Source organism: Gorilla gorilla, chromosome X, assembly GCF_029281585.2.
Source record: "Gorilla gorilla gorilla isolate KB3781 chromosome X, NHGRI_mGorGor1-v2.1_pri, whole genome shotgun sequence".
Classification (NCBI taxonomy): domain Eukaryota; kingdom Metazoa; phylum Chordata; class Mammalia; order Primates; family Hominidae; genus Gorilla; species Gorilla gorilla.
Window position 1 is genome coordinate 66,775,275 of NC_073247.2, and position 288,358 is coordinate 67,063,632.

The window sequence follows — 288,358 nt, forward strand, 5'->3', positions numbered from 1 at the left end:
GGACAGTGTAAACTTCAGCCTGTGGCTGAAGGCCCAAAAGCCCCTGGAAAAATCACTGGTGCAAGTCGAAGAATCCAAAACCTGAAGAACTTGGAGTCTGATGTTCAAAGGTGGGAAGTATCCAACATGGGAGAAAGATGAAAGCTGGAAGACTGAGCAAGTCGAGTCCTTCCAACTTCTTCTGCCTGCTTTATTCTATCCATGCTGATAGCTGATTAGATGGTGCCCACCCAGATTCAGGATGTGTCTGCCTGTCCAGTCCACTAACTCAAATGTTAATCTCCTTTGGCAACACCCTCACAGAAACACCCAGGAACAATACTTTGCGTCTTTCAATTCAATCAAGTTGACTCCCAGTGTTAACCATCACAGGAACCTCTGCCTAGATTTCAGAGCATGTATGGAAATGCCTGGATGTCAGGCAGAAGTCTGCTGCAGGGTTGGAACCCTCATGGAGAACCTCTACTAAGGCAATGAAGAAGGGAAATGCGGGGTTGGAGCCCCCCAACAGGGTCCCCACTGGAGCACTTCATAGTGGAGCTGTGAGAAGAGGGCCACTGTCCTCCAGACAGTGGAATGGTAAATTCATTGACAGATTGCCCCATGTACTTGGAAAAGCTACAGGCACTCAACACCAGCTTGAGGAAACAACCACAAGGGCTGTACCCTGCAGAGCCACAGGAGAGGGGCAGAGGAGCCGCCTAGGTCCCTGGAGCCCATCCCTTGCATCAGTGTGGCCTGGATGTAAGACATGGAGTAAAAGGAGCTTATGCTGGAGATTTAAGATTTCATAACTGTTCTGCTGGATACCGGACTTGCATCAGGCCTATAGTCCCTTTGTTTTGAGCAATTTCTCCTTTTTCAAATGGAAACATTTACACAATGCCTGTTTCCCCCGTTGTATCTTGGAAGAAACAAACTTGCTTTTGATTTTACAGGATCCTAGGTAGAAGGATGCCTCAGATGAGACATTGAACTTGGACTTTTGAGTTAATGCTGAAATAAGTTAAGACTTTGAGGGACTGCTAGGAAGGCATGATTGGTTTTGAAACAGTAGACAAAAACTATTTTAAAATTCCTATGGAACCTTTAAAAAAGCCTGAATAGCCAAGTCAATACTAAGCAAAAGAAACAAAGCTGGAGACATTGCATTACCTGACTTCAAACAATACTGTACGGCTACAGTATTCAAGACAGCAAGGTACTGGTACAATAAAAGACTTACAGAACAATGGAACAGAATACAGAGCCCAGAAATACTGCCAAAAACCTACAAACATTTGATCTTCAGCAAGACCTACACATGGCCGACAAGCATATAAAAAAATGCTCAACATCCATAATTATTAGAGAAATGCAAATCAAAACCACAGTGAGGTAGGAATGGCTGTTAATTATAAGTCAAAAATAATAGATGCTAGCAAGGTTTTGGAGACAAGGGCACACTTGTTGCACTGCTGGTGAAAATGTAAATCAGTTCAGTCATTTTTGAAAGCGTTTGTTAGTTTCTTAAAAAACATAAAACAGAATTACCTTGTAACCTAGCAATTATATTATTGAGTATATACTGAAAGAAATATAAGTTGCTCTACCATAAAGACATATGCATGCATATGTTCAGTGAAGCACTGTTCACAATAGGAAAGACATGGATGGAATCGACCTAAATTCCCATCAATGGTAGACTGGATAAACAAAATGTGGTGTATATACACAATTGGATATTACACAGCAATAAAAAAGAATGAGATTATGTCCTTTGTAGCAATATGAATGAAGCTGGAGGCCACTATTCTAAGCAACTAACACAGGAACAGAAAACTGAATATTGCATGTTCTCATTTGTAAGTGGAAGTTAAACATTGAGTACACATGGACACAAAGAAGGAAACGAGTGACACAGGGACCTACTGGATGGTTGAAGTTGGGAGGAGGGTGAGGACAAAACAAACCTACCTATCGGGTACGATGCTGATTAGCTGGTTGATAAAATAATCTGTACACCAAACTTCCATGACACCCAGTACACCTATATAACAAACTTTCACTTGTGCTCCTGAACCTAAAATAAAAATTTAAAAAAGAGATTTTCAGTTTTTCCCCATTCAATATGATTTTAACTGTGGGTTTGTAATATATAGCCATTATTATGTTGAGATATGTTTCTTCGTTGCCTAGTTTATTGAAAGTTTTTATCATGAAGAGATGTCGAATTTTACCAAATGCATTTTCTGCAACTATTGAAATGACTATATGCTTCTTGTCCTTTTTTTCTGTTGATGGAATGTATCACACTCATGGAATTGCATATGTGTAACCATCCTTGCATGCCTGGAATAATTTTTTAAAATTTTATTTTATTTTAGGTTCCAGGATACATGTGCAGAGCATGCAGGTTTGTTACACACGTAAACGCGTGCCAAGGTGGTTTGCTGCACCTATCAACCTACCATCTAGATTTTAAGCCCCACATGCATTAGCTATTTGTTCTGATGCTCTCCCTTCCCTGGCCCCCCAACAGGCCCTGGTGTATGTTGTTCCCCTCCCTGTGTCCATGTGTTCTTATTGTTCAGCTCCCATTTATATATGAAAACATGCAGTGTTTGGTTTTCTGGTCCTGTGTTAGTTTGCTGAGGATGATGGCTTCTAGATTTACGCGTGTCCCTGCAAAGGTCATGATCTCATTTCTTTTTATGGCTGAATAGTATTCCATGATGTATAAGTACCACATTTTCTTTACCCAGTCTATAATTGATAGACATTTGGGTTGGTTCCATGTCTCTGCTATTGTGAATACTGATGCAATAAACATACATGTGCATGTTTCTTAATAATAGAATTATTTATATTCCTTTGGATATATACTCAGTAATGGGATTGCTGGGTCAAATGATACTTCTTGTTCTAGATTCTTGAGGAATTGCCACACTGTCTTCCACAGTGGTTGGACTAATTTACAGTAGCATCAAGAGTGTAAAAGCGTTCCTATTTCTCCACAGCCTCCCCAGGATCTGTTGTTTCTTGACTGTTTAATAATCATCATTCTGACTGGACTGAGATGGGATCTCATTGTGGTTTTGATTTGCATTTCTCTAATGATCAGTGATGTTGAACTTTCTTTCATGTTTGTTGGCCGCATAAATGTCTTCTTTTGAGAAGTGTCTGTTGATGTCCTTTGTCCAATTTTTGATAGGGTTGTTTGCCATTTTCTTGTAAATTGGCTTAAGTTGCTTGTAAATGCTGTTTTTTATGTGTGTGTGTGTTGCTTTTTTTTTTTTTTTTTTTTTTTTTTTTTGAGGCAAGGTCTTGGTCTGTCACCCAGGCTGGAGTGCAGTGGCACAATCTCAGCTCACTGCAACCTCCACCTCCTGGGCTCAAGTGATTCTCCTCTCTCAGCCTTCAGAGTGGCTGGGATTACAGAGGTGCCACCACACCCAGCTAATTTTTTGTATTTTTAGTAGAAATGGGGTTTCACCATGTTTACCAGGCTGGTCTCAAACTCCTGACCTCAGGTCATTCACACGCCTCAGCCTCCCAAAATCCTGGGATTACAGGTGTGAGCCACCACGCTCAGCTCAAGTTTCTTAAAAATTCTGGATATTAGACCTTTGTTAGACAGGTAGATTGCAAAAAGTTTCTCTTATTCTGTAGGTTGCCTGTTTGCTCTGATGATAGTTTCTTTTGCTGTGCAGAAACTCTTAAGTTTAATTAGATCCTGCTTGTCAATTTTAGCTTTTGCTGCAATTGCTTTTGGCGATTACATTATAAAATTTTGCTCATGTCTATTTTCTAAATGGAATTGCCTAGATTTTTTGGGGGGTCTTTATGGTATTGGGTTTTTCATTTAAGCCTTTAATCCATCTTGAGTTAATTTTTGTATAAGGTGTACAGAAGGGGTTCAGTTTCAGTTTTCTGCATATGACTAGACAGTTTTCCCAGCACCATTTATTAAATAGAAAATCTTTCCCCATTGCTTGTTTTTGTGAGGTTTTGCAAAGATCAGATGGTTGTAGATGTGTGGCCTTATTTTCTGAGGTCCCTATTCTGGTCCATTGGTCTATGTGTCTGTTTTGGTGCAAGTACCATGCTGTTTTGGTTACTGTAACATTGTAGTATAGTTTGAAGTGAGGTAGGGTGATGCCTCCAGCTTTGTTCTTTTTGCTTACAATTGTCTTGGCTATTCATGTTCTTTTTATTTCCATATAAATTTTTAAGTAGTTTCTTCTAATTCTGTGAAGAATGCCAATGGTATTTTGATGGGAATAGTATTGAATATATGAATTAATTTGGGCAGTATTGCCATTTTCACAAGATTAATTATTCCTATCCATGAGGAGGGAATGTTTTTCCATTTGTTTGTGTCCTCCCTTATTTCCTTGAGCAGTGGTTTGTTGTTCTCCTTGAAGAGGTCCTTCATGTCCCTTGTAAGTTATATTCCTGTGTATTGTATTCTCTTTGTTGCAATTGTGAATGGGAGTTCACTCATGATTTGGCTTTCTGCTTGTCTATTGTTGGTGTTTAGGAATGCTTGTGATTGTTGAACATTGATATTGTATCCTGAGACTTTGCTGAAGTTGCTTATCAGCTTAAACAGTTTTTGGACTGAAATGATGGGGTTCTTTAAATATACAATCATGTCATCTGCAAACAGAGACAATTTGACTTGCTCTTTTCCTATTTGAATACCTTTATTTCTTTCTCTTGCCTGATTGCCCTGGCTAGGACTTCCAATCCTATGTTGAATAGGAGTGGTGAGAGAGGGCATCCTTGTCTTGTGCTGGTTTTCAAAGGGAATGCTTTCAGCTTTTGCCCAATCAGTATGATATTGGGTATGGATTTGTCATAAATATCTCTTATTATTTAAAGATATATTCCATCAATACCTGGTTTACTGAGAGTTTTTAGCATGAAGGGATGTTGAATTTTATTGAGGGTCTTTTCTCATCTATTAAGATCATCAAGTGGTTTTTGTCATTGTTTCTGTTTATATGATAGATTATGTTTGTTGATTTACGTACATAGAACCAGCCTTGCATTCCAGGGATGAAGCCAACTTGATCTTGGTGGATAGGCTTTTTGATGTGCTGCTGAATTCAGTTTGCCAGTATTTTATTTTCACATTGATGTTCATCAGGGATATTGGCCTGAAATTTTCTTTTTCTGTTGTGTCTCTGCCAGGTTTTGGTATTAGGATGATGCTGGGCTCATAAAATGAGTAAGGGAGGAGTCTCTCTTTTTCTGTTGTTTGGAATAGGTTCGGAAGGAATGGTACTAGCTCCTCTTTGTGCCTCTGGTAGAATTCAGCTGTGAATCCGTCTGGTCCTAGACTTTTTTTGGATGGTGGGTTATTAATTACTGCCTCAATTTCAGAACTTGTCACTGGTCTATTCAGGGATTTGACTTCTTCCTGGTTTAGTCTTGGGAGGGTGTATGTGTTCAGGAATTTATCCATTTCTTCTAGATTTTCTAGTTCATTTGTGTAAAGGTGTTTATAGTATGCTCTGATGTTAGTTTGCATTTCCATGGGATCAGTGGTGATATACCCTTTATTATTTTTTATTGAGTCTATTTGATTCTTCTCTCTTTTCTTCTTTATTAGTCTAGCTAGTGGTCTATGTTGTTAATATTTTCAAAAAACCAGCTCCTGGATTCATTGATTTTTTGAAGTGTTTTTTGTGTCTCTATCTTGTTATGATTTCTGTTCTTATGCATTTCCTGAGGAGAGTTTTACTTCCAATTATGTGGCCAATTTTAGAATAAGTCCGATGAGGTGCTGAGAAGAATGTATATTCTGTTGATTTGGGGTGGAGAGTTCTGTAGATGTCTATTAGGTCCACTTGGTCCAGAGCTGAATTCAAGTCTTGAATATCCTTGTTAAGTTTCTGTTTCATTGATCTGTCTTATATTGACAATGGGGTGTTAAAGTCTCCCACTACTATTTTGTGGGAGTCTAAGTCTCTGTGTAGGTCTCTAAGAACTTGTTTTATGAATCCGGGTGCTCCTCTGTTGGGAGAATATATATTTAGAATTGTTAGCTTTCTTGTTGCATTGATCACTTTACCATTATGTAATGACCTTCTTTGTCTTTTTTTTTAATCTCCGTTCCTTTAAAGTTTGTTTTATCAGAGACAAGGATTGCAACTCCTCCTTTTTTGTTGTTTTTCATTTACTTGGTAAATATTTCTACATTTCTTTATTTTGAGCTCTTTGCACTTGAGATGGGTCTTCTAGATACAGCACAACGATAGGTCTTGACTCTTTATCCAATTTGCCAGTCTTTGTCTTTTAATTGGGATATTTAGTCCACTTACATTTAAGGTTAATATTGTTATGTGTGAATTTCATCCTGTCATCATGCTAGCTAGTTAGTTTGCACATTAGTTGAAGCAGTTTCTTCATAGTGTCATTGCTACTTATATTTTGGTGTGTTATTGCAGTGGCTGGTACTGGTTTTTTCTTTCCATATTTAGTGCTTCCTTCAGAAGCTCTTGTAAGCCAGGCCTGGTGGTGACAAAATCCCTCAGCATTTGCTTGTCTGGAAAGGATTTTATTTATCCTACATTTCTGAAGCTTAGTTTGGCTGGATATGAAATTCTGGATTATAAATTTTTTTCTTTAAGAATGTTGAATATTGGCTCCTACTCTCTTCTAGTTTCTGCAGAGAGATCACTGTTAGTCTGATGGGCTTCCCTTTGTAGGTAACCTGACCTTTCCCTCTGGCGCCCTTAACATTTTTTCCTTTTTTTCAACCTTGGAGAATCTGTCGATTATATGTCTTGGGGTTGCTCTTCTCGAGGAGTATCTTAGTGGTGTTCTCTGTATTTCCTGAATTTGAATGTTGGCCTGTCTTGCTTGGTTGGGGAAGTTCTCCTGGATAATAACCTGAAGTGTGTTTTCCAACTTTGTTCCATTCTCCCCATGACTTTCAGGTACACCAATCGGTCATAGGTTTGGTCATTTAACATAGTCCCATATTTCTTGGAGGCTTGTCTTCAACCTTCTTTTATTAAGTTGATCTTGTCTTCCATCTTCTTTTATCAATCTCTGATATTGTTTCTTCCACTTGATCAATTCGGCTATTGATACTTGTGTGGGCTTCACGAAGTTCTCGTGCTGTGTTTTTCAGCTCCATCAGGTCATTTATGCCCCTCTCTAAACTGGTTATTCTAGTTAGCAGTTCCTGTAACCTTTCATCAAGTTTCTTAAATTTTTTTTGCATTGGGTTAGAACATGCTTTTTTAGCTCAAAGGAGTTTGTTATTACCAACCTTCTGAAGCCTACTTCTGTCAATTCATCAATCTCATTCTTCATCCAGTTTTCTGCCATTCCTGGAGAGGAATTGTGATCATTTGGAGAAGAGGCATTCTGATTTTTGGAATTTTCTGTGTTTTTGTGCTTGTTTTCCTCATCTTCATGGATTTATCTACCATTGATCTTTGAGGCTGACGAACTTTGGATCAGATTTTTGTGTGGAGGTCTTTTTTGTTGATGTTGGTGTTGTTGCTTTCTGTTTGTTAATTTTTTTTCTAACAGTCAGGGCCCTCTTCTGCAGGTCTGCTGAAGTTTGCTGGAGGTCCACTCCAGCCACTGTTCACCTGGATATTACCAGTGGAGGCTGAAGAACAGCAAAGATTGCTGCCTGCCTGTTCCTCTGGAAGCTTCATCCCAGAGGGGCACCGGTCTGATGCCAGCCAGAGCTCTTCTGTATGAGGTGTCTGTCAACACCTGCTGGGAGGTCTCTCCCAGTCAGGAGACATGGGGTTCAGGGACCCACTTGAGGAGCAGTCTGTCCTTTAGCAGAACTGGTATGCTCTGTTGGGTGAATCTCCCTTGACAGGATCAGCTGCTCTCTTCAGAGCTGGCAGGTAGGAAAGATTTAATCCACTGAAGCTGCACCCACAGCCGCTCCTTTCCCCAGGTGCTCTGTCCCAGGGAGTTGAGAGTTTTATCTGTAAGCCCCTGACTAAGGCTGCTGTCTTTCTTTCAGAGATGCCCTGCCCAGTGATGAAGAATCTAGAGAAGCAGTCTGGCCACAGATGCTTTGCCACGCTGTGGTGAATTCTGCCCAGTCCAAACCTTCCAGCCTCCTTAGCACGGTCAGGGGAAAACTGCCTACTAATGCCTCAGTAATGGGGGATGCCCCTCCCCCCACCAAGCTCAATCATTTCAGGTCAACTTCAGACTGCTGTGCTGGCAGTGAAAATTTAAAGCCTGTGGTTCTTAGCTTGCTGGGCTCTGTGGGAGTGGGACCTGCTGAATGAGACCACTTGGCTCCCTGGCTTCAGACCCCTTTCCAGGGGGGTTAATAATTCTGTCTCACTGGGGTTCCAGGCACCACTGAGGGACATAAAAACTCCTGCAGCTAGCTCAGTGTCTGCCCAAAAAGCTGCCCAGTTTTGTGCTTGAAATCCAGGGCCCTGGTGGTGTAGGCACACGAGGGAATCTCTTGGTTTGTGGATTGCAAGAACCATGGGAAAAGCATAGAACCTGGGCTGGGTAGCACAGTCCCTCACAGCTTCCCTTGGCTCAGGAAGGGATGTTCTCTGGCTCCTTGCACTTTCCAGGTGAAGCAACGCCCTACTCACCCTGCTTCTGTTTGCTCTCTGTGGGTTGCACCCACTGCCTAAACAGTCCCATTGAGATGAACTGGGTACCTGAGTTGGAAATGCAGAAATCACCCGCCTTCTGTGTTGGTCTCACCTGGAGCTGCAGACCAGAGCTGTTCCTACTCAGCCATCTTGACCCCCAAATGGAATCTTAATTAAAAAAAAAAAAACCTCATGGTAACATAGAGTAGAATAGTGGTTACCAGGGGCTAAGAAGCAGGTGAAAAGGGGAAATACTGATCAAAGGTTATAAACATTTAATTATAAAATGAATAATTTCTTTAGTCTTAAGGTACAAAATGGTGACATTAGTTAATAATAGTGTATTGCAGATTTGAAATATTCTATGATAGTAGACCACAAGTTTTCTCACCAGAAAAACAAAAAGTGGTAACTATGTGAGATAACAGATATGCTAAATGCCTTGACTGTGGTAATACTTTACAATGTAAACATATATCAAACATCATGTCATCCATCTTTAATATGTACAATATTTATTTTTCAGTAATACCTCAGTGAAGATTAAAATTGTTTTTGGAAAACAAAATTATCAATATTTGGGACCCTAATGAGAAATCTTGAGGATTATGTCGTAGTATTAGTATGTTAATAAAACTCTGCAGGTGGTTCTAATGAAAAATAGGGTTAAGATTTGGTTATCACCTAGGACTCTTTCTTCTGAGATCTTTAATTCCTATATTTAACCCATATGTTATACAACTTATTTTTTTTTACCCTTTTTCTTTACCCTCTTAATACCTCCAGGCTAGCAGCTCTTCTTTATTTTTCAATCTCTCAGCCCATTTCTGACATCACTTTTTCCCAAACTAATTTGAACCTACTGTCCATTATGTAATCAACAATTTTCTCAATATTATCTCTGTTTTTGCACATTGGTTGTTTTATTATAATTTCCCTGCAGGAACCTCATCCTGAGTTGATTTAACCATTCATCCTTTCCACTCTTTCGACTGGAATAAAGAGTGCTGCTGGAGAGAATTACAGAGCTGGGCCCTCAAGGCTGCCAGAAACTCTTAGGTATTTCTATTTAAGTACCTCTCTTCAAAAGCTATTCTAACCCTTCTCTTCTTAATCTTCTAACACGTGTCTCATAGTCTTAATTCTCAGCAGATTAAACTGTTTTGCTTCACTGGAAAACCAATGTTGAAACTTCAGTTTCCTAACATTCACTCACCCACTGTTTGGGCAGTGATAGATGACATGATGAATACATACAGAAACAGAGAGAGAGAGAGAGAGAGAGAGAGAGAGAGATAGGACTAAAGCGTCTGTGCATATGTGTGGTGTTGAAAGCTGCCAGGTCAGGGTTTCTGAGATTCCACCTCTTATCAGAAAACTTCTTTGACTTTGGTTTGTAACCTGTAAAATGGGCCCAATTCAACAGGCTTCTGTGCCTATTATTCTTTCCTTCCTTTCATAGTGGAATAGTCTCTTTCTTCAATAAGAATCACTACAATTTTGTTTTTTTATCGAATCTCATCCTATCTCCTCAGGCAACTTGTTCTGTATTCCTTTTATTATCTTTATTTTTAGCTTACAAAAAATCTCAAGTCTCTCTCATTCTAAAACATTTAAGAAAGGAAAGGCATTTCTATGCTTTTTTAATATGCTAATCTCCTTGCTAGAGAAGTCAATATTTTCTGAGACCATTTAATTCATTCAATAAACCAACACTGATTTAGAGGTACAGAATAGTATAGTGGTTAATAGGGTAGAATCTGGAGTCAGACTTTCTGGGTTTGAATTCTGACTCTGCCACTTACTAGTTATGGTGTCTTGGGCAAGTTACATTAACTACCTATCTCAGTTTCCTCAACTGTAAATTGGGGTTATTAATATTCAGCTCATTGGACTATGCATAAAGAACAAATCCAGAGGCATCACTTTACCCAACTTCAGATTATATTACAAGGCTATAGTTACCAAAATAGCATGGTACCGGTATAAAGATAGGCACAAAGGCCATTGGAAGATAATATAGAACCCAGAAATAAAGCTAAATACTTACAGTCAACTGATCTTCAACAAAGCATATAAAAATATAAATTGGGGAAAGGACCCCCTATGCTGGTGCTGGGAAAATGGGCAAGCCACATGTAGAAGATAAAACTGGATCCCCATCTCTCACTTTATACAAAAATCAACTCAAGATTGATCAAAGACTAAATGTAAGACCTGAAATCATAAAAATTCTAGAAGATAACATTGGTAACATTTCTGGACATTGGCTTAGGCCAAGAATTCATGACTAAGACCCAAAAGCAAATGCAACAAAAATGAAAATAAATAAATGGGACCTAACTAACCTATAGAGCTTATGCATAGCAAAAGGAACAGTCAGCAGCATAAACAGACAACCCACAGAGTGGGAGAAAATATTTAAAGTCTATGCATCTGACAAAACACTAGTATCCAGAATCTATAAAGAACTCAAGCAAATCAGCAAGAAATAAACAAATAATCCCATCAAACACTGAGCTAAGGATATCAATAGATATTTCTCAAAAGAAGATACACAAAAAGCCAACAAACACATTTTTTTAAAAAAAGCTCAACATTGTTAATCATCAGGGAAATGCAAATTAAAACCACAATGAGATACCATCTCACTCCTGCAAGAATGTTCATAATTAGGCCAGACACAGTGGCTCACATCTGTAATCCCAGCACTTTGGGAGGGCGAGGTGGGTGAATCATCTGAAATCAGGAGTTTGAGACCAGCCTGGCCAACATGATGAAATTCGTCTCTACTGAAAATGTAAAAATTTGCCAGACATGGTGGCATGCCTCAGTAATCCCAGCTACTCGGGAGGCTGAAGTGGGATAATTGCTTGAACCCAGGAGGCAGAGGCTGAAGTGAGCTGAGATTGCACCACTGCACTCCAGCCTGAGCGACAGAGCAAGATCCCCATCTCAAAAAAAAAAAAAAAAAGAAGAAAAGGAAAAAAAATTGTCATTATTTAAAAAGTCAAAAAACAATATATGTTGGCTTTGATGTGAAGAAAAAGGAACACTTTTACACTGCTGGTGGGAAAGTAAATTAGTACGACCACTATGGAAAACAGTATGGAGATTCATCAAGGAACTGGAAGTAGAACTAGCATTTGATCCAGTAATCCCACTACTGAGTATCTGCTCACAGGAAAAGAAGTCATTATGAGAAAAAGGCACACGTACACGCATGTTTATAGCAGCACTATTCACAATAGCAAAGATATGAAACCAACCTAAGTGCCCATCAGCCAAAGATATGAAACCAACCTAAATGCCCATCAGCCAATGAGTGGATAAAGAAAATGTGGCATATATACACCATGGAATACTACTTAGCCATAAAAAGGAAAGAAATAATGCCTTTTGCAAAACAGTGGATACAGCTGGAGGCCATTATTCTAAGTAAAGTAACTCAGAAATGAAAAACCAAGTACCATATGTTCTCATTGTATATATACACCATGGAATACTACCCAGTGATAAAAAGGAAGAAAATAATGCCTTTTGCAAAACCGTGGATGGAGCTGGAGGCCGTTATTCTAAGTAAAGTAACTCAGAAATGAGAAAACAAATACCATATGTTCTCACTTATAAATGGGAGTTAAGCTATGAGGATGCAAATTCATGAGAATAAAATAATGGACTTTGGAGACTCAATCGAGAAAATTTGGAGGGAGTGAGGAATAAAAGACTACATATTGGGTAGAGTGTACACTGCCCAGGTGATGGGTGTACTGAAATCTCAGAAATCACCACTAAAGAATTTATCCATGTAACCAAAAACCACCTGCACCCCCAAAAACTCTTGAAATAAAAACATAAACTGAGGGTAAAAATTCAAAACCCTGAAAAAAAACACTTTCCACACAAATAATTGGAAAAAAAAAACTAAAATCAAACTGTTTATCAACACCAATAGAGGTTAGAAAACAATTATGAGATCTCTTCCAATTTCTGAGGAAACATAATCTTTTTAAAAATTATTCAGCTCATTGGATTGTTGTGACAATCAAATGAGTACACACAGACACACACACACTCCTCCACACGAACACACATACACATACATATATATACATATATTTCTTATACATTTACATAGTAAGCTTACATAGTAAGTACTTATTCAATATTTGCTATTATTATTATAGGTGCTGTTCTGAAGACTACACCAGGGAACAAGATAGACATAATTCCTGCCCTCATGGAGTTTACATTCTGGTGGATAACTCCCATGACATGTTTTCATTGAAAAGAACTTTCCCATTTTCAGTCTCTCTGTATCAGTCTCTCTCTTTCTGTTCATATGTTTCTCATCTAGAATCTATCCTCAGGCTCAAGTCTCTCAGATCTTAAAAAAATATATCAAACCTATCCTCACAAATTACCGTTCTCTTTCCTCATCTTCAGAGCCAAATTATTTAAGCTAGTTTTTTATATATGCTGTTTGAATTTGTGTAAGTATTATTTACATCTGAACCAACTGAAATATGACTTTTATCACCACCACTCCACTGAAACAACTTTTACAAAATCTTAAATGATCTACATGTAAATCTAAGTGACACATTTTAGTCATTCCCTACTTGAACTTTTTTTGTTGAAATACTCTCTTCTCTTGGTCCCTTGTTGAAATACTCTCTTATACACTTCCTCCATCTCTAGTAATTTTTCTTTCTCTCCTTTGCAGGTTCTTCACCCTCTATATGCCCCTTATATTCCTTAGTCCCTGTTCTCCTCTTCCTTTGTTTCCATAGATGCTTTCTTGTCTATTCCTAATCTTGTCTCCAGATTTTCCATTATTCTTCCTTCATTCTGTGGCCAAAGTGACCTATACCATATGCATAAATTATTACTATGTGGACCAGGCACAGTGGTTCACGCCTGAAATCCCAGCACTTTGGGAGGCTAAGGTGAGCGGATCACTTGAGGTCAGGAATTCAAGACGAGCCTAATTGACATGGTGAAACCTGTCTCTACTAAAGTTACAAAAATTAGCCAGACGTGATGGTTGATGCTTGTAATCCCAGCTACTCAGGGGGCTGAAGCAGGAGAATCGCTTGAACCTAGGAGGAAGAGGTTGCAGTGAGCCGAGATCGTGCCACTGCACTCCAGCCTGGGTGATGGAAAGAGACCCTGTCTCAAAATTTAAAACTAAATAAATAAATAAATACTCTCCTGCTTAAGATATTTTAATTCCTCTCTATAACAAATGAGATAAATAATATGATACAGAAGGTTCTGCATGTCATGGTGACTGCTTTTATTTCTACCCTGACTTATATTTGATATTCTAGAAATACTTCATTTGTTGTAATTACCTGTACTCAACATGCTGTTTCATACTAGAATGTCTTACACCTAGAATGCCTGTTCTCTTGTTTTTACATAGCTAACTTCTACCTATTTTTTAAAATTAATCTCTCATATTACCTTCTCCAGTAAGCCTTCCCTGGTTACCTCTGGTTGAACTAAATGTCCTTCTTCTACATTCTGAAAGCTTGCTGGACATATCTCTATTACTGCTTCTGCCATATTATGGTGAAATTTATTGTATACATATTTGTCTTACATACCAAGGTTAAAGCTTCTTTATTTACACTTGATCTTAGCCAAAAAGCCAAAAGGTAATAAAGCTTCTTTATTTAAAGACAGTGGCTATCAATATTTCAATTTTCTGTTCCCAGATTGTAGCATAGTTCTCAATAAATATTTGTTAAACTAAACAGCATGTACAAAAACATGCATGTGTAGAATATGAGACACATTTGGATAACTGCAAAGAATTCAGTGTAGCTACATTAGTGTCTTAATCCATTTGGGTTGCTATAAAGGGATACCTGAGACTGGGTAATTTATTTTAAAAGGGAATTATTTGGCTCACTGTTCTACAGGCTGTATAAGAAGCGTGGTGCCAGCATCTGCATCTGGTGAGGGCCTCAGTCTGCTTCCACTCATGATGGAAGGTGAAGGGGAGCTGGCATGTGCAGAGATCACGTGGTGAAAGAGGAAGAAAAGAGAGAGGAAATAAAGAGGCCTGGATCTTTTTAACAACTAGCTCTCATGGGGTCCAGCAGAGCAAGAACTTGCTTATTACCATGAGGACAGCACCAAACCATTCATGAGGGATTTTACCTTATGACCCAAACACCTCCCGTTAGCCCCTACCCTCAACATTGGGGATCAAATTTCAACATGAGATTTGGAGGGTTAAACTTCCAAATTATAAATAGAGAATATGCTTAGAAAAGAACAGAAAATTTAAGTTACAGAAATAAACAGGAATTATTTCATAAATAGCTTTGTATACCATGCTAAAAAGTTTGGATTTTATTCTGAATAAAATCCATTGTAAATTGTTGGAAGAATTTTAATCAGGGTATGAGGGTAGCATTACTTGTTAAAAAATTACAAGATTTGTGTTGTAGTGGTAGAGGTTGAATTTGGTAGCACAATATTGATTGCAGGTAATAAAATGCAGGAGACTATCAAATATATCTGTATAAAAAAATGCCTTAACAAAGACAGTGATAATGGAGACAGAGGTAAAGAAATAACCATAAAAGAATCAGTACAGCTTTGTGACATATTTAATGTTTGGAGGGGTTGTTGAGAAATATGGATGAGAAAAGAGTGATTTTTCAGTTTCTAAACATGGGATATTGGTGTCACCAACTGAAATAGAAAACATAAGATGAGATTTCAGTGAAGTTTTTCTAAGGGGTTAGAATGAATTTACATATTTATTCTCTCAACAAATACTTATTGAACATCTTCCATGAGACAGGCATTGTTCCAGGCATTAATGATACATTAGTGAATACATTAATTTCAATGTTAGAGGGTAAGTTCTACATTTAAAAAGCAATAAAATGGTAAAGTGGTGGGAGGGAAAAACATTGGGAGAAGTTTGCAGTATTAAATAGGGTAATCAGGTTAAGGTTCATAAAACTGATAAGATTTGAATAAAGATATATTGGAAAAATAGTAGATATTTGGGGGAAGAATTTTTAAAGCTAAGGAAACAAATAGAAGACTCTGACATTGGATTGTAGTTTATGGGATCAAGGGACAAACTTATTCATCATAGCTGGAGTAGAGTGGATAGATATTGAGAAAGTCAGAGAAGAATGTGGGAGAGGTGTTAGGTCATGTAAAGACTCATAGACCATTGTAACAATTTTGGATTTGTTGAATTTGAGATGTCTCTGGAACATCCAGGGGAAAATTTCTGCCGATATTTGTCAACAAAGGCCTGGACTTCAGAACAGGTCTACATAGGAGACTTCATTATATATATGGTACTTGTATCCATGGAAGTTGACAAGATATCTCGTAAATAATGTATGAGAAAATAGAAACAAGGATCAAACATGGAGAATATCAAAATTGAAGTTGTGAGTACAGAAGGGAAAGCTATAAAAAGGAGGTTGTGAGGGTAACTATGGAGTGCTTAACAACTTGGCTTTGGAGAAGAAAGATAAAATAGTAGCTAAATGATTACCCCCATTCCAGAGAATAAGTGTTTGTTTGTTTTTATTAATGAGAAAATTTTGAATTTGTTTATAAATTGGCAGGGAAGAGCAGAGAGAGAAATTAAAATGCAAGACGGAGAGGAAAGAAAAGATAGGATTGAGATCTGAGACAAATTCTCTTCTGATAGATAAGATTTGCACTGGAGAAAGAATGCCTCTTCTGCTGAGAGAGAAATTGGCATTTGTGTGATGTGTCCCAAGATTTCTCCTACGTGCTTTATTTTTATAGAGTAATAATAAAAATAACATTTTGAGTGCTTATTTTAGGCCAATTTTTATTATCTCATTTCATCCTCATAGTAAACTTATGAGGTCAGTATATTTATTATCCTTGTTTTACAGCTGATAAAAAGGAAATTTAGAACAACTTGCCAAGGTAGAGACGCAACAAAAAAAGAAACTCACAGGTCAATATCCCCGATGAACATCAAGGCGAAAATCCTCAATAAAATACTGGCAAACCAAATCCAGCAGCACATCAAAAAACTTATCCTCCATGATCAAGTTGGCTTCATCCCTGGTATGCAAGGCTGCTTCAACATACACAAATCTTTATTGATTTATCGTAATTCATCACATAAACAGAACCAATGACAGAAACCATGATTGTCTCAATAGATGCAGAATAGGCCTTTGATAAAATTTAACAAACTTCATGCTAAAAACTCTCGATAAACTAGGTATTGATGGAACGTATCTCAAAATAATAAGAGCTATTTATGACAAACCCACTGCCAATGTCATACTGAGTGGGGAAAAGCTGGAAGCATTCCCTTTGACAACCGGCACACGACAAGGATGCCCTGTCTCACCACTCCTATTCAACATAGTATTGGAAGTTCTGGCCAGGGCAATTAGGCAAGAGAAAGAAATAAAGCATATTCAAATAGGAAGAAAAAAAGTCAAATTGTCTCTATTTGCAGACGACATGATTGTATATTTAGAAAACCCAATCGTCTCAGCCCAAAATCTCCTTAAGCTGAGAAGCAACTTCAGCAAATTCTCAGGATATAAAATCAATGTGCAAAAATCACAAACATTCCTATACACAAATAACAGACAGAGAACCAAATCATGAGTGAACTCCCATTCACGATTGCTACTAAGAGAATAAAATACCTAGGAATCCAACTTATAAGGGATGTGAAGGACCTCTTCAAGAGCTACAAACCACTGCTCAAGGAAATAAGAGAGGACACAAACAAAGGGAAAAAACTTCTGTACTCATGAATAAGAAGAATCAATATTGTGAAAATGGCCATACTGCCCAAAGTAATTTATAGATTCAATGCTATCCCCATCAAGCTACCATTGACTTTCTTCACAGAATTAGAAAAAACTACTTTAAATTTCATATGGAACCAAAAAAGAGCCCATATGGCCAAGACAATCCTAAGCAAAAAGAACAAAGCTGGAGGCATCACGCTACCTTACATCAAGCTATACTGTAAGGCTGCAGTAACCAAAACAGCATGGTACTGGTACCATTACAGATATATAGATAAATGGAACAGAACAGAAGCCTCAGAAATAATGCCACACATCTACAACCATCTGATCTTTGACAAATCTGACAAAAACAAGAAATGGGGAAAGGATTCCCTACGTAATAAATCGTGTTTGGGAAACTGGCTAACCATATGAAGAAAACTGAAACTAGACTCCTTCCTTACACCTTATACAAAAATTAACTCAAGATGGATTAAAGACTCAAACATAAGACCTAAAACCATAAAAACCCTAGAAGAAAACCTAGGCAATACCATTCAGGACATATACATGGACAAAGACTTCATGACTAAAACACCAAAAGCAATGGCAACAAAAGCCAAAATTGACAAATGGGATCTAATTAAACTAAAGAGCTTCTGCACAGCAAAAGAAACTATGATCAGAATGAACAGGCAACCTACAGAATGGGAGAACATTTGTGCAATCTATCCGTCTGACAAAGGGATAATATCCAGAATAAGGCAGGAAAGTTTAAGTCTGTTAAGGTGCTCTCTCCCAGGGAGATGGGAGTTTTATCTATAAGCTCCTGACTGGGGCTTCTGCCTTTCTTTCAGATATGCCCTGCCCAGAGAGGAGGAATCTAGAGAGGGAGTCTGGCTACAGCAGCTTTGCCAAGCTGTGGTGGACTCTGCCCAGTTCCAACTTCCCAGCAGCTTTGTTTACACTGTGAGGAGAAAACCGCCTACTCAGGCCTCAGTAATGTTGGACGCCCCTCCCCTCCTCCAGGCTGGAGGTCCCAGGTCGACTTCAGACTGCTGTGCTGGCAGCGAGAATTTCAAGCCAATGGATCTTAGCTTGCTGGGCTCTGTGGGGATGGGATCCACTGCGCTAGACCACTTGGCTCCCTGGCTTCAGCTTCCTTTCCAGGGGAGTGTACAGTTCTGTCTCGCTGGCATTCCAGGCGCCACTGGGGTATGAAAAAAAAACAAAAAAACAAAAAACAGAAAACTCCTGCACCTAGCTCAGTGTCTGCCTAAATGGCTGCCCAGTATTGTGCTTGAAACCCAGGGCCCTGGTGGCATAGGCACTCAAGGGAATCTCCTGGTCTGCAGGTTGTGAAGACCATGGGAAAAGCATAGTGTCTGGGTCAGAGTGCACCATTCCTCACAACAAGGTCTCTTATGGCTTCCCTGGGCTGGGGGAGGGAGATCCCCGACCTCTTGCACTTCCCAGGTGAGGCAATGCCCCACCCTGCTTTGGCTCACCCTCTGTGGGCTCCACCCAGTGTCTAACCAGTCCTGATGAGATGAGCTGGCTACCTCAGCTGGAAATGCAGAAATCACCCACCTTCTGCTGGGAACTGCAGACTGGAGCTGTTCCTATTCAGCCATCTTGCCAGCCACTCCAAGATTAATTTATTTTTATTCTTCAATTTGTATTTTAAGTTCAAGGGTACATGTGCAGGATGTGCAGGTTTGTTACATATGTAAACGTGTGCCATGGTGGTTTGCTGCATCATTTCATCACCTAGTTATTAAGCTCAATATCCATTAGCTATTCTTTCTGATGCTCTCCATCCCCTCAAATCCCCCAAGCAGGCCCCAGTGTGTCTTGTTCCCCCGCCATGTGTCCATGTGTTCTCATCATCCAGCTTCCACTTATAAGTGAGAACATGCAGTGTTTGGTTTTCTGTTCCTGTGTTAGTTTGCTGAGGATAACAGCTTCAAGGCCTATCTATTTCCCTGTAAAGAACATGATCTTCATCCTTTTTATGGCTGCATTATATTCCATGCTGTATATGCACAACATTTTCTTTATCCAGTCTATCATTGATGGACATTTGAGTTGACTCCATGTCTTTGCTATTGTGAATAGTGCTGCAATAAATATACATATGCATGTATCTTTGTAATAGAATGATTTCTATTCCTTTGGGCATACACCCAGTAATGGGATTGCTGGGTCAAATGTGTTTCTGGTTCTAAAATTTCAATAATTGCCACACTGTTTACCACAATGGTTGAACTAATTTACACTCACACCAACAGTGTAGAAGTGTTCCTTTTTCTCTGCAACCTTGCCAGCATCTGTTGTTTTCTGACTTTTAATAATGGTCATTCTGACTGGTGTGACATAGTATCTCATTGTGGTTTGATTTGCATTTCTCTATGGATCAGTGGTGTTGATCTTTTCTTCAGATGTTTGTTGGCCACATGTATGTCTTCATTTGAGAAGTGACTGTTCATGTCCTTTGCCCACTTTTTAATATGGTTATTTCTTTATCTCATAAATTGTTTAAGTTCCTTGTAGACTAGGTATTAGACCTTGGTCAAATGGATAGATTGCAAAAATGTTCTTTCATTTTGAAGGTTGACTGTTCACTGCTGATGATAGTTTATTTTGCTGTGCAGAAGCTCTTTGGTTTAATTAAGATTCCATTTGTCAACATTTGCTTTTGTTGCAATTGCTTTTGGCATTTTCATCATGAAATTTTCACCCGTACCTATGTCCTAAATGGCATTTCCTAGATTTTCTTCTAGGGTCTTTACAGTTTTGGGTTTTACATTTAAGTCTTTAATCCATCTCCAGTTAATTGTTGTATATGGTGTAAGGAAGGGGTCCAGTTTCAGTTTTCTGCATGTGGATAGCCAGTTCTCCCAGCACCATTTATTAAATAGGGAATCCTTTCCCTATTGCTTGTTTTTGTCAGGTTTGTTGAAGATCAGATATTTGTAGGTGTGTGGTCTTATTTCTGAGTTATCTACTCTGTTCCATTGATTTATGTGTCTGTTCTTGTAACAATCCCATGCTCTTTTGGTTACTGTAGCCTTGCAGTATAGTTTGAAGTCAGGTAGAATGATGCCCCCAGCTTTGTTCTTTTTGCTTAGGATTGTCTGGTCTATTCAGGCTCTTTTATGGTGCCATTTGAACTTTAAAAGTTTTTTTTTCTAATTCTGTGAAGAATGCCAATGGTAGTTTAATGGGAATAGCATTAAATCTATAAATTACTTTGGCCAGTATGACCATTTTTGCAATATTGATTCTTCCTAATCATGAGAATGGAATGTTTATCCATTTGTGTCCTCTCTGATTTCTTTGAGTAGTTGTTTGTAGTTCTCCTTAAAGAGGTTCTTCACTTCCTTGTTAGCTGTATTTCTAGGTATTTTATTCTCTTCTTATTCTTTTTCCCCCCTCAAGATGGGGTCTCACTGATGCCCAGGTTGGAGTGCAGTGGTGCGACCACGGTTCACTGCAACCTTTGCCTCCCGGGTTCAAGTGGTTCTCCTCCCTCAGCCTCCCGAATAGATGGGATTACAAGTGCATGCCACCACGCTTGGCTAATTTTTGTATTTTTTAGTAGAGACGAGGTTTCATCATGTTGGCCAGGCTGGTCTCAAACTACTGACCTTGTGATCCACCCGCCACAGCCTCCCAAAGTGCTGAGATTACAGGTGTGAGCCACCGCACTTGGCCTATTTTATTATTTCACAGCAATTGTAAATGGGAGTTCATTCATGACTTGGCTCTCTGATTCCCCTTGGTGGTGTATAGTAATACTAGCATTTTTTGGACATTGATATTGTACATATCCTGGGACTTTGCTGAAGTTCTTTATCAGCTAGAGGAGCTTTTGGGCCAAGACTATGAGGTTTCTAGATATAAAATTATGTCATCTGCCAACAGGCATAATTTTATTTCCTGTCTTCCTATTTGGAAGCCCTTTATTTCTTTCTCTTGCCTAATTGCTCTGGTCAGGACTTTCAATATTACGTTGAATAGGAGTGGTGAGAGAGGGCATTCTTGTCTTGTGCCAGTTTTCAAGGCTTCCACTTTTGCTCATTCCATATGATATTAACTGTGGGTTTGTCTATAAGGCTCTTATTATTTTGAGGTGTGTTTTTCAATACCTAGTTTATTGAGAGTTCTTAACATGAAAGAATGTTGAATTTTGTTGAAAGACTTTCCTGCATCTATTGAGATAATCATGTGGTTTTGTATTTAGTTCTGTTTATGTGATGAATCACATTTATTGATTTGTGTATGTTGAACCAACTTTGCATCTCAAGTATGAGGGCAATTTGATCATGGTGGATACCTTTTTTAGGTGCTGCTGGATTCTGTTTGTGAGTACTTTATTGAGGATTTTTGCATTGAGGTTCATGAAGAATATTGTCCTGAAGTTTTCTTTATTTGTTATATATCTGCCAGATTTTAATATCAGAATGATGCTGGCCTCATAGAATGAGTTAGGGAGAAGTACTTCTTTTTCTTTCTTTTTTTTCTTTTCTTTTTCTTTTTTTTTTTATTTGATAGTCTCAGTAGAAATGGTACCAGCTCTTCTTTGTTCCTCTCATAGAATTGAGCTGTGAATCCATATGGTCCTGGGCTTCTTTTGGTTGGTAGGTATTGTTTATTAGTGTCTCAATTTCAGAACTCATTATTGGCCTATTCAGGCATTCAATTTCTTCCTGGTTCAGTCTTGGGAGGGTGGATGTGCTTAGGAATTCATCCATATTTTCTAGATTTTCTAGTTTATGTGCATAGAGGTGTTTATAGTATTCTCTGATGGTTGTTTGTATTTCTGTGAGGTCAGTGGTAATATCCCCCTTCTCCTCTTTAATTATGTCTATGTACTTCTTCTCTCTTTTCTTCTTTATTAGTCTGCCTAGCAGTCTATTTTATTACTTTCTTCAAAAAACAGCTTCTAGATTCACTAATTTTTGAAGAGTTTTTTGTATCTCTAGCTCCTTCAATTCAGCTGTATTCTTTGTTAATTGTTCTCTTCTGCTAGCTTTGAGGTTTATTTGCTCTTGATTCTCTAGTTCTTTTAGTTGAGATGTTAGGTTGTTAACTTGAGAGCTTCCTAGCTTATTGATGTGAGCATTTAGTGCTATAAATTTCCCTCCTAATACTACTTCAGCTATGTCCCAGAGATTCTGGTATTTTGTCTGTTCTCATTGGTTTTAAAGAACTTCTTAATTTCTGCCTTAATTTTATTATTGACTCAAGAGTCATTTAGGAGCAGGTTGTTCAATGTCCATGTAGTTGTTTGGTTTTGACTGAATTTTCTAATTTTGAGTTATGTTTGTGCTATAGTCTGAGAGACTGTTATGATTTCAGTTCTTTTGCATCTGCTGAGGTGTATTTGACTTCTGATTATGTAATTAATTTCAGAGTGAGTGGCATGTGGTGATTAAAAGAATCTATATTCTGTTGTTTTTAGGTGGAGAGTTCTGTAGATATCTATCAGGCCCACTTGATCCAGAGCTGAGTTCAGGTCCTGAATATCTTTGTTAATTTTCTGTCTCGATGGTCTGTCTAATATTGTCAGTGGAGGTGTTAATGTCTTCCACTATTATTGTGTGGGAATCTAAGTCTCTTTATAGATCTTTAAAAACTTGCTTTATGAATCTGGCTGCTCCTGTATTGGGTGCATATGTATTTAGGATAGTTAGCTCTTCTTGTTAAATTCAACTTTTTACCGTTATGTAATGTCACTCTTTGCCTTTTTTTATTTTTGTTGGTTTAAAATATGTTTTGTGAGAAACTAGGATTGAATTCCCTGATTTTTTGTTTTCCATTTACGTGGAAAAATTTTCTCCATCCCTTTATTTTGAACCTTTGCACGTGAGATGGTTCTCTTAAAGATAGCATACCAATCGGTCTTGGCTCTATCAAGCTTGCCATTCTGTGTCTTTTAATTGGGGGTATTTATTTCATATATATTTTAATTGGGGTATTTAGCTCAATAAATTTAGCTCATTACATTCTTACATATAAAATTCTGGATTAAAAATTCTTTTCTTTAAGTATGTTGAATATTGGCCCCCAATCCCTTCTGGCTTGTAGGGTTTCCACTAAAAATCCCACTGTTAGTCTGATGGGTTTTCCTCTGTAGATGAGCTGGCCTTTCTCTCTGGTGCCCCTAACATTTTTATTTTATTTTGACCTTGGATAATCTGATGATTATGTGTCTTGGTGTTGATCCACTCATGGAGTATATTACTGGGGTTCTCTGCAATTCCTGAAGTTGAATGTTGGCCTGTCTTACTGTGTTGGGAAAGTTCTCCTGGATGAAATTCTGAAGTATGTTTTTCAACTTGGTTGCAGCATTCTCCTTGTCTCTTTCAGGTACCCTATTCAGTCATAGTTTCAATCTCTTTACACATAACCATATTTCTCAGAGGTTTTGTTCATTTCTTTTTATTTCTATTGTTGTTTGCCTTTCTGATTTCAGAAAGATAGTCTTCAAGATCTAAGATTCTTGTCTCCACTTGTTCTATTCTGCTATTGATACTTGTGGTAGCATTGTGAAGTTCTCATGCTGTGTTTTTCAGCTCCATCAGGTCAGTTATATTCCTTTCTAAACTGGCTCTTCTGGCTACAAGCTCCTGTATTGTTTTATCATGACTCTTAGCCTCTTTGCATTGAGTTACAACATGCTCTTTCAGCTCAGTGAAGGTCATTATTATTCACCGTCTGGAGCCTTCTTCTGTCAACTCTGCCATCTCGGCCTCGGCCCAGTTCTGTGCCCTTGCTGGAGAAGTGTCACAATCATTTGCAGAAGAGACACTCTGGTTTTTTAGTTTGTAGCATTTTTACATTGATTCTTTCTCATCCTTATGGGCTTATCTACCTTCAATCTTTGAGGTTGCTGACCTTCAAATAGGGTTTGTATGGGCTCTATTTTGTTGATGTTGTCGTTGTCCCTTTCTGTTGGTTTGCTTTTCTTTTAATAGTCAGGCCACTCTACCATAGATAGGGCTGCTGTGGTTTGCCGGGTTTCCCTCCAGACTGTAGTTGCCTTGGTTTATTCCCATACCTGGAGGAATCAACAGTAAAGGCTGTAAAACAGCAAAGATGGCAGCCAGCTCCTTCCTCTGAAAGCTCCATCCCTGGGGTATACTGACCTGTTGCTGGCCCAACAACCAGGAAAATGGCTGGAGGCCCCTGTTTGGAGGTCTCACCCAGTAAGGAGTAACAGGATCAGGGACCCACTTAAAGAAGCAGTCTTTTGGTGGGAATGTAAACTAGCATAACCACTATGGAAAACAGTGTGGAGAGTCCTTAAAGAACTAATAATAAAACTCCCATTTGATCCAGCAATCCCACTACTATGTATCTACCCAGAGGAAAAGAAGTCATTATATGAAAAAGATACTTGCACATGCATGTTTATGGCAGCACAATTTGCAATTGCAAAAATGTGGAACCAGTCCAAATGACCATCAATCAATGAGTGCATAACAAAATTGTGGTATATTTATACATATGATGAAATACTACTCAACCATAAACATGCATGGTATTCACAGAAACCTGGATGGAACTGGAGGCTATTCTTCTAAGTGAAGTAACTCAGAAATAAAAAAAACAAACATTATATGTTCTCACTCATAAGTGGGAGCTAAGCTATGAGGACACAAAGTCATAAGAACTATACAATGGACTTTGGGGACTCAGGTGAAAGAGTGGGAGCAGGGTGAGAGATAAAAGACTACAAATTGAGTTCAGTGTATACTTCTCAGGTGATGGGTACACAAAATCTCAGAAATTACCACTAAAGAACTCACCCATGTAACCGAATACCACCTGTTCTCCCAAAACCTATGGAAATAAAAATAAGTAAAAAAATAAATAAGCAATCAGGCTGCTTTTTGGTAGAGCAAGTGTGCTTCATTAGGGGGAATTCTTCCTTGTCCTGACCGTTTGGATTCTCCAAAACTAGCAAACTGGAATGGCTGTGTTGACCGAACTGCAGAGATGGTGGCTGACCCTCTTCCTGGGAGCTCCATTTCAGGGAGAGATCAGAGCTCTATCTATAGAACCCTGGCTGGAGTAGCTGAAGCCTCTGCAGGGAAGTCCTGCCCAGAAAGAAATAATGAATTGGGGTCTCACTTAAAGAAGCAGTCTGGCCATGATCTGGCAAGACAACTTTGCTGGATTGTGGGGGAACCTTCCTTTTCTAGACCATCTGTATTCTCCAAAGCCATCAGGTTGTAATGGCTGAGTCTACCAAACCACAGAAATGGCAGCCACCTCTCCCCCTGGGAACTTGGACCCATCTCAAGCAGAGTCCTGTCTGTTGCTATTGGCTGGCTGGAATTCCAAGCCAGTGGGTCTTAAGTTGTGAGGTGCCATGGAAGTGGGGTCAACAGAATAATGTCATTTGGCTCCCTGGATTTGGCCCCCTTCCTAGGAATATTTACAAACAGATTTCCCACCTTGCCAGGGATTCTGGGGCCAGAGTAAGTAAAATAACTGGGTTTCTGTGTGTGCCTGAGTGACTGCTCTGCTGAGACTCAACACAGCTCTGCTGAGACTACACACACACTTATTGCACCCCAAGGCCCTGGTGGCATGGGCTCATAAGTGTATCACCTTATCTGTGGGGTGCAAAGATTTGTGGGAGAAGTGTGGTTTCCCAGGTTGAGTCGCACAATTACTTACTGCATCTTTTGGCTGGGGTGGGGATTGCTTTGGCTTTGTGCCACTTCTGGGTGGGCCATCACCCCACCCTGCTTTTCTTCTCCGTGGGTAGAGTTGTTTGCCTTGTCAGTCCCAATGTGAGAACCTGGATATTTCAGTTGAAGGTGCTGAATTCACTTGCCCCTTTTTTTTCCTTTCTGTAAGTGCCATGAACTGCAGCTGCTTCTAAGTAGCCATCTTGGCCCCTCCCTTATTTAACATTTTTTTTCCAATTTTTTACTATTAAAAGTAATACTGTGGTAAATATTTTTGTGTTAAAATTTTTGGAAATCTTAAATTTCTTTCCTAAAGACAGATTCTGAAATTTGGAATTACTTGGTAAAGAAATAAATACTTTACACATACTTTTAATATGCTTTCTAAAAGTGTTGTACATATATAAACTAAAATTTACAATATATTATAGTACCACTTTTCTGCATTGTCAGTAGCATTGTGTGTCTTTTTCCTAAATTAGTTGGTGAAAATAGTGTCTACATTTTTTAAATTCACATTTATTTTTAATTTTTAATTGTAAGAAATGTTCATTGAACTCATAAAAGTAGAGAGTAGAATGACGGTGGGAGTTGTTGGTCAAAGGGTAAAAAGTTTCAGATAGAAGAGAGGAATAAGTTTTTAGATCAATTGCACAGTTGGGTGACTATAGTCAATGATAATAAATACATTTTAAAATAACTAAAAGAGTACATTTTAAATGTCATTCCACATTGTACACATGTATCAAAACATCACAGGTATTCCATAAATATATACAATTATGATTTGCAAATTAAAAATTTTGCATTTATTTGACAACTTATTTGTTGCATACTTTCCAGTATTGGACAGTCTGTTGTTTTTTCCTTTTCAAAAAATGTGTGTTTCTGTTTGTGGTAGACACAAACAGATGTTTGTGATAGACACAAACAGATGTTTGTGATCTGGCCTTCAATGAACTCCACTTCCAGCTATTCATGACCATGTGCAAACTCCTCTCTCTGGGTGTAGGTTTGACCTAGTGATTAACTTCTGATTAATAGAATATGCTATAAGTAATGGGATATCACTTCTAAAAATTAAGTTGTAAAAAGACTGTAGCTTTAATCATTAGAACTCTGACATTCTCTCTCTAATCACCAACCTTGGGAAAAGCTAGAGCTTCCAGCAACCTTGTAGAAGGGTCCATGTGGCAAGAGATCAAGCCTTGAAATAATCATATGAGTGAGCTTGGAGGAGGATCTGCCACCAATCTAGCCTTCAGATATGACAGCAGCCATAGCTGACAGTTTGACTGCTACCTCATAAGAAACCTAGAGACAAAGAAACCCAGCTGAGCTGCACCTGAATTTCTAAGCCACAGAAACTATGAGATAATAATGTTGGTTTCTTTAAGCTGCAAAACCTGGTTTATTTGCGTTTTCCTCTTATTTTTGCCTAATCACACCATCCATTAATACAATCAACTAATTCCCTTGCTGTTAGTCCACACATACTGATGTCCTACTGATTATAAATGAATGAATGCACTATTCAGATATTGGAAATCTGTTCAGCAAATGTATTTCTCAATGGAATCACTAACTTTGTAGTCTTATTTATAGGTTGCTCACTTCATTTGCTTGGAGTTAGTCCTAGAATTCAATCAGGTGTCCTAAAAATGAAGTTTTTTTGATATAGAAAGATGAGGGCTAAATTCTGATCCATGAAACCATCATCAATGTTAGCCTCTGATATGCTGCATTTTAATATCATTCAGAGATTGCAGCTCTAGAATTGATAGAGCAAACAAAACGATATCAAGCAAAAAGCCTGCCTTGTGGTGATACATGCGTTAGTAAAAAAAAAAATACAAAACTTAAAAATAAAGAGAAGATACGTTCTTTAAATAAAGCATTGTTAAATAGGCCCACCAAATTATTTAATTCTCTCAGTGAATGTACATAACTTTGACTCTGCTATTTGATGTCAGTTAGAGCCTAGACTCTGTGAGGTTGCATGTTAACTTGCAGACTTTAGTCTGATTATAAACATTACTCCAAAGGGTATAGTTTATTGCCCTGTAGGATATTAAACAGTGTTGTATTTAATAACAGGCTTATTTTAACATTATTTTTTCAATGACTATAAATACCCAGTTCTGCAAATGTCCTCTGAGGCAGCTTTATCCTGCACAGAGGCAAACACCCTGGCACCCACTAGCACCCTGCTACAGCCAATGAGTGTGCATTATGCTGTGCTTCCAAGGCTGTGCTGATGACATGTGTGAACAAGGATGGATCCTGCTGTCACTGCACTATGAAATGCTTTGGGTAATACCATACAAGAGCTCCTGAAGGAAGCACTAAATATGGAAAAGAAAGCCCATTACCAGCAACTACAAAAACACACTCAAGTACATAGACAAGTGACATTATAAAGCAACCACATACACAAGTGTGCATAATAACCAGCAAACATCATGATGACAGGAAAAAATCCACACACATCAATACTAACCTTGAATGTAAATGGGCTAAATGCATCAATTAAAAGGCACAGAGAGGCAAGCTGGATAAAGAACCAAGTCCCATTGGTATGTTGTCTTTAAGAGACCTATCTCAAATGCAATAGCACCCACAGGCTCAAAATGAAGGAATGGAGAAAAATCTACCAAACAAGTGGAAAACAGCAAAGCAGGGGTTGCCATTCTAAAACAGACATTAAACCCACAAAGATCAAAAAAGGCAAAGAAGGGCATTACATAATGGAAAATAGTTCAATTAAAAACGACCTAACTATCCTAGATACATATGCACCAAATACAGGATCACCCAGATTCATAAAGCAAGCTTTTAGAGACTTTTGAAGAGACTTAAACTCCTACATGGTAATAGTAAGAGACTTCAACACTTTACAGACAGTATTAGGCAGATTATCAAAGCAGAAAATTAACCAAGGTATTTAGGACCTGAACTCAGCACTGAATCAAATGGACCTGATAGACATCTACAGAACTCTCCACCCAAAAAGAACAGAATACACATTCTTCTCATTTCCACATGGCACATACTCCAAAATCAATTACATAATCAGACATAAAAAACTCCTCAGTAAATGCAAATGAACTGAAATTATAACAACTAATCTCTCAGACACAATCAAATTAGGAATCAACATTAAGAAAGACACTCAAAAAAAATACACTCAAAACCATACAGTTATATAGAAATTGAATAACCTGTTCCTCAATGACTTTTGAGTAAATAATGAAATTAAGGTAGAAATTAAGTTCTTTGAAACAACGAGACAAAGAAAATAGCATATCAGAATCTCTGGGACAAAGATAAAGCAGTGTTAAGAGTGAAATTTATAGCACAAAATGTCCTCATCGGAAAGTTAGAAAGATCTCAATTTACTAAGCTAACATCACAACTAAAAGAACCAGTGAACCAAGAGGAAACCAACCTCAAGGCTAGCAGAAGACAAGAAATAACCAAACTCAGAGCTGAAGAAGATTGAGACACGATAAATTAATCAAAAAATTGATGAATCCAGGAAGGTTTGTTTGGAAAAAAATAATAAGTAGACCACTAGCTAGACTATTAAAGAAGAAAAGAAAGAAAATCCAAATAAGCAAAATTAGAAATAAATAAGAAAATATAAACATTGACTGCACCACAATAAAAACAACCATCAGAGAATACTATGAACACCTCTATGCACATAAACTGAAACATAGAAAAAAATAAGTTCCTGAACACATACACCCTCCCAAGACTGAACCAAGAAGAAATAGAATCCCTGAACAGAACAATAACAAGCTCTAAAATTAAATTAGTGATAAATAGTTTACCAACCAAAAACAGCTCAGAAACACATGAATTCACAGCTGAATTTTACCAGATGCACAAAGAAGAGCTGGTATCATTTCTGCTGAAACGGTTTTGAAAAATTGAGGAGGGACTCCTCCCTAACTCATTCTATGAGGCCACCATTATTCTGATACCAAAACATGGCAGACACACACAGACACCAAAACAAACAAACAGACAAACAAACAAACGCTTTAGGTCAATATCCTTGATGAACCTCAATGCAAAAATCCTCAATAAAGTATTCACAAACCAAATCCAGCAGCACATCAAAAAGATTATCCACCATGATATAGTAAACTTTATCCCTGGGATGCAAGGTTAGGTCAACATATCAACATACGCAAATCAATAAATATATTTCATCACATAAACAGAACTAAATTCAAAAACCACATGATTATCTCAATAGATGCAGAAAAGTCTTTTAATGAAATTCAACACCCCTTCTTGTTAAAAAAAATACCCTCAATAAGCTAGGTATTAAAGAAACATACCTCAAAAATAAGAACCTTATATTACAAACCCACAGCCAAAATTATGCCAAATGAGCAAAAGCTGGAAGCATTCTCCTTGAAAAGTGGCACAAGACAAGAATATCCTCTCTCAATCCTATTGAACACAAGTTTGAAAATCCTGGCCGGGGCAATCAGGCAAGATTATAAAATAAAGGGCATCCAAATAGAAATAGAGAAAGTCAAATTATGCCTGTTTCCAAATGACATAATTCTATATGTAGAAAATCTCATAGCCTTGACCCAAAAGTTTCTTCAGCTGATAAAGAACTTCAGCAAAGTCTCAGGATACAAAATGCATGTACACAAGTTACTACCATTTCTATACCTCAAAAACAATCAGTCTGAGAACCAAATCAGGAATGCAGTCCCATTCACAATTGCCACAAAAAGAATATAATATCTAAAAACACAGCAATCCAGGGAAGTGAAAGATCTCTACAAGAGGAACTACAAAAGACTGCTGAAAGAAATAAAGGATGACACAAACAGATGGAGAAACATTCCATGCTCATGAATAGGAATAATTAATATCATTAAAATGGCCATACTGTCCAAAGCAATTTATAGATTCAATGCTATTCCTATTAAACTACCATTGACTTTCTTCACAAAACTAGGGGAAAAAAGCTGTAGGCATCTCATTACCTGACTTCAAACTATTCTACAGGGCCACAGTAACCAAAAAAGCATGGTACTAGTACAAAAACAGACACATACACCAATGGAACAGAATAAAAAACCTAGAAATAAGACTGTACACCTACAACTATCTGATCTTTGACAAACCTGACAAAAACAAGCAATTGGGAAATGATTCCCTATTCAATAAATGGGGCTGGGATAACTGGCTAGCCATATGCAGAAGATGAAAACTGGAGCCCTTCCTTGTACCATATACAAAAATTAACTCAAGATGGATTAACGACTTAAATGTAAAACCCAAAACTATAAAAAACCTGGAAAACAACTGATATAGTTTGGCTGTGTCCCAGCCCAAATCTCATCTTAAACTGTAGCTCCCACAATTCTCACGTGTTGTGGGAAGAACCCAGTGGGAGATAATTGAGTCATGGGGGCAGTTTCCCCTATACTGTTCTGGTGGTAGTGAATAAGCCTCACAAGATCTGATGGTTTTATAAGGGGAAACCCCTTTCACTTGTTTTCATTTATCTCTTGCCTGCCACCATGTAAGACTTGCTTTTCACCTTCCACCATGATTGTGAGGCCTCCTGAGCCACGTTAATCTGTGAGTCTATTAAGCCTCTTTTTATTTATAAATTACTCAGTCTGGGGTATGTCTTTATCAGCAGCATGAGGACAGACTAATGCAATAACCTAAGCAATGCCATTCTGGAAATAGAAATGGGCAAAGATTTCATAACGAACATGACAAAAGCAATTGCAATAAAACAAAAATTGACAAATGGGATGTAATTAAACTAGAGAGATTCTGCACAGCAAAAGAAGCTATCAGCAAACAGATGACCTACAGAATGAATGAACATTTTTGCAATCTGTGCTCCTGGCAAATGTCTTCTATCAAGTATCTCTAAAGAACTTAAACAAATTTACAAGGAAAAAAACAATCCCATTAAAAAGTGGGCAAAGGACAGGAACAAACACCATTCAAAAGAAGACATGCATGTGGCCAGCAAACATATTTTAAAAAGCTCAACAAAAGATTTATAAAAATGGCAGACAGAAGGGCGGACTAAATTGCAGCTCCCAGTTAGATGGACAGAGCAGTATGTGGAGACTCACATTGTAAACTTTTGCTCCAAGAACTACTGTGGGAATACCAGGAAAGCTGTGAGAATTAACAGACCCTTTGAAAGAAGCAGATTGCTTCTGCAATACTCAGAAGACAGCCCAAGTACTCTGAGTGCCCAAACTGTGAGAGTGGGAAACGGGAATTGTTTGCCCTTGAATACACACCCTCACTGGGGAACCTGAAGGTCCAGATAACAGAAGAAGGATTTGACCTTACCTGGAGCTGAGACAATCTGAAGAGCTGAGCAAAATACAAGGTTAGAGGAGGCAGCAGGAAAAGCCCTGTGGGCTCTCTGGGTACCCAGAGAAACCATTTCTAACTTGTCTCACAGGGGTCCTTGGGGAGGACTGCCAGAGAAACTGGGGAAAAAAAACACAGAAAGAAGAAAATCTCCAGCTAGACTTTATGACAATTCCAACCAAATTCAGTTTCCTGGCCAGAACTTAGAAGAGGGCATGAATCGGTTGTGCAGACTTGACAGATGAGGAAGCACAAAAGCCCGGCTGAATGAAACAAGTTTTCAGCCTTCCTTGCCCACTGCCTAGAAACAAACTCAGTGCTGTGGAGGGTGGGGGGAACGGTGGGAGTGACACCAGCCTTTTGGGTTGTGTGGATCCTAGGTGATGCCTGTAACTGCCAGCTTTCCTCCACTTCCTGGACAACCTGCATGACACAACAGAGGCAGCCATAATTCTGGGAACATAGCTCCATTGACCTGGGAACCACATCCTTACTCCCCACAGCAGTCAAATCAAGCTCTGCCCAAGGAGAATCTGAGCTCAGAGAGGCTTAACCGTGGCTCCACCTGATGGTCCTTCCCTACCAATGCTGGTAGCTGAAGACAAAGGTCATAATCTCATGGGAGTTCTAAGGCCCTGCCCACCACCTGATCCTTATACTACCACAGCTGATCCTCTCTTGAAAGCACCACCTCCTGGCAGGAGGCCAACCAGTACAAAACTAGTGCATTAAACAACTACAACTAAGGAGCCTCACAGAGTCCAGTTTACTCTCTTGCCACCTCCACTGGAGAAGGTGCAGGTATCCACAGCTAAGAGAACTGAAGATGGTTCATATCACAGGACTCTGCAGACACCCCCCAGTACCAGCCCAGAGCATGGTAGCCCTGCTGGGTGGCTAGATCCAGAAAAGAAATAAAAATTAATACAGTTCAGCTCTCAAAAAGATATATCCCTAGGAAAAAGGGGAGAGTACTACATTAAGGGAGCACCCCAGGGGACAAAAGAATCTGAAAACCAGCCTCAAATCTCAGATCTTCCTCAGACGTAGCCTACCCAAATGACAAGGAACCAGAAGAATAATTCTGGTAAGATAAAACAAGTTCTTTAGCAACCCCCCAAGAATCACACTAGCTCACCAGCAATGGATGCAAGAAGAAATGGAACCAAGAAGAAATCCCTGAATTGTCAGAAAAAGAATTCAGAAGGTCGATCATTAAGCTAATTGAGCAGACACCGGAGAAAGGTGAAGTCCAACTTAAGAAAATCTTCAGTGAAATGGATAGCATAAACATAAAACAATCACAACTTCAGAAAGAGAGGAAAAACTTAGAGAAATGCAAAATGTACTGGAAAGTCTTAGTAATAGAACCAAACAATCAGAAGAAAGAACCTCAGAGCTCGTACACAAGGTTTTCAAATTAACCCAATCCAACAAAGACAAAGAAAAAGAATTTTTAAAAATGAACAAAGCCTCCAAGAAGTTTGGGATTATGTTCAATGACCAAACCTAAGAATAATTGGTGTTCCTGAGAAAGAAGAGAAATTCAAAGTTTGAAAAACATATTTGAGGGATTAATCAAGGAAAAGTTCCCTGGCCTTGCTAGAGATCTAGACATCTAAATACAAGAAGCTCAAAGAACACCTGGAAAATTCATGAAAAAAAGATCATTGTCTAAGCACATAGTCATGAGTTTATCTAAAGTAAAGATGAAGAAAAGAATCCCAAGAGCTGTAAGGCAAAGGAACCAGGTAATCTACAAAGGAAAACCTGTAAGATTAACTGCAGGTTTCTCAGCATAAACCCTACAAGCTAGAAGGGATTGGGGCCCTCTATTCAGCTTTCTTAAACAAAACAATTATCAGCCAAAAATTTTGTATTCAGTGAAACTAAGCTTCATAGATGAAAGATAGATACAGTCTTTTTCAGACAGACAAATGCTGACAGAATTCACCACTACCAAGCCAACACTACAAGAACTAGTAAAAGGAGCTCTAAATCTTGAAACAAATCTTGGCAACATATCAAAACAGAACCTCTTTGAAACATAAATTCAACAGAACCTAAAAAACAAAAATACAATAAATTAATAAATAAATAAATAACCAAGATATTCAGGCAACAAATAGCACAATGAAGAAAATAGCACTTCACATCTTAATGTTAACGTTGAATGTAAATGGCCTAAGTGATCCACTTAAAAGATATGGAATTGCAGAATGGGTAAGAATTCACCAACCAACTATCTGCTGCCTTCAAGAGACTCACCTAACACATAAGGAAACAAATAAACTTAAGGTAAAGGGATGGAAAGAGATATTCCATGGAAATGGGCACCAAAAGTGAACAAACTTTAAAGCAACAGTAGTTTAAAAAGACAAAGAGGGACATTTTATAATGGTCTTGTCCAACAGGAAAATATCACAATCTTACATATGTGTGAATCTAACACTGGAGCTCCCAAATTTATGAAACAATTACTACCAGACCTAAGAAATGAGGTAGAGAGCAACACTATAACAGTGGGGAACTTCAATATTTCACTCATGGCACTAGACAGGTCCTCAAGACAGAAAGTCAACAAAGAAACAATAAATTTACAGTATATCCTAGAATAAATAAACTTAAAATATATTTACAGAACATTCTACCCAACAACCACAGAATATACATTCTATACATCAGCACATGGAACTTTCTCCAAGATAGACCACATGATAGGCCACAAAACAAATTTTAATACATTTAAGAAAATTGAAATTAAGTCAAGTATTCTCTCAGACCACATTGAAATAAAATTGAAAATCAACTCCAGAAGGAACCCTCAAAACCATGCAAATACATGGAAATTAAATAACCTGCTCCTGAATGATCATTGGGTCAACTATGAAATCAAGATGGAAATTAAAATATTCTTTGAACTAAACGATAATAGTGACACAATCTATTGAAACATCTGGGATACAGCAAAGATGGTGCTAAAAGTTTATAGCCTTAAATGCCTATATCAAAAAAGTCTGAAAAAGCACAAATAGACAATCTAAGGTCACACCTCAAGAGAATAAAAAAACAAGAACAAACCAAACCCAAACTTAGTAGGAGAAAAGAAATAATGAAGATCAGAGCAGAACTAAAAGAAATTGAAACAAAAAAATTCAAAAGATAAATGAAACAAAAAGCTGGTATTTTTAAAAGATAAATAAAATTGATTGACCATTAGCAAGATTAACCAAGAAAAGAGAGAAGATCTAAATAAGCTCAATTAAAAACAAAAATGAGAGATATTACAACTGACAACACAGAAATACAAAAGATCATTCAAGACTACTATGCAAACATTTACGTGCACAAAGTAGAATACCTACAGGAGATGGACAAATTTCCGGAAATATACAACCCTCCAAGCTTAAATCAAGAAGAATCAGAAACCCTGAAGAGACCAATAATAAGCAGCGAGATTGAAATCGTAATTTTAAAAATTACCAACAAAAAAAGTCCAGGAACAGACAGATTCAGAGCTGAATTCTATCAGACATTCAAAAAAGAATTGGTACCAATCCTACTGACACTGTTCCACAAGATAAAGAGAAACTCCTCCCTAAATCACTCCATGAAGCCAGTATCACCCTAATACCAAAACCCGGAAAGGACATAACAAAAAAAAAGAAAACTACAGACCAATATCTCTGATGAGCATAGATGCAAAATTTCTTAAGAAAATACTAGTTAACCGGCCACGTGTGGTGGCTCATGCCTGTAATTTCAGCACTTTGGGAGGCCGAGGCGGGCTAATCACGAGGTCAGGAGATCAAGACCAGAATGGCCAACATGGAGAAACCCCGTCTCTACTAAAAATATAAAAATTAGCCAGGCATGGTGGCAGGTGGCCATAATCCCAGCTGCTACTCAGGAGGCTGAGGCAGTAGAATCACCTGAACCCAGGAGGAGGAGGTTGCAGTGAGCCAAGATTGTGCCATTGCACTCCAACCTGGATGACATAAGCGAAACTCTATCTCAGAAAAAAGAAAGAAAGAGAAAGAAAGAAAGAAAGAAAGAAAGAAAGAAAGAAAGAGAAAGAAAGAAAGAAAGAAAGAAAGAAAGAAAGAAAGAAAGAAAGAAAGAAAGAAAATAGTAGCTAACCAAATCCAGCAACATGTCAAAAAGATAATCCACCATGATCAAGTGTGTTTCATTCCAAAGATGCAGGGGGATGCTTTAACATAGGCAAATCAATAAATGTGATACACTATATAAACAGAATTAAAAACAAAAATCATATAATCATCTCAATAGATTCAGAAAAAGCATCTGACAAAATCCAGCACATCTTTGTGATTAAAACCCTCAGCAAAATCGGCATACAAGAGGCATACCTCAATGTAATAAAAGCCATCTATGACAAATCCACAGCCAACATAATACTGAACAGGGAAAAGTTGAAAGCATTCCATGAGAGAACTGGAACAAGACAAGGAAGCCCACTCTGACAACTTCTATTCAACATAGTACTGAAAGTCCTAGCCAGAGCAATCAGACAAGAGAAAGAAATAAAGGGGATCCAGAGTAATAAAGAGAGAGTTGAACTGTCACTGTTTGCTGATGATATGACTGTATACCAAGAAAACACTAAATACTCCTCCAGAAAGCTCCTAGAACTGATAAATGAGTTCAGTAAAGTTTCAGGATACAAGATTAAGCACACAAATCAGTAGCTCTGCTATACACCAACAGATACCAAGCTGAGGACCAAATCAAGAACTCAACCCTCTTTACAATGGCTGCAAAATAAATAAATAAACAAACAAAATACTTAGAAGTATACCTAACCAAGGAGGTGAAAGACCTTTATAAGGAAAACTACAAAATACTGCTGAAAGAAATCATAGATGATACTAATAAATGGAAACACATCCCAGGCTCATGGATGGGTAAAATCAATATTGTGAAAATGACCATACTGCCAAAGCAAGTACAAATTGAATGCAATTCCCATCCAAATAACACCAACATTCTTCACAGAAAGAAAAACCAATTCTAAAGTTCATATGTAACTAAAAAAGAGCCCACATAGCCAAAACAAGACTAAGCAAAAAATACAAATCCCGAGACATCACATTACCTGACTTCAAACTATACTATAATGCCACAGTCACCAAAACAGCATGGTACTAGTATAACAATAGGCACAGAGACCAATGGAATAGAATAGAGAATCCAGAAATAAACCCAAATACTTACCCCCAAATGATCTTCGACAAAGCAAACAAAAACATGAAGTGGGAAAAGGGCACCCTAATCAACAAATGGTGCTGGGATAATTGGCAAGCCACATGTAGGAAAGTGGAACTGTATCCTCATCTCTCAGGTTATACAAAAATCCACTTAAGATGGATCAAGGACTTAAATCTAAGACCTGAAACTATAAAAATTCTAGAAGATGGCTGGGTGCGGTGGCTTACGCCTGTAATGACAGCACCATGGAGGCCAAGGTGGGTGGATTACCTGAGGTGGGGAGTTTGAGACCAGCCTGACCAACATGGAGAAATCCTGTCTCTACTAAAAATACAAAAAATTAGCCGAGAGTGGTGGCGCATGCCTGTAATCCCAGCTACTCGGGAGTCTCAGGCAGGAGAATCGCTTGAAACCGGGTGGCAGAGGTTGCAGTGAGCCGAGATCGCGCTACTGCATGCCAGCCTGGGCAACAAGAACAAAACTCTGTCTCAAAAAAAAAAATGTATATATATAGAAGATAACATTGATAAAATCCGTCTGTACTTTGGCCTAGGCAAAGAATTCATGACCAAGAATCCAAAAGCAAATGTGACAAAAGCAAAGATAAATAGGTTGGACTAAATACAAAGATAATAGGTGGGACTATTAAAACAAAAGCCAAGATAATAGGTGGGACTATTAAACTAAAGAGCCTCTGCACAGCAAAAGGAAGAGCGAACAGAGTAGACAGACAACCCACAGAGTGGGAGGCAGTCTTCACAATCTATGCATCTGACAATGGACTAATACCCAGAATCTACAACGAACTCAAACAAATCAGTAAGAAGAAATAACAAAAAATCCCATCAAAAAGTGGGCTGAGGACACGAATAGACAATTCTCGAAAGAAGATATACAAATGGCCAACAAACATATAAAAAACTGCTCAACATCACTAATGATCAGGGAAATGCAAGTCAAACCATAATGCGATACCACCTTACTCCTGCAGGAATGGCCATAATCAAAAAACCAAAAAAAAATAGATGTTGGTGTGGATGCCATTGAAAAGGAACACTTCTACAATGCTGGAGGGAATGTAAACTAGTATAAACACTATGAAAAACAGTGTGAAGATTCCTGAAAGAACTAATAGAAGAACTACAATTCGATCCAGCAATCCCACTACTGCATATCTACCCAGAGGAAAAGTCATTATACGAAAAAGATACTTGCATATGCACGTGTATAGCAGCACAATTCACAATTGCAAAACTATGGAACCAGCCCAAATGCCCATCACACGAGAGGATAACAAAATTGTTATACATATATATATATATATGTGTGTGTAACAATATTGTTATATTGTTATATATACATATAACAATATATGTATATATACATATATAACATATATACACATATATATACACATATATAACATATATACATATATACACTTATATGTATATATACATACATACACATATATGCATATATATGTGTATATATATGCATATATGTATAAATATATACATATATATGTATAAATATATGCATATATAAATATATACACATATATAACAATATTGTTATATATGTATAACAAAATTGTTATATATGTATAACAAAATTGTTATATATATGTATAACAATATATGTATAACAATATATATGTTATATATATAACAATATATGTATTGTTATATATATATTGTTATATATATAACAATATTGTTATATGTATTGTTATATATATATAACAATATTGTTATATGTATTGTTATATATATATAACAATATTGTTATATGTATTGTTATATATATATGTATGTGTGTGTGTGTGTATATATATATATATGATGGAATACTACTCAGCCTTAAAAACAAACGAATTAATGGCATTCGCAGCAACCTGGACGGAACTGGACAGTATTATTCTAAGTGAAATAACTCAGGAATGGAAAACAAAGCATCGTATGTTTTCACTCATAAGTGGGATCTAAGATATGAGGACGCAAAGGCATCAGAATGATAAAATAGACTTTGAGGACTCAGGAAACGGGTGGGAGGGGCATGAGGGATAAAAGACTACAAACTGGGTTCAGTGTATACTGCTCGAGTGATGGGTGCACCAAAATCTCACGAATCACCACTAAAGCACTTACTCATGTAGCTAAATACCACCTGTTCACCAAAAAACGTATAGAAATAAAAAAATTTAAAAATTAAAAAAATTTTAAAAAGAAAAGCTAATTTTCAAAAGAAATCAAATTAATCACCCAACTTCTCAACTTAAAAAACTAAATGAAAACCATTTACTATCACTCAGAGGTGGGTTTAGTTTTATTTTCTATTGTCATCTTTTGATCTTTGTAAATTATGAGAGTTGGATCTGTAGCACTTCTCAAATTGGCCTCTATGTTCCTCCAACCTAACAGTGCCCTCTTCTGGCTTCATGATTCACATTCAGCTGGTCCACTGATGTTGAAAAAAAAAGATGATGGAAAAAAAACCTGTTTTGAAACCTGGAATAATAAAGGCTTTAGATCTCCTTTTTAGTATAATGAAAACAAACAAAATTCCAGTTGCAAGTATAATGGTGGTTTCCAGCAGCTGGAAGGAGGGTAAAATGGAGAGTTGTTTGATAGGTATGGAAAAGTTCTCGAGATTGGTTGTACAACAATGAGAATATACTTTACCTTATTGAACTGTACACTTAAAAAATGTTAAGATGGTAAAGTTTATGTTATGTATGCTTTACCACAAAGCATATAAACAAATAAATAAATAAATCTAATTGTGGTATAAATAGTCAATGTTGATAGAAGCAACTCTAAGTTGGGACTGTTTTCACCTCAAGTCAAATGTTTACCGTAAATTAAACCTAGCTGGAGTTGATAAAATTTTTAATTCCTGTTACTTTACTAACGAGGCACATATTTCTCTTAATTTGCTAAAACTATAGCTATAGAACGACTTAATTGCAACTCTTAATGTCTTTAGTCTTGAAGATTTAGAGACCTATGTAAAAAGACTGTGAAATTGTTACTTCATTTACTTGAATACATAATAAAATATTCTTCAGTTTCTAAAAATAAAGACTCCAAAGTTTGACTTGTATATCCGAGTGGAAGGCATAACATTTCACTTAGATGAAAGAAAAAAAAACTAGGAAAGGAGCAAATTTGGTGGATTAAGGATAGACCAATGGTTCTCAACTGGGGACAATTGTGTACCCGAGGGGACATCTGGCAATGTTTGGAAATCTTTTTGGTTATTACAACTCGAGGAGTAGGGAGTAGTACTGGCATATAGTTGGTAGAGGCTTAGCTTAGGACATTGCTAAACGGTAAACTCTGGCCACCACTACAAGGATTGATTTGTCCTCAAATGTCAATAGCACCAAGATTGAGAAACTCTGGGTTAGAATCTTCTTCGCTGACTTTGACCACTCTTTCTCAGCCTTTGCTGCAGACTTCTTTTCTTCTATCTGTCTCTAATTACTCAATATTCTGTTTTTAGCTCAATTATCTTTTCTTTAGATTTTCTCTTGGGGATATAATCCATTCCCTTGTCTTTAACTATCACCTCTATGTTGCTGTCTCCCACATCAGTATGTCTAGTTCCAACTACTCTTCTAGCTCTAAAATATTGCCTCTCTCAATGCCTCCCTCACATCTTTCCATTAAGCTACAGTTACATCTGACTTTTCTGTCTTTATTAGTAGCATTTGGCACAAAACCACGGGGTCATTTATTTCCCAAATATTTACTGAGTACCTAATTTGTGTAAAGGGCTGTGCTGGTTACTTGAAGGGTGGAGATAAGAGATAGTTATAGTAGTAAATGCTTTACATGTATTATCCCTGGTTATGGAAACACCTTTGCAAGGAAAAAATTATGGCCTGGAAACCAAAGTTCCAAGAATTTAAATAATTACTCAAGGAGCTCAGAGCTTGTAAACAGCAGAGTTTAACAGGCACTTCTACTCTGGCATTAAGGACTAAGCTCTCTCCGCTTAAAAAAACAAAAAACAAACAAAAAGCACTGAGAACAAAGCTGAAGAAGTGTGATCTAGTTTGTCCATAGCTAAAGGGAGATGGATGTGTAGGCTATTTTAATAATGAAGGTCTAAGAAGTTCCAGAAGCCTTTTCTTCTGAGACACGTGGTACTTTCTTCTGGTTACCATAAATCATAGAATATAACATATCATCACTGGTAAGATGGGTCATTATTTTCCATACCTACAAGAAAGAAAAAAAAAAAAGCTGCCAACTAAAGTATAGTGTACCATCAATTGTTAGGTCGCAGAGATTTCCTAGATATTCAAATTTGGGGAAAAACATAATAAGCCTTCAAAAATTACAAATTTGCTTAAAAAATAAAGAAAAAATGATCTTAGATTCTATGACATACGGTGAATTCATTTTCCACATTCAATTTCCATGGTTAGTGCTAGTGTGCTATTCTGCACTCTAGTCAACTTACATGTTTGCATATTGCTTTTTAAATGTTTGTAGCTAGTTTCACAGCTCTGTGATGTGCATCTGCAGCTGGCTTATAAAGCTCTTCAATAATTTATTTGGTTACCGCCCACCCCTGCGTCCCTCCCACACATATAAGCCATTCAGAGTTTACCACTTAAAGGTAAACTTGAATTTCTTCTCATCTTAAAATCGCATAAATTATATTAAATTCTCAATAAATTTATTTACATTTAGTGGGGGTGGGGCGCGATGGAAAAACACTATATTAAATAACGACATCGGTTTTTAACACCCATCCTAATAGAAACGTTAAAATAGAATGGGGTAGGGAGGAGGGGTGGAGGCGGAGAAGGGATGTACGTCTCAGGATACAGGAAATACGGTAAGAGCGAAACAGGAGGAAGCCAGCTCTGTGCCTGGAGGGGACTCGCCGCCATCTCAGGTCTCTTGGCTTTGCCAGGGCCCACCGGAGAAAACTGACGACCCGTTTCTGTAATCCTTATGGGAGACCAACCTTGTGCCTCCGGGAGATCCACTCTCCCACCTGGAAACGCACGGGAAGCCAAGCCTCCAAAAAAGCGCTGCCTCCTCGCTCCGCGTTGGGATTATCCGGAAGGAACTCCCAACGGAGGTAGTACCACTCTACCCTCCGCACCTCCTCCTGCATCAGCCGGCCTGAAGTCGCACCCTCCTCCTCCGGAGAAGTAGAGAAATAAATTTCTCCCACCCTAAACCAGGTCAGATTCTTTCTCATCTAGGACATCTAGGCTCTTTGAAACTTATTTATGCATTCTCACAAATTTCCTTCCCCTTTTCCCTGTTCTTTCGATGATTTCAAAATAGAAAAAATAAGATGCAGGGATTAAGCAGCTCTTTCACAAAATATGCTTGAATGAAATGATGGATATTTAACGACATTAAATAATTATTTGTAATATTTTAGATGAAATAATTGTAGTTATATTTTCTAAGAAATAGACTTGAATCTTTTGATTTGCTTGAAAGTAAGTCATTGGTGCCAAGGTGGAGGGAAAGTGTAATAAAAATGCTCATGAGCTGATAATTTAAAGCTGGGTGATGTATATGTGGGGATTTATTATATTATTCTCTCTACTTTTGCGTGCATTGGAAAATTTTTTTATTAAAAGAAAAAGGCTGGTTCAAGACCAATAAAAAGCATCTGTTGAAGGCCAGCCTTCAGAAGTGTATGTCTTTCTCTGTGTAAGGCAGGAGAGTTGAATTTTTTTTTTTAAAGCTACAATGTGATAGTCAAATCCAAGTGCCATAATGTTTGCTTGTTCAAGGTATTCAGGAAGGGTGGAGGATGGACCAAGTCACTGCCTGGTAGTAATCATGAGCCATCAAAAAGGAGGAGTAGGGGGGCGGACGCGGTGGCTCACGCCTATTATCCTAGCACTTTGGGATGCCGAGGTGAGCAGATCAGGTCAGGAGTTCGAGACCAGCCTGGCCAACACGGTGAAACCCCGTCTCTACTAAAGTTACAAAAATTAGCCAGGTGTGATGGTGGACGCCTGTAATCTCAGCAACTCGGGAGGCTAAGGCAGGACAATCATTTGAACCTGGAAGGCAGAAGTTGCAGTGAGCCGAGATCGCGCCATTGCTCTCCAGCCTGGGCGACAATAGCAAAAAACTACGTCTCAAAAAAAAGGAAGGAGGAACTTTGGGTGGGCCTTAAAGATTGAGTGACATCTGCCATGTGGAGGGGCAGGGAATGCTTTTCAGGCCGAGGGTTTCCAGAGAAAAGGCAGAATTCTTCTGGAAACAGCTTGGCTATAATTTTGAATCTACAAGAAGGACTAGGAGGTGAAGATAAAGTGCTTCAGGGCCTTAAATGTTATGCTGAGCATATACTTCATTCCAATATCCATCAAGTGCCACTATTTGTATTTTAAGATTCCTATTCTTACTATCAGAAAAGGAATCTCTGATATTTAGATGAACTTTATAGAATGCAAATTATAAAACAATCTGACCCAAGTTTTATAGATCCTTTTAATTCAAAGGAGAGAAGCATCTTTTCTTCATTCGTGCAGTAAACCTTTATGAAGCCCTTGCAATGGGTAGGAATTATTCTGAGAGCTGTAGGGGATGGATGGCCAAGGCATAGTGCCTGGTACATAATAGGAGTGAAACAGATATTTCAATAAATAAATGAATGAATGATGGGACAACATTGGAGACCAAAGAAGTTTTAGACATTGGGTTTGGTGGTAATGCATAGAAAAGAAAATAGAAATCTATTTTACTTGAAAGCATCTCCCTGTCATTCCATACAGCTTTACTTCTCACATGTGTACCTCTATTCAAAGGGGTAGTGGAGTGGAAGGTTGCAGGGAGTAGGGAGAAAATTGCTCAGATAGAAAACAAAAGAGCAGCCGGGCGCAGTGGCTCACGCCTGTAATCCCAGCACTTTGTGACGCTGAGGTGGGCAGATCACCTAAGGTCAGGAGTTCGAGACCAGCCTGGCCAATATGGCGAAACCCCATCTCCACTAAAAGTAAAAAAAAAAAAAAAAAATTAGCCGGTCATTGTGTTGTGTGCCTATAATCCCAGCTACTCGGGACGCTGAGTTAGGAGAATCGCTTGAATCCAGGAGGCAGAAATTGCAGGGAGCCGAGATCGTGCCACTGCACTCCAGCCTGGGCGACAGAGCGGGACTCGGTGTAAAAAATAAATAAATAATTAATTTTAAAAAATAAAAAGGAAAAAGAAAAGAAAACAAAAGAACAAAACAATAAGTGCAGTAGCTACATAATTTCCCCTCCAAGTGATTCAAATCACTAATAATTGTAATAATAACCAATATTTACTAATGATTTATGTGCCAATTTTCTAAAGGGCTTTGCATGTTATAATTTATTTAATCACAACTCTACTAGAGAAGTTTGTATAGGCCAAGGGAAGTTGTATGACTTGCCACAAGTTACACAGCAAGAAGTGGCTGAGCTGAGCTTTGAACCCAGAACACCTGATTCCAGAGTTTATGCTCTAAACTTCTATATAATATATCCCTTCTAATACTATGTATACAACTGTTTTATAGGAATAAATCATTGAAATAGAGGTATGGAAAGGATAATGATTTGAGGAGACCAGGGGACAAAGAGATGGACAAAAACAGAAAAAATGATGCCACAATATTTTTTACTATTTTTCAGTCTTTGAGCGATTGCAGTATGACTCCATTTCCCTGGTGCATTCATATAATAGTTCACCTGGTGAAAACAGTGAAGATTATTTACAATGCTACCCTGCTTTTTCTGGTGTCCTGAACCTGGAAGTTGTGCTTTTTAAGGTAATCTCTTTACCAAAAATTATTAAGAGGAGGAAGAGAAAAAAAAGAGTTGGTTTTGACACATTAAAAAGTAGCCAAACAAAACTCAAAAAGATAGCAGCAAATGATAAAATTGAAACTATATTCTACATTATATGAAAACATATTCATAATAATAGTGTAATCTGAAGAAATGTTTTGTTAGATTCACTTGTACTTATAGTTTCTATTATTACTGTGAAATATGTCATCTTTTTAACTACATTTTCTAATTGTTTCTAGTAAATGGGAACATGATTGATATTTCTGTATATTTATTTTATATGCTGGAGCCTTCTTAAATTCTGTTTATTCTAATAATGTATAGATTTTCTTGGATTATCTGTTAATTAATTATATTTTGAATAATGACAGTTTCTTTACAATATTTCTTTACCTTGTATTACTGTGCTAGCTAGGATCTTCAGTACAAAGAGGAACAACAGCATTGGTAGAGGATTTCCTTATTTTGTTCCTAAATTCTACAAAAGTTTCACCATTTTTAGTAGGTTGTCTTTCTCAAGTTAAGGAACTTTATGTTCCTAGTTTGCTGAGAGGTTTTATTACAAATATTATGAAGTTTTTTCCCGTCTATATGTACTGCCACTTTCATATCCTTTCTTCACCATTAATATCACAGTGTGACCATGTGATAAATTACAATAATCAATTTTCTAATGTATTTCTTGCTTTTGCTTTCATCGAGCCTCGTCATTGGATATTTGGTCCCTATTTTAATCATTTTGACTTTTATTTTTATACTGAACTTTCTTCTACTTTCCTTTTGTTGTTCTTTTCCTAATTTATTGAGTTGAATCTTTAGCGTCTTAATTTCTTCTGTAAAATAAGAATTTAGAACTATAAATTTTCTTCTACCGCTTTAGAAATATTTCACAGACTTTTATATATAGTATTTTTATCATTCAATATTTATTATTTTTAAATTTCTCTTATGATTTTTTTGACCCATGGTTTGTTTTTTTTCAATTTCTAATCATATGGGATTCCTTTTTTAAAAAATTATATTATGAAATCATTATTCCCATTCTAGTTTAACTTTATCTTATTTTTCTTTTTTAATTTTTTTTTACATCTATAGACTTTATTAGATGTTCTTTATACAGTCATCTGGTATGTATAAAGAGTGAACAATCATATAAAAGGAAATATGGTCATAACTGATTGAATTAATAAAATCCTGAAACTAAATAACTCATAATTCATTGCACAACATATATCAGATTTCATTAGATCAGTATATAGCTTAGTAGTAAATTCTCCTGATGGCCATAAACCTCTAAGGTGTTGTCATCCTGAAAAATGAAGGAGGGGAGGGAGTTGGTGGGGTGCAGAATGGAGAAACCTTCCATAGTGCTGGTGTGATGTACCCTAAGTTGTAAAGTTATAGGGCATCGCCACCTAGTGGCAGAATTTCATGCCTTGTTCTAATTAACGGACTTTCCTTGTTTTCCAAAGAGCAATGTGTCTTGTTCACTTTCTAACCATCCCTCTCTGATGCTGTCCTTCCTAAAATCCATGCCTCCTCCCATACAGTGTAAACCCATCTGCTTTTCATCCATCAAGCTGTCAAGGATTTGGTTATGACAATTTTTATGTTCACCTAACTTTTTAGTTCCAAGTACTTCGGTTATTTTCAAAGCTACACACAGGATGCCCATATTTTTATAACTCCATCTTATTTTTGAAGGATTATTACTTTGTGCTTTGGCCTAGTTTTTATTCTTACTGCTGAATCTTTTCATAAGTTAAAGTTATTGCAGAGTTAATGCTTTAAAAGGCAGTCCTTAGAGTAAATAGCTAAATGAAATCATTACCAAAATGTACACTTTGGATTTATTAAGATTCTAGAATTTAAAAACAGGAAAAGGTGCCATTAGTGAAAATTCCATCACTAACATTTTGGTACCACTCGTAGAGCATCACATAAATATTCAGACCGTGATAACTCAGTACAGGAATGTTATCAAATATGTGCATGCAATCTGGAACTAGGACCAGAGTTGGCAATTGGGGGTCTGAAGGCCCAACATCCCTTACGCTGCTTCCTACACCTTGACAACAGGAAGGCTGAGTGATACTAGGTAGTGCACTACAACAGTGAACATAAGCCAGCCATCTGTTTTTTGCAAAGTATAGTAAAATAGAAAAACAGAACATAGACCACTTCAGAGCAAACAAACATATCCTTCTTCAAGATGTAGGAAAACCATATATTCAAAACCAATCTCAAACTTTAAACAATAAAAAATATCAAACATTTTAAACTGTACAAAGCAAATTAGCAAGATTTTAATGTTGGCAGTTTTAAAATGTCACCCATCCAAAACACAAAACAGGGAGATAACCAAGTCTTAGCTCCATCCTAATCAAAGCTGTCATGCAGATCCAGTTCCACTCTTCTCATCTCCAGCAGGTACTTCACTCAAGGAGGTAACACCCAAGGGGAGTAGACGGACCAAAAACAAGAGTGCCACATAGAAGGAAGAGAGGGGACCTTGGACCTTAGCTACTGGTTAGCTATTCAACTTTGATGATATTCAGTGTTTTCCCAAGTTATTTTTTCTCGCTTCTCATCACATAATTTACATTATGCATACTATGTGCCAGAGACTGTTAGTGTTTGACATGTAGTCAGTTAATTTTCACAACTGTGTAAAGTTGGTTTCTATCATTAGCTCTATCTTAGGGCCAAAGAAACTGAAGCACAGAGAGGTTAAATTGTATTCCTAAAGCACTACACAGTGAGCAAATAGATTCAGACCTGTGCAGTCTAACCCAGAATTAGCTCTGAATCACTCTACCATTCTGTCTACAGGACAACAAGCCTGTGTGTTTCAGGCACTTTCATGGTGATTTTTCACACAGGACAGCTTTTGATAATAGAAAGGCCCTCTCTTTCAAATGAAAGGACTTCACTGATGGATTAACAAATTCTCACCTTTTCACCTATGTGAGCCAAATACTAGATCTACTTTCTTAGTCTTCATAACAAGCAGGACGATAACCATAATTTATAATGAACACAAAACATTGATATAGTGTTCAAAGAACTTTTGCACACTTGATCTCGTTTGGAAGAATGAAGTAATCTGGAAACATAGAATAGGCATACACTGTGACTTTAGGAAGAACTCTCACAAAATCAGAGGTTGCCCTATGTAATATCACACTTTTTACCTTGAGCAGGTGGATAGCCTGGGAGTTCTTGTTATACCTCAATCTTGGTCCATTCTATTTGTTCCCCTGTCCTTCAGCAGTGCCCTTAGGCTTGCTTTAAACATCAACAGCATTCATAAGCATGGTTTCTAGGGTCAGAGCCCCGCCTCCCTCCACCCACCCGGCTCCCTACACACCTTGACAGTGCTCTTTGAGATGCCTCAGTTCTAGTCTCCTTGTAATTGTGCACAGTAGATGTCTGAACAAATAGACCAGAGTCCTGCAGAAGTGATCTTGAAATCACAATTAAAAGAGACTTTGGAGAGATCTACTCAGGAAAATTTTCTGAATAGACAAATGCTTTTAAAGGGGGGTTCTAGACAGTCCGTCTTCTCTGTCTCCTTCTGCGAAGTAGGGCTACACTAAAACCTTGTCACAATGTGACCTGAGCAAAACCATTATCAAGTGATCTAGTTGTCTTGAACCAGACAAAAGAAAATTGACATGATTTCAAGATAGGTTTAGAAAAATAATCTGACTAGCCAAAAAAAAAAAATGGGAGGTGGTTCCTAGGGAATTTGAGACTTGATATTTTAGCAAAAATTTAAAGATGCTCTTTATGATACACACATTTCTTGTTGCTTTACAAATTTTAAATGTAACACAAATTTGTTTTTCACACTGTTTTGTTAGTTGAGGTAAGGCATTCCTGCCGCACACAGCAATGACTTGTCCTGGAAAACCAGGGAGGCTGCATATCCTACTGTTCCTTCTCTACTAGCTGTGGCTCCACACTCTCACCTCCACCAAAGAAAGCATTTCAGAATTTAGGGGTGGAAATGATGACAACATTGAATAATTCTAATTTTTTCTTTTTTTTGAGACGGAGCCACTGTCGCTCAGGCTGAAGTGCAGTGGCGCGATCTAGGCCCACTGCAACCTCCGCCCCCCGGGGTCAAGCAATTCTCCTGCCGCAGCCTCCCAAACAGCTGGGACCACAGGTACCCGCCACCATGCCCGGCCAATTTTCCGCATCCCTAGTAGAGACGGGGTTTCACCATGTTGGTCAGGCTGGTCTCGAATTCCTGACCTCAGGAGATCTGCCCGCCTCGGCCTCCTACAGCGCTGGGACCACAGGCGTGAGCCACCACGCCCGGCCAATGATTCTAATTTATATTTTTAAAAATTACCTCATAATCTTAAAACTTTTAACTGATCAGTATCCAACCCTTAAACTTTATAACAATCATTTCCAAAGTGGAAAAGTCACTGGGATATGGGGAAAAGTATGATTTGTTTTTGTACTTCTATTTTTCTAATGTCTACTTTTTGTTTTCTAGTCTACATGTTAGCACAGGAGTATATATATTACTTAAGTGTACCTATGTTGGAGTGCATACAGAATTTCTTTTTAAATGATAAGATGCAAAATCAAATCTATTTGGATAGCAGTGAAGAGGCTGTTTTTCAATCCTGGCAAACTAGGGGGTGCATACCCCCTTCTTTTATTTAGTAGCTTCCATAAGGCTATAACTCATGGAAGTTACATCCTTACATAAACTGATGGGCTATCCAACCAGTGAGGAAAACTGATAAAGTGGCCTCTGAGCTCCAGGAAGTAGTTAAACACTACTAAAAACATCTTGAAAGTTTGGGAAAAAATTTAACAGTAAATGGATTCAGTAGTTATTCAGTATAAGGTTTGGAATTCAAAAACTCCAGCCATTACAATAGACATTTATTTAAAGTAAAACATCTGCAGACCAAATAATTCTTAAAATTATTTGTTTCAAGTTTAACCATCTTCATAACAACTGCATCCACAGACTTCAACTACATGATTACTTCTTTGCCCATTCTTCTCTTTCTTTTCTTTCCCGAATAACCTCTTGCAGATACAGTTCAAGGTAGAAATTTTCCTCTTCATATTTGGTCCACTGCTCTTTAGGCAAGATCTGATGCTTCATGGTCAGGTCCAATGCACTCTTAATGTGGCACATCCTGTCATTATAAAGGTTCTCAGGAAGCCTTCTTATGGCTTCTTTTATGTCTTCATCCTCATATATTGTATCATCTCTCATTAACCCCAGTTTATTGAATCCTGCAGTATTGTAATACCATTTTCGAATACCATCCAGCCACTTGCCTGATGCTGAAATGGCCTGCTTGCCAGCCATTTTGACCTGCTTTAATTTTTTTTAATCCTTCTTATAACAAGATACAAAAATTATACACTGGCTGCTCATCCCAACAGAATTTGGCAATATAAAACATTTTCTTTCATTAAATACATAGAAAAAGTGTGGTTATTGATATTTATTGATGTAGTTATTATTGAATTTTATATTTGTGTTTTTAAAATTTTTATTTTTATTTAATTTCACACTTGAAAAACCAGGAATATTACAAAGAACTCCCAGAATGCCCTTTACCCAGATTCACCAATTAACATTTTATCACGTTTGCCTTATCATTCTGTTTTTCTCTTCCTCTCCTTCTTCTCCTATTTGACAGTAGTTTGCAAATATCATTCTCCTTTACCTCTTAATATGTCAGTGTGTATTTCCTCAGAATGATGATTTCGTCTTATACATCCTCAGTAAATGTGTCACAATCAAGAAATTTGACATTGTTTCAATATTATAATCTACGCCATATTCCAATGTTATCAGTTGTCCCAATAATGTCTTTTGTGGTTATTTTCTTTCCTTGGTCAAAGTGCTAATCCAAGATCATGCATTACATTTACTTGTCATGTCTCTTCAGTTTTTAATATGGAACAATTCCTTGACCTTTCTTTGTCTTTTATGTTTATAGAAAAACCAACTCAGTTTCTCTCATTATATTCTCACAACCCCACTTCTGACACTGATTGTGTGGGAAAAAAAGTTTTTCTTTGGCTCTTGTACCACAGCAACCAACACAGAAAGCTTGTGACCAAATGTATTGGGATTTTTTCTCACCAACAGGCAAGTAAACAATTCTGCAGTGGACACCAGCTGGGTGTTCTCCAATCCAATTCAATTCTGAAGCTATCTCCCTGCAGAAAGTATCAGATCCCACAGATTGAGGGCTTAGTCCCACGAGACTGCCTCAACTTTAGACATCAGTTTCAAATCTGGGCCTCTGGAACTTTTAACTGACCAGCTTCAAGTTAGGGTTCCCGCAACCTCTCTCTTTAGGCTCAAATAATTTGTTAGAACAACACACAGAACTCAGGGAAACACTTACTTACATTTACCCATTTATTCATAAAGGATATTTTAAAGGCTACAAATAAACAGCCAGATGAAGAGATACATAGAGTGAGGTCTGGAAGGCTACTGAGCACAGGAGCTTCCATTCCTGGGGAGTTAGGGTGTGCCACCCTCCTGGCATGTGAATGAGTTATTTGTCACCTTTCTGAAATCCTCCACAAATTCAGCTGTACTTTGTCCTCTTGTGCTTTTTATGAAGACTTCATCTGATAGGCACTAATGGAGCATGAACAACCGTGTAGAAATGTGACTGGACTAAAGGGTATGATCTAATACCAATAGACTTGGTGGAGAAACCCAGCAAGGCTTGTCTGTTCAGATTCTTCTTGGTTTCTCTGTGCAGCATTCCTTCCTCCTGGGTATGGGGCAGGACTCTTTCTTAAATGGGAGTCTTATGACCCACAGTCAAACCAGGTAGGTCAGAGAATTTCTTTACGACCAGCTCCAAGCCAGAAAGCTGGGTGAAGATTAGAGTATATTTTTAGTTTCTATGGCTTGCCTTTGGGAGAAAAAAAAGCAGGTAAAAGGAGGGCAGGAGAAAGTCAGAGAGAGATTCTGTTTTGTGAAGCCTAAAGTGCCCCAACATTATACATATATATGTGTGTGTGTATATATATATATATACAGAGAGAGAGAGAGAGAGAGAGAGAGAGAGAGAGAGAGAGAGAGAGAAACTGTCTCTCACTTTTATTTCTCTGAAGCTGTTTCAAAGCTGCTTCAGGAACCAAAGACAAAAGACCAAATACTTTAACAAGAGATATGCTTATTGCTTTAGTCACTTAGGAAATAACAAGAGATTTGGGAGTTATAAGCCAGGAACCATGGACAAAAACCAATATATATATATATATCACAATATCACACATCGACAATTGACACTTGGGAAAATACAGGACACTTATTTCATAGATTGTCCTTTAATTTAAATTTGTGTGCCATTTCCCCATTATTCAGAGTACGCATATTAGCAAAAGCACCACAGAAGTAATGTATTGTTCTCAGGGCATCATAATGGTGGTACATGATGCTGGTTTGACCCTTTAGTAGTAAAGTTAACTTTGATTACTTGGTTAACGTGGTGAATAGTTGCTAGATTAATCCACTTTACAGTTATCATTTTCCTCTTTATAATTAATGATTTTCCTGGGGATACTTTGAGACTATGTAAATATCCTGTTCCTCATTAAATTATCATCCACTGGTTTTCAAATCCATTGATAATTCTTGACTGAATCAGATATTGCTATGATGAATGCAAAATGGTAATTTTCAAACTCCATCATTTTTACTACATTTATTAGTTTATATTCTACATCAAGGTAGAGCTTTTTCTCCATTTATTTGTTTATTAATTACTTTGGACACATAGATTTTTACTTTATTTTAAAAATACCCTATTGTTATTATTTATTTTAATACCCAAATTGTCTCAGATTTAGTGACTGGCTGCCCATTTAAGTTGGCTCCCCTGTCTTTTGACATGTCTCATCATTCTTAAACACACTTTTTACTTACTTTAAAATTTTTTTACTTCCTTACTTTCAAGCTTGTCTTGTACTTGCTACCCCATTAATCATTTCTCTATAGACCTCTGTTATCTTTTATGGAGACAGTATTTAGAAACTAAGTCATTGTATATAGCTGTTTTTTAGCTTAACATTTTGTCATTGTTTTCCATTTAAAAGACAATATTGCTTATGTGATAATGATTATTTAGTGTTTGTTGAAACTTGCTTTATGTCCTAGAGAGCATGATCAACTAGTGTTTTATGTGTGCCTGTAAAGATTGTGTATCTAATTTTTGCGTGTAGTGTTCTGTTCATTAAATTTAACTGTGTTGTTTAAATCTTCTCTATTCCTAAGTTTTTTGTTTGCTGGACCTATCAGTTACCAAGAGAGTTAAAATCTCCCACTGTATTTGTGTATTTGTCAAATTCTTACACTTTTGACAATTTTTGCTTTGTATACTTGAGGCATTGTTAGTATGTACATACAAGTCTAGAATAGATACATATTTTACAATTTTAGGAACTCTTTTTATCTTTTTGAATGTAAAATTTTTTTGATTGCTGGGTCTTTTTAATTTTGTAAAATCTTTCTGGGTACCTAGTAGTTGTATACATTTATGGGGTATATGAGATGTTTTGATACATGCAAAGTGTAATAATCACGTCATGTACAATGGGGTATCCATCATTTCAAGCATTTATCCTTTGTGTTACAGACAATTTAATTATACAGTTATATTATTATTGACTATAGTCACCCTGCTGTCCTATCAAATAATAGGTCTTATTCATTCTTTTTGTATACCCATTAACCATCCCCACTCTCCCCCACCACCCATTACCCTTCCCAGCCTCTGGTAACCATCTTTCTACTCTCTATCTCCATGAGTTCAATTGTTTTGATTTTTAGATTCCACAAATAAGTGAGAACATGTGATGTTTGTCTTTCTGTGCCTGGCCCATTTCACTTAATGATATCCAGTTCCATCCATGCTGTTGTAAATAACTAGATCTCATTCCTTTTTATGACTCATTAGTACTCCACTATGTATATGTACCACATTTTCTTCGTTCATGTATCTGTTGATGAACCCTTAGGTTGCTTCTAAATCTTAGCTGTTGTACGCAGTGCTGCAACAAACATGGGAGTGCAGATATCTCTTTGATAATATTGATTTCCTTTGTTTGGGGTATATACCCAGCAGTGGGATTGCTGGGTCATATGGTAGCTCAATTTTTAGTTTTTTGAGGAATCTTCAAATCGTTCTCCATTGTGGTTGTACTAATTTACATTCCCATCAACAGTGTACAAGCATTCCCTCTTCTCCACATTCTTGCCAGCATTTGTTATTGCCTGTCACTTGGATATAAGCCATTTTAATTGAAGTGAGATAATATCCCATTGTAGTTTTGATTTGCATTTCCCTGATGATCAACTACAATGAGTACTTTTTCACATGCCTGTTTGCCATTTGTATATCTTCTTTTGAGAAATGTCTATTCAAACAATTTTGATCAAATTATTAGATTTTTTCCTATTGAGTTGTTTGAGCTCCTTATATATTTTGGTTATTAATTTCTTGTCAAAAGTGTAGTTTGCAAATATTTTCTCCCATTGCACCTATACTTTGTAGACTGTTTGCTTTGCTGTGCAGAAGCTTTTTACTTGATGTGATCCCATTTGTTCATGTTTGCTTTGATTGCCTTTGCTTGTGGGGTATTAATTAAGAAATTTTTGCCCAGATCAATGTCCTGGAGATTTTTCCCATATTTTCTTGTTGTAGTTTCATAGTTTGAGGTCTTTGACTTAAGTCTTTAATACATTTTGATTTGATTTTTGTGTATGGCAAAAGATAGCTATCTAGTTTCATTCTTCTGCATATGGATATCCAGTTTTCCCAGCACCAATTACTGAAGAGACTGTCTTTTCCATAGTGTATGTTCTTGGCACCTTTGTGGAAAATGAGTTTTTTAGGTGTGTGGATTTGTTTCTGGGTTTTCAGTTATCTTCCATTGGTCTATGTGTCTGTTTTTGTGACAATACCATGCTGTTTTGATTACTGTAGTTCTGTAGTATAATTTGAAGTCAGGTAATATGATTCCTCCAGTTTTGTTCTTTTTGCTTAGGATAGCTTTGGTTATTCTGGGTCTTTTGTGGCTCCATATAAATTTTAGGATTGTTTTTTCTATTTCTGTGAAGAATGTTTTTTGTATTTTTATAAGTATTGCATTGAACCTGTAGATTGCTTTTTGTGGCATGGACGTTTTAACAATATTGATTCTTTCAATTCATGAACATGGACTATCTTTCCATTTTTTGGTGTCCTCTTCAATTTCTTTCATCAGTGTTCTACAGTTTTTATTAAAGAGATCTCCCACTTCTTTGGTTGAGTTAATTGCTAGGTATTTAATTTTATGTTTGGCTATTGTAAGTGGAATTACTTTTAAATTTCTTTTTCAGATTGCCCAATGTTGGCATGTGGAAATGCTACTGATTTTCGTATGTTGATTTTGTATCCTGCAACTTTACTGAATTTATCAGTTCTTATAGTTTTTGTGGAATCTTTATGCTTTTCCAAACACAAGATCAAATCCTCTGCAAACAACGGTAATTTGACTTCTTCCTTTCCAATTTGGATGCCCTTAATTTCTTTCTCTTGTCTGATTGCTCTAACTAGGACTTGCAGTACTATGTTGAATAACAGTGGTGACAATGGGCGTCCTTGTCATGTTTCAGATCTTAGAGGAAAAGCTTTCAGTTTTTCCCTATTTGGTATGATACTAGCTGTGGGTCTGTTATATATGGGTTTTATTATGTTGAGGTATGTTCCTTCTATACCCATTTTTGAAGGTTTTTATCATGACGGCATGTTGAACTTTATCCAATGCTTTTTCGGCATCAAGTGAAATGACCGTATGGTTTTTGTCCTCCATTCTGTTGATACTATGTATCACCACTGTTGAACCATCCTTCCATCCCAGGGATAAATCCCACTTGGTCATGATGAATAATCTTTTTAATGTATTGTTGAATTTTATTTGCTAGTAGTGTGTTGAAGATGTTTGCATCAATATTTATCAGAGATATTGGCCTGTTTTTTTTTTAATTTGTTTCTGTCTGATTTTGGTATCAGGCCTCATGGAATTAGTTTGGAAGTATCCCTTCCTCCTGTATTTTTCAGAATAGTTCAGGTAGGATTGATATTAGTTCTTCTTTAAATATTTGGTAGAATTCAGCAGTGATGCCATCAGGTCCCAGGCTTTTCTTTACTGGGAGACTTTTTATTATGGCTTTTGTTGGTCTTTTCAGGTTTTGGATTATCTTCATGGTTCAGTCTTGATATGTCATATGTGTAGAGGAGTTTCTCTATTTAGTCTAGATTTTCCACTTTATTGGCATATAGTTGCTCATAGTTGCCATTAATGATCCTTTGAATTTCTGCAGTATCAGTTGTAATGTCTCCTTTTTCATCTCTGGTTTTATTTATTTGGATCTTCCCTCTTTTTTTCTCAGTCTGGGTAAAGGTTTGTCAAATTTGTTTCACATTTCAAAACACCAACTTTTTATTTCATTTACTTATTTATTTTGTATTGTTTTCTTCATTCCAATTTCATTTATTTCTGCTCTGGTGTTTATTATTTCTTTTCTTCCTCTAATTTTGAGTTTAGTTTTCTCTTGCTTTTCTAGTTCTTTAAGATTCATTATTGGTTTCTTTATTTTAAGTTTTACTTTTTTTTAATTTAGGCACTAAATAACTAAACTTATATATAACTAAACTTTATAGCTATAAACTTCCCACTTAGTACTGCTTTTGCTTTATCCCGTAGGTTTTTGTATGTTGTGTTTCCATTATCATTTGTTTCAAGAAATTTTTCAATTTTCGTCTTGGTTTCTTCATTGACCCACTGCTTATTCAGGAACATACTGTTTAATTTCCAGGTATTTGTATAGTTTCCAAAATTCTTCTTGTTATTGATTTCTATTTGTATTCCATTGTGGTCAAAGATGCTTCATATTATTTCAATTTTTTTGAATGTTTTAAGACTTGTATTATGACTTAACATATGGTCATGTGACCTAACCTAGTGGCTTTAGAGAATGATCCATGTGCTGAGGAAAAGAATGTATATTCTGCAGCCGTTGGATGAAATGTTCTGTAAATATCTGTTAGGTCCGTTTGGTCTACAGTACAGATTAAGTGTGATGTTTCTTTGTTGATTTTCTGTTTGGAAGACCTGCCCAATGTTTCCTTGCTGTTAACATAGCTACTCCACCTTTCCTTTTTTGGTGGTATTTCTTTTTCCATTGTTTTACTTATTCACTTTTTTCTTTCTTTTATCTTTTACAAAATGTTCTGCCAAAAAATCAATGCATTGATTTGTTTGTTTCTGAATTTACCAATAGAATTTATAATTAGTATTAAGGATAAGCTTTATATATCCAAACATTATCTTTCTTTACTAATTTTTTATTTTATAGAATTTAAACTCTACAGAAAAGTCAAAAGATATCTTTCATGTATTGTAGTGCCATTCTTTTCCAAGGGAGATACATTCCAAAATCCCCAGCGGATGCCTGGTAACATGAAGAGTAATTAATCCTATATAAACTATGTTTTTTTCCTATACATACATATGTATGATAAAGTTAAATTTACAAGTTAGGCACAATACAAGATTAACAACAACAATAATAAAATAGAACAATTATTACAATATTCATAGTTTCATGGATAGAAGACTCATTCTTACCATAGGTCTTAGCAACTTCAACATATGATTTTTTTCTTCCCTTATTAAGTTGAAAACTTCCTCCTTTTCACTTAAAGGAAGCATTTTACAGCTTCTCTTTAGCATATGTGAACTGCCAGCATTATCATTCTTGCACTTTGGGGTTACTATTAAGTAAAATAAGGATTACATGAACATAAGCACTGTGATACTGCAACAGTTTATTGGATAACCAAGATGGCTAGCAAGTGACTGATGGGCGGGTAAGGAATACAGCGTTGATGTGCTGGACAAAGGGATGATTCACATCTGGAGCAAACATGAGATTTCATCACACTACTCACAGTGGTGTGAAATTTAAAACTTATGAATCGTTTATGGAATTTTCCGTTTACTATTTTCAGACTACAGTTAATCATGGGTAACTGAAACTGTGGATGAGGGGGGACCACTTTAGATTCATCAGTGCATCAATTTGGCTACATATGGCTTATCTCTTTTTCTAAATACTATATACATATATGTATATATACGTACACACATTTTTTTGCTGAGCCATTGGGAAGTAACTTGCAGATATCATGACACTTCAACCCTAAACACTAAATCATATATCTCTTAAGAACAATTAAATTACTATTACACCCAGAGAAATTTAACATTGATACAATACTATTATCTAATATACTATCCATATCAAGTTCTCACAATTTTCCTAACAATATCCTTTATAGCTTTTTATTTGTTTTGGTCCAGGATCCAGTCAAAGGTCATGCATTGTATTTAGTTGTCATGCTCCTTTTTAGTCTTTTTAAATCTAGAATAGCACCCTCCCTTTTTTTTCCTTGTCCTTTTTTTGTGACGTTACCATTTTTGATGAGTCCAGGTAGTTTTCCTCTATATGTCTCACAGTATGAAATGTGTCTGATTGTTTTCCCATGATTAGTTTAAGCGTTTTTAGCAAGAAGACTACATGGGCGATGTTCTGTCCTTCTTAGGCACAAAATTCCAGTTTATCCCAAGAACATAGATACCTTTGGGGATTTTACAGATAGCTAGGTGGGTATTTTTTACTTCCCCCTTAAGAAAGTTACTTTTCTGGACACAGGTCAAATTATGGTTTATAATTTGCACCATATTCCATGTCTAGGTTACCTGTTTACAGAAACGCTCAGCATGAAGAGGAGTTTGTATATCTGTTCTGCCATCACATTTTCCTACCTCAGAGCATTTACTTAGTCCGGCTGGTTGTCTGTCTGTGTATTCACAAACTTTCACAATCAACTCAATAGGGAATAAAGTTTTTTTTTTTTTCAGCAGCTTCATGTGCAGTCTCCTTAAGTACTTTTTCCTATGACTTGGTCACTTTTCTCCCTCTCATTGTATAAAGACTTTCTCATACTACTCTATATTGATCATTTTTAAGAGGCAAATATGATATGATCGAGTTCCTCTCCTGTTATTCTTACCTCCTGACATGTTATCATAGCATCTGGGTCTTCTGTCTCTGGGAAGATCAGCCAGATTTTATTGCATGGATTCTGTATTAGTTTTATATTTCTACCATAACAAAATGATCACAAATTTAGAAATTTAAAAGAACATATTTATTATAGTTCTGGAGGCCAGAAGCCTGCTATGGGTCTCATCAGACCTGATGAGAAGTCAAGCTGTTGGCTGGCTGCATTCCTTTCTAGAGGCTCTAGGGGGGATATGTCCTGCTCATTTGGTTATTGGCAGAATTCAGTTCCTTGCCACTGTAGATCTGAGATCTGTAGATCTCAGTTCCTTGCCACTGTAGATCTGTAGATCTGAGATCCCTTTCTTGCTGGCTATGAGCTAAGAGCTGTTCCTAGCTTCTAGAGGCCACCCAAATTCCTTAGATTGTCATCTCTTTTCTCCATCTTCAAAGCCAACCATGGCAAATTGAGTCCCTCTCATACTTAGAATTTCTCCATTTTCTTTTGTCATTACATCTTTCACTGACTCAGCTGAGGAAAGGTTCTCTGCTTTTAAAGATATATGCAATTAGAGTATGCCCACTCAAATAATTCAGAATATTCTCCCCCATCTCAAGATCCTTAACTTAATCACAGCAGTAAAGTTCCTTTTGCCTTGTAAAATAACATAGTCATGGATTCTTGGAATTGTGGTGTGGACATCTTTGGGTGGCCATCATTTTGCCTACCACAGATTTTATTATAGCAGCAAGCCATAACCTGACACCGAGTGTGTGATTCATCCATTCTTTTATTCAACCAACACAAATATTAAAGAATGCCTATTAAATTGAGCATGTATTAAATTCCAGGCATTGTTTTATGTGCCAGGGTTACAAAAATATAACATCTAACTCACCAAGGAGTTCATAAACTGGTTTGGTAAGTTCTGTAGATAGAGATTGTCACAGAGTTCTATAAGAGAATACAAGAAGGCACATGAGCAAGACTAGAAGAGCCAGGAATGGCCTCCTGTATTGATCAGTATCTAAGCTCAGTCTTTGAAATGAAATGAGGTACTAAGTAAGGATGGATGATTGTAGATGGGTAAAGAACTTCAAGCAGTGAGAAAATAATGACCAAAGTTACAGAACTCGAGGTAGGCTGGTTTTTGGAGGAGGTGAGATGTATGGTAGGTAGTTTTCCTGGAGTGGAGAGATGGAGCTAGATCAGCAAGCTGAAGCATAAACATGAAGACTTTGTGCGCTACAAAGGCTCAAGATAGATCTGTAGGAAATGGGAAGTGACTGACAATCTTGAAAGAGAGTGCTGTGTTCACATTTATATTTTATATAGGTCATACTAGTGGCCATGTGGAGGATAGTATAGTAGAGCAAGATTGGGGTAAGAAGATCATTTAAGATGCTTGTATGAAAATCCCGACAAAAAGTGATGAAGGCTTGAACTCAGCCAATGGTAGTTGGGATGGAGCACAGATCAGTGGATTTGAGAAAGTTTTATGAAGTATTATTGATTAGATGGTGTATCAATCAGGGTTCAACCAGAGAAATAGAACCAGTAAGAGATATATATTAAGAAATGTATTATAAAGAATTGGCTTGTGGGGGCTGTGTAGGCAAGCCTGAAATCTGTGGAGTGGGCTTTCAGGAAGGACAGACTGGAACTCCTGGACATGGGCTGAAGCTGATGTCCTCAGGTTAAATTTATTCAGGGAGACCTTAGCTCTGGTCTTAAGGTCCATCAGCTGATTGAATCAGGTCTACCCAAATTATTTAGGATATCTCCTTTACTTAAAGTTAACTGATTATAGACAGTAATCACATCTACAAAATAGCTTCACAGCAAAACCTAGTTAAGTTGAATAACTGAGGACTCTAGCCTAGCCAAATTGACACATCAAAAGACAATCACAGATGGGATGTCAAGGGAAACAGAATAATAGAGGGTAGTTCTCAAGTATGTGGCTTGAGTATTACATGAAATCACTAACTGAGTTATAGAATACAAGAAAAAGAGCAGGTTTTCAACATTTTCAGTAAGATACCTAGATGGAGGTTCCTGGCAAGCAGGTAAAGATCTGAGATTGCAAGAGAAGTGTTGTCCATATAAATATATTTAGATAACCATCAGCATAAAGGTGATAGATAAAACCAGGAGAGTAAATTAAATAATCTAGAAGAAGGTATATATAGAGAAAAGTTATGGATTGAGAAGGAAATTCTGGGGACCACTAACATTTAAGGATTATCTAGAGAAAGATGAACAGATAAAGGAGTAATAGGATGAGGGGAAAACCTGAAAAAGTCTGATGCTGATTAAGAAAAATGTAGTGAACAGCAACATAATATACATTAGAGGGTTCAGTACTGAAAAATATTTATTAATTTGTAAATTAAGTTTATTGGTGAATTTAGCATTAACGGTTTCCGTGTTGTGAGAGCAGAGGCCAGATTACAGTGGGTTGAAGAGTTACTAGGAAGTGCCAAGTTGAGGGTAGCTGGCATACGAGATGGGATGAGAATGGAGGATAAAAATTGTACAATATTTTATAATTAAATGATAACTGTAAGAAGATTAAGAGCCAAGGGAGTATTAAAAAATAATGGTAGGAACTTGCAGTTTTATTGACTTAAAGTAACAAGAAAAGGGGTAGAGACTGAAGATATAGGACATAAGAGAATTCAAAGTTACTGAGAAAGAAAAGAAATAGGCCTGGTTGTTAGAGAGGGTGCAGTGACAAGAGAAGGACTTGTTTTATTCTTTGGATAAGACTAGGGTATTGGTACTCAATGGAGGTAGTATAATCCTGAGAGGGTGATTGGAAAGTTTGTGAAAGGCATTTAAGATAATCATTATTGAAGTGCTTCCTGACATATTGTGGGCAGGGTCAGTATTGCTAAATAATCTGCAATATGCAAGACAGCCTGCACAATGAAATTTTCTATATCCCATGCAACTTTTAAATATATCATCAGATTGAACACTTATTTTTGTTAATCTAGACCTTGAATTGAACTCCATTCTGTATATAAATAAGCAAGTTTTTAATGCACACTAACTTTTCCAGGAATGTAACTACCATGTAATCCAAGGTAAAAACCTTTGTTTTGTTCAGAATCTTATCAAGAATGTTTATCATTTTGGAAAATCGTGATACCTACAAAAATGCTGCTCTTGGATATTTGAAATCCAGATAACAACACACATGCATCAGTCAGTAATTATAGCTGCCACCTTTACAGGCATTCTCTGTATATTTTTTGCATACTTCATTGTCTTCTAGTGTTGTCATGTCCCCACATTTGCATCCTTTTTTTTTTTTTTTTTGAGACAGGGTCTCACTCTGACACCCAGGCTCGAGTAGAGTGTCACAGTCCCATCTCACTGCAGCCTCGACCTCCTGGGTTCAAGCGATCCTCCTGCCTCAACCCCCCAAGTAGCTGGGACCACAGGCACATGCCGTCATGCCCAGCTAATTTTTGCGTTTTTTGTAGAAACGGGGTTTTGCCATGTTACCCAGGCTGGTCTCAAACTCCTGAGCTTAAGTGATTGTCCGATTCAGCCTCCCAAAGTGCTAGGATTACAGGCATGAACCTCCATGCCTGGCTGCACATTTACATCTTAAAATACATTATATTTTATTATAAATTACTTTCTTGTTATTTCTATTTCATATTATAGATTTTTTGAAATTTTTATCTTAATATAATAAAGTAAGCATTAAAATATTTAAGAAAGGGAGCCAGATAGAATTGGAAACCATTGGCACAGGAGAAATAAGATAAGAATGAGTGAAAATGCCGATGTTTTAAACAACAATGAAGAGATTTGTGAGAATGGCTAATGCATTATGCTTTGTGGAAGAGGTTACCATAGTTCTAATTCCCAAATCCAATGACTGGATTTTGGGTTTTATCTTGATCCTTCTGCAACGTTTAAAATTCTCTGCTTTCTTCCATTCTACAACATTCTTCTCTTCTAGTTCTCCTTTTACATATTTGGCCATTGTTTCTAACTATTTTTTTCTGAGTACCTCCTCAGCCTAGATCCTTAAATTGAGTGGTTCCTGAATCTTCCTATTTCAATCCTCACTTCTTCTTGGCAATCTCACCCACTGTCCTGGGTTAAATAAAAAAGATATATGCAGACGACTTCCAAATCTGTATTTCTAGCACAAGCTTTATGCCAGGCTCAAACTCATGTAGCCACCTGCCTGCTCTTTCTGTGTGATTGCCTTATCACCCTAGACTGAATGTTACCAAAACTGAACTCTTCATCACCCCACCAGCAGCACCACAAACCTCTTTATTCTTTATTGTTTGTACTAGTACTTCTAAGGCAAAAACTAGGGTATATGTCATGTTTCTTCTCTCTTACCTCCACTTTTTAATCTGTCACCAAGTCATAATGGTTATTTCTTCAAAATATTCCATGATTTTTTCTTCTGTCTTTCATTTCCAAAACTCTAGTCCCATTCCCTGGTTTGGACCCTCAACATTTTTCTCCTGAATGACAATAATAGTTTTCTAACTGATCTCCTGCCTCCAGTACTGTGTACTGACTCTTGGAACAGCCTTTAGAATAGCCTCTAAAATAAATATCTGATCACATTGCTCCCCTACTTAAAATCCTTTAATGATTTTTTGCTTCCTATGAAAATCCTTTAATGATTTCTTGCTTTCTATGATAATGTCTAAAGTCTTAGCATGACCTAAAAGATTCTGTATGGCATACCTCTTAATCAAGCCTTATCTGTTGCCACCAATTCCTACACCTCATCCCAAACTCACACAACTTTTTTTTTTTGTATTTTATGTGCCACTAGGGTTTTCTTGAACATACTATTATTTCATGCAGATTTCTTTGTACATTTGACTCCCTCTAACATCTTTACACCCTTGTTTACCTAGTGAACTTCATTCTTCAAATTCCTGCTCATTTGTCATAGCCTCAATATTTTTTTTCCTCATCCTCTGTCTTCAGCCTCTAAAAATAATTGCTTCCTCTTTACTATTTCTGTGCCTGGTATTTGTCTATTATTGCACATGTCAAACAATAACTTGGTGAATGTACATTGAATTCTCAGTGTAGTACCTTTCCATCTGGTTGATTAGGAATTTTAAAAAGAATTACAATGCACAACAGAAGTTACTTCATTTGTTTCTAGGTTTTTGCTTTTTATTGTGGTATAAGTCATAGTAAAGTACATAAATCTTAAGTATATAGCTCAATGAATTTGTACATATACTTATATACTAGTGTAAACAACACCTAGATCAAAATATAAAACACTTCCAATACCCTAGAAAGCACATTTGTGTCCTTTTCAAGTTAACATTCACAAAAAGTAACCACTATTCTAACATCTGTCACCATTGATTAGTTTCACATATTCTTGAACTTTATATAAGTGGAATCACAGAATATGTACTCTTTTTAAAATTTTAACTATTATTTTACTTGTAGGGGCTACATACGCAGGTTTATTACATGGATGTATTGCACTGACATCCATTCCCTCCTGCCTCTAGTAATCTGCAGTGTTTATTGCTCCCAAGTTTATGTCCATATGTGTTCAATGTTTAGATCCCACTTATAAGTGAGAACATGTGGTATTAGGTTTTCTGTTTCTGCATTAATTCATTTAGGATTATGGACTCCAGCTCCATCCATATTGCTGCAGAGGACATAATTTCATTGTTTTCTGTGGCTGCATAGTATTCCATGGTGTACATGAAACACATTTTCTTCATCCAGTCTACCACTAATGGGCACCTAGGTTGATTTAATGTCTTTGCTATTGTGAATAGTACAGTAGTGAACATACGAGTGCTTCTGTCTTTTTGGTATAATGATCTATTTATTATCAGTTATGTATACAGTAATGGGATTGCTGGATCAATTGGTAGCTCTGTTTTAAAAATTTCTTTGAGAAATCTAAACTGCTTTCCACAGTGGCTGAACTAATTTACATTCACACCAGCAATGTATACGTGTTCCCATTCCTCCACAACCTCACCAGTAGCTATTGTTTTTTGACTTTTTATAGTAGCCATCCTGATTGGTGTGAGATTTTTTTTATTGTGGTTTTGATTTGCACTTCACAAGACTGTACTCTTTTGTCAGATAGGTTTTTATTTGAAGCCTTATCAGTACCTTAGAACTCTGCTGCACCCTAATGATATCTGTGAGGGAAGAGATATTGAAACAGCTCTTGAGGGGATGCTCCAAGAGGAAGGCAAGACTTCAACAACTCTTTTTATTTTTATTTTATTTATTTATTTTTTTGAGATGGAGTCTCACTCTGTTGCCCACTCTGGAGTGCAGTGGCAAGATCTCAGCTCACTGCAACCTCCACCTCCCAGGTTCAAGTGATTCTCCTGCCTCAGCCTCCAAGTAGCTGGGATTACAGGTGCACACCACTATGCCCAGATAATTTCTTGTATTTTTAGTAGAGACGGGGGTTTCACCATGATGGCCAAGCTGGTTTCGAATTCCTGACCTCAAGTGATCCACCTGCCTCGGCCTCCCAAAGTGCTAGGATTACAGGCATGAGCCACCGTACCCAGCCAACAACTCTTGAATCATAAAAATCAGAAAGCCTATGATATTTGGATGGGTGTCCTCACAGTGAAATAGAATGTTTATCTAATGTGTTATCTACTTGAAGACAAAATGAAATATCCAGAAATTTGAAGAGACTGTGGAAGAAGAGATCTTAAACGTTTCCAAGAAAGAAAGGGTGTTAATTTGAAATTAACTCAGTTCTATTCAGTCAACACTTACTGAACACTTGCTGTGTTAGGCACTATATGAGACAAAGGGGACACCCAGATTACTAAACCATGTACCTGTTCTTGAAGACTACTCAGTCTAATGCTGGAGACAAGATCTTTCTGTAAGGAAGAAGCTAAAGCTAGGAAGCACAAAGGATGGATAGTGATCCCAGACACAGAAGGCTTCTTGGAAGATATAGGGCTTGAATTAAACTTACATTATAAATAGGAGGCATTCAGGTGAAGAAAGTTGGCAAGGTATTTAGTTTTCAGTCGTGTGAATTTGAGGTACCTGTGAGACATTCAAGTGAAGATGTCCACTAGAATGTCAGAAATATAGGCAAAGAATGCAGACTTGAATGGTAATCAGCATATAGGTGAGAGTTGTCATCATATAGAGGAGAGTTGAAGCCATGGGAAAGTGTATATTGTGAGAAGAAAAAGTGGTCAAGAAGAAAATTTTGAAGAACACAAACATTGAAATGACTGGGAGAGGAAGTGGGTCCTGGAAAGGAAACTGAATTGACAAAAAAAAAGTAAAAAAGGTAAGCAGAAAATGAGGATTCCTGAAACCTAAGGGAAGAAACTATCTCAAGAAAGAGGGTGTGGTTAACAGTGTCAAATATTTTTATAAGAGAAGGATTTAAAAGCATCCATTGGTGATGGGGACAGAAGGGAAGGAAAAAAATCATTGAGTCTATCAAAGGAGGTCCTGTATTAGTGACTTTGGTAAGAGAAGATTTATTGGCATAGAAGGGACAGAAAAAAGATTGTAGTGGATTGAAGAGTGCATGGAGGAGTGTGAGGAAGTGGGTGAAGATAGGGAAGACATTGCTTCCAGGAATTTGAGCTGCGATGAGTAGCAAAAGGGGAAGAAAGTTATAATAGGAGGGGAACAAGGTTAAAGGAACCATCTTTTAAGATGGAAAAGACTTAAACTTGTTTAAATGTCAGTAGGAAAGATCAAATAAAGAGGAATGGCTGAAGAGAGAGGAAAAAGTGAGTATAATGGTTTGAAGGAAGTGAGATTATATGGGATCCAGAGCAGAGGTGGAAGAGTATGCCTTAGGAGAGGAGGAGAATTGAAGGGAGAAATAAACAGTTCCACAATAATAGTTGGAGACTTAAATACCTTACTTTCAATAATGGATAAGACATGTAAACAGAAGATCAATAAAGCAATAGTGAACTTGAACAGCAATGTAAACCAGTAGATCTAACAGACTGTATAGACCTAACAGCACTGTCCCATAGACCTAACAGGCATGTATAGAACACTTCATCTAACAACAGGAATATACACATTTTTCTCAAGTGCCATGGAACATTCTCCAGGATAGGCCATATATTAGGCCACAAAACAAGCTTCAATAAATTTAAAAAGATGAAAGTCATACAATATCTTCTACAACGACAATGGAAGGAATCTAAAAATCAATAACAGAGGAAAACTGGAAAATCATATAACACATTTTTAATAAATGGTTCAAAGAAGAAATCTTAAGGGAAATTAGACAAAATTGTGAAATAAATGTAAATGAAAACATGCCAGAACTTAAGGGACACAGTAAGATCAGTGCTCAGAGGGAAATTTGTAGCTGTAAATGTCAACATTAGAAAAGCAGAAAGATCTTGAAACCTGACTCTACACCTAGAGGAACAAGAAAAATAATAGCAAAACAAACCCAAAACTAGAAGAAGGAAGGAAATAATAAAGATTAGAGTGGAGATAAAACAAAACAGAGAATAGAAAAACAATAAAGGGAAAAACAAACCAAAAGTTGATTTTTTTGAAAATATCAACAAAATTGACAAAACGTTACCAAATACCTGAAATAATAAGTAAATCAGAAATGAGAATGGAGCCACATATCTACAACCATCTGATCTTTGACAAACCTAACAAAAACATGAAATGGGGAAACAATTCCCTATTTAATAAATGGTGCTGGGAAAACTGGCTAGCCATATGTAGAAAGCTGAAACTGGATCCCTTCCTTACACCTTATACAAAAGTTAATTCAAGATGGATTAAAGACTTAAATGTTAGACCTAAAACCATAAAAACCCTAGAAGAAAACCTAGGCAATACCATTCACGACATAGGCATGGGCAAGGACTTCATGTCTAAAACACCAACAGCAATGGCAACAAAAGCCAAAATTGACAAATGGGATCTAACTAAACTAAAGAGCTTCTGCACAGCAAAAGAAACTACCATCAGAGTGAACAGGCAACTTACAAAATGGGAGAAAATTTTTGCAATCTACTCACGTGACAACGGGCTAATATCCAGAATCTACAATGAACTCCAACAAATTTACAAGGAAAAAACAACCCCATCAAAAAGTGGGCAAAGGATATGAACAGACACTTCTCAAAAGAAGACATTTATGCAGCCAAAAGACACATGAAAAAATGCTCATCATCACTGGCCATCAGAGAAATGCAAATCAAAACCACAGTGAGATACCGTCTCACACCAGTTAGAATGGCAATCATTAAAAAGTCAGGAAACAACAGGTGCCGGAGAGGATGTGGAGAAATAGGAATGCTTTTACACTGTTGGTGGGACTGTAAACTAGTTCAACCATTGTGGAAGTCAGTGTGGTGATTCCTCAGGGATCTAGAACTAGAAATACCATTTGACCCAGCCATCCCATTACTGGGTATATACCCAAAGGACTATAAATCATGCTGCTATAAAGACACATGCACACGTATGTTTATTGTGGCACTATTCACAATAGCAAAGACTTGGAACCAACCCAAATTTCCAACAAGGATAGACTGGATTAAGAAAATGTGGCACATATACACCATGGAATACTATGCAGCCATAAAAAATGATGAGTTCATGTCCTTTGTAGGGACATGGATGAAGCTGGAAACCATCATTCTCAGCAAACTATCGCAAGGACAGAAAACCAAACACCGCATGTTCTCACTCATAGGTGGGAATTGAACAGTGAGAACACATGGACACAGGAAGGGGAACATCACACACTGGGGCCTGTTGTGGGGTGGGGGAGGGGGGAGGGATAGCATTTGGAGATATACCTAACATTAAATGACGAGTTACTGGGTGCAGCACACCAACATGGCAGATGTATACATGTGTAACAAACCTGCACATTGTGCACATGTACCCTAAAATTTAAAGTTTAATAAAAAAAGAAATGAGAATGGAGATGTGATTACCTTACAGCAATAAAATTATTATAAGAGAATAGTGTGAACAATTGCACATGAACAGGTTAGATAACCTAGATGAAAAGGACAACTTCTTAGATGTACAAAAATTACTGAAACTGACTCAAGAAGAAACAGAAAATCTGAACAGACTTATTAGAAATGTAATCGAATCAGAACCTACCAACAAAGAAACGCCTGGGAACAGATGGCTTCACTGGTGAATTCTATGAAACACTTAAAGAATAATTAATACTAGTAATTCTCAGATTTTTCCCCAAAACAGAACAAGAGGGAACATTTCCAAAGCCAGACAAAGACACCACAAGAAAAGGAAACTACAGATAAATATTCCTTATGAATATAAATATTAAAAACTTATTAAAATATGAGCAAATAGAATTCAACAGCATATTATATGTGAATATTTATACATGGATTATACATTATGATCAAATAGGATTTATGTCAGGAATAAAAGGGTGACTCAACATATGAAAATCAATCAATGTAATGCACCATATAAATTCAAAAAAAGTATTTGACAAAATTCAACACCATTTCATTATTTTTTAAAAACTCAGAAAAGTAGGAAAAGAGAGAACTTCCTCATCATAATTAAGAGCATTTATGAGCAACAAACAACTAAATCATCCTTAATGTTGACTGGCTTGAAGCATTCTTCGGAAGATCAGGAACAAAGAAAGAATGCTTGTTTTCACCACTGCTTGTACTTGAAATTCTAGATAGGGCAATTATGAAGAAAAGAGAAATAAAAGGTTTTCAAAATGGAAAAGAAGCAAAACTATCTTTATTCACAGATAACATGATCTTATGTATATATAATACCAAAAGACTCACAAAAAATACACTATAGTTAATAAATGAATTCAGCAAAGTTACAGTGTAGAAAATCAACATGCAAAAACCACTTGCATTTCTGTACACTAACAATCTGAAAAAGAGAATTAAGAAAATAATTCCATTTGCATGATGAGATAATGGGTACAGCACACCAACATGGCACATGTGTACATATGTAACAAACCTGCACATCGTGCACAGGTACCTTAGAACTTAAAGTATAATAATAAAAATAAATAAATAAATAAATAAATAAAAGAAAATAATTCTATTTACAGTAACATCAAAAAGAATAAAATACTTAGAAATAAACTTAACCAAGAAGGCAAAAGACTTGCACAGTGAAAACTACAAAACATCGCTGGAAGAAAGGAAAGATGCAAATAAATGCAAAGACAGTTTGTGTACATGGATTGGAAGACAATATTATTAAGAAGTCCACACTATGCAAAGCGATCTGGAGATTCAACACAATCTCTGTCAAAATCCCAATAGCACTTTTTATGCAGAAATAGGAAGATTTATCCTAAAACACCTATGGAACCTCAAAAGACCCACAATTGCCAGAACAATTTTGGAAGAGAAGAACAAAAATGGAGGACTCACATTTCCTGATTTCAAGACACATTACAAAGCTACAATAATCAAAACAGTGTGGTACTGTTATAAAAACAGACAAATAGACAATGGAGTGGAATAGAAAGTAGAAATAAACCCTTGCGTATCTGGTCAAATTATCTTTAATGAGGGTATCAAGACCACTCAATAGGTAAAGGACAGTCTCTTGAACAGATGGTATTGAGAAAACTGGATATTCACATGAAAGAGAATGAAGTTAGACCTTTACTTCATGCTATGAAAAAATCAATTCAAAGTGGATTAATGGCCTAATTACAAGACCTAGAACCATAAAGCTTAAATAAATCACAGCTGTAAATATTTGCAATGATGTTTGAATATTAACCCCAAAACACAAGCAACAAAAGAAAAATATAGATAAACTTGACTTCATCAAATTAACTTTTGTGTACCAAATGATATTATCAAGAAAGTGAAAACATAGAGAACTGGGATGAAATGCATGCAAATTATATGTATGATAAGGGTCCATATCTGACATGCAATTCAAAAACAAAAGGCAAAACATCCAATTAAGGGTAGAGAACATGAACAAGTATTTTTCTAAAGAATGCATAACAGGCCGGGCACAGTGGCTCAAGCCTGTAATCACAACACTTTGGGAGGTCGAGGTGGGTGAATCACCTGAGGTCAGGAGTTTAAGACCAGCCTGGCCAACATGGTGAAACCCCATCTCTACTGAAAATACAAAAACTAGCCGGGCATGATGGCAAGCACCTGTAATCCCAGCTACTTGGGAGGCTGAGGCAGAAGAATCACTTGAACTCACGAGGTGGAGGTTGCAGTGAGCTGAGATTGCACCACTGCACTCCAGCCTGGGTGACAAGAGTGAAACTCTGTCAAAAAAAAAAAGGAAAAAAAAAGCATAACAATGACCAACAAAAACATGAAAACATTCTGGGCATCATTAATCATTAGGGAAATGCAAATTTAAATGCAAACCCCACAAACCCACTAAGATTACTATAATTAAAAATAACAAGAGATGAGTGATGGTGAGGATACGGAGAAAGTGGAATTCTGATACATTACTGATGGGAATGTAAAATGGTGTAGATGCAATGGAAGAGTTTGATGGTTCCTTAAAGAGTTATCACAGAATTACCACATGATCCAACCATTTCACTCCTAGGTACATACTCCAAAGAATTCAAAACAGGGACTAAGATACTTGTAGACTACTCTTCATAGGAGCACTGTTCATGACAGCCAAAATGTCGAAGCAGTCCAGAGAAATGGATTAATTGATTCAAAAATTGAGGTGTATACATAAAGTTAGTTCTTCTAATATCCAGACAAAAGAGAAATGAAATACATGCTGTGCTGTGGATTAACCTTGAAAACATTATGCTACTTGAAAAAAGATAGACGAAAAAGGCTACATATTTTGTGATTCTGTTGCTATGAAATATTCAAATTAGGTAAGCCCCTGTTGCTATAAGATATTCAAAATAGGTAAGCCCATACAGACAGAAATTAGATAAGTGGTTACTAGGGGATGCGGCACAGTATGGAAACGTTAGAGACTCCTTAAAGAATACAGGGTTTCCTTTTGGAGTGATAAATGAAATGCCTTTGAACCACCTACAAGTGGTGGCTCCACAGCATTGTTAATGCACTAAATACTACTGAAATGTTCACTTTAAAATGGTTAAATTGCAAATAAACTGGAAAATCTAGAAGAAATGGATAAATTCCTCGACACATACACCCTCCCAAGACTAAACCAGGAAGGAGTTGGATCTCTGAATAGGCCAATAACAGGCTCTGAAATTGTGGCAATAATCAATAGCTTACCAACAAAAAAGAGTCCAGGACCAGATGGATTCACAGCCGAATTCTACCAGAGGTACAAGGAGGAACTGGTACCATTCCTTCTGAAACTATTCCAATCAATAGAAAAAGAGTGAATCCTCCCTAACTCATTTTATGAGGCCAGCATCATCCTGATACCAAAGCCGGGCAGAGACACAATCAAAAAAGAGAATTTTAGACCAATATCCTTGATGAACATTGATGCAAAAATCCTCAATAAAATACTGGCAAACCGAATCCAGCAGCACATCAAAAAGCTTATCCACCATGATCAAGTGGGCTTCATCCCTGGGATGCAAGGCTGGTTCAACATACGCAAATCAATAAATGTAATCCAGCATATAAACAGAACCAAAGACAAAAAACCACACGATTATCTCAATAGATGCAGAAAAGGCCTTTGACAAAATTCAAAAACCCTTCATGCTAAAAACTCTCAATAAATTAGGTATTGATGGGATGTATCTCAAAATCATAAGAGCTATCTATGACAAACCCACAGCCAATATCATACTGAATGGGCAAAAACTGGAAGCATTCCCTTTGAAAACTGGCACAAGACAGGGATGCCCTCTCTCACCACTCCTATTCAACATAGTTTGGAAGTTCTGGCCAGGGCAATTAGAAGCAGGAGAAGGAAATAAAGGGTATTCAATTAGGAAAAGAGGAAGTCATATTGTCCCTGTTTGCAGATGACATGATTGTATATCTAGAAAACCCCATTGTCTCAGCCCAAAATCTCCTTAAGCTGATAAGCAACTTCAGCAAAGTCTCAGGATACAAAATCAGTGTGCAAAAATCACAAGCATTCTTATACACCAACAACAGACAAACAGAGAGCCAAATCATGAGTGAACTCCCATTCACAATTGCTTCAAAGAGAATAAAATACCTAGGAATCCAACTTACAAGGGACGTGAAGGACCTTTTCAAGGAGAACTACAAACCACTGCTCAATGAAATAAAAGACGATACAAAGAAATGGAAGAACATTCCATGCTTATGCATAGGAAGAATCAATATTGTGAAAATGGCCATACTGCCCAAGGTAATTTATAGATTCAATGCCATCCCCATCAAGCTACCAATGACTTTCTTCACAGAATTGGAAAAAACTACTTTAAAGTTCATATGAAACGAAAGAAGAGCCCACATCGCCAAGTCAATCCTAAGCCAAAAGAACAAAGCTGGAGCCATCACGCTACCTGACTTCAAACTATACTACAAGGCTACAGTAACCAAAACAGCATGGTACTGGTACCAAAACAGAGATATAGATCAATGGAACAGAACAGAGCCCTCAGAAATAACACTGCATATCTACAACTATCTGATCTTTGACAAACCTGAGAAAAATAAGCAATGGGGAAAGGATTCCCTATTTAATAAATGGTGCTGGGAAAACTGGCTGGCCATATGTAGAAAGCTGAAACTGGATCCCTTCCTTACACCTTATACAAAAATTAATTCAAGATGGATTAAAGACTTAAACGTTAGACCTAAAACCAGAAAAACCCTAGAAGAAAACCTAGGCATTACCATTCAGGACATAGGCATGGGCAAGGATTTCATGTCTAAAACACCAACAGCAATGGCAACAAAAGCCAAAATTGACAAATGGGATCTAATTCAACTCAAGAGCTTCTACACACAAAAGAAACTACCATCAGAGTGAACAGGCAACCTACAAAATGGGAGAAAATTTTTGCAATCTACTCATGTGACAAAGGGCTAATATCCAGAATCTACAATGAACTCAAACAAATTTACAAGAAAAAAACAAACAACCCCATCAAAAAGTGGGCAAAGGATATGAACAGACACTTCTCAAAAGAAGACATTTATGCAGCCATCAGACACATGAAAAAATGCTCACCATCACTGGCCATCAGAGAAATGCAAATCAAAACCACAATGAGATACCATCTCACACCAGTTAGAATGGCAATCATTAAAAAGTCAGGAAACAACAGGTGCTGGAGAGGATGTGGAGAAATAGGAACACTTTTACACTGTTAGTGGGACTGTAAACTAGTTGAACCATTGTGGAAGTCAGTGTGGTGATTCCTCAGGGATCTAGAACTAGAAATACCATTTGACCCAGCCATCCCATTACTGGGTATATACCCAAAGGACTATAAATCATGCTGCTATAAAGACACATGCACACGTATGTTTATTGTGGCACTATTCACAATAGCAAAGACTTGGAACCAACCCAAATGTCCAACAATGATAGACTGGATTAAGAAAATGTGGCACATATACACCATGGAATACTATGCAGCCATAAAAAATGATGAGTTCATGTCCTTTGTAGGGACATGGATGAAATTGGAAATCATCATTCTCAGTAAACTATCATAAGGACAAAAAACCAAACACTGCGTGTTCTCACTCATAGGTGGGAATTGAACAATGAGAACACATGGACACAGGAAGGGGAACATCACACTCTAGGGACTGTTGTGAGGTGGGGGGAGGGGGGAGGGATAGCATTACGAAATATACCTAATGCTAAATGACGAGTTAATGGGTGCAGCACACCAGCATGGCACATGTATACATATGTAACTAACCTGCGCATTGTGCACATGCACCCTAAAACTTAAAGTATAATAATAATAAAATAAATAAATAAATAAATAAAAATAAAATGGTTAAATTTATAATATATTAATTTATCCACAGCTAAATAAAAAACAATTAAAAGATCCATTTGGAAAAGGATACACCCTATTAAAGTAAGCCTGATACATGAGACAACAGCTAAAAAAGAAAAAAAAAAGTAACACAATTGACAACCTAAATAAAGAAAATACTTATACTGAAAGAAGACATAAACAAGACCAAGATCAGGTTATAAAAAAAGAGTTAGTGTATAATGTACTTAAAAACATTGCCTCTGTCAATGAATAAAAAGAATAACATATTAGCGAAGTGCATTAAGGAAGGCAACAGACGAATAGGAAAAAAAATGTGCAAGATTTAGTAAATAAATATAGGAAAACTAAAATGGCCAGGCACAGTTGCTCACTCCTGTAATCTCAATGTTTTGGGAGGGCAAGCTGGGCGGATCACTTGAGGTCAGGAGTTCGAGACTAGGCTGTCCAACATGGTGAAACCCTGTCTCTACAAAAAATTAGCGGACTTGGTGGTGCATGCCTATAATCCCAGTGAATCTGGAGGCTGAGGCATGAGAATGACTTGAACCAGGAGGCGGAGGTTGTAGTGAGCCGAGATTGCGCCACTCCACTCCACCGTGGGTGACAAAGTGAGACTCTCCCTGAAAAAAAGAAAAGAAAAGAAAATGACCCTAGACACATTTTAGTATTTACATAATGTAAATTATTTAACACAACAGTACTGATTAAACTGTAATAACAATGATAAATAATAATGACTGGCTTTTGATAAGTATAATTCTCAAATATGATCAGAATTAGAATATATTGCTAAAGAACTTTAGGAAGGTGTTAATTGAAAATTCTAATTATGAGAATTCAGTGTCCACAAGAGACATGCTCTATTTCATAATACATTAATATATTTCCTTATATTAGATTTTTCTGAAGGTTTGTAGAAGTGCATCTTGTACTCTGTAGAGGAATAGGATGACAAATGAACTCAGGGTTAATTGGAATAATTTTAAAATGCACATTGATTAAATAAGAAGGCAGCATTGATTTCACAGCAACTATATATAACTATTCATTGTGGTTTCATAAACAACAAAAATTGTAACCACTAAACAAACTAATTCTGGGCATCCCTTCCTTCGCTTCGTGCACCATCAATTCAGTGGCCCTTTGCAGTGAGCACTTGACATCCGAAAAACAAAAGAAAACCTAAAAAACAAAATGAGGAACCAACTAAGGAACACCCTTCTCACTTCAGCAGGGCTCCCCCCACTTGACCACATTGGGGAAACCTGCAAAAGTAGGAGGATTCTCTGCTTCCATCATTCCCTCTAGATTATTCTCTCAGAAAGGGAAAAAGAAGAGAAGAGAAGAGAAAGAGAAGGGAAGGGGAGGGGAGGGGAGGAGAAAGGGAGCGGGGGAGGGAAGGTTTGTCTTCAAAAAATCCAACCATTGGGGCTGTAGCATGGTGGGGGGAGCTTGTAGGAAGGAAGGAAGGAATGCTTGTCTTCAAAAAATACAACCACTGGGGCTGTAGTATGGTGAGGGGAGCTTGTATTTCCGGGAAACAGGGGAGGTGTGTGTGGGTATTGGAGGAGGGTGGCTACAGAATCCTCTATGAACCTGCTCAGGTCTCATAAACAGGAAAACAAGCCACTTGCTTGTGTGCACCACACTTGTCCCTAGGCAGCACACTCCCTCCTGGGAAAGAGATCAAAGTTTGGATTAAAAGCAGCCAGGTCCGCTAGGCATGGTGGCCCACACCTGTAATCTCAGCACTTTGGGAGGCCAAGGTGGGCAGATCGCTTGAGGCCAGGAATTTGAGACCAGCCTGGCAAATATGGTGAAACCCTATCTCTACTAAAATTACAAAAATTAGCATGTACTCTCAGCTACTTTGGGAGGCTAAGGCAAGAGAATTGCTTGAACTCAGGAGACAGAGGTTGCAGGGAGCCGAGATTGTGCCACTGCACTCCAGCCTGTGCGACAGAGTGAGACTCTGTCTCGAAAAAAAAAAAAAAAAGAAAGAAAAAAAGAAAGGCAGCCAGGTCCAACAGGCATCTGCACATTGTTGACCCATCCAGCAGAACAGGGTTGAGAAAGGCATCTGTCGGGATGGGGCAGGACAGGACGAGACAGACTATTGTCTGAGGCATTTGGCTACCTCTCTGACTGGAACCCAGGCACTCATATGTGCCCAGGAATGGGTGGGATATTCCGGATGGGTTCCACAGGTGGCTCTCCTAGAGAGACCCACTTGGCATATTTGATGATGGAGCATGCAGGCTCCCTGGAACGTGATGGCTCACTAGTTAGTACCCCCGGCATCTTGGTCATTCTGCTGAAGTGCATGGGTAGCCAGGCCCCCGGCGGTGCTCAGTTTCTCCTGGGCCCCTCTGTGTTCCTGTGGTGGGTGTGGAAGTGGAGGTTGAGGCTAGAGTGTCTTTGAGGGTGGTGGGGCAGCTGTGCCTTGATTTGATACAGAGCTCTCTGGGCTCCTCAAGCTAAACTCTGGTGCTTGCCAGATACTCAGCCCAGATAATGAATGAGATGGTGGAGGACAAATTATTTTGCCCCTTTAGGGTCTCCAGGCAGACATGCAAAAGCCTGGTGCAGGGCCTTCATACAGAGCCCATGTTGGGTGCAAAGCCATGACCCCGTTGCTCTAAAGGTTGCATGTCCTACCCATACTGCTTGGTACCTGGAGAGCAGCATGGAACACAATGCTCTCAGAATATTGAAAAGGTTTTCTGTGTCTCCACTGAGGGATACTCCTGCCTCAGGCCCTGTGGCTGCCTATTGAGCCATCAGCCCATTCTGGTGACCTGCATGTGCCAGGACAATGTGGTAATCTCAACCAGGAGCTCCAGGTTTACATAGGCCCCCAGTCCTTGGGTAAATCCTTGTGTAAGCCAGCTGGGTGGCTCCCACTTTCTCCTGGAATGGCAGCCCTATGATCCCAGTCCACCTGTGGTGTCCCAGTGGCCATGATTATGTGTCCTTTGTCATTACTTTCTGCACTAGAAGCAGCCACAAAACCTGGAGAGGGCCAAAGGAAGGGCAAAGGCTGGATGCCTAAACAGGATTCCCACAGGGTCTCCAGCCTACCAGGCCTTGGTCATTGGGACCCCTGAGTTTGGTGGTCAACCTGGGACCTAGTGGCTGTTTTCTTTTTCTCCCCACTTTTTCTCTTTCTCCTTCCTATTTTTTTTTTTTTTTTCACATGGGAAAAGGCGGAGGACCTCGGGGTGGAGGAGCAGGGTTACAGTTATAGTTAGTGTTTGTGGAGCCATACTGCCATCAAGCAGAAACAGTTTCTGGCACTGGGATACAGCTGAGCACCAGTGCTGGGGAAAGCCCAGGAGCGCTAAACAGATGGCGACAAGCCGTCCACAGGCTGAAGCAGGAGGAGAGAGGAACTCCTGACTGGCCCTTGGCCTGTGCTTATTCCCAGGATGGCGCCTTGGCTCCACAGCTCTCTCCGGAAGAAAGGGCAGGCAGGGGCACCCCACCATGGGCTCCCCTGGCAGTCTCCAGGGACTTCCAAGCATGAGTCACCCCGCCCCCAGCACCCCGAAGTTCCTTTGTTCCCAGGGAGAATAAGAACCCCTTGGCCCCAGCTTGGACCCAGCCAATGGCACCTTGGAACTCCCCACAAAGGAGACCAGAGTAAACAGCCCCAGTCTCGACCATCAGTGCCCAGTGGCTTCTCTTATGCCCATCACAAGACAGGGTGTCTCTGCCCACTGGGTAGACTGGTCTTGAGGCTGCCGGGTTGTTCTGTCCCAGGGCCTCTAGAGTTGCTGCTTCTCCATGGGGTCCCAATGGCAGGTACACTTCCTTCAAGGGCTTTGAACCCCAGTGGGGGGAAACCCTGCCTTGGGCTGAGTCTACCCAGCCTGGCACATCCTCACTGTTGTCTGTGCCTGGAAGAAGGCAAGTTTCCTTGCAGCCTGTAGTTCAGAAACACCTTCCACTGGATGTCACTGTGGCTTCACAAATGGCAGTCACTCCTTTTCTTTCCCCCACCTTGCCTTCCTCTCCCTCCTTTTGCTGGCAACCAAACAAAACAAAGACCAGAAAACAGAAACTGGGGCTGGGTGCGGTGGCTGACGCCTGTAATCCCAGCACTTTGGGAAGCCGAGGCAGGCAGATCACTTGAGGTCGGGAGCTCGAGACCAGCTTGACCAACATGGAGAAACCCTGTCTCTATTAAAAATACAAAATTAGCTGGGCATGGTGGCGCATTCCTGTAATCCCAACTACTGGGGAGGCTGAGGCAGGAGAATCACTTGAACCCGGGAGGCGGAGGTTGCGGTGAGCCGAGATTGCGCCATTGCACTCCCGCCTGGGCAATAAGAGTGAAACTCTGTCTCAAAAAACAAACAAACAAACAAAACAAAATAAAAAAAAAAAACAAAGAAACAAACCGGCCAAAGAGCACCCACCTCATCTTCAGCATTGCTCCTCACCTACGTGGTCACTTTGGGGAAACTTGCCTTCCTCCTTCCCTCTGGATTCTTCTTTGTGCAGGGGGTCCCAATGAACCAGCCTATCCTCAAGAAATCCCACCCTTGGGGCTGTGGCATGATGTGGGGAGGTTGCACTGGGGAAGGTGTGAGGGGCTACAGGGGGGCGGGTGTGTGGGTGTGTAGGTCTGCATTCCAGCCACTGCAGATTTCTCTATGAATCTGCATAGGCCTCCTAAGAAGGAGACTGGCGCGTGCCTAGAGAAAAAGCAGGAAGATAAGAATGCAGGAAGATCTGGACTGCATCCTTAGGGGTGGCATTGTGACTCTGATTGTCAGAGGTCTCCGTTTTTAATGTTTAACTCCCATCACATCTCAACTTTTTCCTGTCTTCACCTGTGCTTCCAAATGTCCTCAGGCACATATATGTATCCCTACTCATACTCACAAGCGTCTGCCCAGGCACCTCCACTCATACCCGGGTCCTGTTGTGCAGACAACTCTCAGAGGGCAGGGTTCTTCAGCTTCCCGGTTCCATCTTGTTCATCTTCCTCATCCCTTGTTGTCTGGCTGCCCAATATTTGCTGGCGGAGGTTGCGGGATGTGGTGGGGGTGGGGACAGCAGGGAGCAGGGCAGCCTCCTGGCCCAACAGGCCTCTGTGCACATGCGGTGCAGACCTGGGCATAAGGGGCTGACACTTTCTCCTGGCTGGTTGGTGGCTCTTCCTCTGTGAAGCCACAGAAGGTCACTCGGGTTGCCACCTGTCCATCTGGGACATTCTGCATTCTTGTTCGCTGTCATCCTCATTGCTCACGTTGATTCTTAGTATACTTTTGGAGTTTTTCTTCCTTCACTTTTTTCTTCTTCACTGTCTTTACTTCTCGTCCACTTCTGGTTTGGGGAGGTCAGGATTCGCCTGGAAGGCAGGGTCCGGTTGGCAAGCGAACATCTTTAGGGAGAACACGCCTTCTTTTCCTCAGGAAATTAGAAAGACCTCAGTTGACTCCTGCCAGATGTAATCGGAGTGCCCCTCTCCTTTCTGCCCTCTCTCCCTAGTGCCATAGGTGGCTGATTACCTCCTTTCCCTGGTGTCCTTTTCCTCTCCGTTTTTCTTCTCTCCTCCCATTTCTGGGGTCCTACCCTTCATTGGCCTTGTAGACTAGGGGCTCGTGGCCCCTTGCGGTTTGCAGATGACATCCAGAGGGTATGGTTTAGCCCGCATCTTTGTCCTCTGTAGCCCCTGCAGACCTATTTGTGGATCAAAGCTTTTGATCCGACTCGCAAGAGATCCCATCAACAAGAAGCTTCTTGGTGGTGTGTCCTTTCACTGGGATGTCACTGTTGTCTCTTTGTCACTCGTTATGTATGTCACCACGCATTGAGGCACCCATGAACTCTATCCTTCAGGACACCTGAGGTGGCATGAAGCCGCCATTTCTTGTTCTTTTTCTCCATCTGGTTCTTCTTCCTCTTCCTCCTCTTCCTCTTTCTTTCTCTTTTCTTTTCTTTCTTTCTTTCCACCTCCTCCTCCTTTTTCTTCTTCTTTTCTTCCCTCCTCCTCCTCCCTCTTTTCCTTTCACTTTCAGATCTTGGCGAGACAAATGTTCTATGGAGACTGCTTCTTCTGCTCCTTGGTAATGGGGGATGTCCCTCTGCAGTGCTAGGCAAGGAGAAAGCTTCACTTTTGTTCTGAAAGGAGCAGAGATGAAGGTCACCTGTTCAGTCCCTCTGGTCCTCTAAAAAACCACCCATGTGTTACTTTTAAGTGAAATGTCATTCTGAATGCACTTCCTACCAGTACCTCATGATTCATCCTTCTACCTTGTTCTCCTTGAAGACGATCTAATAATGTAATCTTGGCCAGTAGGAGCCTCAGCAAGTTTTCCCCCATTTCCTCTCCTTCCAGTCAAGCCATGTGAACACAACTATCCGGATTTCAGTGTATACAGGCAGGCTGTCTCTGCCATGTGCCAGTTTACCCACTCTCACACAAGAAGGCACCCACAGACCATAGACACAGATACACATACACACACTCACTAGGGACCCCAGAAATGAAATCACAAACACACCCGCACACAGAGACACATGCAGACACACACAAACACACACATAGACACACAAACAAGAAACCTCACAGGGGCACAGGGGTGCAGGCCCAAGCATTCTCCCACACAGACACATACACACCACCACAGGCACGAGACTGCCTACAATCTCTCCCACACAGGTTCTAAATGTGCAAAGGGAACAGGAGACAGGGGAGAATTCCTGACTCCAGGCCTGGGCCATCATGCCATTGATTGATGGGCAACTCTGGCCTTCTCCTGAGAATCAATGTGGGAAGTCTGTTACCAGATAGGATCCAGCAGCTGGTGTAAAACTGGAGCATCCTGGGTCAAGCTGCTTAAAAAGGAACCTCACTTTGTGTTAGAGACAGAGAGAGTTCCCTTGGAAGCCTTGGCCCTGTGTGATGCCATGAGAATCTGTGGTGTGTGGTGGCATTCCCCAGCACCCCTGAGCCACCCTCCTCCCACCCCCATCTGTGTGAAACCCAGGACAGCCTGAGCAGAGTCAGACTTGAGCGAGTTGCTGAGTGTCCTCTCTGAGAGATACTCCTGCTTCAGGCCCTGTGGTTTCCAGTTGAGCAGTCCACCCATTTTGATGACCTCCATGTGTCAGCCCAAGGTGGTAAACTCTACCTGGAGCTCCAGGCTTTCGTAGGACCCCCAGTCCTGCAGCAGAACCTTGTGTAAGCCAGCTGGGTGACCAGCACCTTGTCCTGGGGCAGTAGCCCTATGATCCTAGTCCTCCTGTGGTGTCCCAGTGATGATCATGTTTTTTGTTGTTTACTTTCTGCACGGGCAAGAGCCATGAAACCTGCAGAGAGCCAAAGGAAGGGCAAAGGCTGGCTCCCTAAACAGGATTCCCAAAGGATCTCCAGCCTACTGGTCCTGGTCCTTGGTCACAGGGTCCCATGAGTTTGGTGATCAATCTGGGACCAGGTGACTGATTCCTTTCACTCCTCTGTCTTTTTTTTTTTGTTTCTCTTTCCTCTTTACCTTTTTTCACATGGGAAAAAGCGGAGGCCCTGGAGTTGAAGTGGCAGGGTTACAGTTGTAGTTGGCGTTTGTGGAGCCATACTGCCATCAAGTGGAAACTGTATCTAGAAACCGGAGGCAGCTGGGCACAAGTGCTGGGGAAACCCCACCAGCGCAAAAGCGATGGCGGCATGGAGCTCCCAGGCTGAAGCAGGACAAGAGAGGAACTCCAAGCTGGCCCTTGGCCTGTGCTCATTCCCAGGATGCCTCCCTGGTTCCACAGCTCTCTCCGAAAAAAAGGGCAGGTAGGGTCGACCCGCCATGGGTTCCCCTGGTCATCTCCAGGTGCTGGTCCTGGGTTGCCACGTCCCCAGTATCCCGAAGCTCCTTTGTTCCCCGGGAGGATCGGGGCCCCCTTGCCAACACGTGGCTCCAGCCAAGGGAACCGCGGAACTCCCCACAAAAGACACCAGAGTAAACGGCCCCCATCTCGGCCAGTGGCTTCGTTTATGTCCATCTCAACATGGCTGCCGGGCCAGCTCTGCCCTCTGGGCTAACTGGTCTTGGGGCTGCCTGGCTGTTCTGTCCCAGGGCCTCTACAGTAGTTGCTTCTCCAAAGCGTCCCAATGCCAGGTACACTTCCTTCAAGGGCTCAGAACCCCGGTGGGGGAAACCCAGGCTTAGACATAGTCTAAGCACATCCTCGCTGATCTCTGTTCCTGGCAGAAGGCAGGTGTCCGTGCATCCTGTTGTGTTCAGAAACAACTTCCGCTAGATGGCAATGTGGCTCCACAAACAGCAGTCTTGTCTTTCCCTTCCCCCATTTTCTTTCCCTCTTTCTGTTTTTGGTGCCAAAAACCAAAACAAACACCAAAAAAAAAAAAAAAAAAAGAAAAGAAACTGGCCTAGGAGCACCCATCTCACCCACAGCAGGGCTTCCCATCTATGTGGTCACTTTGGGGGAACCGGCAACAGTAGGATGGGGTAGGGGTGGGGGCCACAGGGAGCAGGGCAGCTTCCTGGCCCAACAGGCCTCTGTGCCCACGCGGTGCAGACCCGGGCTTGAGGGGCTGATGCTTTCTCCTGGCTGGTGGCTCTTCCTCTGTGAGGCCACAAGAGCCCACTCATAGTGCTGCCAGCTGTCCATCTGAGGCACTTTGCATTGCAGTTCGCTGTCAATCTCATTGCTCACTGATTCTTTGTGTACTTTTGGAGTTTTTCTCCCTTCACTTTTTTCTTCTTCATTCTCTTTACTTTTTCTTCACTTCTGTTTGAGGAGGTCAGGAGCAGGCTGGAAGGCAGGGTCAGCTGGGCGTGGGGACACCGTTAGGGAAAACAGGCTTACTTTTCCTAAGGAAATTGGGAGGACTCTAGCTGACCCCTGCAAGGAGAAATTGGCATTTCCCTCTCCTTTCTGCCCTGTCTCCATATTGCCGTGGGTGGCTGATTATCTCTTTTCCCTGGTGTCCAATTCCTCCCCGTTTTTCATCTTATTCTTTTTTGGGTGGTCCTTCCCTGCCTTGGCCTTGTAGCCTTGGGGCTTGGTAGCCCCTTGCAGTCAGCTGATGACATCCTCAGGGCAAGGTTCAGCCAGCACCTGTGTTCTCTGTAGCTTCTGCAGGCGTACTTGTGGATCGAAGCTTTTGATCTTACTCAGGAAATACCCCATCAACAAGACGCTTCCTGGTTGTGTGTCCTTTAAGCCGGATGTCAGAAGTGGCTCCGTGCCCCTCGTTGTATGTCACCACGCATTGAGGCCCCCCTAAACTAGATCCTTTGGGACAGCTACAGTGGCATGGACCTCTCACTTCCTGTTCTCCTTCTGATTCTTCTTCCTCTTCCTCCTCCTACTCCTCTTCTTTAATTCTTCTCCTTCTCCTCCTTCTCCTGTTGCTCCTCCTCCTCCAACTCCTTCTTATCCTCCTACTCCTCCTTTTTCTTTTTCTTCTTTTTCCTCCTTCTACTCCTCCTCCCCCTCCCCCTGCACTTCCTTCTCCTTTGCCTCTTTTTCTTTTTTTGCTTTTGCTTCTGCTTCTGATTCTGCTTCTGTTTTTCCTTTCACTTGCGGATCTGGGTGGGCACGAGTTCTAGCAGACTGCTTCTTCTTTTGCTCCTTGGTGATGTGGGATGTCCCTCTGCAGAACTAGGCCTGGAGAAAGCTTCACATTCGTTCTTTAAGGAGCACAGATGAAGGTCATGAGTTTAGTCCCTCTGGTCCACCAAAAGGCTACCCACGTGTTACTTTTAAGTGAAATGTCATGGTGAATGCACCCTTTACCCAATACCTCATGGCTCATTGTTATTTCCCATTCTCCTTCTGGATGCTGTAAGTGTAATCCTGAGCCAGTAGGAGCCTTGGCAAGTTGTTTCCTAACTCTTTTTTTTCCAGTCAAGCCATGTGAACACATCGATCTGAATTTCAGTGTGTGCAGGCAGGGTGTCTCTGCCACGTGTTCATTTGCCCACTCTCACTCACACAGGGAGGCACACACAGACACACATGCAGGCACTCACAAGAGACCCCCACAAGAAGAAATAAAATCACAAACACACACACCGAGATACATGCACACCCAGACAAAAACACGCTTACACATACCCACACAAACACACACATACACACACATAAAGTAAGCTCACAAAATCAAAGGGGTACGGGCCCAAGCATTATGGGACACAAACACACATCGCCACAGGCACGCGACTGCCCACATTCTCTTCGACTGCCCAGACTGCCCACATTCTCTTCGACAGGGGTTCGAAATATGCAAAGGGGAAAGGGATACAGAGGAGCATTCCTGCCTCCAGGCCTGAGTCATTATGCCATTTATTGGGCAACTAGGGCCTTCTCCTGAGAATGAATTCGGGAAGTCTGTTATCAGATAGGCTCAAGCAGCAGGCATGAAACTGGAGCATCCTGGGTCAAGCTGCTTAAAAAGGGCCCCCAAGCCTTGGCCCTGTGTGATGCCATGAGAAGCTGTGGTACTTGGTGGCCTTAGCCAGCCTCTCTGAGCCACCCTCCTCCCAACCCTACCTCTGTGAAAGCCGAGACAGCCTGAGCAGAGTCAGTCTTGAGTGAGTTGCTGAATGTCCCCGGTGAGAGAGACTCCTGCCTCAGGCCCTGTGGCTGCCTGTTGAGCTGTCTATCCGTTCTTCAGACCTCCATGTGCTATCCCAAGGTGGTAAACTCTAACTGCAGCTCCAGGCTTTGGGAGGACCCCCAATTCTCCAGCAAAACCTTGTGTAAGCCAGCTGGGTGGCCAGTGCCTTGTCCTTCGGCGGCAGCCCTGTGATCCCAGTCCTTCTGCCGTTTCCCAGTGGCCATGATTATATGTCCTTTCTCTTTTACTTTCTACACCAGCGAAAGCCATGAAACATGGAGAGGTCCAAAGGAAAGTCAAAGGCTTGCTGCCTCCACACCGTTCCGACAAGGCCTCCAGCCTACTGATCCTTGATCCTAGGGTCCCCTTGAGAGGTGAAAGCCTAATGGCAGCCATGGCAGCCCTCGCTCGCTCTCGGCGCCCCCTCGGCATTGGCGTCCACTCTGGCCGCGCGTGAGGAGCCCCTCAGCCCGCCACTACACTGTGGGAGCCCCTGTCTCGACTGGCCAAGGTCGGAGCCGGCTCCCTCAGCTGGTGGGGAGGTGTGGAGGGAGAGCCGCGGGCGGTAACAGGAGCTACACGCCGCGCTCGCGGGCCACTGGGAGTTGCGGGTCGGCCTGAGCTCGGCGGGCCCCACACTCCCAGCAACCAGTTGGACCTGCCTGCCCAGGGCAGTGAGGGCTTAGCACCTGGGCCAGCAGCTGCTGCGCTGCACTTCTCGCCTGTCTCTTCTCCGTGTCTTTCTTTTATTATTATGTTTTCTCCTTCCTCTTTGCTTTTTTCACACGAGAGAGGGCGGAGGCCCTCGGATTGGAGGGGCAGGGTTGTGGTTGTGCTTGGCATTTGTGGTGCCATACTGCCATCAAGCGGAAACTGTTTCTGGAAACCGGAGGCTGTAGGGCACAAGTACTGGGGAAAGGCCAGGAGCCCAAAAGGGAGGGTGGTGTGGGACCCCAGACTGAAGCGAGACGAGAGAGGAACTCCTCGCTGGCCCTTGGCCTGGGCTCATTCCCAGGATGGCGCCCTGGCTCCGCAGCTGTATGTAAGAACGGGCAGGCGGGGCGGCCCGCCATGGCTTCCCCTGGCAGTCTCCAGGAACTGCCAGGCATGGGTCGCCCCACACTCGGCACTCCGAAACTTTTTTATTTCCCGGCAAGATAGAGGCTTTCTGGCCCCACGGTGGCCCCAGCCAAGGGCATCGCGGAACTGCCCACAAAAGTGACCAGAGTAAACGGCCCCATTCTCCGGCTGTCAGTGGCCAGTGGCTTCCCTTATGCGTATCTCAAAATGGCTGCCGGGGCAGCTGCACCCTGTGGGCTGACTGGTCTTCGGGATGCCTGGCTGATCTGTCTCGGGGCCTCTAGGGTAGCTGCTTCTCCAAGGGGTCCCAATGGCAGGTCCGCTTTGTTCTAGGGCTCTACGCCCGGGTCGGGGAAACCCTGGCTTAGGCAGAGTCCACCCCGCCCCGCCCATCCTCACTCTTCTCGGTGCCTGGCGGAAGGCAAGTGTCCCTGTCCCTGCAGCCTGTTGTCATGTTCAGAATCACCTTCCGCTGGATGGCACTGTGGCTCCGCAAATGGCGGTCACGTCTTTTCCTTCCCCCACCTTGCCTTTACCTTTCTCCATCCGCTGCCAACAGAATAAAGCAAACGCCAAAAACAAAAAAAAAGCAAAGAAGCAGCGAAAGACACCCCGGCCAAGGAGCACCGACCTCACCTACAGCAGGGCTCTCCACCTAGGTGGTCACTTTGGGGAAGCCTGCAACGGTAGGAGGGTTCTCTGCCTCCCTCCTTCCCTCTGGATTCTTCTCCGGGCAGGGTTCCCAGTGAACCAGAGAACGTCAAGAAATTCCACCCTTAGGGCTGTGGCTCGGTGGGGGTAGGTCGCACTGGGGGGCAGTGTGAGGGGGTACAGGGGGAGGGATGTGTGGGTGTGTGGGTCTGCATGCGGGCCGCTGCAGATTCCTCTAGGAATCTGGGCAGGCCGCCTGAGCAAGAGACCAGGCTGCATGCCTGTGCGCACCACACTTGTCCCTAGGTAGCTAGCACTCTTCCTCTTGGGGAAGGGATCAAAGTTGGGTGGAAAGCAGCCAGGTCCAGCAGGCATCCGCACCTTGTTGAGCCATCGAGCTGCAGGGAGTCGGGCCGGATGTTTCTTGGGATGATGGGACTGGACGGGACCGACTCCTGTCTGAGGCCTTCAGCTACCTCCCTCTCTGGAGCCCAGGCACTCGTCTGTGCACAGTGGTGGGAGGAGCTTTCCGGGTGGGTTTCACAGGTGGCTCTCCTGGAGAGAGAGCCTCTTGGCATGTCTGACGGAGCACGCGTGCTCAGTGGAACGTGGTGGTTCACCCCTTAGTTGCCAGGCATCTTGATCATTGTACCCAAGTGCATGGGTAGCCAGGGCCCAGACTGCCCCACTTCGCCTGGACCCCGTCTGATTTCCTGTGCTGCGTGTGGAGGTGGAGGTTGAGCCTTGAGTATTTTGGGGGAGAAGGGGCCTGGGCGGGGGGCTGTGTTTTGGTTTGGTAGAGGGCTCACTGGGCTCTCGAGCTAAACTCTGGTGCTTGCCGGATATTCAGCCCAGAAAATGCATGAGACCGTCAAGGACAAATTATGCCGCCCATAATTAGGGTCTCCAGGCAGACATAAGAAAGCCTGATGCGGGGCATCATACAGTGCCCATGCTGGGATGCGAAGCCGCGACCGCCTTGCTCTAAAGGTTGCGTAGGCTACTCATGCCGCTGGGTGCCTGGACAGCAGCATGGAACGCAACGCTCTCCGAATATTGCAAATGTTTTCTGTCTTGGCTTGTTACAAATCTTCCTGGATGTGTAGGCCACCCTGGGGACGAGCAGCCCTTCTTAGGGCAGAAAATTCACCCCACGGGTAATGATTCCCACACTGGGGGTGTGTGAACCACTCTCACAAGAGGAATGTCAATCTCGTGAGTGGGCCTGCACTCTCACGGCATTCCGGGCAGAAGAACCACATGACCATGGAACAGGAGTCACCCCCTTTCTGTCACTTGTCAGCAAACGCGGATTTTTTTTTTTTTTTTTTTTTTTCTCATATGTAGGTAGCATGCACCAGGGTGCGCCTCTGGCGGTGCCTAGGGAGAACGCGAGAAGAAAAGAATGCAGGAAGATCTGGACTGCGTCTTTAGGGTTGGCACTGGGACTGTGAGTGTCAGAGGTCCTCGGTTTTAACTCTTAACTCCCATCACATCTCAACTGTTTCCTGTCTTCATGTGTGCTTCCACAGGTCCTGAGGCAGGCACATACACGCATCCCCACCCATACTCACAAGCGTCTGCCCAGACACCTTCATTCGCAGCCGGGGCCGGTCATCTAGGCAACTCTCAGGGGGGCAGGTTTTCAGCTTTCGGGTTCCCTCTTGTTCACCTTCCTTGTGGCTTTCTGCCTGGCTTCCCAATATTTGCTGACGGAGTGTGCGGGATGGGGTTGAGGTGTGGGCAGCAGGGTGCAGAGCCGCCTACTGGCCCAACAGGCCTCTGGGCGGACGCGGTGCAGACCCGGGCCTAAGGGGCTGATGCTTTCTCCTAGCTGGTGGCTCTTTTTCTGTCAGGCCACTCACAGGGCTGCCAGCTGTCCAGCTGGGGCACTCTGCATTCCACTTCGCTCTCAACCTCATTGCTCACTCTGATTCTTTGTGTACTTTCGGAGTGTTCCTCCCCTCACTTTTTTCTTCTTCACTTTCTTTACTTTTCGTCCACTTCTGTTTGGGGAGGTGAGAAGCAGCCTGGAAGGCAGGGTCGACTGGGCGCGGGGATACCGTTAGGGAAAACAGGCTTACTTTTCCTAAGGAAATTAGGAGGACTCTAGCCGACCCCTGTGAGGAGAAATTGGCATTTCCCTCCCCTTTCTGCCCTGTCTCCATATTGCCGTGGGTGGCCGATTACCTCTTTTCCCTGGTGTCTGATTCCTCCCCGTTTATTACCTTCCTCTCTTTGGGGGGGGGGGGGGGTTCTTCCCTGCCTTGGCCTTGTAGACTTGGCGTTCGGTGACCCTTGCAGTCGGCTGATGACATCCTCAGGGCAAGGTTCAGCCTGCACCTGTGTCCTCTGTAGCTTCTGTAGGCCGATTTGTGGATCAAAGTTTCGGTCCCACTCAGGAAAGATCCCATCGACAAGAAGCTTCCTGGTTGTTTGTCCTTTAAGCGGGACGTGACTGGTGGCTCCTTGTCCCTCGTTGTGCATGTCACCATGCATTGAGGTCTTCCTGAACTAGATCCTCCAGGACAGCTACAGTGGCATGGACCTCCCTCTTTCTCGTTCTTCTGATTCTTCTTCCTCTCCCTCCTTCTTCTTCTTCTCTACTTTTATTCTTCCCTTTCTCCTCCATTTTACCTCTTGCTCCTCCTCCTCCAACTTCCTCTCCTCCTCCTCATGCTCCTCCTTTTTGTCCTCCTCCTCCTCCTCCACCTCCTCCTTCTTCTCGTTCTCGTTCTCCTTTTCCTTCTTCTTCTTTTTCTTCTCATTTTTCTTCTTCTTCTTAATCTTTTTCTGCCTCCTCCTCCTCCTCCTCCTCCGCCTCCTCCTCCTCCTCCTTTTCCTCTTCTTCTTTTTCTGCTTTTGCTTCCCTTTTTCCCTTCACACTCAGATCTGTTCGGGCAAGTGTTCTAGGAGACTGCTGCTTCTTTTGCTTTTTGGTGATTCGACATGTCCCTCTGCAGCACTAGGCCTGGAGGAAGCGTCACTTTTGTTCTCAAAGGAGCACTGATGAAGGTCACCAGTTCATTCCCTCTGGTCCACCAAAAAGCTGCCCACGTGTTACTTTTAAGTGAAATGTCGTGGTGAACCCGCCGTTTACCCAGTACCTCATGTCTCACCGTTATTCCCCATTGTCCTTGTGGATGCTCTAAGTGTGCCTTTCTGAGCCATTAGGAGCTTTGGCAAGTTGTCCCCTGTCTCCTTTTTCTCCAGTCAAGCCATGTGAACACATCGATCCAGATGTGTGCAGGCAGGGTGTCTCTGCCACGTGTTCGTTTGCCCACTGTCACTCACACAGGCAGGCACCCACAGACCGCAGACTCAGGTACACATGCACGCAATCATAAGGGATCCGGCAACCCAAACTGAAATACACGCGCACACACAGACACATGCACACGCAGACACAAACACACATGTTAAACACGCCCAAGTAGACACACACATACATACACAAACACACGCACGTGCGCACACACGCCAGCTCACACTAGCAAAGGGGTGTGAGCTCAAGCATTATCGGACCCAGACTCCTACACACCGCCACTGGCTCGAAAGTGCCCACAGCCTCTTCCACCCTGGCTCTAAATGTGCAAAGCAGAACGGGAGACAGGCGAGCATTCCTGGCTCCAGTCCTGGGTCATCATGCCATTTATTGGGCAACTAGGGTCTTCTCCTGAGAATGAATGCGGGAAGTGTGTCATCAGATAGGCCCAAGCAGCAGGTATGAAACTGGATCATCCTGGGTTATGCTGCTTAAAAAGGGACCCCACTTTGGAGGAGGGGCAGAGAAAGTCCCCTTGGAGTCTTGGCTCTGTGTGATGCTATGAGTATCTGTGGCGCGGGGTGGCCTTCCCAGGCCTCCCTGAGCCGCCCGCCTCCCACCCTCTCCTGTGTGAAAGCCAAGACAGCCTGAGCAGAGTCAGACTTGAGTGTGTTGCTGAGTGTCTCCTGTGAGGGAGACTCCTGCCTCAGCCCTGTGGCTGCCTGTTGAGCCTTCGGCCCCGGCCCCGTTCTGGTGACCTCCGTGTGCCATGCCAAGGTGGTAAACACTACCTGCAGCTCCAGGCCTTGGGAGGACCCCCAGTCCTGGGGCAAATCCTTGGGTAAGCCAGCTGGGTGGCCAGCGCCTTGTCCTGGGGCGGCAGCCCTATGATCCCAGTCCTCCTGTGGTTTCCCAGAGGCCGTGATTATGTGTCCTTTGTCTTTTACTTTCTGCACCAGCGGGAGCCAAAATCCCTGAAGAGGGCCAAAGGAAAGGCAGAGGTTGGCTGCCTCCACAGCATTCCCGCAGGTTCTCCAGCCTGCCGGTCGTTGGTCCTAGGGTCCCCTGAGTTTGGCGGTCAACCTGGGGCCAGGTGGCTGGTTCCTTTCTCTTCTCCGTGTCTTTCTTTTATTATTATGTTTTCTCCTTCCTCTTTGCTTTTTTCACACGAGAGAGGGCGGAGGCCCTCGGATTGGAGGGGCAGGGTTGTGGTTGTGCTTGGCATTTGTGGTGCCATACTGCCATCAAGCGGAAACTGTTTCTGGAAACCGGAGGCTGTAGGGCACAAGTACTGGGGAAAGGCCAGGAACCCAAAAGGGAGGGTGGTGTGGGACCCCAGACTGAAGCGAGACGAGAGAGGAACTCCTCGCTGGCCCTTGGCCTGGGCTCATTCCCAGGATGGCGCCCTGGCTCCGCAGCTGTATGTAAGAACGGGCAGGCGGGGCGGCCCGCCATGGCTTCCCCTGGCAGTCTCCAGGAACTGCCAGGCATGGGTCGCCCCACACTCGGCACTCCGAAACTTTTTTATTTCCCGGCAAGATAGAGGCTTTCTGGCCCCACGGTGGCCCCAGCCAAGGGCATCGCGGAACTGCCCACAAAAGTGACCAGAGTAAACGGCCCCATTCTCCGGCTGTCAGTGGCCAGTGGCTTCCCTTATGCGTATCTCAAAATGGCTGCCGGGGCAGCTGCACCCTGTGGGCTGACTGGTCTTCGGGATGCCTGGCTGATCTGTCTCGGGGCCTCTAGGGTAGCTGCTTCTCCAAGGGGTCCCAATGGCAGGTCCGCTTTGTTCTAGGGCTCTACGCCCGGGTCGGGGAAACCCTGGCTTAGGCAGAGTCCACCCCGCCCCGCCCATCCTCACTCTTCTCGGTGCCTGGCGGAAGGCAAGTGTCCCTGTCCCTGCAGCCTGTTGTCATGTTCAGAATCACCTTCCGCTGGATGGCACTGTGGCTCCGCAAATGGCGGTCACGTCTTTTCCTTCCCCCACCTTGCCTTTACCTTTCTCCATCCGCTGCCAACAGAATAAAGCAAACGCCAAAAACAAAAAAAAAGCAAAGAAGCAGCGAAAGACACCCCGGCCAAGGAGCACCGACCTCACCTACAGCAGGGCTCTCCACCTAGGTGGTCACTTTGGGGAAGCCTGCAACGGTAGGAGGGTTCTCTGCCTCCCTCCTTCCCTCTGGATTCTTCTCCGGGCAGGGTTCCCAGTGAACCAGAGAACGTCAAGAAATTCCACCCTTAGGGCTGTGGCTCGGTGGGGGTAGGTCGCACTGGGGGGCAGTGTGAGGGGGTACAGGGGGAGGGATGTGTGGGTGTGTGGGTCTGCATGCGGGCCGCTGCAGATTCCTCTAGGAATCTGGGCAGGCCGCCTGAGCAAGAGACCAGGCTGCATGCCTGTGCGCACCACACTTGTCCCTAGGTAGCTAGCACTCTTCCTCTTGGGGAAGGGATCAAAGTTGGGTGGAAAGCAGCCAGGTCCAGCAGGCGTCCGCACCTTGTTGAGCCATCGAGCTGCAGGGAGTCGGGCCGGATGTTTCTTGGGATGATGGGACTGGACGGGACCGACTCCTGTCTGAGGCCTTCAGCTACCTCCCTCTCTGGAGCCCAGGCACTCGTCTGTGCACAGTGGTGGGAGGAGCTTTCCGGGTGGGTTTCACAGGTGGCTCTCCTGGAGAGAGAGCCTCTTGGCATGTCTGACGGAGCACGCGTGCTCAGTGGAACGTGGTGGTTCACCCCTTAGTTGCCAGGCATCTTGATCATTGTACCCAAGTGCATGGGTAGCCAGGGCCCAGACTGCCCCACTTCGCCTGGACCCCGTCTGATTTCCTGTGCTGCGTGTGGAGGTGGAGGTTGAGCCTTGAGTATTTTGGGGGAGAAGGGGCCTGGGCGGGGGGCTGTGTTTTGGTTTGGTAGAGGGCTCACTGGGCTCTCGAGCTAAACTCTGGTGCTTGCCGGATATTCAGCCCAGAAAATGCATGAGACCGTCAAGGACAAATTATGCCGCCCATAATTAGGGTCTCCAGGCAGACATAAGAAAGCCTGATGCGGGGCATCATACAGTGCCCATGCTGGGATGCGAAGCCGCGACCGCCTTGCTCTAAAGGTTGCGTAGGCTACTCATGCCGCTGGGTGCCTGGACAGCAGCATGGAACGCAACGCTCTCCGAATATTGCAAATGTTTTCTGTCTTGGCTTGTTACAAATCTTCCTGGATGTGTAGGCCACCCTGGGGACGAGCAGCCCTTCTTAGGGCAGAAAATTCACCCCACGGGTAATGATTCCCACACTGGGGGTGTGTGAACCACTCTCACAAGAGGAATGTCAATCTCGTGAGTGGGCCTGCACTCTCACGGCATTCCGGGCAGAAGAACCACATGACCATGGAACAGGAGTCACCCCCTTTCTGTCACTTGTCAGCAAACGCGGATTTTTTTTTTTTTTTTTTTTTTTTTTTCTCATATGTAGGTAGCATGCACCAGGGTGCGCCTCTGGCGGTGCCTAGGGAGAACGCGAGAAGAAAAGAATGCAGGAAGATCTGGACTGCGTCTTTAGGGTTGGCACTGGGACTGTGAGTGTCAGAGGTCCTCGGTTTTAACTCTTAACTCCCATCACATCTCAACTGTTTCCTGTCTTCATGTGTGCTTCCACAGGTCCTGAGGCAGGCACATACACGCATCCCCACCCATACTCACAAGCGTCTGCCCAGACACCTTCATTCGCAGCCGGGGCCGGTCATCTAGGCAACTCTCAGGGGGGCAGGTTTTCAGCTTTCGGGTTCCCTCTTGTTCACCTTCCTTGTGGCTTTCTGCCTGGCTTCCCAATATTTGCTGACGGAGTGTGCGGGATGGGGTTGAGGTGTGGGCAGCAGGGTGCAGAGCCGCCTACTGGCCCAACAGGCCTCTGGGCGGACGCGGTGCAGACCCGGGCCTAAGGGGCTGATGCTTTCTCCTAGCTGGTGGCTCTTTTTCTGTCAGGCCACTCACAGGGCTGCCAGCTGTCCAGCTGGGGCACTCTGCATTCCACTTCGCTCTCAACCTCATTGCTCACTCTGATTCTTTGTGTACTTTCGGAGTGTTCCTCCCCTCACTTTTTTCTTCTTCACTTTCTTTACTTTTCGTCCACTTCTGTTTGGGGAGGTGAGAAGCAGCCTGGAAGGCAGGGTCGACTGGGCGCGGGGATACCGTTAGGGAAAACAGGCTTACTTTTCCTAAGGAAATTAGGAGGACTCTAGCCGACCCCTGTGAGGAGAAATTGGCATTTCCCTCCCCTTTCTGCCCTGTCTCCATATTGCCGTGGGTGGCCGATTACCTCTTTTCCCTGGTGTCTGATTCCTCCCCGTTTATTACCTTCCTCTCTTTGGGGGGGGGGGGTTCTTCCCTGCCTTGGCCTTGTAGACTTGGTGTTCGGTGACCCTTGCAGTCGGCTGATGACATCCTCAGGGCAAGGTTCAGCCTGCACCTGTGTCCTCTGTAGCTTCTGTAGGCCGATTTGTGGATCAAAGTTTCGGTCCCACTCAGGAAAGATCCCATCGACAAGAAGCTTCCTGGTTGTTTGTCCTTTAAGCGGGACGTGACTGGTGGCTCCTTGTCCCTCGTTGTGCATGTCACCATGCATTGAGGTCTTCCTGAACTAGATCCTCCAGGACAGCTACAGTGGCATGGACCTCCCTCTTTCTCGTTCTTCTGATTCTTCTTCCTCTCCCTCCTTCTTCTTCTTCTCTACTTTTATTCTTCCTTTTCTCCTCCATTTTACCTCTTGCTCCTCCTCCTCCAGCTTCCTCTCCTCCTCCTCATGCTCCTCCTTTTTGTCCTCCTCCTCCTCCTCCACCTCCTCCTTCTTCTCGTTCTCGTTCTCCTTTTCCTTCTTCTTCTTTTTCTTCTCATTTTTCTTCTTCTTCTTAATCTTTTTCTGCCTCCTCCTCCTCCTCCTCCTCCGCCTCCTCCTCCTCCTCCTTTTCCTCTTCTTCTTTTTCTGCTTTTGCTTCCCTTTTTCCCTTCACACTCAGATCTGTTCGGGCAAGTGTTCTAGGAGACTGCTGCTTCTTTTGCTTTTTGGTGATTCGACATGTCCCTCTGCAGCACTAGGCCTGGAGGAAGCGTCACTTTTGTTCTCAAAGGAGCACTGATGAAGGTCACCAGTTCATTCCCTCTGGTCCACCAAAAAGCTGCCCACGTGTTACTTTTAAGTGAAATGTCGTGGTGAACCCGCCGTTTACCCAGTACCTCATGTCTCACCGTTATTCCCCATTGTCCTTGTGGATGCTCTAAGTGTGCCTTTCTGAGCCATTAGGAGCTTTGGCAAGTTGTCCCCTGTCTCCTTTTTCTCCAGTCAAGCCATGTGAACACATCGATCCAGATGTGTGCAGGCAGGGTGTCTCTGCCACGTGTTCGTTTGCCCACTGTCACTCACACAGGCAGGCACCCACAGACCGCAGACTCAGGTACACATGCACGCAATCATAAGGGATCCGGCAACCCAAACTGAAATACACGCGCACACACAGACACATGCACACGCAGACACAAACACACATGTTAAACACGCCCAAGTAGACACACACATACATACACAAACACACGCACGTGCGCACACACGCCAGCTCACACTAGCAAAGGGGTGTGAGCTCAAGCATTATCGGACCCAGACTCCTACACACCGCCACTGGCTCGAAAGTGCCCACAGCCTCTTCCACCCTGGCTCTAAATGTGCAAAGCAGAACGGGAGACAGGCGAGCATTCCTGGCTCCAGTCCTGGGTCATCATGCCATTTATTGGGCAACTAGGGTCTTCTCCTGAGAATGAATGCGGGAAGTGTGTCATCAGATAGGCCCAAGCAGCAGGTATGAAACTGGATCATCCTGGGTTATGCTGCTTAAAAAGGGACCCCACTTTGGAGGAGGGGCAGAGAAAGTCCCCTTGGAGTCTTGGCTCTGTGTGATGCTATGAGTATCTGTGGCGCGGGGTGGCCTTCCCAGGCCTCCCTGAGCCGCCCGCCTCCCACCCTCTCCTGTGTGAAAGCCAAGACAGCCTGAGCAGAGTCAGACTTGAGTGTGTTGCTGAGTGTCTCCTGTGAGGGAGACTCCTGCCTCAGCCCTGTGGCTGCCTGTTGAGCCTTCGGCCCCGGCCCCGTTCTGGTGACCTCCGTGTGCCATGCCAAGGTGGTAAACACTACCTGCAGCTCCAGGCCTTGGGAGGACCCCCAGTCCTGGGGCAAATCCTTGGGTAAGCCAGCTGGGTGGCCAGCGCCTTGTCCTGGGGCGGCAGCCCTATGATCCCAGTCCTCCTGTGGTTTCCCAGAGGCCGTGATTATGTGTCCTTTGTCTTTTACTTTCTGCACCAGCGGGAGCCAAAATCCCTGAAGAGGGCCAAAGGAAAGGCAGAGGTTGGCTGCCTCCACAGCATTCCCGCAGGTTCTCCAGCCTGCCGGTCGTTGGTCCTAGGGTCCCCTGAGTTTGGCGGTCAACCTGGGGCCAGGTGGCTGGTTCCTTTCTCTTCTCCGTGTCTTTCTTTTATTATTATGTTTTCTCCTTCCTCTTTGCTTTTTTCACACGAGAGAGGGCGGAGGCCCTCGGATTGGAGGGGCAGGGTTGTGGTTGTGCTTGGCATTTGTGGTGCCATACTGCCATCAAGCGGAAACTGTTTCTGGAAACCGGAGGCTGTAGGGCACAAGTACTGGGGAAAGGCCAGGAGCCCAAAAGGGAGGGTGGTGTGGGACCCCAGACTGAAGCGAGACGAGAGAGGAACTCCTCGCTGGCCCTTGGCCTGGGCTCATTCCCAGGATGGCGCCCTGGCTCCGCAGCTGTATGTAAGAACGGGCAGGCGGGGCGGCCCGCCATGGCTTCCCCTGGCAGTCTCCAGGAACTGCCAGGCATGGGTCGCCCCACACTCGGCACTCCGAAACTTTTTTATTTCCCGGCAAGATAGAGGCTTTCTGGCCCCACGGTGGCCCCAGCCAAGGGCATCGCGGAACTGCCCACAAAAGTGACCAGAGTAAACGGCCCCATTCTCCGGCTGTCAGTGGCCAGTGGCTTCCCTTATGCGTATCTCAAAATGGCTGCCGGGGCAGCTGCACCCTGTGGGCTGACTGGTCTTCGGGATGCCTGGCTGATCTGTCTCGGGGCCTCTAGGGTAGCTGCTTCTCCAAGGGGTCCCAATGGCAGGTCCGCTTTGTTCTAGGGCTCTACGCCCGGGTCGGGGAAACCCTGGCTTAGGCAGAGTCCACCCCGCCCCGCCCATCCTCACTCTTCTCGGTGCCTGGCGGAAGGCAAGTGTCCCTGTCCCTGCAGCCTGTTGTCATGTTCAGAATCACCTTCCGCTGGATGGCACTGTGGCTCCGCAAATGGCGGTCACGTCTTTTCCTTCCCCCACCTTGCCTTTACCTTTCTCCATCCGCTGCCAACAGAATAAAGCAAACGCCAAAAACAAAAAAAAAGCAAAGAAGCAGCGAAAGACACCCCGGCCAAGGAGCACCGACCTCACCTACAGCAGGGCTCTCCACCTAGGTGGTCACTTTGGGGAAGCCTGCAACGGTAGGAGGGTTCTCTGCCTCCCTCCTTCCCTCTGGATTCTTCTCCGGGCAGGGTTCCCAGTGAACCAGAGAACGTCAAGAAATTCCACCCTTAGGGCTGTGGCTCGGTGGGGGTAGGTCGCACTGGGGGGCAGTGTGAGGGGGTACAGGGGGAGGGATGTGTGGGTGTGTGGGTCTGCATGCGGGCCGCTGCAGATTCCTCTAGGAATCTGGGCAGGCCGCCTGAGCAAGAGACCAGGCTGCATGCCTGTGCGCACCACACTTGTCCCTAGGTAGCTAGCACTCTTCCTCTTGGGGAAGGGATCAAAGTTGGGTGGAAAGCAGCCAGGTCCAGCAGGCATCCGCACCTTGTTGAGCCATCGAGCTGCAGGGAGTCGGGCCGGATGTTTCTTGGGATGATGGGACTGGACGGGACCGACTCCTGTCTGAGGCCTTCAGCTACCTCCCTCTCTGGAGCCCAGGCACTCGTCTGTGCACAGTGGTGGGAGGAGCTTTCCGGGTGGGTTTCACAGGTGGCTCTCCTGGAGAGAGAGCCTCTTGGCATGTCTGACGGAGCACGCGTGCTCAGTGGAACGTGGTGGTTCACCCCTTAGTTGCCAGGCATCTTGATCATTGTACCCAAGTGCATGGGTAGCCAGGGCCCAGACTGCCCCACTTCGCCTGGACCCCGTCTGATTTCCTGTGCTGCGTGTGGAGGTGGAGGTTGAGCCTTGAGTATTTTGGGGGAGAAGGGGCCTGGGCGGGGGGCTGTGTTTTGGTTTGGTAGAGGGCTCACTGGGCTCTCGAGCTAAACTCTGGTGCTTGCCGGATATTCAGCCCAGAAAATGCATGAGACCGTCAAGGACAAATTATGCCGCCCATAATTAGGGTCTCCAGGCAGACATAAGAAAGCCTGATGTGGGGCATCATACAGTGCCCATGCTGGGATGCGAAGCCGCGACCGCCTTGCTCTAAAGGTTGCGTAGGCTACTCATGCCGCTGGGTGCCTGGACAGCAGCATGGAACGCAACGCTCTCCGAATATTGCAAATGTTTTCTGTCTTGGCTTGTTACAAATCTTCCTGGATGTGTAGGCCACCCTGGGGACGAGCAGCCCTTCTTAGGGCAGAAAATTCACCCCACGGGTAATGATTCCCACACTGGGGGTGTGTGAACCACTCTCACAAGAGGAATGTCAATCTCGTGAGTGGGCCTGCACTCTCACGGCATTCCGGGCAGAAGAACCACATGACCATGGAACAGGAGTCACCCCCTTTCTGTCACTTGTCAGCAAACGCGGATTTTTTTTTTTTTTTTTTTTTTTTTTTTCTCATATGTAGGTAGCATGCACCAGGGTGCGCCTCTGGCGGTGCCTAGGGAGAACGCGAGAAGAAAAGAATGCAGGAAGATCTGGACTGCGTCTTTAGGGTTGGCACTGGGACTGTGAGTGTCAGAGGTCCTCGGTTTTAACTCTTAACTCCCATCACATCTCAACTGTTTCCTGTCTTCATGTGTGCTTCCACAGGTCCTGAGGCAGGCACATACACGCATCCCCACCCATACTCACAAGCGTCTGCCCAGACACCTTCATTCGCAGCCGGGGCCGGTCATCTAGGCAACTCTCAGGGGGGCAGGTTTTCAGCTTTCGGGTTCCCTCTTGTTCACCTTCCTTGTGGCTTTCTGCCTGGCTTCCCAATATTTGCTGACGGAGTGTGCGGGATGGGGTTGAGGTGTGGGCAGCAGGGTGCAGAGCCGCCTACTGGCCCAACAGGCCTCTGGGCGGACGCGGTGCAGACCCGGGCCTAAGGGGCTGATGCTTTCTCCTAGCTGGTGGCTCTTTTTCTGTCAGGCCACTCACAGGGCTGCCAGCTGTCCAGCTGGGGCACTCTGCATTCCACTTCGCTCTCAACCTCATTGCTCACTCTGATTCTTTGTGTACTTTCGGAGTGTTCCTCCCCTCACTTTTTTCTTCTTCACTTTCTTTACTTTTCGTCCACTTCTGTTTGGGGAGGTGAGAAGCAGCCTGGAAGGCAGGGTCGACTGGGCGCGGGGATACCGTTAGGGAAAACAGGCTTACTTTTCCTAAGGAAATTAGGAGGACTCTAGCCGACCCCTGTGAGGAGAAATTGGCATTTCCCTCCCCTTTCTGCCCTGTCTCCATATTGCCGTGGGTGGCCGATTACCTCTTTTCCCTGGTGTCTGATTCCTCCCCGTTTATTACCTTCCTCTCTTTGGGGGTGGGGGGGTTCTTCCCTGCCTTGGCCTTGTAGACTTGGCGTTCGGTGACCCTTGCAGTCGGCTGATGACATCCTCAGGGCAAGGTTCAGCCTGCACCTGTGTCCTCTGTAGCTTCTGTAGGCCGATTTGTGGATCAAAGTTTCGGTCCCACTCAGGAAAGATCCCATCGACAAGAAGCTTCCTGGTTGTTTGTCCTTTAAGCGGGACGTGACTGGTGGCTCCTTGTCCCTCGTTGTGCATGTCACCATGCATTGAGGTCTTCCTGAACTAGATCCTCCAGGACAGCTACAGTGGCATGGACCTCCCTCTTTCTCGTTCTTCTGATTCTTCTTCCTCTCCCTCCTTCTTCTTCTTCTCTACTTTTATTCTTCCCTTTCTCCTCCATTTTACCTCTTGCTCCTCCTCCTCCAACTTCCTCTCCTCCTCCTCATGCTCCTCCTTTTTGTCCTCCTCCTCCTCCTCCACCTCCTCCTTCTTCTCGTTCTCGTTCTCCTTTTCCTTCTTCTTCTTTTTCTTCTCATTTTTCTTCTTCTTCTTAATCTTTTTCTGCCTCCTCCTCCTCCTCCTCCTCCGCCTCCTCCTCCTCCTCTTTTTCCTCTTCTTCTTTTTCTGCTTTTGCTTCCCTTTTTCCCTTCACACTCAGATCTGTTCGGGCAAGTGTTCTAGGAGACTGCTGCTTCTTTTGCTTTTTGGTGATTCGACATGTCCCTCTGCAGCACTAGGCCTGGAGGAAGCGTCACTTTTGTTCTCAAAGGAGCACTGATGAAGGTCACCAGTTCATTCCCTCTGGTCCACCAAAAAGCTGCCCACGTGTTACTTTTAAGTGAAATGTCGTGGTGAACCCGCCGTTTACCCAGTACCTCATGTCTCACCGTTATTCCCCATTGTCCTTGTGGATGCTCTAAGTGTGCCTTTCTGAGCCATTAGGAGCTTTGGCAAGTTGTCCCCTGTCTCCTTTTTCTCCAGTCAAGCCATGTGAACACATCGATCCAGATGTGTGCAGGCAGGGTGTCTCTGCCACGTGTTCGTTTGCCCACTGTCACTCACACAGGCAGGCACCCACAGACCGCAGACTCAGGTACACATGCACGCAATCATAAGGGATCCGGCAACCCAAACTGAAATACACGCGCACACACAGACACATGCACACGCAGACACAAACACACATGTTAAACACGCCCAAGTAGACACACACATACATACACAAACACACGCACGTGCGCACACACGCCAGCTCACACTAGCAAAGGGGTGTGAGCTCAAGCATTATCGGACCCAGACTCCTACACACCGCCACTGGCTCGAAAGTGCCCACAGCCTCTTCCACCCTGGCTCTAAATGTGCAAAGCAGAACGGGAGACAGGCGAGCATTCCTGGCTCCAGTCCTGGGTCATCATGCCATTTATTGGGCAACTAGGGTCTTCTCCTGAGAATGAATGCGGGAAGTGTGTCATCAGATAGGCCCAAGCAGCAGGTATGAAACTGGATCATCCTGGGTTATGCTGCTTAAAAAGGGACCCCACTTTGGAGGAGGGGCAGAGAAAGTCCCCTTGGAGTCTTGGCTCTGTGTGATGCTATGAGTATCTGTGGCGCGGGGTGGCCTTCCCAGGCCTCCCTGAGCCGCCCGCCTCCCACCCTCTCCTGTGTGAAAGCCAAGACAGCCTGAGCAGAGTCAGACTTGAGTGTGTTGCTGAGTGTCTCCTGTGAGGGAGACTCCTGCCTCAGCCCTGTGGCTGCCTGTTGAGCCTTCGGCCCCGGCCCCGTTCTGGTGACCTCCGTGTGCCATGCCAAGGTGGTAAACACTACCTGCAGCTCCAGGCCTTGGGAGGACCCCCAGTCCTGGGGCAAATCCTTGGGTAAGCCAGCTGGGTGGCCAGCGCCTTGTCCTGGGGCGGCAGCCCTATGATCCCAGTCCTCCTGTGGTTTCCCAGAGGCCGTGATTATGTGTCCTTTGTCTTTTACTTTCTGCACCAGCGGGAGCCAAAATCCCTGAAGAGGGCCAAAGGAAAGGCAGAGGTTGGCTGCCTCCACAGCATTCCCGCAGGTTCTCCAGCCTGCCGGTCGTTGGTCCTAGGGTCCCCTGAGTTTGGCGGTCAACCTGGGGCCAGGTGGCTGGTTCCTTTCTCTTCTCCGTGTCTTTCTTTTATTATTATGTTTTCTCCTTCCTCTTTGCTTTTTTCACACGAGAGAGGGCGGAGGCCCTCGGATTGGAGGGGCAGGGTTGTGGTTGTGCTTGGCATTTGTGGTGCCATACTGCCATCAAGCGGAAACTGTTTCTGGAAACCGGAGGCTGTAGGGCACAAGTACTGGGGAAAGGCCAGGAGCCCAAAAGGGAGGGTGGTGTGGGACCCCAGACTGAAGCGAGACGAGAGAGGAACTCCTCGCTGGCCCTTGGCCTGGGCTCATTCCCAGGATGGCGCCCTGGCTCCGCAGCTGTATGTAAGAACGGGCAGGCGGGGCGGCCCGCCATGGCTTCCCCTGGCAGTCTCCAGGAACTGCCAGGCATGGGTCGCCCCACACTCGGCACTCCGAAACTTTTTTATTTCCCGGCAAGATAGAGGCTTTCTGGCCCCACGGTGGCCCCAGCCAAGGGCATCGCGGAACTGCCCACAAAAGTGACCAGAGTAAACGGCCCCATTCTCCGGCTGTCAGTGGCCAGTGGCTTCCCTTATGCGTATCTCAAAATGGCTGCCGGGGCAGCTGCACCCTGTGGGCTGACTGGTCTTCGGGATGCCTGGCTGATCTGTCTCGGGGCCTCTAGGGTAGCTGCTTCTCCAAGGGGTCCCAATGGCAGGTCCGCTTTGTTCTAGGGCTCTACGCCCGGGTCGGGGAAACCCTGGCTTAGGCAGAGTCCACCCCGCCCCGCCCATCCTCACTCTTCTCGGTGCCTGGCGGAAGGCAAGTGTCCCTGTCCCTGCAGCCTGTTGTCATGTTCAGAATCACCTTCCGCTGGATGGCACTGTGGCTCCGCAAATGGCGGTCACGTCTTTTCCTTCCCCCACCTTGCCTTTACCTTTCTCCATCCGCTGCCAACAGAATAAAGCAAACGCCAAAAACAAAAAAAAAGCAAAGAAGCAGCGAAAGACACCCCGGCCAAGGAGCACCGACCTCACCTACAGCAGGGCTCTCCACCTAGGTGGTCACTTTGGGGAAGCCTGCAACGGTAGGAGGGTTCTCTGCCTCCCTCCTTCCCTCTGGATTCTTCTCCGGGCAGGGTTCCCAGTGAACCAGAGAACGTCAAGAAATTCCACCCTTAGGGCTGTGGCTCGGTGGGGGTAGGTCGCACTGGGGGGCAGTGTGAGGGGGTGCAGGGGGAGGGATGTGTGGGTGTGTGGGTCTGCATGCGGGCCGCTGCAGATTCCTCTAGGAATCTGGGCAGGCCGCCTGAGCAAGAGACCAGGCTGCATGCCTGTGCGCACCACACTTGTCCCTAGGTAGCTAGCACTCTTCCTCTTGGGGAAGGGATCAAAGTTGGGTGGAAAGCAGCCAGGTCCAGCAGGCATCCGCACCTTGTTGAGCCATCGAGCTGCAGGGAGTCGGGCCGGATGTTTCTTGGGATGATGGGACTGGACGGGACCGACTCCTGTCTGAGGCCTTCAGCTACCTCCCTCTCTGGAGCCCAGGCACTCGTCTGTGCACAGTGGTGGGAGGAGCTTTCCGGGTGGGTTTCACAGGTGGCTCTCCTGGAGAGAGAGCCTCTTGGCATGTCTGACGGAGCACGCGTGCTCAGTGGAACGTGGTGGTTCACCCCTTAGTTGCCAGGCATCTTGATCATTGTACCCAAGTGCATGGGTAGCCAGGGCCCAGACTGCCCCACTTCGCCTGGACCCCGTCTGATTTCCTGTGCTGCGTGTGGAGGTGGAGGTTGAGCCTTGAGTATTTTGGGGGAGAAGGGGCCTGGGCGGGGGGCTGTGTTTTGGTTTGGTAGAGGGCTCACTGGGCTCTCGAGCTAAACTCTGGTGCTTGCCGGATATTCAGCCCAGAAAATGCATGAGACCGTCAAGGACAAATTATGCCGCCCATAATTAGGGTCTCCAGGCAGACATAAGAAAGCCTGATGCGGGGCATCATACAGTGCCCATGCTGGGATGCGAAGCCGCGACCGCCTTGCTCTAAAGGTTGCGTAGGCTACTCATGCCGCTGGGTGCCTGGACAGCAGCATGGAACGCAACGCTCTCCGAATATTGCAAATGTTTTCTGTCTTGGCTTGTTACAAATCTTCCTGGATGTGTAGGCCACCCTGGGGACGAGCAGCCCTTCTTAGGGCAGAAAATTCACCCCACGGGTAATGATTCCCACACTGGGGGTGTGTGAACCACTCTCACAAGAGGAATGTCAATCTCGTGAGTGGGCCTGCACTCTCACGGCATTCCGGGCAGAAGAACCACATGACCATGGAACAGGAGTCACCCCCTTTCTGTCACTTGTCAGCAAACGCGGATTTTTTTTTTTTTTTTTTTTTTTCTCATATGTAGGTAGCATGCACCAGGGTGCGCCTCTGGCGGTGCCTAGGGAGAACGCGAGAAGAAAAGAATGCAGGAAGATCTGGACTGCGTCTTTAGGGTTGGCACTGGGACTGTGAGTGTCAGAGGTCCTCGGTTTTAACTCTTAACTCCCATCACATCTCAACTGTTTCCTGTCTTCATGTGTGCTTCCACAGGTCCTGAGGCAGGCACATACACGCATCCCCACCCATACTCACAAGCGTCTGCCCAGACACCTTCATTCGCAGCCGGGGCCGGTCATCTAGGCAACTCTCAGGGGGGCAGGTTTTCAGCTTTCGGGTTCCCTCTTGTTCACCTTCCTTGTGGCTTTCTGCCTGGCTTCCCAATATTTGCTGACGGAGTGTGCGGGATGGGGTTGAGGTGTGGGCAGCAGGGTGCAGAGCCGCCTACTGGCCCAACAGGCCTCTGGGCGGACGCGGTGCAGACCCGGGCCTAAGGGGCTGATGCTTTCTCCTAGCTGGTGGCTCTTTTTCTGTCAGGCCACTCACAGGGCTGCCAGCTGTCCAGCTGGGGCACTCTGCATTCCACTTCGCTCTCAACCTCATTGCTCACTCTGATTCTTTGTGTACTTTCGGAGTGTTCCTCCCCTCACTTTTTTCTTCTTCACTTTCTTTACTTTTCGTCCACTTCTGTTTGGGGAGGTGAGAAGCAGCCTGGAAGGCAGGGTCGACTGGGCGCGGGGATACCGTTAGGGAAAACAGGCTTACTTTTCCTAAGGAAATTAGGAGGACTCTAGCCGACCCCTGTGAGGAGAAATTGGCATTTCCCTCCCCTTTCTGCCCTGTCTCCATATTGCCGTGGGTGGCCGATTACCTCTTTTCCCTGGTGTCTGATTCCTCCCCGTTTATTACCTTCCTCTCTTTGGGGGGGGGGGGGGTTCTTCCCTGCCTTGGCCTTGTAGACTTGGCGTTCGGTGACCCTTGCAGTCGGCTGATGACATCCTCAGGGCAAGGTTCAGCCTGCACCTGTGTCCTCTGTAGCTTCTGTAGGCCGATTTGTGGATCAAAGTTTCGGTCCCACTCAGGAAAGATCCCATCGACAAGAAGCTTCCTGGTTGTTTGTCCTTTAAGCGGGACGTGACTGGTGGCTCCTTGTCCCTCGTTGTGCATGTCACCATGCATTGAGGTCTTCCTGAACTAGATCCTCCAGGACAGCTACAGTGGCATGGACCTCCCTCTTTCTCGTTCTTCTGATTCTTCTTCCTCTCCCTCCTTCTTCTTCTTCTCTACTTTTATTCTTCCCTTTCTCCTCCATTTTACCTCTTGCTCCTCCTCCTCCAACTTCCTCTCCTCCTCCTCATGCTCCTCCTTTTTGTCCTCCTCCTCCTCCTCCACCTCCTCCTTCTTCTCGTTCTCGTTCTCCTTTTCCTTCTTCTTCTTTTTCTTCTCATTTTTCTTCTTCTTCTTAATCTTTTTCTGCCTCCTCCTCCTCCTCCTCCTCCGCCTCCTCCTCCTCCTCCTTTTCCTCTTCTTCTTTTTCTGCTTTTGCTTCCCTTTTTCCCTTCACACTCAGATCTGTTCGGGCAAGTGTTCTAGGAGACTGCTGCTTCTTTTGCTTTTTGGTGATTCGACATGTCCCTCTGCAGCACTAGGCCTGGAGGAAGCGTCACTTTTGTTCTCAAAGGAGCACTGATGAAGGTCACCAGTTCATTCCCTCTGGTCCACCAAAAAGCTGCCCACGTGTTACTTTTAAGTGAAATGTCGTGGTGAACCCGCCGTTTACCCAGTACCTCATGTCTCACCGTTATTCCCCATTGTCCTTGTGGATGCTCTAAGTGTGCCTTTCTGAGCCATTAGGAGCTTTGGCAAGTTGTCCCCTGTCTCCTTTTTCTCCAGTCAAGCCATGTGAACACATCGATCCAGATGTGTGCAGGCAGGGTGTCTCTGCCACGTGTTCGTTTGCCCACTGTCACTCACACAGGCAGGCACCCACAGACCGCAGACTCAGGTACACATGCACGCAATCATAAGGGATCCGGCAACCCAAACTGAAATACACGCGCACACACAGACACATGCACACGCAGACACAAACACACATGTTAAACACGCCCAAGTAGACACACACATACATACACAAACACACGCACGTGCGCACACACGCCAGCTCACACTAGCAAAGGGGTGTGAGCTCAAGCATTATCGGACCCAGACTCCTACACACCGCCACTGGCTCGAAAGTGCCCACAGCCTCTTCCACCCTGGCTCTAAATGTGCAAAGCAGAACGGGAGACAGGCGAGCATTCCTGGCTCCAGTCCTGGGTCATCATGCCATTTATTGGGCAACTAGGGTCTTCTCCTGAGAATGAATGCGGGAAGTGTGTCATCAGATAGGCCCAAGCAGCAGGTATGAAACTGGATCATCCTGGGTTATGCTGCTTAAAAAGGGACCCCACTTTGGAGGAGGGGCAGAGAAAGTCCCCTTGGAGTCTTGGCTCTGTGTGATGCTATGAGTATCTGTGGCGCGGGGTGGCCTTCCCAGGCCTCCCTGAGCCGCCCGCCTCCCACCCTCTCCTGTGTGAAAGCCAAGACAGCCTGAGCAGAGTCAGACTTGAGTGTGTTGCTGAGTGTCTCCTGTGAGGGAGACTCCTGCCTCAGCCCTGTGGCTGCCTGTTGAGCCTTCGGCCCCGGCCCCGTTCTGGTGACCTCCGTGTGCCATGCCAAGGTGGTAAACACTACCTGCAGCTCCAGGCCTTGGGAGGACCCCCAGTCCTGGGGCAAATCCTTGGGTAAGCCAGCTGGGTGGCCAGCGCCTTGTCCTGGGGCGGCAGCCCTATGATCCCAGTCCTCCTGTGGTTTCCCAGAGGCCGTGATTATGTGTCCTTTGTCTTTTACTTTCTGCACCAGCGGGAGCCAAAATCCCTGAAGAGGGCCAAAGGAAAGGCAGAGGTTGGCTGCCTCCACAGCATTCCCGCAGGTTCTCCAGCCTGCCGGTCGTTGGTCCTAGGGTCCCCTGAGTTTGGCGGTCAACCTGGGGCCAGGTGGCTGGTTCCTTTCTCTTCTCCGTGTCTTTCTTTTATTATTATGTTTTCTCCTTCCTCTTTGCTTTTTTCACACGAGAGAGGGCGGAGGCCCTCGGATTGGAGGGGCAGGGTTGTGGTTGTGCTTGGCATTTGTGGTGCCATACTGCCATCAAGCGGAAACTGTTTCTGGAAACCGGAGGCTGTAGGGCACAAGTACTGGGGAAAGGCCAGGAGCCCAAAAGGGAGGGTGGTGTGGGACCCCAGACTGAAGCGAGACGAGAGAGGAACTCCTCGCTGGCCCTTGGCCTGGGCTCATTCCCAGGATGGCGCCCTGGCTCCGCAGCTGTATGTAAGAACGGGCAGGCGGGGCGGCCCGCCATGGCTTCCCCTGGCAGTCTCCAGGAACTGCCAGGCATGGGTCGCCCCACACTCGGCACTCCGAAACTTTTTTATTTCCCGGCAAGATAGAGGCTTTCTGGCCCCACGGTGGCCCCAGCCAAGGGCATCGCGGAACTGCCCACAAAAGTGACCAGAGTAAACGGCCCCATTCTCCGGCTGTCAGTGGCCAGTGGCTTCCCTTATGCGTATCTCAAAATGGCTGCCGGGGCAGCTGCACCCTGTGGGCTGACTGGTCTTCGGGATGCCTGGCTGATCTGTCTCGGGGCCTCTAGGGTAGCTGCTTCTCCAAGGGGTCCCAATGGCAGGTCCGCTTTGTTCTAGGGCTCTACGCCCGGGTCGGGGAAACCCTGGCTTAGGCAGAGTCCACCCCGCCCCGCCCATCCTCACTCTTCTCGGTGCCTGGCGGAAGGCAAGTGTCCCTGTCCCTGCAGCCTGTTGTCATGTTCAGAATCACCTTCCGCTGGATGGCACTGTGGCTCCGCAAATGGCGGTCACGTCTTTTCCTTCCCCCACCTTGCCTTTACCTTTCTCCATCCGCTGCCAACAGAATAAAGCAAACGCCAAAAACAAAAAAAAAGCAAAGAAGCAGCGAAAGACACCCCGGCCAAGGAGCACCGACCTCACCTACAGCAGGGCTCTCCACCTAGGTGGTCACTTTGGGGAAGCCTGCAACGGTAGGAGGGTTCTCTGCCTCCCTCCTTCCCTCTGGATTCTTCTCCGGGCAGGGTTCCCAGTGAACCAGAGAACGTCAAGAAATTCCACCCTTAGGGCTGTGGCTCGGTGGGGGTAGGTCGCACTGGGGGGCAGTGTGAGGGGGTGCAGGGGGAGGGATGTGTGGGTGTGTGGGTCTGCATGCGGGCCGCTGCAGATTCCTCTAGGAATCTGGGCAGGCCGCCTGAGCAAGAGACCAGGCTGCATGCCTGTGCGCACCACACTTGTCCCTAGGTAGCTAGCACTCTTCCTCTTGGGGAAGGGATCAAAGTTGGGTGGAAAGCAGCCAGGTCCAGCAGGCGTCCGCACCTTGTTGAGCCATCGAGCTGCAGGGAGTCGGGCCGGATGTTTCTTGGGATGATGGGACTGGACGGGACCGACTCCTGTCTGAGGCCTTCAGCTACCTCCCTCTCTGGAGCCCAGGCACTCGTCTGTGCACAGTGGTGGGAGGAGCTTTCCGGGTGGGTTTCACAGGTGGCTCTCCTGGAGAGAGAGCCTCTTGGCATGTCTGACGGAGCACGCGTGCTCAGTGGAACGTGGTGGTTCACCCCTTAGTTGCCAGGCATCTTGATCATTGTACCCAAGTGCATGGGTAGCCAGGGCCCAGACTGCCCCACTTCGCCTGGACCCCGTCTGATTTCCTGTGCTGCGTGTGGAGGTGGAGGTTGAGCCTTGAGTATTTTGGGGGAGAAGGGGCCTGGGCGGGGGGCTGTGTTTTGGTTTGGTAGAGGGCTCACTGGGCTCTCGAGCTAAACTCTGGTGCTTGCCGGATATTCAGCCCAGAAAATGCATGAGACCGTCAAGGACAAATTATGCCGCCCATAATTAGGGTCTCCAGGCAGACATAAGAAAGCCTGATGCGGGGCATCATACAGTGCCCATGCTGGGATGCGAAGCCGCGACCGCCTTGCTCTAAAGGTTGCGTAGGCTACTCATGCCGCTGGGTGCCTGGACAGCAGCATGGAACGCAACGCTCTCCGAATATTGCAAATGTTTTCTGTCTTGGCTTGTTACAAATCTTCCTGGATGTGTAGGCCACCCTGGGGACGAGCAGCCCTTCTTAGGGCAGAAAATTCACCCCACGGGTAATGATTCCCACACTGGGGGTGTGTGAACCACTCTCACAAGAGGAATGTCAATCTCGTGAGTGGGCCTGCACTCTCACGGCATTCCGGGCAGAAGAACCACATGACCATGGAACAGGAGTCACCCCCTTTCTGTCACTTGTCAGCAAACGCGGATTTTTTTTTTTTTTTTTTTTTTTTTTTTTCTCATATGTAGGTAGCATGCACCAGGGTGCGCCTCTGGCGGTGCCTAGGGAGAACGCGAGAAGAAAAGAATGCAGGAAGATCTGGACTGCGTCTTTAGGGTTGGCACTGGGACTGTGAGTGTCAGAGGTCCTCGGTTTTAACTCTTAACTCCCATCACATCTCAACTGTTTCCTGTCTTCATGTGTGCTTCCACAGGTCCTGAGGCAGGCACATACACGCATCCCCACCCATACTCACAAGCGTCTGCCCAGACACCTTCATTCGCAGCCGGGGCCGGTCATCTAGGCAACTCTCAGGGGGGCAGGTTTTCAGCTTTCGGGTTCCCTCTTGTTCACCTTCCTTGTGGCTTTCTGCCTGGCTTCCCAATATTTGCTGACGGAGTGTGCGGGATGGGGTTGAGGTGTGGGCAGCAGGGTGCAGAGCCGCCTACTGGCCCAACAGGCCTCTGGGCGGACGCGGTGCAGACCCGGGCCTAAGGGGCTGATGCTTTCTCCTAGCTGGTGGCTCTTTTTCTGTCAGGCCACTCACAGGGCTGCCAGCTGTCCAGCTGGGGCACTCTGCATTCCACTTCGCTCTCAACCTCATTGCTCACTCTGATTCTTTGTGTACTTTCGGAGTGTTCCTCCCCTCACTTTTTTCTTCTTCACTTTCTTTACTTTTCGTCCACTTCTGTTTGGGGAGGTGAGAAGCAGCCTGGAAGGCAGGGTCGACTGGGCGCGGGGATACCGTTAGGGAAAACAGGCTTACTTTTCCTAAGGAAATTAGGAGGACTCTAGCCGACCCCTGTGAGGAGAAATTGGCATTTCCCTCCCCTTTCTGCCCTGTCTCCATATTGCCGTGGGTGGCCGATTACCTCTTTTCCCTGGTGTCTGATTCCTCCCCGTTTATTACCTTCCTCTCTTTGGGGGGGGGGGGTTCTTCCCTGCCTTGGCCTTGTAGACTTGGTGTTCGGTGACCCTTGCAGTCGGCTGATGACATCCTCAGGGCAAGGTTCAGCCTGCACCTGTGTCCTCTGTAGCTTCTGTAGGCCGATTTGTGGATCAAAGTTTCGGTCCCACTCAGGAAAGATCCCATCGACAAGAAGCTTCCTGGTTGTTTGTCCTTTAAGCGGGACGTGACTGGTGGCTCCTTGTCCCTCGTTGTGCATGTCACCATGCATTGAGGTCTTCCTGAACTAGATCCTCCAGGACAGCTACAGTGGCATGGACCTCCCTCTTTCTCGTTCTTCTGATTCTTCTTCCTCTCCCTCCTTCTTCTTCTTCTCTACTTTTATTCTTCCTTTTCTCCTCCATTTTACCTCTTGCTCCTCCTCCTCCAGCTTCCTCTCCTCCTCCTCATGCTCCTCCTTTTTGTCCTCCTCCTCCTCCTCCACCTCCTCCTTCTTCTCGTTCTCGTTCTCCTTTTCCTTCTTCTTCTTTTTCTTCTCATTTTTCTTCTTCTTCTTAATCTTTTTCTGCCTCCTCCTCCTCCTCCTCCTCCGCCTCCTCCTCCTCCTCCTTTTCCTCTTCTTCTTTTTCTGCTTTTGCTTCCCTTTTTCCCTTCACACTCAGATCTGTTCGGGCAAGTGTTCTAGGAGACTGCTGCTTCTTTTGCTTTTTGGTGATTCGACATGTCCCTCTGCAGCACTAGGCCTGGAGGAAGCGTCACTTTTGTTCTCAAAGGAGCACTGATGAAGGTCACCAGTTCATTCCCTCTGGTCCACCAAAAAGCTGCCCACGTGTTACTTTTAAGTGAAATGTCGTGGTGAACCCGCCGTTTACCCAGTACCTCATGTCTCACCGTTATTCCCCATTGTCCTTGTGGATGCTCTAAGTGTGCCTTTCTGAGCCATTAGGAGCTTTGGCAAGTTGTCCCCTGTCTCCTTTTTCTCCAGTCAAGCCATGTGAACACATCGATCCAGATGTGTGCAGGCAGGGTGTCTCTGCCACGTGTTCGTTTGCCCACTGTCACTCACACAGGCAGGCACCCACAGACCGCAGACTCAGGTACACATGCACGCAATCATAAGGGATCCGGCAACCCAAACTGAAATACACGCGCACACACAGACACATGCACACGCAGACACAAACACACATGTTAAACACGCCCAAGTAGACACACACATACATACACAAACACACGCACGTGCGCACACACGCCAGCTCACACTAGCAAAGGGGTGTGAGCTCAAGCATTATCGGACCCAGACTCCTACACACCGCCACTGGCTCGAAAGTGCCCACAGCCTCTTCCACCCTGGCTCTAAATGTGCAAAGCAGAACGGGAGACAGGCGAGCATTCCTGGCTCCAGTCCTGGGTCATCATGCCATTTATTGGGCAACTAGGGTCTTCTCCTGAGAATGAATGCGGGAAGTGTGTCATCAGATAGGCCCAAGCAGCAGGTATGAAACTGGATCATCCTGGGTTATGCTGCTTAAAAAGGGACCCCACTTTGGAGGAGGGGCAGAGAAAGTCCCCTTGGAGTCTTGGCTCTGTGTGATGCTATGAGTATCTGTGGCGCGGGGTGGCCTTCCCAGGCCTCCCTGAGCCGCCCGCCTCCCACCCTCTCCTGTGTGAAAGCCAAGACAGCCTGAGCAGAGTCAGACTTGAGTGTGTTGCTGAGTGTCTCCTGTGAGGGAGACTCCTGCCTCAGCCCTGTGGCTGCCTGTTGAGCCTTCGGCCCCGGCCCCGTTCTGGTGACCTCCGTGTGCCATGCCAAGGTGGTAAACACTACCTGCAGCTCCAGGCCTTGGGAGGACCCCCAGTCCTGGGGCAAATCCTTGGGTAAGCCAGCTGGGTGGCCAGCGCCTTGTCCTGGGGCGGCAGCCCTATGATCCCAGTCCTCCTGTGGTTTCCCAGAGGCCGTGATTATGTGTCCTTTGTCTTTTACTTTCTGCACCAGCGGGAGCCAAAATCCCTGAAGAGGGCCAAAGGAAAGGCAGAGGTTGGCTGCCTCCACAGCATTCCCGCAGGTTCTCCAGCCTGCCGGTCGTTGGTCCTAGGGTCCCCTGAGTTTGGCGGTCAACCTGGGGCCAGGTGGCTGGTTCCTTTCTCTTCTCCGTGTCTTTCTTTTATTATTATGTTTTCTCCTTCCTCTTTGCTTTTTTCACACGAGAGAGGGCGGAGGCCCTCGGATTGGAGGGGCAGGGTTGTGGTTGTGCTTGGCATTTGTGGTGCCATACTGCCATCAAGCGGAAACTGTTTCTGGAAACCGGAGGCTGTAGGGCACAAGTACTGGGGAAAGGCCAGGAGCCCAAAAGGGAGGGTGGTGTGGGACCCCAGACTGAAGCGAGACGAGAGAGGAACTCCTCGCTGGCCCTTGGCCTGGGCTCATTCCCAGGATGGCGCCCTGGCTCCGCAGCTGTATGTAAGAACGGGCAGGCGGGGCGGCCCGCCATGGCTTCCCCTGGCAGTCTCCAGGAACTGCCAGGCATGGGTCGCCCCACACTCGGCACTCCGAAACTTTTTTATTTCCCGGCAAGATAGAGGCTTTCTGGCCCCACGGTGGCCCCAGCCAAGGGCATCGCGGAACTGCCCACAAAAGTGACCAGAGTAAACGGCCCCATTCTCCGGCTGTCAGTGGCCAGTGGCTTCCCTTATGCGTATCTCAAAATGGCTGCCGGGGCAGCTGCACCCTGTGGGCTGACTGGTCTTCGGGATGCCTGGCTGATCTGTCTCGGGGCCTCTAGGGTAGCTGCTTCTCCAAGGGGTCCCAATGGCAGGTCCGCTTTGTTCTAGGGCTCTACGCCCGGGTCGGGGAAACCCTGGCTTAGGCAGAGTCCACCCCGCCCCGCCCATCCTCACTCTTCTCGGTGCCTGGCGGAAGGCAAGTGTCCCTGTCCCTGCAGCCTGTTGTCATGTTCAGAATCACCTTCCGCTGGATGGCACTGTGGCTCCGCAAATGGCGGTCACGTCTTTTCCTTCCCCCACCTTGCCTTTACCTTTCTCCATCCGCTGCCAACAGAATAAAGCAAACGCCAAAAACAAAAAAAAAGCAAAGAAGCAGCGAAAGACACCCCGGCCAAGGAGCACCGACCTCACCTACAGCAGGGCTCTCCACCTAGGTGGTCACTTTGGGGAAGCCTGCAACGGTAGGAGGGTTCTCTGCCTCCCTCCTTCCCTCTGGATTCTTCTCCGGGCAGGGTTCCCAGTGAACCAGAGAACGTCAAGAAATTCCACCCTTAGGGCTGTGGCTCGGTGGGGGTAGGTCGCACTGGGGGGCAGTGTGAGGGGGTACAGGGGGAGGGATGTGTGGGTGTGTGGGTCTGCATGCGGGCCGCTGCAGATTCCTCTAGGAATCTGGGCAGGCCGCCTGAGCAAGAGACCAGGCTGCATGCCTGTGCGCACCACACTTGTCCCTAGGTAGCTAGCACTCTTCCTCTTGGGGAAGGGATCAAAGTTGGGTGGAAAGCAGCCAGGTCCAGCAGGCATCCGCACCTTGTTGAGCCATCGAGCTGCAGGGAGTCGGGCCGGATGTTTCTTGGGATGATGGGACTGGACGGGACCGACTCCTGTCTGAGGCCTTCAGCTACCTCCCTCTCTGGAGCCCAGGCACTCGTCTGTGCACAGTGGTGGGAGGAGCTTTCCGGGTGGGTTTCACAGGTGGCTCTCCTGGAGAGAGAGCCTCTTGGCATGTCTGACGGAGCACGCGTGCTCAGTGGAACGTGGTGGTTCACCCCTTAGTTGCCAGGCATCTTGATCATTGTACCCAAGTGCATGGGTAGCCAGGGCCCAGACTGCCCCACTTCGCCTGGACCCCGTCTGATTTCCTGTGCTGCGTGTGGAGGTGGAGGTTGAGCCTTGAGTATTTTGGGGGAGAAGGGGCCTGGGCGGGGGGCTGTGTTTTGGTTTGGTAGAGGGCTCACTGGGCTCTCGAGCTAAACTCTGGTGCTTGCCGGATATTCAGCCCAGAAAATGCATGAGACCGTCAAGGACAAATTATGCCGCCCATAATTAGGGTCTCCAGGCAGACATAAGAAAGCCTGATGTGGGGCATCATACAGTGCCCATGCTGGGATGCGAAGCCGCGACCGCCTTGCTCTAAAGGTTGCGTAGGCTACTCATGCCGCTGGGTGCCTGGACAGCAGCATGGAACGCAACGCTCTCCGAATATTGCAAATGTTTTCTGTCTTGGCTTGTTACAAATCTTCCTGGATGTGTAGGCCACCCTGGGGACGAGCAGCCCTTCTTAGGGCAGAAAATTCACCCCACGGGTAATGATTCCCACACTGGGGGTGTGTGAACCACTCTCACAAGAGGAATGTCAATCTCGTGAGTGGGCCTGCACTCTCACGGCATTCCGGGCAGAAGAACCACATGACCATGGAACAGGAGTCACCCCCTTTCTGTCACTTGTCAGCAAACGCGGATTTTTTTTTTTTTTTTTTTTTTTTTTTTCTCATATGTAGGTAGCATGCACCAGGGTGCGCCTCTGGCGGTGCCTAGGGAGAACGCGAGAAGAAAAGAATGCAGGAAGATCTGGACTGCGTCTTTAGGGTTGGCACTGGGACTGTGAGTGTCAGAGGTCCTCGGTTTTAACTCTTAACTCCCATCACATCTCAACTGTTTCCTGTCTTCATGTGTGCTTCCACAGGTCCTGAGGCAGGCACATACACACATCCCCACCCATACTCACAAGCGTCTGCCCAGACACCTTCATTCGCAGCCGGGGCCGGTCATCTAGGCAACTCTCAGGGGGGCAGGTTTTCAGCTTTCGGGTTCCCTCTTGTTCACCTTCCTTGTGGCTTTCTGCCTGGCTTCCCAATATTTGCTGACGGAGTGTGCGGGATGGGGTTGAGGTGTGGGCAGCAGGGTGCAGAGCCGCCTACTGGCCCAACAGGCCTCTGGGCGGACGCGGTGCAGACCCGGGCCTAAGGGGCTGATGCTTTCTCCTAGCTGGTGGCTCTTTTTCTGTCAGGCCACTCACAGGGCTGCCAGCTGTCCAGCTGGGGCACTCTGCATTCCACTTCGCTCTCAACCTCATTGCTCACTCTGATTCTTTGTGTACTTTCGGAGTGTTCCTCCCCTCACTTTTTTCTTCTTCACTTTCTTTACTTTTCGTCCACTTCTGTTTGGGGAGGTGAGAAGCAGCCTGGAAGGCAGGGTCGACTGGGCGCGGGGATACCGTTAGGGAAAACAGGCTTACTTTTCCTAAGGAAATTAGGAGGACTCTAGCCGACCCCTGTGAGGAGAAATTGGCATTTCCCTCCCCTTTCTGCCCTGTCTCCATATTGCCGTGGGTGGCCGATTACCTCTTTTCCCTGGTGTCTGATTCCTCCCCGTTTATTACCTTCCTCTCTTTGGGGGTGGGGGGGTTCTTCCCTGCCTTGGCCTTGTAGACTTGGCGTTCGGTGACCCTTGCAGTCGGCTGATGACATCCTCAGGGCAAGGTTCAGCCTGCACCTGTGTCCTCTGTAGCTTCTGTAGGCCGATTTGTGGATCAAAGTTTCGGTCCCACTCAGGAAAGATCCCATCGACAAGAAGCTTCCTGGTTGTTTGTCCTTTAAGCGGGACGTGACTGGTGGCTCCTTGTCCCTCGTTGTGCATGTCACCATGCATTGAGGTCTTCCTGAACTAGATCCTCCAGGACAGCTACAGTGGCATGGACCTCCCTCTTTCTCGTTCTTCTGATTCTTCTTCCTCTCCCTCCTTCTTCTTCTTCTCTACTTTTATTCTTCCCTTTCTCCTCCATTTTACCTCTTGCTCCTCCTCCTCCAACTTCCTCTCCTCCTCCTCATGCTCCTCCTTTTTGTCCTCCTCCTCCTCCTCCACCTCCTCCTTCTTCTCGTTCTCGTTCTCCTTTTCCTTCTTCTTCTTTTTCTTCTCATTTTTCTTCTTCTTCTTAATCTTTTTCTGCCTCCTCCTCCTCCTCCTCCTCCGCCTCCTCCTCCTCCTCTTTTTCCTCTTCTTCTTTTTCTGCTTTTGCTTCCCTTTTTCCCTTCACACTCAGATCTGTTCGGGCAAGTGTTCTAGGAGACTGCTGCTTCTTTTGCTTTTTGGTGATTCGACATGTCCCTCTGCAGCACTAGGCCTGGAGGAAGCGTCACTTTTGTTCTCAAAGGAGCACTGATGAAGGTCACCAGTTCATTCCCTCTGGTCCACCAAAAAGCTGCCCACGTGTTACTTTTAAGTGAAATGTCGTGGTGAACCCGCCGTTTACCCAGTACCTCATGTCTCACCGTTATTCCCCATTGTCCTTGTGGATGCTCTAAGTGTGCCTTTCTGAGCCATTAGGAGCTTTGGCAAGTTGTCCCCTGTCTCCTTTTTCTCCAGTCAAGCCATGTGAACACATCGATCCAGATGTGTGCAGGCAGGGTGTCTCTGCCACGTGTTCGTTTGCCCACTGTCACTCACACAGGCAGGCACCCACAGACCGCAGACTCAGGTACACATGCACGCAATCATAAGGGATCCGGCAACCCAAACTGAAATACACGCGCACACACAGACACATGCACACGCAGACACAAACACACATGTTAAACACGCCCAAGTAGACACACACATACATACACAAACACACGCACGTGCGCACACACGCCAGCTCACACTAGCAAAGGGGTGTGAGCTCAAGCATTATCGGACCCAGACTCCTACACACCGCCACTGGCTCGAAAGTGCCCACAGCCTCTTCCACCCTGGCTCTAAATGTGCAAAGCAGAACGGGAGACAGGCGAGCATTCCTGGCTCCAGTCCTGGGTCATCATGCCATTTATTGGGCAACTAGGGTCTTCTCCTGAGAATGAATGCGGGAAGTGTGTCATCAGATAGGCCCAAGCAGCAGGTATGAAACTGGATCATCCTGGGTTATGCTGCTTAAAAAGGGACCCCACTTTGGAGGAGGGGCAGAGAAAGTCCCCTTGGAGTCTTGGCTCTGTGTGATGCTATGAGTATCTGTGGCGCGGGGTGGCCTTCCCAGGCCTCCCTGAGCCGCCCGCCTCCCACCCTCTCCTGTGTGAAAGCCAAGACAGCCTGAGCAGAGTCAGACTTGAGTGTGTTGCTGAGTGTCTCCTGTGAGGGAGACTCCTGCCTCAGCCCTGTGGCTGCCTGTTGAGCCTTCGGCCCCGGCCCCGTTCTGGTGACCTCCGTGTGCCATGCCAAGGTGGTAAACACTACCTGCAGCTCCAGGCCTTGGGAGGACCCCCAGTCCTGGGGCAAATCCTTGGGTAAGCCAGCTGGGTGGCCAGCGCCTTGTCCTGGGGCGGCAGCCCTATGATCCCAGTCCTCCTGTGGTTTCCCAGAGGCCGTGATTATGTGTCCTTTGTCTTTTACTTTCTGCACCAGCGGGAGCCAAAATCCCTGAAGAGGGCCAAAGGAAAGGCAGAGGTTGGCTGCCTCCACAGCATTCCCGCAGGTTCTCCAGCCTGCCGGTCGTTGGTCCTAGGGTCCCCTGAGTTTGGCGGTCAACCTGGGGCCAGGTGGCTGGTTCCTTTCTCTTCTCCGTGTCTTTCTTTTATTATTATGTTTTCTCCTTCCTCTTTGCTTTTTTCACACGAGAGAGGGCGGAGGCCCTCGGATTGGAGGGGCAGGGTTGTGGTTGTGCTTGGCATTTGTGGTGCCATACTGCCATCAAGCGGAAACTGTTTCTGGAAACCGGAGGCTGTAGGGCACAAGTACTGGGGAAAGGCCAGGAGCCCAAAAGGGAGGGTGGTGTGGGACCCCAGACTGAAGCGAGACGAGAGAGGAACTCCTCGCTGGCCCTTGGCCTGGGCTCATTCCCAGGATGGCGCCCTGGCTCCGCAGCTGTATGTAAGAACGGGCAGGCGGGGCGGCCCGCCATGGCTTCCCCTGGCAGTCTCCAGGAACTGCCAGGCATGGGTCGCCCCACACTCGGCACTCCGAAACTTTTTTATTTCCCGGCAAGATAGAGGCTTTCTGGCCCCACGGTGGCCCCAGCCAAGGGCATCGCGGAACTGCCCACAAAAGTGACCAGAGTAAACGGCCCCATTCTCCGGCTGTCAGTGGCCAGTGGCTTCCCTTATGCGTATCTCAAAATGGCTGCCGGGGCAGCTGCACCCTGTGGGCTGACTGGTCTTCGGGATGCCTGGCTGATCTGTCTCGGGGCCTCTAGGGTAGCTGCTTCTCCAAGGGGTCCCAATGGCAGGTCCGCTTTGTTCTAGGGCTCTACGCCCGGGTCGGGGAAACCCTGGCTTAGGCAGAGTCCACCCCGCCCCGCCCATCCTCACTCTTCTCGGTGCCTGGCGGAAGGCAAGTGTCCCTGTCCCTGCAGCCTGTTGTCATGTTCAGAATCACCTTCCGCTGGATGGCACTGTGGCTCCGCAAATGGCGGTCACGTCTTTTCCTTCCCCCACCTTGCCTTTACCTTTCTCCATCCGCTGCCAACAGAATAAAGCAAACGCCAAAAACAAAAAAAAAGCAAAGAAGCAGCGAAAGACACCCCGGCCAAGGAGCACCGACCTCACCTACAGCAGGGCTCTCCACCTAGGTGGTCACTTTGGGGAAGCCTGCAACGGTAGGAGGGTTCTCTGCCTCCCTCCTTCCCTCTGGATTCTTCTCCGGGCAGGGTTCCCAGTGAACCAGAGAACGTCAAGAAATTCCACCCTTAGGGCTGTGGCTCGGTGGGGGTAGGTCGCACTGGGGGGCAGTGTGAGGGGGTGCAGGGGGAGGGATGTGTGGGTGTGTGGGTCTGCATGCGGGCCGCTGCAGATTCCTCTAGGAATCTGGGCAGGCCGCCTGAGCAAGAGACCAGGCTGCATGCCTGTGCGCACCACACTTGTCCCTAGGTAGCTAGCACTCTTCCTCTTGGGGAAGGGATCAAAGTTGGGTGGAAAGCAGCCAGGTCCAGCAGGCATCCGCACCTTGTTGAGCCATCGAGCTGCAGGGAGTCGGGCCGGATGTTTCTTGGGATGATGGGACTGGACGGGACCGACTCCTGTCTGAGGCCTTCAGCTACCTCCCTCTCTGGAGCCCAGGCACTCGTCTGTGCACAGTGGTGGGAGGAGCTTTCCGGGTGGGTTTCACAGGTGGCTCTCCTGGAGAGAGAGCCTCTTGGCATGTCTGACGGAGCACGCGTGCTCAGTGGAACGTGGTGGTTCACCCCTTAGTTGCCAGGCATCTTGATCATTGTACCCAAGTGCATGGGTAGCCAGGGCCCAGACTGCCCCACTTCGCCTGGACCCCGTCTGATTTCCTGTGCTGCGTGTGGAGGTGGAGGTTGAGCCTTGAGTATTTTGGGGGAGAAGGGGCCTGGGCGGGGGGCTGTGTTTTGGTTTGGTAGAGGGCTCACTGGGCTCTCGAGCTAAACTCTGGTGCTTGCCGGATATTCAGCCCAGAAAATGCATGAGACCGTCAAGGACAAATTATGCCGCCCATAATTAGGGTCTCCAGGCAGACATAAGAAAGCCTGATGCGGGGCATCATACAGTGCCCATGCTGGGATGCGAAGCCGCGACCGCCTTGCTCTAAAGGTTGCGTAGGCTACTCATGCCGCTGGGTGCCTGGACAGCAGCATGGAACGCAACGCTCTCCGAATATTGCAAATGTTTTCTGTCTTGGCTTGTTACAAATCTTCCTGGATGTGTAGGCCACCCTGGGGACGAGCAGCCCTTCTTAGGGCAGAAAATTCACCCCACGGGTAATGATTCCCACACTGGGGGTGTGTGAACCACTCTCACAAGAGGAATGTCAATCTCGTGAGTGGGCCTGCACTCTCACGGCATTCCGGGCAGAAGAACCACATGACCATGGAACAGGAGTCACCCCCTTTCTGTCACTTGTCAGCAAACGCGGATTTTTTTTTTTTTTTTTTTCTCATATGTAGGTAGCATGCACCAGGGTGCGCCTCTGGTGGTGCCTAGGGAGAACGCGAGAAGAAAAGAATGCAGGAAGATCTGGACTGCGTCTTTAGGGTTGGCACTGGGACTGTGAGTGTCAGAGGTCCTCGGTTTTAACTCTTAACTCCCATCACATCTCAACTGTTTCCTGTCTTCATGTGTGCTTCCACAGGTCCTGAGGCAGGCACATACACGCATCCCCACCCATACTCACAAGCGTCTGCCCAGACACCTTCATTCGCAGCCGGGGCCGGTCATCTAGGCAACTCTCAGGGGGGCAGGTTTTCAGCTTTCGGGTTCCCTCTTGTTCACCTTCCTTGTGGCTTTCTGCCTGGCTTCCCAATATTTGCTGACGGAGTGTGCGGGATGGGGTTGAGGTGTGGGCAGCAGGGTGCAGAGCCGCCTACTGGCCCAACAGGCCTCTGGGCGGACGCGGTGCAGACCCGGGCCTAAGGGGCTGATGCTTTCTCCTAGCTGGTGGCTCTTTTTCTGTCAGGCCACTCACAGGGCTGCCAGCTGTCCAGCTGGGGCACTCTGCATTCCACTTCGCTCTCAACCTCATTGCTCACTCTGATTCTTTGTGTACTTTCGGAGTGTTCCTCCCCTCACTTTTTTCTTCTTCACTTTCTTTACTTTTCGTCCACTTCTGTTTGGGGAGGTGAGAAGCAGCCTGGAAGGCAGGGTCGACTGGGCGCGGGGATACCGTTAGGGAAAACAGGCTTACTTTTCCTAAGGAAATTAGGAGGACTCTAGCCGACCCCTGTGAGGAGAAATTGGCATTTCCCTCCCCTTTCTGCCCTGTCTCCATATTGCCGTGGGTGGCCGATTACCTCTTTTCCCTGGTGTCTGATTCCTCCCCGTTTATTACCTTCCTCTCTTTGGGGGGGGGGGGTTCTTCCCTGCCTTGGCCTTGTAGACTTGGCGTTCGGTGACCCTTGCAGTCGGCTGATGACATCCTCAGGGCAAGGTTCAGCCTGCACCTGTGTCCTCTGTAGCTTCTGTAGGCCGATTTGTGGATCAAAGTTTCGGTCCCACTCAGGAAAGATCCCATCGACAAGAAGCTTCCTGGTTGTTTGTCCTTTAAGCGGGACGTGACTGGTGGCTCCTTGTCCCTCGTTGTGCATGTCACCATGCATTGAGGTCTTCCTGAACTAGATCCTCCAGGACAGCTACAGTGGCATGGACCTCCCTCTTTCTCGTTCTTCTGATTCTTCTTCCTCTCCCTCCTTCTTCTTCTTCTCTACTTTTATTCTTCCCTTTCTCCTCCATTTTACCTCTTGCTCCTCCTCCTCCAACTTCCTCTCCTCCTCCTCATGCTCCTCCTTTTTGTCCTCCTCCTCCTCCTCCACCTCCTCCTTCTTCTCGTTCTCGTTCTCCTTTTCCTTCTTCTTCTTTTTCTTCTCATTTTTCTTCTTCTTCTTAATCTTTTTCTGCCTCCTCCTCCTCCTCCTCCTCCGCCTCCTCCTCCTCCTCTTTTTCCTCTTCTTCTTTTTCTGCTTTTGCTTCCCTTTTTCCCTTCACACTCAGATCTGTTCGGGCAAGTGTTCTAGGAGACTGCTGCTTCTTTTGCTTTTTGGTGATTCGACATGTCCCTCTGCAGCACTAGGCCTGGAGGAAGCGTCACTTTTGTTCTCAAAGGAGCACTGATGAAGGTCACCAGTTCATTCCCTCTGGTCCACCAAAAAGCTGCCCACGTGTTACTTTTAAGTGAAATGTCGTGGTGAACCCGCCGTTTACCCAGTACCTCATGTCTCACCGTTATTCCCCATTGTCCTTGTGGATGCTCTAAGTGTGCCTTTCTGAGCCATTAGGAGCTTTGGCAAGTTGTCCCCTGTCTCCTTTTTCTCCAGTCAAGCCATGTGAACACATCGATCCAGATGTGTGCAGGCAGGGTGTCTCTGCCACGTGTTCGTTTGCCCACTGTCACTCACACAGGCAGGCACCCACAGACCGCAGACTCAGGTACACATGCACGCAATCATAAGGGATCCGGCAACCCAAACTGAAATACACGCGCACACACAGACACATGCACACGCAGACACAAACACACATGTTAAACACGCCCAAGTAGACACACACATACATACACAAACACACGCACGTGCGCACACACGCCAGCTCACACTAGCAAAGGGGTGTGAGCTCAAGCATTATCGGACCCAGACTCCTACACACCGCCACTGGCTCGAAAGTGCCCACAGCCTCTTCCACCCTGGCTCTAAATGTGCAAAGCAGAACGGGAGACAGGCGAGCATTCCTGGCTCCAGTCCTGGGTCATCATGCCATTTATTGGGCAACTAGGGTCTTCTCCTGAGAATGAATGCGGGAAGTGTGTCATCAGATAGGCCCAAGCAGCAGGTATGAAACTGGATCATCCTGGGTTATGCTGCTTAAAAAGGGACCCCACTTTGGAGGAGGGGCAGAGAAAGTCCCCTTGGAGTCTTGGCTCTGTGTGATGCTATGAGTATCTGTGGCGCGGGGTGGCCTTCCCAGGCCTCCCTGAGCCGCCCGCCTCCCACCCTCTCCTGTGTGAAAGCCAAGACAGCCTGAGCAGAGTCAGACTTGAGTGTGTTGCTGAGTGTCTCCTGTGAGGGAGACTCCTGCCTCAGCCCTGTGGCTGCCTGTTGAGCCTTCGGCCCCGGCCCCGTTCTGGTGACCTCCGTGTGCCATGCCAAGGTGGTAAACACTACCTGCAGCTCCAGGCCTTGGGAGGACCCCCAGTCCTGGGGCAAATCCTTGGGTAAGCCAGCTGGGTGGCCAGCGCCTTGTCCTGGGGCGGCAGCCCTATGATCCCAGTCCTCCTGTGGTTTCCCAGAGGCCGTGATTATGTGTCCTTTGTCTTTTACTTTCTGCACCAGCGGGAGCCAAAATCCCTGAAGAGGGCCAAAGGAAAGGCAGAGGTTGGCTGCCTCCACAGCATTCCCGCAGGTTCTCCAGCCTGCCGGTCGTTGGTCCTAGGGTCCCCTGAGTTTGGCGGTCAACCTGGGGCCAGGTGGCTGGTTCCTTTCTCTTCTCCGTGTCTTTCTTTTATTATTATGTTTTCTCCTTCCTCTTTGCTTTTTTCACACGAGAGAGGGCGGAGGCCCTCGGATTGGAGGGGCAGGGTTGTGGTTGTGCTTGGCATTTGTGGTGCCATACTGCCATCAAGCGGAAACTGTTTCTGGAAACCGGAGGCTGTAGGGCACAAGTACTGGGGAAAGGCCAGGAGCCCAAAAGGGAGGGTGGTGTGGGACCCCAGACTGAAGCGAGACGAGAGAGGAACTCCTCGCTGGCCCTTGGCCTGGGCTCATTCCCAGGATGGCGCCCTGGCTCCGCAGCTGTATGTAAGAACGGGCAGGCGGGGCGGCCCGCCATGGCTTCCCCTGGCAGTCTCCAGGAACTGCCAGGCATGGGTCGCCCCACACTCGGCACTCCGAAACTTTTTTATTTCCCGGCAAGATAGAGGCTTTCTGGCCCCACGGTGGCCCCAGCCAAGGGCATCGCGGAACTGCCCACAAAAGTGACCAGAGTAAACGGCCCCATTCTCCGGCTGTCAGTGGCCAGTGGCTTCCCTTATGCGTATCTCAAAATGGCTGCCGGGGCAGCTGCACCCTGTGGGCTGACTGGTCTTCGGGATGCCTGGCTGATCTGTCTCGGGGCCTCTAGGGTAGCTGCTTCTCCAAGGGGTCCCAATGGCAGGTCCGCTTTGTTCTAGGGCTCTACGCCCGGGTCGGGGAAACCCTGGCTTAGGCAGAGTCCACCCCGCCCCGCCCATCCTCACTCTTCTCGGTGCCTGGCGGAAGGCAAGTGTCCCTGTCCCTGCAGCCTGTTGTCATGTTCAGAATCACCTTCCGCTGGATGGCACTGTGGCTCCGCAAATGGCGGTCACGTCTTTTCCTTCCCCCACCTTGCCTTTACCTTTCTCCATCCGCTGCCAACAGAATAAAGCAAACGCCAAAAACAAAAAAAAAGCAAAGAAGCAGCGAAAGACACCCCGGCCAAGGAGCACCGACCTCACCTACAGCAGGGCTCTCCACCTAGGTGGTCACTTTGGGGAAGCCTGCAACGGTAGGAGGGTTCTCTGCCTCCCTCCTTCCCTCTGGATTCTTCTCCGGGCAGGGTTCCCAGTGAACCAGAGAACGTCAAGAAATTCCACCCTTAGGGCTGTGGCTCGGTGGGGGTAGGTCGCACTGGGGGGCAGTGTGAGGGGGTGCAGGGGGAGGGATGTGTGGGTGTGTGGGTCTGCATGCGGGCCGCTGCAGATTCCTCTAGGAATCTGGGCAGGCCGCCTGAGCAAGAGACCAGGCTGCATGCCTGTGCGCACCACACTTGTCCCTAGGTAGCTAGCACTCTTCCTCTTGGGGAAGGGATCAAAGTTGGGTGGAAAGCAGCCAGGTCCAGCAGGCATCCGCACCTTGTTGAGCCATCGAGCTGCAGGGAGTCGGGCCGGATGTTTCTTGGGATGATGGGACTGGACGGGACCGACTCCTGTCTGAGGCCTTCAGCTACCTCCCTCTCTGGAGCCCAGGCACTCGTCTGTGCACAGTGGTGGGAGGAGCTTTCCGGGTGGGTTTCACAGGTGGCTCTCCTGGAGAGAGAGCCTCTTGGCATGTCTGACGGAGCACGCGTGCTCAGTGGAACGTGGTGGTTCACCCCTTAGTTGCCAGGCATCTTGATCATTGTACCCAAGTGCATGGGTAGCCAGGGCCCAGACTGCCCCACTTCGCCTGGACCCCGTCTGATTTCCTGTGCTGCGTGTGGAGGTGGAGGTTGAGCCTTGAGTATTTTGGGGGAGAAGGGGCCTGGGCGGGGGGCTGTGTTTTGGTTTGGTAGAGGGCTCACTGGGCTCTCGAGCTAAACTCTGGTGCTTGCCGGATATTCAGCCCAGAAAATGCATGAGACCGTCAAGGACAAATTATGCCGCCCATAATTAGGGTCTCCAGGCAGACATAAGAAAGCCTGATGCGGGGCATCATACAGTGCCCATGCTGGGATGCGAAGCCGCGACCGCCTTGCTCTAAAGGTTGCGTAGGCTACTCATGCCGCTGGGTGCCTGGACAGCAGCATGGAACGCAACGCTCTCCGAATATTGCAAATGTTTTCTGTCTTGGCTTGTTACAAATCTTCCTGGATGTGTAGGCCACCCTGGGGACGAGCAGCCCTTCTTAGGGCAGAAAATTCACCCCACGGGTAATGATTCCCACACTGGGGGTGTGTGAACCACTCTCACAAGAGGAATGTCAATCTCGTGAGTGGGCCTGCACTCTCACGGCATTCCGGGCAGAAGAACCACATGACCATGGAACAGGAGTCACCCCCTTTCTGTCACTTGTCAGCAAACGCGGATTTTTTTTTTTTTTTTTTTTTTTTTTTCTCATATGTAGGTAGCATGCACCAGGGTGCGCCTCTGGCGGTGCCTAGGGAGAACGCGAGAAGAAAAGAATGCAGGAAGATCTGGACTGCGTCTTTAGGGTTGGCACTGGGACTGTGAGTGTCAGAGGTCCTCGGTTTTAACTCTTAACTCCCATCACATCTCAACTGTTTCCTGTCTTCATGTGTGCTTCCACAGGTCCTGAGGCAGGCACATACACGCATCCCCACCCATACTCACAAGCGTCTGCCCAGACACCTTCATTCGCAGCCGGGGCCGGTCATCTAGGCAACTCTCAGGGGGGCAGGTTTTCAGCTTTCGGGTTCCCTCTTGTTCACCTTCCTTGTGGCTTTCTGCCTGGCTTCCCAATATTTGCTGACGGAGTGTGCGGGATGGGGTTGAGGTGTGGGCAGCAGGGTGCAGAGCCGCCTACTGGCCCAACAGGCCTCTGGGCGGACGCGGTGCAGACCCGGGCCTAAGGGGCTGATGCTTTCTCCTAGCTGGTGGCTCTTTTTCTGTCAGGCCACTCACAGGGCTGCCAGCTGTCCAGCTGGGGCACTCTGCATTCCACTTCGCTCTCAACCTCATTGCTCACTCTGATTCTTTGTGTACTTTCGGAGTGTTCCTCCCCTCACTTTTTTCTTCTTCACTTTCTTTACTTTTCGTCCACTTCTGTTTGGGGAGGTGAGAAGCAGCCTGGAAGGCAGGGTCGACTGGGCGCGGGGATACCGTTAGGGAAAACAGGCTTACTTTTCCTAAGGAAATTAGGAGGACTCTAGCCGACCCCTGTGAGGAGAAATTGGCATTTCCCTCCCCTTTCTGCCCTGTCTCCATATTGCCGTGGGTGGCCGATTACCTCTTTTCCCTGGTGTCTGATTCCTCCCCGTTTATTACCTTCCTCTCTTTGGGGGGGGGGGGGTTCTTCCCTGCCTTGGCCTTGTAGACTTGGTGTTCGGTGACCCTTGCAGTCGGCTGATGACATCCTCAGGGCAAGGTTCAGCCTGCACCTGTGTCCTCTGTAGCTTCTGTAGGCCGATTTGTGGATCAAAGTTTCGGTCCCACTCAGGAAAGATCCCATCGACAAGAAGCTTCCTGGTTGTTTGTCCTTTAAGCGGGACGTGACTGGTGGCTCCTTGTCCCTCGTTGTGCATGTCACCATGCATTGAGGTCTTCCTGAACTAGATCCTCCAGGACAGCTACAGTGGCATGGACCTCCCTCTTTCTCGTTCTTCTGATTCTTCTTCCTCTCCCTCCTTCTTCTTCTTCTCTACTTTTATTCTTCCTTTTCTCCTCCATTTTACCTCTTGCTCCTCCTCCTCCAGCTTCCTCTCCTCCTCCTCATGCTCCTCCTTTTTGTCCTCCTCCTCCTCCTCCACCTCCTCCTTCTTCTCGTTCTCGTTCTCCTTTTCCTTCTTCTTCTTTTTCTTCTCATTTTTCTTCTTCTTCTTAATCTTTTTCTGCCTCCTCCTCCTCCTCCTCCTCCGCCTCCTCCTCCTCCTCCTTTTCCTCTTCTTCTTTTTCTGCTTTTGCTTCCCTTTTTCCCTTCACACTCAGATCTGTTCGGGCAAGTGTTCTAGGAGACTGCTGCTTCTTTTGCTTTTTGGTGATTCGACATGTCCCTCTGCAGCACTAGGCCTGGAGGAAGCGTCACTTTTGTTCTCAAAGGAGCACTGATGAAGGTCACCAGTTCATTCCCTCTGGTCCACCAAAAAGCTGCCCACGTGTTACTTTTAAGTGAAATGTCGTGGTGAACCCGCCGTTTACCCAGTACCTCATGTCTCACCGTTATTCCCCATTGTCCTTGTGGATGCTCTAAGTGTGCCTTTCTGAGCCATTAGGAGCTTTGGCAAGTTGTCCCCTGTCTCCTTTTTCTCCAGTCAAGCCATGTGAACACATCGATCCAGATGTGTGCAGGCAGGGTGTCTCTGCCACGTGTTCGTTTGCCCACTGTCACTCACACAGGCAGGCACCCACAGACCGCAGACTCAGGTACACATGCACGCAATCATAAGGGATCCGGCAACCCAAACTGAAATACACGCGCACACACAGACACATGCACACGCAGACACAAACACACATGTTAAACACGCCCAAGTAGACACACACATACATACACAAACACACGCACGTGCGCACACACGCCAGCTCACACTAGCAAAGGGGTGTGAGCTCAAGCATTATCGGACCCAGACTCCTACACACCGCCACTGGCTCGAAAGTGCCCACAGCCTCTTCCACCCTGGCTCTAAATGTGCAAAGCAGAACGGGAGACAGGCGAGCATTCCTGGCTCCAGTCCTGGGTCATCATGCCATTTATTGGGCAACTAGGGTCTTCTCCTGAGAATGAATGCGGGAAGTGTGTCATCAGATAGGCCCAAGCAGCAGGTATGAAACTGGATCATCCTGGGTTATGCTGCTTAAAAAGGGACCCCACTTTGGAGGAGGGGCAGAGAAAGTCCCCTTGGAGTCTTGGCTCTGTGTGATGCTATGAGTATCTGTGGCGCGGGGTGGCCTTCCCAGGCCTCCCTGAGCCGCCCGCCTCCCACCCTCTCCTGTGTGAAAGCCAAGACAGCCTGAGCAGAGTCAGACTTGAGTGTGTTGCTGAGTGTCTCCTGTGAGGGAGACTCCTGCCTCAGCCCTGTGGCTGCCTGTTGAGCCTTCGGCCCCGGCCCCGTTCTGGTGACCTCCGTGTGCCATGCCAAGGTGGTAAACACTACCTGCAGCTCCAGGCCTTGGGAGGACCCCCAGTCCTGGGGCAAATCCTTGGGTAAGCCAGCTGGGTGGCCAGCGCCTTGTCCTGGGGCGGCAGCCCTATGATCCCAGTCCTCCTGTGGTTTCCCAGAGGCCGTGATTATGTGTCCTTTGTCTTTTACTTTCTGCACCAGCGGGAGCCAAAATCCCTGAAGAGGGCCAAAGGAAAGGCAGAGGTTGGCTGCCTCCACAGCATTCCCGCAGGTTCTCCAGCCTGCCGGTCGTTGGTCCTAGGGTCCCCTGAGTTTGGCGGTCAACCTGGGGCCAGGTGGCTGGTTCCTTTCTCTTCTCCGTGTCTTTCTTTTATTATTATGTTTTCTCCTTCCTCTTTGCTTTTTTCACACGAGAGAGGGCGGAGGCCCTCGGATTGGAGGGGCAGGGTTGTGGTTGTGCTTGGCATTTGTGGTGCCATACTGCCATCAAGCGGAAACTGTTTCTGGAAACCGGAGGCTGTAGGGCACAAGTACTGGGGAAAGGCCAGGAGCCCAAAAGGGAGGGTGGTGTGGGACCCCAGACTGAAGCGAGACGAGAGAGGAACTCCTCGCTGGCCCTTGGCCTGGGCTCATTCCCAGGATGGCGCCCTGGCTCCGCAGCTGTATGTAAGAACGGGCAGGCGGGGCGGCCCGCCATGGCTTCCCCTGGCAGTCTCCAGGAACTGCCAGGCATGGGTCGCCCCACACTCGGCACTCCGAAACTTTTTTATTTCCCGGCAAGATAGAGGCTTTCTGGCCCCACGGTGGCCCCAGCCAAGGGCATCGCGGAACTGCCCACAAAAGTGACCAGAGTAAACGGCCCCATTCTCCGGCTGTCAGTGGCCAGTGGCTTCCCTTATGCGTATCTCAAAATGGCTGCCGGGGCAGCTGCACCCTGTGGGCTGACTGGTCTTCGGGATGCCTGGCTGATCTGTCTCGGGGCCTCTAGGGTAGCTGCTTCTCCAAGGGGTCCCAATGGCAGGTCCGCTTTGTTCTAGGGCTCTACGCCCGGGTCGGGGAAACCCTGGCTTAGGCAGAGTCCACCCCGCCCCGCCCATCCTCACTCTTCTCGGTGCCTGGCGGAAGGCAAGTGTCCCTGTCCCTGCAGCCTGTTGTCATGTTCAGAATCACCTTCCGCTGGATGGCACTGTGGCTCCGCAAATGGCGGTCACGTCTTTTCCTTCCCCCACCTTGCCTTTACCTTTCTCCATCCGCTGCCAACAGAATAAAGCAAACGCCAAAAACAAAAAAAAAGCAAAGAAGCAGCGAAAGACACCCCGGCCAAGGAGCACCGACCTCACCTACAGCAGGGCTCTCCACCTAGGTGGTCACTTTGGGGAAGCCTGCAACGGTAGGAGGGTTCTCTGCCTCCCTCCTTCCCTCTGGATTCTTCTCCGGGCAGGGTTCCCAGTGAACCAGAGAACGTCAAGAAATTCCACCCTTAGGGCTGTGGCTCGGTGGGGGTAGGTCGCACTGGGGGGCAGTGTGAGGGGGTACAGGGGGAGGGATGTGTGGGTGTGTGGGTCTGCATGCGGGCCGCTGCAGATTCCTCTAGGAATCTGGGCAGGCCGCCTGAGCAAGAGACCAGGCTGCATGCCTGTGCGCACCACACTTGTCCCTAGGTAGCTAGCACTCTTCCTCTTGGGGAAGGGATCAAAGTTGGGTGGAAAGCAGCCAGGTCCAGCAGGCATCCGCACCTTGTTGAGCCATCGAGCTGCAGGGAGTCGGGCCGGATGTTTCTTGGGATGATGGGACTGGACGGGACCGACTCCTGTCTGAGGCCTTCAGCTACCTCCCTCTCTGGAGCCCAGGCACTCGTCTGTGCACAGTGGTGGGAGGAGCTTTCCGGGTGGGTTTCACAGGTGGCTCTCCTGGAGAGAGAGCCTCTTGGCATGTCTGACGGAGCACGCGTGCTCAGTGGAACGTGGTGGTTCACCCCTTAGTTGCCAGGCATCTTGATCATTGTACCCAAGTGCATGGGTAGCCAGGGCCCAGACTGCCCCACTTCGCCTGGACCCCGTCTGATTTCCTGTGCTGCGTGTGGAGGTGGAGGTTGAGCCTTGAGTATTTTGGGGGAGAAGGGGCCTGGGCGGGGGGCTGTGTTTTGGTTTGGTAGAGGGCTCACTGGGCTCTCGAGCTAAACTCTGGTGCTTGCCGGATATTCAGCCCAGAAAATGCATGAGACCGTCAAGGACAAATTATGCCGCCCATAATTAGGGTCTCCAGGCAGACATAAGAAAGCCTGATGCGGGGCATCATACAGTGCCCATGCTGGGATGCGAAGCCGCGACCGCCTTGCTCTAAAGGTTGCGTAGGCTACTCATGCCGCTGGGTGCCTGGACAGCAGCATGGAACGCAACGCTCTCCGAATATTGCAAATGTTTTCTGTCTTGGCTTGTTACAAATCTTCCTGGATGTGTAGGCCACCCTGGGGACGAGCAGCCCTTCTTAGGGCAGAAAATTCACCCCACGGGTAATGATTCCCACACTGGGGGTGTGTGAACCACTCTCACAAGAGGAATGTCAATCTCGTGAGTGGGCCTGCACTCTCACGGCATTCCGGGCAGAAGAACCACATGACCATGGAACAGGAGTCACCCCCTTTCTGTCACTTGTCAGCAAACGCGGATTTTTTTTTTTTTTTTTTTTTTTTTTTTCTCATATGTAGGTAGCATGCACCAGGGTGCGCCTCTGGCGGTGCCTAGGGAGAACGCGAGAAGAAAAGAATGCAGGAAGATCTGGACTGCGTCTTTAGGGTTGGCACTGGGACTGTGAGTGTCAGAGGTCCTCGGTTTTAACTCTTAACTCCCATCACATCTCAACTGTTTCCTGTCTTCATGTGTGCTTCCACAGGTCCTGAGGCAGGCACATACACGCATCCCCACCCATACTCACAAGCGTCTGCCCAGACACCTTCATTCGCAGCCGGGGCCGGTCATCTAGGCAACTCTCAGGGGGGCAGGTTTTCAGCTTTCGGGTTCCCTCTTGTTCACCTTCCTTGTGGCTTTCTGCCTGGCTTCCCAATATTTGCTGACGGAGTGTGCGGGATGGGGTTGAGGTGTGGGCAGCAGGGTGCAGAGCCGCCTACTGGCCCAACAGGCCTCTGGGCGGACGCGGTGCAGACCCGGGCCTAAGGGGCTGATGCTTTCTCCTAGCTGGTGGCTCTTTTTCTGTCAGGCCACTCACAGGGCTGCCAGCTGTCCAGCTGGGGCACTCTGCATTCCACTTCGCTCTCAACCTCATTGCTCACTCTGATTCTTTGTGTACTTTCGGAGTGTTCCTCCCCTCACTTTTTTCTTCTTCACTTTCTTTACTTTTCGTCCACTTCTGTTTGGGGAGGTGAGAAGCAGCCTGGAAGGCAGGGTCGACTGGGCGCGGGGATACCGTTAGGGAAAACAGGCTTACTTTTCCTAAGGAAATTAGGAGGACTCTAGCCGACCCCTGTGAGGAGAAATTGGCATTTCCCTCCCCTTTCTGCCCTGTCTCCATATTGCCGTGGGTGGCCGATTACCTCTTTTCCCTGGTGTCTGATTCCTCCCCGTTTATTACCTTCCTCTCTTTGGGGGGGGGGGGTTCTTCCCTGCCTTGGCCTTGTAGACTTGGCGTTCGGTGACCCTTGCAGTCGGCTGATGACATCCTCAGGGCAAGGTTCAGCCTGCACCTGTGTCCTCTGTAGCTTCTGTAGGCCGATTTGTGGATCAAAGTTTCGGTCCCACTCAGGAAAGATCCCATCGACAAGAAGCTTCCTGGTTGTTTGTCCTTTAAGCGGGACGTGACTGGTGGCTCCTTGTCCCTCGTTGTGCATGTCACCATGCATTGAGGTCTTCCTGAACTAGATCCTCCAGGACAGCTACAGTGGCATGGACCTCCCTCTTTCTCGTTCTTCTGATTCTTCTTCCTCTCCCTCCTTCTTCTTCTTCTCTACTTTTATTCTTCCCTTTCTCCTCCATTTTACCTCTTGCTCCTCCTCCTCCAACTTCCTCTCCTCCTCCTCATGCTCCTCCTTTTTGTCCTCCTCCTCCTCCTCCACCTCCTCCTTCTTCTCGTTCTCGTTCTCCTTTTCCTTCTTCTTCTTTTTCTTCTCATTTTTCTTCTTCTTCTTAATCTTTTTCTGCCTCCTCCTCCTCCTCCTCCTCCGCCTCCTCCTCCTCCTCTTTTTCCTCTTCTTCTTTTTCTGCTTTTGCTTCCCTTTTTCCCTTCACACTCAGATCTGTTCGGGCAAGTGTTCTAGGAGACTGCTGCTTCTTTTGCTTTTTGGTGATTCGACATGTCCCTCTGCAGCACTAGGCCTGGAGGAAGCGTCACTTTTGTTCTCAAAGGAGCACTGATGAAGGTCACCAGTTCATTCCCTCTGGTCCACCAAAAAGCTGCCCACGTGTTACTTTTAAGTGAAATGTCGTGGTGAACCCGCCGTTTACCCAGTACCTCATGTCTCACCGTTATTCCCCATTGTCCTTGTGGATGCTCTAAGTGTGCCTTTCTGAGCCATTAGGAGCTTTGGCAAGTTGTCCCCTGTCTCCTTTTTCTCCAGTCAAGCCATGTGAACACATCGATCCAGATGTGTGCAGGCAGGGTGTCTCTGCCACGTGTTCGTTTGCCCACTGTCACTCACACAGGCAGGCACCCACAGACCGCAGACTCAGGTACACATGCACGCAATCATAAGGGATCCGGCAACCCAAACTGAAATACACGCGCACACACAGACACATGCACACGCAGACACAAACACACATGTTAAACACGCCCAAGTAGACACACACATACATACACAAACACACGCACGTGCGCACACACGCCAGCTCACACTAGCAAAGGGGTGTGAGCTCAAGCATTATCGGACCCAGACTCCTACACACCGCCACTGGCTCGAAAGTGCCCACAGCCTCTTCCACCCTGGCTCTAAATGTGCAAAGCAGAACGGGAGACAGGCGAGCATTCCTGGCTCCAGTCCTGGGTCATCATGCCATTTATTGGGCAACTAGGGTCTTCTCCTGAGAATGAATGCGGGAAGTGTGTCATCAGATAGGCCCAAGCAGCAGGTATGAAACTGGATCATCCTGGGTTATGCTGCTTAAAAAGGGACCCCACTTTGGAGGAGGGGCAGAGAAAGTCCCCTTGGAGTCTTGGCTCTGTGTGATGCTATGAGTATCTGTGGCGCGGGGTGGCCTTCCCAGGCCTCCCTGAGCCGCCCGCCTCCCACCCTCTCCTGTGTGAAAGCCAAGACAGCCTGAGCAGAGTCAGACTTGAGTGTGTTGCTGAGTGTCTCCTGTGAGGGAGACTCCTGCCTCAGCCCTGTGGCTGCCTGTTGAGCCTTCGGCCCCGGCCCCGTTCTGGTGACCTCCGTGTGCCATGCCAAGGTGGTAAACACTACCTGCAGCTCCAGGCCTTGGGAGGACCCCCAGTCCTGGGGCAAATCCTTGGGTAAGCCAGCTGGGTGGCCAGCGCCTTGTCCTGGGGCGGCAGCCCTATGATCCCAGTCCTCCTGTGGTTTCCCAGAGGCCGTGATTATGTGTCCTTTGTCTTTTACTTTCTGCACCAGCGGGAGCCAAAATCCCTGAAGAGGGCCAAAGGAAAGGCAGAGGTTGGCTGCCTCCACAGCATTCCCGCAGGTTCTCCAGCCTGCCGGTCGTTGGTCCTAGGGTCCCCTGAGTTTGGCGGTCAACCTGGGGCCAGGTGGCTGGTTCCTTTCTCTTCTCCGTGTCTTTCTTTTATTATTATGTTTTCTCCTTCCTCTTTGCTTTTTTCACACGAGAGAGGGCGGAGGCCCTCGGATTGGAGGGGCAGGGTTGTGGTTGTGCTTGGCATTTGTGGTGCCATACTGCCATCAAGCGGAAACTGTTTCTGGAAACCGGAGGCTGTAGGGCACAAGTACTGGGGAAAGGCCAGGAGCCCAAAAGGGAGGGTGGTGTGGGACCCCAGACTGAAGCGAGACGAGAGAGGAACTCCTCGCTGGCCCTTGGCCTGGGCTCATTCCCAGGATGGCGCCCTGGCTCCGCAGCTGTATGTAAGAACGGGCAGGCGGGGCGGCCCGCCATGGCTTCCCCTGGCAGTCTCCAGGAACTGCCAGGCATGGGTCGCCCCACACTCGGCACTCCGAAACTTTTTTATTTCCCGGCAAGATAGAGGCTTTCTGGCCCCACGGTGGCCCCAGCCAAGGGCATCGCGGAACTGCCCACAAAAGTGACCAGAGTAAACGGCCCCATTCTCCGGCTGTCAGTGGCCAGTGGCTTCCCTTATGCGTATCTCAAAATGGCTGCCGGGGCAGCTGCACCCTGTGGGCTGACTGGTCTTCGGGATGCCTGGCTGATCTGTCTCGGGGCCTCTAGGGTAGCTGCTTCTCCAAGGGGTCCCAATGGCAGGTCCGCTTTGTTCTAGGGCTCTACGCCCGGGTCGGGGAAACCCTGGCTTAGGCAGAGTCCACCCCGCCCCGCCCATCCTCACTCTTCTCGGTGCCTGGCGGAAGGCAAGTGTCCCTGTCCCTGCAGCCTGTTGTCATGTTCAGAATCACCTTCCGCTGGATGGCACTGTGGCTCCGCAAATGGCGGTCACGTCTTTTCCTTCCCCCACCTTGCCTTTACCTTTCTCCATCCGCTGCCAACAGAATAAAGCAAACGCCAAAAACAAAAAAAAAGCAAAGAAGCAGCGAAAGACACCCCGGCCAAGGAGCACCGACCTCACCTACAGCAGGGCTCTCCACCTAGGTGGTCACTTTGGGGAAGCCTGCAACGGTAGGAGGGTTCTCTGCCTCCCTCCTTCCCTCTGGATTCTTCTCCGGGCAGGGTTCCCAGTGAACCAGAGAACGTCAAGAAATTCCACCCTTAGGGCTGTGGCTCGGTGGGGGTAGGTCGCACTGGGGGGCAGTGTGAGGGGGTACAGGGGGAGGGATGTGTGGGTGTGTGGGTCTGCATGCGGGCCGCTGCAGATTCCTCTAGGAATCTGGGCAGGCCGCCTGAGCAAGAGACCAGGCTGCATGCCTGTGCGCACCACACTTGTCCCTAGGTAGCTAGCACTCTTCCTCTTGGGGAAGGGATCAAAGTTGGGTGGAAAGCAGCCAGGTCCAGCAGGCATCCGCACCTTGTTGAGCCATCGAGCTGCAGGGAGTCGGGCCGGATGTTTCTTGGGATGATGGGACTGGACGGGACCGACTCCTGTCTGAGGCCTTCAGCTACCTCCCTCTCTGGAGCCCAGGCACTCGTCTGTGCACAGTGGTGGGAGGAGCTTTCCGGGTGGGTTTCACAGGTGGCTCTCCTGGAGAGAGAGCCTCTTGGCATGTCTGACGGAGCACGCGTGCTCAGTGGAACGTGGTGGTTCACCCCTTAGTTGCCAGGCATCTTGATCATTGTACCCAAGTGCATGGGTAGCCAGGGCCCAGACTGCCCCACTTCGCCTGGACCCCGTCTGATTTCCTGTGCTGCGTGTGGAGGTGGAGGTTGAGCCTTGAGTATTTTGGGGGAGAAGGGGCCTGGGCGGGGGGCTGTGTTTTGGTTTGGTAGAGGGCTCACTGGGCTCTCGAGCTAAACTCTGGTGCTTGCCGGATATTCAGCCCAGAAAATGCATGAGACCGTCAAGGACAAATTATGCCGCCCATAATTAGGGTCTCCAGGCAGACATAAGAAAGCCTGATGCGGGGCATCATACAGTGCCCATGCTGGGATGCGAAGCCGCGACCGCCTTGCTCTAAAGGTTGCGTAGGCTACTCATGCCGCTGGGTGCCTGGACAGCAGCATGGAACGCAACGCTCTCCGAATATTGCAAATGTTTTCTGTCTTGGCTTGTTACAAATCTTCCTGGATGTGTAGGCCACCCTGGGGACGAGCAGCCCTTCTTAGGGCAGAAAATTCACCCCACGGGTAATGATTCCCACACTGGGGGTGTGTGAACCACTCTCACAAGAGGAATGTCAATCTCGTGAGTGGGCCTGCACTCTCACGGCATTCCGGGCAGAAGAACCACATGACCATGGAACAGGAGTCACCCCCTTTCTGTCACTTGTCAGCAAACGCGGATTTTTTTTTTTTTTTTTTTTTTTTTTTTCTCATATGTAGGTAGCATGCACCAGGGTGCGCCTCTGGCGGTGCCTAGGGAGAACGCGAGAAGAAAAGAATGCAGGAAGATCTGGACTGCGTCTTTAGGGTTGGCACTGGGACTGTGAGTGTCAGAGGTCCTCGGTTTTAACTCTTAACTCCCATCACATCTCAACTGTTTCCTGTCTTCATGTGTGCTTCCACAGGTCCTGAGGCAGGCACATACACGCATCCCCACCCATACTCACAAGCGTCTGCCCAGACACCTTCATTCGCAGCCGGGGCCGGTCATCTAGGCAACTCTCAGGGGGGCAGGTTTTCAGCTTTCGGGTTCCCTCTTGTTCACCTTCCTTGTGGCTTTCTGCCTGGCTTCCCAATATTTGCTGACGGAGTGTGCGGGATGGGGTTGAGGTGTGGGCAGCAGGGTGCAGAGCCGCCTACTGGCCCAACAGGCCTCTGGGCGGACGCGGTGCAGACCCGGGCCTAAGGGGCTGATGCTTTCTCCTAGCTGGTGGCTCTTTTTCTGTCAGGCCACTCACAGGGCTGCCAGCTGTCCAGCTGGGGCACTCTGCATTCCACTTCGCTCTCAACCTCATTGCTCACTCTGATTCTTTGTGTACTTTCGGAGTGTTCCTCCCCTCACTTTTTTCTTCTTCACTTTCTTTACTTTTCGTCCACTTCTGTTTGGGGAGGTGAGAAGCAGCCTGGAAGGCAGGGTCGACTGGGCGCGGGGATACCGTTAGGGAAAACAGGCTTACTTTTCCTAAGGAAATTAGGAGGACTCTAGCCGACCCCTGTGAGGAGAAATTGGCATTTCCCTCCCCTTTCTGCCCTGTCTCCATATTGCCGTGGGTGGCCGATTACCTCTTTTCCCTGGTGTCTGATTCCTCCCCGTTTATTACCTTCCTCTCTTTGGGGGTGGGGGGGTTCTTCCCTGCCTTGGCCTTGTAGACTTGGCGTTCGGTGACCCTTGCAGTCGGCTGATGACATCCTCAGGGCAAGGTTCAGCCTGCACCTGTGTCCTCTGTAGCTTCTGTAGGCCGATTTGTGGATCAAAGTTTCGGTCCCACTCAGGAAAGATCCCATCGACAAGAAGCTTCCTGGTTGTTTGTCCTTTAAGCGGGACGTGACTGGTGGCTCCTTGTCCCTCGTTGTGCATGTCACCATGCATTGAGGTCTTCCTGAACTAGATCCTCCAGGACAGCTACAGTGGCATGGACCTCCCTCTTTCTCGTTCTTCTGATTCTTCTTCCTCTCCCTCCTTCTTCTTCTTCTCTACTTTTATTCTTCCCTTTCTCCTCCATTTTACCTCTTGCTCCTCCTCCTCCAACTTCCTCTCCTCCTCCTCATGCTCCTCCTTTTTGTCCTCCTCCTCCTCCTCCACCTCCTCCTTCTTCTCGTTCTCGTTCTCCTTTTCCTTCTTCTTCTTTTTCTTCTCATTTTTCTTCTTCTTCTTAATCTTTTTCTGCCTCCTCCTCCTCCTCCTCCTCCGCCTCCTCCTCCTCCTCTTTTTCCTCTTCTTCTTTTTCTGCTTTTGCTTCCCTTTTTCCCTTCACACTCAGATCTGTTCGGGCAAGTGTTCTAGGAGACTGCTGCTTCTTTTGCTTTTTGGTGATTCGACATGTCCCTCTGCAGCACTAGGCCTGGAGGAAGCGTCACTTTTGTTCTCAAAGGAGCACTGATGAAGGTCACCAGTTCATTCCCTCTGGTCCACCAAAAAGCTGCCCACGTGTTACTTTTAAGTGAAATGTCGTGGTGAACCCGCCGTTTACCCAGTACCTCATGTCTCACCGTTATTCCCCATTGTCCTTGTGGATGCTCTAAGTGTGCCTTTCTGAGCCATTAGGAGCTTTGGCAAGTTGTCCCCTGTCTCCTTTTTCTCCAGTCAAGCCATGTGAACACATCGATCCAGATGTGTGCAGGCAGGGTGTCTCTGCCACGTGTTCGTTTGCCCACTGTCACTCACACAGGCAGGCACCCACAGACCGCAGACTCAGGTACACATGCACGCAATCATAAGGGATCCGGCAACCCAAACTGAAATACACGCGCACACACAGACACATGCACACGCAGACACAAACACACATGTTAAACACGCCCAAGTAGACACACACATACATACACAAACACACGCACGTGCGCACACACGCCAGCTCACACTAGCAAAGGGGTGTGAGCTCAAGCATTATCGGACCCAGACTCCTACACACCGCCACTGGCTCGAAAGTGCCCACAGCCTCTTCCACCCTGGCTCTAAATGTGCAAAGCAGAACGGGAGACAGGCGAGCATTCCTGGCTCCAGTCCTGGGTCATCATGCCATTTATTGGGCAACTAGGGTCTTCTCCTGAGAATGAATGCGGGAAGTGTGTCATCAGATAGGCCCAAGCAGCAGGTATGAAACTGGATCATCCTGGGTTATGCTGCTTAAAAAGGGACCCCACTTTGGAGGAGGGGCAGAGAAAGTCCCCTTGGAGTCTTGGCTCTGTGTGATGCTATGAGTATCTGTGGCGCGGGGTGGCCTTCCCAGGCCTCCCTGAGCCGCCCGCCTCCCACCCTCTCCTGTGTGAAAGCCAAGACAGCCTGAGCAGAGTCAGACTTGAGTGTGTTGCTGAGTGTCTCCTGTGAGGGAGACTCCTGCCTCAGCCCTGTGGCTGCCTGTTGAGCCTTCGGCCCCGGCCCCGTTCTGGTGACCTCCGTGTGCCATGCCAAGGTGGTAAACACTACCTGCAGCTCCAGGCCTTGGGAGGACCCCCAGTCCTGGGGCAAATCCTTGGGTAAGCCAGCTGGGTGGCCAGCGCCTTGTCCTGGGGCGGCAGCCCTATGATCCCAGTCCTCCTGTGGTTTCCCAGAGGCCGTGATTATGTGTCCTTTGTCTTTTACTTTCTGCACCAGCGGGAGCCAAAATCCCTGAAGAGGGCCAAAGGAAAGGCAGAGGTTGGCTGCCTCCACAGCATTCCCGCAGGTTCTCCAGCCTGCCGGTCGTTGGTCCTAGGGTCCCCTGAGTTTGGCGGTCAACCTGGGGCCAGGTGGCTGGTTCCTTTCTCTTCTCCGTGTCTTTCTTTTATTATTATGTTTTCTCCTTCCTCTTTGCTTTTTTCACACGAGAGAGGGCGGAGGCCCTCGGATTGGAGGGGCAGGGTTGTGGTTGTGCTTGGCATTTGTGGTGCCATACTGCCATCAAGCGGAAACTGTTTCTGGAAACCGGAGGCTGTAGGGCACAAGTACTGGGGAAAGGCCAGGAGCCCAAAAGGGAGGGTGGTGTGGGACCCCAGACTGAAGCGAGACGAGAGAGGAACTCCTCGCTGGCCCTTGGCCTGGGCTCATTCCCAGGATGGCGCCCTGGCTCCGCAGCTGTATGTAAGAACGGGCAGGCGGGGCGGCCCGCCATGGCTTCCCCTGGCAGTCTCCAGGAACTGCCAGGCATGGGTCGCCCCACACTCGGCACTCCGAAACTTTTTTATTTCCCGGCAAGATAGAGGCTTTCTGGCCCCACGGTGGCCCCAGCCAAGGGCATCGCGGAACTGCCCACAAAAGTGACCAGAGTAAACGGCCCCATTCTCCGGCTGTCAGTGGCCAGTGGCTTCCCTTATGCGTATCTCAAAATGGCTGCCGGGGCAGCTGCACCCTGTGGGCTGACTGGTCTTCGGGATGCCTGGCTGATCTGTCTCGGGGCCTCTAGGGTAGCTGCTTCTCCAAGGGGTCCCAATGGCAGGTCCGCTTTGTTCTAGGGCTCTACGCCCGGGTCGGGGAAACCCTGGCTTAGGCAGAGTCCACCCCGCCCCGCCCATCCTCACTCTTCTCGGTGCCTGGCGGAAGGCAAGTGTCCCTGTCCCTGCAGCCTGTTGTCATGTTCAGAATCACCTTCCGCTGGATGGCACTGTGGCTCCGCAAATGGCGGTCACGTCTTTTCCTTCCCCCACCTTGCCTTTACCTTTCTCCATCCGCTGCCAACAGAATAAAGCAAACGCCAAAAACAAAAAAAAAGCAAAGAAGCAGCGAAAGACACCCCGGCCAAGGAGCACCGACCTCACCTACAGCAGGGCTCTCCACCTAGGTGGTCACTTTGGGGAAGCCTGCAACGGTAGGAGGGTTCTCTGCCTCCCTCCTTCCCTCTGGATTCTTCTCCGGGCAGGGTTCCCAGTGAACCAGAGAACGTCAAGAAATTCCACCCTTAGGGCTGTGGCTCGGTGGGGGTAGGTCGCACTGGGGGGCAGTGTGAGGGGGTGCAGGGGGAGGGATGTGTGGGTGTGTGGGTCTGCATGCGGGCCGCTGCAGATTCCTCTAGGAATCTGGGCAGGCCGCCTGAGCAAGAGACCAGGCTGCATGCCTGTGCGCACCACACTTGTCCCTAGGTAGCTAGCACTCTTCCTCTTGGGGAAGGGATCAAAGTTGGGTGGAAAGCAGCCAGGTCCAGCAGGCATCCGCACCTTGTTGAGCCATCGAGCTGCAGGGAGTCGGGCCGGATGTTTCTTGGGATGATGGGACTGGACGGGACCGACTCCTGTCTGAGGCCTTCAGCTACCTCCCTCTCTGGAGCCCAGGCACTCGTCTGTGCACAGTGGTGGGAGGAGCTTTCCGGGTGGGTTTCACAGGTGGCTCTCCTGGAGAGAGAGCCTCTTGGCATGTCTGACGGAGCACGCGTGCTCAGTGGAACGTGGTGGTTCACCCCTTAGTTGCCAGGCATCTTGATCATTGTACCCAAGTGCATGGGTAGCCAGGGCCCAGACTGCCCCACTTCGCCTGGACCCCGTCTGATTTCCTGTGCTGCGTGTGGAGGTGGAGGTTGAGCCTTGAGTATTTTGGGGGAGAAGGGGCCTGGGCGGGGGGCTGTGTTTTGGTTTGGTAGAGGGCTCACTGGGCTCTCGAGCTAAACTCTGGTGCTTGCCGGATATTCAGCCCAGAAAATGCATGAGACCGTCAAGGACAAATTATGCCGCCCATAATTAGGGTCTCCAGGCAGACATAAGAAAGCCTGATGCGGGGCATCATACAGTGCCCATGCTGGGATGCGAAGCCGCGACCGCCTTGCTCTAAAGGTTGCGTAGGCTACTCATGCCGCTGGGTGCCTGGACAGCAGCATGGAACGCAACGCTCTCCGAATATTGCAAATGTTTTCTGTCTTGGCTTGTTACAAATCTTCCTGGATGTGTAGGCCACCCTGGGGACGAGCAGCCCTTCTTAGGGCAGAAAATTCACCCCACGGGTAATGATTCCCACACTGGGGGTGTGTGAACCACTCTCACAAGAGGAATGTCAATCTCGTGAGTGGGCCTGCACTCTCACGGCATTCCGGGCAGAAGAACCACATGACCATGGAACAGGAGTCACCCCCTTTCTGTCACTTGTCAGCAAACGCGGATTTTTTTTTTTTTTTTTTTTCTCATATGTAGGTAGCATGCACCAGGGTGCGCCTCTGGTGGTGCCTAGGGAGAACGCGAGAAGAAAAGAATGCAGGAAGATCTGGACTGCGTCTTTAGGGTTGGCACTGGGACTGTGAGTGTCAGAGGTCCTCGGTTTTAACTCTTAACTCCCATCACATCTCAACTGTTTCCTGTCTTCATGTGTGCTTCCACAGGTCCTGAGGCAGGCACATACACGCATCCCCACCCATACTCACAAGCGTCTGCCCAGACACCTTCATTCGCAGCCGGGGCCGGTCATCTAGGCAACTCTCAGGGGGGCAGGTTTTCAGCTTTCGGGTTCCCTCTTGTTCACCTTCCTTGTGGCTTTCTGCCTGGCTTCCCAATATTTGCTGACGGAGTGTGCGGGATGGGGTTGAGGTGTGGGCAGCAGGGTGCAGAGCCGCCTACTGGCCCAACAGGCCTCTGGGCGGACGCGGTGCAGACCCGGGCCTAAGGGGCTGATGCTTTCTCCTAGCTGGTGGCTCTTTTTCTGTCAGGCCACTCACAGGGCTGCCAGCTGTCCAGCTGGGGCACTCTGCATTCCACTTCGCTCTCAACCTCATTGCTCACTCTGATTCTTTGTGTACTTTCGGAGTGTTCCTCCCCTCACTTTTTTCTTCTTCACTTTCTTTACTTTTCGTCCACTTCTGTTTGGGGAGGTGAGAAGCAGCCTGGAAGGCAGGGTCGACTGGGCGCGGGGATACCGTTAGGGAAAACAGGCTTACTTTTCCTAAGGAAATTAGGAGGACTCTAGCCGACCCCTGTGAGGAGAAATTGGCATTTCCCTCCCCTTTCTGCCCTGTCTCCATATTGCCGTGGGTGGCCGATTACCTCTTTTCCCTGGTGTCTGATTCCTCCCCGTTTATTACCTTCCTCTCTTTGGGGGGGGGGGGTTCTTCCCTGCCTTGGCCTTGTAGACTTGGCGTTCGGTGACCCTTGCAGTCGGCTGATGACATCCTCAGGGCAAGGTTCAGCCTGCACCTGTGTCCTCTGTAGCTTCTGTAGGCCGATTTGTGGATCAAAGTTTCGGTCCCACTCAGGAAAGATCCCATCGACAAGAAGCTTCCTGGTTGTTTGTCCTTTAAGCGGGACGTGACTGGTGGCTCCTTGTCCCTCGTTGTGCATGTCACCATGCATTGAGGTCTTCCTGAACTAGATCCTCCAGGACAGCTACAGTGGCATGGACCTCCCTCTTTCTCGTTCTTCTGATTCTTCTTCCTCTCCCTCCTTCTTCTTCTTCTCTACTTTTATTCTTCCCTTTCTCCTCCATTTTACCTCTTGCTCCTCCTCCTCCAACTTCCTCTCCTCCTCCTCATGCTCCTCCTTTTTGTCCTCCTCCTCCTCCTCCACCTCCTCCTTCTTCTCGTTCTCGTTCTCCTTTTCCTTCTTCTTCTTTTTCTTCTCATTTTTCTTCTTCTTCTTAATCTTTTTCTGCCTCCTCCTCCTCCTCCTCCTCCGCCTCCTCCTCCTCCTCTTTTTCCTCTTCTTCTTTTTCTGCTTTTGCTTCCCTTTTTCCCTTCACACTCAGATCTGTTCGGGCAAGTGTTCTAGGAGACTGCTGCTTCTTTTGCTTTTTGGTGATTCGACATGTCCCTCTGCAGCACTAGGCCTGGAGGAAGCGTCACTTTTGTTCTCAAAGGAGCACTGATGAAGGTCACCAGTTCATTCCCTCTGGTCCACCAAAAAGCTGCCCACGTGTTACTTTTAAGTGAAATGTCGTGGTGAACCCGCCGTTTACCCAGTACCTCATGTCTCACCGTTATTCCCCATTGTCCTTGTGGATGCTCTAAGTGTGCCTTTCTGAGCCATTAGGAGCTTTGGCAAGTTGTCCCCTGTCTCCTTTTTCTCCAGTCAAGCCATGTGAACACATCGATCCAGATGTGTGCAGGCAGGGTGTCTCTGCCACGTGTTCGTTTGCCCACTGTCACTCACACAGGCAGGCACCCACAGACCGCAGACTCAGGTACACATGCACGCAATCATAAGGGATCCGGCAACCCAAACTGAAATACACGCGCACACACAGACACATGCACACGCAGACACAAACACACATGTTAAACACGCCCAAGTAGACACACACATACATACACAAACACACGCACGTGCGCACACACGCCAGCTCACACTAGCAAAGGGGTGTGAGCTCAAGCATTATCGGACCCAGACTCCTACACACCGCCACTGGCTCGAAAGTGCCCACAGCCTCTTCCACCCTGGCTCTAAATGTGCAAAGCAGAACGGGAGACAGGCGAGCATTCCTGGCTCCAGTCCTGGGTCATCATGCCATTTATTGGGCAACTAGGGTCTTCTCCTGAGAATGAATGCGGGAAGTGTGTCATCAGATAGGCCCAAGCAGCAGGTATGAAACTGGATCATCCTGGGTTATGCTGCTTAAAAAGGGACCCCACTTTGGAGGAGGGGCAGAGAAAGTCCCCTTGGAGTCTTGGCTCTGTGTGATGCTATGAGTATCTGTGGCGCGGGGTGGCCTTCCCAGGCCTCCCTGAGCCGCCCGCCTCCCACCCTCTCCTGTGTGAAAGCCAAGACAGCCTGAGCAGAGTCAGACTTGAGTGTGTTGCTGAGTGTCTCCTGTGAGGGAGACTCCTGCCTCAGCCCTGTGGCTGCCTGTTGAGCCTTCGGCCCCGGCCCCGTTCTGGTGACCTCCGTGTGCCATGCCAAGGTGGTAAACACTACCTGCAGCTCCAGGCCTTGGGAGGACCCCCAGTCCTGGGGCAAATCCTTGGGTAAGCCAGCTGGGTGGCCAGCGCCTTGTCCTGGGGCGGCAGCCCTATGATCCCAGTCCTCCTGTGGTTTCCCAGAGGCCGTGATTATGTGTCCTTTGTCTTTTACTTTCTGCACCAGCGGGAGCCAAAATCCCTGAAGAGGGCCAAAGGAAAGGCAGAGGTTGGCTGCCTCCACAGCATTCCCGCAGGTTCTCCAGCCTGCCGGTCGTTGGTCCTAGGGTCCCCTGAGTTTGGCGGTCAACCTGGGGCCAGGTGGCTGGTTCCTTTCTCTTCTCCGTGTCTTTCTTTTATTATTATGTTTTCTCCTTCCTCTTTGCTTTTTTCACACGAGAGAGGGCGGAGGCCCTCGGATTGGAGGGGCAGGGTTGTGGTTGTGCTTGGCATTTGTGGTGCCATACTGCCATCAAGCGGAAACTGTTTCTGGAAACCGGAGGCTGTAGGGCACAAGTACTGGGGAAAGGCCAGGAGCCCAAAAGGGAGGGTGGTGTGGGACCCCAGACTGAAGCGAGACGAGAGAGGAACTCCTCGCTGGCCCTTGGCCTGGGCTCATTCCCAGGATGGCGCCCTGGCTCCGCAGCTGTATGTAAGAACGGGCAGGCGGGGCGGCCCGCCATGGCTTCCCCTGGCAGTCTCCAGGAACTGCCAGGCATGGGTCGCCCCACACTCGGCACTCCGAAACTTTTTTATTTCCCGGCAAGATAGAGGCTTTCTGGCCCCACGGTGGCCCCAGCCAAGGGCATCGCGGAACTGCCCACAAAAGTGACCAGAGTAAACGGCCCCATTCTCCGGCTGTCAGTGGCCAGTGGCTTCCCTTATGCGTATCTCAAAATGGCTGCCGGGGCAGCTGCACCCTGTGGGCTGACTGGTCTTCGGGATGCCTGGCTGATCTGTCTCGGGGCCTCTAGGGTAGCTGCTTCTCCAAGGGGTCCCAATGGCAGGTCCGCTTTGTTCTAGGGCTCTACGCCCGGGTCGGGGAAACCCTGGCTTAGGCAGAGTCCACCCCGCCCCGCCCATCCTCACTCTTCTCGGTGCCTGGCGGAAGGCAAGTGTCCCTGTCCCTGCAGCCTGTTGTCATGTTCAGAATCACCTTCCGCTGGATGGCACTGTGGCTCCGCAAATGGCGGTCACGTCTTTTCCTTCCCCCACCTTGCCTTTACCTTTCTCCATCCGCTGCCAACAGAATAAAGCAAACGCCAAAAACAAAAAAAAAGCAAAGAAGCAGCGAAAGACACCCCGGCCAAGGAGCACCGACCTCACCTACAGCAGGGCTCTCCACCTAGGTGGTCACTTTGGGGAAGCCTGCAACGGTAGGAGGGTTCTCTGCCTCCCTCCTTCCCTCTGGATTCTTCTCCGGGCAGGGTTCCCAGTGAACCAGAGAACGTCAAGAAATTCCACCCTTAGGGCTGTGGCTCGGTGGGGGTAGGTCGCACTGGGGGGCAGTGTGAGGGGGTGCAGGGGGAGGGATGTGTGGGTGTGTGGGTCTGCATGCGGGCCGCTGCAGATTCCTCTAGGAATCTGGGCAGGCCGCCTGAGCAAGAGACCAGGCTGCATGCCTGTGCGCACCACACTTGTCCCTAGGTAGCTAGCACTCTTCCTCTTGGGGAAGGGATCAAAGTTGGGTGGAAAGCAGCCAGGTCCAGCAGGCATCCGCACCTTGTTGAGCCATCGAGCTGCAGGGAGTCGGGCCGGATGTTTCTTGGGATGATGGGACTGGACGGGACCGACTCCTGTCTGAGGCCTTCAGCTACCTCCCTCTCTGGAGCCCAGGCACTCGTCTGTGCACAGTGGTGGGAGGAGCTTTCCGGGTGGGTTTCACAGGTGGCTCTCCTGGAGAGAGAGCCTCTTGGCATGTCTGACGGAGCACGCGTGCTCAGTGGAACGTGGTGGTTCACCCCTTAGTTGCCAGGCATCTTGATCATTGTACCCAAGTGCATGGGTAGCCAGGGCCCAGACTGCCCCACTTCGCCTGGACCCCGTCTGATTTCCTGTGCTGCGTGTGGAGGTGGAGGTTGAGCCTTGAGTATTTTGGGGGAGAAGGGGCCTGGGCGGGGGGCTGTGTTTTGGTTTGGTAGAGGGCTCACTGGGCTCTCGAGCTAAACTCTGGTGCTTGCCGGATATTCAGCCCAGAAAATGCATGAGACCGTCAAGGACAAATTATGCCGCCCATAATTAGGGTCTCCAGGCAGACATAAGAAAGCCTGATGTGGGGCATCATACAGTGCCCATGCTGGGATGCGAAGCCGCGACCGCCTTGCTCTAAAGGTTGCGTAGGCTACTCATGCCGCTGGGTGCCTGGACAGCAGCATGGAACGCAACGCTCTCCGAATATTGCAAATGTTTTCTGTCTTGGCTTGTTACAAATCTTCCTGGATGTGTAGGCCACCCTGGGGACGAGCAGCCCTTCTTAGGGCAGAAAATTCACCCCACGGGTAATGATTCCCACACTGGGGGTGTGTGAACCACTCTCACAAGAGGAATGTCAATCTCGTGAGTGGGCCTGCACTCTCACGGCATTCCGGGCAGAAGAACCACATGACCATGGAACAGGAGTCACCCCCTTTCTGTCACTTGTCAGCAAACGCGGATTTTTTTTTTTTTTTTTTTTTTTTTTTTCTCATATGTAGGTAGCATGCACCAGGGTGCGCCTCTGGCGGTGCCTAGGGAGAACGCGAGAAGAAAAGAATGCAGGAAGATCTGGACTGCGTCTTTAGGGTTGGCACTGGGACTGTGAGTGTCAGAGGTCCTCGGTTTTAACTCTTAACTCCCATCACATCTCAACTGTTTCCTGTCTTCATGTGTGCTTCCACAGGTCCTGAGGCAGGCACATACACGCATCCCCACCCATACTCACAAGCGTCTGCCCAGACACCTTCATTCGCAGCCGGGGCCGGTCATCTAGGCAACTCTCAGGGGGGCAGGTTTTCAGCTTTCGGGTTCCCTCTTGTTCACCTTCCTTGTGGCTTTCTGCCTGGCTTCCCAATATTTGCTGACGGAGTGTGCGGGATGGGGTTGAGGTGTGGGCAGCAGGGTGCAGAGCCGCCTACTGGCCCAACAGGCCTCTGGGCGGACGCGGTGCAGACCCGGGCCTAAGGGGCTGATGCTTTCTCCTAGCTGGTGGCTCTTTTTCTGTCAGGCCACTCACAGGGCTGCCAGCTGTCCAGCTGGGGCACTCTGCATTCCACTTCGCTCTCAACCTCATTGCTCACTCTGATTCTTTGTGTACTTTCGGAGTGTTCCTCCCGTCACTTTTTTCTTCTTCACTTTCTTTACTTTTCGTCCACTTCTGTTTGGGGAGGTGAGAAGCAGCCTGGAAGGCAGGGTCGACTGGGCGCGGGGATACCGTTAGGGAAAACAGGCTTACTTTTCCTAAGGAAATTAGGAGGACTCTAGCCGACCCCTGTGAGGAGAAATTGGCATTTCCCTCCCCTTTCTGCCCTGTCTCCATATTGCCGTGGGTGGCCGATTACCTCTTTTCCCTGGTGTCTGATTCCTCCCCGTTTATTACCTTCCTCTCTTTGGGGGGGGGGGGGTTCTTCCCTGCCTTGGCCTTGTAGACTTGGCGTTCGGTGACCCTTGCAGTCGGCTGATGACATCCTCAGGGCAAGGTTCAGCCTGCACCTGTGTCCTCTGTAGCTTCTGTAGGCCGATTTGTGGATCAAAGTTTCGGTCCCACTCAGGAAAGATCCCATCGACAAGAAGCTTCCTGGTTGTTTGTCCTTTAAGCGGGACGTGACTGGTGGCTCCTTGTCCCTCGTTGTGCATGTCACCATGCATTGAGGTCTTCCTGAACTAGATCCTCCAGGACAGCTACAGTGGCATGGACCTCCCTCTTTCTCGTTCTTCTGATTCTTCTTCCTCTCCCTCCTTCTTCTTCTTCTCTACTTTTATTCTTCCCTTTCTCCTCCATTTTACCTCTTGCTCCTCCTCCTCCAACTTCCTCTCCTCCTCCTCATGCTCCTCCTTTTTGTCCTCCTCCTCCTCCTCCACCTCCTCCTTCTTCTCGTTCTCGTTCTCCTTTTCCTTCTTCTTCTTTTTCTTCTCATTTTTCTTCTTCTTCTTAATCTTTTTCTGCCTCCTCCTCCTCCTCCTCCTCCGCCTCCTCCTCCTCCTCCTTTTCCTCTTCTTCTTTTTCTGCTTTTGCTTCCCTTTTTCCCTTCACACTCAGATCTGTTCGGGCAAGTGTTCTAGGAGACTGCTGCTTCTTTTGCTTTTTGGTGATTCGACATGTCCCTCTGCAGCACTAGGCCTGGAGGAAGCGTCACTTTTGTTCTCAAAGGAGCACTGATGAAGGTCACCAGTTCATTCCCTCTGGTCCACCAAAAAGCTGCCCACGTGTTACTTTTAAGTGAAATGTCGTGGTGAACCCGCCGTTTACCCAGTACCTCATGTCTCACCGTTATTCCCCATTGTCCTTGTGGATGCTCTAAGTGTGCCTTTCTGAGCCATTAGGAGCTTTGGCAAGTTGTCCCCTGTCTCCTTTTTCTCCAGTCAAGCCATGTGAACACATCGATCCAGATGTGTGCAGGCAGGGTGTCTCTGCCACGTGTTCGTTTGCCCACTGTCACTCACACAGGCAGGCACCCACAGACCGCAGACTCAGGTACACATGCACGCAATCATAAGGGATCCGGCAACCCAAACTGAAATACACGCGCACACACAGACACATGCACACGCAGACACAAACACACATGTTAAACACGCCCAAGTAGACACACACATACATACACAAACACACGCACGTGCGCACACACGCCAGCTCACACTAGCAAAGGGGTGTGAGCTCAAGCATTATCGGACCCAGACTCCTACACACCGCCACTGGCTCGAAAGTGCCCACAGCCTCTTCCACCCTGGCTCTAAATGTGCAAAGCAGAACGGGAGACAGGCGAGCATTCCTGGCTCCAGTCCTGGGTCATCATGCCATTTATTGGGCAACTAGGGTCTTCTCCTGAGAATGAATGCGGGAAGTGTGTCATCAGATAGGCCCAAGCAGCAGGTATGAAACTGGATCATCCTGGGTTATGCTGCTTAAAAAGGGACCCCACTTTGGAGGAGGGGCAGAGAAAGTCCCCTTGGAGTCTTGGCTCTGTGTGATGCTATGAGTATCTGTGGCGCGGGGTGGCCTTCCCAGGCCTCCCTGAGCCGCCCGCCTCCCACCCTCTCCTGTGTGAAAGCCAAGACAGCCTGAGCAGAGTCAGACTTGAGTGTGTTGCTGAGTGTCTCCTGTGAGGGAGACTCCTGCCTCAGCCCTGTGGCTGCCTGTTGAGCCTTCGGCCCCGGCCCCGTTCTGGTGACCTCCGTGTGCCATGCCAAGGTGGTAAACACTACCTGCAGCTCCAGGCCTTGGGAGGACCCCCAGTCCTGGGGCAAATCCTTGGGTAAGCCAGCTGGGTGGCCAGCGCCTTGTCCTGGGGCGGCAGCCCTATGATCCCAGTCCTCCTGTGGTTTCCCAGAGGCCGTGATTATGTGTCCTTTGTCTTTTACTTTCTGCACCAGCGGGAGCCAAAATCCCTGAAGAGGGCCAAAGGAAAGGCAGAGGTTGGCTGCCTCCACAGCATTCCCGCAGGTTCTCCAGCCTGCCGGTCGTTGGTCCTAGGGTCCCCTGAGTTTGGCGGTCAACCTGGGGCCAGGTGGCTGGTTCCTTTCTCTTCTCCGTGTCTTTCTTTTATTATTATGTTTTCTCCTTCCTCTTTGCTTTTTTCACACGAGAGAGGGCGGAGGCCCTCGGATTGGAGGGGCAGGGTTGTGGTTGTGCTTGGCATTTGTGGTGCCATACTGCCATCAAGCGGAAACTGTTTCTGGAAACCGGAGGCTGTAGGGCACAAGTACTGGGGAAAGGCCAGGAACCCAAAAGGGAGGGTGGTGTGGGACCCCAGACTGAAGCGAGACGAGAGAGGAACTCCTCGCTGGCCCTTGGCCTGGGCTCATTCCCAGGATGGCGCCCTGGCTCCGCAGCTGTATGTAAGAACGGGCAGGCGGGGCGGCCCGCCATGGCTTCCCCTGGCAGTCTCCAGGAACTGCCAGGCATGGGTCGCCCCACACTCGGCACTCCGAAACTTTTTTATTTCCCGGCAAGATAGAGGCTTTCTGGCCCCACGGTGGCCCCAGCCAAGGGCATCGCGGAACTGCCCACAAAAGTGACCAGAGTAAACGGCCCCATTCTCCGGCTGTCAGTGGCCAGTGGCTTCCCTTATGCGTATCTCAAAATGGCTGCCGGGGCAGCTGCACCCTGTGGGCTGACTGGTCTTCGGGATGCCTGGCTGATCTGTCTCGGGGCCTCTAGGGTAGCTGCTTCTCCAAGGGGTCCCAATGGCAGGTCCGCTTTGTTCTAGGGCTCTACGCCCGGGTCGGGGAAACCCTGGCTTAGGCAGAGTCCACCCCGCCCCGCCCATCCTCACTCTTCTCGGTGCCTGGCGGAAGGCAAGTGTCCCTGTCCCTGCAGCCTGTTGTCATGTTCAGAATCACCTTCCACTGGATGGCACTGTGGCTCCGCAAATGGCGGTCACGTCTTTTCCTTCCCCCACCTTGCCTTTATCTTTCTCCATCCGCTGCCAACAGAATAAAGCAAACGCCAAAAACAAAAAAAAGCAAAGAAGCAGCGAAAGACACCCCGGCCAAGGAGCACCGACCTCACCTACAGCAGGGCTCTCCACCTAGGTGGTCACTTTGGGGAAGCCTGCAACGGTAGGAGGGTTCTCTGCCTCCCTCCTTCCCTCTGGATTCTTCTCCGGGCAGGGTTCCCAGTGAACCAGAGAACGTCAAGAAATTCCACCCTTAGGGCTGTGGCTCGGTGGGGGTAGGTCGCACTGGGGGGCAGTGTGAGGGGGTACAGGGGGAGGGATATGTGGGTGTGTGGGTCTGCATGCGGGCCGCTGCAGATTCCTCTAGGAATCTGGGCAGGCCGCCTGAGCAAGAGACCAGGCTGCATGCCTGTGCGCACCACACTTGTCCCTAGGTAGCTAGCACTCTTCCTCTTGGGGAAGGGATCAAAGTTGGGTGGAAAGCAGCCAGGTCCAGCAGGCATCCGCACCTTGTTGAGCCATCGAGCTGCAGGGAGTCGGGCCGGATGTTTCTTGGGATGATGGGACTGGACGGGACCGACTCCTGTCTGAGGCCTTCAGCTACCTCCCTCTCTGGAGCCCAGGCACTCGTCTGTGCACAGTAGTGGGAGGAGCTTTCTGGGTGGGTTTCACAGGTGGCTCTCCTGGAGAGAGAGCCTCTTGGCATGTCTGACGGAGCACGCGTGCTCAGTGGAACGTGGTGGTTCACCCCTTAGTTGCCAGGCATCTTGATCATTGTACCCAAGTGCATGGGTAGCCAGGGCCCAGACTGCCCCACTTCGCCTGGACCCCGTCTGATTTCCTGTGCTGCGTGTGGAGGTGGAGGTTGAGCCTTGAGTATTTTGGGGGAGAAGGGGCCTGGGCGGGGGGCTGTGTTTTGGTTTGGTAGAGGGCTCACTGGGCTCTCGAGCTAAACTCTGGTGCTTGCCGGATATTCAGCCCAGAAAATGCATGAGACCGTCAAGGACAAATTATGCCGCCCATAATTAGGGTCTCCAGGCAGACATAAGAAAGCCTGATGCGGGGCATCATACAGTGCCCATGCTGGGATGCGAAGCCGCGACCGCCTTTCTCTAAAGGTTACGTATGCTACTCATGCCGCTGGGTGCCTTGGCAACAGCATGGAACAGAACTCTCTCCGAATATTGCAAATGTTTTCTGTCTTGGCTTGTTACAAATCTTCCTGGATGTGTAGGCCACCTTTGGAATGAGCAGCCCTTCTTAGGACAGAAAATTCACCCCACGGGTAATGATTCCCACACTGGGGGTGTGTGAACCACTCTCACAAGAGGAATGTCAATCTCGTGAGTGGGCCTGCACTCTCACGGCATTACGGGCAGAAGACGCACATGACCACGGAACAGGAGTCACCCCCTTTCTCTCACTTGTCAACAAATGCGTGTCCTTTTCTCATAAGTATGTACCATCCACCTCGGGGTGCCTCCTTCTGTGCCTAGGGACATCGGGTGGAGTAAGGAACGCAGGAACTTTGGTGTTGTTAGTTTTAGTGTCAGAGGTTCTTGTTTTTACCTTTGAACTTCCATCACATCTGAACTATTTCCTGTCTTCATCTGTGGTTGCATAGGTCCTCAGGCACATACAAGTATCTTCTCCAGTAATGACAAGCTTCTGCCTAGACACCTTCATTCAGAACTCTTTCCCATCATCTGAGCAACCCTTAGGAGGTAATTGTTAAGCTTTCACGTTCCCTCCTGTTCATTTTTTTTATTGCTTTCTCTCTGCCTTCCCAATATTTGCTGATGGAGTGTGCGGGATGGGGTTGAGGTGTGGGCAGCAGGGTACAGGGCAGTCTCCTGGCCCAACAATTCTTTGTCCAGACGCGGTACAGACCCGGGATTTAGGGGCTTATGCTTTCTTCTGGCTGGCGCCTCATCCTCTGTGAGGACACAGGAGGCTACTCACAGGGCTGTCAGCTTTCCATATGATGAACTCTGCTTTCCAGTTTACTCTGTAACTCATTGCTCACTCTGATTCTTTGTGTACTTTTGGAGTTTTCCTCCCTTCACTTTTTTCTTCTTCACTGTCTTTACTTCTCGTCCCCTTCTGTTTATGGAGGTCACAATCAGCCAAGAAGGCAGGGTCAGTTATGCACGGGGACATGGTTAAGGAAAACAGGCTTACTGTTTCTAAGGAAATTAGAAGGACTCCAGCTGAACCCTGCGAGGAGAAGTTGGCATTTCCTTATTCTTTCTGCCGTGTCTCCGTATTGCCATGTGTGGCTGATTACCTCTTTTCCCTGGTGTCCGATTCCTCCCCGTTTTTCATCTTTTTCTTTTGGGTGGTTCTTCACTGCCTTGGTTTTGTAGACTTTGGGCTCTGTGGCCCCTTGCAGTCAGCTGATGACATCCTCAGGGTAAGGTTCAGCCTACACTTGTGTACTCTGTAGTTCTGCAGGCCAATTTGTGGATCAAAGTTTTGATCCCACTCAGGAAAGATCCCATCAACAAGAAGCTTATCGTTTGTATGTCCTTTAAACGGGAGGTGACCTGGGGCTCCTTGTCACTCATTGTGTACGTCACCACACATTGAAGTCTTCCTTAACTAGATCCTTCAGGACAGCTACAGTGGCATGGACCTCCCACTTTCTGTTCTTGTTCTCTTTCTGGTTATTCTTCCTCTTCCTCCTCCTACTCTACTTCTTTAATTCCTCTTCTCCTCTTTTTTGTTTTCTTACTCCTCCTCCTCCATCTTCTCCTCCTCCTCCTCCTTCTTTCCTTCTCCTCTTCTTTTGCATCTTCTTCTTTTTTGTCTTTTGCTTTTGCCTCTGCTTCTCTTTTTCCCTTCACTTTCAGATCAGGACAGACAAGTGTTCTAGGAGACTGCTTCTTCTCTTGCTCCTTGGTGATTCAGCATGTCTCTCTGCAGTACTAAGCCTAGAGAAAGCTTCACTTTTGTTCTTAATTTAGCACTGATGAAGGTCACCAGTTTAGTCTCTCTGGTATACCAAAAACCTTCCCACATGTTGCTTTTAAGTGAAATGTCATGGTGAACAGATCCTTTACCCAGTTCCTCATGGCTTGCTGTTATTTCCTGTTCTGTTTGTGGATGCACTAGGTGTGTAATCCTGAGCCATTAGGAAGTTTGGCAAGTTGTCCCGTGTCTCCTTTTTTTCCAGTCCAGCCATGTGAACACATTGATCCGGATTTCAGTTTTTGCAGGGTGTCTCCGCCACATGCCCATTTGCCCACTCTCACTCACAGAGGCAGGCACCCACAGACCACAGACACAGACACAATACATACACTCACAAGGGACCCCCCAACCAGAAATTAAATCACAAACACACACGCACATGGAGACTCATGCACACACAGACACAAACACACACATTAAACACGCCCAAGCGGACACACACAGATACACACAGACACACACACACACACAGAAGTAAGCTCACACTAGCACAAATGTGCGGGTTTAAGCATTATCGTACACAGACACACACAACACATCAGGCATGAAACTGCCCACAATGTCTTCCACTCGGGCTCTAAATGGGGATGTAAATGGTGGCGTGTGGCCCTCAAACTGAGGCGGGACAAGAGAGGAACTCCTTGCTGGCTCTTGGCCTGCCCTCATTCCTAGGATGGCGGCCTGTCTCCACAGCCATATGTAAGAAAGGGCAGTCGGGGCGGCCAGCCATGGCTTCCCCTGGCAGTCTCCAGAAACTGCCGGGCATGAGTCGCCCAACACTCAACACGCTGAAGCTCCTTTGTTTCCTGGGTGGATAGGGGCTTTCTTGCCCCACTGTGGCCCCAGCCAAGGGCATCCCAGAACTGCCCACGAAAGAGACCAGATGAAACGACCCCATTTTCTGGCTGTCAGTGGCCAGTGGCTTCCCTTATGCGCATCTCAAAATGGCTGCTGGTGCAGCTCCACTCTGTGGGCTGACGGGTCTTCAGGCTGCCTGGCTGATCTGTGCCGGGGCCTCTAGAGTAGCTGCTTCTCCAAGCGGTTCCAATGGCAGGTACAATTTGTTCTAGGGCTCTAAACCCCAGTCGGGGAAACCCTGGCTTAGGCAGAGTCCACCCAGTCCCGCACATTTTCGCGGATCTCTGTGCCTGGCAGAAGGCAAGTGTCCCTGCAGCCTGTTGTCATGTTCAGAAACACCTTCCGCTGGATGGCACTGTGGCTCCACAGATGACAGTCACATCTTTTCCTTCTCTTACCTTGCCTTTGTCTTTCTCCATTTGTTGCGAACAGAATAAAACAAACACACACACACAAAGCGAAGAAACAAAGAAAGAAACGGGCCAAAGAGCACCCACCTCATCTACAGCAGGGCTACCCACCTACGTGGTCACTTTGGGGGAAGGTGCAACAGTAGGAGGGTTCTCTGCCTCCCTCCTTCTCTCTGGATTCTTCTCTGGGCAGGGGTCCCAGTGAACCAGAGGAGCCTATCCTCAATACATCCCACCCTTATGGCTGTGGCATGGTGGGGGTAGGTCGCACTGGTGGCAGTGTGAGTGGGTACAGGGGGAGAGGTGTGTGGATGTGTGGCCCTGCATGCAGGCTGCTGCAGATTTCTCTAGGAATGTGCTCAGCCCCACCTAGGCAAGAGACCAGACCGTATGCTGAGGTGCACGACACTTGTCCCTAGGTAGCACTCTTCCTCTTGGGGAAGGGACCAAATCTTGTATGGAATGCAGTCCGGTCCAACAGGCTTCCGCACATTGTTGACCCATGGAGCAGCAAGGAGTTTGGCTGGATGTTTGTTGGGATGGGACTGGACTGGAAGGACTCCTGTTGGAGGTCTCCAGCTACCTCTCTCTCTCTGGAGCCCAGGCACTCATCTGTGCCCAGGGGTGGGAGGGGTATTCCAGGTTGTTTTACAGGTGGCTGTCCTGGAGAGAAAGCCACTTGTCATGTCTGACTGAGCATGCGTGCTCACTGGAACGTGGTGGTTCACCAGTTATTTGCCCCAGCATCTTGTTCATTCTGCATAAGTGCATGGGTAGCCAGGTTCCAGACAGTGCTCGCCATCTCCTGGGCCTGTCTTTGTTCCTGTACTGTGTGTGGAAGTAGAGGTGGAGCCTGGAATGTGTTGGGTGGGAGGGTGGTAGGGCGACTGTGCCTTGGTTTGATACAGAGCTCTCTGGGGTCCTCAAGCTGAACTCTGGTGCTTGCGGGATATTCAGCCCTAAAAATGAATGAGTCGGTCGAGGACAAATTTTGCCGGCTCTTTAGGGTCTCCAGGCAGACGTAAGAAATCCTGACGCAGGCCATCATACAGCCCGCTTCTTGGGATGCGAAGCCATGACCGCGTTGCTCTAAAGGTTACATATGCTAACCATGCCGCTCAGTGCCTGGGCAGCAGCATGGAACACACAGCTCTTCAAATATTGCAAATGTTTTCTGTCTTTGCTTGTTACAAATCTTCCTGGATGTGTAGGCCGCACTGGGAATGAGCAGAGCTTCATAGGACAGAAAATTCATGCCACGGGTAATGATTCTCACACTCATGAGAGTGTGAACCACTCTCACAAGAGGAACATCAATCTCGGGTGTGGGCCTGCACTCTCAGGGCATTCCAGGAAGAAGACTCACATGACCATGGAACAGGAGTCACCCCCTTTCTGTCAAATGCGGATTCTTTTTTCACATGTAGGTAGCATGCACCAGAGGGTGCTTCTGCCCCTTCCTAGGGACAAAGGGAGAAGAAAAGAATGCAGGAAGATTTGGACTGTGTCTTTGGGGTGGCATTGCGACTCTGAGTGTCAGAGGACCTCATTTTTAACTTTTAACTCCCATCACGCTTCAACTTTTTCCCATCTTCATCTGTGCTTCCATAGTTCCTCAGACAAATACACGTATCCCCACACACATTCACAAGTGTCTGGCCAGACACCTTCATTCACCTCCAGGTACAGTCGTCTAGGCAACTCTCAGGGGGCAGTTTTTCAGCTTTCCCTTTCCTTCTTGTTTACCTTTCTTGTTGCTTTCTGTCTGGCTTCCCAATATTTGCTGATGGTGTGTGCGGGATGGGGTTGGGGTTGGGGCAGTAGAGAGCAGGGCAGCCTCCTGAACCAACAGGCCTCTGTGCAGTCACGGTGCAGACTCAGGCTTAAGGGGCTGACACTTTCTTCTTGCTGGTGGCTCTTTTTCTGTGAGGACACAAGAGGCCACTCACAGGGCTGCCAACTATTCATTTGGTGTACTCTGCATTCCAGTTCCCTCTCAACCTCATTGATTTCTCTGATTCTTTGTGTACTTTTGGAGATTCCCTCCTTTCACTTTTTTCTCCTTCACTGTCTTTACATTTTGTCCACTTCTGTTTGGGGAGGTCAGGAGCAGCCTGGAAGACAGGGTTGACTGGGCGTGGGGACACCCTCAGGGAAAACAGGCTTACTTTTCCTAAGGAAATTAGAAGGACTCTAGCTGAACCCGTGAGGAAAAATTGGCATTTCCCTCCCCTTTCTGCCCTCTCTCCATATTGCCATGGGTGGCTGATTCCCTCTTTTCTCTGGTGTCTGATTCATCCCTGTTTATTATCTTTTTTTTGGAGGTTGGGGGGGGGTCCTTCCCTGCTTTGGCCTTGTAGTCTTGGTGCTGGGTGGCCCCTTGTAGTCGGCTGATGACATCCTCAGGGCAAGGTTCAGCCTGCACCTGTGTCCTCTGTAGCTTCTGCAGGCCCATTTGTGGATCAAAGTTTTGATCCCATTCAGGAGAGATCCCATTGACAAGAAGCTTGCTGGTTGTTTGTCCTTTAAAGGGCTGTGACTATGGCTCTTTGTCCTTTGTTGTGTACATCACCATGCATTGAGGTCTTCCTGAACTAGATCCTTCAGGACAGCTACAGTGGCGTGAACCTCCCACTTTCTGTTCTTTTTCTGCTTCTGGTTCTTCTTCATCTTCCTCCTTCTAATCCTCATCTTTAATTCTTCTTCTCCTCTTTATTATCCTCTTGCTCCTTCTCTTCCAACATCCTCTTTTTCTCCTTCTCCTCCTCCTTCTCCTCCATCATCTCCTCCCTCCTCCTTCTTCTTTCTCCTTCTTCTTTCTCCTTCTTCTTCTTTCTGCTTCTTCTTTTTCTTCTTCTTCTTGTGCCTCTGCCTCCTCCTTTTTTGCCTCTTCTTTTTTTGCTTTTGCTTCTGCTTCAGCCTTTTTTTCCCCCTTCACTGTTGGATCTGGGCGGGCAAGTGTTCTAGGAGACTGCTTCTTCTTTTGCTCTTTTGTGATGTGTGATGTCCCTCTGCAACATTAGGCCTGGAGAAAGCTTCACTTTCGTTCTTAAAGGAGCACAGATTGAGGTCACCAGTTTAGTCCTTCTGGTCCACCAAAAAGCTGCCAACATGTTACTTTTAAATTAAATGTCGTGGTGAATGAATGCCCCCTTTACCCAGTACCTCATGGCTCACTATTATTTCCCGTTCTCCTTCTGGATGCTCTAAGTGTGTAATTCTGAGTCATTATGAGATTTGTCAAGTTGTCATCTCTCTCCTTTTTTCCAGTCCAGCCATGTGAACACATTGATCCGGATTTCAGTGTGTGCAGGCAGGGTGTCTCTGCATGTCCATTTGCTGACTCTCACTAACAAAGGTAGGCACCCACAGACCACAGACACAGACACAATGCATGCACTCACAAGGAAACATGAACCAGAAATGAAATCACAAACACACATGCACACAGACACATGCACACACAGACACAAACACACACGTTAAACAAGCCCAAGCAGACACACGCACACACACACACACACACACAAACACACAGAAGTAAGCTCACACTAGCAAAGGGGCACGGGCTTAAGCATTGTCGTACACAGACACACACCACCACAGGCCTGAAGCTACCCACAATCTCTTCCACATGGGCTCTAAATGTGCAAAGGGGAATGGGGGACAAGCAAGCATTCCTGGCTGCAGGCGTGGGTCATCATGACATTTATTGGGCAACTAAGGCCTTCTTCTGAAAATAAATGCAGGAAGTCTGTTATCAGATAGGCCCAAGCAGCAGGTGTGAAACTGGAGCATCCTGGGTCAAGCTGCTTAAAAAGGGACCCCACTTTGGGGTAGAGGTAGATAAAGTCCCCTTGGGATCCTTGTCCCTGTGTGATGCCATGAGAATCTGGTGTGTGGTGGCCTTCCCCAGCCAACCTGTGCCACCCTCCTCTCACCCTTGCCTGTGTGAAAGCCAAGACCGCCTGAGCAGAGTCAGACTTGAGTGAGGTGTTGTGTCCCCTGTGAGGAGACTCTGGCCTCAGGCCCTGTAGCTACCTGTTGAGCGGGTGGCCCCAGTGGCCCATTCTGGTGACCTCCATTTATGATCCCAAGTTGGCAAACTCTACCTGCAGTTCCAGGCCTTGGGAAGTCTCCTAGTCTGGGGGCAAATCCTTGTATAAGACAGCCGAGTGGCCAGCACCTCGTCCTGGAGCTGCAGCCCTATGATCCCAGTCCTCCTGTGGTTTCCCAGAGGCCATGATAATGTGTTCTTTGTCTTTTACTTTCTGCACCTGCGGGAGCCATGAAACCTAGAGAGGACCAAAGGAAGGGCAAAGGCTGGCTGCCTCCATAGCATTCCCGCAGGGTCTCCAGGCTACTGGTCCTTGGTGCTAGAGTCCCCTGAGTTTGGTTGACAGCCTGGGACCAGGTGGCTTGTTCCTTTCTCTTCTCCTTGTCTTTTTTATTTTTTTCTCCTTCCTCTTTATTCACATGGGAGAGGGCAGAGACCATCAGCTTAGAGAAGCAGGGTTATGGTTGTAGTTTGCATTTGTGGAGCCATACTGCCATCAAGTGGAAACTGTTTCTGGAAATGGGAGGGAGCTGGGCACAAGTGCTGGGGAAAGCCCAGGGGCACAAAACAGATGGTGGCATGGGGCCCCCAGACTGAAGCAGGATGAGAGAGGAGCTCCTCACTGGCCCTTGGCCTGGGCTCATTCCCAGGATGGTGCCCTGGCTCCACAGCTGCATGTAAGAAAGGGCAGTTGGGGCAGCCCAACATGGCTTCCCCTGGCAGTCTCCAGGAACTGCCGGGCATGAGTCGCCCCACACTCAGCACCCCGTAGCTCCTTTTTTTTTTTTTTTTTTTTTTTTTACCAGGAAGATAGGGGCCTTCTGGCCTTACTGTGGCCCCAGCCAAGGAGGGCAAGCTGTAACTGCCCACAAAAGAAACCAGAGTAAACCACTTCATTCTCTGGCTGTCAGTAGCCAGTGGCTTCCCTTATGCATATCTCAAAATGGCTGGGGGGCAGCTCCACCGTGTGGACTGACTGATCTTGGGGCTGCCTGGCTGCCCTGTGTCGGGGCCTCTAGAGTCACTGCTTCTCCAAGGGGTCCCAGTGGCAGGCACGCTTTGTTCTAGGGCTGTAAACCCCAGTTGGGGAAACCCTGGCTTAAGCAGAGTCCACCCAGCCCCGCACATTTTCACTGATCTCTGTGCCTGGCAGAAGGCAAGTGTCCCTGCAGCCTGTTGTCATGTTCAGAAACACCTTCCTCTGGGTGGCACTGTGGCTCCGCAAATGGCAGTCATGTCTTTTCCTTCCCCCACCTTGCTTTGTCTTTCTCCATTTGCTGCCAACAGAATAAAACAAATGCCAAAAACAAAAAGCAAAGAAACAATGAAGAAACTGGCCAAGGATCACCCACCTCACCTACAGCAGGGATCCCCACCTACGTGGTCACTTTGGGGGAACCTGCAACAGTAGGAGGTTCTCTGCCTCCCTCCTTCCCTCTGGATTCTTCTCTGGGCAGGGTACCCAGTGAACCAGAGGAGTCTGTCCTCATGAAATCCCACCCTTAGGGCTGTGTCATGGTGGGGGTAGGTTGTACTGGGGGCAGTATGATGGGATACAGGGGAGGGATGTGTGAGTGTGTGGGCCTGCATGCAGGCCACTGCAGATTCCTCTAGGAATTGGCCCAAGTCCCCAAAGCAAGAGACCAGGCCTCATGATGACATGCACCACACTTGTCCCTAGGTAGCACTCTTCCTCTTGGGGAAGGGACAAAATCTTGGATGGAAAGCAGCCAGGTCCAACAGGCATCCACACATTGTTGAGCCATGGAGCAGCAGGGAGTTGGGTCGGATGTTTGTTGAGATGGGACTGCATGGGACTGACTCCTGTTCGAGGCCTTCAGCTACCTCTCTCTCTGAAGCCCAGGCACTCATAGGGGTCCAGGGGTTGGAGGGATTTTCCAGGTTTTTTCACAGGTGGCTCTCCTGGAGAGAGAGCCACTTGTCATGTCTTACTGAGCATGCATGCTCACTGGAATGTGGTGGTTCACCAGTTATTTGCCTTGGCATCTTAGTCATTCTTCCCATGTGCATGGGTAGCCAGGGCCCAGACAGTGCTTGCCTTCTCCTGGGCCCTATCTTTGTTCCTGTTCTGCATGTCGAAATGGAGGTTGAGCCTGGAGTGTGTTGGTGGGGGGTGTGGTGGAGTGTCTGTGCCTTTGTTTGATACAGAGCTCTCTGAGGTCCTCAAGCTAAACTCTGGTGCTTGCCGGATATTCATCCAGAAAAATGAATGAGACAGTCTAGAACAAATTATGCTGCCCCTTTAGGGTCTCCAGGAAGACATAAGAAAGCCTCACTTGGGCCATCATACAGAGCCCATTTTGGGATGCAAAGCCATGACCGCGTTGCTCTAAAGGTTACATATGCTACCCATGCTGCTTGGTGCCTGGGCAGCAGTATGGAACACACAGCTCTTCGAATATTGCAAATGTTTTCTTTCTTTGCTTGTTACAAATCTTCCTGGATGTGTAGACCACACTGTGAACAAGCAGAGCTTCATAGGACAGAAAATTCACCCCATGGGTATTGATTCCCACACTCAGGGGTGTGTGAACCACTCTTACATCACAAGAGCAGTGTCAATCTCGTGTGTGGGCCTCTACTCTCAGGGCATTCTGGGAAGAAGACCCACATGACTATGGAACAGGAGTCACCCCCTTTTGGTCACTTGTCAACAAATGCAGATTCTTTTCTCATAAGTAGGTAGCATGCACCACGGGGCACCTCCGGCCCTGCCTAGGTACAATGGGAGAAGAAAAGAATGCAGGAAGATCTGACTGCGTCTTTAGGAGTGACATTGCAACTCTGAGTTTCAGAGGTCCTCGTTTTTAACTTTTAACTCCCATTACGTCTCAACATTTTCCTGTCTTCATCTGTGCTTCCAAAGGTCCTCAGATACATACACATCTCACCACGCATACTAACAAGCACCTGCCCAGACACCATTCACTCCCAGATCTGGTTGTCTAGGCAACTCTCAAGGGGCAGTTTCTCAGCTTTCAGGTTCCCTCTTGTTCACCTTTTTTGTCACTTTCTGCCTCGCTTCCCAATATTTGCTGGCAGAGCGTGCGGATGGGGTTGGGGTGGGCGCAGTGGGGAGCATGGCAGCCTCCTGGCCCAACAGGCCTCTGTGCAGACGTGGTACAAACCCGGTCTTAAGGGGCTGATGCTTTCTCTTGGCTGGTGGCTCTTCTTCTGTGAAGCCACAGGAGGCCACTCACAAGGCTGCCAGCTGTCCACCTGGGGCACTCTGCATTCCAGTTTGCTCTCAACCTCATTGCTCACTCTGTTTCTTCATGTACATTTGGAGTTTTCCTCCCTTCACTTTTTTCTTCTTCACTGTCTTTACGTTTTGTCCACTTTTGTTTGGCAAGGTCGGGAGCAGCCTGGAAGTCATGGTCGACTGGGGGAGGGGTCACCCTTAGGGAAAACAGGCTTACTTTTCCTAAGGAAATTAGGATAACTCTAGCTGACCCCTGCGGGGAGAAATTGGCATTTCCCTCCCATTTCTGCTCTGTCTCCGTATTGCCATTGGTGGGTGACTACCTCTTTTCCCTGGTGTCCGATTCATCCCCATTTATTATCTTCCTCTTTTTTGGGGGGTCCTTCCCTGCCTTGGCCTTGTAGACTTGGGGCAGGGTAGCTCCTTGCAGTTGGCTGATGACATTCTCAGGGCAATGTTCAACCTGCACCTGTGTCCTCTGTAGCTTCTGTAGGCCTATTTGTGGATCAAAGTTTTGATTCCACTCAGGAAAGATCCCAACGAAAAGAAGCTTCCTGATTATTTGTCCTTTAAGCGGAACGTGACCAGTGGCTCCTTGTTCCTCATTATGTATGTCACCATGCATTGACGTCTTCCTGAACTGGATACTTCAGGACTACTACAGTGGCATGGACCTTTCTGTTCTTGTTCTCCTTCTGATTCTTCTTCCTCTTCCTCCTCCTACTTTTTTTCTTTAATTCTCCTTTTTTTATCCTCTTGCTCCTCCTCTTCCAACTTCATCTTCTCCTCCATCTTCTTCTACTCCTATTTTTCCTCCTCCTCCTCCTTCTTCTTCTTATTGTTGTTGTTGTTCTTCTTCTTCTTCCTCTTCCTCTTCCTTTCTTTCTCCTTCTTCGTCCTCCTCCTCCTCTGTCTCTTTTTTTTTCTTTTTAATTTTTTTTCTTTGCTTTTGCCTCTTCTTATGCTTCTCTTTTTCACTTCACTTTTGGATTTGGGTGGGCAAGTGTTCTAGGAGACTGCTTCTTCTTTTGCTCCTTGGTTATGCTGGATGTCTGTCTGCAGCACTAGGCCTGGAGAAAGCTTCACTTTCTTTCTTACAGGAGCACAGATGAAGGTCATCAGTTTAGTCCCTCTGGTCCACCAAAAAGCTGCCCACATGTTATATTTAAGTAAAATGTCGTGGTGAGCGCACCCTTACCTCGTACCTCATGGGTTGCCATTATTTCCCATTCTCCTTAAGGATGTTGGAAGTGTGTAATCCTGAGCCATTAGGAGCTTTGGCAACTTGTCCTCTGTCTCTTTTTTTTCCAGTCAAGCCATGTGAACACATTGATCTGGATATCAGGGTGTGCAGGCAGGGTGTCTCTGCCACGTGTTCATTTGCCTACTCTCATTCACACAGGCAGGCACCCACAGACCACAGACACAATGCACTTACTCACAAGGGACCCTGCAACCAGAAATAAAATCACAAACACATGCACACACAGAGACACATGCACATGCAGACACAAACACTCATGTCAAATACGCCCAAGCAGACACACAAACACACACAAGTTAACTCACACTAGCAAAGGGGTGTGAGCTCAAGCATTATTGGACACAGACACACACACCCCACCACAGGCCCAAAACTGCCCACAATCTCTTCCACACTGGTTCTAAATGTGCAAAGCAGAATGTGTGACAGGTGAGCATTCCTGGCTCCAGGCCTGGGTCATCATGCCATTTATTGGGCAACTAGGGCCTTCTCCTGAGAATGAATGTGGGAAGTCTGTTATCAGATAGGCCCAAGCAGCAGGTGTGAAACTGGGGAGCATCCTGGGTCAAGCTGCTTAAAAACGGACCCTGCAACCAGGGTAGGGGCAGAGAAAGTCCCCTCAGGAGCCTTGTCCCTATGGGATGCCATGAGAATCTGTGGCACGTGGTGGCCTTCCCCAGCCTCCCTGAGCCACCGTCCTCCCACCCCGCCTGTGTGAAAGCCAAGACAGCCTGAGCAGAGTCAGACTTGAGTGAGTTGCTGAGTGTCCCCCATGAGGGAGACTCCAGGATTCTGGTGACCTCCATGTGCCATCCCAAGGTGGTAAACTCTACCTGCAGCTCCAGGCTTTGGAGAACCCTCAGTTCTGGGGAAAATTGTTTTGTAATCCAGCTGAGTGGCCAGCGCCTTGTCCTGGGGTGGCAGCCCTGTGATCCCAGTCCTCCTGTGGTTTCCCAGAGGCCATGATTATGTGTCCTTTGTCTTTTACTTTCTGCACTGGTGGGAGCCATAATACCTGGAGAGGACCAAAGGAAGGGCAAAGGCTGGCTGCCTCTACAGCATTCTGCAGGGTCTCCAGCCTACAGGTCCTTGGTCCTAGGGTCCCCTAAATTTGGTGGTCAACCTGGGACCAGGTGGCTGGTTCCTTTGTCTTCTCCTTGTCTTTTATTTCTCCTTCCTCTTTACTTTTTTCACATGCGAAAGCATGGAGGGCCTCGGCTTGGAGGGGCAGTTGAGGTAGTAGTTGGCATTTGTGGAGCCATACTGCCATCAAGTGGAAACTATTTCTGGAAACGGGAGGCAGCTGGGCACAACTGCTGGGGAAATCCGAGGGGCACAAAAGAGATGGTGGCGTGTGGCCCCCAGACTGAAGCTGGATGAGAGAGGAAGCCCTTGCTGGCCCTTCGCCTGGGCTCATTCTTAGGATGGCACCCTGGCTCCACAGCTGTCTTTAGGAAAGGGCAGTCAGGACGGCTGTGAGCAAGCAGAGCTTCATAGGACAGAAAATGGCTTCCCCTGGCAGTCTCCAGGAACTGCCAGGCGTGAGTCACCCCACACTCAGCATCCTGAAGCTCCTTTTCCTCCCGGGAGGGTAGGGGCTCCCTGTTCCCCCTGTGGCCCCCCAAGGGCACCTCGGAGCTGCCCACAAAAGAGACCAGGGTAAACAGCCCCATTCTCATCCGTCAGTTGCCAGTGGCTTCCCTTATGCACATCTCAAAATGGCTGCTGGGGCAGCTCCACCCTGTGGGTTGACTGGTCTGCAGGCTGCATGGCTGCTCTGTCTCTGGGCCTCTAGAGTAGCTGCTTCTCCAAGGGGTCCCAACGGCAGGTACGCTTTGTTCTAGGGCTCTAAACCCTGGTCGGGGAAACCCTGGCTCAGGCAGAGTCCACCCAGCCCCGCATATTTTTGCTGATCTCGGTGCCTAGCAGAAGGCAAGTGTTTCTGCAGCCTGTTGTCATGTTCAGAAACACCTTCTGCTGGATGGCACTGCGGCTCCACAAATGGCAGTCATGTCTTCTTCTTCCCCCACTGTGCCTTCGTCTTTCTCCATTTCCTGCGAACTGAACAAAACCAACACAAAAAAACAAAAGCAAAGAAACAAAGAAAGAAACTGTCCAAGGAGTACCCACCTCACCTACAGCAGGTCTCCCCACCTACGAGGTCACTTTGCGGAAACCTGCAACAGTAGGAGGGTTCTCTGCCTTCCCCCTTCCCTCTAGATTCTTCTCTGGGCAGGGGTCCCAGTGAATTAGAGGATCCTATCCTCAATACATCCCACCCTTAGGCAGTGGCATGGTGGGGGTAGGTTGCACTGGGGGCAGTGTGAGGGGGTACAGGGGGAGGGGTGTGTGGGTGAGTGGGCCTGCGTGTGGGCCCCTGCCGATTCCTCTATGAATCTGCACAGGTCTCCTAAGAAGAGACCAGGCCGAATGCTGGTGCACACCACACTTGTCTCTAGGCAGCAGTCTTTCTCTTGCGGAAAGGTTAAAAGCTTGGATGGAAAGCAACCAGTTCAAACAGGTATCCACACATTGTTGACCCATCCAGCCGCAAGGATTCGGGCCAGATATTTCTTGCGATGGGACTGGATGGGACGGACTCTTGTCTGAGACCTTCAGCGACCTCTCTCACTGGAGCCCAGGCACTCATTCGTGCCCAGAAGTGGGAGGGGTATTTCTGGGTGAATTTCACAGTTGGCTCTTCTGGAGAGAGAGCCACTTGGCATGTCTGATAGAGCATGCATGCTTACTGGAACGTGGTGGTTCACCAGTTAGTTGTTCTGGCATCTTGGTCATTCTGCCAAAGTGCATGGGTAGCTTGCTTTCACCTGGGCCTGTCTGTGTTGCTGTGCTGCGTGTGGAAGGAGAGATTTTATGTGGAGTGTTTTAACTTGTGGTTGGGCAATTGTGCCTTGGTTTGATACAGAGCTCTCTGGGGTCCTCAAGGTAAACTCTGGTGCTTGCTGGATATTCATCCCGGAAAATGAATGAGACGGTCGAGGACAAATTATGCCGGCCCTTTAGGGTCTCCAGGCAGACATAAGAAAGCCTGACGTGGTCCATCATACAAAGCCCATGTTGGGATGCGAAGCCATGACCGTGTTGCTCTAAAGGTTACATATGCTACCCATGCTGCTCAGTGCCTGGGCAGCAGCTTGGAACACAATGCTCTCTGAATATTGCAACTGTTCTCTGTGTTTGCTTGTTACAAGTCTTTCTTGATGTGTAGGCTGCACTGGGAACAGGCAGAGTTTCACAGGACAGAAAATTTACCCCATGGGTAATGATTCCCACAATCAGGGGTGCGTGAACCACTCTCACAAGAGGAACGTCAATCTCATGTATGGGCCTGCACTCTCTGGGCATTCCGTGGAGAAGACCCACATGACCATGGAACAGGCGTCACCCTATTTCTTTTAATTGTCAACAAATGCAGGTCCTTTTTTCATATGTAGGTAGCATCCACCACGGGCGCACCTCTGGCCCTGCCTAGGGAAAACGCGAGAATAAAAGAATGCAGGAAGATCTGGACTGTGTCTTTAGGGGTGGCATTGTGACTCTGAGTTTCAGAGGTTCTCGTTTTTAACTTTTAACCCCCATCATGTCTCAACTTTTTCCTGTCTTCATCTGTGCTTGCATAGGTCCTCAGGCATATCCATGTATCCCCACCCATACTCACAAGTGTCTGCCTAGACACCTTCATTCACACCTGTGTCTGGTCGTCTAGGCCGCTCTCAGTGGGCAGTTTTTCAGGTTTCCGGTTCCCTCTTCATCTTTCTTGTCCCTTTCTGTCTGACTTCCCAGTATTTGTTGGCATAATGTTCAGGATGGGGTTGGGGTGGGGGCAGCGGGGAGCAGGGCAGCCCCCTGGCCTAACAGGCCTCTGTGCGGATGCGGTGGAGATCTGGGATTATGGGACTGACTCTTTCTCCTGGCTGATGGCTCCCTCTCTGTGAGCTCACAGGAGGCCACTTGGGCTGCCAGCTGTCCACCTGGAGCACTCTGCATTCCAGTTCCCTCTCAACTTCATTGCTCACTCTGATTCTTTGTGTACTTTTGGAGGTTTTCTCCCTTCACTTTTTTCTTCTTTACTCTTTTTACTTTTCATTCACTTTTGTTTGGGGAGGTCAGGATCAGCCTGGAAGTCAGGGTCAGCTGGGCTAGGGAACACCCTTAGGGAAAACAAACTTATTTTTCCTAAGGAAATTAGAAGGACCCCAGCTGATCCCTGCAAGGAGTGATTGGCATTTCCCTTTCCTTTCTGCCCTCTCTCCATATTGCCATTTGTGGCTGATTATCTCTTTTCCCTGATATATATTTCCTCCCCGTTTTTCATCTTCCTCTCTTTTTGGGGGTCCTTCCCTGCCTTGGCCTTGTAGGCTTGGGGCTCAGTGCTTCCTTGCAGTCTGCTGATGACATCCTCAGGGCACTGTTCAGCCTACACCTGTGTCTTCTGTAGCTCCTGCAGGACTATTTGTGGATCAAAGCTTTTGATCCCACTCAGGAAAGATCTCATTGACAAGAAGCTTCTCGGTTGTGTGTCCTTTAAGTGGGACATGACTGGTGGCTCCCTGCCACTCGTTGTGTATGTCATCACAGATTCAGGTCCCCCTGAACTAGATCCTTCAGGAGAGCTACAGTGTCATGGACCTCCCACTTCCTATTCTTTTTCTCCTTCTGTTTCTTCTTCCTTTTCCTACTCCTGCTCCTCTTCTTTATTGTTCTTTTCCTCCTTTCCTCCTCCTCCTCCTCCTCCAACTCCCTCTCCTTCTTCTTCTTTTTCTTTCCCTCTTCTTCTTCTTTCTTCTTCTTCCTCTTCTTCCCCTTCCCCTCCTTCTCCTTCTTCTTCTTCCTCTTCCTCTTCTTCTCTCCTTCTTTCCTTTTCCTCCTCCTTCTCCTTCTTTTCTTCTTTGACTTCTCTTTTTGCCTTTTCTTTCTCTCCTTCTTCTTTTCTATTTCTCCTTCTACATCTTTTTTTCTACTTTTCTTCTCCTTCTTCTTCTACTTGTTCTTCTTTCTTTCCTTTTTTTTTCACTTTCGGATTTCTGCATGCAAATGTTCTAGCAGATTCCTCCTTCTTCTCCTTGGTGATGGGGGATGTCCTTCTGCAGCTCTACGCCTCAAGAAATGCTTCACTTTTCTTCTTAAAAGAACAGCGATGAAGGTCACCAGTTCAGTCCTTCTTTTCCACCAAAAAGCTGTCCTCGTGTTACTTTTAAGTGAAATGTCATGGTAAACACACCCTGTACCTAGGACCTTATAGCCCACCATTCTTTCCTGTTCTCCTTGTGGACTCTCTAAATGTGTAATCCTGAGTCAGTGGGAGCCTCAGCAATTTGTTACATTGTTTCCCTATTGCCTTTCCTTCCAGTCAGGCCAGGTGAACAAAACGATACGGATTTCAGTGTGTACAGTCAGGCTGTCTCTGCCACGTGCCAATTTGCCCACTCTCACTCACACAAGCAGGAACTCACAGACCACAGACACAGAACACATGCACACACTCACAAGAAACCCCACAACCAGAAATGAAATTACAAAACCCATACACACATGGAGATACATGCAGATGCAGACACAAACACACATGCAGACACACACATGCAGGCACACTGACACATAAAGTCACACATACACAGCCAGACCAATAAACAGGTAACCTCACATGGGCACAGGGGTTGGGGCTCAAGCATTCTCACACTTAGAGGTAAACAAACACACAAAGCCGCAGGCATGAGACTGCCCACACTGTCTCATACCGGCTCTTAATCTCTGACAAGCAGTATTCCTGCAGGGTCTCCAGCCTACTGGTCCTTGGTCATTGGGACCTGTGAGTTTTGGTGGTCAACCTGGGACCAGTTGGCTCCTTCCTTTCTCTCCCTCCTGTCTTTTTCTCGTTCTCCTTCCTATTTGCTTTTTTCACATTGGAAAAGGTGGAGGCCCTCAGGGTGGAGGAGCAGGGTTACAACTGTACTTGGCGTTTGTGGAGCCATAGTGCCATCAAGTGGAAATTGTTTCTGGAAATGGGAGGCACCTGAGCTCATGTGCTGAGGAATGCTCAGGAGTGCCAGACAGATGGTGGTGTGGAGCCCCCAGGCTGAAGCTGGGAGAGGAACTCCTGTCTGGCCCATGGTCTATGCTCATTCCCAGGATAGCGCCCTGGCTCCACAGCTCTCTTTGTAAGAATGGACAGGCAGGGGCGGCCCACCATGGGTTCCCCTGGCAGCCCCCAGAGACTGCTTGGCATGAGTTGCCCCACCCCAGCATCCCAAAACTTCTTTGTTCCCAGGGAGGATAGGGTGCCCCTGTCCCTGTGTGGCCCCAGCCAAGGGCAACCCTGAACTCTCCACAAAAGAGACCAGAGCAAATGGCCCCAGTCTCGGCCGTCAGTGAACAGTGGTTTCTCTTAAACCCATTTCAAGATGGGGAAGCTCCGCCCACTGGCCTGACTGGTCTTGGGGCTGCCAGACTGTTCTGTCCCCGGGCCTCTAGCTTAGCTGCTTCTTCATGGAGTTCCAATGGCAGGTACACTTCCTTAAGGGCTCTGAACCCCAGTGGGAGAAACCCTGGCTTGGGCCTAGTCTACCCAGCCTGGCACATCCTCGCTGATATCTGTGACTGGAAGAAGGCAAGTGTCCTTGTAGTCTGTTGTCAAGAAACACCTTCCGCTGGATGGCACTGTGACTCCACAAATGGCAATGACCCCTTTTCCTTCCTCCACTTTGCCTTTCTCTCCTTCCTTTTGCTGCCAACCAAACAAAACAAACACACACACAAAAACAAAGAAACAAAGAAACTGCCCAAGCAGCACCCACCTCATCTTCAACAGGGCTCCCCACCTATGTGGTTACTTTGGGGAAACTTGCAACAGTAGGAGTGATGTCTGCCTCTCCTACCCTCTGGATTCTTCTCTGGGCAGGGGGTCCCAGTAATCCAGAGGAGCCTATCCTCAAGAAATGCTATGCTTTTGCTGTGGATTTGTAGCACCGGGGGCAGTGTGAAGGGGTAAAGGGGGAGGGGCGTGTGGGTGTTTAGGCCTGTGTGTGGGCCTCTGCAGATTCTTCTATGAATCTGCACAGGTCTCCTCAGAAGGAGACTGGTACCTGCCTAGCAAAAACATAGGAAGAAAAGAATGCAGGAAGATCTGGACTGTGTCCTTAGGGGTGGCAAGGTGACTTTGAGTGTCAGAAATCCTCATTTGTAATATTTAACTCCCATCTCATCTAACTTTTTTCCTGTCTTCATCTGTGCTTCTATATGTTCTCAGGCACATACATGCATCCCCACCAATACTCACTAAAAGGTGTCTGCCCAGGCACCTGTGCTCACACTCAGATCCCCACATCTAGGTAACTCTCAATGGGAAGGGTTCTTCAGCTTCCCGGTTTTCTCTTATTCATTTTTGTTCTCCCTTTCTGTCTGGCTTCCCAATATTTGCTGGTGGAGTGTGTGGGATGGTGTGGGGGTGGGGGCAGTGCAGAGCAGGGCAGTCTCTTGGCTCCACTGGCCTCTGTGTGGACCCAGTACAAACCCTGGCCTAAGGGTCTGATGCTTTTTTCTGGCAGGTGACTCTTCTTGTACGAAGGCACAAGAGGCCATTTGGGCAGCCACCTTTCCTCCTGGGATATCCTGCATTTCAGTTCACTCTCAACCTCATTGCTCACCCTAATTCTTTGTGTACTTTTGGAGTTTTTCTTCCTTCACTTTTTTCTTCTTCACTCTTTACTTTTCATCAATTTCTGGTTTAGGGAGTTCAGGATCAGCCTGCAAAAGCAGGGTCGGGTGGGCACAGGAATGTCCTTAGGGAGAGTAAGCCTACTTTTCCTAAGGACCCTGGCTGAACCCTGGGGGTGTAAGCAGCATCCCCCTCCCCTATCTGCCTTCTGTCAGTGTTGCCATAGGTGGCTCATTACCTCCTTTCTCTGGTATCCATTTCCTCCCCGTTTTACATCTCTCCTCCCACCCATTTTCAGGGTACTTCCCTGCCCAGGCCTTGTAGATTAGAAGCCGGTGGCCCCTTGCAGTGCGCTGATGACATCTGGAGGGCATGGCTCAGCCTGCACCTCTGTCCTCTGTAGCTTCTCTAGGCCTACTTGTAGATCAAAGCCCTTGATACCACTCGGAAAAGAACCCATCAACAAGAAGCTTCTTGGTGTTGTGTCCTTTCACCGGGACATCACAGGTTTCTCTTTGCCACTTGTTGTGTATGTCACCATGCAGTGAGGCACCCCTGAACTAGGTCCTTCAGGACAGCTGCTGTGGCGTGAAGCTGCCACTTCTTGTTCTTGTTGTCTTTCTGGTTCTTCTTCCTCTTCCTCCTCCTCCTCTTTTTTCTTCTTCTTTTTCTTCTCCTCCTTCTCCTTCTTCTTCTCATTTTTCTCCTCTTTCTTCTCTTTTTCCTTTCACTTTTGGCTCTTGGCGGGTCAAGCATTACACTGAGACTGCTTTTTCCTCTGCTCCTGGTGATGCAGGATGCCCCTTTGCAGAACAAAAGTGAGAAAGGCCTCACTTGTTCTTAAAGGAGCAGATATGAAGGTCACCAGTTCAGTCCCTCTGGTGTTCCACAAAGGCGCCAATGTGTTACTTTTCATGAAATGTCACCATGAACCCACCCCTTAACCTGTTCCTCATGGCTCACCGTTCTTTCCCATTCTCTTTGTGGATGCTCTAAATGTTTTAATCCTGAGCCAGCAGGAGCCTTGGCAAGTTGTCCCCCTTTGTCTTTTCTTTCAATCCAGCCATGTGAACACAACGATCCAGATTTCAGTGTGTATAGGCAGGCTGTCTCTCCCACGTGCCCATTTGCCCACTCTCACTCACAGAGGCAGGCACCCAGAGACCACAGACACAGACACAACCACATGGACTCACAGGGAAACCCCGACAACCACAAATATAATCACAAACACACATGCACAGGGAGATACACACACACACAGACACAAAGACATACACTAACACATGCACACTCACAAACTCATGGACACACACATGCACATGCACATACACACACACAAATCCTCACACAGGCCCAGGGGTGCGGGCCCAAGCATTCACCCACACAGACGCACACACACATGTGTCGCCATAGCCACCAGACTGCCCACGAACTCTCCCATAAAGGCTCTCAGTCGGCCACAGGCAATGGGCTATGGGTGAGGATTCCTGGCTCCAGGCCTGGGTCATTATGCTTTTGATTGGGCACCTAAGGCCTTCTCCTGAGAATGAATGCGGGAAGTCTGTTATCAGATAAGCCCCAGCAGCCAGTGTGAAACTGGAGCCTACTGGGTCATTATGCTGTTGATTGGGCACCTAAGGCCTTCTCCTGAGAATGAATGCGGGAAGTCTGTTATCAGATAAGCCCCAGCAGCCAGTGTGAAACTGGAGCCTCCTGGGTCAACCTGCTTAAAAAGGGACCACACCTTGGGTAGAGGCAGACAGTCCCCTTGGGACCCTTGGCCCTCTGTGATGCCATGGGAATCTGTGTTGCGTGGTGGCCTTCCCCAGTTCCCCTAAGCCACCCTCATGTCACCCCTCCCCCCCACCCCATGTGAAAGCCAGGACAGCCTGCACAGAGTCAGACTTCAGTCAGTTGCTGAGTATCCCCTCTGAGGGAGACTCCTGCCACATGCCCTGTGACTGCCTGTTGAGCTGTTCGCTCATTTTGGTGACCTCCATGTGCCAGCCCAAGGTGGTAAACTCTATCTGGAGCTCCAGGCTTTGGGAGAACCACCAGTCCTGCAGCAAAACCTTGGGTAATTCAGCTGGGTGACCAGCACCTTGTCCTGGGGCGGCAGCCCCATGATCCCAGTCTTCCTGTGGTTTCCCAGTGGCCATGATTATGTATCATTTGTCTTCTATTTTTCTGCATGAGCATGAGCCATGAAACCTGGAGAGGGCCAAAGGAAAAGCAAAGGCTGGCGGCATAAAGAGGATTTCCGCAGTGTCTCCCGCCTACTGGTCCTAGGTCGTAGGATCCCTTAAGTTTGGTGGTCAACCTGAGACCGGGTGGCTGGCTCCTTTTTATCCTCCCTGTCTTTTTTTTGTTTCTCTTTCCCTTTTCTTTTTTTTCACATTGGAAAGGGTGGAGGCCGTTGGATTGGAGGGGCAGGGTTAAGCTTGTAGTTGGCCTTTGTAGAGCCATAGTGCCATCGAGCGGAATCTGTTTCTGGAAACTGGAGGCAGCTGGGCACGAGTGCTGGAGAAATCCCAGCAGCACGAAAGAGATGGCGGTGGTGTGGGGCCCCCAGGCTGAAGCTGGACGAGAGAGGAACTCCTGGCTGGCCCTTTGCCTTTGCTCATTACCAGGATGGCACCCGGGCTCCACAGCCCTCTCCGAAAAAAGGGCAGGAAGGGGCGGCCCTCCATGGGTTCCCCTGGCCATCTCCAGGAATTGCCGGGCAGGAGTCGTCCCGCCCACAGCACCCCAAAGCTCCTTGGTTCACTGGGAGGATAGGGGACCTCTGGCCCCAGCGTGATTCCAGGCAAGGGCACCCCAGAACTCCCCACAAAAGAGACCAGTGTAAACGACCCCAGTCTCGGCCGTCAGTAGTCAGTGGCTTCCCTTAAGCCCACCTCAAGATGGCTGCCAGGGCACCTCCGCCCTCTGGACTGACTGGTCTTGGGGCTGCCTGGCTGCTCTGTCCCTGGGCCTCTAGATTAGCTGCTTCTCCGTGGGGTCCAAATGGCAGGCACACTTCCTTCAAAGGTTTAAAACCGCGATGGGGGAAACTCTGGCTTAGTCAGAGTCCACCCAGCCCGACATATTCTCTCTGAAGTCTGTGCCTGTCAGAAGGCAAGTATCCCTGCAGCCGGTCGTGTTCAGAAACAACTGCCGCTGGATGGCAGTGTGGCTCCAGAAATGGCAGTCACTTATTTCCCTTGCCTTTCTCTTTCTCCTTTTGCTTCCAACAAAACAAAACAAAACAAAAAGAAAAGAAAGAAAGAAAGAAACCGGCCAAGGAGCACTCACCTCATCTACAGCAGGACTCCCCACCTACATGGTCTCTTTGGGGGAAACCTGCAACGTGCGAAGGGCTCTCTGCCTCCCTCCTTCCCTCTGGATTCCTCTCTGGGCAGGGGTCCCAGTGAGCCAGAGGAGCCTATCCTCAAGAAATCCCACCCTTGGGGCTGTGGCATGGTGGGGATAGGTCGCACTGGGGGCAATGTGAAGGGGTATGGGGGAGGGGTGTGTGAGTGCATGGGCCTGCTTGTGGGCCACTGCTGATTACTTCTCTGAATTTGCACAAGCCTCCTAAGGAGACCAGGCTGCCTGCTTGTGCGCATTACGCTTGTAAATAGGGAACACACTGTTTCTTGGGGAAGGGACAAAAGCTTGGATCAAAAGCAGCCAGGTCCAACAGGCATCCATAGATTGTTGACCCTTCTAGCAGAAGAAGGTCGGGCCAGGTGTCTGTCAGGATGAGACTCGACAGATTGGACACCTGTCCCAGGCCTTCAGCTACTTTTCTCACTGGAGCCCAGGCACTCATCCATGCCCAAGAGTAGGAGGGGTATTCTGGGTGGCTTCCACAGGCGGCTCTCCTAGAGAAAGCCACTTGGCATAGCTGATGGAGCATGTGTGCTCACTGAATGTGATGGCTCACCAGTTAATTCCCCGGGCATCTTAGTCATTCTGCCAAATACATGGGTAGCCAGGCCCCAGCCATGCTCACTTTCGCCTGGGCCTCCTCTGTGTTCCTGTGCTGGGCATGGAAGTGAAGGTTGAGGCTGGCGTGTCTTTGCAGATGGTGAGGTGGCTGTTCCTTGGTTTGATACCGAGCTCTCTGGGCTCCTCAAGCTGAATTCTATTGCTTGTCAGATTATTCAGCCTGGAAAATGGATGAGACAGTGGAGGACAAATTGTGCCACCCCTTTTGGGTCTCCAGGCAGAAATGGGAAAGCCATGCATGGGTCCTTCATACAGAACACTTGTTGAGATGCAAAGCTGTGGCCTCATTGCTCTAAAGGTTGCATGTCTTACCCATGCCTCTCCCGTGACTGGAGAGCAGCATGGAACACAACCATCTCAGAATATTACAAATGTTTTCTTTCTTCGCTTGTTACAAGTCTTCCTGGATGTGTCGGCCGCACTGGGAACGTGCAGAGCTTCAGAGGAGAGAAAATTCACCCCACGGGTTATGATTCCCACACTCAGAGGGGTATGACCTACTCTCACGAACGTCAGTTTCATGCATGGGCTTGCACTCTCAGGGCATTCCAGGAAGAAGGGCAACAGTACCATGGAACAGGAATCATTCCCTTTCTGTCACTTGTCAACTAATGTGGATCCTTTTCTCATGTGTAGTAATCACCATGGGGGCACCTCCAGTGCCTGCATAAGGAAAATGCAAGAAGAAAGGAATGCAGGAAGATCTGGACAGAGTTCTTCGGGGTGGCATTGGGAGTCTGAATGTCAGAGGTCCTCATTTTTAACATTTAACTCCCATCACATCTCACCTTTTTCCTGTCTTTATCTGTGCTTCCATACATCCTCAGGCACATACATGTATCCTCACCCATAGTCACTCAAAAGTGTAGGCCCAGGCACCTCCCCTAAAACCTGGATCCCATTGTCTAGACAACTCTAACTGGGCAGGGTTCTTCAGCTTCCAGGTTCTCTTTTGTTCATCTTTCTTGTCCCTATCTGTGTGGCTTTCCAATATTTGCTGGCAGAGGATGCGGGATGGGGTGGTGGTGGGGGCAGTGGGGACCAGGGCAGCCTCCAGGCTTGCCAGGCCTCTGTGCCAGTGTGGTGCAGACCTGGGACTAAGGGGCTGACTCTCTTGGCCGATGGCTCTTCCTCCTCTGTGAGGCCACAGGAGGCCACTTGGGCTACTACCTGTCTACTTGGTACACTCTGCATTCCAATTCACTCTCATTCTCATTGCTCACTCTAATTCTTTGTGTACTTTTGGAGTTTTTCTCCCTTCACTTTTTTTTTATTATACTTAAAGTTCAGGGGTACATGTGCAGAACACGCAGGTTTGTTACATAGATATAGACGTGCCATGGTGGTTTGCTGAACCCATCAACTCGTCACCTACATTAGATATTTCTCTTAATGCTATCCCTCCCCTAGCTCCCCACCCCATGACAGGCCCCGGTGTGTGATGTTCTCCTCCCTGTGTCCATGTGTTCTCATTGTTCAACTCCCACTTATGAGTGAGAACATGTGGTGTTTGGTTTTCTGTTCTTCTGTTAGTTTGCTGAGAATGATGGTATCCAGCTTCATCCATGTCTCTGCAAAGGACATGAACTCATCCATTTTATGGCTGCATAGTATTCCACGATGTATATGGGCCACATTTTCTTTATCCAGCTTATCATTGATGGGCATTTGGGTTGGTTCCAAGTCTTTGCTATTGTGAACAGTCCCGCAGTAAACATATGTGTGCATGTCTCTTTAGAGTAGAATGATTTATAATCCTTTGGGTATGTACCCAGTAATAAGATTGCTGAGTCAAATGGTATTTTTAGTTCTAGATGCTTGAGGAATTGCCACACTGTCTTCCAGAGTGGTTGAACTAATTGACACTCCCACCAACAGTGTAAAAGCATTCTTATTTCTCCACATCCTCTTCAGCATCTGTTACTTTCTGACTTTTTAATGATCACCATTGTAACGGGCATGAAATGGTACCTCATTGTGGTTTTGATTTGCATTTCTCTAATGCCCAGTGATGATGAGCTTTTTTATATGTTCATTGGCTGCATAAATGTCTTCTCTTGAGAAGTCTCTGCTCATATCCTTCGCCCACTTTTTGATGGGGTTGTTTGTTTTTTTCTTGTAAATTGGTTTAAGTTCTTTGTAGATTCTGGATATTAGCCCTTTGTCAGATGGGTAGATTGCAAAGAGTTTCTCCCATTCTGTAGGTTGCCTTTTCACTCTGATGATAGTTTCTTTTGCTGTGCAGAAGCTCTTTAGTTTAATTATATCCCATTTGTCTATTTTGGCTTTTGTTGACATTGCTTTTGGTGTTTTAGTCATGAAGTCTTTGCCCACGCCTATATTCTGAATGGTATTGCCTAGGTTTTCTTCTAGGTTTTTTATGGTTTTAGGTTTTAGGTTTAAGTCTTTAATCCATCTTGAGTTAATTTTTGTATAAAGTGTAAGGAAGGGTTCCAGTTTCAGCTTTCTGCATATGGCTAGCCAGTTTTCCCAGCACCATTTATTAAACAGAAAATCCTTTCCCCATGGCTTGTTATTGCCAGGTTCATCAAAGATTAGATGGCTGTAGATGTGTGGTGTTATTTCTGAGGCCTCCATTCTGTTCCATTGGTTTATATATCTGTTTTGGTACCAGTACCATGCTGTTTTGGTTACTGTAGCCTTGTAGTGTAGTTTGAAGTTAGGCAGCGTGATGCTTCCAGCTTTGTTCTCTTTGCTTAGGATTGTCTTGGCTATTTGGGTTCTTTTTTGGTTCCATTTGAACTTTAAAGTAGTTTTTTTTTCTAATTCTGTGAAGAGAGTCAGGGGTAGCTTGATGGGGGTAGCATTGAATCTATAAATTACCCTGGGCAGTATGGCCATTTTCATGATATTGATTCTTCCCATCCATGAGCATGGAATGTCCTTCCATTTGTTTGTGTCCTCTTTTATTTCATTGAGCAGTAGTTTGTAGTTACCCTTAAAGAGGTCCTTCACATCCCTTAGAAGTTGGATTCCTAGGGATTTTATTCTCTTTGTAGTAATTGTGAATGGGAGTTCACTCATGATTTGGCTCTGTGTTTGTCTGTTCTTGGGGTATAGGAATGCTTGTGATGTTTGGACGTTGATTTTGTATCCTGAGACTTTGCTGAAGTAGCTTATCAGCCTAAGGAGATTTTGGGCTGAGACGATGGGGTTTTCTAAATATACAATCATGTTATCTGCAAACAGAGACAATTTGACTTCCTCTTTTTCTAATTGAATACCTTTTATTTCTTTCTCTTGCCTGATTGCCCTGGCCAGAACTTCCAATACTGTGTTGAATAGGAGTGGTGAGAGAGGGCATTCTTATTTTGTGCCAGTTTTCAAAGGGAGTACTTCCAGTTTTTTCCCATTCAGTATGATATTGGCTGTGGGTTTGTCATGAATAGCTCTTATTGTTTTGAGATACATTCCATCAATACCTAGTTTATTGAAAGTTTTTAGCATGAAGGCTGTTGTATTTGTCGGAGTCCTTTTCTGCATCTATTGAGATAAGCGTGTGGTTTTTTGTCATTAGTTCTGTTTATGTGATGGATTAAGTTTATTGATTTGCATATGTTGAACCCCCTTGCATCCCAGGGATGAAGCCGACTTGATCGTGGTGGATAAGCTTTTTCAAATGCTGCCTAAAATCCTCTTTCTTTGTTGTGTCTCTGTCAGGCTTTGGTATCAGGATGATGCTGGCCTCATAAAAGTTGGGGAGTTAGGGAGGATTCCCTCTTTTTCTATTGTTTGGAATAGTTTCAGAAGGAATGGTACCAGCTCCTCTTTGTACCTCTGGTAGAATTCGTCTGTGAATCCGTCTGGTCCTGGACTCTTTTTTGGTCAGTAGGCTATTAATTGCTCCCTCAATTTCAGAGCCTGTTATTGGTCTATTCAGGGATTCAACTTCTTCCTGGTTTTGTCTTGGGAGAAGGTACATGTCCAGGAACTTATCCATTTCTTCAAGATTTTCTAGTTTATTTGCATAGAGGTATTTATAGTATTCTCTGATGGTAGTTTGTATTTCTGTGGGATCAGTGGTGATATCCCCTTTATCATTTTTCATCACATCTATTTGATTCTTCTCTCTTTTCTTCTTTATTAGGCTGGCTAGAAGTCTATCTATTTTGTTGATCTTTTCAAACAACGAGCTCCTGGATTCATTGATTTTTTTGATGGGTTTCTCTTGTCTCTGTATTCTTCAGTTCTGATCTGATCCTAGTTATTTCTTGCCTTCTGCTAGATTTTGAATTTGTTTGCTTCTGCTTCTCTATTTCTTTTAAATGTGATACTAGATTGTTGATTTTAGATCTCTCCTGCTTTCTCTTGTGGGCATTTAGTGCTATAAGTTTCCCTCTCCACACTGCTTTAAACGCATCCCTGAGATTCTGGTACGTTGTGTCTTTGTTCTCATTCATTCAAGGAACATATTTATTTCTGCCTTTATTTCGTTATTTACGCAGTAGTCATTCAGATGCAGGCTGTTCAGTTTTCATGTAGTTGTGCGGTTTTGAGTGAGAGTCTTAATCCTGAGTTGTAATTTGATTGCACTGTGGTCTTAGAGACTGTTATAATTTCTGTTCTTTTGCATTTGCTGAGGAGTTTTTTACTTCCAATTATTTGGTCACTTTTAGAATAAGTGCAATGTGCTGCTGAGAAGAATGTATATTTTGTTGATTTGGGGTGGAGAGTTCTGTAGATGTCTATTAGGTTCACTTGGTCCAGAGCTGAGTTCAAGTCCTGGATATCCTTGTTAATTTTCTTTCTCGTTGATCTATCTAATATTGACAGTGGGGTGTTAAAGTCTCCCACTGTTTTTGTGTGGGAATGTAAGTCTCTTTGTAGGTCTCTAAGAACTTGCTTTATGAATCTGTGTGCTCCTGTATTGGGTGCATATATATTGAGGATAGTTAGCTCTTCTTGTTGCATTGATTTATTTACCATTATGTAATGTCCTTCTTTGTCTCTTTTGATCTTTGTTCATGTAATCTCTGTTTTATCAGAGACTAGGATTGCAACCCCTGCTTTTTTTTGCTTTCCATTTGCTTGGTAAGTATTCCTCCATCTCTTTTGTTGAGCCTGTGTGTGTCTTTGCATGTGGGATGGGTCTCCTGAATATAGCACACCAATGGGTCCTGACTCTTTATCCAATTTGCCAGTCTGTGTCTTTTAATTGGGGCATTTAGCCCATTTACATTTAAGGTTAATATTGTTATGTGTGCATTTAATCCTGTCGTTATGATGCTAGCTGGTTTTTTTGCCTGTTAGTTGAAGCAGTTTCTTCATCATGTTGACAGTCTTTACAATTTAGTATGTTTTTGCAGTGGCTGGTACTTGTTGATCCTTCCATGTTTAGTGCTTCCTTCAGGAGCTCTTGAAGGCAGGCCTGGTGGTGACAAAACCTCTCAGCATTTGCTTGTCTGTAAAGGATTTTATTTCTCCTTTGCTTATGAAACTTAGTTTGGCTGAATATGAAATTCTGAGTTGAACATTCTTTTCTTTAAGAATGTTGAATATTGGCCCCCACTCTCTTCTGGCTTTAGAGTTTCTGCTGAGAGATCCACTGTTAGTCTGATGGGCTTCCCTTTGTGGGTAACCCGACCTTTCTCTCTGGCTGCCCTTAACATTTTTCCTTCATTTCAACTTTGGTGAATCTGACAATTATGTGTTTTGGGGTTGCTTTTCTCAAGGAGTATGTTTGTGGTGTTTTCTGTATTTCCTGAATTTCAATGTTGGCCTGCCTTGCTAGATTGGGGAAGTTCTCCTGGATAATATCATGGAGAGTGTTTTCCAACTTGGTTCCATTCTCCCCGTCACTTTCACATACACCAATCAAATGTAGTTTTGGTCTTTCCACATAGTCCCATATTTCTTGGAGGTTTTGCTCATTTCTTGTTACTCTTTTTTCTCTAATCTTGTCTCTTGCTTTATTTTATTGAGTTGGTCTTCAATCTCTGATATCCTTTCTTCTGCTTGATCCATTCAGCTATTGATACCTGTGTATGCTTCACGAAGTTCTTGTGCTGTGTTTTTCAGCTCCATCAGGTCATTTATCTTCCTCTCTAAACTGGTTATTCTAGTTAGCAATTCATCTAACCTTTTTTCAAGGTTCTTAGCTTCCTTGCATTGGGTTAGAACATGTTCCTTTATCTTGGAGGAGTTTGTTATTACTCACCTTTTCAAGGCTACTTCTGTTAATTTTTCCAACTCATTCTCTGTCCAGTTTTGTTCCTTTGCTGGTGAGGAGTTATGATCCTTTGGAGGAGAAAAAGTGTTTGGTTTTTGGAATTTTCAATCTTTTTGTGCTGGTTTCTCCCCATCTTCATGGATTTATCTACCTTTGGTCTTTGAAGTTGGTGACCATCAGCTGAGGTCTCTGATTGGATGTCCTTTCTGTTGATGTTGATACTATTCCTTTCTGTTTGTTAGTTTTTCTTCTAACAGTCTGGCTCCTCTGCTGCAGGTCTGCTGGAGTTTTGCTGGAGGTCCACTCCAGACCCTGTTTGCCTGGGTATCACTAGCAGAGGCTGCAGACCAGCAAAGATTGCTGCCTGTTCTTTCCTCTGGAACCTTTGTCCCAGAGAGACACCTGCCAGATGCCAGCCAGAGCTCTTCTGTATGAGGTATCTGTCAGTTCCTACTGGGAGGTGTCTCCCAGTCAGGATACATGAGTGTCAGGGATTCACTTGAGGAGGCAGTCTGTCCCTTATCAGAGCTCAAACGCTGTGGTAGGAGATCTGCTGCTCTATTCAGAGGTACCAGGCAGGGACGTTTAAATCTGCTGAAGCTGCACCCCCAACTGTCCCTTCCCCCAGGTGCTCTGTCACAAGGAGGTGGGGGTTTTATCTATAAGCCCCTGACTGGAACTGCTGCCTTTTTTTCAGAGATGCCCTGTGCAGAGAGGAGGGGATCTGGAGAGGCAGGTTGGCCACAGTGGCCTTGCTGAGCTGCGGTGGGCTCCACCCAGTTCGAACTTTCCAGCAGCTTTGTTTACGCTGTAAGGGTAAAACTGCCTACTTAAGCCTTAGCAATGGCAGATGCCCCTCCCCCCCACCAAGCTCCAGGGTCCCAGGTCAAGCTCAGAGTGGTGTGCTAGCAGCAAGAATTTCAAGCCAGTAGATCTTAGCTTGCTGGGCTCCATGGGGTTGGGACCCGCCAAGCCAGACCGGTTGGCCCCCTGGCTTCAGCCTCCTTTCCAAGGGAGTGAATGGTTTTGTCTGGCTGGACTTCTGGGTGCCACTGAGGCATGAAAAAAAAACAACTTTTGTGGCTAGCTTGGTGTCTGCCCAAACGGCCACCCAGTTTTGTGCTAGAAACCCAGGGCCCTGGTGGCATGGGCACTGGAGTGAATCTCCTGGTCTGCGGGTTGTGAAGACCATGGGAAAAGTGCAGTGTCTGTGCTGGAGTGCATGGTATAGTCCCTAATGGCTTCCCTTGGCTAGGAGAGGGAGTTCCCTGACACCTTGCACTTTCTTGGTGAGGTGACACCCCTACCCTGCTTTGGCTCACCCTCCTTGGGCTGCACCCACTATCCAACCAGTCCCAGTGAGATGAACCTGGTACCTCAGTTTGAAATGCAGAAATCACCTATCTTCTGCCTCGATCTCACTGGGAGCTGCAGACTGGAGCTGTTCCTATTCCACCATCTTGCCAGCCTCCCACTTTTTTTTATCTTCACTGTCTTTACTTTTAGTCCACTTGTGGTTTGGGGAGGGTCGGGTGGGCACAGGCACATCATTAGGGAGAACATGCTTACTTTTCCTAAGAAAATTAGATGGATCCTGGCTGACCCCTGAAGTGCATAATCAGAATCCCCCTCCTCTTTCTGCCCTCCCTATTGCCATAGGTGGCTGATTACCTCTTTTTCTTGGTGTCCGGTTTCTCCCCATTTTTCATCTCTCCTCCCATTTCCAGAGTCCTTCCCTCCCTTGGCCTTATGTACTAGGGACTTGATGGCCCCTTGAAGTGTGCTGATGATACTCAAAGGGCAAGATTTTGCCTGCACCTTTGTTCTCTTTTGCTCCTGCAGGGCTACTTGTGGATCAGAGCCCTTGATCCCACTCAGAAAGGACCCCATCAATGAGAAGCTTTTCAGTGGTGTGTCCTTTCACCCGGACGTCACTCATGTCTCTTTGTCACTTGTTGCGTATGTCACCACGCAGTGATACACCCCTGAACTAGATCTTTCAGGACAGCTTGGGTGACACAAAGCTGCCACTTGTTGTTGTTCTTTTTCTCCTCTTTCTTTCTTCTTCTTCTTCCTTTTTCCTTTCACTTTCAGCTCTCTGCAGGACAAATGTTCTATCGAGACTGCTTCTTCTTCTGCTCATTGGTGATGGCTGTGTCCCCTTACAGCACCAGGCCTGGAAGGAGGCTTCACTTTCATTTTTAAAGAAGCAGAGATGAAAGTCACCAGTTCAGTTTCTCTGGTGAACAATGAGAACACTTGGACACACGGTGGGGAACATCACACACCGGGGCCTGTCTTGCCGTGAGGGGAGGGGGAGGGATAGCATTAGAGATATACCTAATGTGAATGACGAGTTAATGGGTGCAGAACACCAACACGGCACATGTGTACATATGTAACAGACCTGCACATTGTGCACATGTACCCTAGAACTTAAAGTATATATATAAAACACCACCCAGGAGTTACTTTTAAGTGAAATGTCATTGTGAATTCATGGATTTTCCAGTACCTCTTGGCTCGCTGTTTGTCCCCATTCTTTTTGTGGACTCTGTAAATGTCCAATCCTGAGCCAGTGGGAGCCTTGGCAAGTTGTGTCCTGTTGCCTTTCTTTCCAGCCCAGCCATGTGAACACAACAGCGATCCACATTTCAGTGTGTACAGGCAGGCTGTCTCTGCCACGTGCCCATTTTCCCACTCTCACACAGGCAGATGCCCACAGACCACAGACACAGACACACCCACACACGCACTCAGAAGGGACTCCACACCCCAAAACATAATCACAAACACACAAGCAGAGAAACACACAAGAAACTTGACACGGGCACAAGGGTGTGGGCCCAAGTGTTCCCCCACACAGACATGTACGCACACGCACCCCCACAGGCATAACACTGCCCACAAACTCTCCCATACAGGCTCTGAATCACCACTTGCGATGGGCATGCTTTTTTATCTCCGGGCCTGGGTCGTCATGCCATTGATTGGGTAACTTGGGCGTTCCTTTGAGAATGAATGCAGGAAGTCTGTTATCAGATAGGCCCCAGCAGTGGGTGTGAAACTGGAGCTTTCTTGGTCAGACTGCTTAAAAACTTACACTCAGAAAGGATCCCATCATCACAAAGCTTCTTGGTTGTGTGTTTTTTCACGGGGATGTCACTGGTGTCTCTTTGCCACTCCCGTTCATTGTCATTGCTTCTTCTCAGTCTGATTCTTTTGTCTTTTTTTTTGTTTTTCATTTTTTATTTTCACTGCTTTACATTATTTTTAACATAATTGGTATCAGTTTCAGTTTTTTTCTTTTGTGTTTTTCAATTTGTTCTTTTACTTTTTTATTTAGTACTTTCAGATTGTAATTGATTTTTGCATTTTCTTTCTATCATTTTTTCTGGACCAAAGGTAGTCATTTTAGGTGGTGAATTTTTCTTCTTCCCAGTGGTGGATTCATAGTGATATCTTATCTTCTTTTAATTTCATGGTTTTTGAGTCTTTTTTTTATTGAGTTGTTTTTGAGTGGTTATTGAATGGCTTTATTGAATGTTATATGAAATATTTTTTCTCCATTTATTTTACTCTGTAACTTTTTTTTTTTGTGGCTTATCAGGGCATTTAAGAAACAGTTTTATTAAAGTTGATTATATATCAATTAGGGATTATTAAGTTGTTATTTTAAGAAGATCATTTCTCTTTTGCATCATATGTTTTAATTTTCTTTTGCTTATTGTTTAAGTGACCCAAGTTATGAACCACATTTTTTTTTTTTTTTGAGAGGGAGTCTCGCTCTGTTGCCTAGGCTGGTGTGCAGTGGTGTGACCTTGACTCATTGCAACCTCCACCTCCCAGGTTCAACCGATTCTTCTGCCTCAGGCTCCTGAGTAGCTGGGACTACAGGTGCATGCCACCATGCCCAGCTGATTTTTCGGTACTTTTAGTAGAGATGGGGTTTCACCATGTTGGCCAGGATGGCCTCCATCTCTTGACCTCGTGATCTGCTCACCTCGGCCTCCCAAAGTGCTGGGATTACAGACCTGAGCCACCATACCCGGTGAACCACATCTTCTCTTCCGCTGTTCACCTTAGACTCTTGATCATATTTTGGGGTATTTCTTTTTTTTTTTTAATTTGATCAAATGTGATAGTAAGAAATGTCATATTTTATGTGTCATTAATAGCTAATAGAGAATATATTTTTGGAATATATATTTAACCTTTACTTCATTCTATAATGCTTTTTACATTTCTGTCATATCTTATACACAATTTTTACTACATTGAGAAATTTATTCTTAAAGTAGTGATAAATCAACGCATTTTAATATAAATTCATGATTTTATAGACTATATGACTTGGCTTAAATAGATCTTTCTGAGAAATCAGGAAAATTTGAAAGTCATCAATAAATTATTTACTCTTTGATAATGAAAATATTTTAATAAAAATGCTAAAAACACTTAATTTTAAACCAAAATACAGTATAGTATCTGGTAAAGAGATTTAAACCTATGTTGCAAAGATGATTAAAATGATTCATATGCAATGACCATTTATAGAGATTCATTTAAATTAAAATTTATTTTTCTACATCAAAATGAGGAGATCATCATGACTAAGAAATTTTGGATTACTAAATTCTTAAAAAATTGTCCACTTTTAAAATTCTATTAAGGTACAATAAATCAAACATATACTATGTTTTCTTTATCATTTATAGAAATTTAAAGTATGATAACAGGTATTTCTTGTTGAGGTGATTAGCTTGTCTCTCATACACTGGTGTTTGGAGAATTGTTTACTGCAACATTTGAAATGGCAATCCACAAATTGTTTAACTTTTTTATTATACCAGCTGAGAATATGTTTGCATATTTGTGAAAACAATTGGAAACTGTCTCAGTTATGTTCATTTTGAGAATTACTATATTTTGGTGGACACATTTGCTGGAATTTTGTGCAGATATTTTTAAAATATTTAAGTTTATGTGGTTACTATGAGATATTATTAAATAAATAAAACATGTCTGGAGTAATGTGTATAATACAAACTCATTTTTTGTAACAACAAACAGAAAGAGTTACATGTTGGTAAGTATATGTGTCTTTGATTGGTTATGGAAAAAATTATTAGGCATTTATTCCATACTTTTAACATCTTTTAACCTCCACAGATTTAGAATTGTTTTTCTGGAAGAAATTGTTAATCTTCTCTTTTATACATTTTATGTTGTTTTCCTCATTTTAATGCCTTCGTATTATATTTCTAAATATAATTTTCTTTTATAAAACATGCAAACTTTATACGAAGAAAAACAGCATAAGTAAACTTAAAGACTATTTATATACAATGTGGTTCCATTTAAAAGATAGATAATGGATGCCATTAATTCATAGAATATATAATACATTTCTTTATGTTAATACAGAAAGAAAGCCTGATAGAAATATAGTCAAAGAACAGGCAACTCATAGGAGACAAAATATATGGCCAATAACAATAATAAATATAGTTGACTTTAATATTAGGTCATCATATTTGCCACAATCAAAAAAGTCTCCAGAATTCTCAGTTTTAGAAAGGATTTGGTTAAATATCTACTGTCTATAAAATTGTATGTTTCTAAAGTATTTTATCTATATCGTAATTTTAATGTTTGTAAGTTTTGACTTGTGTTTTATTTGTAGAATATATGGAAATAATTCTACATATCAATAAATTGGCTTGTTTGTAGTAAAAATGTTGCAAGCATATTAAATATCTTTCAACAGAATGATTTTAAAATTATAGTGTAACACGATGCAATATTTTGAAGCCATTGAAATATTGAGACTGATCTATTTTTATATTAAAAATTATTAAGACATTTATAAGTGAATAAAAACAAATTGCAGAAGTGTATGCTAGGATGATCTAATTTATATTATAAACTCCAAATCTAAATTATTATATTATTATAAATACTATGTATGTGTACATTTAAATAGAAATAAAAAGGTCTAGACAGAATTGATAACTATGCTTTCTTCTGGAAATAGGAGAAAGACTGAGGAACGGTAAAAGTTTAGCAGAAAGAAGAATTATGTCTATGTTGTTTGAATTATATACAGTTAGATTGTATTCATGTATTTATTCATGTATTATTTGTGTAAATAAATAAATAAATATAAAATTTCCAAGGATTATAGGAGTTTGTCAAGGGGCTATGAGGGAACAATGAGGCTGATTGATTAGTTTTGGAAGCCTAATAAAACAAGAGTAATACCGGTAGACATCCCTGTACTTTTTGGGGGAGATATATGCCTAGGATAATAGAAACATCTGGTCCACCTAACAGATAAATTATTTTGCATTCAAATACATTAGATACCAACAAGATGCAGGTTATTGGCATTGTATGCCTTTGATTTAATATTTATTGAGCACTCATCTAATAATTTTGCATTCTCTTTAACTTGCTTAATAGGGAAAGTGGGGTGTTTTCTGCTCAACAGACATATCTGACCTGTATGATAATGGAATTTCTCATTATAAGTCAATAAACTTTTGTTCTCTTTCTGTATCTTTCAGTCTTATGATGTAATCAGCGTGATTTCACTTCCTGAATTTCGATGAATTCTAAGACATGGGCAAGATCGGGTTGTAAGACCTCTGAGATTTAAGGCCATGGCCTGGATCATGGTGAACTTACCAAAGCAAACAATGCCTGTGAGATGGTCCTGCAGCAGCCAACCAGTGCACTCTTTTGGTGACATCCAGTTCTTGTTGTATAACTTTATATTCCTATAAATCCATTAAGGCCCCAATAAAGTTTGTCTCTAAGTGCTGTGTTAGATCTATATGACTACATCTAGTAAATTGTGAATTTTAAGTAAATATTTTATAAGAACTCCTATGTAAAGCATTACTAAAATTAGTGTTGAAATATGACCTTCTTCCTACATTTATTCATTTATTTATGTCTATTTATTCATTTATTTTAGTGAAAAATATAAGGAAAGGAGAGGAAGGTTAAATCCAAAAAAGAATTAAGTTTCCAGTACACTTTCTTTAATTTGCTGTCAGTTTTTGCATGGAATCTACATCTTTTTATGCTAATCCTCATCCTAGTATTTTACATCTTAACTATTTTTTTCTGACTAAAATGGTTGATGTGCTTGTTTTTTATAATTTTCTACTTTTCTTCTAAAATGCTTAGTATTGAACAAATAGAATATCCTAATTAAAAACAGTAATAAATATTATGGTGAAAAAATACAAGTAAAATGGGAAAACATTAGATAGCAGCTTTCAATATTTCATATAGTTCATAAATGTTTCAGGAATTACAAGGTTATAGAAAAAAATTTATAGACTATAATAATTTCCAGGGATATAAAAAAATAAAGCTTCTACCTTTGAATTGTAATAAAAGATAAACAGACTTGAAAGCATATATTATATCTGAAAATGTCAGATAAACTTGGCTTATAAATTAAAATATAAAATAATAATACAATTTGTTCAAATAAGTAATTAAAGCTGACATTGTAAAATGAATATTTAGAGAGATTGTGAAACCTGAGTATTTTACCCAATCCTCTGAAATTAGTCCCTAGCGTCAGAATTAAAGAATCTGAAAAATCACAAATGGAGGTATGGTGACATTTATGTATATTCTAGAGTTATGTTATGCACACTTAATAAATTATAGACAGTTATTTTAAAGATTGTATAATATTACTAATCACACATTAGAGTTTTAAAACTTCTGAGCCAGCCTGAACATCACAAACAGTAAACACAGACTTCTTTAAAAGGACATCTGGTGAAAGGCATTTTATGCATCAGAAGGCACAGTATTATAAAGACGACAACACTCTTCAAAATAATCAAAATATTCAATGCAACCCTTACCAAAATTAAGGTTGCCTACTTTGAAGAAATTTATAACCTGATTCTAAAGTTCATATGAAAATGTAATGGACCCAGAATAGCCAAAACAATCTTGAAGTATACAAAGTTTGAAGAGTCACATTTCCAAATTTTAAAACTTATTACAAAGCTACAATAAACAAGTCTATGTGGTACTGGCATAGGATATAAATATTGATCAATGAAATAGAATCCAAAGTCCAGACATAAGCCCTCACAAAAGTTAATTTGCAGCCAATTAACTTCTGACAAGGAGGCAAGACAAAAGGGGAAATAACTATTTTCAACAAATGGTACTGGGACAACTTGGTATCTACATGCAAAAAAAAAAAAAAAATAGAAACTTCCACCCCTACCTCATGCAAAATACAAAAATTAACTCAAAATAGGCCAAAGACTCAAATATAAGGGTTACACTATAAAATTCTTGGGAGGAAATATAGAATAAATTTTTGTGACCTTGAATTAAGTATTGGATTTTTAATTCTTACACCAAAGCACAAGTTAATAAAGGAAAAAATAGATAAACTGGACATAATTAAAATTAAAAAAAAAATTTGCTTCAGTGAACACAGTCAAGAAATTTGAAAGACAGCCACAGTGCAAGAATATTTTTGCAAATAATATGTCTCATAAATGACTTGTATCTAAAATATATAAGACCAGGCATGGTGGCTCATCCTGTAATCCCAGCACTTTGGGAGGCCGAGGCAGGTGGATCACTTGAGGTCAGGAGTTTGAGACCAGCCTGGCCAACATGATGAAACCCCATCTTTACTAAAAATACACACACACAAAAAAAATTAGCAGGGTGTGGTGGTGTATGCCTGTAATCTTAGCTACTCAGGAGGCTGAGGTGGAAGGATAGCTTGAACCTGGGAGGCAGAGGTTGCAGTGAGCCAAAATTGCACCAATGCACACTCCAGCCTAAGCAACAGGGCAAGACGCCATCTCAAAAAATAAAATAAAATAATAAAATAAAATAAACAGTAATTACCGCTAAATAATAAAACAAACAATAAACCAATTTTATAACGAAAGGATCTGAATAGATTCTTCTGTAAAGAAGACATACAAATCACAAATTACACATAAGATGCTCAACACTATTAGTCATCAGGGAAATGCAAATCAAAATCACAAAGAGACAGCAATTTATACCCAGTAGGATACTTATTATTATTATTATTTTAAATAGCAAAATAATAAATGTTAGAGAGAATGTGGGAAAACAGGAACATGCGGCATTGTTGCTGGTAATGATAAATGGTGCAGCCACTGGGCAAACAATTTTGTGGTTCCTCTCTAAGTTAAACATAGAAATAATGGCTGGGCGTGGTGGCTCACACCTGTAATCCCAGCACTTTGGGAGGCTGAGGTGGATGGATCACCTGAGGTCAGGAATTCGAGACTAGCCTGACCAACACGGTGAAACCCCATCTCTACTAAAAAATATAAAAAATTAGCCCAGCTACTCAGGAGGCTGACGCAGGAGAATCCCTTGAACCTGGGAGGCAGAGGTTGCAGTGAGCCGAGATCCCACCACTGCACTCCAGCCTGGGCATGACAGAGCAAGACTCCATCTCAAAAAAAAGAAAAAAAAAAAAAAGAAATAACATGCTACCCAGCAATTTTACTCCTGATACATAGCCAAAATAACTAAAAAACAGGTGTTCAAACAAAAATTGTACAGGACGGTTTACAGCAGAAATATTTGTACTAAGAAAATGTGGAAACAACTCAAATGCCCATCAACTGGTGAATGGAAAACAAAATGTATATTCACACGATGGAATATTAATTTAGTCATATACAGGAAATAAGTATACATACTGCCAGAATAAACCTTGAAAGCATTATGCCAAAAAAAAAAGGAAAATAATTCTTGCCTGGTGGTCTGGGAAAAGCAAAAGCATTATGCTTTGTGAAAAAAGCCAGTCATACAGTACCATATATTATATAATTTCATATAAATAAAATGTCCACATGAGGCAAGTCTATAGGTTCAGAAAAAATATTTGCTTAAGGATGGAGTTTCCCTTAAGTTATGATTGAGAATTGATGTCTAAGGATTGTGTGATTTTATTCAGGGTTAATGAAAATGCATAAGAATTGACTGTAGTGATATTTACACATATCTATGCTTATCTATAAATATCCAAAACCATTGAATTGTACACTTTAAATCATGGATTGTATTATATGTGCATATCTCAAGTTGTTTAAAACAATAGATGTCTGGCTAGCACCTCCCAAGGCAGCCTCTCCCAACTTTTATTTTATTTTTTTGAGACGGAGTTTCGCTCTTGTTGCCCAGGCTGGAGTGCAATAGTGCAATCTTGGCTCACTGTAACCTCCACCTCCCAGGTTCAAGGAATTCTCCTGCCTCAGCCTCCTGAGTAGCTGGGATTATAGGCATGCACCACCACACCCAGCTAATTTTGTATTTTTGGTAGAGACAGGTTTTCTCCATGTTGAGGCTGGTCTCGAACTCCTGACCTCAGGTGATCCACCTGCCCCTTGGCCTCCCAAAGTGCTGGGATTACAGGGGTGAGCCACCATGCCCGGCCAGCCTCTCCCAACTTATTAAAGTCCTATGCAGCAAGATGGCAAAATGGAACTCTTCAGCACTCATAACCTTGCAGAAGTATCCATTTGAACAACTATTCATGCACAAAATTACCTTTACAAGGCCTAAAGAAACCAAGTGAGAGATTACAGCACCTGGGTGTAGCAAATAAAGAAAGATGCATTTAAGAGTGGAGAAAGGGCAGATCATTTGAGGTCAGGAGTTTGAGACCAGCCTGGCCAACATGATGAAACCCTGTTTCTACTAAAAATACAAAAATTAGCCGGATGTGGTGGCAGGCACTTGTAATCCCAGCTACTTGGGAGGCTGAGGCAGGAGATTCGCTTGAATCTGGGAGGCGGAGTTTGCAGTGAGCCAAGATTGTGCCACGCACTCCAGCCTGAGCGACAGAGCAAGACTCCATTTCCAAAGGGGAAAAAAATAGAGTGGAAAAAGGACAGTTTTACATTATGCACATCACCCCTCCCCCAACTCTAAGTAGCACAGCATGGAGAAAGATACACATCTATGAGGGGAAGAAGAAAAAGCTTAGTACTGGACTTCCTCAAACCCCCAAACTGGGCCCATTCCAGTAAAACCTTGCACCAGAGAGGCCCCCTTAGCCCCAGGTTCCAGGCTGGTACATGCGGACTGGACTTCCAGGCCTACCTTGGCACTAGGTAGGATCCTGCAGACCCAGGCTCTAGGCCTGCACAATAGACTTGGATTCCAAAACTGCCCCAGCACCAGATTGGCTCCAGTGGCCCCAGGCTTCAAACTGGTACCAGCACCAGACTTCAGGCCTGTCCCAGTGCCAGATTAACACACTGGCATCAAACACCAGGTGGGGACCCATGAAGATATGGTCAATGCCTTCCCAGTGCCAGGCTGGTCTCATGGTCCCACCTTTCAGCTAAACCAGGGTCTAGGCCCTCCCAAATAGACCTCAGTGCTGGGCAGGCCCTCATAGACTTAGACTCCAGAGTTGTCCATGTGTACCCATATACAAGGCCAGTATCCAAGGCCCCCAGGACCTAGGCCAGACTTTGCTGTCTTAGAATCTAGGCCAGCAACTGTATACTCAGCCTCAAGGCTGACATCAGTGAACACGACTCCAAGCTTGTTCCCATATTCCCAGGCTTCAGGCCAGCCCAGTGGGCTCCAGGCTCCAGACTAGCCCCTGCAGACCCATGCTCCACACTAGACTTAACAGTAGGCCAGCCTCAGGCTCCAGGCTGGTCCCTGTGGGCTTACACTTCAGAGAACTCAGAGTCCAGGCCTGTTTCAGCAGACCCAATGTTCAGGCTTATTCCTGTATACTCTGGTGTCAGACCATACCCCTTGGACTGAAGTTCCAAGAACACCCCTGTAGACTCAGAATCCAGGTCAGCTTCTGTGGATCCAAGATCCAGAGCCACTCCTTCATCCTTAGGTTCCTGGCTGGCCCAGTGTCAGTCCAGTTTCTGTGGACTCAGACTTCAGACTCATCCTAGTGGAAACAGATGCCAAAGTGCCTGGCCAGCTCCTGCAGACTCAGGGTCAAGTCTCATCCCAGCTCCAGGTCAGCCCCTGTGGACTTAGGCTTGAGGTTGGCCATCACAGATACGGGCTCTAGGCCTGCCCTCATGGACCCAGGCTTCAGATTCATCCCTGCAGACCTCACCCTTGTTGAAGTCTAGTCCATTGGATCCAGGTGTCAGATCCAATACCACAGACACAGACACTATACTCAGCTGCCTGCTGACCCAGATACCAGACCTACATGCCTGAGGACTCTGCAAGCAAGCTCACCCTCAAACCTTGCCAGATGGCATGCTCAGAATCCCTGGATAGGCTGACTGCTGAAGGGTTTTACCTGATAAAGCCAGTCTGCAAGGACTGGAATAAGCCCTTACTTCAGATGTGTAGAAATAAATATATGGCAGTAAGAAATAGGAAAAGCCAGGGAGACATAACATCACCACAATAATAGAATTTCTCATTAGCTGAAACAAACAAACAAAAAAATAGAGATATATGAACTGCATGACAAAGAGTTCAAAATAATTAATTTTAAGGAAGCTCAGCAAATTTCAAAAAACTACAGATAATTCAATAAAATCAGAAGATAAATGATCAGAATGAGAAATTTAACAGAGAGATTGAAATTATTTTTAAAAGCCCACAAATTCTGTGGCTGAAAAATACAATGAATTAAGTGAAAAATTCAATAAAGAGCATGAACAGCAGAATTTATGAAGCAGAAGAAAGAATCTAGTAATTTAGATGACAGGTTATTTGAAAATATACAGTCAGAAAAAAATAAAAAGAAATTAAGAAAGTTTACAGATTTTACAGGGCAACATCAAAAGAAGAAGTCTTCATGTGATATGATTTAAAGGAGCAGAGAAGGACAAAGGAGTAGAAATTTTATTTAAAGAAATAATAGTGAAAGCTTTTCAAATCTGTGAAAAGAAATAAATATCCAAGAACAAGAAGGTGAAAAGTCTCCAATGAGATTCAGTCTAAAGAGGACTAATTCATATTATATTCAATCTGTTACAAATTATGGACAAAGACAGGATGTTGGAAGCAGCAAGAGGAAGAAACAAATAACATAGAAGGGAGTTTCAATAAGGCTAGAAGTGGATCTTTCAGCAGAGGCTTTACAGGCCAGGAGAGAGTGGAATGGTATATGCCAAGTACTGAAAACAAAACTTAACCAAGAATATTTTAACCAGCAAAGCTGTCCTTTGGAAATAAAGAAGAGATAAAGACATTCTCATATTAACAAAGCTTAAGGAGTTCATTGCCACCAGATCTATCTTACAAGAAATGCTAAAGGGAGTTCTTCAATCTGAAAGAAATATATGCCAATTATTAACACAAAAACATATGAAAATATAAGCATATTAATCCCTTCCCCATAAAGAGAGATAAACTCACTGCTGAGTGTTGTTTACTTTTCTTCTGATATCCTCTAACTTAAATACTATAATGTGAATCACACTGATTACATCATAAGACTGAAACACACAGAAAGAGAACAAAAGTTTATTGACTTATAATGAGAAATTCCATTATCATACAGGTCAGATATGTCTGTTGAGCAGAAAACACCCCGCTTTCCCTATTAAGCAGCTTAAAGAGAATGCAAAATTACTAGATGAGTGTTTAGGAAAATGTGGCACACCATGGAATACTATGCAGCCATAAAAAAGGATGAGTTCATTGTCCTTTGTAGGGACATGGATGAAGCTGGAAACCATCATTCTGAGCAAACTATCACAGGGACAGAAAACCAAACACCGCATGTTCTCACTCATAGGTGGGAATTGAACAATGAGAACACTTGGACACAGGGCAGGGAACATCACACACCAGGGCCTGTCATGGGGTGGGGGCATGAGGGAGGGATAGCATTAGGAGAAATATCTAATGTAAATGACGAGTTAATGGGTGCAGCATACCAACACGGCACATGTATACATATGTAACAAACCTGCACATTGTGCACATGTACCCTAGAACTTAAAGTAGAATAATAATTAAAAAAAACAAGCTCACATACTGATATAAAGTCAGTACATCTTTTGTTACATTATAAAGGAATAAGAGAGGAAACGAAACAAAGGTATTTGCTTAATATATGTATATTATACATAATATACATATACATATATATAATCTTAATTTTAACACATAGAAAAGAAATACTCATGACAATTATGGTCTTTTTTTCCTTAATTGGTCATGTGGTCATAGCTGGTATTTTGAACAACCTTTTTCTACAACCCATTCTGTATTCTCTTTGCTTGCAGCAAGCACCTCAGCCAATTGTAATTCCTTACCTGCTGGTGTGATCCAAACCTTCATTCCTGAAGGGTTTGGGCCATTTGTTGTTCTGCCTGGATTGGGTCATTGTAGTTTTCCATTGACCCTTAATCATAGGGTGTGGTAACATTAAGAGACTCCCTAGAAGATCTTCTGTATTCCATAAATACTCTTTCTTACCTCCACTGGGGTACGGTAGTCTACCTTCTCCTTGGTAGTTTGGACCAATTACATAGGTCACTAGGCAATTTGCCACTTTCTTGGTTGCAGGAGGAATCAGATGCAACAACATATTATTTGCCTTAGGAAGGACATCTTGGCATGCCCCACACCACATAACCCCTAGAAATTTTAAAGAGGCTGAATTCTCCTGAATTTTAGTTGGATTTATTTTCTACCTTCTGAAACGCAAATGTCTTAGCAATAAGTGCAAAGTATTTGTTACTTTTTGCTCATTAAGTCCAATCAGAAAATGTCTTCAATGTAATAGGTCTGTGAAATATCTTGTGGAAGAGAAAAACAATCAAGATCCCTTTAAACTAAATTATGATGTAGTGCTATGGAGTTAAGACACTCTTGAAATAGTACAATAAAGATTATTACTGGTCTTTGCAGCTGACAGAAAACTGGTTCTGGTGGACATTATGGACAAATTTGGAGAAAAGGTGTTTGCCAGATTATTAACTGCCTAGCAGGTACCAGGAGATGTGTTAATTTGCTCAAGCAGTGAATCCACATCTAGTGGAGGAGTTTCCATTGGAATCACCACTTGTTTAATTTTATGATATTCCACTGTAATTTTCCAAGACCCATCTCTCTTCTGCACGGTAAAATAGAAGAGTTGAATGGGGAATGTGGTAGGAATCAACATCTTTGAATCTTTCAAGTATTTGATGGTGGCATTAATGTCTACAATCCTCCCAGAGATGCAGTATTGCTTTTGATTTACTATTTTCCTTGGTATACACAACTCTAATTGCTTCTATTTGGCCTTTCTCACTATAATAGCTTTCACTTTTCTGGTTAGAAAACCAGTGTTGAGATTCTTCTAGCTGCTAATTATTTCTATTCTAATGATGCATTCTGGAACTAGAGAAATAACCACAGAATGGGATCAGGGACCTACTGGACTCACCACAAGATAGACCTCAGCAAAGACTTCATTGATCACCTGACCCCCATAGCCCTTACTCTGACTAGAGAGCCTCCCCTTCATTCAAGGGTTTCTGTGTTTGTAAACTGGATGAAGCCTGAAAATTAATTGAGTGTTGTGGTGTTTTTTTTTTTTTTGCTTTTATAATTCAAATTAGACTTTCGTTTATTTGACCTGGACATTTTCTGCTTATACAGATCAAGTAAAGACTTAGTAGCTTTCTCATCTATTTCACTTATGGAAACACAATTAACTAGCCAACACCATAGTTCTGTGTGAGTCAGATTATTCTGATTGGGGCTTTTACACTGCTGTCCATTACAGTAATTATACTCACCTTTCTTTTAATGATTGTGTGCCGCAACTTCACCCCTGCTATCTCAAGATCCAATTATACCTATTGCATCTAAGTTTTCCAATTGAGTGATTGCAGGTTTCACCGTAAGATCTGTCCTACAGAGAAAAGCAATCATGGAGCTCTTCAAGGATGCTGGGGATCCCCTCACAAATCTATTTCCCAAAGCACTGGTGAAAGTTACACTTTCTAGACTCTTCCAGTGTTGATGACTAAGCCTTAAAAGACAAATCTACTCTAGTATTTTAATCTCCCTAATCCTGTGAATTTCTTCTTCTCCATTAAACCAAGGGTGTTTGGGTATTTCCAAGTCACTCATAATTGGCTGTCTTTTTTTTTTAAACATGAATTTATTCAGCCCATAATTCCAGAAGTTGCATAAATGAAAGAGTTAAAAAACAGCAGAGACTGTATCTGTGTGGTATAGGCTTTAAGAGCAATGACAGCTCAAGAAATAGGAGCGAGCAATGTAGGGAAGGAAAAACTATGAGCTGTTTTATTAGATATGTGAGTCTAAAATTTAGATGAGTGTTATTAAAGGAGAAAAGGTATCAAAGGTATGAATATCATACTTGAGGAAATTCCCAGAGAAAGACTTTAATATAGATAATGCAATACAATCAGGAAATAGTTATCTGATGATTAATTTTAAAAAATACTACTTTTAGTAGACTGTTATGCAGTAAAATGGGACAATAGTGGTCACAGACTTAATAAAGATTAAACTAAGTGACCAAAAAGGTGATTATGAAGTAAAATGAAAGAATAGTGGTAACAGACTGTTAATAAGGATTAAATTAAGTGATCAATTAAGTAATTATTAAATAATTATTTTTTAAAATTATACTTTAAGTTCTGGGGTACATGTGCAGAATGTGCAGTTTCATTACATAGGTATACACATGCCATGGTGGTTTGCTGCACCCATCAACCCATCACCTACATTACGTATTTCTCCTAATTCTATCCCTCTCCTAGCCCCCCACACCCTGACAGGCCCCAGTGTGTGATGTTCCCCTCCCTGCGTCCATGTGTTTTCATTGTTCAACTCCCATTTGTAAGTGAGAAAATGTGGTGTTTGGTTTTCTGCTCTTGTTTTAGTTTGCTGAGAATTATGGTTTCCAGTTTCATCCATGACCCTGCAAAGGACATGAACTCATCCATTTTTATGGCTGCATAGTATTCCATGGTGCATATGTGACACATTTTCTTTATCCAGTCTATCATTGATGGGCATTTGGGTTGGTTCCAAGTCTTTGCTATTGTGAATAGTGCCACAATCAGCATACGTGTGCATGCGTCTTTATAGTAGAATGATTTATAATCCTTTGGGAATATACCCAGTATTTAGATTTCTGGGTCAAATGTATTTCTGGATCTAGATCCTTCAGGAATTTCCACACTGTCTTCCACAATGGCTGAACTAATTGACGCTCCCACCAACAGTGTAAAAGCATTCCTATTTCTCCACATCTTCTCCAGCATCTGTTATTTTCTGACCTTTTAATGATCACCATTCCAACTGCTGTAAGATGGTATCTCGTTGTGGTTTTCATTTGCATTTCTCTAATGACCAGTGATGATGAGCTTTTTTCATATGTTTGTTTGTTGCATAATGTCTTCTTTTGAGAACTGTCTGTTCATATCCTTCGCCCACTATTTGATGGAGTAGTTTGATTTTTCTTGTAAATTTGTTTAAGTTCTTTGCATATTCTGGATATTAGCCCTTTTGTCAGATGGATGGATTGCAAAAACGTTCTCCCATTCTGTAGGTTGCCTGTTCACTCTGATGATAGTTTCTTTTGCTGTGTAGAAGCTTTTTCATTTAATTAGATCCCATTTGTCAATTTTGGCTTTTGTTGCCATACCTTTTGGTGTTTTAGACATAAGTCTTTGCCCATGCTTATGTGCTGAAGGTATTGCCTAGGTTTTCTTCTAGGATTTTTATGGTTTTAGGTCTTACATTTAAGTCTTTAATCCATCTTGAGTTAATTTTTGTATAAAGTGTAAGGAAGGGGTCCAGTTTCAGTTTTCTGCATATGGCTAGCCGGTTTTCCCAACACTGTTTATTAAATAGGAAATTCTTTCCCCATTGCTTGTTTTTCTCAGATTTGTCAAAGATCAGATGGTTGTAGATGTATGGTGGTATTTCTGAGCCCTCTCTTCTGTTCCCTTGGTCTATATATCTGTTTTAGTGCCAGTACCATGCTGTTTTGGTTATTGTAGCCTTGTAGTGCAGTGTGAAGTCAGGTAGTGTGATGCCTCCAGCTTTGTTCTTTTTGCTTAGAATTGTCTTGGCTATGGGAGTTGTTTTTTCATTCCATATGAAGTTTAGTGTATTTTTTCCAAATCTGTGAAGAAAGTCAATGGTAGCTCAATGGGGATAGCATTGAATCTATAAATTACTTTGGGCAGTAAGGCCATTTTTACTATGTTGATTCTTTCTATCCATGAGCATGGAATGTTCTTTCATTTGGTTGTGTCCCCTTTTATTTCCTTGAGAAGTGGTTTGTAGTTCTCCTTGAAGAGGTCCATCACATTCCTTGTAAGTTGGATTTCTAGGTATTTTATTCTCTTAGTAGCAATTGTGAATGGGAGTTCACTCATGGTTTAGCTCTCTGTTTATCTATTATTGGTGTATAGGAATGCTTGTGATTTTTGCACATTGATTGTATCCTGAGACTTTGCTGAAGTTGCTTATCAGCTTAAGGAGATTTTGGGCTGAGACGATGGGGTTTTCTAAATATACAATCATGTCATCTGCAACAGAGACAATTTGACTTCCTCTCTTCCTATTTGAAAAGGCCTTATTTCTTTCTTTTGCCTGATTGCCCTGGCCAGAACTTCCAATACTATGTTGAATAGGAGTGGTGAGACAGGGCATCCTTGTCTTGTGCCAGTTTTTAAAGGAAATGCTTCCAGTTTTTTCCCATTCAGTATGATATTGGCTGTTAGTTTGTCATAAATAGCTCTTACTATTTTGAGGGACGTTCCATCAATACCTAGTTTATTGAGAATTTTTAGCATGAAGGCTGTTGAATTTTGTTGAAGACCTTTTCTGCATCTATTAAGATAATCAAGTGGTTTTTTTCATTGGTTCTGTTTATGTGATGGATTACATTTATCAATTTGCATATGTTGAACCAGCTTTGCATCCCAGGGATGAAGCCAGCTTGATACTGGTGGATAAGATTTTTGATGTGCTGCTGGATTTGGTTTGTCAGTATTTCACTGTGGTTTTTCACATTGATGTTCATCAGGGATATTAGCCTGAAATTTTCTTTTTTTGTTGTATCTCTTCCAGGTTTTGATATCAGTATGTTGCTGGCCTTATAAAATGAGTTAGGGAGGATTCCTTCTTTTTCTATTGTTTGGAATGGTTTTAGAAGAAATGGTACCAGCTCCTCTTTATACCTCATCTAGAATTCTGCTGTGAATCTGTCTGTTCTTGGACTTTTTTTGGTTGGTAGGCTATTAATTACTTCCTCAATTTCAGAACTTCTTATTGGTCTATTCAGTGATTTGATGTCTTGCTGGTTTAGACTTGGGAGGATGTGTATTTCTGGGAATTTATCAATTTCTTCTAGATTTTCTAGTTTATTTGTGTAGGGGGTTTATAGTATTCTCTGATGGTAGTTTGTATTTCTGTGAGATCACTGGTGATATCCCTTCCATCAATTTTATTGCATCTTTTTGATTCTTCTCTACCTTTTCAGAAAACCAGGTCCTGGATTCATTGATTTATTGAATGGTTTTTCACCTTTTCAGAAAACCAGGTCCTGGATTCATTGATTTATTGAATGGTTTTTCACCTTTTCAGAAAACCAGGTCCTGGATTCATTGATTTATTGAATGGTTTTTCATGTGTCCATCTCCCTCAGTTCTGCTCTGATCTTAGTTTTTTCTTGTCTTCTGCTGGCTTTTGAATTTGTTTACTCTGGCTTCAGTAGTTCTTTTAATTTTGATGTTAGGGTGTCGATTTTAGATCTTTCCTGCTTTTGCTTGTGGGCATTTAGTGCTATCAATTCCCCTCTTTACACTACTTTAAATATGTCCCAGAGATTTTAGTACCTTGTCTCTTTGTTCTCACTGGTTTAAGAACATTTTTATTTCTGCATTAATTTTGTTATTTACCCAGTAGTCATGCAGGATCCGGTTTTTCAGTTTCCATGTTGTTGTCTAGTTTTGAGTGACTTTCTTAATCCAGAGTTGTAATTATTTGTAATTTGATTGCACTGTGGTCTGAAAGACTGTTAAGATTTCCATTCTTTCGCATTTGCTGAAGAGTGTTTTACTTCCAATTATGTGGTCAATTTTAGAATAAGTGCGATGTGGTGCTTAGAAGAATGTATATTCTGTTGATTTGGGGTGGATAGTTCTGTAGATGTCTATTAGGTCCACTTGGTCCAGAGCTGAGTTCAAGTTTTGAATATCCTTGTTAATGTTCTGTCTCATTTATCTGTCTAATATTGACAGTGGGGTGTAAAAGTCTCCCACTATTATTGTGTGGGAATCTGTCTCTTTGTAAGTCGGTAAGAACTTGCTTTATGAATCTGAGTGCTTCTGTATTTCTGCATATATGTTTAGGATAATTAGCCCTTCTTGTTGCATTGATCCCTTTACCATTGTGGTAAAGGGATGAATGTGGGCCCGCCTTCCTAGGTTGAGGAAGTTCTCTTGGATGATATCCTGAAGAGTGCCTTCAAACTTGGTTCCATTCTCCCCGTCACTTTCAGGTACACCAATCCAATGTAGATTTGGTCTTTTCACATAGCCTCATATTTCTTGGAGGTTTTGTTCATGTCTTGTTATTCTTTTTTCTCTAATCTTGTCTTCTTGCTTTATTTCATTGAGTTGATCTTCAATCTCCGATATCTTTTCTTCTGCTTTATCTATTTGGCTATTGGCACTTTTATATGCTTCATGAAGTTCCTGTGCTGTTTTTTCAGCTTCATCAGGTCATTTATATTCTTCTCTAAACTGGTTAATCTAGTTAGTAGTTCCTGTAACCTTTTATCAACTTTCTTAGCTTCCTTGCATTGGGTTAGAACATGCTCCTTTAGCCTGGAGGAGTTTGTTATTACCCACCTTCTGGAGCCTACTTCTGTCAATTCATCAAACTCATTCTCCGTCCAGTTTTGTTCTCTTGCTGGTGAAAAGTTGTGATCCTTTGGAGGAGAAGAGGCATTCTTGTTTTTGAAATTTTCAGCCTTTTTGCACTGGTTTCTCCCCATCTTCTTGTATTTATCTACCTTTGGTCTTTGATGTTGGTGACCTTCAGATGGGGACTCTGTGTGGATGTGCTATTCCTTTCTGTTGGTTAGTTGTATTTCTAACAGTCAGGCCCCTCTGCTGCAGGTCTGCTGGAGTTTGCTGGAGGCCCACTCCAGACCCTGCTTGTCTGGGTATCACCAGTGGAAGCTGCAGAACAGAAATGATTGTTTCCTGTTATTTCCTCTGGAAGCTTCGTCCTAGAGGGGCACCTGCCAGATGCCAGCCAGAGCTCTCCTGTATGAGGTGTCTGTCGGTTCCTACTGGGAGGTGTCTCTCAGTCAGAATACACAGAGGTCAGGGACCCACTTGGGGAGACAGTCTGACCCTTATCAGAGTTCAAATGCTGTGCTGGGAGATCTGCTGCTCTCTTGAGAGCCATCAGGAAGGGATGTTTTAGTCTGCTGAAGCTGTGCCCACAGCCACCCCTGCCCTCTGGTGCTCTGCCCCAGTGAGATGGGGGTTTTATCTGTAAGCTTCTGACTAGCGCTGCTGCCTTTTTTTTCAGAGATGTCCTGCCCAGAGAGTAGGAATCTAGAGAGACAGTCTGGCCACAGTGGCCTTGCTGAGCTGTGGTGGGCTCCACCCTGTTCAAACTTCCTGGCAGCTTTGTTTACACTGTGAGGGTAAAACTGCCTACTCAAGCCTCAGCCATGGTGGATGCCCCTCCCCGCACCAAGCTCGAGTGTCCCAGGTTGACATTAGACTGCTGTGCTGGCAGCGAGAATTTCAAGCCATTGGATCTTAGCTTGCTGGGCTCCGTGGAGTTGGGATCTTTTAGATCTTTCCTGCTTTTGCTTGTGGGTATTTACTGCTTGGCAGGTGGGACCTGCCAAGCCAGACCACTTGGTTACCTGGCTTCAGCCCCCTTTCCAGGGGAGTGAATAGTTCTGTCTCACTGGCATTCCAGGCACCACTGGGGTATGGGGGGAAAAAAAAAAACTCCTGCTGCTAGCTCAGTCTCTGCCCAAATGGCATCCCAGTTTTGTGCTTGAAACCCAGGGCCCTGGTGGCATGGGCACTGTAGTGAATCTCCTGGTCTGCGAGTTGTAAAGACTGTGGGAAAAGCCCGGTATCTGGGCTGGAGTGCACCATTCCTCAGGCACAGTCTTTCACAGCTTCCCTTGGGTAGAGGAGAGAATTCCCCAACCCCTTGCACTTCCCAGGTGAGGTGATGCCCCACCCTATTTTGGCTCACCCTCCATGGGCTGCACCCACTGTCTAACCAGTCCCAATGAAAAGAATCAGGTATTTCAGTCGGAAATGTAGAAATCACCTGCCTTCTGTGTTGATCTCACTGGGAGCTGCAGACCAGAGATTTTTCTATTTGGCCATCTTGCCAGCCAGCAATTGTCCATCTTTTTGATCCACTTTTCAGCCAGGAAACTACACCAACTGTTAGAGCCCTTTCTAACTCCCCAAGCTGCAACATTCAATACAGAATTTCTACTTGGTGGTCACAAATGAACAAATTCAGCCTGATGCAACTTTATATTTCTTCCACCTCCATTTCATACCTTACTATGCATTCCCAGAAAAGTGCCCTGAATATCTACTTGTATCAATTAGAAAACTTAGGTGTATTTTTGAAGTGTGAAGTACTCCTTCATGGGTCACACTTTATTCCATACATTTAGGGATCTGCTGGAACTTGATTCTATTTATGGATCTAGAAGCAAAGTTGGGTGGTGACGGTTGGTCCCAAGGAGAATCAGCATTGTCATGCTTGGAAACTGCCTCTATGGAGACTATTAGCATTCCATTAGACAGAAGTGGAAAGGCCAATACCACTATGAGTGGGGACAGTGCTACTACTGGGAGACTGAAAGGCTACTTCCACTGGCAAAACAACAAAACAAAACAAAACAACAACAACAAAGCACTTCATTAAAATTTAAAAGCTCAATGTCTCTTGCGTCATTGAGTTTTTCTATGCATCACCATCTCAATTTACATGATCCCATTTTTTCCCAGTCTGTGACTCACTTTCACATTAGATACCCTGAAAGGCTGGCATTTAAACTCTCTTTGTAATTCAGGAAATTCCATGATAAGAACATGTGTTTGATTTTCATTATGTTCAGTCCTGTGGCTACAGGAGATAAGCTTCTCTCTCAGAGCATAGCTTAAAGCTCTTAGGTCATTTATGCAGTTCCTAAGGTAGGAATTCAAATCCCTGAGCTCATCCTTTAATTTTTTAATCACTTTGTCCATTGACATTAGGAGAAACCAACCAATGTCATTATATTTCTTAGTTTTCCACAAATGTTCAAAAGTATTATATACAGAGTCACTAAATTCCTTGACTCTTATATGTGGTTGATAAGAACTATAAAATAGTAATATTTTGCATATGTCTATTGACGGATCACACCATGGACTATTACTGCTCTCTATACGATCTTGAATAGGGAGTCCTTAGCATTTTAAAATCTAACCAAATTACTCAATTCCAGAAACTCTAAAGCCAATTCAGGAAGCTTATCCTTAAAATTTTGTTGCTCTAGAACCACTTCTGGTACCAAAATCTGTATTATTCATGGTTCTTCAGAGAAACAGAATGAAAAGTATATATATATAAGAAAGAAGTTATTATGGGAATTGGGTCATGTGATTATGGACATGGAGAAGTCCCACAAAATATCATTTGCAAGTTGGAGAACCAGGGAAGTTTATGCTATAGCTCAGTCCAATTCTGAAAGCCTGAGACACTGGGGGGACACAGTTTCAAGTACCAGAGTCTGAAGGCTGAAAAATGTAGAGTTCTGACCTCCAAGCATACAAGAAGTTGGGTTTCCCTGCTCAAAAAAGAGAGATAAGTTTGCCTTTCATCTGCCTTTTTGCTATATTTGGGCCGCCAACCAATAAGATGATGCCCACCCACATTTGGTGAGGATAGATTTTCCTTACTCAGTCCATTGATTTAACTTCCAATCTCTTCTGGAAACACACTCACAGACATAAAAAGGAATAATGCTTTACCCACTATGTTGGTATCTCTTAACTTAGTTAAGTTGATGCTTAAAACTAACCAGTACAGTGATCATCTCTGACCACTGGCTATGACCATCTTTAGCACTCAGTGAATTGCCATGTGCCTAAAACCACTCTCTTCATATAAACTTTGCTCATATTCTATTTTAGAGTTCAAGCCCCTACTCACTACAAGATACCTAGAAAGAAGAAAAAAAAATCAGTAAATATGACAGCAATATTTACATCTCAGAGAAGTAATCTTTTTATTAGGTTAGTGCAAAAGTAATTGCGATTTTGACACTACTTTAGATGACAATAACTGCAAATTACATTTGCACCAAACCAGTAATTTGTGGAATGGTTTGTCTTCTTTATTGCAATCTTCCCATTCAAGACTGAGCTTGGAAACTTGTTCTTGTAGAATTAAATTATCATATATATATACATATATATATGTATATATGTATATATGTATGTGTATATGTGTGTGTGTATATATATATATATATCTTAGACAAGATCTTGCTCTGTGGCCCAGGCTGGAGTCCAGTGGTGCAATCTTAGCTCAGTGCAACCTCCATTTCCTGGGCTCAGGTGATCCTCCAACCTCAGCTTCCTGAGAAGCTGGGACTACAGGCCCACACCCAGTGAATTTTTTTGTTTTTAGTAAAGGTGGGGTTTTGCTTGTTGCTCAGGTGGGTCTTGAACTCCTGGGCTCAAGTGATCTGTCTGCCTCAGCCTCCCAAAGGGTTGGGTGTGAGCCACCACAACCAGCATTAAATTATTTTTCTAAATCAAAAAAAAATTCCACTCAGAAACATTTTGTAATCCTTTGTGGATATGGAATGAATATTAAACATGCTAATATAAACGATTGAATATAGTTTATTTTTATTTTATTATTATTATACTTTAAGTTTTAGGGTACATGTGCACCACATGCAGGTTTGTTACATAGGTATACATGTGCCATGTTGGTGTGCTGCACCCATTAACTCGTTATTTAGCTTTAGGTATATCTCCTAATGCTATCCCTCCCCCCTCCCTCCACCCCACTATAGAACCTGGAGTGTGATGTTCCCCTTCCTGTGTCCATGTGTTCTCATTGTTCAATTCCCACTGATGAGTGAGAACATGCGGTGCTTGGATTTTTGTCCTTGCGATAATTTGCTGAGAATGATGGTTTCCAGTTTCATCCCTGTCCCTACAAAGGACATGAACTCATCATTTTTTATGGCTGCATAGTATTCCATGGTGTATATGTGCCACATTTTCTTAATCCAGTTTATCATTGTTGGACATTTGGGTTGGTTTCAAATCTTTGCTATTGTGAATAGGGACACAATAAACATACATGTGCATTTGTCTTTATAGCAACATGATTTATAATCCTTTGGGTATATACCCAGTAATGGGATGGCTGGGTCAAATGGTATTTCTAATTCTAGATCCCTGAGGAATCGCCACACTGACTTCCACAATGGCTGAACTAGTTTACATTCCCACCAACAGTGTAAAAGTGTTCCTATTTCTCCACATTGTCCCCAACACCTGTTGTTTCCTGACTTTTTAATGATCGCCATTCTAACTGGTGTGAGATGGTATCTCATTGTGGTTTTGATTTGCATTTCTCTGATGGCCAGTGATGATGAGCATTTTTTCATGTGTCTTTTGGTTCCATAAATGTCTTCTTTTGAGAAGTGTCTGTTCATATCCTTTGCCCACTTTTTGATGGGGTTGCTTTTTTCTTGTAAATTTGTTTGAGTTCACTGTAGATTCTGGATATTAGCCCTTTGTCAGATGAGTAGGTTGCAAAAATTGTCTCCCATTTTGTAGGTTGCCTGTTCACTCTGATGGTAGTTTCTTTTGCTGTGCAGAAGCTCTTTAGTTTAATTAGATCCCATTTGTCAATTTTGGCTTTTGTTGCCATTGTTTTTGGTGTTTTAGATATGAAGTCCTTGCTCATGCCTATGTCCTGAATGATATTGCCTAGGTTTTCTTCTAGGGTTTGTATGGTTTTAGGTCTAACATGTAAGTCTTTAATCCATCTTGAATTAATTTTTGTATAAGGTGTAAGGAAGGGATCCAGTTTCAGCTTTCTACATATGTCTGGCCAGTTTTCCCAGCACCATTTATTAAATAGGGAATCATTTCCCCATTGCTTGTTTTTGTCAGGTTTGTCAAAGATCAGATAGTTGTAGATATGCATCATTATTTCTGAGGGCTCTGTTCTGTTCCATTGGTCTATATCTCTGTTTTCACAACAGTACCATGCTGTTTTGGTTACTGTAGACTTGTAGTATAGTTTGAAGTCAGGTAGTGTGATGTCTCTGGCTTTGTTCTTTTGGCTTAGGATTTAATTGGCAATGCAGGCTCTTTTTTGTTTCCATATGAACTTCAAAGTAGTTTTTTCCAATTCTGTGAAGAAAGTCATTGGTAGCTTGATGGGGATGGCATTGAATCTATAAATTACCTTGGGCAGTATGGCCATTTTCACGATATTGATTCTTCCTACCCATGAGCATGGAATGTTGTTCCATTTGTTTGTATCCTCTTTTATTTCGTTGAAATGTGGTTTGTAGTTCTCCTTGAAGAGGTCCTTCACATCCCTTGTAAGTTGGATTCCTCGGTGTTTTATTCTCTTTGAAGCAATTGTGAATGGGAGTTCACTCATGATTTGGCTCTCTGTTTGTCTGTTATTGGTATATAAGAATGCTTGTGATTTTTGCACATTGATTTTGTATCCTGAGACTTTGTTGAAGTTGCTTATCAGCTTAAGGAGATTTTGGGCTGAGACGATGGGCTTTTCTAGGTGTACAGTCACGTCATCTGCAAACAGGAACAAGCTGACTTCCTCTTTTCCTAATTGATTGCCGTTTATTTCCTTCTCCTGCCTGATTGCCCTGGCCAGAACTTCCAACACTATGTTGAATAGGAGTGGTGAGAGAGGGCATCCCTGTCTTGTGACAGTTTTCAAAGGGAATGCTTCCAGTTTTTGCCCATTCAGTATGATATTGGCTGTCATTTTGTCATAGATAGCTCTTATTATTTTGAGATATGTCCTATCAATACCTAATTTATTGAGAGTTTTTAGCATGAAGGGTTTCTGAATATTGTCAAAGACCTTTTCTGCATCTGTTGAGATAATCATGTGGTTTTTGTCTTTGGTTCTGTTTATATGCTGGTTTACGTTTACTGATTTTCGTATGCTGAACCAGCCTCGCATCCCGGGGTGAAGTCCACATGATAATGGTAGATAAGCTTTTTAATGTGCTGCTAGATTCGGTTTGCAGTATTTTATTGAGTATCTTTGCATCAATGTTCATCAAGGATATTGGTCTAAAATTCTCTTTTTTTGTTGTGTCTCTGCCAGGCTTTGGTATCAGGATGATGCTGGCCTCATAAAATGAGTTAGGGAGGATTCCCTCTTTTTCTATTGATTGGAATAGTTTCAGAAGGAATGGTACCATCTCCTCCTTGTACCTCTGGTAGAATTCGGCTGTGAATCCATCTGGTCCTGGACTTTTTTTGGTTGGTAAGCTATTAATTATTGCCTCAATTTCAGAGCCTGTTATTGGTCTATTCAGAGATTCAACTTCTTCCTGGTTTAGTCTTGGGAGGGTATATGTGTCGAGGAATTTATCCATTTCTTCTAGATTTTCTAGTTTATTTGCATAGAGGTGTTTATAGTATTCTCTGTTGGTAGTTTGTATTTCTGTGGGATTGGTGGTGATATCCCCTTTGTCATTTTTAATTGCGTCTATTTGATTCTTCTCTTTTCTTCTTCATTAGTCTTGCTAGTAGTCTATCAATTTTGTTGGTCTTTTCATAAAACCAGCTCCTGTATTCATTGATTTTTTGAAGGGTTTTTTTGTGTCTATTTCCTTCAGTTCTGCTCTGATCTTAGTTATTTCTTGCCTTCTGCTAGCTTTTGAATGTGTTTTGTTCTTGGTTCTCCGGTTCTTTTAATTGTGATGTTAGGGTGTTAATTTTAGATCTTTCCTGCTTTCTCTTGTGGGTATTTAGTGCTAAAATTTCCCTCTACACACTGCTTTGAATGTGTCCCAGAAATTCTGGTATGTTGTGTCTTTGTTCTCATTGGTTTCAAAGAACAGCTTTATTTCTGCCTTCATTTCGTTATGTACCCAGTAGTCATTCAGGAGCGGATTGTTCAGTTTCCATGTAGTTGTGTGGAGTTGAGTGAGTTTCTTAATTCTGAGTTCTGGATTGATTGCACTGTGTTCTGAGAGACCGTTTGTTATAATTTCTGTTCTTTTACATTTGCTGCGGAGTGCTTTACTTCCAACTATATGGTCAATTTTGGAATAGGTGTGGTGTGGTGCTGAAAAGAATGTATATTCTGTTGATTTCGGGTGGGAGTTCTGTAGATGTCTATTAGATCCACTTGGTGCAGTGCTGAGTTCAATTCCTAGATATCCTTGTTAACTTTCTGTCTCGTTGATCTGTCTAATGTTGACAGTGTGGTGTTAAAGTCTCCGATTATTTTTGTTTTTTTAAAATTTATTTTACTTTAAGTTTTAGGGTACATGTGCTAAATGTGCAGGTTTGTTACATATGTATACATGTGCCATGTTGGCGTGTTGCACCCATTAACTCGTCATTTAGCATTAGGTATATCTCCTAATGCTATCCCTCCCCCCTTCCCCTACCTCACAACAGACCCCAGAGTGTGATGTTTCCCTTCCAGTGTCCATGTGTTCTCATTGTTCAATTCCCACCTGTGAGGGAGAACATGCGATATTTGGTTTTTTGTCCTTGCGATAGTTTGCTGAGAATGATGGCTTCCAGTTTCATCCATGTCCCTACAAAGGACATGAACTCTTCATTTTTTATGGCTGCATAGTATTCCATGGTGTATATGTGTCACTTTTTTTCAATCCAGTCTATCGTTGTTGGACATTTGGGTTGGTTCCAAGTCTTTGCTATTGTGAGTAGTGCCACAATAAACGTACGTGTGCATGTGTCTTTATAACAACATGATTTATAATCCTTTGGGTATATACCCAGTAATGGGATGGCTGGGTCAAATGGTAAGTCTCTGTAGGTTACTAAGGACTTGCTTTATGATTCTGGGTGCTCCTGTATTGGGTGCATATATATTTAAGATACTTAGTTATTCTTGTTGAATTGGTCCTTTTACCATTATGTAATGGCCTTCTTTGTCTCTTTTGATCTTTGTTGATTTAAAGTCTGTTTTATCTGAGACTAGGATTGCAACCCCTGCCTTTTTTAGTTTTCCATTTGCTTGGTAGATCTTCCTCCATCCCTTTATTTTGAGCCAATGTGTGTCTCTGCACGTGAGATGGGTTTCCAGAATACAGCACACTGATGGTTCTTGACTCTTTATCCAATTTGCCAGTCTGTGTCTCTTAATTGGAGCATTTAGCCCATTTACATTTAAGGTTAATATTCTTATGTGTGAATTTGATCCTGTCATTATGATATTTGCTGGTTATTTAGCTCGTTAGTTGATGAAGTTTCTTTCTAGCCTTGATGGTCTTTACAATTTGTCATGTTTTTTGCAGTGGCTGGTACTGGTTGTTCCTTTCCATGTTTAGTGCTTGCTTCAGGATCTCTTTTAGGGCAGTCCTGGTCATGACAAAATCTCTCAGCATTTGCTTGTCAGTAAAATATTTTATTTCTCCTTCACTTATGAAGCTTAGTTTGGCTGGATATGAAATTCCGGGTTGAAAATTGTTTTCTTTAAGAAGGTTCAATATTGTCCCCAACTCTTTTCTGGTTTGTAGAGTTTCTGCCAAGAGATCAGCTGTTAGTCTGATGGGCTTCCCTTTGTTGATAACCTGACCTTACTTTCTGGCTGCCCTTAACATTTTTTCCTTCATTTCAACTTTGGTGAATCTGACAATTATGTGTCTTGGAGTTGCTCTTCTCGAGGAGTATCTTTGTGGTGTTCTCTGTATTCCTGAATTTGAATGTTGGCCTGCCTTGCTAGATTTGGGAAGTTCTCCTGGATAATAACCTGCTGAGTGTTTTCCAATTTGGTTCCATTCTCCCTGTCACTTTCAGGTACACCAATCAGACATAGATTTGGTCTTTTCACATAGTCCCATATTTCTTGGAGACTTTGTTCATTTCTTTTTATTCTTTTTTCTCTAAACTTCTCTTCTTGCTTCATTTCATTCATTTCATCTTCCATCACTGATACCCTTTCTTCCAGTTGATCGCATCGGCTAATGAAGTTTGTGCGTTCGTCACATAGCTCTTGTGCCATGGTTTTCAGCTCCATCAGGTCCTTTAAGGGCTTCTCTGCATTGGTTATTCTAGTTAGCCATTCGTCTAATTTTTTTCAAGGTTTTTAACTTCTTTTCCATTGGTTCAAACTTCCTCCTTTAGCTCAGCGTAGTTTGATCTTCTGAAGCCTTCTTCTCTCAACTCGTCAAAGTCATTCACCATCAAGCCTTGTTCCGTTGCTGGTGAGGAGCTGCATTCATTTGGAGGAGCAGAGGCACTCTGATTTTTAGAGTTTCCAGTTTTTTTGCTCTGATTTTCCCCATCTTTGTGGTTTTATCTCCCTTTGGTGTTTGATGATGGTGATGTACAGATGGGTTTTTGTTGTGGATGTCCTTTCTGTTTGTTAGTTTTCCTTCTAACAGTCAGCACCCTCAGCTGCAGGTCTTTTGAATTTTGCTGGAGGTCCACCCCAGACCCTGTTTGCCTGGGTATCAGCAGTGGTGGCTGCAGAACAGTGGATATTGGTAAACCGCAAATGCTGCTGCCTGATCGTTCCTCTGAAAGTTTTGTCTCAGAGGAGTACCTGATCGTGTGAGGTATCAGTCCGCCCCTACTGGGGGGTTCCTCCCAGTTTGGCTACTCGGGGTCAGGGACCCACTTGAAGAGGCAGTCTGCCTTTTCTCAGATCTCAAGCTGCGTGCTGGGAGAACCACTACTCTATTCAAAGCTGTCAGACAGGGACAGTTAAGTCTGCAGGGGTTACTGCTGCCTTTTTTGTCTGTGCCATGCCCCCAGAGGTGGAGCCTACAGAGGCAGGCAGGCCTCCTTGAGCTGTGGTGGGCTCCACCCAGTTTGAGCTTCTGGCTGCTTTGTTTACCTACTCAAGCCTCGGCAATTGCAGGTACCCCTCCCCCAGCCTCGCTGCCACCTTGAAGTTTGATCTCAGACTGCTGTGCCAGCAATGAGTGAGGCTCCGTGGGTGTAGGACCCTCCGAGCCATGTGCGGGTTATAATCTCCCGGTGTGCCGTTTGTTAAGCCCATTGGAAAAGTGCAGTATTATGGTGGGAGTGACCCGATTTTCCAGGTGCCATCTGTCACCCTTTTCTTTGACTAGGAAAGGGAATTCCCTGACCCCTTGCACTTCCCAGGTGAGGTGATGCCTTGCCCTGCATTGGCTCATGCACAGTGTGCTGCACCCAGTGTCCTGCACCCACTGTCTGGCACTCCCCAGTGAGATGAACTTGGTACCTCAGTTGGAAATGCAGAAATCACCCGTCTTCTGCGTCCCTCATGCTGGAAGCTGTAGACTGGTGCTGTTCCTATGTGGCCATCTTGGCTCCACCCCCAACTATTTAATATAGTTTATAAAATGCAAGACTATAGAAATATGGAACAAAAATATTAAAAATTATGAATATACATAAAACAAGGCTACATAAAGAGATTTTTTAAAGTTTCTGAATTTAAAGAAATAATATTGTAGGCATGTTCTCTCAAAATTTATCATACACATTAAAATATTAATCACCATGCCTGAAGGATTTGTTTTGGAATTTAACAATGTGACCATAAATTTTACCTACAAATATTAGTGTGGTAAAATAGTCAAGGAAAAACAATTATAACTAATTTTAGGAGGCCGGGCATGGTGTCTCACACCTGTAATCTCAGCACTTTGTGAAGCTGAGGCAGGCAGATCACTTGAAGACAGAAGTTCGAAGCCAGTCTGGCCAACATGACAAAACCCTGTCTCTACTAAAAATACAAAAATTAGCCTGGTGTGGTGGTGCAGGCCTGTAATCACAGCTACTTGGGAGGTTGAAGCACAAAAATCTTTTGAACCCAGGAGCTGGAGGTTGCAGTAAGCTGAGATTGTGCCACTGCATTGCAGCTTGGGTGATAGAGCAAGACCCTTTGTCAAAAAAATTAATTTTAGAAAAATCTTTATGTACATTACAATATAAGAAAGACACAATAATTTAAGTAATGGATTAATGACATAGAAATGTGCACATGAGTCAGTTCAACAGGATCTAAAACCCAGAAATGGACATCAGCTTATATAAGGATATGGAGGTGAGATTTCAAATTCATTGAGAAAACTGTTTCATTCATTAAATTGTGTTAAGAACATTTGGCTAATCATATAGGGAAAAACTCAAATTAGTTTTTTTCTCATACCATAAGCATAAATGCAAAACATCAAATTGTATTTTTTTTTTTTTTTTGAGATGGGGTCTCACTCTGTCACCCAGGCTGGAGTGCAGTGGTGTGATCTTGGCTCCCAGGTTCAAGCGACTCTCCTGCCTCAGCCTCCCAAGTAGCTGGGACTACAGGTGCCCACCACCTGTAGAGATGCTGTTTCACCATGTTAGCCAAGCTGACCTTGAGCTTCTGACCTCAGGTGATCCACCCGCCTCAGCCTCCCAAATTGCTGGGATGACAGGCATGAGCCACCATGCCCAGCCTCAAATTGTAAAAATATACAAAGATAATATTTGTCAATATATTATTGTAGGATAGGTATAATCCCTGAAATAATAATAATTTTCTCTGTCAAAATGTATTAGTTTAAAGCCTACTATGTCACAAGTGCTGTATCAAGTACTGGGAATATAATGATGAGTAAAATAACGTCAATGTAGCTTATAGTATAACATGGAGGGAAGATAATTAAACAAGGTATAAAGCATGGCTGAATTCAGGTGCTAAAATTATACACTCAGAGATCTCTCATCTTTTATTTCACTTTTTCACTGTTCACTTTCTGCCAGGCTGTCTCTTTGTAGTGAGAAAGAGGACACCTGCAGCACCTTCAGGATTATAGCACATTAAGCTCACACACTAAGGAGAAGAAGCAATCTCTTTCCCAACATTCCATATTAATTGTTTAAATAATACTGTTGTTGATCCTGCTTGGATTGCATACCATTCATGAATTCATGAATCCACCAGAGTGGGTGCTCTGATTGGTCAGCCTAAGGCTATGAAACTACCATTATGGAAAGAAGGGTTCAGTTTCAGTATCTTGATTGACGACTTCACCAAGTCATTGGTAAATGGGTAAAGAACGATTTCTTTTTTTAAAATTTTACTTTAAGTTCTGAAATACATGTGCAGAAAGTGCAAGTTTATTACATAGGTATACATGTGCCATGGTTGTTTGCTGCACCTCTCAACCCATCATCTAGGTTTTAAGCCCCACCTGCATTAGGTATTTGTCCTAATGCTCTTTCTCCTCTGGCCCCCACTTCCCGACTGGAAGCCATCATTCTCTGTACAGAATGATTTCTAAAAGGAAAATACACAATGCAGCTTAAGAAGTAACAAATGGAGAAGTAATTTTAGCAGGATAGCACAGTAGCATGTTTAACACTAGCATCCTCCCACAGTAATAAAAATTTGGCAACCATTCACAAAGAGAAGTGCCCTTTTTGTAGCCTTGAGTCCCAGTTAGAATGTTGCAAAACCCCAGTGGATCCCAAGACTGAGGAGGGCTGTTTGAGAGAACAGGCTTGCACCCAGGTGGTAGGCTCACCAACCATGGTCCCACCTACTGACCCAGAAATGACATTTTCCTCAAGTGGACTTGATTATAACATGATTTGGGTCTGTTGCTGCCACCAGAACCACCTGCTAAGAGACCTGGGAAGAGTCACACTCACTATGCCTTGGATGACAGGCCTGCCAAATCTTGTCCCAGCTGTGAACTCTAAAATGGCTCTGTAACCCAGTTCCATCTCCTCTTGGCCATCATCTACAAGTAGTCTTTCTTGCTCAGGGATGTGCAGGGTGTCATGCCTGTCCATGTCCCCAGAAGCAGTCTTGTAGATTTCAGTCCTACAGCAGATCCCCAAACGAATATGTTACTTGGCTTCAGATTCTTTCTTCTGCTGTTTAAGAGCAGTGTTGCCTGACCAGGGACCTTCCAGAAGACACCACTGCTCAAAGCCAGGCCCAATGACCTCAATGCCCTTGTGCAGTATAAAGCAGTTCTGTAATCCAGCTCCATTCTCTCCAGCCACAGAGAAAAAGTAATCCTGTTGACTCAAGGACCCACCAGAGATGTACTTTTTAGTTTTTTTGGAGACGGACCCAGTGACCTCAATCCAACTACAGATTATGAAACAGCCTTGTGTCATGGCTTCAGCTCTGCTAAACCATGGTCTGGGACCAGTTCTGTCTATTCAGTGACCCACCCAGTGTCCCAGAAATATGCCTCCTGGGGGCCCAGAGGGAGTCATATCTATCTACACAACTGATAACAGGCCTACTGCGAACCCAACAGCAGCTGCATGACACAGCTCTACTCCACTTAATTTCAATCTCAGAGGAAAATCCATGATAAAGGGACCTAAGGTCTTTACCTGGTAAAATCAGTCAGTAATGACTGGAATAGGAGTTTTCTCCTTCAAATGAACAGGCACCAATGCAAGGCTACACAAAGAAGAATCAGACAAACATGACACCCCTGAAACAAAATAAAACAATAAGACCAATAAACCTCCAGTAATTGACCCAAAAAAATTGAGATCTATGAATTGCCTGTCAAAAATTCAAAACAATAATCTTAAAGAAGCTCACTGAGATGCAAGAAGACACAGATAGGCAACTAAACAAAATCAGGAAAACAATGCATGAAAAAAATGAGTTTACTGAATATATACCATTTTACAAACCACAAGAAGAAATCCTGGAGCTGAAGAATACAATAAGAGAACTAAAAATACAATAAGAGAGATTCAATGGCAGAGTCAATTGTGCATAATAAAAAATCAATGAACTCAAAGGTCATTTAAAGGTACAAGAGATTTTGGATTACATGGATGAATTACATAGTGGTGGAGTCTGAGATTTTAGTGCACTTATCACCCGAGTAGCGTACATTGTACTCAATATGTAGTTTTATATCCCTCCCTCCTTTATTTTTTAATGTAATACTGTTTATTTAACTTCAAAAACATTTCAGCATTCTAAACATACAAAAAATGGAATGTTGCAAATCATGTTTAAGTACAGAAGGCTTTTGAACTTTCATTGATTATGTGGCTCTTCACTTTGCTGACAATGAAGAGTTCTACAGTTTGTTTAAAAACTACCACACTTAATTAAAATTAAATAAATAAATAAACCAAAAGAAAACTTCTCATGCAAGTTGACACCCTCTCTGTCCACAGCTAAGATGGCAGCAAAATGCTATATCACTATATACAGAAATAAGACAACCTGAGACTAAAGGGATGCCCACTGCAGAGTCAACAGGTCCAGCCTCCTGGTGGATACCCTGAGCTACAGCACCTCCAAAAAGCATCTTCTCCACAGCCTCAATGCCAAACAAGCAAGGAGCATCAAGAGTTTGTCTTGGTTCTTTTGTTCTTTTTACAAACCATAGATATATACAGTTGATAACTCGATTTCTAGCCAATAACCATATAGTTAACAGCACCTTACAAAAAAAAATGTGGGAGATCTGGCAAGATGGCTGAGTAGGAACTGCTCCAGTCTGCAGCTAACAAGACCAACACAGAAGGTGGGTGACTTCTGCATTTCCAACTAAGGTACCCAGTTCATCTCAGTGGGACTGGTTAGGAAGTGGATGCAGCCCATGGAGGGCAAGCCGAAACAGGGTGGGACATCACCTCACCTAAGAAGTGCAATAAGCTAGGGTGCTCCCTCCCCCAGCCAAGGAAAGCCATAAGGAACTGTGCTACCTGGCCCAGATACTACAATTTTCCCACTGTTTTTGCAATATGCAGACCAGGATATTCCCTAATGTGCCTACACAACCATAACCCTGGGTTTCAAGCACTAAATTTGGCAGCTGTTTGGGCAGACACCGAGCTAGCTGCAGGAGTTTGTTGTTGTTGTTGTTGTTGTTTTCATACCCCAGCAGTGCCTGGAACCCCAGTGAGACAGAACGGCTCACTTCCCTGGAATGAGGGTTGAAACTAGGGAGCCAAGTGATCTTGCTCAGCAGGTCCCACTCTCACAGAGCCCAGCAAGCTGAGAACCACTGATTTGAAATTCTCGCTGCAAGCACAGTAGTCTGAAGTCGACCTGGGATGATCAAGCTTAGTTAGGGGGAGGGGTGTCCACCATTACTGAGCCTTGGGTAGGCGATTTTCCCCTGACAGTGCTAAGGGGGCTGGGAAGTTAGGACTGGGTGGAACTCGCCATAGCACAGCAAGGAGGTTGTGGCCAGACTGCCTCTCTAGATTCTTCCTCACTGGGCAGGCCATCTCTGAAAGAAAGGGAGCAGCCCCAGTCAGGGGCTTATAGATAAAACTTCCAACTCTCTGGGACAGAGCAACTGGAGGAAAGGGTGGCTGTGGGTGCAGCTTCAGTGGACTTAAACTCTTCTGCCTGCCAGATATGAAGACAGCAGCAGATCCTAACAAGGAGGATTCTCCAAACACAGAGCTTGAGCTCTCCTAAGGGACAGACTATCTCCTTAAGTGGGAACCTGACTCCCATGCCTCCTGACTAAGAGACATCCCAGCAGGGGTCAATAGACGCTTCATACAGAAGAGCTCTGGCTGGCATCAGGCAAGTGTCCCTCTGGGAAGAAGCTTCCAGGGGAAGGAGCAGGCAGCAATCTTTGCTGTTCTGCAGCCTTTGCTGGTGATACCCAGGCAAACAGGATCTGGAGTGGACCTCAAGAAAACTGCAGCAGACTTGCAGAACAGGGGCCTGACTGTTAGAAGAAAAACTAACAAACAGAAAGCAATAACATCATCATAAACAAAAAGGACACCCCCACACACAAAAACGCCATCCAAAGATCATCAGTCTCAAAGATCAAATGTAGATGAATCCACGAAGATGAGAAAAAAAGAGCACAAAAATTCTGAATATTTAAAAAACCAGAATGCCTCTTCTCCTCCAAAAAATTGCAACTCCTCACCAGCAAGGGCACAAAACTGGACAGAGAATGAGTTTGATGAATTGACAGAAGTAAGCTTCAGAAGGTGGGTAATAACAAATTCTTCTGAGCTAAAGGAGCATGTTCTAACCCAATGCAAGGAAGCTAAGAACCTTGATAAAAGGTTACAGGAATTTCTAACTAGTATAACCACCTTAGAGAAGAACATAAATGACCTGATGGAGCAGAAAAACACAGCACGAGAACTTCGTGAAACATACACAAGTATCAATAGACAAATCAATCAAGCAGAAGAAAGGATATCAGAGATTGAAGATTAGCTTACTGAAATAAGGCATGAAGACAAGATTAGAGAAAAAAGAATGCAAAGGAATGAACAAAGCCTCCAAGAAATATGGAACTATGTGAAAAGACCAAAGCTTCTTTTGATTGGTATGCCTGAAAGTGATGGGAAGAATGGAACCAAGTTGGAAAACACACTTCAGGAAATCATCCAGAGGAACTTCCCCAAACTAGCAAGACAGGCCAACATTTAAATTCAGGAAACACAGAGAAGTCCACTAAAATATTCCTCGGTAAAAGCAACCCCAAGACACATAATTGTTAGATTCTCCAAGGTTGAAAAGAAGGAAAAAATGTTAAGGGCAGCCAGAGAGAAAGTCAGGTTACCCACAAAGGGAAGCCCATCAGACTAACAGCAGATCTCTCTGCAGAAACCCTACAAGCCGGAAGAGACTTGGGGCCAATATTCAACATTCTTAAAGAAAAAATTTTCAACCCAGAATTGCATATCCAGCCAAACTAAGCTTCATAAGCAAAGGAGAAATAAAATACTTACCAGACTAGCAAATGCTGAGAGATTTTGTCACCACCAGACCTGTCTTACAAGAGCTCCTGAAGGAAGCAATGAATATGAAAATGAAAAACCGGTACCAGCCACTGCAAAAACACACCAAAATATAAAGACCCAAGACACCATGAAGAAACTGCATCAACTAATGTGAAAAATAACAAGCTAGCATCACGATGAAAGGACCAAATTTACACATAACAATATTAACCTTAAATGTAAATGGGCTAAATGCCCCAATTAAAAGACACAGGCTGGCAAATTGGACAAACATTCAAGACCCATTGATGTAGTATATTCAGGAGACCCATCTCACATGCAAATACACACACAGGCTAAAAATAAAGAAATGGAGGAATATGTACAAAGCAAATGGAAGGTAGAAAAAGCAGAGGTTCAAATCTTAGTCTCTGATAAAACAGACTTTAAACCAGCAAAGATCAAAAAAGGCAAAAAAGGGCATTACATAATGATAAAGGGATCAATGCAACAGGAAGAGCTAACTATCCTAAATATATGTGCACCCAGTACAGGAGCACCCAGATTCATAAAGCAAGTTCTTAGAGACCTACAAAAAGACTTAGATTCCCACACAATAATAGTGGGAGACTTTAACACCCCACCGTGAATATAAGACAGATCAATGAGAGAGAATATTAACAAGGATATTCAGGACTTGAACTGAACTCTGGACCTAGTGGGCCCAATAGACATCTACAGAACTCTCCACCCCAAATCAAAAGAATATACATTCTTCTCAGCACCACATAGCACTTATACTAATATCAACCACATAATTAAAAGTAAAATACCCCTCAGCAAATGCAAAAGAATAGAAATCATAACAAACAGTCTCTCAGACCACAGTGCAATCAAATTAGAACCTAGGATTAAGACAGTCACTCAAAACTGCACAACTACGTGGAAACTGAACAACCTGCTTCTGAATGACTACTGGGTGAATAGCGAAATTAAGGCAGAAATAAAGATGTTCTTTGAAACCAATGAGAACAAAGAGACAAGGTACCAGAATCTCTGGGCAGAGCTAGAGCAGTGTGAAGAGGGAAATTTAGGGCACTAAATGCCAACATCAGAAAGTGGAAAAGATCTAAAACTGACACCCTAACATCACAATTAAAAGAACTAGAAAAGCAAGGGCAAACAAATTCATAAGCTAGCAGAAGACAGGAAATAACTAACATCAGAGCAGAAATGAAGGAGACAGAGACATGAAAAACACTTCAATAAATCAAGGAGCTGTTTTTTTTATTATACTTTAAGTTTTAGGGTACATGTGCACAACGTGCAAGTTAGTTACATATGTATACATGTGCCATGCTGGTGCGCTGCACCCACTAACTGGTCATCTTGAAGAGATTAACAAAATAGACGGACCACTAGCTAGACTAATAAAGGAGAAAAGAGAGAAGAATCAAATAGACACAATATAAATGATAAAGGGAATCCAAATACTGATCCCACAGATACAAACAACCATAAGAGAATACTGTAAACACCTCTATGCAAATAAACTAGAAAATCTAGAAGAAATGGATAAATTCTTGGACAAATACACCCTCCCAAGACTAAACCAGAAAGAAGTCAAATCCCCTAATAGACCAATAAGAAGTTCTGAAATTGAGGCAGTAATTCATAGCCTACCAACCAAAAAAATCCCAGAAACAGATGGATTCACAGCCAAATTCTATCAGAGGTACAACAAAGAGCTGGTACCATTTCTTCTGAAACTGTTCCAAACAATAGAAAAAGAGGGACTCCTCCCTAACTCATTTTATGAGGCCAGCATCATCCTGATACCAAAACCTGGCAGATACACACAAACAAAAAGAAAATTTCAAGTCAATATCCCTGATGAACATCGATGTGAAAATCCTCAATAAAATACTGGCAAACTAAATACAGCAGCAATCAAAAAGTTTATCCACCATTATCAAGTTGGCTTTATCCCTGGGATGCAAGGCTGGTTCAACATAAGCAAATCAATAAATGTAATTCATCACATAAACAGAACCAATGACAAAAAACACATGATTGTTTTGATAGGTGAAGAAAAGTCCTTCGATAAAATTCAATATCCCTTCATGCTAAAAACTCTCAGTAAACTAGGTATTGATGAAACATATCTCAAAGTAATATGAGCTATTTATGACAAACCCATAGTCAATATCATACTGAATGGGAAAAGCTGGAAGCATTCCCCTAAAAAACTGGCACAAGACAAGGATGCCCTCTCTCACCACTCCTATTCAACATAGTATTGGAAGTTCTGGCCAGGTCAATCAGGCAAGAGAAAGAAATAAAGCACATTCAAATAGGAAGAGAGGAAATAAAATTGTCTTTGTTTGCAGATGACATGATTATGTATTTAGAAAACCTCAACGTCTTAGCCCAAAAACTTCTTAAGCTGATAAGCTGATAAGTAATTTCAGCAGTCTCAGGATACAAAATCAATGTCCAAAAATCACAAGCATTCCTATACACCAACAATAGACCAACAGAGAGCCAAACCATGAGTGAATTCCCATTCACAATTGTTACAAAAATACCTAGGAATAAAATTTACAAGGGATGTGAAGGACCTCTTCAAAGGAAACTGCAAACCACCGCTCAAGGAAATAAGAGAGGACACAAACAAATGGAAAAACATTTCATGCTCATGGATAGGAAGAATCAATACTGTGAAAATGGCCATACTGCCCAAAGTAATTTATAGATTCAATGCCATTATCATCAAGCTCCCAGTGAATTTCTTTGCAGAATTAGGAAAAACTACTTTAAATTTCATATGGAACCAAAAAAGAGCCTGTATAGACAAGATAATCCTAAGCAAAAAGAACAAAGCTGGAGGCATCACACTACCTGACTTCCAAATATACTACTAGGCTACAGAAACCGAAACACCATGTACTGGTACCAAAGCAGATATATAGACCAATGCAACAGAACAGAAGCCACAGAAATAACACCACACATCTACAACCATCTGATCTTCAACAAACCTGACAAAAACAAGCAATCAGGTTGAAGATTCCCTATTTAATAAATGATGCTGGGAGGGCAGGTGCTGTGGCTCAAGCCTGTAATGCCAGCACTTTGGGAGGCTGAGGTGGGCGGATCACCTGAGGTCAACAGTTCGAGAACAGCCTGGCCAACATGGTGAAAACCCATTTCTACTAAAAATACAAAAATTAGCTGGTCTTGGTGGCAGGCGCCTGTAATCCCAACTGCTTGGGAGGTTGAGGCAGGAGAGCCACTTGAACCCGAGAGGCAGAGGTTGCAGTCGGCTGAGATTACGCCATTGCAATCCAGCCTGGGGGACAAGAGTGAGACTCCATCTCAAAAAAATAAAAATAAATGGTGCTAGGAAAACTGGCTTGCCATATGCAGAAAACAGATACTGGACCCCTTCTTTATACCTTATACAAAATTTAACCCAAGATGGATTAAATACTTAAAAGTACAATCCCAAACCATAAGAGCCCTAGAAGAAAACTTAAGCAATACCATTCATCACATAGGCATGGGGAAAGACTTTGTCACCAAAACACCAAAAGCAGTTGCAAATAAAAAGCCCAAATTGACAAATGGGATCTAATAAACCTAAGAGCTTCTGCACAGCCAAAGAAACTATCATCAGAGTGAACAAGCAACCTTCAAAATAGGAGAAAATTTTTGCAAGCTACCCATCTGACAAAAGTCTAATATCCAGAATCTACACGGAACTTAAACGAATTTCAAGAAAAAAAACAAACCACCCCATCAAATTTTGGGTGAAGTATATGAACAGACACTTCTCAAAAGAAGACATTTATGTGGCCAAGAAACATATGAAAAAACAAAGCTCATCATCACTGGTCATTAGAGAAATGCAAATCAAAACCACAATGAGATACCATCTCATGCTAATTAGAATGGCAATTATTAAAAAATCAGGAAACAACAGGTGCTCACGAGGCTGTGGAGAAATAGGAAAAGTTGTACACTGTTGATGGGAGTGTAAATTAGTTCAATCATTGTGGAAGACAGTGTGGCAATTCCTCAAGGATCTAGAAACAGAAATACCATTTGACCCAGCAAGTAAATCATTCTACTATAAAGACACATACAGATGTATGTTTATTGCAGCACTATTTACAGTAGCAAAGACTTGAAACCAACTCAAATGCCCATCAATGATAGACTGGATAAAGAGAATGTGGCACAAATACACCATCGAATACTATGGGGCCATAAAAAAGGAATAAGATCATGATTTTTGCAGGGGCATGGATGAAGCTGGAAGCCATCCTCAGCAAACTAACACAGGAACAGAAAACCAAACACCACATGTTCTCACTCATAAGTGGGAGTTGAACTATGAGAACACATGGGCACAGGGACGGTAACATCACACACTGGGGCCTGTCGGGGGGTAGGGGGCAAGGGGAGGGAGAGCATTAAGACAAATACCTAATGCATGTGGGGCTTAAAATCTGGATGATGGGTTGATCGGTGCAGCAAACCACCACGGCACGTGTATACCTATGTAACAAACCTGTACATTCTGCACATGTATCCCAGAACTTAAAATAAAAAGAAAAGAAAGTATTATCTCCTTGTCTATTTTTTGAAAGAGTTTGAGTAGAATTGGTATTGGTTCTAAAACAAATGTTTAGTAAAATTCAGCAGTGTAGCTATTGAGTCCTGTGCTTTTCTTTGCTGGAAAACTTTTTACTATGGCTACAATCTTAATTTTTTTTTCTTTTTTGAGACAGAGTCTCACACTGTTTCCTAGGCTGGAGTGTAGTGGCATAATCTTGGCTCGACCCAACCTCTGCCTCCCAGATTCAAGCATTCCCCTTGCCTCCGCCTCCTGAGTAGCTGGGATTACAGGTGCACATCACCACGCCCAGCTAATTTTTGTATTCTTAGTGGAGATCAGGTTTCACCATGTTGGCCAGGCTGGTTGTGAACTGTTGGCCTCAAGTGATCCACCCACCTTGGACCCCCAACGTGCTGGAATTAGAGTCATGAGTCACTGTGCCCGGCCAATCTCATTGCTTCTTATTGGTCTATTCAGATTTTGATTTTTTTTAATGTTTCAATCTTGATAGATTGCGTATGTCCAGGAATTTATCTACTTTTTTTAGCTTTTCCAATTTACCAGCATATTGTTGCTCTTAGTAGTCTCTAATAATCCATTGAATATCCATAAGATCAGTTGCATGGTCCCTTTTTTATCTCTGAGTTTATTTGTTTGGATCTTTATTTTCTTAGTCTGGCTAAAGGTTTATCAATATTTTTATCTTTTCACAAAAAAACTTTTTATTTTGTTGATCTTTTATATTTTTGTTTCAACTTTATTTCTGCTCTGGTCTTTGTTATTTCTTTTCTTCTACTAATTTTGGTTTTGGTTTTTTCTTCCTTTTCTAATTCTTCAAGATGCATTGTTATGTTGTTTATTTAAAGTTTTTCTACTTTTTTGGTGTAGGTGCTTATTGCTATAAACTTTCTTCTTACCACTGTTTTCACTGTCGTCCATTGGTTTTGGTAGGTTGTATTTCCATATTTCCATTTTATTTATTTATTTATTTATTTATTTATTTAATTTTTAGACGCAGTCTCACCCTGTCGCAGTGACGCGATTTCAGCTAACTGCAAGGTCCGCCTCCTGGGTTCACGCCATTCTCCTGCCTCAGCCTCCTGAGTATCTGGGACTACAGGCCCCTGCCACCATACCCAGCTAATTTTTTTGTATTTTTGGTAGAGATGGGGTTTCACCGTGTTAGCCAGGATGGTCTCGATCTTCTGACTTCGTGATCCACCCGCCTAAGCCTCCCAATGTGTTGAGATTACAGGCGTGAGCCACTGCACCCGGCCCATTTGTTTTAACTTTTTACAGAAATTTTTCTTAACTTCTTTACTGAGTCACTTGTTATTCGGGAGCTTTTTTTTTTATTTCCCTGTGTTTGTATAGTTGGTACAGATACTTTTGTTATTAATTTTAATTTTGGTCCATTGTGATCAAAGATGGTTAATATTATTTTAAAAGTTTTTTTAAGACTTTTTTTGTGACCTAACATATAGTCTATTGTTGATAATGTTCTATGTGTTGAAGAGAAGAATGTGTATTCTGCACCCGCTTGATGAAATATTCTGTAAATCTCTTAGGGTCATTTGGTCTATAGTGCAGATTAAGTCTGATATTTTTCTTTATTTTCTATCTAAATGACCTGTCTAATGCTGAATGTAGGGTCTTGAAGTCTCCAGCTATTACAGTTTTGGGGCCTATCTCTCTCTTTAGCTCTAATAATATTTGCTTTATATCTGGGTGCTTCAGTGTTGGGGGTGTATAGATTTACAATTATTACGTCCTCTAGTTTAATTGATATCTCTATAATTATATAATGACCTTCTTTGTCTCTTTTTATAGTTTTTGTCTTCAAATCAGTTTTGACTGAGAGAGGTATAGATACATCCCTTTATTATCATTCTATGTGTGTCTTTATAGGTGACATGTGTTATTTGTAGGGAACAGATCTTTTGGTCTTCTTTAAAATAAATCTATTCACCCACTCTATGTCTTTTGATTAGGGAGTTTAGTGCATTTATATTCAATGTTCTTATTAATAAGTAAGAATTGGCTGGGCATGGTGGCTCATGCCTGTAATCCCAGCACTTTGGGAGGCTGTGGTGGGCAGATCACTTGAGGTCGAGAGTTTGAGGCCAGCCTGATCAACATGGAGAAACCCCATCTCATATACATGTATATATATACACACACACGGACACACACGGACACACGGACACACTCACACACACACACACACACACACAATTAGCCAGATGGGGTGGCATCTGTAATCCCAGCTACTTGGGAGGCTGAGGCAGGAGAATCGCTTGAATCTGAGAGGTGGAGGTTGCAGTGAGCCGAGATCATGCCTTTGCACTCCAGCCTGGGCCACAAGAGTGAAACTCCGCTCAAAAAGAAAAAAAAATTAAGAACTTACTCTTGCCATTTTGTTATTTGTTTTCTGGTTGTTTTGTGGGTCTTTTTTTTCTTCTTTCTTTTCTGTCTTCCTTTTTGTGATGATGATTTTCTCAGGTGGTATGTTTTATTTATTAATTTTTTTAACTCTCTGTATATCTGTTGTAGGTTTTTTGATTTGAGGTTACCACTAGCTTGCGAATAATATCTTATACCCCATTATCTTAAATTAACACTGATTGCAAAAACAAACAAGCAAAGAGGAAGCTAATGAAAACTCTATAGTTTGACTTTATCCCCCCTCTACTTTTTAACATTTTGCTTTTTCGACTTAAACATTATTATATTGACTATGTCTTAAAGTTGTAATTATTTTTGATAGGTTCATGTTTTACTGTTTCTACTCAAGATATGAGTAGTTTACACAACACAATTTTAGTATTATGAACTTACTATTACCAGTGAGTTTTGTACCTTCAGATGACTTCTTATTGCTCATTAAGAGCTTTTTTTCCAAATTAAGGAAACATTTGTTGCATTTCGCATAGACATGTCTGGTGTTGATGGAATCCCTCAGGTTTTTTTTTGCATGGGAAAGTCTTTATTTCTCATTTGTGTTTGAAGCATATTTTCACTGGAGATACTATTTTATAATAAAAGGTTTTTTTTTTCTTCAGAACTTTAAATGTCATGCCACTCTTTCCTGGTCTATAAGGTTTTACTGAGAAATCTGCTTCCAGATATATTGGAGCTCCTTTGTATGTTTTATTTATTTATTTATTTATTTAGACAGAGTTTCACTGTGTCTCCCAGGCTGGAGTGCAGTGGCGCGAACTCGGCTCACTGCAACCTCTGTTTACTGGGTTCAAGTTATTCTCCTGCCTTAGCCTCTGAAGTAGCTGAGATTACAGGCACCCGCCACCATGCCCAGCTAATTTTTGTGTTTTTAGTAGAAACGGGGTTTTGCTATATTGGCCAGGCTGGTCTCGAACTCCTGACCTCGAGCAATCCACCCACCTCAGCCTCCCAAAGTGCTGGGATTACAGGTGTGAGCCACTGTGTCTGGCCTATTTGTTACTTTTCTCTTGCTGCTTGTAGGATTTTTTCTTTACCCTTGACCTTTGGGCATGCATTAGTCCATTTTCATGTTGCTGATAAAGACATACCCAAGACTGGGAAGGAAAAGAGGTTTAATTGAACTCACAGTTCCACATGGCTGGGGAGCCCTCAGAATAATGGCCAGAAGTGAAAAGCAGTTCTTACATGGAGGCAGCAAGAGGAAATGAGGAAGAAGCAAAAGCAGAAACCCCTGATAAACCCATTAGATCTCATGAGACTTATTCACTATCAAGAGAATAGCACGGGACAGACCAGCCCCCATGATCCAATTATCTCCCCCTGGGTCCCTCCCACAACACGTAGGAATTCTGAGATATACAATTCAAATTGGGATTTGGGTGGGGAAACAGCCACACCATATCATCCCACCCCTGGACCCTCCAAATCTCACATCCTCACATTTCAGAACCAATTATGCCTGTTCAACTGTCCCTCGAAGTGTTAACTCATTTTAGCATTAATCCAAAAATCTATAGTCCAAAGTCTCATCTGAGACAAGGCAAGTCCTGTCCACCTATGAGCCTGTAAAATCAAAAGCAAGCTAGTCAGTCCCTAGACACAATTGGACTACAGGTATCAGGTAAATACAGCCATTCCAAGTGGGAGAAATTGGCCAAAACAAAGGGGCAGTCCAGTTTTAAAGCTCCAAAATGATCTCCTTGACTCCAGGTCTCACATCCAGGTCATGCTGATGCAAGAGTTGGGTTCCCATGGTCTTGGGCAGCTCTGCCCCTGTGGCTTTGCAGGGTACAGCCTCCCTCCCAGCTGCTTTCATGGGCTGGCATTGAGTGTGACTTTTCCAGGTGCATGGTGCATGCTGTCAGTGCATCTACTATTCTGGGATCTGGAGGATGGTGGCCCTCTCCTCACAGCCCTACTAGGTAGTGCACCAGTAGGGACTCTGTGTTGGGGTTCCAACTCCACATTTTCTTCCACACTGCCCTAGCAGAGGGTCTCCATTAGGGTCATGTCCCTGAAGCAAACCTTTGCCTGGGTATCCAGGTGTTTTCATACATCTTCTGAAATCTAGGCAGTGGTTCCCAAACCTCAATTCTTGACTTCTGTGCACCCTCAGCCTCAACACCACTTGGAAGCTGCCAAGGCTTGGGCCTTTCACCATCTGAAGCCACAGCCTGAGCTCTACATTATCCCCTATCAGCCACAGTTAGAGTGGCTGGGATACAGGGCTCCAAGTCCCTAGGCTGCAGACAGCACGGGGACTCTGGCCCTGGCTCATGAAACCACTTTTTACTTCTGGGCCTCCAGGCCTGTGATGGGAGGGGCTGCTGTGAAGGTCTCTAACATGCCCTGGAGACATTCTCCTCATGCTCTTGGGGATTAACAGTAGGCTCCTTGCTAGTTATAGAAATTTCTGCAGCTATCTTAAATTTCTCCTTAGAAAATGGGTTTTTCTTCTCTACTGCGTCGTCAGGCTGCAAATTTTCTGAACTTTTATGATCTGTTTCCTTTTTAGAATGGAATACTTTTAACAGCACCCAAGTCACTTTTTTAATGCTTTGCTACTTAGAAATGTCTTCTGCCAGATACCCTAAATAATCTCTCTCAAGTTCAAAGTTTCACAAATACCTAGGGGAGGGGCAAAATGCCATCAGTCTCTTTGCTAACACATAACAAGAGTAACCTTTGCTCCAGTTGCCTACAAGTTCCTCATCTCCATCTGAGACCACCTCATCCTGGACCTTATTGTTCGTATCACTATCGGCATTTTTGTCAAAGCCATTAAATAAGTCTCTAGGAGGTTCCAAAGTTTCTTACATTTTGCTGTATTCTTCTGAGCCCTCCAAACTGTTCCAACCTCTGCCTGTTACCCAAGTCCAAAGTCACTTCTACATTTTTGGTTATCTTCTCAGCAACACCCCACTCTACTGGTACCAATTTACTGTATTGGTTTGTTCTCACACTGCTAATAAAAAAAATCTGAGACTGAGAAGAAAAATAAGTTTAATTGGACTTACAGTTCCACATGCCTAGGGAGGCCTCAGAATCATGGCAGGAGGTGAAGGGCACTTCTTACATGGCAGCAGCAAGAGGAAAAGAGGAAGAAGCAAAAGCAGAAACCCCTGATAAATTCATCAGATCTCATGAGACTTATTCCCTATCATGAGAATAGCACAGGAAAGACCAGTCCCATGATTCAATTACCTCCCCCTGGGACCCTTCCACAACATGTGGGAATTCTGGAAGATACAATTCAAGTTGAGATTTGTTTGGGGACACAGTCAAACCATATCAGGGAGTTTGATTTGTAAAGCCTTGAAGTAGTCTAATTTTGGTATATCTGCCTGGTGTTCTGTAACCTTCTATTACTTAAATATTGATATCTTTAAGTTTGAAAATTTCTTCATTATTATTTTTTAAAATAAATATTCTACCCCTATTTCTCTCTCTCTACTTCCTTTTTAAGGCCAATAACCCTTAGATTTACCCTTTTGAGGCTATTTTCTAGATTTTGCAGGCAAGATTCATTTTTATTCTTTTGTCTCCTCTGACTGTGTATTTTCAAATAACATGTTTTCAAGCTCATTAATTGTGTGGTCCACTTGATCAATTTTGCTCTTGAGAGGCTCTGATGCATTCTTTAGTATGTCAATTGGGTTTTTTAGTTGTACAGTTTCTACTTGATTTTTAAAGTTACTTCAGTGTATTTTAAAAAAATTTTAATGGGATTCTGAATTTCTTTATTGTATTATCTTGGATTTTTGGGGGTTTCCTCAACACAGCTATTTTGAATTCTTTCTGTGAGATCACATATCTATATCACTCTGGGATCTGTCACTGGTGCCTTATTTAGTTCATTTGGTGAGGTCATGTTTTCCTGGATTGTCTTCATGCTTTGGGATGTTCATCAATGTTTGGGCAGTGAAGAGTCAGATATTTATTGTAGTCTTCACAGACTAGGCTTGCTTTATCCACTCTTTTTGGAAAGGCTTTCTAAGTAGTCAAAGGGAATTGAGTGTTGTGATTCAAATCTTTGGTTACTGCAGTTACATTTGCATTAGGGGAGAACTCCAAGCCCAGTAATGCTGTGACTCTTTCGGACTCATAGAAGTACTTCCTTGGTGGTCTTGGGTACAATCTGGGAGAATTCTCTAAATTATCAAGCAAAGACTCTTGTTCTCTTCCTTTTCTTTCTCCAAAACAAGTGAAGTCTTTCTATCTGTGCTTAGCTGGCTGGAGCTGGAGGAGCGGTGACACAAACACCCACGTGGTAACAACTAGTGGGACTGTGCTGGCCACACCCAAAGCCAGGATAGTACTGGGTCTCACCAAATGCCCACAGAGACCACTGCCTTGCTACTGCTAATGTTCACTCAAGTCCCAAGAACTTTTTAGTTAACAGGTTGTGAATGAAACGGCTTGTGTCTTTCCCTTCAGAATGATGAGTTCCCTCCACCTGCCAATCAACCAAAGGTGGTCTAGAAATGCCATCCAGGAGTTAGAGCCTGTAGTTGGAAACCTTAGGAATCTGCTCAGTGCTCTATTCTACTGTGGCTGAGCTGGCACCCAATGCCACAAGACAAAGTCCTTCTCACTGCCTCCTCTGCTTTTCTCATGCTGAAGGTGTCTGTCCTTGTGTCCATCACTGCCCCAGGCCCACAGCAAATACTGCCTGGCTACTGCTGATGTTCACTCAAGGCTTATGGGCACTTCAGTGAGCTTCTGGTAAATGCCACCAGGCTTGGGTCTCTACCTTCAGAGCAGTGGGGTTCTTTGAGGACCAGCTTGGGTCCAGAAATGTCATCCAGGAGTCAAGGACTAGAATCAGTGACCCCAGAAGCCCACTTTGTGCTCTACTCCACTGTGGCAGAGCTGGTGCCTAAGCTTCAAGACAGTGTCCGTTTGCTCTTTCTACTCCTTTCCTCAAGCAGTAGGAGTCTCTTGCTATGTCCCCCACAACTGGAAATGTGCTGGGTCACACCTGAACTCAGCAGGGCTCTGGGCCTCACCTAAAGCCCACAGTGAGTATAGCTAGGCAAGTACTGATGTTTATTCAAGAATCAAGGCCTCTTTAGTCAGCAGGTAATGAATCCTGGCAGGATTGTGTCTTTTCCCTCAAGGCAGTGGGTTTCCTTCTGGCCCAGGGTGTGTCTAGAAATGCCATTTTGGAGCTAGGGGCTGGAATGCGGGCCTCAGGACTCTGCCTGGTGCCCTATTATGCTGTGGCTGAGCTAGTATCTCAGTTTCAAGACAAAGTTTCCTATATTCTCCCCTCTCTTCTGCTCAAGCAGAAAGAAAGAGTCTCTCCCAGAGTTAGAAGCTCTTCTGCCTGGGGTTGAAGGAGGGGTTATGCATGTACTCCTTGACTGCCCCAGCTGGTGTCTCACTAGGTCTCATACACCCCAAGTCCACTGGCTATGAGCTCATATGGCACCAGTACATGTTTGGAAATTGCAGTTATTGTGACCCCGCCTATCTTTCAAGTTCTTTTAGGGCCCAAAGTGCTATTTAGCCCATGGTGGTAGGGCTAGCCGGAACTCAGCTTGCAACCGCTGAGATAGACAAATTCCCTCTGGCTTGGGCTGGTTTAAATTTTCTCTCCATGGGTGCTGTCTGAATTTTGCCGTATGTTTTTTTCTGTTGTGACAAGGCAGCACTGAGTTCCAATGCGAAGTTTCACAGTCACTGCACTCTCTCCCCCTCAAGCACAGGGGTTTCCTCTTTGTGCCAGGAACCATTGCTGGCTAATCTGAGGGGTGGTGTCAGTAACTTAAGGCTGTATTTTCTACCCTCTTCAGTGCCTCTTTCCTTGATGTGATGTTAAAATCAGGTACTGTGACCACTCACCTGATCTTTGGTTCTTATGAAGGTGCTTTCTTGCATGGGTAGTTGTTCAATTTGGTGTTCCTGTGCCGGGGGGTGATCACTAGAGGGTTCTATTTAGCCATGTTGCTTTGCCTCCTCCTTCCATCTGATTGTTTTATAAATGAACATCTGTATTAGCAATTACTAATAAATTTGAATACATGATACATAGAAAGTGTAAAGTCTCTGTAATACCATCCTCCACACCCACAATCACTTGTGGTATCTACTATTAATGATTTGCTTATAATTTCCATTGTTTGGAGCTAAAAGGGCAACACTGTACATAATATTCTGTGATTTTTTTATTCTATGATACATTAACAAAACGTTTTACTGTTACTACACATCAGTGTATACAGCTCTTTCTCATATCTTTCTAATAGATGTGCCACATTTATTTAATAAATTCTATATTAATGAAAATTTTGTATTTTCCCAATATTTTGCTATGTCACAGAGATTATAGTGTTTTTTAAGCTCTGCCAGAGACTGGACATCAGTAAGAAACTAGCGTATTATGTGATGGCATTGTGGTCAGAGAACACAGGAAATCCTGAACACAGCCTCAAAGTGATTAGTGTAGCAGTATAAGTAACAGTGTGATAAGTGAGAATAAAGATATTTATCCAAAATTACTTAGCATTTTGGCAATAGACTCCATTTTGGAGATAAATAAGATGAGCTTATTCAAATAAGAGGAGCTTAACATGTGTACCTGCCCCTTTATCTTATATCAAACTGGTTAGTTTCAGAAAAATGCAGATATGTATAGTTATTTCACACATACCTTAGGGCCCTAGCTTAATTTCAGCTCTTACCACACTTTTGGTATATGAAAAAAAAAGTAAATAAAAATGTCTCACCTGTGCGATAATTTTTTTTGCAGTGGTTGTTTAATATGCAAGCAGTTGTCTTCAAATCTGATGAATCCATAACAATTTCTTCCCCACTGGTGAAGGTGGGGAGAAGTAATGGAAAAAACTATCTAGAGGAATAAAGATTAACTTTGAATCAGAAGTAATCATCTCCCTTTATGATTATTTTTCATGCTAACCCATTATGCTAAGATCCATGTGTATGGCAGTCATACCAGATAGCAATAACTCAACTTAGTGTACACTGAGAATGACATGGTGGTCTAAAAAAAAATGTATGTTCAAAGTCCCAAGCTAAGGAATCTGGGAGTGGCTAATCCAGAGATTCACTTTTTTGTCTATGAAGGACATCTGAACCCCTGGCCCATTTTTGGAATACACCTGTACAGGGGATTGGGGCCCTTTGTTTTGGGTTAAATGGTGGTTACAAGGAGAAGGTTGCTAGGTGGAGGGTGCTAAGTGAAAATGCTATATAAACAGCATGCATTTTACAAATAGTTGCAGTCTTCCTGTCCAGCTCACCAGCACTGGACATGCCTTGTATTTAAGTCTCCCCAGTAAAATGTATGTCTCATTTACTGGCTCTGGGTCTTTTCCTTGTCCTCTTGGACATGGTGCCATCCCTGTTAGAGTTACTAAGGAGCTTGAGGCTCAGCCCACCAGCCCTCTTGCAGAGAAATTGCAGGTGTCAACCCCTTTAGACTAGGATGAAGGCCAAGACCCCAGAATCCCAATAAGAACAATGGTAGCCAGGATGTCTGGAGATTGAAGGCCACATTTAGAACTAAATGTATATTGGAAACCTAAGAATAAAGAGACTATCCTTGTATTAGTGGATACTGGAGCCAAATGCACTCATATATGGTATCATTTATCACTTCTAAGGTCCTATAGCAGCAACAGATGGTTATGGAGTGGGGTCAGACAGGTCAAACTAGTATTACAGGTTGGCAGACTGCCACCAAAACCATATTTAGTATACATAGCTCCCATCCCAGAATACATCTTGAGAAAGGATATCTTATCAGGCTTGACCCTCCAAATAACTATTTTGGAATTTCAGCTGAGAGTTAGGATGGCAAAGCATGTGATCGGGGAAATGTAAAATGGACACTGGAGCTGTTGCCATACCCTTGGTAAGTAGTAGCACTGAAGCAGTATCATCTGCCAGGGTTTAGGGGGCATAATGAGATCAATGGGGCTGTTAAGAAGTTAACCATGGTAGGAATTATAAGGCAGCACACAATCCTGTATGGCCTGTGTGAAAAGCTGATGGGACATTGAGAATGACAGTAAATTACTGAGAATTAAATAATGTGGTCCTTTCTCAACGTTTGTGGCTGCATCCACTATCACCTCCCTTTTGATGAGAATAAGAGAGGCCCTTGGCACATAACATTTTGTTATCAATTTACCAAATGTCTTCAGCATCCCCATTGCCCCATATAGTCAAGACTAATTTGCATTCTCCTGGGAAGAACAATGGACCTTTGTCATCTTGCCCAAGGAATATTTGTATAGCCCCAGTATCTGTCAGGGCCTAGAGACCACAGACCTCAGTTGATGGGCCACCTCGAAGGAAGTACAAGTTTCTCATTGCATTGATGATATTATGCTAACTCCTGAGTCTTTCCAGCTTATGAAATGCATCCTCCACCTTGCTGTCTCAGTTGGTGAACAGAAGATGGGCAGTCAGTGCAAAGTCCAGGATTCAGGCTTATCAGTCAAATACTTGGGGGTCATCTGGTCAGGTAAGACTAAAGTTATTCTGTCTGCCATTATAGATAAGGTGCAGGGCTACCCACATCCTACCACACTAAAACAGTTGCAAATCTTCTTAGGCCTTCTAGGTATAGGTGTCCTTTTATTTCCAATTTAGCACAACTGCTTAGGCCCCGTAAGTCTTAGTCAAGAAGGGGGACCATTGGGCCACAGAGGAGAATGTGGCCTTTGAATGAGAAAAAGTCACAGTGAAACAAATACAGTTCTTGGGAGTTATAATGCACAGACAGCCCTGTGAATTGGACATAGCCAGTTACCTCGAGGGGTTTGGTTTGGGTCAGTGCTAAAGGCAAGGACATAAACATGTGCCTTTAGGATTCTGGTCCCAACTATGGAAGGGGGCTGAAGTTAGGTATAGTGTCATGGACCAACAACTATGCACTACATACTATGCCTTACAAAAAGGGGAAGACATTGCACAGGGGGTCCCAGTGATAATTTGCATTCAATATCCCATAGCAGGTTGGCTGAAGGATAACTTTCCATAACCAAAGTCTGGGAATGCCCAGACACAGACTGTGGCCAAATGGCATGCATACTTGCAACAGAGGAGCACATTAATTAAAATCCCTTTGAGTGCAGAACTTCATTCGGTGTTTGGCCCTGGCACCTATGTGATGACCAAAACACAGTCTTTATTTTTATTTATTTATTTATTTATTGAGATGGAGTCTCGCCCTGTCACCCAGGCTGGAGTGCAATGGCATGATCTCGGCTCACTGTAACTTCTGCCTCCTGGGTTCAAGCGATTCTCCTGCCTCAGCCTCCTGAGTAGCTGGGCTTACAGTCACCCACAACCATGCCCAGCTAATTTTTGTATTTTTAGTAGAGACAGGGTTTCACCATGGTGACTAGGCTGGTCTCGAACCCCTGACCTCATAATCCACCCACCTTGGACTCCCAAAGTGCTGGGATTACAGGCGTGAGCCACAGCACCCGGCCTGAAAGTCTTTAATGAAAGTTACTGAGACTCCACAAATCTCCGTCATACCGGAGGGACAGGGTCCAATTCCTGACCAGGCCTGGTACACAGATGGCTTATTACAAAGTAATTCTTGCACCTGGAACACAGTGGCCACTCAGCTGTCCACTGATAGTACTTGACTTGATACTGGCAAAGGACATAGCAGCCAAATGGGCTAATCTTTCAGTCACTTGGATGATTCTCCTCCATGAGCTGGACCCAACAGACCTATGTAATGATAGCTGGGCCTTTTTTAAGGGACTCATAGTGTGGCCACTACAATGGGAAGCAGAGGATTGGATTATAGCAGGTCACCCACTTTGGGGTGCCAACATGTGAAAGGACACTCTCCATTGCATCCTGGGAATGCATATAACGCTCTACCATGGGAATACCCACACTACATCTACACCATTGGAAATCAACAGGCAGACAAAGTAGCCCATAGGAGACTTTGCCTCCTAAAGGGTTTACTGGCTACATAAGAAGACAGAAAATCAGGGACAATATACTTTTTGGGTCAGAGCAAATAATTGGGACCTGCAACTGTGATATAAAGGCATAGTACTCATCTGTCATTAATATCCTATTTGTGCACAGGAATGCCATAGGCCTTTATTGCACAATACTGGGCAGATAACATGGGGCCAGAGCCTAGTGCAAGTGTGGCAGGTAGACCATATAGGACTTTTGCCTTTATCTGATGGCTGCCCCTATGACTTGACTCATGTGAACACCTGGACAGGGCTACTGTGGGCATATCCCAGCAAGCATGCCACTGAAAAAGCCACTATAAAAGGTCTAGAGCAGCTGTGAGTGGTCTATGGCATCCCCACTGATATCAACAGTGACCAGGGCTCACACTTTACCAGACACAAACTGCAGAAATGGGCAGGGGCCCTGGATATACAATGGCATTTCCACTTGCTATACAAACCTACAGCAGAGGGTCTGATTGAACGAGTGAATAGATTGTTGAAGCAACAACTCTGGCAGGAGACATGTTCTCTAGCTCTGTGGACATGCTGCTACCAGCAGCCATTCACACCTTGAATGAACATGCACGTTCTCATCACTCCAGTGCATACACTTTTCTGATGCAAAGGCTTGATGTTATCTTCAGGATCCAGGTGGACAATGTAAGGGATAGTATACTTTATCCCAACCTGGGACTTAATATTATATGCATATTTGTTCCCTCCAAATCTCATGTTGAATCTCTCACCTCAATATTTGAGGTGGGGCCTAGTGGGAGGTGTTTGGGTCATGGGGATAGATCCCTCATTGGTGTCATCCCCATGTTAATGAGTGAGTTCTCATTTTATTAATTAATGTGAGATCTGGTTGTTTGTCTGGTCCCTCCTCCTCTCTCTCATCCTCTTTCTCACCATGTGATATGTGCCCTTCCCCTTTGCCTCTCACCATGATTGTAAGCTTCATGAGGTCTTACCAGAAGCAAATTCTGTTGCCATGCTTCTTCTACAGCCTGCAGAACTGTGTGCCAAATAATCCTTTTTAAAAATACAAAACGCAGCCTCAGGTATTCCTTTATAGCAACATGAAATGGACTAATACACAAGGTAATTTGCTATTGCTTTTGCAACAAGACCTACCCACTGGGGAGCATATCATTATGTGGTGTTGGACATAGCAAACCATCCCCAGAGGGTCTGTTTTTTCTGGCCCATAGGGAAGAAACTAGAACAGGATATAGAGTTAATAACCATTTCATATCCTACCCCCCTTTGTGCTTCTAAAATAATGAATTCAAGTTCTCCCTTGTGGAAGGGGATGATCACCCTTTCATTAACGAACATTATAGTACCCCTACTGTTTTACCTGTCTTCCTGCAATGCACTGCAAAGGGGATCAAATCCACTTGGCGTTGTAAACCAGACACCAGGCTGCTGCCAGGGGTGGTGTTTCTCAGAATGACACAACTTCCTGTGTCTTGTTCAATAGCCATAACTTACACTTTCTTGTAATCACTAAACATCTCATCTTTCTTTCTTTCTTTTTTTTTTTCTTTTTTGAGACCGAGTTTCTCTCTTGTTGCCCAGGCTAGCCTCCATCTCCTGGGTTCAAGCAATTCTCCTGCCTCAGCCTCCCAAGTAGCTGGGATTACAGGCATACAGCACCACACCTGGCTAATTTTGTATTTTTAGTACAGACAGGTTTTCTCCATATTGGTCTGGCTGGTCTCGAACTCCGGACCTCAGGTGATCTGCCCTCCTTGGCCTCCCAAAGTGTTAGAATTATAGGCCTGAGCCACGACACCCAGCCAACATCTCACCTTTCATCCATAGATAGTGTGCAGCAAACCTCTTCACTGAATGGATGCAGTCTCCTGAACAAAACAGACTGTTGCATCTGTTTTGTCTCTCTCCTTCCTTGTGGGCCTGCCATTGTGTATCCACATTGCTGACCTGAGTGCTTGGAGCCACTTCTTTACTTGGCATAATGACCGTCACCCGTTTTCCTATAGTAATAACAGCAGCTCATGCAATAAGTTTCCCACCATCAACGAGATAAAATGACATGTTTTTCACATACTACAGGAGCAGATTAATCTTATCCCACTGTAGGGTTTGCTATACACAATGGGCTCAGGTGGATGATGGGAGTACAGATACAAGTAGTGGTTTGTGTACCCTTATGTATTGAAAAGCATGATAACAACATACCAAAAGCTAAAATCCATAATATGGGATGGCTACTCTTACAGACCAATCTCTTCAGATAACCGGTGATATGTAACTGGGGTGGCAGACAGACTGTCTCCACTTGGGGGCCCACTCCTTCCCTTGAGGATGACGATGGGCATGCTGCATCCATGGCTGGCCTTACTTACCCTATCATTGGACCAGTAGATGCACTTGAGAGCATCCTTCCTTACTTGCTGGGATGCATTGTGACCTGTTTAGAAGTTGTTCCTACTAACTGGGAGAGTGTAAAAACCAGGCTCCACCAGAAGCATACAATCTGCTGGTTTTATCACTTGGCCACTTTTGTCCCCCAATTCAGGGCAATAAAAATAGAGATGCACATTGAGGCCCTGGCTAAACATAAGGCTGCAGCATTCGATGATACCTGCCATGCTATTACTCTTATCACTGAAGAAATAACTCCAATTAGAAGTGTTACTTTGCAAAATCGCATGACCCTGAACGTCTTAACTGTCACCCAGAATGGAACTTGTGTATTAATTAAAACTTAATGCTGTGTATATATCCCTTAATACTCTCACAATGTAACCCAGACCATATGGGCCCTAAATACCAATATTTCTGCCATAGAATGTAAATCTTTGCACACTATAATGTCTTGGTTTAATCAACTACCAAGTGTTTGGGAAAACTTTCCATACAGTATGATTGTTATTGTATTCATTACTTTGTTTCGTTGTTGCAGTTGCTAGTGCTGCTGCAGCATCTGGCTGGAATGCTTCTCTGAATACCTGGCCCCAGAGAAATCATGGAAGAATAGCATGATATGAATGTGAGAAAAAGAAAAGAATGTGACGGCCATTCAAGGGTATGCTCGAAGGAAGGAGTGTATGACAGATGTACCTGACAGCAATAATTTATCTGAAGCGTGCCCGGATAATGATCTTATGTTATAAAAAGAATCCCATGCTAAAGAATCCCAAGCTAAGGAATCTGGGAGTGGGGCCGGGAATGGTGGCTCATGCCTGTAATCCCAGCACTTTGGGAGGCCGAGTTGGGTGGATTATGAGGTGAGGAGTTTGAGACAAGATTGGCCAACATTGAGAAATCCGATCTCTACTAAAAATACAAACAATTAGCCAAGCTTGGGGGGTGGAGCCAAGATGGCCGAATAGGAACAGCTCCAGTCTACTGCTCCCAGCATGAGCGATGCAGAAGATGGGTGATTTCTGCATTTCCAACTGAGGTACCACGTTCATCTCACTGGCAAGTGCCAGACAGTGGGTGCAGGACAGCGGGTGCAGCACACTCTGCTTGAGCCGAAGTGGGGCAAGGCATCACCTTCACCTGGGAAGTGAAAGGGGTCAGGGAATTCCCTTTCCTAGTCAAAGAAATGGGTGACAGATGGCACCTGGAAAATTGGGAGACTCCCACCATAATACTGCACTTTTCCAACAGGCTTAGCAAATGGCACACCAGGAGATTATATCCCACACCCAGCTCCGAGGGTCCTACACCCACAGAGCCTCGCTCATTGCTAGCACAGCAGTCTGAGATCAAACTGCAGGGCTGCAGCAAGGCTGTGGGAGGGGCGCCTGCCATTGCTCAGGCTTGAATAGGTAAACAAAGCAGCTGGGAAGCTCGAACTGGGTGGAACCCACCACAGCTCAAGGAGGCCTGACTGCCTCTGTAGGCTCCACCTCTGGGGGCAGGGCACAGACAAACAAAAAACAGCAATAACCTCTGCAGAATTAAATGTCCCTGTCTGACAGCTCTGAAGAGAGCAGTGGTTCTCCCAGCATGCAGCTGAGATCTGAGAATGGGCAGACTGCCTCCTCAAGTGGGTCCCTGACTCCTGAGTAGCCTAACTGGGAGGCACCCCCCAGTAGGGGCGGACTGACATCTCACACGGCTGGGTACTCCACTGAGACAAAACTTCCAGAGGAACGATCAGGCAGCAGCATTTGCTATTCACCAATATCCGCTGTTCTGCAGCCACCACTGCTGATACTCAAGTAAACAGGGTCTGCAGTGGACCTCCAGTAAACTCCAACAGATCTGCAGCTAAGGGTCCTGACTGTTAGAAGGAAAATTAACAAACAGAAAGGACATACACACCTAAAACCCATCTGTACGTCACCATCATCAAAGACCAAAGGTAGATAAAACCACAAAGATGGGGAAAAAACAGAGCAGAAAAACCAGAAACTCTAAAAATCAGAGCACCTCCCCTCCTCCAAAGGAACGCAGCTCCTCACCAGCAATGGAACAAAGCTGGATGGAGAATGACTTTGACGAGTTGAGAGAAGAAGGCTTCAGAAGATCAAACTACTCTGAGCTGAAGGAGGAAGTTTGAACCAATGGCAAAGGAGTTAAAAACTTTGAAAAAAATTAGACGAATGGATAACTAGAATAATCAATGCAGAGAAGTCCTTAAAGGACCTGATGGAGCTGAAAACCACAGCACGAGAACTACGTGATGAATGCACAAGCCTCAGGAACCAATGCGATCAACTGGAAGAAAGGGTATCAGTGATGGAAGATGAAATGAATGAAATGAAGCAAGAAGAGAAGTTTAGAGAAAAAAGAATGAAAAGAAATGAACAAAGCCTCCAAGAAATATAGGACTATGTGAAAAGACCAAATCTACATCTGATTGGTGTACCTGAAAGTGACGGGGAGAAAGGAACCAAGCTGGAAAACACTCTACAGGATATTATCCAGTAGAACTTCCCCAATCTAGCAAGGCAGGCCATCATTCAAATTCAGGAAATACAGAGAACACCACAAAGACACTCCTCGAGAAGAGCAACTCTAAGACACATAATTGTCAGATTCACCAAAGCTGAAATGAAGGAAAAAATGCTAAGGGCAGCCAGAGAGAAAGGTCAGGTTACCCACAAAGGGAAGCCAATCAGCCTAACAGCTGATCTCTCAGCAGAAACTCTACAAGCCAGAAGAGAGTGGGGGCCAATATTCAACATTCTTAAAGAAAAGAATTTTCAAACCAGAATTTGATATCCATCCAAACTAAGCTTCATAAGTGAAGGAGAAATAAAATACTTTACAGACAAGCAAATGCTGAGAGATTTTGTCACCATCAGGCCTGCCCTAAAAGAGTTCCTGAAGGAAGCACTAAACACCGGAAAGGAACAACTGGTTCCACTCACTGCAAAAACATGCCAAATCGTAAAGACCATCGATGCTTGGAAGAAACTGCATCAACTAGCGAGCAAAATAACCAGCTAATATCACAATGACAGGATCAAATTCACACATAACAATACTAACCTTAAATGTGAATGGGCTAAATGCTCCAATTAAAAGGCACAGACTGCCAAATTGGATAAAGAGTCAAGACCCATCAGTGTCCTGTATTCAGGAAACCCATCTCATGTGCAGAGACACACATAGGCTCAAAATAAAGGGATGGAGGAAAATCTACCAAACAAACGGAAAACAAAAAAAGGCAGGTGTTGCAATCCTAGTCTCTGATAAAACAGACTTCACACCAACAAAGATAAAAAGAGACAAAGAAGGCCATTACGTAATGGTAAAGGGATCAATTCAACAAGAAAAACTAACTATCCTGAATATATATGCATCCAATACAGGAGCACCCAGATTCATAAAGCAAGTCCTGAGTGACCTACAAAGAGACTTAAACTACCACACAATCATAATGGGAGACTTTAACACCCCACTGTCAACATTATACAGATCAATGAGACAGAAAGTTAACAGGTAAATCCAGGAACTGAACTCAGCTCTGCACCAAGTGGACCTAATAGACATCTACAGAACTCTCCACCCCAAATCAACAGAATATACATTCTTTTCAGCACCACACCACACCTATTCCAAAATTGAACACATAGTTGGAAGTAAAGCACTCCTCAGCAAATGTAAAAGAACAGCAATTATAACAAACTGTCTCTCAGACCACAGTGCAATCAAACTAGAACTCAGAATTAAGAAACTCACTCAAAACCTCTCAACTACACGGAAACTGAACAACTTGCTCCTGAATGACTACTGGGTACATAATGAAATGAAGGCAGAAATAAAGATATTCTTTGAAACCAACGAGAACAAAGACACAACATACCAGAATCTCTGGGACACATTCAAAGCAGTGTGTAGAGGGAAATTTTAGCACTAAATGCCCACAACAGAAAGCCAGAAAGATCTAAAATTGACACCCTAACATCACAATTAAAAGAACTAGAGAAGCAACAGCAAACATATTCAAAAGCTAGCAGAAGACAAGAAATAACTAAGATCAGAGCAGAACTGAAGGAAATAGACACACAAAAAGCCCTTCAAAAAATTAATGAATCCAGGAGCTGGGTTTCTGAAAAGATCAACAAATTGATAGACTGCTAGACAGATTAATAAAGATGAAAAGAGGGAAGAATGAAATAGACGTAGTAAAAAACAACAAAGGGGATATCACCACTGATCCCACAGAAATACAAACTACCATCAGAGAATACTATAAACACCTCTACGCAAATAAACTAGAAAATCTAGAAGAAATGGATAAATTCCTAGACACATACACTCTCCCAAGACTAAACCAGGAAGAAGTTGAATCTCTGAATAGATCAATAACAGGCTCTGAAATTGAGGCAATAATTAATAGCTTACCAACCAAAAAAAGTCCAGGACCAGATGGATTCACAGCCGAATGCTACCAGAGGTACAAAGAGGAACTGGTACCATTGCTTCTGAAACTATTCCAATCAATAGAAAAAGAGGGAATCCTCCCTTACTCATTTTATGAGGCCAGCATCATCCTGATACCAAAGCCTGGCAGAGACACAACAAAAAAATGGAATTTGAGACCAATATCCTTGATGAACATTGATGCAAATATCCTCACTAAAACAGTGGCAAACTGAATCCAGCAACACATCAAAAAGCTTATCCAAAATGATCCAGTGGGCTTCAACCCTGAGATGCAAGCCTGGTTCAACATACAAAAATCAATGAACGTATTCCAGCATATAAACAGAACCAAAGACAAAAACCACATGATTATCTCAATAGATGCAGAAAAGGCTTTTGACAAAATTCAACAACCTTTATGCTCAAAACTGTCAACGAATTAGGTATTGATGGGACGCATCTCAAAATAATAAGAGCTATCTACGACAAACTGACAGCCAATATCATACTGAATGGACAAAAACTGGAAGCATTTCCTTTGAAAACTGGCACAAGACAGGGATGCCCTCTTTCACCACTCCTACTCAACATAGTGTTGGAAGTTCTGGCCAGGGCATTCAGGCAGGAGAAGGAAATAAAGGGCATTCAAGTTGGAAAAGAGGAAGTCAAATTGTCCCTGTTTGCAGATGACATGATTGTATATCTAGAAAACCCCATCGACTCAGCCCAAAATCTCCTTAAGCTGATAAGCAACTTCAGGAAAGTCTCAGGATACAAAATCAATGTGCAAAAATCACAAGCATTCCTATACACCCATAACAGACAAACAGAGAGCCAAATCATGAGTGAACTCCCATTCACAATTACTTCAAAGAGAATAAAATACCTAGGAATCCAACTTACCAGGGATGTGAAGGACCTCTTCAAGGAGAACTACAAACCACTGCTCAATGAAATAAAAGAGGATACAAACAAATGGAACAACATTCCATGCTCATGGGTAGGAAGAATCAATATCGTGAAAATGGCCACACTGCCCAAGGTAATTTATAGATTCAGTGCCATACCAATCAAACTACCAATGAGTTTCTTCACAGAATTGGAAAAAGCTACTTTAAAGTTCATATGGAACCAAAAAAGAGCCCGCATCTCAAAGTCAATCCTAAGCCAAAAGAACAAAGCTGGAGGCATCATGCTACCTGACTTCAAACTATACTACAAGGCTACAGTAACCAAAACAGCATGGTACTGGTACCAAAACAGAGATATAGATCAATGGAACAGAACAGAGCCCTCAGAAATAATGCTGCATATCTACAACTATCTGATCTTTGACAAACCTGACCAAAAAAAATGGGGAAATGATTCCCTATTTAATAAATGGTGCTGGGAAAACTGGCTAGCCATATGTAGAAAACTGAAAATGTATCCCTTCCTTACACCTTATACAAAAATTAATTCAAGATGGATTAAAAACTTACATGTTAGATCTAAAACCATACAAACCCTAGAAGAAAACTTAGGCAATACCATTCAGGACAAAGGCATGGGCAAGGACTTCATGTCTAAAACACCAAGAGCAATGGCAACAAAAGCCAAAATTGACAAATGGGATCTAATTAAACCAAAGAGCTTCTGCACAGCAAAAGAATCCACCATCAGAGTGAATAGGCAACCTAAAGAATGGGAGAAAATTTTTGCTACGTACTCATCTGACAAAGGGCTAATATCCAGAATCTACAATGAACTCCAACAAATTTACAAGAAAAAAACAAACAACCCCATCAAAAAGTAGGCAAAGGATATGAACAGACACTTCTCAAAAGAAGACATTTATGCAGCCAAAACACACATGAAAAAATGTTCATCATCACTCGCCATCAGAGAAATGCAAATCAAAACCATAATGAGATACCATTTCACCCGAGTTAGAATGGCGATCATTAAGAAGTCAGGAAACAACAGGTGCTGGAGAGGATGTGGAGAAATAGGAACATGTTTACACAGTTGATGGGACTGTAAACTAGTTCAACCATTGTGGAAGTCAGTGTGGCTATTCCTCAGGGATCTAGAACTAGAAATACCATTTGACCCAGCCATCCCATTAATGGGTATATACCCAAAGGATTATAAATCATGCTGCTATAAAGACACATGCACACGTATGTTTATTGTGTCACTATTCCCAATAGCAAAGACTTGGAACCAAGCCAAATGTCCAACAATGACAGACCGGATTAAGAAAATGTGGCACATATACACCATAGAATACTATGCAGCCATATAAAAGGATGAGTTCATGTCCTTTGTAGGGACATGGATGAAGCTGGAAAACATCACTCTCAGCAAACTATCGCAAGGACAAAAAAACAAACACTGCATGTTCTCACTCATAGGTGGGAATTGAACAATGAGAACACATGGACACAGGAAGGGGAACATCACACACTGGGGACAGTTGTAGGGTGGGGAGAGTGGCGAGGGACAGCATTAGGATATATACCTAATGCTAAACGACGAGTTATTGGGTGCAGAACACCAACATGTCACATGTATACATATGTAACAAACTTGCATGTTGTGCACATGTACCCTAAAACTTACAGTATAAAAAAAAAATTAGCCAAGCTTGATGGTGGGCACCTGTAATGCCAGCTACTTGGGAGGCTGAGGCAGGAGAATTGCTTGAACCCAGTAGGCGGAGGTTACACTGAGCCGAGATTGCACCATTGCACTCCAGCCTGGGTGACAGTGTGAGACTCCGTCTCAAAAAAAAAAAAAAAAAAAAAGAATCTGGGAGTGGCTAGCCCAGAGATTCACTCCTTATGTATGAAAAACATCCAAACCCCTAGTCTGTCTCTTGGAATGCAGGACAAACAGGGAGTTGAAGCCCTTTGTTTCAAAAGCAAGTTTTAGACTGTAGCTTACTCTAAGCCACTCTTTGAGAAGAATCAAAGTAAAACAATAATTGTGGATGCCAAAAGTCTTAGAATAGCCATAATTAAAGACAAAAATAACAAAAAAATTTGTTTTTTTCTGTGACATATAGCAACTTAACATAATAATTAGAATTATTACAGATAAGTTATGCTAAGATACATCAGAACACTAGAAATTCCATAGAATCCTGAAACACATATTAGTAATACATTTATATAAATATACTCCCAAAAGATTAAACACCATTTCATGTTTGAAAATGCTTCCCATACATTTTTGTTTAAATTTTAATTTTTGTGGGTACATAGTAGGTGCATATATTTAGGAAGTACATGAGATATTTCAGTACAGGTATGCAATATGTAATAATCACTTCATGGAAAATTGGTTATTCATCTCATCAAGCATTTATCCTTTGTGTTACAATCAATCCAGTTACAATCTTTCAGTTATTTTTAATTGTATGATTAAATTTTTATGGACTATATTCCCTCTATTGTGCTATCAAATACTAGATCTTATTCATTCTCTATTTTTTATAACTATTCCTACTTTTTTCCTATTTTCCTACCACCTTTCCCAGCTTCTAGTAATCATCCTTCTACTCTGTATCTCCATGAGTTTAATTATTTCCATTTTTGGATTCCACAAATAAGTGAGAACATGTGAAGCTTATATTTGTGTGACTGACTTATTTTACTTAACATAATTGTAACCACCCAATGGGTTCATCTTGCCTGCTGCCTAGAAGGAGCTGGTTTATCAAGACAGGGGAATTGCAATGGAGAAAGAGTCATTCACGCAGAGCCAGCTGTGCGGGAGAATAGAGTTTTATTATTACTCAAATTAGTCTCCCTGAGCATTTAAGGATCAGAGTTTTTAAAGATAAATTGGTGGGTAGTGTCTTGGGAAGTGGGGAGTACTGATTGGTCTGGTTGGAGAGAAAGCCATAGGGGGTTGAAGTACATTTTTATTGCTGTCTTCTGTTCCTGGGTGTGATGGCAGAACTGGTTGAGCTAGATTACTGGTCTGAGTGGTGTCATTGAGTGAAAGGTCTACAAAATATCTCAGGCACTGATCTTTGGTTTTACAGTAGTGATGTTATTCCCAGCAGCAATTTGGGGAGGTTCAGACTCTTGGAACCAGAGACTGCATGACCCTTAAAGTGTAATTTTTCATCTTGTAGTTCTTTTTTTAGTCCTGTAAAGGCAGACTGGTCCCCACTAAAGAAGCGAGTCTTTTTGAGAAAGAGCAATTATCAATTTTGTTTTAGAGTCAAACCATGAACTGAATTCTTTCCCAAAGTTAGTTCAGCCTATGCCCAGGAATAAACAAGGACAACTTAAAGGTTAGAAGCAAGATGGAGTCAGTTAGGTCTGATTTCTTTCACTGTGATATTTTCCTCAGTTATTTTGTAAAGGCGGTTTCATAATGACCTCCAGTTCCACTCATGTTCTTGCAAATGACAGAATCTAATTCTTTTTTATGGATCAATAGTACTCCATTGTGTATATGTATCACATTTTCTTTATTCATTCATCTGCTGATGGACATTCAGGTTGCTTTCAAATCTTAGCTATTGTGAACAGTGCTGCAACAAACACGAGAGTGCAGATATCTCATCAATATACAAATTTCCTTTCTTTTGGATATATACCCAGCAGTGAGATTACTAAATCATATGGTAGCTTTATTTTTGGTATTTTGAGGAACCTCCAAACTGTTCTCCATAGTGGTTATACTCATTTACATTCCCACCAACAATGTATGAGGGTTCCCTTTTCTCCAGATCCTTGCCAGCATTTAACGGCTTGACTTTAGTATAAAAGCCATTTTAACTGGGGTGAGATGACATCTCATTGTAGTATTGATTTGCATTTCTCTGATGATCAATAATATTGAGCACATTCTCACATGCGTGTTTGCCATTTATATGTCTTCTTTTGAGAAATGTCTATTCAGATCCTTTGCCCATTTCAAAATCAGAATATTAGATTTTTCCCTATTGAGTTGAGCTCCTTATATATTGTGGTTATTCATCATTTTTTAGATGCATAGTTTGCAAATATTTACTCCCATTCTGTAGGTTGTCTCTTTGCTGATTGTTTCCTTTGCAGTACAGAAACCTCTTAACTTGGTGAGATCCCATTTTTCTATTTTTTGCTGCCTGTGCCTTTGGGTATTACTCAAGACATTTTTTCCTAGACCAATGTCCTACAGAGTTTCTCCATTTATTTTTCTGATAGTAGTTTCATAGTTTGAGGTCTTAGATTTAAGTCTTTAGTTGACTTTTACTTGATTTTGGTATAAGGCAATATATGGTCTAGTTTCATTATTGTGAATATGAATATCGTGTTTTCTCAGCATGATTTATTGAAGAGACTGTCTTTTCCAAAGTATATGTCCTTGGAACCTTTGTTGAAACGGGGTTCACTGTTAGTGTGCAGTTTAGTTTCTGGGTTCTCTATTCTGGTTCATTGGTCTATGTGTCTGTTTTATGCAAATACCATGCTGTTTTGGTTACTATAGCGCTGCAGTATTATTTGAAGTCAGGTAATACGATTGCTTCAGTTTTACTCTTTTTGCTTATAATAGCTTTGGCTATTCTGGGTTTTTTTGTGATTTCATATAAAAGATAGGATTGCTATTTCTATTCTGTGAAGAATGTAATTGGTATTTTAATAGAAATTGCATTGAATCTGTAGATTGCTTTTATTAGTATGGACATTTTAACAACATTTATTCATCCAATCTATGAATATAAAATATCTTTCCTTGTGTTCTCTTCAGTTTCTTTCATCAATGTTTCATGGTTTTCATGAAATTTTGCACTTTTTTGTTAAGTTAATTCCTAGGTGTTTTTATTTGTGTCTATTGTAAATGAGATTACTTAAAAAATTTCTGATTGTTCACTGTTGGCATATAGAAATGCTACTGATTTTTTAATGTTGATTTTGTATCTTGCAACTTTACTGAATTTGTTTATTAGTTCTAAGAGTTTTTTGGTGGAACCTTTATGTTTTTTCCAAATATAAGATCATGTCATCTGCAAACAAGGATGATTTTACTTCTTGCATTTTAATTTGGATGTCTTTTAATTCTTTCTGTTGTCTGACTGCTCTAATTAGTATTTATCACTATGTTGAATAACCGTAAAGAAAGTGGGCTTTCTTGTCCTGTTACAGAGCTAAGAGAAAATGCTTTCAGTTTTTTCACATTCAGTACGATACTTGCTGTTGTTCTGTCATATATGGCTTTTAAGATGTTGAGGTATATTTCTTTTTTTTTTAATTACTATTGTACTTTAAGTTTTAGGGTACATGTGCACAATGTGCAGGTTAGTTACATATGTATACATGAGCCGTGCTGGTGTGCTGCACCCATTAACTCGTCATTTAGCATTAGGTATATCTCCTAATGTTATTCCTCCCCCCTCCCCCACCCCACAACAGTCCCCAGAGTGTGATGTTCCCCTTCCTGTGTCCATGTGTTCTCATTGTTCAATTCCCACCTATGAGTGAGAATATGCGGTGTATGGTTTTTTCTTCTTGCGATAGTTTACTGAGAATGATGATTTCCAATTTCATCCATGTCCCTACAAAGGACATGAACTCATCATTTTTTATGGTTGCGTAGTATTCCATGGTGTATATGTGCCACATTTTCTTAATCCAGTCTATCATTGTTTGACATTTGGCTTGGTTCCAAGTCTTTGCTATTGTGAATAGTGCCGCAATAAACATACATGGGCATGTGTCTTTATAGCAGCATGATTTATAATCCTTTGGGTATATACCCAGTAATGGGATGGCTGGGTGAAATGGTATTTCTAGCTCTAGATCCCTGAGGAATCACCACACTGACTTCCACAATGGTTGAACTAGTTTACAGTCCCAGCAACAGTGAAAAAGTGTTCCTATTTCTCCACATCCTCTCCAGCACCTGTTGTTTCCTGACTTTTTAATGATTGCCATTCTAACTGGTGTGAGATGGTATCTCATTGTGGTTTTGATTTGCATTTCTCTGATGGCCAGTGATGGTGAGCATTTTTTCATGTGTTTTCTCGCTGCATAATTGTCTTCTTTTAAGAAGTGTGTGTTCATGTCCTTCACCCACTTTTTGATGGGGTTGTTTGTTTTTTTCTTGTAAATTTGTTTGAGTTCATTGTAGATTCTGGATATTAGCCCTTTGTCAGATGAGTAGGTTGCGAAAATTTTCTCCCAATCTGTAGGTTGCCTGTTCACTCTGATGGTAGTTTCTTTTGCTGTGCAGAAGCTCTTTGGTTTAATTAGATCCCATTTGTCAATTTTGGCTTTTGTTGCCATTGCTTTTGGTGTTTTAGACATGAAGTCCTTGCCCATGCCTATGTCATGAATGGTAATGTCTAGGTTTTCTTCTAGGGTTTTTATGGTTTTAGGTCTAACATGTAAGTCTTTAATCCATCTTGAATTAATTTTTGTATAAGGTGTAAGGAAGGGATCCAGTTTCAGCTTTCTACATATGGCTAACCAGTTTTCCCAGCACCATTTATTAAATAGGGAATCCTTTCCCCATTGCTTGTTTTTCTCAGGTTTGTCAAAGATCAGTTAGTTGTAGATATGTGGCATTATTTCTGAGGGCTGAGGTATGTTTCTTCTATACTCAGTTTTCTGAGAGTTTTTATCATAAAAAATGTTACATTTTATCAAACGCTTTTTTTCAGCATCAGTTAAAGGATCTTATAGGTTGTCCTTCCTTTGGCTGAAATAATGCATCACATTGTTTGATTTGCATATGTTGAACTATACTTGCGCACCTGAAAAAAACTCACATGGTCATGATGAATAATGTTTTTAATGTAGTGCTAAACTTCGTTTACCAGTATTTTGTTGAAAATTTTTGCATCAATATTTATCCAAGACATTGGCCTGTTGTTTTCTTTCTTGGATGTGTCTTTGTCTGATTGTAGTATCAGGTTAATACTGGCTTCGTAGAATGAATTCACAAGTATTCCCTTCTCCTCTATTTTTTCGAATGGTTTGGGTAGAATTCATATTAGTTCTTCTTTAAATGTTTGGTAGAATTCAGCAATGAAATTATCAGGTCCTGGTCTTTCCTTTGCTTGGAGGCTTTTTACTGTGGCTTCAATCTCATTACCTGTTATTGGTCTGTTCAGATTTTGGATTTCCTGGCAGGTTGCATGTGTGTAGAAATTTCTGTATTTCTTCTAGATTTTCCAGTTTATTGGCATATAGTTGCTCATAGTAGCTTCTAATAATCCTTTGAACATCTATTGGATCAGTTGTAATGTCTCCCTTTTAATCTCTAATTTTAGTTATTTAGGTCTTTTTTCTTTATTGTTAGTTCATTTGTTCATTTTGGTTATCTGTTCACAAAACAAACTTTTCGTTTCATTGATCTTTTGTATTGTTTTCTTCATTTCAGTTCCATTTACTTCTACTCTAATCTTCATTGTTTCTTTTCTTCTACTAATTTTGGGTATGATTTATTCTTGCTTTTCTAATTCCTTAAGACACATTATGAGGTTATTCAATGGAAATTTTTCTTCTTTTTTGATGTAGGAACTTATAGCTATAAATTTCCCTTTTAGTATTGCTTTTACTGTATCCCATAAGTTTTGGTATGTTGTGTTTCCATTGTTATTTGTTAAAAAAAAATTTTCAATTTCCTTAATATATTCATTGGCCCACTGGTCATTTGGGAGTATATTATTTCTATGTGCTAGTATAGTTACCAAAATTCCTTTTGTTATTGATTTCTACTTTTAGTCCATTGGGGTCAGAGAAGATGCTTGATAGTCCTTCAATATTTTTGAATGTTTTAAGTCTTGTTTTGTGACCTAACACAGGGTTTATCTTTGAGAATTACTTATGTGCTGGGGAGAAAAATGTATTCTGCAGCTGTTGAACAAATAGTTCTGTAAATATTCCATAAATAAATCATTCCATAAATTTTTTTTAATTTTCTGTCTGATTGATCCCTCCAAAACTGAAAGTGGAGTGTTGAAGTGTTCAGCTATAATCGTATTGTGGTCTGCCTCTCTCTTTAGCTCTAATAATATATGCTTTATATGTCTGGGTGCTCCAGTGTTGGGTACATATATATTTAAAATTGTAATATCCTTGGGCCGGGCATGGTGGCTCACGCCTGTAATCCCAGCAATTTGGGAGGCTGAGGCGGGTGGATCACGAGGTCAGGAGATCGAGATCATGCTGACTAACATGGTGAAACCCCGTCTCTACTAAAAATACAAAAAATTAGCCAGGTGTGGTGGTGGGCACCTGTAGTCCCAGCTTCTCGGGAGGCTGAGGTAGGAAAATGGTGTGAACCTGGGAGGCAGAGCTTGCAGTGAGCAGAGACAGCGGCACTGCACTCCAGCCTGGGCAAAAGAGTGAGACTCCGTCTCAAAAAAAAAAAATTGTAATATCCTCTTGCTGAGTTGATTTCTTGATCATGATTTAATGAAATTCTCTATCTCTTCTTACAGAGTTTGTCTTGAAATCTATTTTGTTTGATATAACTACTTAGTATAGTTTGAATGTGTGTCCCTGCCCAAGTCTCATGTTGAAATGTAATCCCCAATGTTAAAGGGGGGGCCTGGTGGGAGGTGATTGGATCATGAGGGTGGTTTTCTCATGAATGGCTTATAACCATACCGTTGGTACAGTCCTGACAATAGTAAGTTCTCATGAGATCTGGTCTTTTAAAATAGTGTGTAACATCCCCCCTCTCTCTATTCTCTTGCTTTTGCTATGTGACATGCATACACTCCTTCACCCTCTGCCATGATTGTAAGCTTCATGAGGCCTCACCAGAAGCCAAGTATAGGTCAGCACCATGCTTCCCAAGAAGACTGTAGAACCATAAGCCAATTAAAATTTTTTTCTTTATAAATAACACAGTCTCAGGTATTTCTTTATAACAATACAAGAACAGCCTAGTACAGTACTCCTGCTTTTTTGTTTGTCTTTTTATTGGCATGAAATATTTTTATCCATTATTTTATTTTTAGTTAATGTATACATTTTATCAGGGAAGTTTTTTTTATTCTGGGCAACAGATCATTGGGTCTTGTATTTTCATCCATTCAACCACTGTATGTCTTTTGATTGGAGAATTTGGTCCGTTTACATTCAATATTACTGTTGATAACTATGGACTTACTTCTGCCATTTTCTTATTTATTTTCTGGTTGTTTTGCAGCCTTCTCTTCCTTCTTTCCTTTCTTCATGTCTTCCTCTTAATAAAGGTGATTTTCTCTGGTGGTAGGCTTTAATTTCTGGCTTTTCATTTTTTTACTGTATTTATTTATTTATTTATTTATTTATTTATTTATTTATTTATTTATTATTTATTATTTGATGTTACCGTGAAGCTTGCAAATACTATCTTATAACCCATTATTTTATACTAGTGACAATTTAACTCTAATTGTAAATATATAAAAGATGAAAAGATGTTAATGAGAAAGAGAATCCTAATAAAAACTATGCACTTTAACTTTGTCCCCCCACCTTTAAATTTTCTGTTTTTCTGTATGTGTTATTGTCCTATGCCTTGAAAAATTGTTGCAGTCATTATTTTGGTTTACTCTTCACTTAGTCTTTCTACATAAGGAAAGAGTAGTTTACAACCACAATTACAGTGTTATATACTATTTTGTGTTTTTCTGTGTGCTTACAATTACTAGTACGTTATGTACTTTCAGATGATTTCTTCATGCTCATTAACATCTTTTCAGATTGAAGAACTACCTTTACGATTTCATGTAGGACAAGTCTGGTGATGACGAAGTCCATCAGCTTTTGTTTGTCTAGGAAAGTCTTTATTTCTCCTTCATACTTAAATAATATTTTCAATAAATACACTGTTCCAGAGTAATTTTTTCAGCATTTTAAATATGTCATGTCACTATGTCCTGGCCTGTATTTTTTCCATGGAAAAGTCTGTTGCCAGATGTAGTAGAGCTCCATTGTATGGTTTTTGTTTCTTTTCTCTTGCTGTTTTTAAAATCCTTTCTTTATCCATGACCTTTGATAGTTTGATTATTAAATGCCTTGAGGTAGTTTTCTTTGGGTTAAATCTGTTTGGTGTTCTACAACCTTCTCATACTTTGATATTGATATCTTTCTCTAGGTTTGGGAGGTTCTTTGCTATTATCTTTTTGAATAAACTTTGTACTTCTATCTCTTTCTCTACCTCCTCTTAATGCCAATAACTCATAGATTCACCCTTTTGAGGCTGTTTCTAGGTTTTGTATGCAGTGTTTTAAATTCTTTTTTTTGTCTCCTCTGACTATGTATTTTTAAATAGGCTGTCTTCAAATTCACTAATTCTTTCTTCTGCTTGATCAATTCTGTTATTAAGATACTCTGATGGATTCTTCAGCATGAAAGTTGCATTCTAAACTCTAGAATTTCTGCTTGATTCTTTTTAATAATTTTAATATTTTAAAATTTTATCTAATAAAATTCTGAATTCTTTTTCTGTGTTATCTGAATTTCTTTGAGTTTCCTCAAAACACCTATTTTGAGTTCTCTTTTTAAAAGGTCATATATCTCTATTTATCTAGGATTAGTCCTTGGTACCTTATTTAGTTCATTTGCTGAGATTATGTTTTCTTGGATGGTGTTGACGCTTGTAGATGTTTTTTGGTGTTTTGGCATTGAAGAGTTAGGTATTTTTTGTAGTCTTCACAGTCTGGGCTTCTATATGCCTGTCCTTCTTCAGAAGGCTTTCCAGGTATTCAAAGGGACTTGGGTCCCAAGCCCTATAATGCTGTGGTCTATAATGACTCCTAGAGATACTGCCTTGGTAGTGTTGGATAAGATCTGGAAGACTTCTCTGGATTAACATGTAGAGACTGCTGGTCTTTTCCTTTACTTTTTCTCAAGTAAACTCTTTCTCTCTGCCGAGCCACTTGGGACTTAGGGTGTAGTGATTGAAACACTCCTGCAGCCACCACTAATGGGATGGCAATGAGTCACACTGGAAGCCAGCACAGCACTGGGTCTTGCCCAAGGCCCTTTCCTTCAGGGCAGTGAGTTTCCCTAGGCCCTGGGCATATTCAGAGATGGTGTCTGGGGGTCAGTGATTGGACTAAAAACTTGATGTCTTATTCTACTGAAGGTAACCTAGCACTCAAAACACAATACAAAGTCCTTCCCACTGGTTCCTCTCCTTTCCACAGGAAGAGGAGCATCTCCTAATGGCCATCACCACCACCAGTCCATACAGGTTTCTGCCAGGCCAATGCTTATATTCAGTTAAAGGCCAAAATCTATTCTGTCAGCTTGTGTTCAGTGCCTTACACGATAGGCTGAAGTACTCTGGGGTCCCACATAAACTTAAAAGACAATCTTGCATCATTGATGCCACCCCTCCCCCAGCACTGGCCATGAGGCACAGAGAGAGAATTTGTGTTCTTAGCAACCCTATGTTAAAATAAGCTTTAACATAAGACACCAGAGATAAAATTTGATTTTCTCTTTTGAAAAAAATTCATATAATATTAGTGAAATAAAAAGAAGAGTTTTGTTAATCTTGTGAGTAAACTGCAGGGGAAATAGGAGAGGGGGAAGAGAGCTATTTAGTTGGCCTCATGCTATCTCTAATAGGTCTTGCTGTTTGCGAAACCTTTCTATCAAATAAGAAAGGTTTTATGTTTTTTGAAATATTTAAATGATTGTTTTAGCTAAATAAATATTACGTGGTCCTATTTTGTGATATCAAATATTTTAGACTTTTGGCATTTGAATCTGAGAGGTTGAGGCTGCAGTGAGCAGTGAGTGAATCACTGCACACCAGCCTGGGTGACAGAATGAGACCCTGTCTCAGAAAAAGGTTTACTTAAATTTTTGGAACTTAAGAAATGCTTGGACAATTTACTTTAAAAACTAATTTGTTACCCTGTAGATACAATGTATAATATATTAAATGTACATACACATAAACACAACTAAACATGTATACACACAAATGAACAAAGATCCAATAGCTTTTACCTCAGAACTAACCATGAGAGAAACACAAACTCACCAGTTTATGACCATGTTCACATGGCTAAACTTTGTTTGCCCTGATAAGTCATCCAATGAAGGCCATTAACCAAAATTTTGGGTAAGGCACTTTTCATGGTAGTTCAATATTTAAAGCCCAAACCTCCCCAAACTCCAAACAACACTGGGGTCAAACACACCACAGAAGAACATCACGTAGTAACCATGCTTGACCTTTCTTAGAACAGCAGCATAAAAGCCTTGATTCATGGAACTCCATCCTGCTTTATAATTCATCCACAAAATGAATCCACTTGTAAGAAAGCACTATAATTCAAAGACCTCTGGAAAGTCTAATTCTCCCTATACTTAAAAAGCACTGGGGCCAAACAGTGTTACATAATAATATCATTTTCCATTTATTCATTGGCTTATAACTATATGCGACCAATTTTGAAGGATACACTCAAGTGGGCTATATTCTGAGATCAAATTCTGAGTTCCCATGACTACATTGACACATACAGAAAAAAAAAATTATCAAAATACAATCTAACTGCAGTAATGACTAGCAAGCCCTGAGTATCCAAATGAAACAGTTGGGGTCTCCCCTATTGCAGTTAAGTTGAGTTTGTTTAACACGCAAAGATAAATTCTTTCAAAATTTCCCAAATTGAGAGGAGCCAATCCCACTGTGTGGTACTCACAAAAGACACTCACTTCTCCAGACACACACACACAAAACCAATTACTAACAAGCACCCAAGAGTGTTCAAACTGAAACAATCAGGGTGTTTCCCTCTCTCAGTCAGTCAGGATTGTTCAACCTGCAAATGGAAATTCCTTTAAAATTTCACAAATTCAGAGAAGCAGATCCTGCTGTCTGAACCCACAAAAGACAATCACCTATCTGGCTGCATATATCAAATTTCAAAGACCTTTTATTCTGGGCAATCAGGAATGCAGCTGGGGTTGGCAATGGCAGGTTCAGAGAGAAAGACTGAAACACACTTCTGACCAAAAAATGTCGGAGAAGCCATTTAGGAGGGCTTCTGAGACTCTCTTGGCCTATGGGAGAGGAGCTACCAGCAGAGAACCAAGAGCTGTTACTGAAATGCCAGAGGTTTGGTCTAGGTTCTGTTGCTCACTTCACAGAAAGCCAATCACTAGACAATGACTATTGCCAGGAAAAAAGGCTTGTTTAGTGCTGCAGCTGAGGAGTATGAGAGATCAACTTCATATTTATCTTACTGACTCACTAAAAATGAGGGGTTTATATAGTCAGAGAAGGGATGTTGGTACATGTGGAGAGAAATTATGAAGACGTAAGTAAGCAATGTTGACAAATAAAGGGTCTGGTGTCTCATTGTCTGGATGCAGTTATCTGATGAGTTTCCATTCCTTGCTTGAGTGTTGGTTCCCCGAGGAAGAAACTTAGATAAGACAAATGTAAGTGTCAGAGGCATTTGAACAAGATCAACTACATCTTGAATAGGGGCTGGGTAAAATGAGACTGAGTCCTACTGGGCTGCATTCACAGATGGTTAAGGCATTCTAAGTCACAGGATAAGATACAAGGTTAACACAAGATTCAGGTCATAAAGACCTTGCTGATAAAACAGGTTGCAATAAAGAAGCTGGCCAAATCCCACCAAAACCAAGCTGGAGATGAGAGTGACCTCTGGTTGTCCTCACTGCTACACTCTCACCAGTGCCATAACAGTTTACAAATGCCATGGCAATGACAGGAATTTACCTTATGTGGTATAAAGAGGGGAGGCATTAATAATCCACCCTTTGTTTAGTATATCATCAAGAAATAACCATAAAAATGGGTGACCAGCAACACTCGGGGCTGTTCCATCTATGGAGTAGTCATTTTTTATTAATTTACTTGTGTAATAAACTTGTGTTCACTTTACTGTATGGACTTGCCCTGAATTCTTTCCTGTGTGAGATCCAAAAACCCTTTCTTGGGGTCTGGATTGGGACTCTCTTCCAGTAGTATCTTTCTGGTGACCATAGAAGGAACTATAGTGCAAAAATCCCTGACCTAAAGGCTAACTTTGGGTAAGTTGTGAGTGCAGGTAACATCTTTCTGGCAAACCACAAAAAGACGATACCAAAGAAACCCCCCAACCCAAAGGAAATAGACTACAGCACCGATTGGTTGACTTTAGGTAAGTGGTAGGGTACCCAGGTAAAGAATGGGTTTTGTTTGGAGGCCCAACGTGGGGGACTTAGAGTCTCTCCTAAGACATAGTGAGTTAAAAAACCCTCTTAATAAAAGCCAGTGAAGCTTGAATGACTTTGGGTTAGAGGCCCAACTTAGAAGGATTAGAGTCCCTTCTAAGATTTAAGGGGTTAGAGACCTCTCTCGATAAAGTTCCTTTCTCGATAAAGTTGCTATTCTCTTTGGATTAATCTGCCTTGCACTCTTTGCTGACTACTGTGGGTGACAGGATTACACATGTACAGAATCATGGGATATGGAAAATTTTGTCCTCCCTAAAAGTGGAAACTTGAGAGCTGTTGAGACTGCCGCAAAAGTTCTCTTCATGACTGACAAGCAGCCGCCTGAACTTTTGAGCCATGGGAAAATCTTTCTCTGGCTTCCCTGAGTGCTTTGCTTTCCCCACCCTGCCTCAGGAAGTGCTTTCTTCTCCTCTCTTTCTCTCTCTGTGCAAGCTAGTTGAATGAATGGTAAAAATCACTGTTTATCCCTTGTAAAATTTTGATTAATAGGAAAAAAGATTCATGAAGCTAATTTTAAGCTGTAGTGAATCTGGTGGGCTTGGAGTGTCTTTCTGTGTTCTATAATGGAGAAGAGTATCTAAGAATTCAGTGTGAGCCTAGAACAACTGTAAGCCTGCTGTTCAACATAGCCCAGCAAACTTGTCAGTTACAAACTTTGCTGCAGGTCACTGAAAAAAACTGGATGGCGTTCCTTCTTGTCTTCTATGTCCTTGAGAGCTTCACCTTGTAATCATGTGGCCATGCTTTCTCTTTTCACAAAGGTGGCCTGGGTTCAGGGTCCAATTCTCAGCTGAGGCAATGAGTCCTTTATCTTCTATCAGTGTATTTATATGTGTTATGTGTGTAACTTTTTTTTTTTTTTGAGACGGAGTCTTGCTCTGTCACTCAGGCTGGGGTGCAATGGTGTGATCTTGGCTCACTGCAACTTCCGCCTCCGGGTTTCAAGTGATTCTCCTGCTTCAGCCTCCATAGTAGCTGGGATTACAGGTGCCCACCACCATGCTTGGCTAATTTTTGTATTTGTATTTTTATTTATTTATTTATTTATTTATTTATTTAATTTTATTATTATACTTTAAGTTTTAGGGTACATGTGCACAATGTGAAGGTTAGTTACATATGTATACATGTGCCATGCTGGTGTGCTGCACCCAGTAACTCATCATTTAGCATTAGGTATATCTCCCAATGCTATCCCTCCCCCCTCCCCCCACCCCACAACAGTCCCCGGTGTGTGACGTTACCCTTCCTGTGTCCATGTTTTCTCATTGCTCAATTCCCACCTATGAGTGAGAACATGCGGTGTTTGGTTTTTTGTCCTTGTGATAGTTTACTGAGAATGATGATTTCCAATTTCATCCATGTCCCTACAAAGGACATGAACTCATCATTTTTTATGGCTGCATAGTATTCCATGGTGTATAGGTGCCACATTTTCTTAATCCAGTCTATCATTGTTGGACATTTGGGTTAGTTCCAAGTCTTTGCTATTGTGAATAGTGCCGCAATAAACATACGTGTGCATGTGTCTTTATAGCAGCATGATTTATAGTCCTTTGAGTATATACCCAGTAATGGGATGGCTGGGTCAAATGGTATTTCTAGTTCTAGATCCCTGAGGAATCGCCACACTGACTTCCACAATGGTTGAACTAGTTTACAGTCCCACCAACAGTGTAAAAGTGTTCCTATTTCTCCACATCCTCTCCAGCACCTGTTGTTTCCTGACTTTTTAATGATTGCTGTTCTAACTGGTGTGAGATGGTATCTCATTGTGGTTTTGATTTGCATTTCTCTGATGGCCAGTGATGGTGAGCATTTTTTCATGTGTCTGATGGCTGCATAAATGTCTTCTTTTGAGAAGTGTGTGTTCATGTCCTTCACCCACTTTTTGATGGGGTTGCTTGTTTTTTTCTTGTAAATTTATTTGTGTTCATTGTAGATTCTGGATATTAGCCCTTTGTCAGATGAGTAGGTTGCAAACATTTTCTCCCATTTTGTAGTATTTTTAGTAGAGATGTGGTTTCACTACGTTGACCAGTCTGGTCTCAAGCTACTGACCTCGTGATCTGCCCACCTTGGCCTCCCAAAGTGCTGGGATTACAGGTGTGAGCCACCATGCTCGACCTGTGTGTGATATTTATATATGAAAGAACCTTGATTAATTGGTTTAATAATAAGAAGAGCTTAAATCAAATATTTTGCCAGAAAAGTAAAAAATATAATGCATTTTGGTTCATATGACTTAAGTAATTTCTGGGAAATGAAAGCAGCTTTACTGATTATTGATAAAATAATGACATTTTGTCTAAATTAGGCAGGTCAGTTATTAAGTTTGCTAAACGCTTTAAGATCATAAACTATTTCTTTGACTTTTGAAAACTGTTCAATTTATCTACCTTGGAGACATTAGATACTAGACAAGGTCTGGGGATATGTGGAATTAGCCACGTTCCCTAGCTATGCAAAGGAGGTAATAAAGAGAAGGGATTTTATATAAGAAAGGATGTTTTATGTTAATTTATTTTCCTTTTTTTTTTAAATTATACTTTAAGTTTTAGGGTACATGTGCACATTGTGCAGGTTAGTTACATATGTATACATGTGCCATGCTGGTGCGCTGCATCCACTAACTTGTCATCTAGCATTAGGTATATCTCCCAATGCTATCCCTCCCCCCTCCCCCCACCCCACAACAGTCCACAGAGTGTGATATTCCCCTTCCTGTGTCCATGTGATCTCATTGTTCAATTCCCACCTATGAGTGAGAATATGCGGTGTTTGGTTTAATTTATTTTCCTAAAGTAAAATTACTGGTTGTTTAGTAAGAGGAATGTTTAGGAAAAGTCAGAAAGTCCAATAATGTTGTAGATAGTCTGTGTAAGTCACTAAAGAATTTGTGGATCTGGCAAGATGGCTGAATAAGAACAGCTCCAGTCTGGAGTTTCCAGTGAGACCAACACAGAAGGTGGGTGATTTCTGTATTTCCAGCAGAGGTACATGGTTCATCTCATTGGGACTGGCTAGGTAGTGGCTGTAGACCAAAGAGTGTAAGCAGAAGCAGGATGGGGCATTACCTCACCTGGGAAGTGAAAGGGATTGGGGAACTCCCTCCCCTAGCCAAGGGAAGCCTTGAGGGACTGTGCCATGAGGGATGATGCTATCAGGCCCGGATGCTGTACTTTCCACACAGTTTCTGCAACCTGGAGATCAAAAGATTCCCTCAGGTGCCTACACCACCAGGACCCTGGATTTCAAGCACAAAACTGGCCAGCAGTTTGGGCAGACACCAAGCTAGCTGCAGGAATTTATGTTTGTACTCCGTGGTGCCTGGAATCCCAACGAGATAGAACCATTCACTCCCCTGGAAAGGGGGCTGAAGCCAGAAAGCCAAGTGTTCTTGTTCAATGGGTCCCACCTCCTCAGAGTCTAGCAAGCTAAGATCCACAGACTAGAAATTCTCGCTGCAACCACAGCAGTCTGAAGTCGACCTGAGATGCTTGAGCTTGGTGGGGGGAATGGCATCTGCCAATACTGAAGCTTGAGTAGGTGGTTTTCCCCTCACAGTGTAAACAAAGATGCTGAAAATTTGGATTTGGTGAAGCCTGCCACAGCATGGCAAAGCTGCTGTAGCCAGACTTCCTCTCCAGATTCCTCCTCTCTGGGCAGGACGTCTCTTAAAGAAAGGCAGCAGCCCAGTCAGGGGCTTATAGATAAAATTCTCATCTCCATGGAAGAACCACATGGGGGAAGGAGCAGCTGTGGGCACAGCTTCAGCAGACTTAAATGTTCCTGCCTGCTGGATCTGAAGAGAACAGCAGATCTCCCAGCACAGCACTCAAGCTCTGCTATGGGAAAGACTGCCTCCTCAAGTGGGTCTCTGACACCCATGCCTCCTGATGTGGAGACACATCCCAGCAGGGGTCAACAGCCACTTCATATAGGAAAGCTCCAGCTAGCCTCTGGTGAGTGCCCCTCTGGGACAAAGGCTCCAGGGGAAGGAGCAGGCAGCAATCTTTGCTGTTCTACAACCTCCCCTGGTGATACCCAGGCAAACAGGGTCTGCAGTAGACCTCCAGGAAACTCCAGCAGACATGCAGAAGAGGGGCTTGACTGTTAGAAAAAAAATAACAAACAGAAAACAGTAATATCAACATCAACGAAAAGAATGCCCATGCAAAAACCTTATCTTAAAGTAATCTGCATTGAAGACCAAAGGTAGATAAATCCAGGAAGATCAGAAAAAACAGCGCAAAAATGCTGAAAATTTCAAGAACAAGAATGCCTCTTCCCCTCAAAATAATCCCAACTCCTTGCCAGCAAGAGAACAAAACTAGATAGAGAATGAGTTTGATGAATTGACAGAAGTAGGCTTCAGAAGGTGGGTAATAACAAACTTCTCTGAGCTAAAGGAACATGTTCTAACCCAATGCTAGAAAGCTAAGAACCTTGATAAAAGGCTACAAGAACTGCTAACTAGAATAATCAGTTTACAGAAAAACATAAATGACTTGATGGAGCTGAAAAACACAGCACAAGAACTTCATGACGCATACACTAGTATCAATAGCCGAATCAATCAAGCAGAAGAAAATATGTCAGAGATTGAAGATCAACTTTATGAAATAAAACGTGAAGACAGAATTAGAAAAGAAAGAATAAAAAGGAATGAACAAAGCCTCCAAGAAATATGGGACTATGTGAAAAGACCAAACCTACAATTAATTGGTGTGCCTGAAAGTAATGGGGGAAATGGGACAAATTTGGAAAACACTCTTCATGCTATTACAGCAGAAGAACTTTCCCAACATAGCAAGGCAGGCCAATGTTCAAATTCAGGAAATACAGAGAACACCACTAAGATACTTCTCGAGAAGAGCAATCACAAGACACATAATCATCAGGTTCACCAAGGTTGAAACAAAGGAAAAAATTTTAAGGGCAGCCAGAGACAAAGTTCAGGTTACCCACAAATAGAAGCCCATCAGGCTAACAGCAGATATCTCTGCAGAAACCCTACAAGCTAGAAGAGACTGAGTTCCAATATTCCACATTCTTAAAGAAAAGAATTTTTCACCCAAAAAACAATTTCCCACCCAGGCAAACTAAGCTTTAAAAGCAAAGGAGAAAAAAAATTCTTTCTAGAAGAGCAAATGGTGAGGGATATTGTCACCACCAGGCCTGCCTTATAAGAGCTCCTGAAGGAATCACTAAATATGGAAACAAAAAACTGGTAACAGCCACTTCAAAAACATACTGAAATATAAAGACCAATGATGCTGTGAAGAAACTGGATCAGCCAGCTAGCATAATAATGACTGCATTAAATTCACACATAAAAATACTAACCTTAAATATAAATGGGCTAAATTCCCCAATTAAAAGACACAGACCGGCAAACTGGAAGAAGAGTCAAAACCCAACAGTGTGCAATATTCCAGAGACATATCTCCTGTGCAAAGACACACATAGGCTCAAAATAAAGGGAAGGAGGAATCTATACCAAGCAAATGGAAAGAAAAAAAAAAAAGCAGAGGTTGCAATCCTAATCTCTGATAAAACAGACTTTAAACCAGCAATGATTAAAAAAAAAGACAAAAAGGGCATTACATAATGGTAAATGGATCAATGGAACAAGAACTAACTATTCTAAATATATATTCACCCAATACAGGAGCACCCAGATTCATAAAGCAAGTTCCTAGAGGCCTAAAAAGGGACTTATACTCCCACACAATAATAGTGGGAGACTTTAACACACCACTGTCAATATTAGAAAGATCAACTGGAGAGAAAATTGACAGGGATATTTAGGACTTGAACACAGCTCTGGACCAAGCAGACCTAATAGACATCTACAGAACTATCCACCCCATCTACAGAACTCTCCACCCCAAATCAAAAAAATATACATTCTTCTTAGCACCACGTAGTACTTATTCTGAAATTGACCACATAATGGGAAGTAAAACACAACTCAGCAAATGTAAAAGAATGGACATCATGACAAACAGTCTCTGAGACCACAGAGCAATCAAATTAGAACTCAGATTTAAGAAACTCACTCAAACATGAAAACCACATGGAAACTGGACAACCTGCTCCTGCATGACTAGTGGGTAAAAAACGAAATTAAGTCAGAAGTAAATAACTTCTTTGCAACCAATGAGAACAAAGCCACAACATACCAGAATCTCTGAGACACAGATAAAGCAGTGTTTAGAGGGCAGTGTTTACAGCACTAAATGCCCACAAGAGAAAGCAGGAAAGATCTAATATCAACACACTAACATCATAATTAAAAGAACTAGAGAAACAGTAGCAAAAAAATTCAAAAGCTAGCAGAAGACAAGAAATTACTAAGATCAGACCATAACTGAAAAAGATAGAGATACAAAACACCCTTCAAAAAATCTGAATCCAGGAGCAGGTTTTTTGAAAAGATTAACAAAATAGACCATTAGCCAGAGTAATAAAGAAGAAAAGATGGTGGGTGGAGCCAAGATGGCCGAATAGGAACAGCTCCAGTCTACAGCTCCCAGCATGAGCGATGCAGAAGACAGGTGATTTCTGTATTTCCAAATGAGGTACTGTGTTCATCTCACTGGGGAGTGTTGGACAGTGGGTGAAGGACAGTGGGTGCAGCACACCGAGCAGGAGCCAAAGCAGGGCAAGGCATCGCCTCACCTGGGAAGTGCAAGGGGTCAGGGAATTCCCTTTCATAGTCAAAGAAAGGGGTGACCGAGGGCACCTGGAAAATCGGTTACTCCCACCCTAATACTGCACTTTTCCAATGGTCTTAGCAAATGGCACACCAGGAGATTATATCCCGCACATGGCTCAGAGGGTCCTATGCCCATGGAACCTCGCTCACTGCTGGCACAGCAGTCTGAGATCGAACTGCAAGGTGGCAGCAAGGCTGGGGGAGGGGCGCCCATCAATGCCTAGGCTTGAGTAGGTAAACAAAGTGCCAGGAAGCTTGAACTGGGTGGAGCCCACCACAGCTCAAGGAGGCCTGCCTGCCTCTGTAGACTCCACTTCTGAGGGCAGGGCATAGCCAAACAAAAGACAGCAGAAACCTCTGCAGACTTAAATGTCCCTCTCTGACAGATTTGAAGAGAGTAGTGGCCCTCCCAGCATGTAGCTGGAGTTCTGAGAACGGACAGACTGCCTCCTCAAGTGGGTCACTGACCCCTGAGTAGCCTAACTGGGAGGCACCCCACAGTAGGGGCAGACTGTCACCTCACAAAGCCCGGTACTCCACTGAGACAAAACTTCCAGAGGAACTATCAGGCAGCAACATTTGCTGTTCACCAATATCCACTGTTCTGCAGCCTCTGCTGCTGGGAAACAGGGTCTGGAGTGGACCACCAGCAAACTGCAACAGACCTGCAGCTGAGGGTCCTGACTGTTACAAGGAAAACTAACAAACAGAAAGGACATCCACACCAAAACCCCATCTGTATGTCACCATCATCAAAGACCAAAGGCAGATAAAACCACAAAGATGGGGAAAAATAGAGCAGAAAAACTGGAAACTCTAAAAATCAGAGCGCCTCTCCTCCTCCAAAGGAACGCAGCTCCTCACCAGCAACGGAACAAAGCTCAATGGAGAATGACTTCGATGAGTTGAGAGAAGAAGGCTTCAGAGGATCAAACTACTCCGAGTTAAAGGAGGAAGTTCAAACCAGTGGCAAAGAAGTTAAAAACCTTGAAAAACAATTAGAAGAATGGCTATCTAGAATAACCAATGCAGAGAAGTCCTTAAAGGACCTGATGGAGCTGAAAACCATGGCACAAGAACTACGTGATAAATGCCCAAGCCTCAGTAGCTGATTTGATCAACTGGAAGAAAAGATATCAGTGATGGAAGATCAAATGAATGAAATGAAGTGAGAAGAGAAGTTTAGAGAAAAAAGAATAAAAAGAAATGAACAAAGTCTCCAAGAAATATGGGACTATGTGAAAAGACCAAATCTACATCTGATTGGTGTACCTGAAAGTGACGGGGAGAATGGAACCAAGTTGGAAAACACTCTCCAGGATATTATCCAGGAGAAATTCCCCAATCTAGAAAGGCAGGTCAACATGGAAATTCAGGAAATACAGACAACACCATAAAGATACTCCTCGAGAAGAACAACTCCAAGATACAAAATTGTCAGATTGACCAAAGTTGAAATGAAGGAAAAAATGTTAAGGGCAGCCAGAGAGAAAGGTCGGGTTACGCACAAAGGGAGCCCATCAGACTAACAGCTGATCTCTCGGCAGAAACAATACAAGCCAGATGAGAGTGGGGGCCAATATTCAACATTCTTAAAGAAAAGAATTTTCAACCCAGAATTTCATATCCAGCCAAACTAAGCTTCATAAGTGAAGGAGAAATAAAATCCTTTACAAACAAGCAAATGCTGAGAGATTTTGTCACCACCAGATCTACCCTAAAAGAGTTCCTGAAGGAAACACTAAACATGGAAATGAACAACAAGTACCAGCCTCTGCCACAACATGCCAAATTGTAAAGACCATTGAGGCTAGGAAGAAACTGCATCAACTAACGAGCAAAATAACCAGCTAACATCATAATGGCAGGATCAAATTCACACATAACAATATTAACCTTAAATGTAAATTGACTAAATGGTCCAATTAAAAGACACAGACTGGCAAATTGGATAAAGAGTCAAGACCCATCAGTGTGCTGTATTCAGGAAATCCATCTCATGTGCAGAGACACACATAGGCTCAAAATAAAGGGATGGAGGAAGATCTACCAAGCAAATGGAAAATAAAAAAGGCAGAAGTTGCCATCCTAGTCTCTGATAAAACAGACTTTAAACCAACAAAGATAAAAAGAGACAAAGAAGGCCATTACATAATGGTAAAGGGATCAATTCAACAAGAAGAGGTATCTTAAAAATATATGCACCCAATACAGGAGCACCCAGATTCATAAAGCAAGTCCTTAGAGACCTACAAAGAGACTTAGACTACCACACAATCATAATGGGGGATTTTAACACCCCACTGTCAACATTAGACAGATCAATGAGAGGAAAGTTAACAAGCATGTCCAGGAACTGAACTCAACTCTGCACCAAGGGGACCTAATAGATATCTACAGAGCTCTCCACCCCAAATCAACAGAATATACATTTTTTTCAGCACCACACCACACCTATTCCAAAATTGAACACATAGTTGGGAGTAAAGCACTCCTCAGCAAATGTAAAAGAACAGAAATTATAACAAACTGTCTCTCAGACCACAGTGCAATCAAACTGGAAATCAGGATTAAGAAACTCACTCAAAACTGCTCAACTACATGGAAACTGAACAACTTGCTCCTGAATGACTACTGGGTACATAACGAAATGAAGGCAGAAATAAAGATATTCTTAGAAACCAACGAGAACAAAGACACAACATACCAGAATCTCTGGGACGCATTCAAAGCAGTGTGTAGAGGGAAATTTATAGCAGTAAATGCCCACAAGAGAAAGCAGGAAAGATCTAAAATTGACACCGAAACATCACAATTAAAAGAACTAGAGAAGCAACAGCAAACACATTCAAAAGCTAGCAGAAGGGAAGAAATAACTAAGATCAGAGCAGAACTGAAGGAAACAGAGGCACAAAAAACCCTTCAAAAAAAGCAATGAATCCAGGAGCTGGTTTTTCGAAAACATCAACAAAATTGATAGACTGCTAGCAACACTAATAAAGAAGAAAAGAGAAAAGAATCAAATAGATGTAATAAAAAATGATAAAGGGGATATCATCACCGATCCCACAGAAATACAAACTACCATCAGAGAACACTATAATCACCTCTACACAAATAAACTAGAAAATCTAGAAGAAATGGATAAATTCCTCAACACATACAATCTCCCAAGACTAAACCAGGAAGAACTTGAATCCCTGAATAGACCAATAACAGATTCTGAAATTGTGGCAATAATTAATAGCTTACCAACCAAAAACAGTCCAGGACCAGATGAATTCACAGCTGAATTCTACCAGAGGTACAAGGAGGAGCTAGTAGCATTCCTTCTGAATCGATTCCAATCAATAGAAAAAGAGGGAATCCTCCCTAACTCATTTTATGAGGCCAGCATCATCCTGATACCAAAGCCTGACAGAGACACAACCAAAACAGATAATTTTAGACCAATATCCCTGATGAATATTGACGCAAAAATCCTCAATAAAATACTGGCAAACCGAATCCAGCAGCATATCAAAAAGCTTATCCACCATGATCAAGTGGGATTCATCTCTGGGATGCAAGGCTGGTTCAACATATGCAAATCAATAAACATAATCCAGCATATAAACATAAGCAACGACAAAAACCATATTATTATCTCGATAGATGCAGAAAAGGCCTTTGACAAAATTCAACAACCTTTCATGCTAAAAACTCTCAATAAATTAGGTATTGATGGGACGTATCTCAAAATAATAAGAGCTATCTATGACAAACCCATAGCTGATATCATACTGAATGGGCAAAAACTGGAAGCATTCCTTTTGAAAACTGGCACAAGACAGCGATGCCCTGTCTCACCACTCTTATTCCACATAGTGTTGGAAGTTCTGGCCAGGGCATTCAGGCAGGAGAAGGAAATAAAGGGTATTCAATTAGGAAGAGAGGAAGTCAAATTGTCCCTGTTTGCAGATGACATGATTGTGTATCTAGAGAACACCATCATCTCAGCCCAAAATCTCCTTAAGCTGATAAGCAACTTCAGCAAAGTCTCAGGATACAAAATCAATGTGCAAAAATCAAAAGCATTCTTATACACCAATAAGAGATAAACAGTGAGCCAAATCATGAGTGAACTCCCATTCACAATTGCTTCAAAGAGAATAAAATACCTAGGAATCCCACTTACAAGGGATGTGGAGGACTTCATCAAGGAGAACTATCAACAACTGCTCAGTGAAAGAAAAGAGGATACAAACAAACGGAATATTCCATGCTCATGGGTAGGAAGAATCAGTATCGTGAAAATGGCCATACTGCCCAAGGTAATTTGCAGATTCAAGCCATCCCCATGAAGCTACCAATGACTTTCTTCACAGAATTGGTAAAAGCTACTTTAAAGTTCATATGGAACCAAAAAAGAGCCTGCATTGCCAAGTCAATCCTAAGCCAAAAGAACAAAGCTGAAGGCATCATGCTACCTGACTTCAAACTATACTACAAGGCTACAGTAACCAAAACGGCATGGTACTGGTATGAAAACAGAGATATAGACGAATGGAACAGAACAGAGCCCTCAGAAATAATGCCGCATATCTACAACTATCTGATATTTGACAAACCTGACAAAAACAAGCAATGGGGAAAGGATTCCCTATTTAATAAATGGTGCTGAGAAAACTGGCTAGCCATATGTAGAAAGCTGAAACTGGATCCCTTCCTTACACCTTATACAAAAATTAATTCAAGATATATTAAAGACTTAAATATTAGACCTACAGCCATGAAAACCCTAGAAGAAATCCTAGGCAATACCATTCAGGACACAGACATGGGCAAGGACTTCATGTCTAAAATACCAAAAGCAATGACAACAAAAGCCAAAATTGACAAATGGGATGCAATTAAACTAAAGAGCTTCTGCACAGCAAAAGAAACTACCATCAGAGTGAACAGGCAACCTACAGAATGGGAGAAAGTTTTTGCAATCTACTCATCTAACGAAGGGCTAATATCCAGATTCTACAAAGAACAGAAACAAATTTACAAGAAGAAAAACAAACAACCCCATCAAAAAGTGGGTGAAGGATATGAACAGACACTTCTCAAAAGAAGACATTTATGCAGCCAAAACACACGTGAAAAAATGCTCATCATCACTGGCCATCAGAGAAATGCAAGTGAAAACCAAAATGAGATGCCATCTCACACCAGTTAGAATGGCCATCATTAAAAAGTCAGGAAACAACAGGTGCTGGAGAGGATGTGGAGAAATAGGAACACTTTTACACTGTTGGCAGGACTGTAAAGTAGTTCAGCCATTGTGGAAGACAGTGTGGCGATTCGTCAGATATCTAGAACTAGAAATACCATTTCACTCAGCCATCCCATTACTGGGTATATACCCAAAGGATTATAAAACATGCTGCTATAAAGACACATGCACATGTATGTTTATTGTGGCACTATTTGCAATAGCAAAGACTTGGAACCAAGCCAAATATCCAATAATGATAGACTGGATTAAGAAAATGTGGCACATAGACACCATGGAATACTATGTAGCCATAAAAAATGATGAGTTCATGTCCTTTGTAGGGACATTGATGAAGCTGGAAACCATCATTCTCAGTAAACTCTCAGAAGGATAAAAAACCAAACACTGCATGTTCTCACTCATAGGTGGGAATTCAACAATGAGAGCACTTGGACACAGGAAGGGGAACATCACACACCGGGGCCTGTGGTGGGGTTGGGGGTGGGGGGAGGGATAGCATTAGGAGATATACCTAATGTTAAATGACGAGTTAATGGGTGCAGCACACCAACATGGCACATGTATACATATGTAACAAACCTGCACGTTGTGCACATGTTCCCTAAAATTTAAAGGATAATAAAAAAAAAGAAGAAAAGAATGACGAATCAAATAGACGCAATACAAAATAATAAAGAGGATATTACCACTGATGCCACAGAAATACAAACTACTATCAGAGAATAGTATAGACACCTCTATGCAAAAAAAAAGAAAGAAAGAAAGAAAGAAACAAGAAACGAGAAAATCTAGATGAAATGGATAAATTCCTGGACACATACACCCTCCCAAGACTAAACCAGGAAGAAATCAAATCCCTGAATAGACCGATAAGAAGTTCTGAATTTGACACAGTAATTAATGGCCTACCAATCAAAAAAAAAAAAAAGCCCAGATCCAGACAGATTCACAGCAGAATTCTACCAGTTGTACAAAGAAGAGCTGCTACCATTTCTTCTGAAACTATTCCAAACAATAGAAAAAGAGCGACTGCTCCCTAACTCATTTTATGAGGCCAGTATCATTCTGATACAAAAGCCTGGTAGAGACACAACAAAAATAGAAAAATTCAGGCCAATATCCCTGATGAACATTGAGAAAAAATCCTCAATAAAATACTGGCAAACTGAATCCAGTAGCTCATCAACACTTTATCCACCACGATCAAGTCGGCTTCAATCCTGTAATGCAATGTTGGTTCAACATATGCAAATCAATAATTGTAATCCATCACATAAATAAAACCAATGACAAAAACCACATAATTATGTCAATGAGTAGAAAAGGGCTTTGATAAAATTCAACACCTCTTCATGCTAAAATCTCTCAATAAACTTGATATTGATGGAATATTTCTCAAAATAATGAGAGCTATTTAGGACAAACACAGCGCCAATGTCATACTGAATGGCCAAATGCTGGAAGCATCCTCTTTTAAAAGCAGCACAAGACAAGAATGCCCTCTCTCACCACTCCTATTCAACACAGTATTGGAGGTTCTGGTAAGGGCATTCAGGCAAGAATAGAAATAAAGCGTATTCAAATAGGAAGAGAGGAAGTCAAATGGTCTCTGTTTGCAGATGACATGTTTGTATATTTAGAAAACCCAATCATTTCAGCCCCAAAAGTCTTTAAGCTGCTAGACAACATCAGGAAAGTCTGAGGATACAAAATCTATGTGCAAAAATCACAAGCATTTTTATACACCAATAGTAGACAAACAGAGAGCTAAATTAAGAGTGAACTCCCATTCACAATTGCTACAAAGGAAATAACATAGTTAAGAATACAACTTTCAAGGGATGTGAAGGACCGCTTCAAGGAGAACTACAAACCACTACTCAAGGAAATAAGAGAGGACACAAACAAACGGAAAAGCATTCTATGCTCATGAATCGGAAGAATCAACATAGTGAAAACAACCATACTGCCCAAAGTAATTCATAGATTCAGTGATATTGCCATCAAGCTACCATTGACTTTCTTCACAGAATTGGAAAAAAACAACATGGTCCTAGTACCAAAACAGATATATAGACCAATGGAACAGAACAGAGGCGTCAGAAATACAACCACACATCTACAACCATCTGATCTTTGACAAACCTGACAAAAACAAACAATGGGGAAATGATTCCCTATTTAATAAATGGTGTTGGAAAACTGGCTAGCCGTAAGCAGAAAACTGAAACTGGACCCCTTCCTTACACCTTATACAAAAATTAACTCAAGATGGATTAAAGACCTAAATGTAAGTCCTAAAACCGTAAAAACTGTAGAAAGAAACCTATGCAATACTATTCAGGACATAGGCATGGGCAAAGACTTCATGACTAAAACACCAAAAAGCAATGGCGACAAAAGCCAAATGTGACAAATGGGATCTAATTAAACTAAAGAGCTTCTGCATAGAAAAAGAGACTATCATCAGAGTGAACAGGCAATTCACAGAATGGGAGAAAATTTTTGCAATCTAGCCATCTGGCAAAGGGTTAATATTCAGAATCTATAAGGAACCTAAACAAATTTACAAGAAAAAATAGACAACCCCATCAAAAAGTGGACAAAGGATATGAAAAGACACTTATCAAAAAAGACATTTATGCAGCCAACAAACATATAAAAAGAGCTCATTATCACTGATCATGAGATAAATACAAATAAAACCACAGTGAGATACCATCTCATGCCAATTAGAATGGCGATCATTAAAAAGTGAAGAAAAAACAGACGCTGGAAAAGATGTGGAGAAATAGAAATGCTTTTACACTGTTTGTGGGAGTGTAAACTAGTTACACCATTGTGGAAGACACTGTGATGATTCCTCAAGGACCTAGAGCCAGAAATATCATTTGACCCAGCAATCCCATTACCTTGTATATACCCAAGCGATTATAAATTATTCTACTATAAAAACACATGCACACGTATGTTTATTGTGGCACTAGTCACGATAGCAAAGACTTGGAACCAACCCAAATGCCCATCAATGATAGACTGGATAAAGAAATTGTGGTACATATACGCCATGAAATACCATGCAGCCATAAAAGAGAATGAATGTATGTCCTTTGCAGGGACAAGGATGAAACTGGAAACCATATTTCTCAGCAAACTAACACAGGAAGAGAAAACCAAACACTGCAATTTCTCAATCATAAGTCAGAGTTGCACGATGAGAACACATGGGCATAGGGGTAGAAGCATCACACATTGGGGCCTGTTGTGGGGAAAGTGAAAGGGGAGGGGGCATTAGGAGAAATACCTAATGTAGATGACAGGCTGATGGGTAAAGCAAACTACCATGGCACATGTATACCTATGTAACAAACCTGCACATTCTGCACATGTATCCCAGAACTTAAAGTATAATTTAAAAAAAAGAGAATTTGAAAAGAAATATATGCAAGAAATAAGCAATCTAAAGGTTGTTAGGCCTCCTAAATTTTTCATAAAATGCCATTATGACTCTTAACTGTACAACTTGCCTACTTTAGAGGTAGGTAAGGCCTGGGAGGCATGGAGTTAGATGCTGGAAAAGTGAGACCTTATCTGCACTACTTTCTGTGTCCTAGGCTCCACACGTAGTACATAAATAAAATCTGACACTTATCAATATTTTTATTGAAAGTAAAAGTTGCTGAGAGTTAACAGTGTAACATGTATTTGAGACTACTGAAAAACAGTTCTACTTGCAAGGCAAGTAATAAAAGTAGAATGTACTTTTTGTAAAAGATTCTAAGAAGGCATGGGAATGTGGATTTTGTGTCTCAGTTTACAGGGTTAAAGGATTGTGTTCTAAGTTAGGATAACACTAAAGGTTTAATCAAGTTGTGGAAGTTTTGTAAAAAAAATTGTAAGAGATTCTGTGTGTGAGCATACTGGCTAAAGTTAAATTGGTATTCAATTTTTCAATAAACATTGGGATAAAATTACAACAGGTTTTTCTTAAAGCAAAAACCGGCTTGTAATCTGGTCTTTAACAAAAATTTGTAAAGGTTTATAAAAATCTTGTCTTATGATTAAACTGATTAAGATTGAATACACTTGTCTATAAAGTTTTTTATTAAGAATTGAGTTTGACATGAATAATGCACTAATGCAACAGTGACATTTGGCTTATTTAGTATAAAAATCATACAGGAAGCATTGTCAAACCTGAAATAGTGTTTGGCTTTCTTTGGGTTATATTTGTATAAATATGTTATTGGGATGTGTTCCAGAATAATTGGAAACTCCTGTAATTCTGATATGAGTTAGTGTGTTATTAATAGGTATAATTGTTACATAAAATCATTGTATGCCACAGAGGTAACCAAATTCCTTTGTAAATTGTGTTTTTGTCTGTGGCTGTCCTAAGATGTTTTGTCATCCTCAAACAATTGTTGACTTGTTTTGATCCTCTTCTAAAGGTTGTTTATAGTCAGTTATAGATCTCTAAGCGTTGTTCTTAAATGCAGGTTCCTGATAACGTTGGAGACTGTAACATTGGAATAGAGGAAAAATACTTTCAGAACTCTCAAACATAGCTGAAATAGTCATAAAAATTGATATGGTTTGGCTATGTCCCCACCCAAATCTCATCTTGAATTGTAGGTCCCATAATTCCTTCATGTTGCAGGAGGGACCCAGTGGGAGAGAATTGAATCATGGGGCCAGTTTCCCCCATAGTGTTCTCATGGTAGTAAATATGTCTCACAAGATCTGATGATTTTATGAGAGGAAACCCCTTTCACTTGGCTATCATTATTCTCTTGTCTGCCACCATGTGAGACATGGCTTTCACCTTCTGCCATGATTGTGAGGCTTTCCCAACCAAGTGGATTTATAAGTATGTTAAGCCTCTTTCTTTTGTAAATTGCCCAGTCTCAGTATTTCCTTATCAGCAGCATGACAACGAACTAGTACAAATATCAAACAGAAGTTAACTGCATAGACTAAACTAACAGGAGTCTAAAATAATATTTTTAACTTTTTGCTTAAAACGTTCCTGGTCTTCTGTTTTTCAAAGTCAAGCAAACTTTTCTTTTGAGCTATTTACAACTTTTAACGATTCAGTAATGTATACTTCCACACATGAACAAAATTTGGAGCATATTTGTTTCTACCTATTTTAAAATTTAAAAATTATTTGTGAGTATTCTTAATTTATGGCAATATAGTTATTTGCATAAATGCAATAACAATCTGTTTTCTTTTGCAATGGGACACAATTGGATAAAATGGTTATTTTACCAAGGCTTTGACTGGAATGGCATGCTTTTCTTTAAGAAATCAAACTTGACCTGTAGAGCCAATACAAGCTTCTTGGGAAAGCTGACTTTATACTTCATCTACAACAGTCTCTGTACAAATTTCCTGATCTGTGGTAAGCAAAGAATGTCACTTTCTAAAAGGCCTGGGAGACTGAAGTTATCTTGGAACCTCAAGAGGAGAGGAATTTACCAAACTCATAGGTATTTGAGGGTACAAAGCCATGGCAGGGCTGCGCTTTTAAAAAGTCTTATCTGAGATTCCCTCTATGGATCAGAGTTCCATTAAAGCCAATTTAAAAAGAGCTTATGTGAAAAGTAACTATTCTTGCTGCACTTTATACAAATAATCAGGACAAGTATCATAAAGTAAATAAGGACTGAATGCAGTGGTTCGCACCTGTAATCCCAAAAACTTGGGAGGCCGAGGTGGGCAGATCACCTAGGGTCAGCAGTTCGAGACCAGCCTGCCCAAAGTGGTGAAACCCCATCTCTACTAAAAATACAAAAAAAAAAAATTAGCTGGGCATGGTGGGGGGCACCTGTAGTCCCAGCTACTGTTGAGGCTGAGGCAAGAGAATTGCTTGAACCTGGGAGACAGAGGTGGCAGTAAGCCAAGATCACACCACTGCACTCCAGCCTGGGTGACAAGAGTGAAACTCCATCTCAAAAAAATAGATAGATAAATAAATAAATAAGTAAATAAATAAAGCAAATCAGTCTTATCATGATTTGTCTTTAGTAAATATGGGAAACTGGAGAGAAAAAATTGTGTTTCAAAAATCATGGTACACTTGTTATTAAATTCTAGTTTCATCAGTTGTTTTTGAGGTTCATTTCCTGCAATTTAGACTACCTCTGCTAATTTCTGTGAACCAAGCAGTGATCTCAGGCTTCTGCTCAGAAGAAACAAGAGTAATGAGTAAGATAAAAATCTGAATCAATATTTTAATTCTTGCCTCATTGGAATTAGCTAGCAAACCCATATCAGCATGGTTCCAACAGTTGCCCAGTTCATGTAAAGCCTTCGAATTTTAGATTACTTCGGATAATTTTACTTATTTTGTTTTTCTATTGTGAAACACACTGCTGTTTCACATTTTGTATGGAAATGCAGAACAAACTTAATAAGTGTTTTCTTAATTCGAGCATTATTAATCTTCCAGATACCGCCTTTTGTCATAACTCAAGAATTATAAATGGCTCTTATCATACTGATGCTTCCTGACTGAGCTCCTCTCTACCCTGAATACAAGAGAATCTCATAGTTAGGCAGAAATATCATTGCCCTTAATCAGCCTGAAGAGGTTACAGAAAATGGACGTTCAACCCTCTGCAACCCATAGGATTAAGGGTTCTCTTACAAAAGGGAGGGGGGAAACGTAACAGGTGTTTGAACTAGAGAAACTTCACCTTGAATGAGGTCTGGAGAAAATGAGGCTGTTAACTACTGGGTTGCATTCCCAGACAGTTAAAACATTCTCAGTCACAGGATGAGTTAGAAAGTCAGCCCAAGATACAGGTCACAAACACCTTGCTGATAAAACAGGTTGCAGTAAAGAAGCTGACCAAAACCCACCAAAATCAAGATGGTGACAAGATTGACCTCTGGTCATCCTCACGGCTACACTCTCACAATCAACATGACAGTTTACAAATGCATATGGCAATGACAAGAAGTTACCCCATATGGTCTAAAAAGGAAAAGTACGAATAATCCACCCTTGTTTAGCATATCATCAAGAAATAACCGTAAAAATAAGTAGCAAGCAACCCTTGAGGCTGCTCCATGTAAAAGTAGCCATTCTTTGATTTCTTTACTTTCTTAAGTAAAGTATTTCTGGGCAGTATTTCTGGGATCTTTGTCCTTTTCTATTGGTCTACGTGCCTGTTTTTGTACCTTTACCATGCTGTTTTGATTACTGTAGCCCTGTAGCATTGTTTGAATTTGGGTAGCATGGTGCGTCCAGGTTTGCTCTTTTTGCTTAGGATTACCTTGGCTATTTGGGCTCTTTTTTCATTTCAAATGAATTTTATTTTATTTTATTAATTTATTTACTTATTTATTTTTAATTGTACTTTAAGATCTCCCTTACATGTGCAGAATGTTCAGGTTTGTTACATAGGTATACATGTGCCATGTTGGTTTGATTTGCTTTAATTAATTAATTAATTAATTTCTAAATATACTTTAAATTCTCCAGTACATGTACAGAACGTGCAGGTTTCTTACATAGGTATACATGTGCCATGTTGGTTTGCTACACCCATCAACTTTTCATTTACTTTAGCTATTTCTGCTAATGCTATTTCTCCCCCAGCCTCCCACCCCCACAACAGACACTGTTGTGTGATGTTCCTCTCCCCATGTCTGTGTGTTCTCATTGTTCAGTTCCCACTTATGAGTTAGAACATGTGATGTTTGGTTTTTCTCTTCTTGTGTTACTTTATGGTGAATGATGGTTTCCAGTTTCATCCATGTCCCTGCAAGGACACAAATTCATCCTTTTTTATGGCTGCTTAGTATTCCATGATGTAAATGAGCTACATTTACTTTATCCAGTCTATCATTGATGGGCATTTGGGTTGGTTCCAAGTCTTTGCTATTGTAAACAGTGCTGCAATAAACATACATGTGCATGTGTCTTTATAGTAGAATGATTTATAAGGCTTTGGGTATATACTCAGTAATCGGGTTGCTGGGTCAAATGGTATTTCTAGTTCTAGATCCTTGAGAAATTACCACACTGTCTTCCACAATGGTTGAACTAATTGACACTCCCACCAACAGTGTAAAAGCATTCCTATTCTCCAGAAGCTCTACAGCATTCGTTGTTTCCTGACTTTTTAATAATCGCCATTCTAACTGGCGTGAGATGGTATCTTATTGTGGTTTTCATTTGCATTTCTTTAAAGACAAGTGATAATGAGCATTTTTTCATAAGTTTGTTGGCTGCATAAAGGTCTTGAGAAGTGTCTGTTCAAATCCCTCACCCACTTTTTGATGGAGTTGTTTGTTTATTTCTTGTAAATTTGTTTAAGTTCTTTGTAGATTCTGGATATTAGCCCTTCGTCAGGTAGACAGATTGCAGAAATTTTCTCCCATTCTGTAGGTTGCCTGTTCACTCTAATGACAGTTTATTTTGCTGTGCAGAAGATCTTTAGTTTAAATATATCCCTTTTGTCTATTTTGGCTTTTGCTGCCATTGTTTTCGTGTTTTAGTCATGAAGTCTTTGCCCATGCCTATGTCCTGAATGGTATTGCATAGCGTTTCTTCTAGGGTTTTTTATGGTTTTAGGTCTTATGTTTAAGTCTTTAATCCACCTTGAGTTAATTTTTGTAGTAGGTGTAAGAAAGGAATCCAGTTTCAGCTTTCTGCATATGGCTAGCCAGTTTTCCCAGCACCATTTATTAAATAGGGAATCATTTCCCCATTTCTTGCTTTCATCAGGTTTGTCAAAGATCAGATGATTGTAGACGTGTGGTGTTATTTCTGAGACCTCTGTTCTGTTTCATTGGTCTGTATCTCTGTTGTGGTACCAGTGCCATGCTATTTGGATTACTGTAGCCTTGTAGTATAGTTTGAAGTCAGGTAGCATGATGCCTCCAGCTTTGTTCTTTTCGCTTAGGATTGTCTTAGCTATGTGGGCTCCTTTTTGGTTTCATATGAAGTTTACAGTAGTTTTTTCGAACGCTGTGAAGAAAGTCAGTGGTAGCTTAATGGGGATAGCATTGAATCTATACATTACTTTGGGCATTATGGCGATTTTCACAGTATTGATTCTTCCTATCCATGAGCATGGAATGTTCTCCCATAATGTTGTGTCCTCTTTTATTTCACTGAGCAGTGGTTTGTAGTTCTCCTTAAAGAGGTCCTTCATGTGCCTTGTAAGTTGGATTCCTAGGTATTTTATTCTCTTTGTAGCAATTCTGAATGGGAGGTCACTCATAATTTGGCTCTCTGTTTGTCTGTTCTTGGTGTATAGGAATGCTTGTGATTTTTGCACATTGATATTGTATCCTGAGACTTTGCTGAAGTTCCTTATCAGCTTAAGGAGATTTTGGGCTGAGACGATGGGGATTTCCAAATATACAATCATGTCACCTGCAACCAGACACGATTTGACTTCCTGTCTTCCTATCTAAATACCCTTTATTTCTGTCTCTTGCCTGATTGCCCTGGCCAGAACTTCCAACACTTCATTGCATAGGAGTGGTGAGAGAGTGCATCCTTGTCTTGTGCCAGTTTTCAAAGGGAATGCTTCCAGCTTTTTCCCATTCAGTACGATATTGGCTGTGGGTTTGTCATAAATAGCTCTCAGTATTTTTAGATACATTCCATCAATATCTACTTTATTGAGAGCTTTTAGCTCGAATGGCTGTTGAATTTTGTCAAAGGTTTTTTATGCATCTATTGAGATAATGATGTGGTTTTTGTCATTGGTTCTGCTTATGTGATGGATTATGTTTATTGATTTGCATATGTTGAACCAGCCTTGCATCCCAGGGATGAAGCCGATTTGATCGTGGTGGATATGCTTTTTGATATACTGCTGGGTTTGGTTTGCCAGTATTTTATTGAGGATTTTTGCATTGATGTTCATCAGTCATACTGGCCTAAAATTTTGTTGTTGTTGTTGTGTCTCAGCCAGGTTTTGGTATCAGGATATTTCTGGCCTCGTAAAATGAGTTAGAGAGAATTCCCTCTTTTTCTATTGATTGGAATAGTTTCAGAAGGAATGGTATTAGCTCCTCTTTGTACCTCTTGTATAATTTGGCTGTGAATCCGTCTGGTCCTGGACTTTTTTTGGTTGGTATGCTATTACTGCCCCAATTTCAGAACCTGTTTTTGGTCTATTGAGAGATTCGACTTCTTCCTGATTTAGTCTTGGGAGGGTGTATGTGTTGAGCAATTTATCCATTTCTTCTAGATTTTCTAGCTTATTTGTGTAGAGGTGTTTATAGTATTCTCTGATCGTAGTTTTTATTTCTGTGGGATTGATGGTCATATCCTTCTTATCATTTTTTATTGTGTCTATTTGATTCTTCTCTCTTTTCTTCTTTATTAGTCTGGCTAGTGGTCTATCTACTTTGTTTATCTTTTCACAAAACCAGCTACTGGATTCATTGATTTTTTTGAAGGGATTTTTGTATCTCTATCTCCTTCAGTTCTTCTCTGATCTTATTTATTTCTTGTCTTCTACTAGCTTTTGAATTTGTTTGCTCTGGCTTCTCTAGTTCTTTTAAATGTGATGTTAAGGTGTCGATTTTAGGTCTATCCTGCTTTCTCTTGTGGGCATTTGGTGCTACAAATTTCCCACTACAAACTGCTTAAATGTGTCCCAGAGATTCTGGTATGTTGTGTCTTTGTTCTCATTGGTTTCAAAGAACATCTTTATTTCTATCTTCATTTCGTTATTTATCCAGTAGTCATTCAGGAGCAGGTTGTTCAATTTCCATGTAGTTGTGCAGTTTTGAGTGAGTTTCTTAATCATGAGTTTTAATATGATTGCACTGTGGTCCGAAAGTTTGTTGTGATTCCTGTTCTTTTCCATTTGCTGAGGAGCACTTTACTTTCAATTATGTGGTTAATTTTAGAATAAGTGCAATGTGGTGCTGAGAAGAATCTATACTGTGTTGATTAGGAGTGGAGAGTTCTGTAGATGTCTTTTAGGTCTGCTTTGTCCAGAGCTGATTTCAAGTCCTGGATATTCTTGTTAATTTTATGTCTCATTGATCTGTCTAATATTGACAGTGGGGTATGAAAGTCTCCCACTATTATTGTGTGGAAGTCTAAGTCTCTTTGTATTTCTCTAAGAATTTGCTTTATGAATCTGAGTGCTCCTGTATTGGGTGCATACATATTTAGGATAGTTAGCTCTTATTGCTGCACTGATCCCTTTACCATTATGTAATGCCCTTCTTTGTCTCTTTTGATCTTTGTTGGTTTAAAGTCTGTTTTATCAGAGACTAGGTTTGCAACCCCAGCTTTTTTTTTTTTTTTTTTTTGCTTTCCTTTTCCTTGGTAAATCTTCCTCCATCACTTTATTTTGAGCCTATGTGTGTCTTTGCACATGAGACGGATCTCCTGAATACAGCACACCAATGGGTCTTGACTCTTTATCCAGTTTGCAAGTCTCTGTCTTTTAATTGTGTCATTTAGCCCATTTACATTTAAGGTTATTATTGTTATGTTTCAATTTGATCCTGTCATTATGATGCTAGCTGGTTATTTTGCCCATTAGTTGATGCAATTTCTTCATAGCATCAGTGGTCTTTGCAATTTGGCATGTTTTTGCATTGGCTGGTACAGGTTTTTCCTTTCCATGTTTATCACTTCCTTCAGGAGCTCTTTTAAGGCAGGTCTGGTGGTGACAAAATGTCTCAGCATTTGCTTGTCTGTAAAGGATTTTATTTCTCCTTCACTTATGAAGCTTAGTTTGGCTTGATATGAAATTCTGGGTTGAAAATTCTTTTCTTTAAAAATGTTGAATATTGGCCCCCACTCTCTTCTGGCTTGTAGGTTTTCTGCCGAGAGATCTGCTGTTAGTCTGATGAGCTTCCCTTTGTGAGTAATCCGACCTGTCTCTGGCTGCCCTTAACATTTTTTCCTTCATTTTAACCTTGGTGAATCTGACTATTATATGTCTTGGGAATGCACTTTTCAAGGAATATCTTTGTGGTGTTCTCTGTTTTTCCTGAATTTCAGTGTTGGCCTACCTTTCTAGGTTGGAGAAGTTCTCCTTGATAATATCCTGAAGAGTGTTTTCCCACTTGGTTCCATTCTCCTTGTCACTTTAGGTACACCAATCAAATGAAGATTTGGTCTTTTCACATAGTTTCACATTTGTTGGAGGCTTTGTTTGTTTTGACTCTTTTTTTCTCTAATCTTGTATTCTGGGTTTATTTCATCGTGTTGATCTTCAATCTCTCATATCCTTTCTTCCACTTGATTGATTCAGCTATTACTACTTGTGTATGCATCATCAAGTTCTTGTGCTGCATTTTTCAGCTCCATCAGGTCGTTTATGTTCTTCTCTACACTGCTTATTTTAGTTAGCAATTCATCTAACCTTTTTTCAAGGTTCTTATCTCCCTTGCATTGGGTTAGAACATACTTCTTTAGCTTTGAGGAGTTTGTTATTTCCCACCTTCTGAAGCCTACTTTGGTCAATTTGTCAAACACATTCTCCGTTCAGTTTTGTTCCCTTGATGGCAAGGAGTTGTGATTTTTCGGAGGAGAAGAGGCATTCTGGTTTTTAGAAATTTCAGCCTTTCTGCACTGGTTTCTTTCCATCTTTTTGGTTTTATCTACCTTTGGTCGTTGATGTTGGTGACCTACGGATGGGGTTTTGTTGTGGACTTCCTTTTGTTGATGTTGATGCTATTCCTTTCTGTTTCTTAGTTTTCCTTCTAACACTCAGGCCTCTCAGCTGCAGGTCTGTTGGAGTTTGCTGGAGGTCCACTCCAGACCCTGTTTGCCTGGGTATCACCAGCAGAGGCTGCAGAACAGCAACTATTGCTGACTGATCCTTTCTCTGGAAGCTTTGTTTCAGAGGGCCGCCTGTCAGATGCCAGTCAGAGCTCTCCTGTATGAGGTGTGTGTCGACCACTACTGGCAGGTCTTTTTAAATCAGGCTACATGGGTGTCAGGGACCCACTTGAAGAGGTAGTCTGCCCATTATCAGACCTCAAATGCTGTGCTAGGAGAACCACTGCACTCTTCAGCACTGTCAGGCTGGGATATTTAAGTCTGAGAACCTATGCCTACAGCTGCTCCTTCTCCCAGGTGTTCTGTCCCAGGGAGATGGGGGATTTATCTGTAAGTGTCTGACCATGGCTGCTCCCCTTTGTTCAGAGATGCCATGCCCACAGAAATGGAATTTAAAGGGGCAGTTGGCCTTGCTGAGCTGTGTTGGGCTCCACCCAGTTCAAATTTCCTGGCAGGTTTGTTTACATTGTGAGCATAAAACCACCTACTCAAGCCTCAGCAATGATGGATGCCCCTTTGCCCACCAAGCTTGAGTATCCCAGGTCAATCTCAGACTGCTATGGTAGCAGGGAGAATTTGAAGCCAATGGATCTTAGCCTAGTGGGCTCCATGGGCTTGGGACCCACCAAGCCAGGCACCGGAGGGAATCTCCTGGTTTGCTAGTTGTGAAGACCATGGGAATAGTACAGTATCTGGGCAGGAGTGTACCATTCCTGCCGGTAAAGTCTCTCATGGCTTCCCTTGGCTAGGAAAGGGAAATCCTCTGACCCCTTGTTCTTCCTGGGTGAGGTGATGCCCTGCAATGCTTTGGCTTATGCTCCCTAGGCTGTACCCACTGTCCAACCAGTCCCAGTGAGATGGACCAAGTGCCTCAGTGGGAAATGCAGGAATCACCCACCTTCTGTGTGGATCTCGCTGGGAGCTGCAGAACAGAGCTGTTGCTATTCAGCCATCTTGCCTGTCCTTTCCTCAAATAAAGTTTAAAATACTTTTTTTCTAGTTCTGTGAAAAATGTATTTGGTAGATTGATAAAAATAGCACTGAATCTATAAAGTTCTTTGGGTGATATGGACATTTTAGTGATATTGATTCTTCCTGAGTGATATTGATTCTTCCTATCTATGAGCGTGGAATGTTTTTCCATTTCTTTGTATCATCTCTGCTTTCCTTAAGCAGCGGTTTAAAATTCTCATTGTAGAGACACTAATGCAGCAGCTGTATAGAAACTTGCCTGAGAACTGCTGAGATGGTCGCAACTGCTTCCTTACACACTGGTCTACGAGTTACCTGCATTTCTGCCTACCACTGCCGCTCGGAAACATAAACTCCTTCCCTTTTATGGAAGCAGATGGAGAAGAAATTCTGAAAAATGTTGTCCTAGGATTTCTGTCTGAGTTGTAGAGAAGATTCCAGAAGAAGGTGGTTTTAATGCCAAAGTTCAAACTTACTTCACAGAGTCAATTAACATTTATGTACCTCCAATGTAGAAATGAATTTTGAAGTTAGGTGAATGTGAATTTTGTATCCTGAATCTTTGCTGAAGTTGTTTATCATCTCAATCAGCTTTTGGACCAAGACTATGAGAATTTCTCGATATAAAGTTATGTCTTCTGCAAACAGTGATAGTTTGACCTTCTCTCTTCCTACTCTAATGCCTTTTATTTCATTCTCTTTTCTGATTCCACTGGCTAGGAGTTTGAATACCATGTGGAACAGAAGCAGTGAGAGTGGGCATCTTTGTCTTGTGCTAGTTTTCAAGGTAAATCCTTCCAGTTTTTCTCCATTCAGTATGATGTAGGCTGTGGGTTTCTCATAGATGGCTCTTATTATTTTGAGGTATGTTCCTTTGATATTTAGATTATTCAGTTTTTAATATGAAAAGATGTTCAACTTTATCAAAAGCTTTTTCTGCATCTATTGAGATAATCATGTGGTTTTTGTCTTTAGTTTTATGTGATGAATCACATTCATCGATTTTCATCTGCTGAACCAACCTTGCATCCTAGATATAAAGCCTAGTTGATCATGGCACACTACCGTTTTGAAGTGCTAGTGGATTCAGTTTGTTAGTTGATATGGATTGGCTCTGTGTCTCCAATAAAATCTCATATCAAATTATAATCCTTATTTTTGGAGGTGGGGCCTGGTTGGGGGTGATCAAATCATGGGGGCGTACATCCCCCTTTCTATTCTTATGATGGAGTTCTCCCATGATATTCTTGTTGAAAAGTGTGTAGCACCGCCCTCCCCAACTTCTGCCAGCTATGTGAAGGTGTACCTGCTTCCCCTTTGCCTTCTGCAATGCCTGTAAGTTTCCTGAGGCCTCCCCAGAAGTGGAAGCCTATACAGCCCACAAAATTATGAGCCAATTAAACCTCCTTTCTTTATACATTATCCAGTCTCAGATATGTCTTTTTTTTTAATTATATTTTAAGTTATAGGGTACATGTGTACAACGTGCAGGTTTGTTGCATAGGTATATACGTGCCATATTGGTTTGCTGCACCCATCAACTCATCATTTACATTAGGTATTTCTCCTAATGCTATCCCTCCCACAGCCCCCACCTCATGACCGGCCCCAGTGTGTGATGTTCTCTGCCCTGTGTCCAAGTGTTCTCATTGTTCAATTCCCACCTATGAGTGAGAACATGCAGTGTTTGGTTTTCTGTCCTTGTGATAGTTTGCTGAGAATGATGGTTTCCAGTTTCATCCATGTCCCTGCAAAGGACATGAACTCATCCTTTTTTATGGATGCATAGTATTCCAAGGTGTATATGTGCCACATTTTCTTTTCTTTTTCTTTTTTTTATAATACTTTAAGATCTAGGGTACATGTGCACAATGTGCATGTTTGTTACATATGTATAGATGTGCCATGTTGGTTTGCTGCACCCATTAACTCGTCATTTACATTAGGCATTTCTCCTAATGCTATCCCACCCCCATCCCCCCACCCCATGACAGGCCCTGGTGTGTGATGTTCCCTGCCCTGTGTCCAAGTGTTCTCATTGTTCAATTCCCAACTATGAGTGAGAATACACGGTGTTTGGTTTTCTGTCCTTGCGATAGTTTGCTGAGAATGATGGTTTCCAGCTTCATCCATGTCCCTACAAAGGACATGAACTCACCCTTTTTTATGGCTGCATAGTATTCCATGGTGTATATGTGCCACATTTTCTTAATCCAGTCTATCACTGATGGACATATGGGTTGGTTCCATGTCTTTGCAATTGTGAATAGTGCCACAATAAACATGTGTGTGCATGTGGATTTATAGTAGCATGATTTATAATCCTTTGGGTATGTACCCAGTAATGGGATGGTGGGTCAAATGGTATTTCTAGTTCTAGATCCCTGAGGAATCACCACACTGCCTTCCACAATGTTTGAACTAGTTTACACTCCTACAAACAGTGTAAAAATGTCCCTGTTTCTCCACAAACTCTCCAGCACCTGTTGTTTCCTGACTTTGTAATGATTGCCATTCTAACAGGTGTGAGATGGTATCTCGTTTATCTCACTGTGGTTGTGATTTGCATTT

At 44.1% G+C, this 288,358-nt stretch overlaps 2 protein-coding genes across 2 annotated transcripts; one reads left to right on the forward strand and one right to left on the reverse strand.

Annotated features, from left to right (window-relative positions):
- The first annotated feature begins 42,542 nt into the window (after nucleotides 1-42,542).
- On the forward strand, nucleotides 42,543-189,887 carry NBDY (negative regulator of P-body association). Its single transcript, XM_031005903.3, has 3 exons — nucleotides 42,543-42,901; nucleotides 45,344-45,480; nucleotides 189,528-189,887. The coding sequence occupies exon 1, from the start codon at nucleotides 42,666-42,668 to the stop codon at nucleotides 42,870-42,872; it is 207 nt and encodes a 68-aa protein (XP_030861763.1). The 5' UTR covers nucleotides 42,543-42,665; the 3' UTR covers nucleotides 42,873-42,901; nucleotides 45,344-45,480; nucleotides 189,528-189,887.
- LOC101150857 (cytochrome b-c1 complex subunit 7-like) lies at nucleotides 50,393-50,853 on the reverse strand. Its single transcript, XM_055376977.2, has one exon. The coding sequence runs from the start codon at nucleotides 50,850-50,852 to the stop codon at nucleotides 50,517-50,519; it is 336 nt and encodes a 111-aa protein (XP_055232952.1). The 5' UTR covers nucleotide 50,853; the 3' UTR covers nucleotides 50,393-50,516.
- Nucleotides 189,888-288,358: the final 98,471 nt, after the last annotated feature.

What these genes read in the sequence shown, in the direction of transcription:
- LOC101150857 (XM_055376977.2), bottom strand. Translation starts at nt 50,852, where the DNA reads ATGGCTGGCAAGCAGGCCATTTCAGCATCAGGCAAGTGGCTGGATGGT.
- NBDY (XM_031005903.3), top strand. Translation starts at nt 42,666, where the DNA reads ATGGGAGACCAACCTTGTGCCTCCGGGAGATCCACTCTCCCACCTGGA.